Genomic DNA, 244,461 nt, shown 5'->3' with positions numbered 1-244,461 from the left:
GTCTGGTCGTGGGTCCTGAACTCTGGGCCTGGGCACTGTCCCTCAGCTCTTCTGCTCAAGGCTAGCGCTCTATCACTTGAGCCACAGCACCACTTCTGGCTTTTTTTCTTTTTGCTTATGTGGTACTGAGGAATAGAACCCAGGGCCTCATGTATGCAAGGCAAGCGCTCTACCACTGAGCCACCTTCCCAGCCCCACATGTTTATTGTCATAACCTCAATGAGTTACTACATGTAACAGATTTCTCATAGGTAAACATTGTTTTACCAACCATGTGATTCCATATTTCATGCAATTTTGTACCCAACTTCCAACCTCCCTCTTCCCATCCTCCCTCCATCCTTCCTCATTCTCTAGTAACCAACACTTCCTTTTCTGTTCTATGCAGTCTATTTCTTCTAGACATAATTTGATACTGGTTTTTCTATTGTTGGTTTATTTCCTTTAAGCTAACTTCCTTTAGATTTATCACAAACGACAGTCTTTCTTCCTTTCTGTGGGTTAGTTCTATTCCATTGACCACAACTAACCAATTTCCTTTATCTGTTATTCTCTTGTCTGAACTTTAATCTCAGGCTCTTCCTAAAATTAAAAATGTTAAAAAAATCCACCATAAAACAGCACAAAACTTTGGAGTGTGTATTCTCAGCAGAAAAACTCCTCCCCACACTCTACCAGAAGACCAACATTTATATTCTTCCATGTTTGTGATAACAGTCATGCTGACTTAGGTGAGGTGATATTCTACTGTGGCATTGATTTGCATTTCACTGAGATTGAGTGTATTTTCTTGTACTTGAATATTTCTTCATTTTTTTTCTATGTTTGTCCTTTATTTTTTATTATTTTCTAATTTTTTTTATTGTAGAGATACTATACAGAGGGTTACAGTTACATGAGTGAGGTAATGAGTACACTTCCACTTCCTCTTGAACATTGTTACCCCCTCCATTGTTTTCCCCCTACCATCCCCTCCCTCCCTCCCTTCCCCAAGGTTCTTTTTTTTTTTTTTGATCGTGATTAAGTGATTACTTAATTTCCAGAAATTCACAGTATTGTGGAATAATGATGCTCATTTAAAGTCACAAGTTCATTCTAACTTTCCTGGAGCAAATTGTCTATCACAGTCTGTAATATATAACGGTGCTCATATGTTATATACCATATATGTGATCAGCAGCATGGGGATATTTAGTAGTGGTTCAACCAGATGAGTGGGAGTTCTTTGTTTCTTAAGTCCTGTTAGTTTTGTCATATCACCTAACATTTTGGATTCATCATCCACTTATCAGGGAGACCATGTACTGTTTGTCTCTTCGTTCTTGGCTTACCTCGCTCAACATGATTCCTTCTAGCTCCATCCATTTCCCTGCAAATGCCATTATTTTGTCATTTCTAATGGCTGCATAATATTCCATTGTGTATAGATACCACAATTTTTGGATCCATTCATCTGTGGTGGGGCATCTAGGTTGTTTCCATATCCTAGCTATTGCGAACAGTGCTGCAATAAACATGGAGGTGCATGTGTCCTTGTATATTGGTTCCTGTTGTTCAGGGTAGATGCCTAGAAGTGGTATGACTGGGTCGTAAGGGAGGTCAATCTTTAGCTTTCTAAGGACCCTCCAGACTGCTTTCCAAAGTGGTTGTATGAGTGTACATTCCCACCAGCAGTGTAATAGCGTTCCTCGTTCTCCACATCCCCTCCAGCATTTGTCGTTGGCTGATTTGTGGATGTGGGACATTCTGACTGGGGTAAGGTGGTATCTCAGGGTTGTCTTTATTTGCAATTCCTTCACCACCAGGGATGATGAACATTTCCTCATGTGTTTCTTTGCCATTTTTATTTCTTCATTTGAGAAGTCCCTCTTTAGTTCCCTTGCCCATTTAGTAATTGGTGTGTTGGGTTTGGGAGGGATTAGTTTCTTGAGTTCCCTGTATATACAGGATGTTAACCCCTTGTCTGATATATTGCTGGTAAATATTTTTTCCCAATTAGTTGGTTGTCTTTCTAGCTTGGTTGTGATAGCTTTATCTGTGCAGAAGCTTTTTATTTTAAGGTAGTCCCATTTGTCGAGTCTCTCCCCAATTTGTTGTGACCCTGGGACTCTGTTCAGGAAGTTCCTTCCTGTGCCTATTAGTTCAAGTGTCTCTCCTACTCTGTCCTGCAGTAGTTTCAGAGATTCAGGTTTAATGTTAAGGTCTTTAATCCATTTTGAGTTGATGTTGGTGCATGGTGATAGGCTGGGGTCCACTTTTAGTTTTCTGCATGTGGCTGCCCAGTTTTCCCAGCACCAGCGGTTGAAGAGGCTGTGTTTCTTCCATTGTATGTCTTTGGCTCCTTTGTCGAATATCAGCTGGCTGTAGGCCTGTGGATTTATTTCTGGATCTTCTATTCTGTTCCATTGGTCTTCGGGTCTGTTTTTGTGCCAGTACCATGCTGTCTTTGTTATTATAGCTCTGTAGTAGAGTTTGAAGTTCGGCATGGATAGCCCTCCCATGTTGTCTTTATCCCCTAGAATTGTTTTGGCTATTCTAGGTCTTTTGTTGTTCAATATGAATTTTTGGACTGTTTTCTGTATTTCAGAGATGTACGTCATTGGGATTTTAATAGGAATTGCGTTGAATTTGTATATTAGTTTTGGAAGTATTACCATCTTTACTATATTAAGTCGGCCTATCCAGGAGCATGAGAGGTCTTTCCATTTCCTAGTGTCTTCTGCAATTTCTTTCTTTAACTTTTTATAGTTCTCATTAAATAGTTCTTTTACATCTTTGGTTAGGTTAATTCCTAAATATTTTATTTTTCGGGAGGTTATTGTGAATGGGGTTGCTCCCTTTATTTCCCTCTCTTCCTGTACATTATCAGTGTATAGGAAGGCAACTGATTTTTGTGGGTTTATTTTGTATCCTGCTATTTTGCCAAAGTGATTTATGATTTCTAAGAGTTTGGGGATGGAGTTTTTGGGATCGTGGAGGTATAGTATCATGTCGTCTGCAAAAAGGGATAGTTTAACTTCTTCTTTTCCTATGCGGATCCCTTTAATGTCTTTTTCTTGCCTTATTGCCCTGGCTAAGGGTTCTAGGACTATATTGAAGAGGAGTGGAGACAGTGGGCATCCTTGCCTTGTTCCTGATTTTAGGAGAATTGGTTGTAGCTTTTCCCCATTAAGTATAATATTGGCTATTGGTCTGTCATAAATGGCTTTTATTGTTTTTAGAAATGTTCCTTCTATTCCTATTTTCTCCAGAGCTTTTAGCATGAATGAATGTTGAATTTTGTCAAAGGCCTTTTCTGCATCTGTAGCGATAATCATGTGATTCTTGACCTTGGCTCTGTTGATATGTTGGATTACATTTATTGACTTACGTATGTTAAACCATCCCTGTGTCTCTGGGATGAAGCCTACCTGGTCATAGTGAATTATTTTTTTTATGTGTTTCTGGATTCTGTTAGCTAGAATCTTGTTAAGGATCTTTGCATCTGTGTTCATCAAGGAGATTGGCCTGTAATTCTCCTTTTTGGTTGGGTCTTTGCCTGGTTTGGGGATGAGTGTGATATTGGCTTCGTAGAATGAGTTTGGGATAGCTCCCTCCTTCTCTGTTTCTCTGAAGAGCTTGAGGAGGATGGGTATTAGTTCTTGTTTAAAGGTCTTATAGAATTCTGCTGTGAATCCATCTGGTCCTGGGCTTTTTTTTGTTGGAAGACTTTTGATAGCTCCTGTATCTCATTATAGGATATTGGCTTATTTAATTGGTTAACTTCTTCTTTGCTCAGTTTGGGCAACTTGTATTTCTCTAAAAATGCATCCATTTCTGCCCGATTTTCTTCCTTTAGAGAGTATAGCTTTTGAAAGTAGTCTGTTAGAATTGTTTGGATATCTTGGGTACGTGTGGTGATGTTTCCCGTGGCATCCCTAATCCTATTAATATGGGTTTCCTCTCTTCTTTTTTTAATTAATCTAGCCAATGGGCCATCAATTTTGTTTATTTTTTCAAAGAACCAGCTTTTTGTTTGGTTTATTTTGGTTATGGTTTTCTGATTTTCTAATTGGTTAATCTCTGCTTTTAATTTGGTTATCTGGCTTCTTCTAGTAGCTTTAGGTTCCATTTTTTCCTGTTTTTCTAGCTGTTTTAATTGCAACATGAGATTATTTACTTGGTCTGTCTCCATTCTCTTGATGTGGGCACTGAGGGCAATAAATTTGCCCCTCAGGACTGCTTTTGCTGTGTCCCACAAGTTTCTTTGTGAGGTGTTTTCATTTTCATTGAGTTGTAGGAAATGCTTTATTTCTTCTCTGATCTCTTCTGTTATCCAGGCATTGTTAAGGAGTGTGCTGTTCAATTTCCATGTATTGGAGAAATTTCTGCGGTATGCTTTGTTATTGAGAGCTAGCTTGATTCCACTGTGGTCAGATAGGATACAGGGGATTATGTCGATCCCTTTGTATTTGCTTAAGTTCCTTGCATGAACTATGGTATGGTCTAGTTTGGAGAAAGTTCCATGAGCTGCTGAGAAGAATGTGTACTGTGTTGTTTTAGGGTGAAATACTCGGTAGATGTCAGTTAATTCCGCTTGCAGTATGGCCTCTCTTAATTCGGTAGCTTCTTTGCCAATCCTCTGGTTGGTAGACCTGTCCTTTGGTGAGAGTGGTGTGTTAAAGTCTCCTAGTATTATCGTATTGGGATCTATTTTATTCTGTAAGTTTGAGAGCATTTGTTTGACATATCTGGGTGCACCAATATTTGGGGCATATAAGTTGATGATGGTTATATTTTCCTCTTGGATTGTTCCCTTTATTAATATGTAGTGTCCGTCCTTATCTTTCTGTACTGATTTTAATGAAAAGTTTATTTTGTCAGATATCAGGATAGCTACACCTGCTTTCTTACTGGGGGCGTTTGATTGGTAGATCCTTTTCCACCCCTTCACTCTGAGTTTGTTTGTATGTTTGGCTGAGAGGTGGGTCTCCTGAAGGCAACAGATGGATGGGTCTTGTTTTCTGATCCAGTCCTCAGTTCCTTTTCTTTTAATTGGCGAATTCAGCCCATTTATATTAAGAGAAAGTATAGAGAGATGCATTGTTGTCCCTGCCATTCCGTTTTCCTAAGTTTTTCTTTTTTCCTTTCCTCCTGTGCTTGCTCAGTTAGACTTTGAGTAACGCCTGTTTGGGGCAGGCCCCAGTTCCTGGCTGCTTTCTTCAGGTTGTGTCCCCCCTCTTAGAGTTCTTTGTAATGCTGGCTTAATGTTTATGTATTCATTTAGTTTTTCTTTGCTATTAAAAGTTTTCAGTTCTCCATCAAATGTGAATGCTAGCTTTGCCGGGTAGATCAGTCTGGGTTGGCAGTTATTGGCTCTCAGGGCTCGTATGGTGCTTCCCCAGGCTTTTCTTGCATTCATTGTTTGTGTGGAGAGATCTGCAGTAATTCTTATTTTTTTCCCATTGTAGTATAGCTCCTTCTTCATTTTTGCTGCATGCAGGATTGTTTCCTTATTATTCAGATCTATCATTTTTACTATAATGTGTCTAGAAGTGTTTCTCCTGGGGTCTTGCTTGTTGGGTGTTCGATAAGCTTTTGTGATGTAGTTAAGATGGTCGTTTTTGAGGTGGGGAAAATTTTCATTGATTATATTGTTAAATAGGTGTTGCATTCCCTTGCTCTGGAATTCCTCACCTTCGTCCACTCCAATTATGCGAAGGTTAAATTTTTTAGCATTATCTGCTTGCTCTTGAATATCCCTTTGGTTTAATTTGAGTAATTTTTCCATATCTGTCACTTTTTGGTCCAGTTGGTGTATTCTGTCTTCTGTATCTGACACTCGACCTTCCATTTCATTCACTCTGTTGACAGTGGCTTCTATTGTGGTTTGCATGGAGGAAATGGATCCCTTTATGGATTCAATGTTGGTTCTCAGAGTACTGATCTCACCTCTCAATGAGGTATGCATTACCTCTAATTTGGCGTTTATCTCACTTCTTACTGAGGTTTGTGCAGCTTCTATTTTTGCATGCATCTCTTGTTTGATACCCTGTATCTCTTTGGATAGTTCATCCTTGTGCTCTTTCAATTTCTGATCAATTTCTCGCTTTATTTCTTGAGTCATTGCCTCCAGCAACCCTTCGAAGTAGCCTTTGTCTTCCATTCCTGCTTTGCTCCCACTGGGGCTCTCCCCTGTGTGGCTGCTGGCTTTTGAGGTGAGCTTGCTGTCCTGGGTGGTGGTAAACCTTGTGATTTTTCTCTGTGATTTTCGCATGGAGGTTCAGGAGACTGCTCTTCAATTTTGTTTTGGTGTGTCTGTCTTTGCTTGGTTGCTGATTCTGTATTGGTAGAGAGAGTCTGTGCCTGATCTGGGTTCTATTGGGAGCCTATTTCCAGCTGCTATTCTGACTTACTTAGGATTCTCAGCTCTCTGCTGTAGATTGCTGGCAGTTCCCGCCTTTGGAAGGGTTGAGCAGCCTAGACTGCTTGTGTTTGCTCCTACGGGTGCTCTTGTGAAGAACAGATGCTCTGGATGCACTCTCCCAAATGCTGGAGTCTGCTATGGGCTCCTGATGTGTTTTTGTTTATTTGTTTTGGGCTGGTTGTGGGCTTGAACTCTAGGTTTGGGTGCTGTCCCTCAGCTTTTCAGCTCAAGGCTGGCACCCTACCGTTTGAGCCACAGCACCACTTCTGACCCTTTTTGCTTTTGTGATGCTGAGGAATCAGATGCAGGGCCTCATACATCCAAGACTATCACTCTATTGCTGAGCCGCCTTAACAGTCTGAGCTCCTGCTTACTATCAGGTGCTGGCAGCCTGTGTTGCCCAATTCCCAGTCTAGGGTATATGGTTGGAGTTTTGGTGGGGTTTGGGCTTCTCTTGTCCTGGGCCTCCAGGTCTTTTGTTGTCACAGGCGTGCTTCCCGTGGGAGTGTTGTTTCCTGGTTTTCTCCCCTCTGTTGAGGCGTATGCTCAGCTTTTTACTTCAATTGGGAGGAGTTGGTTGTGTTGTTCAGGCGCCGGATCCCCGGGCCTGGTTCCGGCCCCAGCCTGGAGCGCGCTTGTTAGGCCTGTGCTGATGTGTATACCCCCTAGGTTATACAGCCTGGGGGACACAGTTCAAATTTCTTCTACTGTTGGTAGTCTTGACCCAGGGGCGCTGTTCCTGGCTTGGGCATTTAAGCTCCCTTCCAGGGGTGCTCTTGCTCTAGCCTGGCCAGCTGAGTGTGCTCCACGGGCTGGTGGAGCTCTCAAACAGTTCCCAGTTTTAGTGGTTCCTGTGGTCCGGGTGCTGGGGTAGGGAGTCTAGGTCAGGGTCTGGGGATTCCCTCCAGCTCTGGTCTCCCTTGAGGGATACACTTCCCCTGTGGGGTACTCACCCTGGAGCTGGTTGTTTCTGTGTGGTGTATGTCGTCAGTTGTTGTTGCAATCCGGGCTGGGTTGGGCGGTGGTGGCTCTGTGTGATTCTTTTCTGTCTCTGCCTCTGTGGAAGCTGTTGGGTCAAGAGTGTCCACGCTCAGGCAGCTTCTTCTCGGTACCTCTGGGGCCCAAGTGACCCCGCCGGGTTGTTGTGATCGTGATCGGGCGGGCGGGTGGTCTGCAGACAGGACCCTTTGTCGCGCCGAGCAGCTTTGGTGGGATGGAACCTCTCTGCTCGGGTGGAGAGTGCTGGATCGTTGCGATCGCGATCAGGCGGGCTGGGTGGTCTGCCGCAGGTCCTTTTGTCACTCTGCTGATGCCGAGCGGCTTTGGCGGGATGGAGCCTCTCTGCTCGGGTGGAGAGTGAGGGGTGGGGGTGGGATCCCCGTGGAGACTCCCGGCTGGTAGGTTTCTCTGTTCCTGGCGATCTGCTGTTCTGCAAACCAGTACCTGATGTTCTGAAAGTGGCCCCCTGTGTCTCTGCTGTTTCTCTGGGGCTCCCACAGCCCCCGCTAGGCCGGCTGGCCGGCGGCTTGGCGCACTGCCGCGCGGCCAGTAAAGGTTGGGGGAGGGGTCTTCGCTTTTCTCTGTTTTGAAATTCTTTTCCTCTCTTTCTTTTTTTGTTATTCTCTGCCTCTGGTTTTTCTCTGAGTGTTCGTCTTTTTGTTGTTGTTGGTCTCTTGGGGAGATTAAGCATTGGAACTCGAACTCTCTTTTTGGTTGGAGAGAGCTGTGGCGTTTCCCTACTGCCCCGTTGCCATCTTGGTCCCCCCTCCTATTTCTTCATTTTTTAAAGGAACTGTCAACACAGGTTTTTGAACATTATTTTTTTGGGTTCTAGACTTGTGTTTTGTTGTTTCCTTGAGACATTTGTTTGGATGATACACCATGCACAGTAAATCATTTTAGAGACCTTATCACTACTATCCTTATGATGAAGCTTTACTCTTTTGACATTATTTCATGTTGATGAAGAGGTGTTCCCAGCAATCTCTTTGTGCCTTTAGGTCTTTATTTTACACTGTTGCTGTCATATGGAGTAGGAGTGCGGTCACAGGAATGAGCGTGTCGTCTACATTTTAACGTCAGATCTGGCAGCACCACGTTCACTTCTCTCCCTTCCCTGTGTGTCACTGGTGGACATGGATTAAGGGAGTGCTGGTTCTCCCCTCTCATGCATTCAGTGAGCGGTTCTGACCTGCTGTGTGTGCAGAGGGGGAACTCACCTTCCTCTGCCCCAGGCTGAGATGAAAACCCAAGAACCTGTCCTTTCTAGGCTCTCCCAGGTCACTTCACAGTTTCCCTAGAGGCTTCTTTGGTCTTTACATAATGTTACCAACCCTTTCCTCCCCTCTGTATGTGTGTATGTGGGATTATCAGACACGACATCCACACTGAACGTTGGTCAGGTCTCGGTCTTTGCCTTGCACCATATGGATTGTGGCCTTGGCAAGAATGTTGCCACCACGGAATCTGTCCTGAGCTTCGAAGTGTCCTCTGCTCCCACAGACTCATCAGTGATGGAAATGACAGTCTTTCCTGCTTCCCTGTGTGAGTGCATGTGCAGATTATCAGACACGACATCCACATGCAGTGTTTGTCTCTTCTATGCCTTGTGAGGCTTTACAGACCATCTGTGCTGCAGGAGAGGTTCTGTGGCTGTGTTACCATGGAACTCTGTCCTGAGATCGGTTTCTGACTGTTATGGCTGCGGTACTAAGCTCATTCCCTGTGCTGAGTTGTGCAGCACTGGTCTTTCCTGGGTCTGGTGCAGTGCTCTGTGGCTGACCGACACCACACTCTTCTCAGGTTTAGAGGACAGATTTCAGAGACCTGGTAATTCACTGTCCCTGTAGACAGATGTGCACATTTGCACAGGATGTTCTGGCCTTGCGGCTGTTATAAGCATACTAGCAGTTCCTCTTCAATGTCCTCTCCACAGGCAGGGCCTTGGCCCGCTGACCTGTGCACAGGTGCTGAGACCAGGCCTGGAATCACGCTGCTGAGAGGCACGGGCACTTCTGTGTGGCTACCGTGGAAGCAGCTCTCGCTGGGCAGCGGTATGGGAACAACACCCCTGGTTCCTCTCTGCCTCAGTTGGTGGACCCCGCCCGCAGGACGGCAGTTAGCAGAGAGAAGGTGCTGCCGCCGTCCTGAGCCGCGGACTCCTAGTTCTCAGGTCTCAGGTCTCTCCCTGCAGCAGTAAAACCTGCTGAGAGCTTTGCCCAGCATTGAGGGGAGCATGGACAACGGCGCCTATAGTCATGTTACATGTAATATACGTAGTTATTTTATGCACGAGCACATGTGGTGCATCTGTAGTAATTTTGCCTCCAGGAAGCACTAAGATAACTTTTCCCCAGTTATCTTGAACGTGTGAGTGCACATCTCTGTAAAGGTCAGAGGTGGGTGGGTAGCGGTGGCCAAGCACAGCTGCAGTCGCCGTCCCCGCCCCACAGCCCAGGCTGCCGTGAGCCCCGTCAGCTGCTCCTGGGACCAGAGCTGGGCCCAAGCCGGTCAGCTGGGAGCCACAGGAGACCAGGCCACTCCATGGGGTGGAGCCCCACAGATGAGGTTTGTGTCTGCACCCGAGTCACACCCTGTCTGTGACAGCCCCGCTGCCAGCTGTCATTCTCTGGAGATCCTGGGAATAGACTGAGAATTCCCACCGTCTCTTCCCAGAGCCCAGAACTACGTTGACACGTGACTCCTCACAGGAGGCTGAGCCTGCGCTTTACAGCACCTCGCCCACAATGTGCATTGTCCAGTGGAGAGAGAAGGAGAGTTGTGAGAATGAGTGTCACTGCGTGAGAAACTAAACTAGTTAAAAAGTCAGTTGGGTCAAATTCTGTCCTCCATGTGTCCAGCTCTACAGGCCTGGAAGGCCGAGAGACCAGTGAGGATCATGGTCAGTGACACGGCTCTAATCTGTTCACCACGTGCATTCCAAGCTCTGTGCTGACCACGAAAACCCAGGCACGGCTGCCGGGCTTCACCGGGGCTTCAGCAGAGACCCTACTTTCCTCAGGATGAAATTCTGCTGACCAAGTCAGTCACCTCCGTCAACACAAGGATGGTGTATGTTTCATTCATGGGAAGAGGTTTGTTATCATTTTAAATTCACAGCAGAATCCAGAACTCTCTGTAATTTAGGTTTATTGGCCTGTGTTGGTTGTACAAGGAACCACATTATAACTCTCCATACCCGCACATGGTGTCCCCTGACAAACGCAGCTCCTCCGGCCTCCGCCTCCTCCCCTCCCTCCTTCATCAACCTCATCAGGTTCCATTTTCTATTTGTATCAAGTATTTGGACCCACCTTAATATCCACTTCCTGCCTCACTTGCTCCGTTCTTCTGAGTGGACACACCCCAAACTAGAATGATTGGGAGATGTCTGGGAGGAAGAAGAGAGTCATGTATGTTCAAGATTAAATAATAAGAAAATATGTTGTGTCTGTGCATGAATATGGCGTAAAACAGCTCACAAACGCTGTAGAAAAATAGAGGGATAAGGAGAATGTGGAAAGAATAACAGACGGGATTAATCCACCTACAGTGTAATACATGCCCTGTGAGCTCCTATGCTAAAACTCCTTTACATCATGATTAACCAGGGAGGAAAATGGAGGCAGGGCCTGGCTGTGTTGTGGACATCACAGGAGAGGTGGATCCTAAATCTAGACAGCAATCTTTAACCACCGTTGATCAGAGATGTAGCTCCAACTCTCAGCCAGCCGGCCTTTGACCGTGCCTGCTGCTCCTGAGGTCCTGTGCTTCCTGTGTGCTGAGCTCTCTCTGCTCCTGAGGGTCCTGTGCTTCCTGTGTGCTGAGCTCTCTGTTCCTGAGGGTCCTGTGCCTCCTGTGTGCTGAGCTCTGTGCTCCTGAGGGTCCTGTGCTTCCTGTGTGCTGAACTCTCTGCTCCTGAGGGTCCTGTGCTTCCTGTGTGCTGAGCTCTCTGCTCCTGAGGGTCCTGTGCTTCCTGTGTGCTGAGCTCTCTGCTCCTGAGGGTCTGTGATTCCTGTGTGCTGAACTCTCTGTTCCTGAGGGTCCTGTGCCTCCTGTGTGCTGAGCTCTGTGCTCCTGAGGGTCCTGTGCCTCCTGTGTGCTGAGCTCTCTGCTCCTGAGGGTCCTGTGCTTCCTGTGTGCTGAGCTCTCTTCTCCTGAGGGTCCTGTGATTCCTGTGTGCTGAGCTCTCTCTGTTCCTGACTGTCCTGTGCTTCCTGTGTGCTGAGCTCTGTGCTCCTGAGCACCCGTGCAGGAGGTTTATGTCTGGGCTACCAATGAAGTTCCTTCACGGTGTCTCTGGTACAGTAATACACAGCCGTGTCCTCCACTTTCAGGCTGTTCATTTGCAGGAAAGTCATGCTTTTGGAATCATCTCTGGAGATAGTGAACCGGCCTTTCACAGATGCAGCATATTCTGTTGTGTGACCATTAGCTTTGTTTCTAATAATACCAACCCACTCCAGCCCCTTTCCTGGGGCCTGGCGGATCCAGTGCATGTAGTAATCACTGAAGGTGAATCCGGAGGCTGCACAGGAGAGTTTCAGGGACCCCCCAGGCTGCACCAAGCCTCCCCCAGACTCCACCAGCTGCACCTCACACTGCACACCTGCAAACACAGAGAATCCTGGTCAGCAATGGTCACACACATCCACTGTTCCTCCCACTCATGTCCATTTGCACACTCAGTATCCCTTGCTCTCCATGAATCACCTTTCAACAGAGCAACAAGGAGAACCCAGCGCAGCCCCAGCTCCATGGTGGTGGTCTGTGCTCAGTCACTGGTGGAATCAGCTCACAGAGCTCAGGTCAGGGATGGGCTGGTTTTCATGGGCAGAGGGACGTCCTATTTGCATGTCCTCTGCTATAAAGCAGCTCTGGGGTAGAAGTCTCAGGAGGGCAGTGCACAGAGGTGGAGGGCAGGTGGAAGGCAGAGTTTTTTAGATCAGTGGATAAACTGAAATGTCTCTAATCAATTGGCTTCTACATTAAACACTAAGTGAATATGAACTTCTTTAAAGAAGTTTAACTCTCCTTCAGTTAGTCAAGATTGCTGAGCCATTTGATTTTTAAAAATTGTATTTCCCTTTTCCTTTTGAATTCTTTCTTACTGTGTTTGTATTAGCAAGTGTTATGGGTACATATGAAAATTAGAACAAGGATGAACAAATACAACAGCAATACTCACCAGACAGTGTGTGCAAAATGAACTGGGCTGAACTCTGGGCCTGGGCACTGTCCCTCAGCTCTTCAGCTCAAGGCCAGTACAAAACCACTTGAGCCACAGCACCACTTCTGGCTTTTTCTGATTTTGTGGTGCTGAGTAATTGAACCCAGGGCCTCAGGAATGTGAGGTAAGCACTCTACCTCTGAGCCACAGGTTTTAAAAATTAAATAAAAAATGAAACACATTGATCTTTAAGTCACTCTATAAAGGTGTTGCCGTTCAGTGAGGCAGTTTATGAATACACTGAGGCTTGATCAATGTCGCCCCTTTCAACATTCTTGCCCACCCCTCAAAACTCCTCTTCCCTCTCTCTGCTTAATGTTCAGGACATGTATGCTGACATTATTGAACAAAGCAGTTTGTGGATTCAAGGCATGTGGATCTGTGTCATTCCTTCCTCACTTTTCCCCTTTGACCCACCCTTAGCTCAGTGTTCTCAATTCTGTGGCATAGGCACTGTATTCTTGCCTCCATTTTCCATGTTGTCTCCTTCATTCTTCTACCATTTGCCCCTCATCTCTCCACTCCCAGTACCCTCTTTCTGGTGCTTACTTTGTTGGTCTTTGGCTTAGTCTTTGTGAAGAGCTGTACTCCTTGATCTCTCCATAGGGTCTATTGTATGTGTCTCCCAGTGAGACCTGTAACAACAGCAGGAGAGGACCATTAGCATGGTTGTTCTGGGAAGCAGGGATGACCTGAGCTCTCTGCTCTTACTGCACATGGAGCACTGCTCTCATCCACGCACATTGTGAGAAACCTGTCAGCCAGGAAGGTGGCCACGCTAGACCCAGGTCCCCACCGCCACATTGTCCCCACTCCTCACTTGTCTCTGAGAAGCCTTTTCTCCAGGCCTTTACACAAACACAGCCTTGATACTGATGCGTGGCAGCCTGGCTTTTGAGTGACCCAGGACTGGAAATACCCCCGACAGATCAATGCCGCACATTAAAACCAAGCCTGTGGAAGGCTGCAGTGCAGGTGTTGTGTGGATGGAATGAAATTCCTCACTAATTCCTCTCTGGCAACCTGGGTGGATCTGAGTGGGAACAGCCTAGAGAAAATGACATTCCACCACAGAGGCAGCGTCTGCAGCAGGCTCTGCGGGAGGTTCTAGATCTCTTCCTGACGGGCAATCGCAGGACCTCCCACCCACCCTGCACCTCCACAGCCCACGTGCTCCAGGAGGACCTGGCCCCAGCCGGTCCTCAGTCCCATGTGCACAGGCTCAGGACAGTGAGGTGGTGCAGGTGAAATCCCAAGTGATGACTGTTTCTACACTCATCCATGTGCCCTTAGCTACAGATATCCCCTGAGCTTCCTGCCAGAGTCCATAGAGAGGAGGACAGGACAGTCCAGGGCACGCAGCCTGGGGACACCAGCGAGTTCTTCCCAGGCATGCAGGAGCCAGGGCCACGGCCTCATTGACCTCCAGGTATCGGTACTGGGCCTGGGGTCTAGAGACTGAATACAGACCATGTCTGCAGGGGATTTAGTGTGAAGGACAGGTGTGGACAACCCAGAGACAATTAAGAACTCATGAGTCCTTCTAGGATCAAGCAGTGGCCATATCCAGAACTGTGGCTGAGAACCTCATCCAACCTCGTCATCTACAGCGTGTGTAGAAAGGGACGGAGGCAGAGGAGCTGGTGGGGGTCACTGGGCCTCTGCAGGTAACCACAGCTCAGCGGTGCCCAGGACTGGGCTCAGTGGCTCACAGAGCAGCCCCTGGTCCTGACCGATGGCCCCTCACATGTCACCAGCAAGAGGAAAGGGGACAACAGGATCAAAGCCGGGCTGGACGCCTGAGCTGTGTGAGCAGAACGGTGGGCCTTGAAATCCATCCGTGACATGGAGGCCCTGGCTCTGCTCAACATCCCGTGCACTCCGACCTGAGGATAAAGACTGATCTAGCCAGGGAGTCCACTGTGTCTCTCACGAGTCTGAGAGGAAAGGACTGAGCAGGGATCTTGACCTTCCTCAGATTTGACCCCAGTGATCTCAGCAGTATCCACCGACCGTGCATGGTGCTGTGTCTGGTCCTCTCAAGGATGCATCATCAACCACAACAGAACCACGACATTGGAGGATGGAAAAAGCTGTGTGCTGAGGGGTTGGAGAACAGCAAGAGCACAGTGAACAGCTGCGTCCTGTGGAGAGGCCAGACACACAGAGGAGTCAGGGCCTGAGCTCCACAGCTGCTCCTGTGACTGCCATGACCTCAGTGTGTGCCCAGCGCCCCCTGCTGGTGCTGACTGAGCATGACCTCAGTGTGTGCCCAGCGCCCCCTGCTGGTGCTGACTGAGCATGACCTCAGTGTGTGCCCAGCGCCCCCTGCTGGTGCTGAGCGCCCTGCAGGGAGGTTTGTGTCTGGATTTCCTGCACTGTGTGTCTGTAGCACAGTAATAGACGGCCGTGTCTCAGGCTGTTCATCTGCAGGTAAAGTGTGCTCTTGCTGTTGTCTCTGGAGTTGGTGAAGCGGCCCTTCACGGAGTCTGTGTCCTGTATGTTGCTACTACCATAAATGGATGAAATCCACTCCAGCCACTTACCTGGAGCCTGGTGGAGCCAGTTCATCCAATAACCACTGAAGGTAAATCTGGACACTACACAGGAGAGTCTCAGGGACCCCCCAGGCTGCACCAAGCCTCCTCCAGACTCCACCAGCTTCACCTCACACTGCACACTTGAAAACACAGAGAATCCATGTCAGCAATGGTCACACACATCCACCGTTCCTCCCACTCAGTTCCACTCACATACCCAGTGTCCCTTCTTCTCTGCAAATTACCTTGTAACATGGCCACAAGGAAAACCCAGGTCAGAGGCCCCTAGATGGTGGAGGTCTGTGCCCAATATTGATCTCAGGATGGAAGTCAGGCCTGACCTGCAGGTTTTCATGAGCAGAGGGAGGCTCCATTTGCATGTCCTCTTGGTATATAGCCAGCTCTGGGGTGGAATCCGAGCAAAGGCAGTGCAGAGATGACAGGAGAATCAGGCAGTCTACAGTGACAATGATTATATGGAAGAGAACATAGCCCTCATCCCACAGCAGAGCGAATTCTTTAGGAGACCTCATCTCACTGCATTTTACACAGCACAGTCAGTCATCGCTCACATTAGCTGTCATGATGTGTGCATGTGTCACATTGTTGGTGGTATGAATTTGTAATTGACGAGTCTCTTGATTGCTAGAGAGGTGCACTGCCCCTTGAGCTGTGTGTCCAGCCGTCTTTGCTGTATTTTTCTTTAGAGATTTTGGGGATATGGCCATGCATTTTTCCTGGTGGTATGGGCGGTGTTCTCCTATCTGTGCCTTCTGTGCAGCTGAACAGATTGCTGTGCATGACCGTGTTTATCTCTGGGCTGACACTGTGTCTCTGGGACTGGCTCCAGTCATTCCTGCCAGTCTCCCCTACTGAGGAGGGACAACCAATCCATCTGACCATTTTGTCACTTTTAAACTATGGAAATGCACTTACTTTATTTGGTGGAAACTTGTTCAGCTTTACCACATAGAGGACTTGCTTATAACATTTCATAAGCACCACAGCACAGGGAAATCTGCTTCACCAGCAGCAGAGTCAGGAAATGGGGCATTCTTCCGGAAGCAAGTCCTTAGCTTCTGCTCTACCCCTCCTCCCACCAGCAGTGGTTGTGGGTTAAGGAAGGCTGTGTGCTTCCTACTGCAAATATGCTAAGGGGATCATTTTAGGGTGGTTGTTTTATGTTCACTTTTCATCTACTTTTTGAAGGGGTCCGGTTGTGGGGCCTGAACTCTGGGCCGGGGCTGTCCCTCAACTCTTCAGCTAAAGGCTAGCCCTCTACCACTTGAGCCACAGCGCCACTTCCGGCTGTTTTCTTTTTGCTTATGTGGTGCTGAGGAATCGAACCCAGGGCCTCATGAATGCAAGGCAAGCGCTCTACCACTGAGCCACCTTCCCAGCCCCTTTCCATCTACTTTTATTTTTGGTATTTGACTCTTTTGACTCTACACTGCTTCTCACTTAGGGTGAAATGACTTTGTCCAGGGCTGGCCTCATGCTGTCATCTTCCTAGGATGCCCATTATATTTGAGTTTACAGCTGTGGCCCCATGCCTGGATTATTGTGAGATACGGTCTCATCAACTTCTTGTGCAGGCTGGCCTCAATCCATAGTTTGCTGGATGTTTTCCCCTGCATAGCCAACAAGTTCAGCTCAGTGGTGTCTTAGTCCATTCTTGGTGGTATAAATGTATCCCCAATGGGGAAACCTATACAGGGTGAGGATTTGTTTCTCATAGTCTGGGGTCAAGGTGTTCAAGATCAAGCACTTTTCTGTCTGCTTTGGGCTGTTTTTCTGGTTCCTAAGTGGTCTACATGCCGTGTCCTCATGTGGCAGAAGAGACACCTGCGTCCTTCCCTTGCAGGATGGGAAGGAAAGATCAGCTCCCTTCCTCAAGGGGACAGGAGGACACTCACCATCCATGAGTCAGGCTGCTTCCCTGAAAGGGATAAATTCCAGGTCATGAATGTTGGGGAGCCAAGGCACGCACCCCATAGCTTCCCACCTCGGCCTGGACTCCTTTCCCATTGTACCTTCCAAATGATTTATCCATAGCACCCACAGCAAAGCACTAGGGCCCCCAGGGCTAATATTACTTTCAGATTCCAAGGTTTTGCTATTGTCTGAATCACACAGTGTTGAGTCACAAGTTACGTGTGTTGTAAATACAAAATGAGCCTGGAATAGGGCTGACATTCCCAGAGGGATGATGGGAAAGAAAGGGTAACCATAGTTACCAACAAAATCCAACATCAACTGAGAGACATGAAGCCTGAGAGACTGAGCGATTTTTCATGACTTGAGTTCCAGCTGGGTGCACACAGTGTGGACGTGCACATAGGAGGACTCACACATATATACTGTACTGTGTACAGGTGTGCATACACAGTGTGGATGAACATACACGAGGTCTCACACATATATATTGTACTGTGTACAGGTATACGCACACAATGTGGACATGCACACACAAGGGCTCACTCATTTATATACTGTACTGGGTACAGGTGTGCACACAAAGTGTGGACTTGGATACATGAGGTCTCTCTCTCTCTGTCTCTGTCTCTGTTTCTCTCTCTTGTGCGCGCGCGCGCACACACACACACACACACACACACACACACAGTACTGGGCACACCTGGGCAAGGAGCCCCGTGCGTGGGTTCTGTGGGTCTGCAGCTCTCCCAGGCTGGATTTTCACTGAGCTTTGTCACCTGCAGTACTGAGCACAGGTCACCCCACAGGTCAGTTAGGCTTTGCCTCTCTGGGGTGCTGAGCCCATAGTTCTGAGGACGCTGTCCAGTGATCTTCCTGTGCTGTCCCCATTTCTCTAGTTGTCTCTGCCTGTCCCCCGCCATCCATGAATCAGACGGTCTCCACACATCCATCTTGGATTCTGTGCCCTGCAGAGAGACCGTGTGACACCCCGAGGCCCGAGCTCCGTACAGGGTCAGCACTGAGCCCCACGCTGCCAGGACACAGGAGTCACCCCTGGGAAGACTGAGGTGGCCACATGGGCAGGCAGGGCAGTGTGGAGGGGACTGTCCAGGGCGTCCTGGGCTTCATGGTGCCCTCACCATTCATGCCCCACTCTGCCCTCATCCTGAGTCCTGCATCTGTGACGGAGTGGCTGCTCCAAGGCTCCGTTCTGGTCTCAGCTCAGGGAGCGGCACTTGGCTTTCTCTTTCCATCACAGTCTCTTATCAGATCTCCTGGACCACTCCAGCGTTCATGCCGAAGCTCATCTCTCTGCTCTGTCGGGTTTTCTGTTTACTTCTTTATTTCCAGCTTGTCCTGGGCCTTGAACCTGGACCTGGACTCTTTCCCTGAGCTCCGTTTGCTCAAGGCTAGGACTCTTCCACCAGAGCTAGCGCCTCGCCTGGCTTTGTCTGTGATTAATGGGAGATCAATGTCTCATGGAATTTCTGGCAAAGGGCGATTTTGAACTGTGATCCTCAGATCTGATCATCCTGAAAGCTAGGATGACAGGTGTGAGCCACCAGTGTTGGGCCACTTTCTCTTTTCAAATTAGTTTCATTGTACCAAATTATGGCTTTCCTTATGACATTTTCTTTTTTTTTTATTTTTTTATTGTAAAGATACTATACAGAGGGTTACAGTTACATGAGTGAGGTAATGTCTTTGGCTCCTTTGTCAAATTTCAGCTGGCTGTAGGCCTGTGGATTTATTTCTGGATCTTCTATTCTGTTCCATTGGTCTTCGCGTCTGGTTTTGTGCCAGTAGCATGCTGTCTTTGTTATTATAGCTCTGCAGTAGAGTTTGAAGTTCGGCATGGATAGCCCTCCCATGTTGTCTTTATTCCCTAGAATTGTTTTGGCTATTCTAGGTCTTTTGTTGTTCCATATAAATTTTTGGACTGTTTTCTGTATTTCAGTGATGTACGTCATTGGGATTTTAATAGGAATTGCGTTGAATTTGTATATTAGTTTTGGAAGTATTACCATCTTTACTATATTAAGTCGGCCTATCCAGGAGCATGGGAGGTCTTTCCATTTCCTAGTGTCTTCTGCAATTTCTTTCTTTAACTTTTTATAGTTCTCATTAAATAGTTCTTTTACATCTTTGGTTAGGTTAATTCCTAAATATTTTATTTTTCGGGAGGTTATTGTGAATGGGGTTGCTCCCTTTATTTCCCTCTCTTCCTGTACATTATCAGTGTATAGGAAGGCAACTGATTTTTGTGGGTTTATTTTGTATCCTGCTATTTTGCCAAAGTGATTTATGATTTCTAAGAGTTTGGGGATGGAGTTTTTGGGATCGTGGAGGTATAGTATCATGTCGTCTGCAAAAAGGGATAGTTTAACTTCTTCTTTCCCTATGCGGATCCCTTTAATGTCTTTTTCTTGCCTTATTGCCCTGGCTAAGGGTTCCAGGACTATATTGAAGAGGAGTGGAGACAGTGGGCATTCTTGCCTTGTTCCTGATTTTAGGAGAATTGGTTGTAGCTTTTCCCCATTAAGTATAATTTTGGCTATTGGTCTGTCATAAATGGCTTTTATTGTTTTTAGAAATGTTCCTTCTATTCCTATTTTCTCCAGAGCTTTTAGCATGAATGAATGTTGAATTTTGTCAAGGCCTTTTCTGCATCTGTGGCGATAATCATGTGATTCTTGACCTTGGCTCTGTTGATATGTTGGATTACATTTATTGACTTACGTATGTTAAACCATCCCTGTGTCTCTGGGATGAAGCTTACCTGGTCATAGTGAATTATTTTTTTTATGTGTTTCTGGATTCTGTTAGCTAGAATCTTGTTAAGGATCTTTGCATCTGTGTTCATCAAGGAGATTGGCCTGTAATTCTCCTTTTTGGTTGGGTCTTTGCCTGGTTTGGGGATGAGTGTGATATTGGCTTCGTAGAATGAGTTTGGGATAGCTCCCTCCTTCTCTGTTTCTCTGAAGAGCTTGAGGAGGATGGGTATTAGTTCTTGTTTAAAGGTCTTATAGAATTCTGCTGTGAATCCATCTGGTCCTGGGCTTTTTTTTGTTGGAAGACTTTTGATAGCTTCCTGTATCTCATTATAGGATATTGGCTTATTTAATTGGTTAACTTCTTCTTTGCTCAGTTTGGGCAACTTTTATTTCTCTAAAAATGCATCCATTTCTGCCCGATTTTCTTCCTTTAGAGAGTATAGCTTTTGAAAGTAGTCTGTTAGAATTGTTTGGATATCTTGGGTACATGTTGTGATGTTTCCCGTGGCATCCCTAATCCTATTAATATGGGTTTCCTCTCTTCTTTTTTTAATTAATCTAGCCAATGGGCCATCAATTTTGTTTATTTTTTCAAAGAACCAGCTTTTTGTTTGGTTTATTTTGGTTATGGTTTTCTGATTTTCTAATTGGTTAATCTCTGCTTTTAATTTGGTTATCTGGCTTTGTCTAGTAGCTTTAGGTCCCATTTTTTCTTGTTTTTCTTGCTGTTTTAATTGCAACATGAGATTATTTACTTGGTCTGTCTCCATTCTCTTGATGTGGGCACTGAGGGCAGTAAATTTGCCCCTCAGGACTGCTTTTGCTGTGTCCCACAAGTTTCTTTGTGAGGTGTTTTCATTTTCATTGAGTTGTAGGAACTGCTTTATTTCTTCTCTGATCTCTTCTGTTATCCAGGCATTGTTAAGGAGTGTGCTGTTCAATTTCCATGTATTAGAGAAATTTCTGCGGTATGCTTTGTTATTGAGAGCTAGCTTGATTCCACTGTGGTCAGATAGGATACAGGGGATTATGTCGATCCCTTTGTATTTGCTTAAGTTCCTTGCATGAACTATGATATGGTCTAGTTTGGAGAAAGTTCCATGAGCTGCTGAGAAGAATGTGTACTGTGTTGTTTTAGGGTGAAATACTCGGTAGATGTCAGTTAATTCCACTTGAAGTATGGCCTCTCTTAATTTGGTAGCTTCTTTGCCAATCCTCTGGTTGGTAGACCTGTCCTTTGGTGAGAGTGGTGTGTTAAAGTCTCCTAGTATTATCGTATTGGGATCTATTTTATTCTGTAAGTTTGAGAGCATTTGTTTGACATATCTGGGTGCACCAATATTTGGGGCATATAAGTTGATGATGGTTATATCCTCCTCTTGGATTGTTCCCTTTATTAATATGTAGTGTCTGTCCTTGTCTTTCTGTACTGATTTTAATGAAAAGTTTATTTTGTCAGATATCAGGATAGCTACACCTGCTTTCTTACTGGGGGCGTTTGATTGGTAGATCCTTTTCCACCCCTTCACTGAGTTTGTTTGTATGTTTGGCTGAGAGGTGGGTCTCCTGAAGGCAACAGATGGATGGGTCTTGTTTTCTGATCCAGTACTCAGTTCGTTTTCTTTTAATTGGCGAATTCAGCCCATTTATATTAAGAGAAAGTATAGAGAGATGCATTGTTGTCCCTGCCATTCCGTTTTCCTAAGTTTTTCTTCTTTCCTTTCCTCCTGTGCTTGCTCAGTTAGACTTTGAGTAATGACTGTTTGGGGCAGGCCCCAGTTCCTGATTGCTCTCTTCAGGTTGCATCCCCCCTCTTAGAATTCTTTGTAATGCTGGCTTAATGTTTATGTATTCATTTAGTTTTTCTTTGCTATTAAAAGTTTTCAGTTCTCCATCAAATGTGAATGCTAGCTTTGCCGGGTATATCAGTCTGGGTTGGCAGTTATTGGCTCTCAGGGCTCGTATGGTGCTTTCCCAGGCTTTTCATTGTTTGTGTGGAGAGATCTGCAGTGATTCTTATTTTTTTCCCGTTGTAGTATAGCTCCTTCTTCATTTTTGCTGCATGCAGGATTGTTTCCTTATTATTCAGATCTATCATTTTTACTATAATGTGTCTAGAAGTGTTTCTCCTGGGGTCTTGCTTGTTGGGTGTTCGATAAGCTTTTGTGATGTAGTTAAGATGGTCGTTTTTGAGGTGGGGAAAATTTTCATTGATTATATTGTTAAATAGGTGTTGCATTCCCTTGCTCTGGAATTCCTCACCTTCGTCCACTCCAATTATGCGAAGGTTAAATTTTTTAGCATTATCTGCTTGCTCTGAATTTCTCTTTGGTTTAATTTGAGTGATTTTTCCATATCTGTCACTTTTGGTCCAGTTGGTGTATTCTGTCTTCTGTATCTGACACTCGACCTTCCATTTCATTCACTCTGTTGACAGTGGCTTCTATTGTGGTTTGCATGGAGGAAATGGATCCCTTTATGGATTCAATGTTGGTTCTCAGAGTACTGATCTCACCTCTCAATGAGGTATGCATTACCTCTAATTTGGCGTTTATCTCACTTCTTACTGAGGTTTGTGCAGCTTCTATTTTTGCATGCATCTCTTGTTTGATACCCTGTATCTCTTTGGATAGTTCATCCTTGTGCTCTTTCAATTTCTGATCAATTTCTCACTTTATGTCTTGAGTCATTGCCTCCAGCAACCCTTGGATGTAGCTTTTGTCTTCCATTCCTGCTTTGCTCCCACTGGGGCTCTCCCCTGCGTGGCTGCTGGCTTTTGAGGTGAGCTTGCTGTCCTGGGTGGTGGTAAACCTTGTGATTTTTCTCTGTGATTTTCGCATGGAGGTTCAGGAGACTGCTCTTCAATTTTGTTTTGGTGTGTCTGTCTTTGCTTGGTTGCTGATTCTGTATTGGTAGAGAGAGTCTGTGCCTGATCTGGGTTCTGTTGGGAGCCTATTTCCAGCTGCTATTCTGACTTACTTAGGATTCTCAGCTCTCTGCTGTAGATTGCTGGCAGTTCCCGCCTTTGGAAGGGTTGAGCAGCCTAGACTGCTTGTGTTTGCTCCTACGGGTGCTCTTGTGAAGAACAGATGCTCTGGATGTACTCTCCCAAATACTGGAGTCTGCTATGGGCTCCTGATGTGTTTTTGTTTGTTTTGGGCTGGTTGTGGGCTTGAACTCTAGGTTTGGATGCTGTCCCTCAGCTTTTCAGCTCAAGGCTGGCACCCTACCATTTGAGCCACAGCACCACTTCTGACCCTTTTTGCTTTTGTGATGCTGAGGAATCAGATGCAGGGCCTCATACATCCAAGACTATCACTCTATTGCTGAGCCGCCTTAACAGTCTGAGCTCCTGCTTACTATCAGGTGCTGGCAGCCTGTGTTGCCCAATTCCCAGTCTAGGGTATATGGGTGGAGTTTTGGTGGGGTTTGGGCTTCTCTTGTCCTGGGCCTCCAGGTCTTTTGTTGTCACAGGCCTGCTTCCCGGGGAGTGTTGTTTCCTGGTTTTCTCCCCTCTGTTGAGGCATATGCTCAGCTTTTTACTTCAATTGGGAGGAGTTGGTTGTGTTGTTCAGGCGCCGGATCCCCGGGCCTGGTTCTGGCCCCAGCCTGGAGCGTGCTCATTAAGCCTGTGCTGATGTGTATACCACCTAGGTTATGCAGCCTGGAGTGCACTCGTTAGGTCTGTGCTGATGTGTATACCACCTAGGTTATACAGCCTGGGGGACACAGTTCCAATTTCTTCTACTGTTGGTAGTCTTGACCCAGGGGTGCTGTTCCTGGCTTGGGCATTTAAGCTCCCTTCCAGGGGTGCTCTTGCTCTAGCCTGGCCAGCTGAGTGTGCTCCACGGGCTGGTGGAGCTCTCAAACAGTTCCCAGTTTTAGTGGGTCCTGTGGTCTGGGTGTTGGGGTAGGGAGTCTAGGTCAGGGTCTGGGGATTCCCTCCAGCTCTGGTCTCCCTTGTGGGATACACTTCCCCTGTGGGGTACTCACCCTGGAGCTGGTTGTTTCTGTGTGGTGTAGGTTGTCAGTTGTTGTTGCAATCCGAGTTCAGTTGGTGTGGTTTGCAGGCTGGGTTGGGCGGTTGTGGCTCTGTGTGATTCTTTTCTGTCTCCGCATCTGTCGAAGCTGTCGGGTCAAAAGTGTCCACGCTCAGGCAGCTTCTTTGTGGTGCCTCTGGGGCCCGAGCAGCCCCGCCGGGTTGTTGCGAACGCAATTGGGCGGGTGGTCTGCCAACAGGTCCCTTTGTCGCGCTGCTGGTGCCGAGTGGCTTTGGCGGGATGGAGCCTCTCTGCTCCGGTGGAGAGTGAGGGGTGGGGGTTCCTTATGACATTTTCACACGAGTATGTAATGCACTTTGATTTCACGCTCTCCTGCCCCTGATCAATCTTGCTGGCTTCCGCATGCTATTGCCATTCCAATTTTAGATTCATGCTTTTGATCTTCTCCAGATCTTTATTCTACCTATGAGACAAACACGCAGTATTACTCCTTTGGTGTCTGGCTTATTTTCATCAATAAAGTGTCCTCTATTTTTTCAATTTTCCTTCCAGTGATGTAAGTTCATTCCTCTTTATAGCTGAGTAATTCCATTCTGTATACATAACACACTTTCTAGGTTCATCCATTGAGGAATCCATGAAGGGACCCAGTCTGATCCCCAAACCTTTCCTATTGTGGATAGTTCTAGACAAACACAACTGTGCAGTCACTATATCATAGACTGCCTGAGACCCCTTGGGTGTGTGCATGAGTGAGGAGAAGGATCATTGGTGGCTTGGCTTTTAGTCTGTGGAGGGTTTTCCATTCTGAGTCCCATAGTGCACTCGCTCACATTCTGAGGGCACCATGGAAGGTTTCTTTTCCTGCATCTTTGTCAGTTCCCGTATCTTTTCTTGATGATCGTCAGGGTACAGTTGGAATGCAGTGAAGTCATGATGTGCATTTCGTTTATGACTGAGAATATTGAATGTCTTTTATGTGTTATTGGCCATAGGAGATTCTTATTTTGAGCTCTGACCAATTCCTCTATATATTTATTAATGGAATTGTGTGTACTGGTGTTTAATTATTTGAGGGATTCATATATCCTGGAAATTCATCCTCTGTCAGATGCATGTATGGCCAAGATTTCTTCCCCTTCTGCATATCCTGTGTTTAATGTAGGAATTGAATGTTATTCTCTCCTCATGGCAAAATGTGAATTAAGTCTTGTCCTCTTCCAGCACTACTCCTTTTGCTCAAGGTCTTTGGTACTTCCATGTGACATTTAAAATCACTTTCATTTTCCATTTCTGGGAAGAAGGCCATGGGACTTTTGATGTAGGTTGATCAGTTCGTTAGACCTCTTTTGGTAATATGGCCATTTTCACAGTATCCGTTTTCTCGATCCTTGTAACTTAATGTTCTTCCACTCCCTTGATTTTTATGAGTGTCCCCTTCAATTCTTACGTCAGTGTTTTAGAGTTGTCATTGTAGAGGGTCTTCTGTCCTTGGGTATATTTATGCAGGGCATTTTATTTTTTTTATTGTTTTTGTTGTAAAAAGACTGTACAGAGGGGTTAGAATTACAGGGGCAAGATAATGAGTACATTTCTTATCAAGCATTGTAGGCTCCTCCTTTGTTTCCCCTTCCCATCCCTTCCCATCCTCTCCCCACACCTCCATCCAATCCTCCTCCCCCCCACACATCAAAGTTGTAAAGTTCGTTTTCAACATAATGACTTGTACATCTATTGTTGTAATGGGTCCACCTGTATCCCTATTTAAACGATTTGTTTTTTCCCTTCCCTTCCACAAATTATACCGACATCAAATACAGTAAAAGCAGGGGTTATACTGTAGGGAAGGGATATACAAAACAACAAGGAAATAATCTTATAAATGTGTTAGAAACAATTGGGTGAAAGAAAAAAAACATTTGAATACATATCTTAGTTTTCCTTTCCATAATATCAACTTATCTGAACTTTTCTGCTTGACTTAGATATATACTAGTTTTTTTTTGGGGGGGGGTCCAGTTGTGGGGCCTGAACTCTGGGCCTGGGTGCTGTCCCTCAGCTCTTCAGCTCAAGGCTAGTGCTCTACCACTTTGAGCCACAGCGCCACTTCCGGCTTTTTTCTTTTTGCTTATGTGGTGCTGAGGAATCAAACCCAGGGCCTCATGCATGCAAGGCAAGCGCTGTACCACTGAGCCACCTTCCCATCCCAGACATATACTAGTTATTGCAAATAAGGGAAACCATGGGACCTATGTTTCTTTGGGCCTGGCGTACTTCACTTAATATAATTTTTTCCAAGCCTTTCCATTTCCTAACAAATGGGGCAATGTCATTCTTTCTGATGGAGGCATAGAATTCCATTGTGTATATATACCACATTTTCTTGATCCATTCATCTACTGAGGGACATCTGGACTGATTCCATATCTTAGCTATGGTAAATAATGCTGCAATAAAACACAGTCGTGTTGGTAGCTTTAGTGTGGTCTTGTTTGTGATCATTTGGGTAAATGCCCAAAAATGGGAATTCTGGGTCATAGGGGAGCTCTATGTGGTGTCCTTTAAGGAACCTCCATACTGCTTTCCAAAGTGGTTGAACAAGTTTACACTCCCACCAACAATGCAGTAAGGTTCCCTTCTGGTCACATCCCCTCCAGCATCTGTTGTTATTAGAGTTCTTGATTATAGCTAATCTAACTGGGGTGAGGTGGTATCTCAATATTGTGTTGATTTGCATTTCTTTTATGGCTAGGGAGGTTGAACATTTCTTCATGTGTCTATTGGCCATCCTTCCTTCCTCTTCAGAGAAGTTTCTCTTTAAATCTTGAGCCCACTTATTTGTTGGGCAGTTGTTTCTTTGAAGATTTGTTGTTGGGGGATTTAATTTTTTGAGTTCCAGGTATATTTTAGATATGAGACCCTTGTCCGTTGTATGGCTAGTGAAGATCTTCTCCCAATCTGTGGGCTTTCTATTGATCTTGCTAGCTATGTCCTTTGCCATGCAGAAGCTCTGCAATTTCATGCAATCCCATTTGTCCAAACTTTCTTTGATTTGTTGTGTTTCTGGGTCTCTATTTAGAGAAAATTTCGACCTGTGCCAAGGAGACCTAGGGTTTCTCCTATTCCATCCTGTAATGTTTTCAGAGTGTCTGCTTTGACTCCAAGGTCTTTGATCCATTTGGAGTTGATTCTGGTGCAGGGTGATATATAAGGATCTAGCTTTAGTTTTCTACAAGTAGTTAACCAATTTTGCCAGCACCATTTACTGAAGAGGCTGTCTTTCTTCCATTCTATTTGTTTTAGCTCCTTATGGAAGATTAGATGGCTATAGGTCGGTAGGTTCGTTTCTGGGTTTTCAATTCTACTCCATTGGTCCCGAGGTCTGTTCTTGTGCCAGTACCAAGCTGTTTTGATTACTATGTGTTGGGTCTTCATCCATCTTTGGAAGGACGGGGTCCGAGGAAAGGTAAGTGCAAAGTGCGGCTGCTCACCTGTTCCCCAGCCTCCCTTAGCCAGGGAGACAATCAGATGCAGCAGGGAGTCAAACCCAGCAGGAACTCATTTATTAACCGGGAGCATCCCCCTTTTAAAGCAAAAGACTGCATGGGAGGGGAGGAAATGGAACGAACCAATCACTGTAAAGGCCACACCTTATCACGCACCTAAGCTTCCATGAGTTGTTTACACACTGAACCTAAACAAATCCAGCTCTGCCCACTCAACTTCCTCTCAGGGCCATCTTTGCTACCTGTGTTCCCCACAGATTTCCCCACAACTATGGCTTTGTAGTAGAGTTTGAAATTTGGTATTGATATTCCTCCAGCACTGTTCTTTCTGTTGAGGATCGTGTTTGCTATTCGGGGTCTTTTATTGTTTCATATGACTTTTTGGATTGCCTCTTCTATTTCCTTGAAGAATGAGGTTGGAATATTAATAGGTATCACATTGAATTTGTAGATAGCCTTGGGAAGTATTGCCATTTTCACGATGTTGATCTTTCCAATCCAGGAGCATGGGAGTTTTTGCCACTTTATAAGTTCTATTTTGATTTCCTTTTTCACATTTTTAAAGCTTTCATCATAGAAGTCCTTCACTTTGGTTAAGTTAATTCCTAGGTATTTTATTTTTTGTGGGGCTATTAGGAATGGAGTTGCTTTCCTAATTTCAGCCACACTTTTCTCATTGTTGGCATATAGAAAAGCCATTGATTTTTGAGGGTTAATTTTATACCCTGCTACTTTGCCAAAGTTTTGAATCAGCTTGAGTAATTTGGGAGTGGAGTCTGTGGGATTCTTTAAATACAAGATCATGTCATCTGCAAAGATGGAGAGTTTTACTTCTTCTTTTCCTAGTTGGATCCCCTTTATGTTTGCATCTTGTCTTATTGCTGTAGCTACACATTCTAATACTACATTGAAGAGAAGTGGAGAGAGTGGACATCCTTGTCTTGTTCCTGAGTTAAGAGGAAATGGTTTTAGTTTTTCAGCATTAAGTATAATGTTGGCTGTAGGTTTGTCATATACAGCCTTTAAGGTATTGAGGAATGTTGCATGGATTCCTAATTTTTCCAGAACCTTCATCATAAAGGGGTGTTGGATCTTGTCAAATGCTTTTTCTGAATCTATTGAGATAATCATGTTGTTCTTATCCTTGCTCCTGTTGATGTGATAATTTTTTTCGAAGAATCAACTCTTTGTTTTGTTGATTCTTTCTTTGGTTTTTTTTGGATTCTAATTCATTTAATTCGGATTTAATTTTAATTATTTCTTTCCATCTACTGGATTGGGGTTTAACTTGCTGCTCTTCTTCAAGGAGGCTCAGCTGTCTCATTAATTTGTTGGTTTCAGATTTCTTCAATGTGTTGATGTAGGAACTCAGAGCTATAAACTTGCCCTGAGAACTGCCTTTGCTGTGTCACAGAGGAGCTGGTAGTTTGTGTGTTCATTTTTGTTGAATATCATGAACATTTGAATTTGCTTTCTAATCTCTTCCATTACCCACTGGTGATTAAATAGTGTGTTGTTCAGCCTCCATGTGGTACAGGACTTTCTTTGGTGGCTTTTGGTGTTGAGTTCTGATTTTATTCCCTTGTGGTCTGAGAGAATGCAAAGTATAACTTCAATGTTTCTGAATTTGGACAAGTTTTCTTTGTGGCCTAAAATGTGGTCTATTTTGGAAAATGTTCCATGTGCTGCTGAGAAGAGTGTGTATTCTGATGCTGCTGGGTGAAATAATTGGTAGATGTCTGTTAAATATAGTTGATCTATGCAGTTGTTTAGATCTGTGGTTTCTCTGTTGAGTTTTTGCCGAGTTGATCTACCTAGGAGGGAAAGTGGTGTGTTAAAGTCACCAACAATTAATGTCTTTGGATCTATGTGGGACTTGAGGGAAAGTAGTGTTTCTTGGATAAATTTGGGTGCTCCGTTGTTTGGAGAATAGATATTTAGAATTGTAGTATCCTCCTGAAGGAGAGATCCCTTAATTATCCCATAGATAATTAAGATCCCTTAATTATCTCTTCTCACTAATTTTAATTTGAAGTCTATTTTATTTGATGTTAGGATTGCAACTCCTGCCTGTTTATTGGGACCGTTTGCTTGGTAGCTTTTGTTCCAGCCTTTCACATTGAAAATATGTTTGTTTTTATGGGCAAGATGTAACTCAGAAGTCATATAAAGGATTCATGTGGTATATCTGTTTTTAATGTATGGAGGAAGCACTATACTGTCTCCATAGTGAGTGGTCTGATTTGTGTGATCTCTACTGTTCCTGAGGAATCACTGTTCTATCTCCATAGTGAGTGGTCTGATTTGTGTGATCTCTACTGTACATGAGGAAGCCCTGTACTGTCTCCATAGTGAGCTGTCTGATCTGCCCTCTTCTTGGACTACAAGTGATGGAGTCAGCCGTCCCAGCTCCTAAGAGACTCTTCAGTGTCTTTATGCTGAGAGCTGTTAAGAGAGCAATATTTACTAAACAAATTAGTGCCTGCTGCAATCAATTTCTCTCCCATTTCAGGACTTGTCAACATAATGGTGAAAATATTCTGCAGATGAGCGAAACTCCCTTTCCGACCTTTCCCAGCTCTAAATCACAACCTCCACCACAGGCTGTGTGCAGCTAGTGCTGCTGTCTGGTGAGCAGGAGCAGCTTCTCTCAGAGTTGCTGACGCCTTCTGGATGTGGTTTCCTCACCGTGTCTTGCACAGTAGTACACAGCCGTGTCCTCAGCCTTCAGGCTGCTGATCTACAGATGTGCTGTGCTGACAGAAGTCTCCAGGGAGAAGACAAATCCTCCTTTGAAGCCCTCAGCGTAGACTGGATTTCCAGTGTTAGTGTTGATCCACCCCATCCACTGTAGGCCACCTCTTGGCTCCTGCCTCACCCAATTTATACCATAGCTAGTGAAGATGTATCCGGAAGCCTTGCAGGAAACCTTCATGGCTTCTCCTGGCTTCTTCAGCTCAGGCCCAGACTGCACCAGCTGCACCTGGGAGTAGGTACCTGTGGAGGAAACACTGGAGTTAGGGCCGGGAGCTCCTCTGCGTCCTCCGCATCCCTGGTCTGGGGTCCTTACCTGGGGCCACCGCCAGCAGGAGAAGGAGCCTCCACGGCCACTCCATGCTCTGGGGATGTGGACCGAGTGGCTCTGGAGACTGGAGGGCAGGCCCGTGTGTATGTGTCAGAGGATCCTGGCCTTTCTACTCTGTGGGCCTGGGAGATTTGCATATGGCCCTGCCCTTATCATCTGCTGGGCTAATCTGCTCCATGGACATCCTGACTCCTTAGACCCAGGCACAGATCCACCCCAGCAGAAGTGCAAATGTCCTCTCTGGTGGGTGCAAAATCCCGGTGTTCTCATGAGTTCCCTCCCTCCTGCCTGATGTCAGATCTATGAACTGGGATGGTGGGACCCAGTCAGCCCAAAACCACCACCACCCAGGACCCACAGCCCCCCTGGCCCACGGATGGCCTTCCATAAGTCATGAGTGGAGGAGGTGAGAGCAGGAGGGAGACCCGATGATGTCATCTCCTTCTTGAGAAGATCCACCATTTCCCGATGGCAGGGGTGTCCACTGTAGGTTCACATGAATCTGTGCCATCTATGTGAGGACAGCGTCCTGAGAAGCACACTGAGCTTCCTTCAGTTTATCCAGCAGCATTTAATCCAGGGTTTGTGGTACCTCCCCTTTCTCCTTCCTCTGTGTCACTTGTGTTTGACCCCAGGGCCTCCATGTTGAAACTGATGGCACATGCAGGGAGCAGAGGCCCGTCACAGGTGCTGGGAGACAGTGAGGGAGAAAGCTGTGTCTCCTTTTCAGAGACCAGAACTCCAAACCTGAGCTTCACCTGAGCTCCCAGTAAAGTCCCTGTGTCCTCAGAATGGAGTTGACCCAAAAAGAAGAAAAGTAACCTGTGGAAATACATCCTGTTTTCATGGACTAATTGAACAGAGGAGCTACTTTTCACCAGGCAGTATGTCTGCCCTTGAGCCATGCTTGGAACTCTGGTTATTAATGTTTACTAGTGAGTAGTGATCACATAACAAGGTTTGTCGTAATATCTTCATATATTCCTGCAGTTTGCCTTCATCACAGTCACCTTTCTTATCTACCCGTCTTCTCTTTTCCCCCATTAATGGTTCCATGATTCTACTCTAATTCATGCATACAGTGCATTTGTTGTCCATTTCTTTCTCTGTGGACAGTGCTGGGTTGTCCCCGGGGCCTGGGTGCTGTCCTTGAGGTTTGGTGCTCACGTCTAGTGCTCTATCCCTTCAGCAGCAGCTTCCTCTCTGCCTTGGGGTGAGTCGTCTGTGCTGGGATTCTCATTGATTTCTTCCCAAGCTGGCTTGGAACCGCACTGCTCAGATTGCAGGCTCCCCACAGCTGGGGTCACAGGTGAGATCCTCTGGCCCTGGCTCCTCTCTGAGCCAGTGTTAACAGGACACACATTTCACTGGCACAGGACACACCCAGGTCATCTGAGCATGCACAGCAGGCCCTGCCCAGCTCAGCGTGTCCCCAGCGCCCCCTTCTGGTGGCCATTGGCCCTGCAGGTGTCTGAAGCCCACATCCTCCCCAGGTGGACAGCAGAGCTCTGTGGTGTGGAGGATGGGTCTCTGCTGTCTGTCTCAGGTGCACGTGTGTCTGTGGAGGTGACTTCGATGTCACCGTGTCTCCTGTCCAGTGCAGCCCTCCTCATGAGTCAGTGAAGCCGACGCCAGAGGCACCGCTGGTCCTGATGGAGCTGGAGGCCAGCAGTGAGCAACGGGACCTCAAGGTTCACGGGCCGATCCTGACTCTGACCCCACCTGGACAGCATACAGGGACAAGGAGAAACACGTCTGTCGGCACCTGCAGCCACAATCCCTCCGAGTCACACACGTGCACCTGCGCAGCTCCACCGGCACAGCGCGCTCGCCGCCATCGCCCGTCCGCCGTCCTCCCGTCCTCCCCGTGCACGGCCGCGTCCTGTGACCGAGCAGGAGGACGCGCCGGCCGTGCTCGCCGCCCCGGCCGCCACCGCCTCCAGACGACGAGCCACGGGCACCGCGGGAAGACGCGCCAGAGCGAGGGGAGCCCAGGGCGCACGCGCAGCCCAGTGCAGCTGCGCACGCGTGAAGGGAGGGGAGCGCGGGTGCTGACGTCAGCCGGGCCCTGCTGCGCGCGCACCGGGCCCACCCGGGTCTGTGAGCGCGGGAGACCCCAGCTGGGTCCTGCAGCCCTGGGAGGGTGCGGCCAGACCCCAGGGCCACCTCCTCGCCACCCCTGCAGCTGACGCGGCTCAGCGCCTGCTGGCCTAGGCCGCCGCACTGTGTGTCTGGGCCCCACTGGCTCCTCTCCCTGAGCCCTGCACAGTGATACAGGCCGTGTCCTCGGTTCTCAGGCTGCTCATTTGCAGGTACAGCGTGCTTTGACTGTTGTCTCTGCAGAGGGTGAACCGCCCTTCACAGAGTCTGCCTACCGTGTGCTACCACCCCCTGGATCAATTCGTGCAACCCACTCCAGCCCCTTCCCTGGAGCCTGGCGGACCCAGTGCATGTAGTAATCACTGCAGGTGAATCCGGAGGCTGCACAGGAGAGTCTCAGGGACCCCCCAGGCTGCACCAAGCCTCCCCCAGACTCCACCAGCCGCACCTCACACTGCACACCTGCAAACAGAGAATCCTGGTCAGCCATGGTCACACATTAACTGTTCTCACTCAGCATCCCTTGCTCCTCATAAATTACCTTGTAAAATAGTCACCAAGAAAATCCAGCCCAGCCTCAACTCCATGGAGACACATCTGTTCATGAGCTGACCACTGAATGGGATCACCGGAATCCAGGCTGGGCTGGTCCCCTAAAGCTGCGGGGTCTGAATTTCATCGGCTGGTGGACACCCCATTTGCATGTCTGTCTCCTATAAAGGCAGCTCTGGGATGAAGGCCTCAGTCGGGAGGAGCTGATGTAGGAGAGCTAGTGGGGAGTCTGACTGTTTGCAAGAAGGAAAGCACAATAACTCTATGTGATTATGTCTTGTTAAGCAAAATCCTATTAATCCTGTGCATGTGTGCAAACATGTACTATAATTAAGAATTTTTTATTTTATCTTTTTTGGAAACAAGCACAGTACAAAAATAATGATAAATAATTGTGACATGTCTACAGACTTCATGTCTCACTGAAGTTATCCTTAGCACGTACGTCTCTGATTCTCAATCCCCCTCCAGTCTGCTCACTAGAACATCTGCAGCACACAGGGTGCTGAATTGGAGAGGTTTTCAGAAGAAGCTCTTTTCTGCAGTGAGACCAGGTATGAATTAGCACCATTATTGTGTTTACTGAAAGCAAAGGGAGGGAACCCAGTGAAGGCACAAGTGTGATTGTGAGTCTCTTGTATCACATCTGTTTATATATAGACTTGAGCATATAAATGGTACTTTTTATATTTTGACATGTGTTCATTATCTGTTGCAAAACAGATCACAATCTGGTGTGAATTAATATGGAATGTAATTAACTGCACATATCTAAAGGTGCATCTGAACATGGTGAATATGGACACTTGTTCAACCATTGGCGCACACAAGCAAACCCAGGGCTCATCCAGACATGTTTCCTTTGGTTCCTCTGTAATTTTCCATCCCTAATCCCTCCTCCTGACTTACCTCCAGTTAGCTAATGGGCTTCTTTAAATGCATTACATTGATTGTAACAATTGTAATCCAGCTGTTGTGTTAATTATTATTAAAAATTTTCAGCTCCAGGTTATTAAAAGTAAGGTGTTAGCTTATTATCCTAAAAACCTGTTCTTGCTAGTTATGGTGATATCTTCATGACAGCAGTGTACAAAAGAGAGACAGAGACAGAGAGGTAGGAAGGACATACTGTGTTCTTTTAAAGTAGAAACTATTTTGTCACTGTCATCTTGGACAGAGAGTACAGGCACGGGACCAGGTAGCTGGCCTTCATCCAGTCAGGCTCCCTTCTTACCTCAGATTTGATTCCTTATCTGGTGTCACCAGGTCTTGTCAGGTTGCCATCAGAAGAGAGAGCTGTCTGTTCTCAGACTCTGAAGGAGTGAGGAAGACTTTATTTCAGTCACACTCAGGCTGCATTCCTGGAGATGAAGATAGAAGATTAATTGTGGATGATGACATTGCTCATGTTGATGAGAACTGGATGTTTTGAATACACCCAATTTCTGAAAATGTTCAGTCTTTTTCTATTGTCTCATATTAGTGAACATTCTTCCAGTGCTGCTCATATGAATGGAAAAAGCTTACTGTGCTCAGACATTGGTGATTTACATTACAACCTGTGGGTGGTGGGTTCTCTTAGATAATGAGCTAAAGCTGAGCAGACCACAGAAGACACTGGAGCCTCTTACTCCCCAGCCTCCATCTCTGCACCTGCTATTTTTAACTGTGGGAGTTTGGTGGTTCCGCTTGTCCCCTGCTGACCCTGTCCCTTCAGGGAGGAAACGCTCTGCTCAGGCTTCACTTGAGTCCCCTCAGAGTCTCTTCTGCACAGCACTCCATGCCGGGTCCTTGAGCTCACAGAGTCCTGCTGCAGAGTTCTACTTGTGACCGTGGCTCTGGAGATGGAAGTGGAGCCCGTGTGGGAGGGCTGCAGCTAATGAGACCACCACAGATTGCATGCCCAACATGCCAAGCTCTTCCGGACAGTGAGGGTCTGGTGGTGCTGATGGAGTTGTCCAGAGTCAGCGCAGGTGAGAGACAGGGTGTGTGAGAGCTTCACCAGCCAGCAGGGCCTCCTCCCGCAGCACCTGGACAGCACACCTGAGGACAGAGAGCCACCAACCCTAGCCAAATCGCCCCAATCTGGGCACACACCCCAGGGATCCTCCATGTTCTTGCAGACTAGACCAGAAACAGTAGAAACTATCTTGAAGCGTGTGGATAACACAAATGTAATATACATCAATCTGATTACCCAGCCAGATAGTTATAGTTTCATGGGGGATTTATACATATATGTGAAGACCTGAGGGGAGGAGAGGGAGGAAGGGAAAGACACAGCACACTTGTCCTTACCCAGGATCCCCTGAATTGTAGATTCAGCTTTGCCCTCAAGAGAGCTCAGTCTGGATCTAGTCTCCAGTTCATCAAGGCCAGCATTCATCCTCACAACACCAGATTGGACATGTGGTAGGGGAGCTGTTCAGGGACCTGGAGGTATTCACAGAGTAAAGACAGTAGGGAACATGGAAACCTCCCTTCTCATCCCAGGGATTCAAAGGTATTTACACATCGACATCCACACATGTAAATATTGCATACACAATTACATACACATAATCACACATGTGACATACCTATGTAAATGCCTTATGTGTATATACAAACAGATAAATACATATGGTGTATTTGTATTGCATACACATCCACACACCCATCATATATACAAACTATAGGCTGGCTGTGTGAATATGTATGAATTATATACACACATAATTTAGATCAACACACACACATGTACACTCTTACCTATGAGCTTTCAAGACCAGGTACGGACTAGTTCAATTGGAAAGTTACTTTTCTAGTGTTTCATTTTTTTAAGTCAAACATCAAAACTCAAACTTGGTGCCTGATGCTTTTACTCATTGTTTCAAGGTCTGCCAACAGAGCCAGGCCTCTTAACCTGGAGATTCTTTGCCCAATGTGGCCCACATTTTATTTGTGACACACAATGTAAATCCATGTGAGAACAAAGCAGGGCTGGCAATGTTTCATTGGGGCAGCACAGGTACTGACATTTTCTTCAACTCGAGGCCCCAAGCCTGCTATGAAGGTGTTCTAGCACTGGGCAGAGTTCCAGTCTTTGATGGTATCAGTGCCATTTTTGAGAAGGGTCTGGTGATTTGGGTCATATTCTCACCTGGAGCTCCATCTTCCTAAGTGAAGTTTCCATCATGGCTGGGATTATAAGTACATGTCAGCACACTGAGCGTCTTTCTCTGAGATGTATTCTCATGAAAAGCTTGGCCTGGCTGTGCTGGCCTGGTGAGCTGCTCTTAGTCTGCAGGAGTCAAGCTGACACACACACACCACACTCAGCTATTGGTTGAAAAGTGTTTCCTGAAAGGTCTTGCTAGGGTAGATCTCCAGCTACAAACACCCTGTGCTCTGTCTCCAGACAGCTCTGCTTATGGGCCTGGACCACGGGTACCTGTCCTGAGCACTGTAGGCACAGCAGTCACCTTCCTGTCTGTGTCCTGTCAGGTACTGTTCAGGGCATTTGCAAGAGCCTCTGGGCCCTGTGAGACACTGGCTTGGCAGAGAACAGTGAGGCTGAACCTCTGGAGGTCTGGAAATAGAGGCACCTGGAGAAAGGCCCTCAGGGCTGTCCTGGAGAGGGCCAGTGTGTGGTCTTCACACGTGTCTGTGTCCCAGTGATCAGCAGTGCTTTACACAACTGGGTTGTGAAGTTGATGGCATCTGCGTCATGTTTTCCCTTCTTGGTCTTATGTGTACATTTCCATCATCAGTGTTGGACAGCTACATGCACAATCCACCTGAAACTTTTGCTTTCCTGGTTTTGTCATGTTTGCCTGACTTGTCCTTGAGCTCTGGATGTTCAGTGAATTCTAGTAGTGAGTGTGCTGACACACTTCCATTAGTGAACAATTCTGTGTTCATGGTCAGCAAGAACTAACTTCTATCATGACAGATACAAGCCTGCAGGCTGCATTTTTTTGTGGTGTCCTGGGGATTGGGACCCAGGGCCTGGACCCAGACCATGAACTGTTGCTGAAGGCAACACTCTACAACTTGAGCCACAGCTTCCCTACTGCCATCTTGGATCATTAGATTTAGCAGCACAGACTTGCCTGCACAGGCTGGCTTCCCACATGAGCTTCAGATGTCAGACCCCGGAATAGCTAGGGTCAGAGGCTCCACTTTTCTTTTGAAAGCAGAGCCCAGGATCTCTTCATGAACATTTGGCAAGGAAGCTGAGACGTGAACTTAGAGAAGAAACAGGAAACCACCTGAGACCCTGAGGGGAAGAGGAAAGCCCAGAGGCTGCCAGGAAAGAGCAGCAGCTGCACCTTCCTGATGCCACAGTTCCTGCTGTGTTCCAGGAGAATGGTGGTCACCTGTGAGCTCTGCAGAGCCTCCTTCCTGACCCGAGATCAGGTGTGGCTTTGCTGCACTTTACTTCATTCTGACCATCAACCAAGACAGCCAGGGTTCACGCAGATTCCTGACACTGGGCTCTGGTGTATCATTTCTCACTGTCAAGCTTTCCTGTTTTTTTTTTTTTCCTGGTTCATATGCAGTGTGTATGTGTGACAATATCACATGTATTTTTTTTGGGGGGTATCCGGTTGTGGGGCCTGAACTCTGGGCATGGACACTGTCCCTCAGCTCTTCAGCTCAAGGCTAGCGCTCTACCACTTGAGCCACAGCGCCACTTCCGGCTTTTTTCTTTTTGCTTATGTGGTACTGAGGAATCAAACCCAGGTCCTCATGCATGCAAGGCAAGCACTCTACCACTGAGCCACCTTCCCAGCCCCACGTGTATTGTATATTGTCATAACCTCAATGAGTCACTACATGTAACAGATTTCTCATAGGTAACCATTGATTTGGTAACTATCGATACATTATTTTCATGTTCTTCAAATTGATTTACCAACCATTTGATTCCTTGTTTCATACAATTTTGTACCCAACTTCCAACTTCCCTCTAATCCCATCCTCCCTCGATCCTTCCTCATTCTCTAGTAATCAACACTTCCTTTTCTGTTCTGTGCAGTCTATTTCTTCTAGACATAATGTGATACTGGTTTTTCTATGGTTGCTTTATTTCCTTTAAGCTAACTTCCTTTAGGTATATCACAAATGACAGTCTTTCTTCCATTCTGTGGGTTAGTTCTATTCCATTGTCCACACCTATCCCATTTCCTTTTTCTATTCTTCTCTTGTTGGACCTTTACTTTCATCTCAGGACCTTACTAAAATTAAAAATGTTAAAAAAAATCCCCTGAAAACCAGCACAAATCTTTGGAGTGTGCATTCTCAGCAGAAGAACTCCTCCCCACACTCTACCAGAAGACCAACATTTATTTTCTTCCATGTTTGTGATAACAGTCATGCTGACTTAGGTGAGGTAATATTCCACTAGCATATTTTTTTGTGCTTGAATATTTGTTTATCTTTTTCAGGAACTGTCAATGCAGGATTTTGATCATTATGTTATTGAGTTCTAGACTTAGTTGTTTTCTTGAGACCTTTGTTTGGATGATACACCATGCACAGTAAATCACTTTAGAGACATTATCACTACTATCCTTATGATGAAGCTTTACTCTTTTGCATTATTTCATGTTGCTGAAGAGGTGTTCCCAGCAATCTCTTTGTGCCTTTACGTCTTTATTTTAGGCTGTTGCTGTCATATGGAGTAGGAGTGCAGTCACAGGAATGAGCGTGTCGTCTACATTTTAACGTCAGATCTGGCAGCACCACGTTCACTTCTCTCCCTTCCCTATGTGTCACTGGTGGACATGGATTAAGGGAGTGCTGGTTCTCCCCTCTCATGCATTCAGTGAGCAGTTCTGACCTGCTGTGTGTGCAGAGGATGAACTCACCTTCCTTGCCCCAGGCTGAGGTGAAAACCCAAGAGCCTGTCCTTTCTAGGCTCTCCCAAGTCATTTCACAGTTTCCTGAGAGGCTTCTCTGGTCTCTGTCACCAACCCTTTCCTCCCTCTGTATGTGAGTGTGTGGGATTATCAGACACGACATCCACACTGAACGTTGGTCAGGTCTCGGTCTTTGCCTTGCACCATATGGATTGTGGCCTTGGCAGGAATGTTGCCACCACGGAATCTGTCCTGAGCTTCGAAGGGTCCTCTGCTCCCACAGACTCATCAGTGATGGAAATGACAGTCTTTCCCGCTTCCCCGCTTTAGTGTGAGTACAGATTATCAGACACGACATCCACATCCAGTGTTGGTTCCGTCTCTGCCTTGTGTGGCTGTACAGACCATCTGTGCTGCAGGAGAGGTTCTGTGGCTGTGGTACCATCGATCTCTGTCCTGAGATCAGTTACTGACTGTTAAGCCCCCGGTGATAAGCTCACTCCCATGCTAAGTTGTTCTGGGCCATTTCTGCCCTGAAGCAGGACCCTGGGCCTTGCTGCTCTGTGTCCCACCTGCCTGTTAAATTGTCTTGCATTAATTTAATGCTGAAGGGAAGGGTATGCTATTTACTGAATTTTATCATTACATATTACATTAGCATATCAAATTACTAAGATCTCTCTTCTAAATGTGTTGTGTAAATTTAAAGTATACAAATGTATCTTAGTGGTAGAACACATACATGATGTTTAGGTTCAAATTGTAGGAGGAAATATAATTGTGCATGAATGGGGAGAAAGTTTCAATGGGTGACACTGATGGACACATGTTGATCAAACTGATTTCTTTCTTTTTATGTCTTTGTTATTGGTGGGGGTTGAACTCACCATGTGGGCACTGTCTGTGAGTTCCTTTGCTCAAGGCTAATGCTCTACCACTTTGAGAGACAGCGCCATGCGGTTTCTGAGTGGGTAATTGGAGATAAGAGTCTTGTGAGGACTTCTCTTCCCAGGATGTTTGGAACCTTGATCCTGAGATCTCAGCCTTCTGAGTACCTAGGATTACAGCCGTGAGCCTGGGATTTAAAAGCAGTCCTGTGAGACTGTCTGAAGACAGAATGCTCAGCTTCCATGGGGAGAATCCAGGAGAATCATGGAAAGCACCCGCCCTGCTTTCTAATCTCTTCTGAATCACCATCCAGATGTCTGCCTCTGCAGAAAGAAACTCACTATCTCAAAAATACACAATGGTGAAGAGTGCTGCAGGCCTGATTCTGCAGCAGATCATCGGATTAGCAAGTGTAAAGCATGGAGTTCGAATCACTTCACCACAAACAGCAAACTAGGAGCTTAGCACCATCCTTCATTCTTCTAATGCCCTGCATCAGTGAGAAGGCTCAGGGTCCCAAATGACAGATGGTGCTCAGAAGATAGGAAGACAGAAAGAGCCTCAGGAATCATGAAAGTGTAAACAGCACCATTCAAACCACGGAGAAACAGAACCAAGGCATGTCCAGAGGGACTGTGGGGTACTGGGGAGGTGTCCAGACAGACCTCGGGAATGGGGGGAGGGAGCGTCACAGAACCTGACACCCAGCTCCCCCCCAGCTTCTGGGGTGAGATCCAGCGCTGCTGGCCTTGAGCCCCTCCACAGCTCAGGCTCAGGGTCCGGTGGACAGTCTGTGTCAGGACTCACACTGATGTCTCTCCTGGTGTCTCTTGCACAGTAATCCATGGCTGGGTCCCCGGTGGTCCCCCGCTCAGCTCATGGACATCTGTTTCTTGGCTGTGTCCTCAGATACTGTGACTCGACTCCTGAGAGATAGCTGTAGTTGAAGATGTCTCCTGTCCTTCCCAGCAGCTTCCCTGGGGCTGTGGGACCCAGCTCCATCAGTAATGACAGCCAGTGCCACCTACATGGTGCAGGCAGTGGACAGAGACCACGTGTGGGCTTGGCCAGGCCAAGCTGTGACTCCTGCAGCTGCTGGGACAGAATATCTGCGGACAGAGAACCTCAGGGCCAGGAATGGGGAGACACGGTGTGTTCCGAGTTCGGATGCAGCGTCCTCACAACATCCTAACTACTTCCAGATGTCCTACACCCAGGAACGGCCAGCAAGGAAACAAAGGCCTGCCAGGCATTCCAGGCATCAGGAAGATGTCTGTGACTCACAGGAAGTATTTCCAGGGTCTGGTAGAGGCTGAGTGTAAACAAGTGTCTCTGGCTCATGCCTGTAAATCCAGGTACTCAGGAGCCTGAGATCTGAGGATGGTGGTTCAAAGCCAGCCCAGGCAGGAAAGTCCCTGAGACTCTTATCTCCAATAAACCCCAGAAAACCGGAACTGGCGCAGTGGCTTAAGTAGTAGAGTGCTCCACTTGAGCTGAAGAGCTGAAGGACAGCGCCCAGGCCCAGAGTTCCAGCCTAAGGGCCTACCTAAAAAAAAAAAAAAAAAAAAAAAGTGAGCAGCGAGTGTCTGCTCTTCCTCTAGGAAGATGAAGGACAGCATGGGGAAGGGCAGATGGACTCTGCTCAGGATCTCTGCAGATGGAGAGAAACCAGTGGAATTGGAGAGCAATGTCCTCACCCAGCAAGGAGCCCTTAACACCCGAGACAGCTCTGTGGGGGACGCTGCGTCCTGTGGAGAGGCCAGGCACACAGAGGAGTCAGGGCCTGAGCTCCACAGCTGCTCCTGTGACTGCCATGACCTCAGTGTGTGCCCAGCGCCCCCTGCTGGTGCTGACTGAGCATGACCTCAGTGTGTGCCCAGCGCCCCCTGCTGGTGCTGAGCGCCCTGCAGGGAGGTTTGTGTCTGGCCCACACTGGATTTCCTGCACTGTGTCTCTAGCACAGTAATAGACGGCCGTGTCCTCCACTCTCAGGCTGTTCATCTGCAGGTAAAGTGTGCTCTTGCTGTTGTCTCTGGAGATGGTGAAGCGGCCCTTCACAGAGTCTGGATACCATGTGCTACCACCACCATTACTGATGGATGAAATCCACTCCAGCCCCTTCCCTGGAGCCTGGCGGACCCAGCTCATGTCATAGCTACTGAAGGTGAATCCGGAGGCTGCACAGGAGAGTCTCAGGGACCCCCCAGGCTGCACCAAGCCTCCCCCAGACTCCACCAGCTGCACCTCACACTGCACACCTGCAAACACAGAGAATCCTGGTCAGCAATGGTCACACACATCCACTGTTCCTCCCACTCATGTCCATTTGCACACTCAGTATCCCTTGCTCCCCATGAATCACCTTTCAACAGAGCAACAAGGAGAACCCAGCGCAGCCCCAGCTCCATGGTGGTGGTCTGTGCTCAGTCACTGGTGGAATCAGCTCACAGAGCTCAGGTCAGGGATGGGCTGGTTTTCATGGGCAGAGGGACGTCCTATTTGCATGTCCTCTGCTATAAAGCAGCTCTGGGGGGAAGTCTAGAGATTGGGCTCCCAGAGCAGAGGTGACTGTGCTGGAGCAGTTTGGTGACAATGGTCACCTTGGAGACATCATGACGCACTTACCATGTGCTGTGGTTCACACTGTACCTGCAGCTCCTTGGGAGCCTGAGGCAGAGTGTGAGGACACTGAGAGCTGTCTGGGGTGCAGACAGCTCTCAGTGCCATTGTGCCTGGTGATCGTTCTGTCAGCATTTCTGATCACACACAAAACACAAAGTGCAACACACGTGTGACCTCCTTGTGCACTCGCAAGAGTGTAAAACAATGGTGAATTTGTTTCCACACTGGCAGCGTCTCTCGTGATATGAGCTCCATGCCTGGTCTGGGCCTGCACAGCCAACGAGGGCCCACAGTTCCTGGTGTGTTCCAGGAGAATGGTGTTCATCTGTGAGCTCTGCAGAGCCTCCTTCCTGGGCCAAGATCAGGTGTGGCTTTGCCACAATTTACTTCATTCTGACCACCACCCAAGATGGCGAGGGTTCAGGCAGATGCTTGATAGTGAACTCTGGTATATCAGTTGTCACAGTCTTTGTTGTTTGTTTTTGTCAGTCATATGTATTGTGTATTTGTAATAATTTCACATGTATTGTGAAGCACGTATTGTGATAACCTCAGTGAGTCACTGCATGTAACATACACTGCTCATAGGTAAACACTGATTTGGTAACTGTTGATAAATTATTTTCATGTTCTTCACATTGTTTTATCAATCATTTGATTCCTTATTTCATGCAATTTTGTACCCAACTTCCAACCTCCATGTAATCCCGTCTTTCCTCCATCCTTCCTCATTCTCTAGTAACCAACACTTCCTTTTCTGTACTGTGCAGTGTATTTCTTCTAGACATAATGTGATACTGGTGTTTCTATGGTTGGTTTATTTCCTTTAAGCTAACTTCCTTTAGGTCTATTGCAAATGACAGTCTTTCTTCCATTCTGTGGGTGAGTACTGTTCCATTGTCCACACTTATCCCATTTCCTTTCTGTTCTTCTCTTGTTGGGCCTTTATTTTAATCTCAGGTCCTTCCTCAAACTAAATGTGTAAAAAATACCCACAAAACAACACAAAACTTTGGAGTTTGCATTCTCAGCAGAAAAATGCTTCCCCACACTTTACCAGAAGACAAGCATTTATATTTTCCATGTTTGTGATAACAGTCATGTTGACTTAGTTCAGGTGATAATTCACTGTGGGATTGATTTGCATTTCATTGATATTAGCATATTGTCTTGTACTTCAATATGTGTCTTTTTGTGGACGGTCGTGGGGCTTAATCTCTGGGCTTGGGCGATGTCCCTGGGCTCTTCAGTTCAAGGCAAGAGTTCTACTGCTTGGGCCACTGTTGCACTTCTGGTTTTCTAATGGTTTATTGGAGATCAGAGTCTCACAGACTTTCCTGCCTGAGCTTGCTTTGAACCACGATCCTCAGATCTCAACCTCCTGAATAGCTAGGATTAAAGACGAGAGCCACCAGCACCCAGATTATTTATCTTTTTAAAGAACTGTCAATGCAGGTCTTCTGATCATCATTTCACTGGGTTTTAGAGTTGTCTTTTGTTGTGTCCTTGAGACCTTTGTTTGGATGATACACCATGCACAGTAAATCATTTTAGAGACATTATCTCTACTATCCTTATGATGAAGCTTTACTCTTTTGCATTATTTCATGTTGCTGAAGAGGTGTTCCCAGCAATCTCTTTGTGCCTTTACGTCTTTATTTTACGTTGTTGCTGTCATATGGAGTAGGAGTGCAGTCACAGGAATGAGCGTGTCGTCTACATTTTAACGTCAGATCTGGCAGCACCACGTTCACTTCTCTCCCTTCCCTGTGTGTCACTGGTGGACATGGATTAAGGGAGTGCTGGTTCTCCCCTCTCATGCATTCAGTGAGCGGTTCTGACCTGCTGTGTGTGCAGAGGGGGAACTCACCTTACTCTGCCCCAGGCTGAGGTGAAAACCCAAGAGCCTGTCCTTTCTAGGCTCTCCCAAGTCATTTCAGTTTCCTGAGAGGCTTCTCTGGACTTTCTGAAATGTCACCAACCCTTCCCTCCCTCTGTATGTACCTGTGTGGGATTATCAGACACGACATCCACACTGAACGTTGGTCAGGTCTCGGTCTTTGCCTTTCACCATATGGATTGTGGCCTTGGCAAGAATGTTGCCACCACAGAATCTGTCCTGAGCTTAGAAGGGTCCTCTGCTCCCACAGACTCATCAGTGATGGAAATGACAGTCTTTCCTGCTTCCCTGTGTGAGTGTGTGTGCAGATTATCAGACATGAAATCCATATCCAGGGTTGGTCCTGTCTCTGCCTCATGTGGCTTTATAGACAATCTGTGTTGCAGGAGAGGTTCTGTGGCTGTGGCACCATGGAACTGTGTCCTGAGATCGGTTGCTGACTGTAAGGTCCATTCCTGGATGGCGAACAGACCTTGCCAAGTACCTGCATTACCTAGGCAACTGGGACACCTGGAAGAGATCACATCTGCATCTTCTGAGGTCACATCTGCATCTGATGTGGCCACACCTTTCTCCCACCTGATCCCATTTCCCTTTGCCTGGACACACCTTTCCCCACCCCTACCCTATATAAGGCCTAACCCAGGGCCAGACGCTCTCTTTTTCCAGCTGCGTGGAGTGCCAACTTTGCCTGGTCCCAGCAGGTCTACTGAATAAACTTACCTCTTACCTGAATACCACGTGCGTGGTACAGTTCTTACTCGGCTACCTCTTTTTTTTAAAAAAAATACCTACCATAAATGGCAGCCTGTCTTCGAGCTCTGGCCGCAGCAGCCACCTTAGCACAGGAGAGCACAAAACTCACTTCTGGCCAACCCACTACCATTCGCTCTCCCCACAGACTAAAGGACCTTTTGTCTCATAAATCCCTGTCTTCCCTTTCCCCTTCCCGCCTACAGCTGTTTCATGTTACTTTTATTCAAAACCCTGACTTTTCACTGGAAAGCTGCTCGCCGCTCAATCCAGCTACCTTGCTTCCATCCAATTCTAACCCTCTTTCCCATTCCTGTACAGAGACCTTGGAGGAATTCACACCCCATTTTACAGGTATCTCGGAAAGTCCTCTTCCTGACCCAGAAGACACTTGGTACATCGATGGCAGATCCACATCTACCTCTTCAGGAAGGCAAGTTGCGGGTTATGCCATCGTTAATACCTGTACCATTCTTGAAAGCAGCCCTCTGCCCCCTAGCACTACCTCACAAAAGGCAGAACTTATAGCTTTAACTAGGGCCTTAATTTCAGCCTGTCATATTCTCCATTCTCATGCAGCAATCTGGAAGGAGCGTGGCTTCCTGACCACCAAAGGGACTCCCATTACTAATGCCTCACTTATTCTTAAGCTATTAGAAGCTGCTTCCCTTCCCAACAGGTAGCGCTCATCCACTGCAGAGGACACCAGACAGGATTGGATGCCATTACAGTTGGCAATTCAAAAGTAGGCAAAGCTAGCATCCCAGAGACAACTTCAGGAACAACGTCCAGTTCCCTTGTTTCGGGTATTGCCTTCAATACAACCCTCTTATACCCCACAGGAGCTCGAGGAACTTAACCACCAGGGAGCCTCCCAGGAAGCACAGGGATGGTGGTCCCTGGAAGGACAAGTTGTTCTTCCTGAGACACGAGCAGCCAGCTTTCTTTCCCAGGTTCACCAGGCACTGCCATTGGATACAAGCCTCTCTCCCACCTTCTTAAACCTTTAATCCATTGCCCTAGCCTAACTACCCAACTAAGGCTATTACCCAAGCCTGCCCCACATGTGCTCTTACCTCCTCACAGGGTGGTCTCCGACCAGCTGCATTCCCCACACACCAAGCACGGGGACACACCCCAGGGGAAGACTGGCAGATAGACTTCACTCACATGCCCAGATGTAAGCAGCTGAAATACCTTCTAACTATGGTTGATACCTTTTCAGGATGGATCGAAGCCTATCCCACAATGTCGGAGACTGCTGACACTGTTGCCTCTGTCCTTATTAAAGAAATTATTCCTAGGTTTGGCTTACCCAGGACACTTCAATTTGACAAGGGGCCTACTTTCATCTCCAAAGTGACCCAACAGGTGGCATCCTCTCTAAACATCCAGTGGAATCTTCACATTCCTTATAGGCCTCAGTCTTCTGGAAAGGTTGAAAGAGCTAGTGCGCTCCTTAAGACACAACTTACTAAACTTTCTCTGGAGCTCCAGCAATCCTGGCCAGAACTGTTACCCCTGGCGCTCACCCGCTTACGTATTTCTCCCCGCAGCCCTACTTTCCTCAGCCCCTTTGAGTTAATGTATGGAAGGCCTTTTCTCCTAGGTAATTTCCCTACTGACAATACCAAGCCTCCACTAATATGCTACCTTCCCGTCCTAACCTTTCTTAGGCACATGCTGCGCCAACATGCTGACCAGTGTCTCCCTCAGCCTCATCAAGGCCCCTTTCCCTCTCCCCCAATTCTGCCTGGTGATCAAGTGTTCCTCAAGACCCTTAATCCATCTGGTTTACACCCTAAGTGGACAGGCCCTCACCAGTTTCTGCTGTCCATGCCCACCACAGTCAAGCTCAAGGGACAGCCCCAGTGGATTCACCTGTCAAGAATAAAAAGGGCTCCTGCTCCTGCCCCGTCTATACCAACACTGACTTCCAGGTACACCTGTTGCCCCCTCGGGCCTACCAAGGTAAGGCTGTCTCGCATCCCTGAAGATCCGGGTGAGTAGCACTGAGCTAACTGCTCTCCTCTCCACACACCTCACTACCTCATCCCTTAGGTCACCTCCAAGCCATGGACATCCAATCTTTTCTTTTCAGTAATATATTTCCTTTTCATCTTTGTCCAGCCCCCTGCCTGAGAAGACTTCCTCCAGACTTCATCTAAGAGACTCGCTTCTTGCAGACATCATGGAACTAGCAGAGCTGAAAGCAGTCACCTTCTCCTCCAACTAGGTCACATCCCAGGCCACCTCTGGTCACATGCCTCCCAGACCTGAGGTCACATCCAGATCCAGTGTGGCCACACTTTCCCCCACCTGGCCACACCTCTTCCTGTCCCTGGCCTAGATAAGTCCTGGCCCAGAGGTCACTACTCTTCCTTCCCTCCCCCCCCTTTCCTTTTTCAGCCATGCTTCACCATGCTTGGTGGGGGCAGCCGTTCAGTCAAATTAACTTCTTTTCCTGCCTGAATAGCGCGTGGTGTTCTTTTCATCGGCTACCCAATAAAACCTAGAATTTCCTAACCACCCCTTTTTTGTGAACCGAACTGCCTTGAGACACCACGCGAGATTTTTCACCAATACCATTGCTGGCCTTCACATCCACGTCCACACCACTTCTCTACTCTGGTGAGTGAAACTACTCTCTACGGCTCTCTGTTGCTCAGTCTCTGTCCAGACGTGACGCCACGCCAGAGAGCTCCTGCGGCCTTTAGCTGAAAGGCTGGTCACCTCTGAAGCGGAGGATGCTTGGTTTTGGGGGCGTGGCCATTTCTCTCTAGAGGGCTCTGGGGGAAGTCGGGACGCTGCTTCTGCCTGGTCAGCTCTCCTTCACTCACCAGACTGACTCTACATTTAATGGAGTGCTGCAAGTCAATTTTTATGCCATTCTCAGTTTGAAACAGTTTTTGCCACTGCAATGGTAAATGGTCAGAAGTCTGTTTACTTTCAGGTTCTCTTTGTTCTCTCTCTGCCACTCATGTCCAACTTTCCCTATCTCTCCCTTTCTCTTTTCTACATGTTGGCTTGTGCCCTGAAGAGTGTGATGCAGGCTGGGTCCCAGGAAGCCCCCTCTAGATTCCCTCTCAAAGGCTAGCCATTCTAGGTTTAAAAATGGTCCGAGTTTCCATTTGTTCAGGTTTCCATCAATGCCTCATGAAACTCCTCCAGACTTCATGGAAGGACTCAACACCCAAGTGCCAGCTGCTGCCTGCTGCCTTCTCCCAGCGTGGACCACATCGCAGCCTGTTACCCCCACGACGCCCCTTGCCAGCAGGAAGTAGCCAGAGAGAATCTTCACCCTTTTTCATAATTATCAAAAGGCTGCAATGTAAGGTCCATTCCTGGACAAGGAACAGACCTCGCCCAGTACCTGCATTACCTAGGCAACTGGGACACCTGGAAGAGGTCACACATGCATCCGCTGATGTCACATCTTAACCTGATGTGGCCACCCCTTTCTCCCACCTGATCCCACTTCCCTTTACCTGGACACACCTTTCCCCACCTCTACCCTATATAAGGCCTAACCCAGGGCCAGACGCTCTATTTTGCCAGCCGCGTGGAGTGCCAACCTGGCCTGGTCCCAGCAGGTCTACTGAATAAACCTAACCCTTACCTGAATACCAGGTGCATGGTGCAGTTCTTACTTGGCTGCCTCTTTTTAAAAAAACCTAACCCTGACTGTTACACCCACGATGAGCTCACTGCCGGTACAAAGTTGTGCTGGACCAATTCTGTCCTGAAGCCAGACCCTGGGACTCACTGTTCTGTCACTCACCTGCCTTGTGTTCAATAAGAAGGAGCTAAGCCTTCTGGGTTCCTTGGCAGGCAGTGCAGGGGAGATGCAATCTCGGGTCCTGGGAGCCCTGTGAGGGGTGCAGGCCCAGACCCCAGGGCCACCTCCTCACTCACACCTGCAGGTGACGCGCGGGCTCAGCGCCCCCTGCTGGCCTAGGCTGGGTGCACGTTTGTGTCTGGGCTCCCAATGGGCTCCTCTCACTGTGTCTCTTGCACAGTAATACAGGGCCGTGTCCTCGGTTCTCAGGCTGCTCATTTGCAGGTACAGCGTGCTTTGACTGTTGTCTCTGGAGATGGTGAACCGGCCCTTCACAGAGTCTGCGTACCGTGTGCTACCACCACCTGTATCAATTCGTGCAACCCACTCCAGCCCCTTCCCTGAAGCCTGGCGGATCCAGTGCATGTAGTAACTACTGAAGGTGAATCCGGAGGCTGCACAGGAGAGTCTCAGGGACCCCCCAGGCTGCACCAAGCCTCCCCCAGACTCCACCAGCTGCACCTCACACTGCACACCTGCAAACACAGAGAATCCTGGTCAGCAATGGTCACACACATCCACTATTCCTCCCACTCATGTCTATTTGCACACTCAGCATCCCTTGCTCCCCATAAATCATCTTTCAACAGAGCAACGAGGAGAACCCAGCGCAGCCCCAGCTCCATGGTGGTGGTCTGTGCTCAGTCACTGGTGGAATCAGCTCACAGAGCTCAGGTCAGGGCTGGGCTGGTTTTCATGGGCAGAGGGACGTCCTATTTGCATGTCCTCTGCTATAAAGCAGCTCTGGGGGGAAGTCTAGAGATTGGGCTCCCAGAGCAGAGGTGACTGTGCTGGAGGAGTTTGGTGACAATGGTCACCTTGGAGACATCATGACGCATTGACCCTGTTCTGTGGTTCACACTGTACCTGCAGCTCCTTGGGAGCCTGAGGCAGAGTGTGAGGACATTGAGAGCTGTCTGGGGTGCAGAGGGACACACATGTCCTCTCACTCTGCCATTGTGCCTGGTGATCGTACTGTCAACATTGCTGATCACACACAAAACACAAAGTGCAACACGTCTGTGACCTCCTTGTGCACACGCAAGAGTGTAAAACAATAGTGAATGTGTTTCCACACTGGCAGCGTCTCCCATGGTATGAGCTCCATGCCTGGTCTGGGCCTGCACAGCCTAGGAGGGCCCACAGTTCCTGGTGTGTTCCAGGAGAATGGTGCTCATCTGTGAGCCCTGCAGAGCCTCCTTCCTGAGCTGAGATCAGGTGTGGCTTTGTGGCACTTTACTTCATTCTGACCATCAACGAAGACGGCCAGGCTTCAGGCAGATACTTGACAGTGGGCTCTTGTGTATCAGTTTCGCAATCTATTTTTTCTCATTCATATGTATTGTATATGTGTAACAATATCATATGTATCCTGTACTTGTAATAACCTCAGTGAATCACACATGTACCAAAGCATAGGTAAGGGATTCTTTGGTAAGTATCAACAAATGACTTGCGTTTTCTTTGAATTGATTTATCAACCCTTTGTCAGTTTCCTTGCATCTGTTTTTCAGGTCGTTGTTTACTGTGATTACTAGTGCTGGACAAGATGGTGAGCTGAACACAAACAACACTTTTGTCCATAAACAGGAATCCACTGACACAAAGGTGAGCAGATTCTGAGGAAGAGAGGAAAGGAGAAGCTACAGGAAGTTCCTGGGGACCCAGGACATGGCAGAGAAGCAGTCAGGGTGGAGAAACTGTGGCACTGAGCTCTGACCTGTGTGCAGCTCTCCTGCTGGGGAAGAGCAGCTGAGCTGTCAGCAGGTAACAGCAGGTGTGCTCACAGAGGGACTGCCAGCTCTGCTGTGTTACACATGGGCTGAGGACCTGTTAACTAGCAAAAACCATGAAATGAAGGAAACAAAAAGAAATAATCACCCTGGTGTTGCTGGCGTGGCTCAGTTTTTAGGCAGTTAGTCAATGAGAGAACACATCAGGTTCTGACTTTGAGTCCTAGTCATGGATACAAAAGGGAAAAGGAAATTGAGGCGTGACTCAAATGGTAGAGAACCAGCCTTGAGTGAGAAAGCAGAGGGAGAGTGCAAGGTCCCTGCTTGTGCAAAAGTGCACAATAAAAATGCTTATAAACACATGAGAGATACCGAGTGTTGGGGGCCAAGCTGGGTCATGTAATGCAGGCAGGCTGACAGTGAGAATGTAAGTAAGAACGTGACTGGAAGTTATACCACCATCCATGAGCACACAAACACTAGAAATGCCATAGATTCCAAACTCCAGTAATGTCCAGTGGCACATTTGCTTCTTATCTTCAGTTGCTGTGGCATTGTTTACATCAGCAAGCCAGGAGATTAACCCAGGTGTCCATGAGAGAAGGAATGGAGAAAGGAAATGTGGTGTCTTTGCAAAACAGGAGATTGTTCATCCATGGAAGGGAGGAAGTCCTGGCATTTGTGACAACATAGATGACTCTGGGGAGTTCACGTGAAGTGTGGTAATGCAGCACAGAAAGACAAAGGAGGGCTTTTGACACCTGTGTGGTCTGTATTTGTGAAAACGTGTAAGTCAGCAGACCGCAAGCTTCCTCACTGTCAAAGAATGGAACCTGTGCGTGGTGTACCATCCTTAGCCCTGCGTTGACAACGGTTCCACAGCATTTGTGTGCATTGTCACGTTGCACTCTAAGTGTGAATGTGCATCATTTTAATTGTCAATGTTATGTCAAGGAAGTAGAAATAATTACAAAACTTTCTGACCTTGAGAACTTTTAGCAAAGTGGTGAGAAGGACACCAAATGTCACCATCTCAGCAGGACCAGGGCACCATCGCCGTCCCTCCCCCTTCCCAGAACCCGACGCTCTCGGGGGCTCAGTCATCCGGAGCATGTGGGCTGAGCCCTCTCCTGAGCAGGGCCTAGACACCAGCAGCCCCTCCACAAGGTGAGCCTTAACTTTCCCGATGCTCTTCCTGATCTGTTATTTGAACTGACACTAAACAGAGTGGGCAGCCTGTCAGGTTTACTGCATGTATCTGTTGTATACTGTTTAGATCCTGTTAAACAGTTATGTTCTCAAGCATTTATCAATTCTTAATGGTGTTTTGTCTGGGTTCTGGAATGTTCAGACTAGAGTATTTATTTATGTCCACACATGTTGTAATATGTGGAGCCTGGAGACAGGACAGTAATGGACAGGTCTGGAATCAGATTTCGGGTGCCTGGGGCCTGAAGCCTTCCACCAGCTTCCCGTATCCTGGGGCCATTTTACAAGGCATTTATTGAGTAGGGTGCAGGGCATACCTCAGAGATTGAGGTCACAATGTCCTTAAAGTCACAAGCACCAACCAAATGGTCTAATCACACTCCAGTGATAATGACTTCTTTATCTTAAGAAGCTAAAGTAAGCAGTAATTGAGTCTTCTCTAGCCCAAGCTTCCAGAAAGCCTGGTGTGAAATTAGCCTACACCAGCATAGAAATCTGCATTCCCATCAAGTCAGGACTGAGTGACCTTTTCAGGAAAGTCTCAGTGCTCTGAGGGTTCATGTGGGAGGCGGCAATGCATCCTCCCTATCCTTTTGGGTCTCAGAGCTTGAGTTTCGGGGGCTCTCACGACATAGCAATGACATTATGTGCCCTTAATATTGAAATTCCATTCCTGTGTGCAATATTTCAGTAGCAGATACACATTGGAAAGACCCACACAATGCAATCTTCATGTCAGCCAATATGGTGCAAGGATGACACTGATAATGCCTGGAAGCCTGGAACTGTCAAAGTACGGGGCGGTGGGTTTGCTGGTGCGTCCAAAGGCTCAGTGGACGTCTGCCTACCAGCCCGGAAATTAAAGCCCAGAAATGAACAGACAATCACCCAACATCCAGGAGTCTGTGGAGGGATCTTCAGGAGGATGAGGAAATCTATGGGCTCAGGGAGAACAGGGAGAACCAGGTTGACATCGATCCACCCTGGGGCAAATAAGGAAGTTTTCTCAAGAAGCTGGAGGAGCTTACAGGAGAATGGAGAGGAAGTCAACAGGAAGTATGTGTACCCATGGTGGTGGTATTCACACTGCTGGTGTCTGTGTGGGGACTCCTATGCTGGGTAAACTGTTGTATGGAAATGTGGTGTGGTATGTAACAACTCAGCGTTGAGCTGGAGGAAGGCTTTGCCATCCTGGAGGCCAAAATCTGAGTTCCACAGCTTGGTGTCTTTACTGCGGTGTCTGTGGTCACCATGGCTGTGGCACACACGGGCACCAGGACCCCAGGCCAGCAGAGCACTGGGCCCCTCCTGCTCCACACACACTCAGCAGGTACCTGGAGGGTGCTGTCTCCTGGTGAGGAGAAGGGTTTGTGTACTGTCCAAATGATTCTACAGGATGAAACCTTCACAGGTACAAGACGCCTTTCCTAAGCCATGGAGTTCAGACAAAATCCCTCCTCAAGAAATGAGCCTTGTTCCTTCGGGTAATGGTGTGGTGAGGGAACAGGGCGTGATTTGTCTTTGTCTCAGAGATGGGAGTGTGAGAGGAGAGTGAGGAGCAGCACCACAGGGGCCAGGATAGGGGCAGAGGCCTCGGGAGGCTGCTCTGCTCAGCACAGGGTTCAGGGTGAGCAGCAGTGCCCGGACAGTGCACTACGCCAGGACTCACGGACACCTGACCTTGGTCCTGGACATGCACAACGCCAGGACACACAGACACCTCCCCTCAGTCCTGGACAGTGCACTATGCCAGGACTCACAGACACCTGCCATCAGTCCTGGACAATGCACTATGCCAGGACTCACGGACACCTGCCCTAGGTCCTGGACATGCACAACGCCAGGATACATGGACACCTGCCCTCGGTCCTGAACATGCAAAATGCCAGGACTCACAGACACCTATTTTTAGTCCCAGGCCTCACAGCACAATCAGGCTGCCCATGTGTCCATTTCTCCAGAGCTGCGGACGGTGGAGGTGAAATCATGTATTCAGAGTGGACAAGGCTGAGCTCTGCATCCACATCCCTCAATCCCTGGTCAGCCTCCCTCCAGACCCGACGTCCACCTGCATTCCCACAGGAGGCCTGCTGAGAGGCAGCAGGAGAGGGCTGATGCACGCAGGCTGAGACGTGGCATCGGCACATTTCCCAGGTCTGCAGAAGCCCCGGCCTGAGCAACACCTGACCCCAGGTCCCCACCTGACCTGGGGTTCAGTCCACACACTCACAACCTCCATTTCTGCTGACCAGAGAAAAGAACACACAGGGAGGAGAGTCTCTGGGCAGGAAAATGAGTCCACTGACACTACCCCATTGTCCAGTCGTGAGCTGGATGTGCACAGGCGGGAATGGGAGAAAGGGAAGGTTTGCTAGCTCCAGGGGTGGTGGTCTGGCTTCTCCTCACAGGATTTGGAAGTACTGGGTTAGAACTCAGGCCTGTGCTCGTTGGGCCGTCGTGCCGTGACTGGCCATGCCTCTCATTTTGCTGTCAGCTGTTATTCGGGCAGAGCCTTGGTGTTGACTGAGGCTGGGCTCGGAGCTCAAACGCTGTGTCCATAGCTCTGGTGTAGCTGGGGGCCCTGCGGACGTGGGCCGTCACACCCAGCTCCTTGACTGAGATACAGCTGGCTAGTGTTTTCCCTGGCTGGATTCGAACCACGATCCTCCAGTCCCCACTTCCCACACAGCCTGGATTGCAGGGAGTACCCTGTGTGTAGCCATGTCCCTCACGTTTTCAACGGGAATTTCAGGGCCTCCTCAGCAGGGAATCCCAGAGTGTCTCCCCAGGTCTCATGGGAAAGTGATCGTCAGGTCCCCTGGCCTTCCTCAGTCCTGGGGAACACGGCTGTGTCGTTGCCATTTCCAGGGCGATGCCCTGGTCTCATTGATGTGAGAATATGCTTTATCATTTAAAGATCATAACAACATGGTCACATTGTGAACTCAGAGTCGCCACAGAGTGGCAGCCCCCCAGATCCAGAGGGGATCCTTGGCAGTTGGCTTGACAGAGGGCAGCCAGACGGTGACACCAGCCCTGAGCTGCACGTTGTGTTCTGGATGGACTCTGGGCTCGGGCATGCTGGGCGTCCTTGAGGGTCCTGTGCGTCCCTGCGGGTCCCGTGGGTCCCTGTGGCAGTCTTGTGTCAGGGCTCACACCCGGTCTCCTCACTGTGTCCTACACAGTAGTGCAAGGCTGTGTCCTCCGTGGTCACGGAGCTCAGCTGCAGGGAGCACTGGTCCTTGGAGGTGTGCACTGGCATGGTGACTCTGCTCTGGAGGCTCGGGCTGTACGCGCTGCTCCCACGTTTATAGATGTGTCCAGTCCACTCCAGCATTTCCCTGAGGCCTGTCGGGTCCAGCTCCGCAGTCACCATGCTGACGGAGTCACCAGAGACCGCACAGGAGAGGGACGGCGTCTGCACGGGCCTCGGCAGGCCAGGGCCTGACTCCTGCAGCTGCACCTGGGACAGCACAGCTGTGGACAGAGGAGCAGCTGCGTCTCGGCCCAGACGCCGCATCCCACGCTCCTGCCCAGTCCCAAGTCACCACCGCTGTGAGCTGCCAGCAGGAGCCCAAAGACCACACCTGCTCCACGTTCACAAGGTCACATCTGTCACACGCAGACAGCATTTCCAGAGTGCGGAAGAGGCTGAATTTAAGTGAGGGTGCGACTTTTCCCGGTGTGTATGTGGGAATTTGCAAGTGGGGTCACTCTGCTTGTGGCTACATACGAGGGGCAGCCTCCCTGTCCCCTGTCCCCCAGGGGAGGTGACCGCAGGTCTCTCACAGATCGCACCCCTGCCTTGACAAGCTCTCCACTGGGGGCCCTGACCTGCCAAGAAGGACGTGAGGTGAAGGCTATGAGGAGAGACCAAGAGATTAATGTGTGCAATCAGCACAGTGTCTCTATCACACACACAGATATACCCTACGTGTACTTCTACACACCAGCAAAACAGACCTGCGGGAACACACATGTCACTTATACACATATGCACGCAAACAGAAGCACAATATATACACAAACACACATGTCCATGTGAGGTGACCTTCTGTGGATTAGCTTCATTTAGACAATGGTTTCACAGTAACTGCACCCTCGGGATCATGGGGCTGCACAGAAGGGGAAGGAAAATGCTGAACAGAGGCAGCAGTGGTACTCACTAGACACTATGTGGATGATGACTTATACAACTGATGGAGGGAGAAATGGAGAGATAGGGAAGGGTTGATATTGTCCAAAGAAAAATGTATTCTTTATAACATGCAACTGTAACCCCTGTGAACATCACATTTATAATAACAATAATAAATTTGGAAATGATGCAAATCGAAATTCACCTACACTTAATTATGTATTTTGTACCAATAGAGGTGTGAAAATGTTCCATTCTGAAGAAACTTTGAAAAATGTTTTCAGGAAACCAAAATGAGCACCAATATCAAAAGTATTCACACGTGCCCTGAGATGTTCCTAGCCTGTCCCTGTTACCCATGAAACACAGTGTGGCACAGTGCCTGGACCCTGAGGTCTACGCACCGCTGACCTGCAGGCCCCTAGACATCAGTAGAACTCACACAGGGTTAATTGTATATTTCCTAATTTATTCGCTTTGGAATTAATTTAGTTATGTTTTCATTATAGTGCACGCATGTCAACAACAGGAAACTATAAAATATTCAATACACATACACATTGATAAATGTTCAATAGGTTACATAGATTTGTGCCTAAAATACTGATGATTTCTGTTAGGTGCAAATCTTCCCATCCTGTCTTGACTCTTTACAATGATGAATACAGAAGTGTCTTCTAGAGTCCCCTCCCTGTGCTACGGGAACCAGGGCCTCCTTACCAGAGTTTTCTCTTCCAAATGAGGTCACATCTGTCTCCACATGGACAGAGTAATGGATGTCTCCTGGTGAGAGGAATGATTTGTCTCATCATCCACAAAAAATGTCCAGGGGAAAACTTCAAAACTCCAAATTCTTCTTCCTAAAGCCTGTAGAGTGCACACACACATTCTTGTTCAGGAAGTGAAGCTTGCTCTTCTCTGATCAGGATGTAATGGAGAAATAAACAAGGACCTGTTTGAGCAGGTGGGGGTGTCCGGGATGCAGGGAGCTCAGTCAGATTGCTGTGAGATCACCTGGCCCAGCCCCTCGTGCCCACGATGCGCGTGCACAGTGACAGTGATCATGACGGAGCCACAGGGACCCGGCCTCCATCCCGGACCGGACATCCACAGGACTCCAGAGCCATCATGATGGAGGAAACCCCAGGACAGACGGGGCTCAGCAAGGTCAGTCTACATGCACATGGCCTGTTGTCTGTCCACTCCCACCCAGACTCCTCGTGTCCACTTCCACATCCCCATGGAGGACAGCAAGAGGCCCTGGTCAGGGGAGACTGAGGAGTCCACCAACATTTCCCAGGGAGCAATAGGCTGAGCTCCAGGGGTATGGCTGACTCTGTGTTTTATGACTTGGGTTCCCAAGTACATTTGGTGGTTGGACAAAGAGAAAAGGAGGCTGTGATACCAAGAATCACTGAGTCCGAAAATGAATGAATGGAGCAATTCTGTTAGGTCAGTTCTGAACCCCTGAGCAGTGCTACAGGTGGAGGGAGGAGGGCAGCATTTGAGGCCTGTTAAGAGTCATGGGTCAATGGGCTGTGCACTCTGTCTCTCTCTCTCCCTCCCTCTCACTTTCTCTCTATCTGTCTCTCTGTCTCTGTTTCTGTCTCTCTCTGTCTCTGTCTCTCTCTCTCTCTCCGTCTCTCTGTCTCTCTCTCTGTCGCTCTATGTACAGTTTTGAACTCAGGGCTCCTATTTTAGGCACACACATGCATTTCAGCCCTTTCTGCATCTTTTCTGATGTGATTTATTTTCTGGTACTGTGCTGTGTTTTTGCCTGGGGCAGGTTCTAGACAGTGATTCCACACTTGCCTCCTGAGTAGCTGGAATCACAGGAAACAGCTGCCACATACAGCTTATCGATTGAGATGTGTTGTTATTAAGATTTTGTCCAAGCCGGGCGCTGGTGGCTCACACCTGTAATCCTAGCTACTCAGGAGGCTGAGATCTGAGGATCATGGTTCAAAGCCAGCCCGGGCAGGAGAGACCGTGAGACTCCTATCTCCAATAAACCACCAGAAAACCGGAAGTGGCACTGTAGCTCAAGTGGTAGAGCGCTCCCCTTGAGCTGAAGAGCTGAGGGACAGCGCCCAGGCCCAGAATTCAGGCCCCACGACCGACAAAAAAAAAAAAAAAAGATTTTGTCCATTTGGCCTCCATAAATACTCATTTAAATTTCCTCTTCCCAAGTCGATAGTATTGCAAGCATGAGTCACCATGCCAAGATTTTCCCTCTTGTTCCCAGGTTAAATTCCAACTTTGTGAATCCTGGGATCTTTGTCCTGAGTCTCATGGGGTCACCAGGGTCCCTGAGCTTCTTCAGGATCAAATACTGGTCACCACTGCAGAGCCATTTTTGCTTCCACCATGATACTCTGTTCATTCTTAACAGTCCCAGCAGAGGACTGGAGACATCCCAGAGGAGTGCGGGTCATGAACTCAGGAGAGATGCTGTCACACTGTGGACACAGAGGCAGGGCAGACAGCAGGAGAGCAGCCCTGGGCTCTGTGTGCAGCTGCTCCTGAGCTGCCCTGGCTCCAAGCTGTGCCCAGCGCCCCCTGCTGGTGCTGAGCGCCCTGCAGGGAGGTTTGTGTCTGGCCCACACTGGATTTCCTGCACTGTGTCTCTAGCACAGTAATAGACGGCCGTGTCCTCCACTCTCAGGCTGTTCATCTGCAGGTAAAGTGTGCTCTTGCTGTTGTCTCTGGAGGTGGTGAAGCGGCCCTTCACAGAGTCTGGGTACCATGTGCTACTACCATCTTTATAAATTTGTGCAACCCACTCCAGCGACTTCCCTGGAGCCTGGCGGAACCAGTCCATGTAGTAATCACTGAAGGTGAATCCGGAGGCTGCACAGGAAAGTCTCAGGGACCCCCCAGGCTGCACCAAGCCTCCTCCAGACTCCACCAGCTGCACCTCACACTGCACACCTGCAAACACAGAGAATCCTGGTCAGCAATGGTCACACATGTCCACTGTTCCTCCCACTCATGTCCATTTGCACACTCAGTGTCCCTTGGTCCCCATGAATAACCTTTCAACAGAGCAACAAGGAGAACCCAGCGCAGCCCCAGCTCCATGGTGGTAGTTTGTGCTCAGTCACTGGTGGAATCAGCTCACAGAGCTCAGGTCAGGGATGGGCTGGTTTTCATGGGCAGAGGGACGTCCTATTTGCATGTTCTCTGCTATAAAGCAGCTCTGGGGCAGAAGTCTCAGCAGGGCAGTGCACAGAGGAGATGCAGTGGAAGACAGAGTTTGTTAGTTGAGTGGATAAACTGTGAAATATCTCTAATCAATTGGCTCCAAGAAAACCAGATTGCATATGAACTTCTTTACAGAAGTTTAACTCTGCTTCCATTAGTCAAGTTTGCTAATCATTTGCTTTTGAAAAAACATTTTCCCTTTTAATTTTGTATTGTTTACTTAGTGTTTGTATTTGGGAAAGTAATGGAGTCACATAAAATCTGGACAGGATGAATAAATATCACAGTGATAGTCACCAAACACTGGGGAAAATGAACTGGAAATCTTATGGGTTCGGACAGGAAGGAAGGATTGGGAGAGAGCAACAGAAGGGGAAAAAGGTTCATAAAGAACTGCACTGAGGACTGGAAAGGTGGCTCAATGGTAGAGCACTTGCCTTGCATGCCTGAGGCCCTGGGTTTGATTCCCTAGCACCACATAAGCAAAAAGAAAAAAAGGCGGAAGTGGCGCTGTGGCTCAAGTGGTAGAGCGCTAGCCTTGAGCTGAAGAGCTGAGGGATAGCGCCCAGGCCCAGAGTTCAGGCCCCATGACCGGACCCCCCCCCCAAAAAAAAAAGAACTGCACTGATTGTACCTGATTCACATAACTGTAACAGCTCTGTACATCAACTACGCAATTTTTTTTCTTTTTCTTTTTAAATTTAATTTAATTTTATTTGTGAACATCCTGTACAGATTAGTTACAATTACATGGGCAGCATAATGCGTACATTTCTTACCAAGCATTGCAGCCTCCTCCTTTGTTTACCCTTCACATCCCTTCCCAGCCTCCCCCCTCCCCCCCAATCCCAATCCTTCTCCTTCCCCCCCTTCCACCCCCCCCCACCGACGTTGTAAAGCTCGTTTTGGACATGACAACTTGTACTTCTCATTGTTGCAACAGGTCCACCTGTATCCCAACTACACAATTTTTTTTAAAATTAAATAAAAACAAAACAAAATAAGTCGCTCTATAAATGTGTTGTCATTCTGTGAAGCAGTTTATGACACACTGTGGCTTAATCAACATTGCCCCTTTCAACATTCTTGCCCACCCCTCAAACCTCCTCTTCCCTCTCTCTGCTTAATGTTCAGGACATGTATGCTGACATCATTGAACAAAGCAGTTTGTGGATACAAGGCATGTGGATCTGAGTCATTCCTTCCTCACCTTTCCCCTTTGACCCACCCTTAGCTCAGTGTTGTCAATTCTGTGGCATAGGCACTGTATTCTTGCCTGCATTCTCCACGTTGTCTCCTTCATTCTTCTACCATTTGCCCCTCATCTCTCCACTCCCAGTACCCTCTTTCTGGTGCTTACTTTGTTGGTCTTTGACTTAGTCTTTGTGAAGAGCTGTACTCCTTGATCTCTCCATAGGGTCTATTGTATGTGTCTCCCAGTGAGACATGTAACAACAGCAGGAGAGGACCATTGGCATCGTTGTTCTGGGAAGCAGGGATGACCTGAGCTCTCTGCTCTTATTGTAGAGCACTGCTCTCATCCACGCACATATACACTGTACTGTTTACAGGTGTGCACACACAGTGTGGATGAGCATACACAAAGTCTCACACATATATATTATACTCTGTACAGGCGTGCACACACAGTGTGGACGAGCACACATGAGGTCTCACATATACATTGTACTATGTACAGGTGTGCGCACAGGTGTGGACATGGACACATGTGGTCTCGCACACACACACACAGTACTGGACACACTTGGGCAAGGAGCCCCGTGCGTGGGGTCTGTGGGTCTGCAGCTCTCCCAGGCTGGATTTTCACTGAGCTCTGTCACCTGCAGTACTGAGCACAGGTCACCCCACAGGTCAGTTAGGCTTTGCCTCTCTGGGGTGCTGAGCCCATAGTTCTGAGGACGCTGTCCAGTGATCTTCCTGTGCTGTCCCCATTTCTCTCGTTGTCTCTGCCTGTCCCCAGCCATCCATGAATCAGACGGTCTCCACACATCCATCTTGGATTCTGTGCCCTGCAGAGATACCGTGTGACACCCCGAGGTCCGAGCTCCGTACAGGGTCAGCACTGAGCCCCACGCTGCCAGGACACAGGAGTCACCCCTGGGAAGACTGAGGTGGCCACATGGGCATGCAGGGCAGTGTGGAAGGGTCTGTCCAGGGCGTCCTGGGCTGCGCGGTGCCCGCACCATTCATGCCCCACTCTGCCCTCATCCTGAGCCCTGTGTCTGTGATGGAGTGGCTGCTCCAAGGCTCCTTTCAGTCTCAGCTCAGGCAGCCACACTTGGCTTCCTCTTTCCATCACAGTCTCTTATCAGAGCTCCTGGACCAGTCCAGCATTCATGCCGAAGCTCATCTCTCTGCTCTGTCGGGTTTTCTGTTTACTTCTTTATTTCCAGCTAGTCCTGGGCCTTGAACCTGGGCCTGGACTCTTTCCCTGAGCTCCGTTTGCTCAGGGCTAGGACTCTTGCACCAGAGCTAGCACCATGCCTGGCTTTGTCTGTGATTAATGAGAGATCAATGTCTCACAGAATTTCTGGCATAGGGTGATTTTGAACTGTGATCCTCAGATCTGAGCTAGGATGACAGGTGTGAGCCACTAGTGTTGGGCCCCTTTTCTTATCAAATTAGCTTCATTGTACCAAATAATGGGTTTCCTTATGACATTTTCACACAAGTGTGTAATGCACTTTGATTTTACGCTCTCCTGCCCCTTACCAATATTGTTGGCTTCCGCATATTATTTTCATTCCAGTTTTATACTCATACTTAATGATCTTGTTCAGATCTTTATTCCACCTATGAGACAAAAATGCAATATTACTCCTTTGGTGTCTGGCTTATTTTCATCAACAAAGTGTTCTCTATTTTTTCAATTTTCCTTCTAGTGATATAAGTTCATTCCCTTTTATAGCTGAATAATTCCATTCTGTATACTTCATTTCTCTTTATAGCTGAGTAATTCCATTCTGTATACATAACATAATTTCTAGGTTCATCCATTGAGGAATCCATTGAAGGGACCCAGTCTGATACCTTTCCTATTGTGGACAGTTCTAGACAAACACAACTGTGGGGTCACTATATCATAGACTGCCCGAGACCCCTTGGGTGTATGCAGGAGTGAGGAGATGGATCATTGGTGTCTTGGCTTTTAGTCTGTGGAGGGTTTTCCATTCTGAGTCCCATAGTGCACTCGCTCACATTCTGAGGGCACCATGGAAGGTTTCTTTTCCTGAATCTTTGTCAGTTCCCATATCTTTTCTTGATTGTCACCAGTGTAAAGTTGGAATGCAGTGCAGTCATGATGTGCATTTTGTTCATGGCTGAGGATATTGAATATCTTTTATGTGTTATTGGCCATAGGAGATTCTTATTTTGAGGGCTGACCAATTACTCTACCTATTTATTAATGGAATTGTGAGTACTGGTGTTTAATTATTTGAGGGCTTCATATATCCTGGAAATTCATCCTCTGTCAGATCCATGTATGCCCAAGATTTCTTCCCGTTTTCATATTGTGTGTTTACTGTAGGAATTGAATGCTATTCTATCCTCAGTGTCAAAATGTGAATTAAGTCTTGTCCACTTCCAGCACTACTCATTTTGCTCAAGGTCTTTGGTATTTCCATGTGACACTTTGCATCACTTTCATTTTCCATTTCTGGGAAGAAGGCCACGGGGCTTTTCATGGCGGTTGATCAAGTCTGTAGACTGCTTTGGAGGATACAGCCCTTTTCATAATGACTGTTCTGTCGATCTGTGTAATTTGAAGTCATTCCATTCCCTTGATTGATATGTGTTCCTTTCAATTCCTTATGTCATTGTTTTATAAATGTCACTGTAGAGGGCTTTATCCTCCATGGTATCCCAGGCATTTTATTTATTTTCTGAGGATCGTGTGAATAGCGGTTTTCCCATTTTTTTCTCTCTATGGTACAGGTACACGAGAAGGAGCTGATTTCAATGCTGATTTTCTTTGTTGTACTTTGCTGAAATTACTTCCCATATCCAAAGGTTTTAGTTGGGATCTTTTGTTCTTCTGATAGCGTAACATATTCAGCAGTGAAGGTATTTTAACAGCATCATTATTTTGTTGTCCCTTGCTTGGCACATAGATAGATGAGAGAATACTGTTGCTGTGAATAGCACCTTGAAAAGAATGAGTAAAAAGAAATTGAGGCAGTCAGAGGGTTGTTCTTTGTCTTTATAACCAGAAGTCATATAAAGGATTCATGTGGTATATCTATTTTTAGTATATTGAGGAATCACTGTTCTATCTCCATAGTGAGCTGTCTAATCTGTGTGATCTCTACTGTACATGAGGAAGCACTGTACTGTCTCCATAGTGAGCTGTCTGATCTGCCCTCTTCTTGGACTACAAGTGATGGAGTCAGAGGTCCCGGCTCCTAAGAGAGGATTTCACTATAGACTCTTCAGTGTCTTTATGGTGAGAGCTGTTAGGGGAGCAATGTTTACTCCACAAATTAGTGCCTGCTGCAATCAATTTCTCTCCCATTCCAGGACCTGTCAACATCTTGGTGAAATTATTCTGCACATGAGCAAAGCTCTCTTTCCTACCTTTCCCAGCTCTAAATCACAACCTCCACCACAGGCTGTGTGCAGCTAGTGCTGCTGTCTGGTGAGCAGGAGCAGCTTCTCTCTCAGTTTCTGACACCCTCTGGATGTGGTTTCCTCAATGTGCCTTGCACAATAGTACACAGCCGTGTCCTCGGCCTTCAGGCTGCTGATCTGCAGATGTGCTGTGCTGACAGAGGTCTCCAGGGAGAAGACGAATCGTCCTTTGAAGCCCTCAGCGTAGGTTGGATTTCCAGTGTTAGTATTGATCCACCCCATCCACTGCAGGCCACCTCTTGGCTCCTGTCGCATCCAGTTAATAGCATAGCTAGTGAAGGTGTATCCAGAAGCCTTGCAGGAGATCTTCACAGCCTCTCCAGGCTTCTTCAGCTCAGGCCCAGACTGTACCAGCTGCACCTGGGAGTAGGTACCTGTGGAGGAGACACTGGAGTTAGGGCCGGGAGCTCCTCTGCATCCTCGGCAGCCCTGGCCTGGGGTTCTCACCTGGGACTGCCACCAGCAGGAGAAGGAGCCTCCACGACCACTCCATGCTGTGAGGATGTGGACCGAGTGCCTCTGGAGACTGGAGGGCCAGGCCTTTGTGTATATATGCCAGAAGAGCCTGGCCTTTCTACTCTGTGGACTTCAGAGATTTGCATATGGCCCTGCCCTTATCACATGTTGGGCTTATCTACCCCATGGACATCCTCTTGAGGCTTTAGACCCAGGCACAGATCCCATCTCAGCAGAAGTGCAAATGGCCTCTCTGGTAGATGCAAGGTCCCGGTGTTCTCATGAGTTCCCTGCATCCTGCCTGATACCAGATCTATGAACTGGGATGGTGCGAGCCAGTCAGCCCAGAACCACCACCACCCAGGACCCACAGCCCCCCTGGCCCACGGATGGCTTTCCACAAGTCATGAGTGGAGGAGGTGAGACCAGGAGGGAGACCCGATGATGTCATCTTCTTCTTGAGAGATCCACCATTTCCCAATGGCCAGGGGTGTCCACTGTAGTTTCACATGAATCTGTGCTGTCTATGTGAGGACAGCGTCCTGAGAAGCACACTGAGCTTCCTTCAGTTTAACCAGCAGCACTTTAATCCAGGGTGTGTGGTACCTCCTCTTCCTCCTTCCTCTGTGTCACTTGTGTTTGACCCCAGGGCCTCCATGTTGGAACTGAAGGCATATGCAGGGAGCAGAGCCTGGTCACAGGTGCTGGGGGATAGAGAGGAAGAAAACTGTGTCTCCTGTTCAGAGACCAGAACTCCAAACCTGAGCTTCACCTGAGCTCCCGGTAAAGGCCCTGTGTCCTCAGAATGAAGTTGACCCAAAAAGAAGCAAAGTAACCTGTGGGAATACATCCTGTTTTCCTGGACTAATTGAACAGAGGAGCTACTTTTCACCAGGCAGTATGTCTGCCCTTGAGCCATGCTTGGGACTCTGGTTATTAATGTTTACTAGTGAGTAGTGATCACATAACAAGGTTTGTTGCAATATCTTCATATATTCCTGCAGTTTGCCTTCAGCACAGTCACCTTTCTGATCTACCTGACCTCTCTTTTCCCCCATTAATGGTTCCATGATTCTACTCTAATTCATGCATACAGTGCATTTGTTGTCCATTTCTTTCTCTGTGGACAGTGCTGGGTTGTCCCTGGGGCCTGGGTGCTGTCCTTGAGGTTTGGTGCTCACGTCTGGTGCTCTATCCCTTCAGCAGCAGCTTCCTCTCTGCCTTGGGGTGAGTCGTCTGTGCTGGGATTTCTTCCCAAGCTGGCTTGGAACTGCACTGCTCAGATCGCAGGCTCCCCACAGCTGGGTCACAGGTGAGATCCTCTGGCCCTGGCTCCTATCTGAACCAGTGTTAACGGGACACATGTTTCACTGGCACAGGACACACCCAGGTCGTTGAGCATGCACAGCAGGCCCTGCCCAGCTCAGCGTGTCCCTGGCGCCCCCTTCTGTTGGCCAGCAGTCCTGCAGGTGTCTGAAGCCCACATCCTCCCCAGGTGGACAGCAGAGCTCTGTGGTGTGGAGGATGGGTCTCTGCTGTCTCTCTCAGGTGCACATGTGTCTGTGGAGGTGACTTCGATGTCACCGTGTCTCCTGTCCAGTGCAGCCCCTCCTTGTGAAGCCAATGCCAGAGGCACCGCTGGTCCTGATGGAGCTTGAGGCCAGCAGTGAGCTTCGGGACCTCAAGGGTTCACAGGCCGATCCTGACTCTGACCACACCTGGACAGCACACAGGGACAAGGAGAAACACGTCTGTCGGCACCTGCAGCTACAATCCCTCCGAGTCACACACGTGGACCTGCGCAGCTCCACCGGCACAGAGCACCCAGCGTGTGACCTCCTGACCACTGCTTGTCTGTCCCAAAGTCCTCGGCCCACATGATGGGACTGTGAGCTCCATGTGGCAGATGGAAGTTTATCTAGGGTTGGAAGACACAGTCACAGGCCAGTGTGACCTTGAGTCAGAGGACAGCACAGCCAGTCCCTCTTCCACAAGGACTGCTGGGACCCGCGTCTCCTCAAAGCACACAGGGCACAATTCTGGGCTGGGGCAGTGTTCCACCCACAAGACTCCCATGGGGCATTCCTTAGATCACAATGCCCCAGCCTCAAGACATCATCTTTCCAAATACATCCTTATGAAAACTATTTCAATGCAGGAGATTGTTCTCTTTTGTAACATAAAATAGAATAAACCGTTTATCCTTTGACTCCAGTTAGACCAAGGCTTTTTATTTTCAGGAAATATAGTGGTTTACACCCTTGGGTGGGTCACTTCACAGATTAAGGTTTGTTTGGTTCACTGGGCAGGAGGGAGAGGAAAGGCGTTCACCTTGAAGGTCTTCTCAGCTTCACAGCTGAGGGAAGTCAAATACTTGGAACCTCTCTGCAGGTCTCTGCAGGTGCTGTGGGCTGCCCAGCACTGCCAGGCCATTTGGAGCTGCTCCTCTGGGAAATGTAACTCAGTTCTCTCAGGCATGTTGATAGACCCTTACCTTGTATTGGAGAGCTCTCTTCAATTCATGACTCTAAATTTTCTATCATTTCTCATCTTTAGGAAATGGAAGGAAGACGTTAGGCTTCTTTGACTCGAGGCATATGAAAACGTGTATTTAATACAAGCAGAAATTGCACTACTTGTCCAGTATAGAACTGACACAGGGGATGCAAAGTTCTCCAGAATATATTCTAAGAATGATGGCATTCTAACTATTGGACATCAGTCTTATTTTTCCTAAGAAGGAATTCCACCTGATCCCACACAACCCAGTCACTTTGGAGACTTGGGAGTTCATGTGACAGGAAATTATGGAGGTTCTCAAGTGCAGCAAGTTTCCATGACCACCATTTTCACCGATTTTCCTAATGTAGCAGAGCACAGCACCATGACTGTGAGATGGCAGTGTATGGCTGTTGGTCCATTCATGACCTTGGTAAGTCACAGGATTGTGTGTGGTCTTGGTACACCCATGTAACTCCATTTACTGCAATTGAGTGATGACCCCAGATAAGGTCACCGGGACTGTAGGAGGACATGGTACATCCATGTAGGTCCATGTACTCTATTCTATGTATGACCCCACGGCAGGCTCTAGGTTCTGAGGAAGTCTGTGCATGGGTAGGCCTAGGAACCTGTGTAATTCTCTGATCTAGCCTCTGCATTTTGTTATGAACACTACCTGGTCTGTACATTGTGCTAAATAAAAATGGCACCTATTTTGTGGGTATTTCACAAGAATTAGACTTAATGTGTGATCAATGTTCGATATTGTAGCAGAGTAGTTTCTCTACAAGCAGAAATATTACAATGAGGATGAACCTGAAGTTAAACAAATATGGTTTGTGAATTATTCTGGTTTGATATTTGCATGGGGGTTCTTCTCTTTATGTGAATGTATAAGGGAGAAAAGTGGTCCTGTGTGAAGTGAATGTATAAGGGAAGAAAAGAAGTCCATTGTGAAGTGAATGTGTAAGTAGATGAGAAGACATCCCATGTGAAGTGAACGTGTAAGAGGAGGGGAAGAGGTCCCAGGTGAATATTCCCTGTGCAGTAAGTGTTTGATGAGCCCGTACTCCCTTGTCTGGCTAGTTAGGTTCACAGTACCTGAATGAGAGGAAACAAACTTTCAGGTTCTAGATGTATTCCCAGGTGATTGACAGTGCAGGGAATATGAAAACTCCCCTCATAACAGGGTCGATAAATCTCTGCATTTGTGTACATAACTGTGCATTGCAGATTTGCATATGAGCATGTACATATACAGAAAAACTAGATAAAAGCAAATTAGATTTGTATATGTATATAAATGTGTGAAGTTACAGAGTACACATTAGATCAACATATACACACATATGAAACATACATGGAATACATTTATACTACATACATCTACATGTGTACATATCTACACAGCTTTGTATACTTATGTATCCTGTGTTTGTTGGGGCTCCGTCCAGGCTGCTCATGGAGCGCTCCACTTGGGGAAGGAGGCGTGGCCTCACCTGTGCAGGGGCTCCATTGCAGGACTGCCTCATGTTCAGTTCCAGACTCCACCACAGAACAATTGAGGAAATCACCTTGAGTCCAGGACACGGGTCAGCACCCTGTCCAGGGCCCCATGAGTGAGGCTGAGAGTGTCCTGTCCAGTGGGGCGTCCAATGTCTGAAGAGAGCTGGGCACAGCAGCAAGGCCAACAGCCTCCACTCAGAGTAGAGTCTTTGCTGTACAGCGCAGAGCCCGTCAGGAGGGAGAATGAATTCACCTGTGAAGGACCCCAGAGGGGTATGGAGACCTCCCCTTCCAGCCCTGATGGAAGTGTGTGTGTGTGTACACTGTGAATATATATGTGTGTGTGTGTACACTGTGAATATATATGTGTATCCTTCCTCTTCTATCCCAGTGTCGTTTGAGTTAGAATTATCGAGATCCCACAGAATCCAGAGTTCATGTTTATATCTAGACGCCATTGTTTATGAATACACAATGAGATGAATGCGTGCACATGGATGTGCGTGTCTACATATGTGCGCGCGTGTGCACACACACTAGGGACATGCATTTGTGAATAAGGTGTATAGATACATACTCACGCTGACGTGGACAGGGCTGAGCGCCTCTGCATCCACAGAGCATGCGCAGACCCGTCCCGCTGTGCTGAGCAGGACACAAGGACACAGGTGAGCGTGGTTCGGGGCGGGGCCCCCGCGTTCCCCGCATGCGCACATCGCCGCTCCCGTCCTCCTGTAGGAGGCGCCATGGAGACCGCGCCTGCGCCTTGCACGCGGAGCGGCCCGTGTTGAGCAGCACAGGGCGGCAGCGGACCTAGGAGAGAGAAGTGTCCTGAGGGGCGCATGCGCCTGGTCAGCGGAGCTCGCGGGACGCGGTGCAGGGTGGGTGGGAGGAAGCCTGGAGCCGCGTGGGGAGCGTGCCGCGTGCGCAGGCGCACACCCGCCCACACCACGTGACGGGGTCCGGAGCGGCCTGGCCCGGCCCGAGCCGCAGCCGCGCGACGCCTGGAGACGCGGCCTAGGGAGGCGGACAAACGCTCGCCGCGGGCTCGGAGCGGCGCCCAGATGGCCACTGTCCACACCCCGCGACCGGAGGTGCGGCTCCGCACGGACGGACAGACAGACAGCGCGCTCGCCGCCATCGCCCGTCCGCCGTCCTCCCGTCCTCCCCGTGCACGGCCGCGTCCTGTGACGGAGCAGGAGGACGCGCCGGCCGTGCTCGCCGCCCGGGGCCGCCACCGCCTCCAGACGACGAGCCACGGGCACCGCGGGAAGACGCGCCAGAGCGAGGGGAGCCCAGGGCGCACGCGCAGCCCAGTGCGGCTGCGCACGCGTGAAGGGAGGGGAGCGCGGGTGCTGACGTCAGCCGGGCCCTGCTGCGCGCGCACCAGGCCCACCCGGGTCTGTGAGCGCGGCCTGGGCGGGAGGACGGAGGCCGGTCCTGTCCGCGCGGGCTCCGGAGTCCGCGGTCGCCGCTCCCACAGCTGGCCCAGTCTGTGCTCAGCAGGAAGCCGGAGTCTCTGTGCTGACCTGCGGGAGAGCAGCACCCGGAGCCCTGAGTGCTCCAGACCCGCCCTGGCCTGTGCGCAGCCAGCGCTGCCTGAGCCGGAGCCGGGGCCTCGCTGCTCTGTCAGGCCCTGCCTGGCGTTCAGATGGAAGGAGCCAGCCTCTGTGTCCGTGCAGCAGCGCAGGGAGACCCCAGCTGGGTCCTGCAGCCCTGGGAGGGTGCGGCCAGACCCCAGGGCCACCTCCTCGCCACCCCTGCAGCTGACGCGGCTCAGCGCCTGCTGGCCTAGGCCGCCGCACTGTGTGTCTGGGCCCCACTGGCTCCTCTCACTGAGCCCTGCACAGTGATACAGGCCGTGTCCTCGGTTCTCAGGCTGCTCATTTGCAGGTACAGCGTGCTTTGACTGTTGTCTCTGCAGAGGGTGAACCGGCTCTTCACAGACTGTGGATACCATGTGCTACCACCACCTGTATTAATTTCTCCAAGCCATTCCAGCCCCACTTCCCCGGATCTTGGCTGATCCAGCTCATCCAGTAAGTACTGAAGGTGAATCCAGAGGCTGCACAGGAGAGTCTCAGGGACCCCCCAGGCTGCACCAAGCCTCCCCCAGACTCCACCAGCTGCACCTCACACTGCACACCTGCAAACAGAGAGAATCCTGGTCAGCAATGGTCACACACATCCACGGTTCTTCTCACTCATGTCCATTTGCACACTCAGTGTCCATTTCTCCCCATAAATCACCTTTCAACAGAGCAACAAGGAGAACCCAGCGCAGCCCCAGCTCCATGGTGGTGGTCTGTGCTCAGTCACTGGTGGAATCAGCTCACAGAGCTCAGGTCAGGGCTGGGCTGGTTTTCATGGGCAGAGGGACAACCTATTTGCATGTCCTCTGCTATAAAGCCATCTCTAGAGAGAAGTCTAGAGATTGGGCTCCCAGAGCAGTGGTGACTGTGCTGGAGGGGTTGGGTGACAATGGCCATCTTGGAGACATTATGACGCACTGCCCACGTGCTGTGGTTCACACTGTACCTGCAGCTCCTTGGGAGCCTGAGGCAGAGTGTGAGAACACTGAGAGCTGTCTGGGGTGCAGAGGGACACACATGTCCTCTCACTCTGCCATTGTGCCTGGTGATCGTGCTGTCAACATTTCTGATCACACAGAAAACACAAAGCGCAACACGCCTGTGACCTCCTAGTGCACATGCAAGAGTGTAAAACAATAGTGAATGTGTTTCCACACTGGCAGGGTCTTCCATGGTATGAGCTCCATGCCTGGTCTTGGCCTGCACAGTCAGGGAGGGCCCACAGTTCCCTGCTGTGTTCCAGGAGAATGGTGCTCATCTGTGAGCTCACAGAGCCTCCTCCCTGAGATGAGATCAGGTGTGCCTTTGCCACACTTTACTTCATTCTGACCACAAACCAAGATAGCCAGGATTTAGGCATACGCTTGACAGTGCGCTCTGGTGTTGTCATAGTCTAGCTTTCTGGTTTGTTTATCCTGTTTATGTGCATTTATTTGTAACAATATCTTGTGTGTTGTTAATGTCAATAATAAAAATCTCAATTCACAATCCATAACAATGTGCTCATAGGTAAATGTGTATTTGGTAATTATGGACAAATGCCTTGTCTTCTTCAAATTGTTTTATCAACCCTTTGACAGTTTCCTTGTATCTGTCTTTCAAGTCATTGGTTGCAGTGATTCCTAGTGCTGGACAAGATGGTGAGCTGAAGGTGAACAACACTTTTGTCCATGAACAAGGATCCACTGACACAAAGCTGAGCAGATTCTGAGGAAGAGAGGAAAGGAGAAGCGACAGGGAGTGTCTGGGACCCAGGACATGGCAGAGAAGCAGTCAGGGTGGAGGAACTGTGGCACTGAGCTCTGACCTGTGTGCAGCTCTCCTGCTGGGGAAGAGAGCTGAGCTGTCAGCAGGTAACAGCAGGTGTGCTCACAGAGGGACTGGCAGCTCTGCTGTGGGACACATGGCTGAGGACCTCGCTGTGACCCCAGGGACTTGGAGGTGGAGACAGATCTGCTGTGAGAAGCTGACCTCAAGGCCTGGACTCCAGCCAGTGTGTTGATCTGTGTCCCTCAGGCCTAGGAATTGTCCTGTGGAGAGGACTTCTGTGGAGCACTAGAGATGTGGTGGTGTACAGCTCACATTGCCATAGACCTCGTGTTTACATATGTTGCAAGAAGCTTGGGAAGTAAGGTCGAATTGTTGACAGGAATCATGTACAGTGGAAGTGATGGGACGCCAGGTAGAAGGCAGAAGGCTGGAGGCCTGGTGGGCTGCTGTCCTGGAGACTGTGCCTGTCAGGCCTGCCAGGGTAGACAAGGTGCACCTTGATCCCAGCTGAGCGTCCTGCAGGGGAAGATCCCAAAAACCCAACCACAGGCCTGTGCCACAGCCACACCGTGGTTGCGGAAAGAAAGCCTCTTAGTCCATTAGATAAGGCAGCCGCTCCACACCGGGTGCATAGCACACAGGAATTCCTTGCTGCACCCACAGAGAGGCTTCAGCCACTGGCCCTCAGCCAGAGCTCTGCAGCCCTTCCCAGGAGGTCTTCTGATGAAGACAGGCTGCTGTGCTTGACCTCAGACTATTGCTATTTGCACAGAAGCCTGCGTAAATGTGCAGATAAGAAAACCAAACATGCGTCATTGCTGAGTATAATTTCATTTTTCTTGTACTGGTCACTGTTAAATTGTCTTGCATTAATTTAACACTGAAGGAAACTTACGATATTTATCGGAATTTTATCATTACACATTACTTTAGCATATCAAATTATTAAGATATCTCTCCTAAATGTGTTGTGTCAATTTAAAAGTATACAAATATATCTTAGTGGTAGAACACTAAACATAAATGATGTTTAGGTTCAAATTTTAGGAGGAAATATAATTGTGCGGGAATGGGGAGAAAGTTTAAATGGGTGACACTGATGGACACATGTTGATCAAACTGATTTCTTTCTTTTTATATCTTTGTTGTTGGTGGGGGTTGAACTCACAATGTGGGCACTGTCTGTGAGTTCCTTTGCTCAAGGCTAATGCTCTGCCACTTTGAGAGGCAGCGCCATGCCGTTTCTGAGTGGGTAATTGGAGATAAGAGTTTCCTGAGGACTTTTCTGCCCAGGCTGTTTGGAACCATGATCCTCAGATATCAGCCTTCTGAGTAGCTAGGATTACAGGCATGAGCCTGGGATTTAAAAGCAGTTCTGTGAGACTGTCCTAAGACAGAATGCTCAGCTTCCATGGGGGAGAATCCAGGGGAATCATGGAAAGCACCCACCTTGCTTTCTACTCTCTTCTGAATCACCATCCAGATGTCTGCCTCTGCAGAAAGAAACTTACTATCTCAAAAATAAACAATGTTGAACAGTGCTGCAGGTGTGAATCTGCAGCAGATCATTGGATTAGCAAGTGCAAAGCATGGAGTTCAAATCACTGCACCACAAACAGCAAACTAGGAGGTTAGCACCATCCTCCATTCTTCTAATTCCCTGCATCAGTGAGAAGGCTCAGGGTCCCAAATGACAGATGGTGCTCAGAAGATAGGAAGACAGAAAGAGCCCAGGAATCATGAAAGGGTAAACAGCACCATTCAAACCACGGAGAAACAGAACCAAGAAGAAAAAGGTCTACAGTTTGAAGCCCACCTCCCAGTGTAAAGAGAGGCCGAGGTCGGCAGTGCCTTGAGCCAGGCAGCTGTGGTGTCTGCAGAGGGTGGGATGAAGGCTCCTCGGCCTCTGTGGATGGTCCCCATGACAGGAGACGGCTGCACTTGGCTCACTTCCTCATTTAAGCCTGGAGTCTTGGGACAGCACATTGTCTCTTTGTTTCACATACATTGGTCTCGTAGGTAAACACATTTCAGTCCCTAGCTGAGGATACTCTTGCTCGAGGGATTTTTAGTGCAATTGAGTCTGCATTGTCAACCATGTTGAAACACCCCTGAGAGACAGTTGGGCCTCCGTTAGACCCCTGGAAACCCCTGGGTGGGAGGGCTTTCCTCTCTGCCCTTGCTCTGCCCCTGCTGGGGACTGAGAGCTCAGGTGGTCCTCCATCCCCCTCCATCCTGAGGGTGTAGACAGAGTGGAAATGACCATCAGCAGCTGCCGTGCGCTGTGAAGCAGGAGTGTCCACAGAGTGGACAGCACGGGGGCTGAGGGGAAGAGGAAGGGAGGCCGCTCACCTGAGACAGGTGTGGGCATCAGGGAAGAAGGACACAGGAAGTGGCAGTGCTCCACAGGAAGCTGATGGCTGATCCCATCTCATCCACACACAGAGGAAGTCCTTCCCTCACACAGTGCCCCAGTGAGCACGTGAGGAAGAGGAAACAAAGGAAGGCAGACATGTCCAGAGGGACAGTGGGGTGCTGGGAAGGTGTCAAGAGGGACCCCGGGAATGGGAGGAGGCATCACAGAACCTGACACCCAGCTCCCACCCAGCTTCTGGGGTGAGATCCTGGGCTGCTGGCCCCGAGCACCTCCACAGCTCAGGCTCAGGGTCTGGTGGACAGTCTGTGTCAGGGCTCACACTGACGTCTCTCCCGGTCTCTTGCACAGTAATCCATGGCTGGGTCCTGGTGGTCACCGTGCTCAGCTCATGGACATCTGTTTCTTGGCTGTGTCCTCAGACACTGTGACTCAACTCCTGAGAGACAGCTATAGTTGAAGATTTCTCCTGTCCTTCCCAGCAGCTTCCCTGGGGCTGTGGGACCCGGCTCCATCAGTAATGACCGCACTGCTACCTACATGGTGCAGGCATGGGACAGAGACCACATGCGGACTTGGGCAGGCCAGGCTGTGACTCCTACAGCTGCTGGGACAGGACATCTCAGTGTCGGGGATGGGGAGACACGGTTTGTTCTGAGTTCGGATGCAGCGTCCTCACAACATCCTGACCGCATCACGATGTCCTACACCCAGGAATGGCGAGCAAGGAAACAAAGGCCTCCCTGGCATTCCAGGCATCAGGAAGATGTCTGTGACTCACAGGAAGTATTTCCACGGTCTGGCAGAGGCTGAGTGTAAACAAGTAAGTATGAGCACAGTGTCCCTTGCTAATGCCTGCAAACCCAGGTACTCAGGAGGCTGAGATCTGAGGATGGTGGTTCAAAGCCAGCCCAGGCAAGGAAGTCCCTGAAACTCGCAGGGACTTTATTGGAGAATAAACCACAAGAAAACCAGAAGTGGTGATGTGATTTAAGCAGTAGAGCGCTTGCCTTGAGCTGAAGAGTTGAGGGACAGCACCCAGGCCCAGAGTTCCAGCCCAAGGTCCTACCAAAAAAAAAAAAAAAAAGTGAGCAATGAGTGTCTGCTCTTTCTCTAGGAAGACGAAGGACAGCATGGGGAAGGCCAGATGGACTCTGCTCAGGATCTTGGCAGATGGAGAGAAACCAGTGGAATTGGAGAGCAATGTCCTCACCCAGTATGGAGTCTTTAACATCATAGACAGCTCTCGGGGGGATGCTGCGTCCTGTGGAGAGGCCAGACACACAGAGGAGTCAGGGCCTGAGCTCCACAGCTGCTCCTGTGACTGCCAATAACCTCAGTGTGTGCCCAGCGCCCTGCTGGTGCTGACTGAGCATGACCTCAGTGTGTGCCCAGCGCCCTCTGCTGGTGCTGACTGAGCATGACCTCAGTGTGTGCCCAGCGCCCTGCTGGTGCTGAGCGCCCTGCAGGGAGATTTGAGTCTGACCCACACTGGATTTCCTGCACTGTGTGTCTCTAGCACAGTAATAGACGGCCGTGTCCTCCACTCTCAGGCTGTTCATCTGCAGGTAAAGTGTGCTCTTGCTGTTGTCTCTGGAGGTGGTGAAGCGGCCCTTCTAGGAGTCTGCGTAGTATGTGTTACTACTATCATAGATGTATGAAATCCACTCCAGCCCCTTCCCTGGAGCCTGTCGGACCCAGTTCATGCCATAGCTAGTGAAGGTGAATCCAGAGGCTGCACAGGAGAGTCTCAGGGAACCCCCAGGCTGCACCAAGCCTCCCCCAGACTCCACCAGCTGCACCTCACACTGCACACCTGCAAACACAGAGAATCCTGGTCAGCAATGGTCACACACTTCCACTGTTCCTCCCACTCATGTGCATTTGCACACTCAGTGTCCCTTGCTCCCCATAAATCACCTTTCAACAGAGCAACAAGGAGAACCCAGCGCAGCCCCAGCTCCATGGTGGTGGTCTGTGCTCAGTCACTGGTGGAATCAGCTCACAGAGCTCAGGTCAGGGCTGGGCTGGTTTTCATGGGCAGAGGAATGTCCTATTTGCATGTCCTCTGCTATAAAGCAGCTCTGGGGGGAAGTCTAGAGATTGGGCTCCCAGAGCAGAGGTGACTGCGCTGGAGGAGTTTGGTGACAATGGTCACCTTGGAGACATCATGACGCACTGACCATGTGCTGTGGTTCACACTGTACCTGCAGCTCCTTGGGAGCCTGAGGCAGAGTGTGAGGACACTGAGAGCTGTCTGGGGTGCAGAGGGACACACATATCCTCTCACTCTGCCATTGTGCCTGGTGATCGTTCTGTCAGCATTTCTGGTCACACGCAAAACACAAAGTGCAACACGTGTGTGACCTCCTTGTGCACACGCAAGAATGTAAAACAATGGTCAATTTGTTTCCACACTGGCAGCGTCTCCTGTGGTATGAGCTCCATGCCTGGTCTGGGTCTGCACAGCCAAGGAGGGCCCACAGTTCCTGGTGTGTTCCAGGAGAATGGTGCTCTGCTGTGAGCTCTGCAGAGCCTCCTTCCTGACCCGAGATCAGGTGTGGCTGTGCCGCACTTTACTTCATTCTGACCATCCACCAAAACGGCTAGGGTTCATGATGACACCTGATACTGGGCTCTGGTTATCATTTGTCACTGTCAAGCTTTCCTGTTTGTTTTTCTGGTTCATATGCATTGTGTATTTGTGACAATATCACATGTATGTTTTTGGTGGGGGTCTGGTCGTGGGTCCTGAACTCTGGGCCTGGGCACTGTCCCTCAGCTCTTCTGCTCAAGGCTAGCGCTCTATCACTTGAGCCACAGCACCACTTCTGGCTTTTTTCTTTTTGCTTATGTGGTACTGAGGAATAGAACCCAGGGCCTCATGTGTGCAAGGCAAGCACTCTACCACTGAGCCACCTTCCCAGCCTCACATGTATATTGTCATAACCTCAATGAGTCACTACATGTAACAGATTTCTCATAGGTAAACATCGATTTGGTCACTATCAATAAATTATTTTTATATTCTTCGAATTGTTTTACCATCCATGTGATTCCATATTTCATGCAATTTTGTACCCAACTTCCAACCTCCCTCTTCCCATCCTCCCTCCATCCTTTCTTATTCTCTAGTAACCAACACTTTCTTTTCTGTTCTATGCAGTCTATTTCTTCTAGACATAATTTGATACTGGTTTTTCTTTTTTTTTTTTTTTTTTTGGGTCCAGTCATGGCGCCTGAACTCTGGGCCTGGGTGCTGTCCTTCAGCTCTTCAGTTCAAGGCTAGCACTCTACCACTTGAGCCACAGCGCCACTTCCGGCTTTTTTTTTCTTTTTGCTTATGTGGTGCTGAGGAATCGAACCCAGGGCCTCGAGCATGCAAGGCAAGCGCTCTACCACTGAGCCATCTTCCCAGCCCTGATACTGGTTTTTCTATTGTTGGTTTATTTCCTTTAAGCTAACTTCCTTGAGATTTATCACAAACGACAGTCTTTCTTCCTTTCTGTGGGTTAGTTCTATTCCATTGTCCACAACTATCCAATTTCCTTTATCTGTTATTCTCTTGTCTGAACTTTAATCTCAGGCTTTTCCTAAAATTAAAAATGTTTTAAAAAATCCACCATAAAACAGCACAAAACTTTGGAGTGTGCATTCTCAGCAGAAGAACTCCTCCCCACACTCTACCACAACACCAACATTTATATTCTTCCATGTTTGTGATAACAGTCATGCTGACTTAGGTGAGGTGATATTCCACTGTGGAATTGATTTGCATTTCATTGAGATTGAGTGTATTTTCTTGTACTTGAATATTTCTTCATTTTTTAAAGGAACTGTTAACACAGGTTTTTGAACATTATTTTATTGGGTTCTAGACTTGTGTTTTGTTGTTTCCTTGAGACATTTGTTTGGAGGACACACCATGGATAGTAAATCATTTTAGAGACATTATCACTACTATCATTATGATGAAGCTTTACTCTTTTGCATTATTTCATGTTGCTGAAGAGGGGTTCCCAGCAATCTCTTTGTGCCTTTAGGTCTTTATTTTACGCTGTTGCTGTCATATGGAGTAGGAGTGCAGTCACAGGAATGAGCGTGTCATCTACATTTTAACGTCAGACTCTGGCAGCACCACGTTCACTTCTCTCCCTTCCCTGTGTGTCACTGGTGGACATGGATTAAGGGAGTGCTGGTTCTCCCCTCTCATGCATTCAGTGAGCGGTTCTGACCTGCTGTGTGTGCAGAGGAGGAATTCACCTTCCTCTGCCCCAGGCTGAGATGAAAACCCAAGAACCTGTCCTTTCTAGGCTCTCCCAAGTCATTTCACAGTTTCCTGAGAGGCTTCTCTGGTCTTTCCATAATGTCACCAACCCTTTCCTCCCTCTGTATGTACCTGTGTGGGATTATCAGACACGACATCCACACTGAACGTTGGTCAGGTCTCGGTCTTTGCCTTGCACCATATGGATTGTGGCCTTGGGAAGAATGTTGCCACCACCGAATCTGTCCTGAGCTTAGAAGGGTCCTCTGCTCCCACAGACTCATCAGTGATGGAAATGACAGTCTTTCCTGCTTCCCTGCGTGATTGTGTGTGCAGATTATAAGACATGACATCCATATCCAGTGTTGATCCTGTCTCTGCCTTGTGTGGCTTTATAGACTATCTGTGTTGCAGGAGAGGTTCTGTGGCTGTGGTATCATGGAACTCTGTCCTGAGATCAGTTGCTGATTGTTAAGCCCCTGGTGATAAGCTCACTCCCGTGCTAAGTTGTTCTGGGCCATTTCTGCCCTGAAGCAGGACCCTGGGCCTTGCTGCTATGTCTCGCACCTGCCTGTTAAATTGTCTTGCATTAATTTAATGCTGAAGAGAAGGGTATGCTGTTCACTGAATTGTATCATTACCCATTACATTAGCATATCAAATTACTAAGATCTCTCTCCTAAATGTGTTGTGTCAATTTAAAAGTATACAAATGTATCTTCGTGGTAGAACACTCAACATAAATGATGTTTAGGTTCAAATTGTAGGAGGAAATATAATTGTGCATGAATGTGGAGAAAGTTTAAATGGGTGACACTGATGGACACATGTTGATCAAACTGATTTCTTTCTTTTTATGTCTTTGTTGTTGGAGGGGGTTGAACTCAAAATGTGGGCACTGTCTGTGAGCTCCTTTGCTCAAGGCTAATGCTCTACCACGTTGCGAGACAGCACCATGCGTCTTTGTTTCCTTTTTGCTTATGTGGTGCTGAGGAATTGAACCCAGAGCCTCAGGCATGCAAGGCAAGAGCTCTACCACTGAGCCACCTTCCCAGCCCGGCCATGCGGTTTTTGAGTGGGCAATTGGAGATAAGATTCTCGTGAGGTGCAGCATTATTTACCATAGCTAAGATATGGAACCAACCCAGATGCCCCTCAGTAGACGAATGGATCAAGAAAATTTGGTATATATACACAATGGAATTCTATGCCTCGATCAGAAAGAATGACATTGCCCCATTTGTTGGGAAATGGAAAGACTTGGAAAAAATTATATTAAGTGAAGTAAGCCAAGCCCAAAGAAACATAGGTTCCATGGTTTCCCTTATTTGCAATAACTAGTATATGTATGAGTCAAGCCAAAAAGGTCAGATAAGGTGATGTTAGGGAAATGAACCCTTAGATATGTATTTAAATGTTTTTTTCTTTCATGCATTTGTTTCTAACACATTTATAAGATTATCTCTTTGTTGCTTTCTATGTCCCTCCCCCCCAGTATACCTCCTACTTTTGCTGTATTTGATGTCAGTATAATTTGTGGAGGAGAAGGGGAAAAACAATTCGTTTAAATAAGGATACAGGTGGACCCATTGCAACAATGAGAAGTACAAGTTGTCATGTCGAAAATGAACTTTACAACTTTGGTGGGGGGGGGGAGGCGTGGAGAGGGGGTGGGGGGGCTGGGAAGGGATGTGAAGGGTAAACAAAGGAGGAAGCTAAAATGATTGATAAGAAATGTACTCATTATCTTGCCCATGTAATTGTAACCCCTCTGTAAAGTATGTTCACAATAAAAAAAAAAAAAAAAAGAGTCTGGCGAGGACTTTTCTGCCCAGGCTGTTTGGAACCATGATTCTCAGATCTCAGCCTCCTGAATAGCTAGGATTACAGGTGTGAGCCTGGGATTTAAAAGCAGTCCTGTGAGACTGTCCTAAGACAGAATGCTCAGCTTCATGGGGACAATCCAGGAGAATCATGGAAGGCACCCGCCCTGCTTTCCACTCTCTTCTGAATCACCATCCAGATGTCTGCCTCTGCAGAAAGAAACTTACTATCTCAAAAATAAACAATGTTGAACAGTGCTGCAGGTGTGAATCTGCAGCAGATCATCGGATTAGCAAGTGTAAAGCATGGAGTTCAAATCACTGCACCACAAACAGCAAAGTAGGTTAGCACCATCCTCCATTCTTCTAATTCCCTGCATCAGTGAGAAGGCTCAGGGTCCCAAATGACAGATGGTGCTCAGAAGATAGGAAGACAGAAAGAGCCCAGGAATCATGAAAGGGTAAACAGCACCATTCAAACCACGGAGAAACAGAACCAAGAAGAAAAAGGTCTACAGTTTGAAGCCCACCTCCCAGTGTAAAGAGAGGCCGAGGTCGGCAGTGCCTTGAGCCAGGCAGCTGTGGTGGCTGCAGAGGGTGGGATGAAGGCTCCTCGGCCTCTGTGGATGGTCCCCATGACAGGAGACGGCTGCACTCGGCTCACTTCCTCATTTAAGCCTGGAGTCTTGGGACAGTACATTGTCTCTTTGTTTCACTTACATTTACTGGTCTCGTAGGTAAACACATTTCAGTCCCTAGCTGAGGATACTCTTGTTCGAGGGATTTTTAGTGCAATTGAGTCTGCATTGTCAACCATGTTGAAACACCCCTGAGAGACAGTTGGGCCTCCGTTAGACCCCTGGAAACCCCTGGGTGGGAGGGCTTTCCTCTCTGCAATTGCTCTGCCCCTGCTGGGGACTGAGAGCTCAGGTGGTCCTCCATCCCCTCCATCTTGAGGGTGTAGAGTGGAAATGACCATCAGTAGCTGCTGTGCGCTGTGAAGCAGGAGTGTCCACAGAGTGGACAGCACGGGGGCTGAGGGGAAGAGGAAGGGAGGCCGCTCACCTGAGACAGGTGTGGGCATCAGGGAAGAAGGACACAGGAAGTGGCAGTGCTCCACAGGAAGCTGATGGCTGATCCCATCTCATCCACACACAGAGGAAGTCCTTCCCTCCCACAGAGCCCCAGTGAGCACGTGAGGAAGAGGAAACAAAGGAAGGCAGGCATGTCCAGAGGGACTGTGGGGTGCTGGGGAAGTATCCAGCGGGACACCGGGAATGCGAGGAGGGAGCGTCATAGATCCTGACACCCAGCTCCCACCCAGCTTCTGGGGTGAGATCCAGGGCGGCTGGTCCTGAGCACCTCCGCAGCTCAGGCTCAGGGTCTGGTGGACAGTCTGTGTCAGGGCTCACACTGAGATCTCTCCCAGAGTCTCTTGCACAGTAATCCATGGCTGGGTCCTGGTGGTCACCGTGCTTAGCTCATGGACATCTGGTTCTTGGCTGTGTCCTCAGACACTGTGACTCGACTCCTGAGAGACGGCTGCAGTTGAAGATGTCTCCTGTCCTTCCCAGCAGGTTCCCTGGGGCTGTGGGACCCGGCTCCATCAGTCATGACAGCCCTGCTACCTACATGGTGCAGGCAGGAACAGAGACCATGGGGTCTTGGCCAGGCCAGGCTGTGAGTCCTGCCGATGCTGGGACAGGACCTCTGAGGACAGAGAACCTCAGTGCCGAGGATGGGGAGACATGGTGTGTTCCGAGTTCGGATGCAGCATCCTAACAACATCCTGACCTCACCCCGATGTCCTACACCCAGGAACGGCCAGCAAGGAAACAAAGGCCCACCCGGCATTCCAGGCCTCAGGAAGATGTCTGTGACTCATAGGAAGAATTTCCAGGGTCTGCAAGAGTTTGAGGGTAAACAAGTGAGTATGAGCCCAGTGTCACTGGCTCATGCTTGCAAACCCAGGTACTCATGAGGCTGAGATCTGAGGATGGTGGTTCAAAGCGAGCCCGGGCAGGAAAGTCCCTGAGACTTTTATCGCAAATAAACCACCAGAAAACCAGAAGTGGCGCTGTGGCTCAAGTGGTAGAGTGCTCTTCTTGAGCTAATGAGCTGAGGGACAGAGACTAGACCCAGAGTTCAAGCCCCACAACCGACCAAAAAAAAAAAATTGAGCAGCGAGTGTCTGCTCTTCCTCTAGGAAGACGAAGGACAGCATGGGGAAGGCCAGATGGACTCTGCTCAGGATCTCTGCAGATGGAGAGAAACGAGTGGAATTGGAGAGCAATGTCCTCATCCAGCAAGGAGCCCTTAACACCCTAGACAGCTCTGTGGGGGACGCTGCGTCCTGTGGAGAGGCCAGACACACAGAGGAGTCAGGGCCTGAGCTCCACAGCTGCTCCTGTGACTGCCATGACCTCAGTGTGTGCCCAGCGCCCCCTGCTGGTGCTGACTGAGCATGACCTCAGTGTGTGCCCAGCGCCCCCTGCTGGTGCAGAGCGCCCTGCAGGGAGGTTTGTGTCTGGCCCACACTGGATTTCCTGCACTGTGTCTGTAGCACAGTAATAGACGGCCGTGTCCTCCACTCTCAGGCTGTTCATCTGCAGGTAAAGTGTGCTCTTGCTGTTGTCTCTGGAGATGGTGAACCGGCCCTTCACAGAGTCTGGGTACCATGTGCTACCACCATCTGTATTAATTCGTGCAACCCACTCCAGCCTCTTCCCTGGAGCCTGGCGACCCAGTGCATGTAGTAATTACTGAAGGTGAATCCGGAGGCTGCACAGGAGAGTCTCAGGGACCCCCCAGGCTGCACCAAGCCTCCCCCAGACTCCACCAGCTGCACCTCACACTGCACACCTGCAAACACAGAGAATCCTGGTCAGCAATGGTCACACACATCCACTATTCCTCCCACTCATGTCCATTTGCACACTCAGTATCCCTTGCTCCCCATGAATCACCTTTCAACAGAGCAACAAAGAGAACCCAGCGCAGCCCCAGCTCCATGGTGGTGGTCTGTGTTCAGTCACTGGTGGAATCAGCTCACAGAGCTCAGGTCAGGGATGGGCTGGTTTTCATGGGCAGAGGGACATCCTATTTGCATGTCCTCTGTTATAAAGCAGCTCTGGAGGGAAGTCTAGAGATTGGCCTCCCAGAGCAGAGGTGACTGCGCTGGAGGAGTTTGGAGATAATGGTCACCTTGGAGACATCATGACGCACTGACCACGTGCTGTGGTTCACACTGTACCTGCAGCTCCTTGGGAGCCTGAGGCAGAGTGTGAGGACATTGAGAGCTGTCTGGGGTGCAGAGGGACACACATGTCCTCTCACTCTGCCATTGTGCCTGGTGATCGTTCTGTCAGCATTTCTGATCACACACAAAACACAAAGTGCAACATGCCTGTGACCTCCTAGTGCACACGCAAGAGTGTAAAACAATGGTGAATGCGTTTCCACACTGGCAGCGTCTCCTGTGGTATGAGCTCCATGCCTGGTCTGGGCCTGCACAGCCAAGTAGGGCCCACAGTTCCTGGTGTGTTCCAGGAGAATGGTGCTCATCTGTGAGCTCTGCAGAGCCTCCTTCCTGACCGGAGATCAGGTGGGGCTTTGCCACACTTTACTTCATTTGGACCATCAACCAGTACGGCCTGGTTTCAGGCAGAGGCTTGATAGAGGGCTCTGGTGTATCATTTGTTATAATCTATTTTTCTCATTCATATGTACTGTGTATTTGCAACAAAATCATGTGTATTGTGTACTTGTAATAACCTCAGTGAGTCACACACAGAGTTAAACATATGTAAATGAATATTTGGTAACTATCAACAAGTGACTTGTGATTTCTTTGGATTATTTTATCAACCCTTTGACAGTTCCCTTGCATCTGTCTTTCAAGTCATTGGTTACAGTGATTCCTAGTGCTGTACACCTGGTGAGCTGAAGGTGAACAACACTTTTGTCCATGAACAAGAATCCACTGACACAAAGCTGAGCAGATTCTGAGGATGAGAGGAAAGGAGAAGCGACAGGGAGTTCCTGGGGACTTAGGACATGGCAGAGAAGCAGTCAGGGTGGAGAAACTGTGGCACTGAGCTCTGACCTGTGTGCAGCTCTCTGCTGGGGAAGAGCAGCTGAGCCGTCAGCAGGTGACAGCAGGTGTGCTCACAGAGGGATTGCTAGATCTGCCATGGGACACATGGCTGAGGACCCGTTAACTAGCAAAAACCATGAAATGAAGGAAACGAAAAGACATAATACACCCTGGTGTTGGGGGCACGGCTCAGTTTTTAGGTGGTTAGTCAATGAGAGAAAGCATCAGGTTCTGACTTTGAGTCCTAGACATGGATACAAAAGGGAAAAGAAAATTGAGTCCTGACTCAAATGGTAGAGAACCAGCCTTGAGTGAGAAAGCAGAGGGAGAGTGCAAGGTCCCTGTTTATGCAAAAGTGCACAATAAAAATGCTCTAAAACATGAGAGATACCGAGTGTTGGGGGCCAAGCTGGGTCATGTAAAGCAGGCAGGCTGACAGTGAGAATGTAAGTAAGAACGTGACTGGAAGTTATACCACGGTCCATGAGCACACAAACACAGAAATGCCATCGATTCCAAACTCCAGTAATGTCCAGTGGCACATTTCCTTCTTATCTTCAGTTGCTGTGGCATTGTTTACATCAGCAAGCCAGGAGATTAACCCAGGTGTCCATGAGAGAAGGAATGGAGAAAGGAAATGTGGTGTCTTTGCAAAACAGGAGATTGTTCATCCATGGAAGGGAGGAATTCCTGGCATTTGTGACAACATAGATGACTCTGGGGAGTTCACGTGAAGTGTGGTAATGCAGCTCAGAAGGACAAAGGAGGGCTTTTGACACCTGTGTGGTCTGTATTTGTGAAAACGTGTAAGTCAGCAGACCGCAAGCTTCCTCACTGTCAAAGAATGGAACCTGTGTGTGGTGTACCATCCTTAGCCCTGCGTTGACAACGGTTCCACAGCATTTGTGTGCATTGTCACGTTGCAATCTAAGTGTAAATGTGCATCGTTTTAATTGTCAATGTTATGTCAAGGAAGTAGAAATAATTAGAAAACTTTCTGACCTTGAGAACTTTTAGCAAAGTGGTGAGAAGGACACCAAATGTCACCATCTCAGCAGGAGCAGGGCACCATCGCCGTCCCTCCTTCCTTCCCAGAACACGACGCTCTCGGGGGCTCAGTCATCCGGAGCATGTGGGCTGAGCCCTCTCCTGAGCAGGGCCTAGACACCAGCAGCCCCTCCACAAGGTGAGCCTTAACTTTCCCGATGCTCTTCCTGATCTGTTATTTGAACTGACACTAAACAGAGTGGGCAGCCTGTCAGGTTTACTGCATGTATCTGTTGTATACTGTTTAGATCCTGTTAAACAGTTATATCCTCAAGCATTTATCAATTCTTAATGGTGTTTTGTCTGGGTTCTGGAATGTTCAGACTAGAGTATTTATTTATGTCCACACATGTTGCAATATGTGGAGCCTGGGGACTGGACAGTAATGGGCACAGGTCTGGAATCAGATTTTGGGACGCCTGGGTCCTAAAGCCTTCCACCAGCTTCAGGTGCTCTGGGGCCATTTTACAAGGTATTTATTGAGTAGGGTGCAGAGTGTACCTCAGAGAGTGAGGTCACAATGTCCTTAAAGTCACAAGCACCAACCAAGTGGTCTAATCACACTCCAGTGATAATGACCTCTTTATCTTAAGAAGCCAAAATAAGCAGTAATTGAGTCTTCTCTAGCCTAAGCTTCCAGAAAGCCTGGTGTGAAATTAGCCTACACCAGCATAGAAATCTGCATTCCCATCAAGTCAGGACTGAGTGACCTTTTCAGGAAAGTCTCAGTGCTCTGAGGGTTCATGTGGGAGGTGGCAATGCATCCTCCCTATCCTTTTGGGTCTCAGAGCTTGAATTTTAGGACTCTCAAGACATAGCAATGGCATTATATGCCCTTAATATTGAAATTCCATTTCTGTTTGCAATCCTTCAGTAGCAGATAAACATTGGAAAGACCCACACAATGCAATCTTCATGTCAGCCAATATGGTGGAAGGATGACACTGATAATGCCTGGAATCCTGGAACTGTCAAAGTACGGGGCGGTGGGTTTGCTGGTGCATCCAAAGGCTCAGTGGACGTCTGCCTACCAGCCCGGAAATTAAAGCCCAGAAATGAACAGACAATCACCCAACGTCCAGCAGGCTGTGCAGGGATCTTCAGGAGGATGAGGAAATCTATGGGCTCAGGGAGAACAGGGAGAATCAGGTTGACACCGATCCACCCTGGGGCAAATAAGGAAGTTTTCTCAAGAAGCTGGAGGAGCTTATAGGAGAATGGAGAGGAAATCAACAGGAAGTATGTGTACCAATGGTGAGAGTATTCACACTGCTGGTGTCTGTGTGGTGACTCCTATGCTGGGTAAACTGTTGTATGGAAATGTGGTGTGGTATGTAACAACTCAGTGTTGAGCTGTAGGAAGGCTTTGCCATCCTGGAGGCCAAAATCTGAGTTCCACAGCTTGGTGTCTTTACTGCGGTGTCCATGGTCACCATGGCTGCGGGACACATGGGCACCAGGACCCCAGGTCAGCAGAGCACTGCGCCCCTCCTGCTCCACACACACTCAGCAGGTACCTGGAGGGTGCTGTCTCCTGGTGAGGAGAAGGGTTTGTGATTCCACAGGATGAAACCTTCACAGGTGGAAGACGCCTTTCCTAAGCCCATGGAGTTCAGACAAAAATCCTTCCTCAAGAAATGAGCCTTGTTCCTTCAGTTAATGATGTGGTGAGGGAACAGGGTGAGATTTGTCTTTGTCTCAGGGAGGGGAGTGTGAGAGGAGGGTGAGGAGCAGCACCACAGGGACCAGGACTCGGGGCAGAGGCCTCGGGAGGCTGCTCTGCTCAGCACAGGGTTCAGGGTGAGCAGCAGTGCATGGACAGTGCACAAAACCAGGACTCACAGACACCTGCCCTCGGTCCTAGACAGTGCACAACGCCAGGAATCACGGACACCTGCCCTCAGTCCCAGGCCTCACAGCACAACCAGGCAGCCCATGTGTCCGTTTCTCCAGAGCCGCGGACGGTGGAGGTTAAACCAAGTGGACGGAGTGGGCAAGGGTGAGCTCTGCATCCACATCCCACAACTCCTGGTCAGCCTTCCTCCAGACCCGACGTCCACCTCCATTCCCACAGGAGGCCTGCTGAGAGGCAGCAGGAGAGGGCTGATGCACGCAGGCTGAGACGTGGCACCAGCTCGTTCCCCAGGTCTGCAGAAGCCCCGGCCTGAGCAACACCTGACCCCAGGTCCCCACCTGACCTGGGGTTCAGTCCACACACTTACAATGGCCATTTCTGGCTGACCAGGGAAAAGAACACACAGGGAGGAGAGTCTCTGGGCAGGAAAATGAGTCCACTGACACTACCCCATTGTCCAGTCGTGAGCTGGATGTGCACAGGCGGGAATGGGAGAAAGGGAAGGTTTGCTAGCTCCAGGCGTGGTGGTCTGGCTTCTCCTCACAGGATTTGGAAGTACTGGGTTAGAACTCAGGCCTGTGCTTGTTGGGCCGTCGTGCCGTGACTGGCCATGCCTCTCATTTTGCTGTCAGCTGTTATTCGGGCAGAGCCTTGGTGTTGACTGAGGCTGGGCTCGGAGCTCAAATGCTGTGTCCATTGTTCTGGTGTAGCTGGGGGCCCTGCGGACGTGGGCCGTCACCCCCAGTTCCTTGACTGAGATACAGCTGGCTAGTGTTTTCCCTGGCTGGATTCGAACCACGATCCTCCAGTCCCCACTTCCCACACAGCCTGGATTGCAGGGAGTACCCTGTGTGTAGCCATGTCCCTCACGTTTTCAACGGGAATTTCAGGGCCTCCTCAGCAGGGAATCCCAGAGTGTCTCCCCAGGTCTGATGGGAAAGTGATCATCAGGTCCCCTGGCCTTCCTTAGTCCTGGGGACCACGGCAAGGTCCTTGCCGTATCCAGGACGATGCACTGATCTCATTGATGAGGGAGCATGCTTTATCGTTTAAAGATCATAACAACATGATCACATTGTGAACTCAGAGACACCATGGAGTGGCAGCCTCCCAGATCCAGAGGGGATCCCTGGCAGTCGGCTGGACAGACGCAGCCAGACGTCGACACCAGCCCTGGGCTGCACGCTGTGTTCTGGATGGACTCTGAGCTTGGGTGTGCTGGGTGGCCTTGCGGGTACCGTGCGTCCCTGCGGCAAGCTTGTGTCAGGGCTCACACCTGGTCTCCTCACTGTGTCCTACACAGTAGTGCAAGGCTGTGTCCTCCGTGGTCACGGAGCTCAGCTGCAGGGAACACTGGTCTTGGAGGTGTGCACTGGCATGGTGACTCTGCTCTGGAGGCTCGGGCTGTACGCGCTGCTCCCACGTTTATAGATGTGTCCAGTCCACTCCAGCGTTTCCCCTGAGTCCTGTCGGATCCAGTTCCGCAGTCACCATGCTGACGGAGTCACCAGAGTCCGCACAGGAGAGGGACGGCGTCTGCACGGGCCTCGGCAGGCCAGGGCCTGACTCCTGCAGCTGCACCTGGGACAGCACAGCTGTGGACAGAGGAGCAGCTGCGTCTTGGCCCAGACGCCGCATCCCACGCTCCTGCCCAGTCCCAAGTCACCACCGCTGTGAGCTGCCAGCAGGAGCCCAAAGACCACACCTGCTCCACGGTCACAAGGTCACGTCTGTCACACGCAGACACATTTCCAGAGTGCGGAAGAGGCTGAATTTAAGCGAGGGTGCGACTTCTCCGGGTGTGTATGCGGGAATTTGCATGTGGGGTCACCCTGCTTGTGGCTACATACGAGGGGCAGCCTCCCTGTCCCCTGTCCCCCAGGGGAGGTGACCGCGGGTCTCTCACAGATCGCACCCCTGCCTTGACAAGCTCTCCACCAGGGGCCCTGACGTGCCAAGAAGGATGTGAGGTGAAGGCTATGAGGAGAGACCAAGAGATTTAATATGTGTAATCAGCACAGTGTCTCTATCACACACACAGATAACCCCTACATGTATCTCTACACTCACCAGCAAAACAGACCTGCCGGAACATTGAAACACACACATCACTTATATTTGTATCACCACAGAAACCCATATACATACACAAACACACAGATACATACATTCACAGAACCTCAGAACCTTGATCAGGAAGTAGATCCAATGTGTGTCAGTGGAGGGAAAGAGAAAGAACAAGCATGCAGAAGCAGGAGAATCCTTGTGGACCAAGTGTTCTGGGACTGCAGGGTTTGTCCTGGTCTTCAGAGGTGTACTGAACTGGGAGGGAGATTGGTAGAAGTGACCACTCATGAGAAGAGCCTGCAGGATTGCATGAGGACACACAGTGGTTGCTTGGGTAGTTTACTCCCAGGTACGCGAAAAGAAGTTTCCAGAGAGACCTGGAGTCCCTGGTGTACATGTATACTGTTCAAGTCAGCATGTCTGCATTCTGATGAAGATTGGCTCACTCCTATTTCTGCCATACCACCACTTCTGGCTATTTGGCCGTTAAGGAGATAAGAGTCTCACAGCCTTTCCTTCCTGCACTGGCTACAGTGTGATCCCCAGATCTGTACGTGGTCCTCTCCTGAACTGCTAGGATGAGAAGGAGAGCACTGGGGCCTGGCTCCACTTGCTTATTCTAAACCACCCATTTCCTCATCAGTGTCACTGGGACACTGGGTTGGTGTTGAAATGCACACACTGCTGTGCAGCATCGGTCTCAAACAGTGAACAAGTAGTGACATCACTGATCCCGAGAACCGGGTCTCTCAGGGATCAGACTGTGATGGTGGAGAGGGAAAGTCTTCTACCTGTGCCACGGATGTACAGAGACTTACTAACCGTTTGTTCACTCCTTATTGCTGACCCGTGTGCTCTTGATATTAGGGAGCAGACGCCAGTTCCCACTGTGTGGAGACAGATGGCATTCTGCAGGGCAGGAGTGTCCTAATCGGCCTCGTAATGGGAGATGATCTTGCTTCCTGGAAAAAGACGCACAAAGCACCAGTGTATACACCCACTCCCCATCTGCTGTGACAAGTGCAGTGTTTCTCTTCCTGCTGATCTGTCTGTGGAGACGTCTGAATGAGACGGGACAGCAGGAGCCCACGGTGCTCCCTCACAGTCCTCACCCTGCCTCCATGTCACCCGGAATTCTTGGTCTCTGGAGCAGAGCTGAGCAACTCTTTCCAGAGAATTCCACATTTGACTGCTCAGCCCATGATTCTGGCAGCAGCAGATGGCAGAGGACACAAGCCAGAAGACACAGGTCAGACCTCGGAGCAAACGCCCTCCACGGGAGTTCATGCGTGGAATCCACGTCCCTGGAGGGTCGGCAGCAGGCCGGCCCTGTGGTGACCCGGTGAGTCTGTCATTCGTGCCTCAGACACAGGGTAGAACGGCAGCGTCAGGCCCAGGACGCGGCCTGTCCTCACCCCGGCCCCTGGAGGAGAAGCTCTGAGGAGCACAGGGCTCTGTGAGCGCTGCCGCTGCCCGCGCTGCGCTCTGAGGAGCCTTCCAATTATGGTGTCTGTTCCTCCTCCACTGCGCTTTCCTCGTCTTGAGTTCTTGGCTCTTTTTCAGTGGTTTGCCTTGCTGTCTCTTCTAAATATATGAATACGACTGTCATCCAAGTGTGCTGAGAGAGGTCACCACGGTGACATCACATGCTCTGTCCAGTAATGAAGTCACAGGACACGTTACTGGAGGCTGCGTCTTGACCTTCACGGTCTCTCTGGAGAAGCACCAGTCAACCCGCTGTTGCTCCTTATACATGCACATGAAATACTGGAGCTAAAGTGAAGGTGACAGATGATTACTTTTTTATTTCTGGTGGTGGTCCTGGGCCTTGAGCTCCAGGACAGCCTGGGTGCAGTCTCTGCTCATTTCTGCTCCAGGCTCCGGCTCTACTACTGAGCCCCAGCTCCATTCCTCGCCTTTGGTGGTTAATTGGAGATCAGAGTCCTATGGACTTTCCTGCCCAGCCTAGCTTAGAACACAATCCTCAGATGCCATCCTCCTGAGTTGCTAGAATTACACGCCTTATTGACAGGTGCCCAGCTAGGTGATGACAAGTTCAGGATCTAACAGTGTTTGCAGAACACTTAACGTAATGGCTCCAGAACACATCTTCTCGTCAGCACAGGGCCCGTCCTCCATGAGTGATCCTACAGCAGCCTCAGGACAAGTCTCAGAAATCCAGAAGCCTGAAACCAGGTCATTTCTTCCACAATAGGGACGATCCAATCTCAGAACCTAGAAGACACAATATCTGCAGAACATGGAGGAGTCCATGTGAGGTGATGCTCTGTGGATTAGCTTCATTTCACAATGGTTTCAAAGTAACTGCACCCTAGGGATCATGGGGCTGCACAGAGCGGGAAGTAAAAGGCTGAGCAAAGACATTAGTGGTACTCACGAGACACTATGTAGATGATGACTTATACAACTGATGGAGGGAGAAATGGGGAGAGAGCTAGAGAAGGGTTGATATTGTACAAAGAAAACATATTCTTTATCTAACTTATTCAACTGTAACCCTGTGATCATCACATTTATAATAATAATAATTTTGGAAATGCTGCAAATCTAAATACATGTACATTTAATTATGAATTTTGTACCAATAGAGGTGGAACAATATTTTCTATTCTGAAGAAATTTTGAAAAATGTTTTCAGGAAACCAAAATGAGCACCAATATCAGAAGTATTCACATGTGCCCTGAGATCCTTCCCTGTCCCCGTTACCCATGAAACACAGTGTGGCACCAGTGCCTGGACCCTGAGGTCTACACACCGCTGACCTGCAGGCCCCTAGACATCAGTAGAGCTCACACAGGGTTAATTGTATTCTTCCTAATTTATTCACTTATTAATTTAGTTATTTATTCATTATAATGACACATGCCAACAACAGGATGCTATAAAATACACAGTACACACACACATAGATAAATGTTCAGTAGGTTAAGTAGATTTTGTCTAAAGTATTGATGATTTATGTTAGGTACAGATCTTCCCATCCTGTCTTCACTCCTTACAATGATGAATACAGAAGTGTCTTCCACAGTCCCCTCCCTGTGCTACGGGAACCAGGGCCTCCTTACCAGAGTTTTCTCTTCCACATGAGGTCACATCTGTCTCCACATGGACAGAGTAATGCATGTCTCCTGGTGAGGTGATTGGTTTGTCTCATCATCCACAACAACGGTCCACAGAATACCTCAGAACTTGGAAGTCTTCTTCCTAAAGCCTGTAGAGTGCACACACAGGTTCTTGTTCAGGAAGTGAAGCTTGCTCTTCTCTGATCAGGATGTAATGTGAGAAATAAAAAAGGACCTGTTTGAGCAGGTGAGAGGGCGTCCGGGATGCAGGGAGCTCAGTCAGATTGCTGTGAGATCACCTGGCCCAGCTCCTCGTGCCCAGAAAGAGGCCCTGGTCCGGGGAGACTGAGGAGTCCACCATTTCCCAGCTCAGCAATAGGCTGAGTTCCAGGGGTATGGCCAACCCCTGTGTTTTATGACTTATGTCCCCAAGTACATTTGGTGTCTGGACAAAGAGAAAAGGAGGCTGTGATACCAAGAATCACTGAGTCAGAAAGGGAATGAATGGAGAAATTCTGTTAGGTCAGAAAGTGAATGAATGGAGCAATTCTGTCAGGTCAGTTCTGAACCCCTGAGCAGTGCTACAGGTGGAGGAAGGAGGGCAGCATTTGAGGCCTGTTAAGAGTCAGGGGTCAATGGGCTGTGCACTCTCTCTCTCTGTCTCTCTCTCTCTGTCTCTCTGTCTCTGTCTCTGTCCCTGTGGCTCTGTCTCTATCTCTCTCTCCTATTTTTAATACAGAGTCTCCTTCTTGTTAGGCACATATTTCCCACTGTTGCCCGTTCTGCAGCTTTTCTGATTTTATTTATTTTCTGGTACTGTGCTGTGTTTTTGCCTGGGGCAGGTTCCAGACAGTGATTTCACACTTGCCTCCTGTGTAGCTGGAATCACAGGAAACAGCTGCCACATTCAGCTTATTGGTTGAAATGAGGTCTTCAAAATCATTTTGTTCTCCTCCCAAGTCTTTAGGATTACAGACACCAGTCACCATGCCAGGCGGTTTCCCTCTTGTTCACAGGTCAAATTCCAACTCTGTGAATCCTGGGATCTTTGTCCTGAGTCTCATGGGGTCACCAGTGTCCGTGAGCTTCTTCAGGATCAAATACTGGTCACCACTGCAGAGCCATTTTTGCTTCCACCATGATACTCTGTTCATTCTTAAAGTCACAGCAGAGGACTGGAGACATCACAGAGGAGTGCGGGTCATGAACTCAGGAGAGATGCTGTCACACTGTGGACACAGAGGCAGGGCAGACAGCAGGAGAGCAGCCCTGGGCTCTGTGTGCAGCTGCTCCTGAGCTGACCCGGCTCCAAGCTGTGCCCAGCGCCCCCTGCTGGTGCTGAGCGCCTTGCAGGGAGGTTTGTGTCTGGCCCACACTGGATTTCCTGCACTGTGTCTCCAGCACAGTAATAGACGGCCGTGTCCTCCACTCTCAGGCTGTTCATCTGCAGGTAAAGTGTGCTCTTGCTGTTGTCTCTGGAGGTGGTGAACCGGCCCTTCACAGACTCTGCGTAGTTTATGGCACTACTATCACCACTAATGTATGAGAGCCACTCAGGCCTCTTCCCTGGAGCCTGGCGGAACCAGTGCATGTAGTAATCACTGAAGGTGAATCCGGAGGCTGCACAGGAGAGTCTCAGGGACCCCCCAGGCTGCACCAAGCCTCCCCCAGACTCCACCAGCTGCACCTCACACTGCACACCTGCAAACACAGAGAATCCTGGTCAGCAATGGTCACACACATCCACGGTTCTTCTCACTCAGCATCCCATGCTCCCTACAGATTACTTTGTAGAAGAGCCACAAGGAAAACCCATCTCAGTTTCAACTCCATGGAAACTTGTCTGTTTCTGAGCTGACCACTGAATGGAATCACTGGAATCCAGGCTGGGCTGGACCCCAGAACTGTAGGGTCTGATTTTATCGTCTGGTGCACACCCCATTTGCATGTCGGACTGCTATAAAGAAAGCTCTAGGCTGGAGGCCTCAGAGGGGAGGAGCTGATGTAGGAGAGCTAGTGGGGAGTCTGACAATGATTGCATGAAGGAAAGCACAATAACTCTATGGGATTGTGTCTTGTGAGCAGTAAGAACCCCTCCTCTTATTTAATCCTGTGCATGTGTGCAAATGTGTCCTGTATATATGAATTTTATCTTTTATCTTTTTTGGAAACAAGCAAAGTACAAAAATAATGATAAATAATTGTGACATGTCTACAGACTTCATGTCTCACTGAAGTTATCCTCAGCACGTACCTCTCTGATTCTCAATCCCCCTCCAGTCTGCTCACAAGAACATCTCAAGCACACAGGGCGCTGACTTGGCAAGGTTTTCAGAAGCTCTTTTCTGCAGTGAGACTAGTTTTGAATTAGCACCATTACTATGTTTACTGAAAGAAAAGGGAGGGAACCCAGTGAAGGCACAAGTGTGATTGTGAGTCTCTTGTATCACATCTGTTTATATATAGACATGAGTATATATACATATGGTACTTTTTATATTTTGACATGTGTTCATTATCTGTTGCAAAACAGATCGCAATTTGGTATGAATTAATATGGAATGTAATTAACTGCACATTTCTAAAGGTGCATCTGACCATGGTGAATATGGACACTTGTTCAACCGTTGGCACACACAAGCAAACCTAGGGCTCATCCAGACATGTTTCCTTTGGTTCCTCTGTAATTTTCCATCCCTCATCCCTCCTCCTGACTTACCTTCAGTTAACTCATGGGCTTCTTTAAGTGCATTACATTGATTGTAACAATTGTAAATCAACTGTTGTTGATTTTAATCAGTATTAAAAATTTTTCAGCTCCAGGTGATTAAATAGTAATGTGTTAGCTTATTATCCTAAAAACATGTTCTCTCTACTTATGGTGATATCTTCATGACAGCAGTGTACAAGAGAGAGACAGAGACAGAGAGATAGAAAGGAGATATTGTGTTCTGGTAATGAGGAAACTATTTTGTCACTGTCACCTTGGACAGAGAGTACAGGCAAGGGACCTGGTAGCTGGCCTTCATCTAGTCAGGCTCCCTTCTCCCCTCAGATTTGATTCCTTCTGTGGTGTCACCAGGTCTTGTCAGGTTGCCATCAGAAGAGAGAGCTGGCTGTACTCAGACTCTGAAGGAGTGAGGAAGACTTTATTCCAATCAGACTCAAGCCGCATTCCTGGAGATGAAGATGGAAGATTGATTTGGAAGATTGCTTGTGGATGAAGACATTGCTCATGTTGATGATAACGTGATGTTTTGAATATACCCAGTTTCTGAAAATGTTGAGTCTTTTTCTATTGTCTCCTATTTGTGCACATTCTTCCCGTGCTGCTCATATGAATGGAAAAAGCTTACTGTGCTCAGACATTGGTGATTTACATTACAACCTGTGGGTGGTGGGTTCTCTTGGGTAATTAGCTAAAGCTGAGCAGACCACAGAGGACACTGGAGCCTCTCACTCCGCAGCCGCCATCTCTGCACCTGCTATTTTTAACTGTGGGAGTTTGGTGGTTAGGCTGGTCCCCTGCTGACCCTGTCCCTTCAGGGAGGAAACGCTCTGCTCAGGCTTCACTTGAGTCCCCTCACTGTCTCTTCTGCACAGCACTCCATGCCGGGTCCTTGAGCTCACAGAGTCCTGCTGCAGAGTTCTGCTTGTGACCATGGCTCTGGAGATGGAGGTGGAGCCCGTGTGGGAGGGCTGCAGCTAATGAAACCACCACAGATTGCATGCCCAACACTCCAAGCTCTTCCAGACAGTGAGGGTCTGGTGGTGCTGATGGAGTTGTCCAGAGTCAGCGCAGGTGAGAGACAGGGTGTGTGAGAGCTTCACCAGCCAGCAGGGCCTCCTCCCGCAGCACCTGGACAGCACACCTGAGGACAGAGAGCCACCAACCCTAGCCAAATCGCAGACACCCAAATCTGGGCAGACACCCCAGGAATTATCCATGTTCTTGCAGACTAGACCAGAAACAGTAGAACCTATCTTGAAGCGTGTGGATAACACAAATGTAATATACATCGACCTGATTACCCAGCCAGATAGTTATAGTTTCATGGGGGATTTATACATATATGTGAAGACCTGAGAGGAGGAGAGGGAGGAAGGGAGAGACACAGCACACTTGTCCTTGCCCAGGATCCCCTGAATTGTAGATTCAGCTTTGCCCTCAAGAGAGCTCAGTCTGGATCTAGTCTCCAGTTCATCAAGCCCAGCATCCATCCTCACAACACTGGATTGGACATGTGGTAGGGGAGCTGTTCAGGGACCTGGAGGTATTCACAGAGGAAAGACAGTAGGGAACATGGAAACCTCCTTCTCATCCCAGGGATTCAAAGGTATTTACACATCGACATCCACACATGTAAATATTGCATATGCAATTACATACACATAATCACACATGTGACATACCTATGTAAATGCCTTATGTGTATATACAAACAGATAAATACATATGGTGTATTTGTATTGCATACACATCCACACACCCATCATATATACAAACTATAGGCTGGCTGTGTGAATATGTATTAATTATATACACACAAAATTTAGACCAACACACACACATGTACACTCTTACCTATGAGCTTTCAAGACCAGGTACGGACTAGTTCAATTGGAAAGTTACTTTTCTAGTCTTTCATTTTTTTAAGTCAAACATCAAAACTCAAACTTGGTGCCTGATGCTTTTACTCAGTGTTTCAAGGTCTGCCAACAGAGCCAGGCCTCTTAACCTGGAGATTCTTTGCACAATGTGGCCCACATTTTATTTGTGACACACAATGTAAATCCATGTGAGAACATAGCAGGGCTGGCAATGTTTCATTTGGGCAGCACAGGTACTGACGTTTTCTTCAACTCAAGGCCCCAGGCCTGCTATGAAGGTGTTCTAGCACTGGGCAGAGTTCCAGTCTTTGATGGTATCAGTGCTATTTTTGAGAAGGGTCTGGTGATTTTGGTCATATTCTCACCTGGAGCTCCATCTTCCTAAGTGAAGTTTCCATCATGGCTGGGATTATAAGTACAAGTCAGCACACTGAGCATCTTTCTCTGAGATGGAGTCTCATGAAAAGCTTGGCCTGGCTGTGCTGGCCTGGTGAGCTGCTCTTAGTCTGCAGGAGTCAAGCTGACACACACACACCACACTCAGGTATTGGTTGAAAAGTGTTTCCTGAAAGGTCTTGTTAGGGTAGATCTCCAGCTACAAACACCCTGTGCTCTGTCTCCAGACAGCTCTGCTTATGGGCCTGGACCACGGGTACCTGTCCTGAGCACTGTAGGCACAGCAGTCCCCTTCCTTTCTGTGTCCTGTCCGGTAATGTTCAGGGCATTTGCAAGAGCCACTGGGGCTTGTGAGACGCTGGCTCGACAGAGAACAGTGAGGCTGAACCTCTGGAGGTCTGGAAATGGAGGCACCTAGAGAAAGGCCCTCAGGGCTGGCCTGTGGAGGGCCAGTGTGTGGTCTTCACACCTGTCTGTGTCCCAGTAATCTGCAGTGGTTTACACTACTGGGTTGTGAAGTTGATGACGTCTGCGTCATGTTTTCTCTTCTTGGTCTTATGGGTACATTTCCATCATCAGTGTTGGACAGCTACATGCACAATCCACCTGAAACTTTATTTTCCTGGTTTCGTCATGTTGCCTGACTTGTCCTTGAGCTCTGGATGTTCAGTGAATTAATTCTAGTAGTGAGTGTGCTGAACACTTCCATTAGTGAACAATTCTGTGTTCATGGTCAGCAAGAACTAACTTCTATCATGACAGATACAAGCCTGCAGGCTGCATTTTTTTGTGCTGTCCTGGGTTGGAACCCAGGGCCTGGACCCAGACCATGAACTGTTGCTGAAGGCAACACTCTACAACTTGGGCCACAGCTTCACTACTGCCATCTTGGATCATTAGATTTAGCAGCACAGACTTGCCTGCACAGGCTGGCTTCCCACATGAGCTTCAGATGTCAGACCCCGGAATAGCTAGGATCAGAGGCTCCACTTTTCTTTTGAAAGCAGAGCCCAGGATCTCTTCATGAACATTTGGCAAGGAAGCTGAGATGTGAACTTAGAGAAGAAACAGGAAACCACCTGAGTCCCTGAGGGGAAGAGGAAAGCCCAGAGGCTGCCAGGAAAGAGCAGCAGCTGCACCTTCCTGATGTCACAGTTCCTGGTGTGTTCCAGGAGAATGGTGCTCACCTGTGAGCTCTGCAGATCCTCCTTCCTGACCTGAGATCAGGTGTGGCTTTGCTGCACTTTACTTCATTCTGACCACAAACCAAGACGGCCAGGGTCAGGCAGATTCCTGACACTGGGCTCTGGTGTATCATTTCTCACTGTCAAGCTTTCCTGATTTTTTTTCCTGGTTCATATGCATTGTGTATTTGTGACAATATCAAATGTATTTTTTTTTGGGGGGGATCCGATTGTGGGGCCTGAACTCTGGGCCTGGACACTGTCCCTCAGCTCTTCAGCTCAAGGCTAGCGCTCTACCACTTGAGCCACAGCGCCACTTCCGGCTTTTTTCTTTTTGCTTATGTGGTACTGAGGAATCAAACCCAGGTCCTCATGCATGCAAGGCAAGCACTCTACCACTGAGCCACCTTCCCAGCCCCCACGTGTATTGTATATTGTCATAACCTCAAGGAGTCACTACATGTAACAGATTTCTCATAGGTAACCATTGATTTGGTAACTATCGATACATTATTTTCATGTTCTTCAAATTGATTTACCAACCATGTGATTCCTTGTTTCATACAATTTTGGACCCAACTTCCAACTTCCCTCTAATCCCATCCTCCCTCGATCCTTCCTCATTCTCTAGTAAGCAACACTTCCTTTTCTGTTCTGTGCAGTCTATTTCTTTTAGACCTAATGTGATACTGGTGTTTCTATGGTTGGTTTATTTCCTTTAAGCTAACTTCCTTTAGGTTTATCACAAACGACAGTCTTTCTTCCATTCTGTGGGTTAGTTCTATTCCATTGTCCACACCTATCCCATTTCCTTTTTCTATTCTTCTCTTGTTGGACCTTTACTTTCATCTCAGGAACTTACTAAAATTAAAAATGTTTAAAAAAATCCCCTGAAAACCAGCACAAATCTTTGGAGTGTGCATTCTCAGCAGAAGAACTCCTCCCCACACTCTACCGGAAAACCAACATTTATTTTCTTCCATGTTTGTGATAACAGTCATGCTGACTTATGTGAGGTGATATTCCACTAGCAAATTTTTTTGTGCTTGAATATTTGTTTATCTTTTTCAGGAACTGTCAATGCAGGATTTTGATCATTATTTTATTGAGTTCTAGACTTAGTTGTTTCCTTGAGACCTTTGTTTCCATGATACACCATGGAGAGTAAATCACTTTAGAGACATTATCACTACTATCCTTATGATGAAGCTTTACTCTTTTGCATTATTTCATGTTGCTGAAGAGGTTTTCCCAGCAACCTCTTTGTGCCTTTAGGTCTTTATTTTAGGCTGTTGCTGTCATATGGAGTAGGAGTGCAGTCACAGGAATGAGCGTGTCGTCTACATTTTAACGTCAGATCTGGCAGCACCATGTTCACTTCTCTCCCTTCCCTGTGTGTCACTGGTGGACATGGATTAAGGGAGTGCTGGTTCTCCCCTCTCATGCATTCAGTGAGTGGTTCTGACCTGCTGTGTGTGCAGAGGAGGAACTCACCTTCCTTGCCCCAGGCTCAGGTGAAAACCCAAGAACCTGTCCTTTCTAGGCTCTCCCAGGTCATTTCACAGTTTCCTGAGAGGCTTCTCTGGTCTTTCTGAAATGTCACCAACCCTTTCCTCCCTCTGTATGTACCTGTGTGGGAAGATCAGACGCGACATCCACACTGAACGTTGGTCAGGTCTCGGTCTTTGCCTTGCACCATATGGATTGTGGCCTTGGCAAGAATGTTGCCACCACGGAATCTGTCCTGAGCTTAGAAGGGTCCTCTGCTCCCACAGACTCATCAGTGATGGAAATGACAGTCTTTCCTGCTTCCTTGATTGAGTGTGGGCAGATTATCAGACATGACATCCACATCCAGTGTTGGTCTTGTCTCTGCCATGTGAGGCTTTACAGACATTCTGTGTTGCAGGAGAGGTTCTGTGGCTGTGGTACCATGGAACTGTGTCCTGAGATCGGTTGCTGACTGTAAGGTCCATTCCTGGATGGCGAATAGACCTCGCCAAGTACCTGCGTTACCTAGGCAACTGGGACACATGGAAGAGGTCACATCTGCATCTGCTGAGGTCACATCTTAATCTGATGTGGCCACACCTTTCTCCCACCTGGTCCCACTTCCCTTTACCTGGACACACCTTTCCCCGTCCCTACCCTATATAAGGCCTAACCCAGGGCCAGGTGCTCTCTTTTTCCAGCTGCGTGGAGTTTCAACCTTGCCTGGTCCCAGCAGGTCTACTGAATAAACCTACCTCTTACCTGAATACCACGTGCGTGGTACAGCTCTTACTCGGCTACCTCTTTATTAAAAAAACCTAACATAAATGGCAGCCTGTCTTCGAGCTCTGGCAGCAGCAGCCACCTTAGCACAGGAGAGCACAAAACTCACTTCTGGCCAACCCACTACCATTCGCTCTCCCCACAGACTAAAGGACCTTTTGTCTCATAAATCCCTGTCTTCCCTTTCCCCTTCCCGCCTACAGCTGCTTCATGTTACTTTTATTCAAAACCCTGACTTTTCACTGGAAAGCTGCTCCCCGCTCAATCCAGCCACCTTGCTTCCATCCAATTCTAACCCTCTTTCCCATTCCTGTACAGAGACCTTGGAGGAATTCACACCCCATTTTACAGGTATCTCGGAAACTCCTCTTCCTGACCCAGAAGACACTTGGTACATCGATGGCAGTTCCACATCTACCTCTTCAGGAAGGCGAGTGGCGGGCTATGCCATCGTTAATACCTGTACCATTCTTGAAAGCAGCCCTCTGCCCCCTAGCACTACCTCACAAAAGGCAGAACTTATAGCTTTAACTAGGGCCTTAATTTCAGCCAAGGGACAGAAGTTTAATATTTATACAGACTCAAAATATACCTATCATATTCTCCATTCGCATGCAGCAATCTGGAAGGAGCGTGGCTTCCTGACCACCAAAGGGACTCCAATTACTAATGCCTCACTTATTCTTAAGCAATTAGTAGCACTCATTCACTGCAGGGGACACCAGACAGGATTGGACGCCATTACAGTTGGCAATTCAAAAGCAGACAAAGCTAGCAGCCCAGAGACAACTCCAGGGACAACTTCCAGCTCCTTTGCTTCTGGTATTGCCTTCAATACAACCCCCTTAACCCCACAGGAACTCGAGGAACTTACCCACCAGGGAGCCTCCCAGGAAGCACAGGGATGGTGGTCCCTGGAAGGACGAGTTGTTCTTCCTGAGACACAAGCAGACAGTTTTCTTTCCCAGGTTCACCAGGCACTGCCATTGGATACAAGACTCTCTCCCACCTTCTTAAACCTGTAATCCAGTTCCTTAGCCTAACTACCCAACTAAGGCTATTACCCAAGCCTGCCCCACATGTTCTCTTACCTCCTCACAGGGTGGTCTCCGACCAGCTGCATTCCCCACACACCAAGCACGGAGACACACCCCAGGGGAAGATGGCAGATAGACTTCACTCACATGCCCAGATGTAAGCAGCTGAAGTACCTTCTAACTATGGTTGATACCTTTTCAGGATGGATCGAAGCCTATCCCACAATGTCGGAGACTGCTGACACTGTTGCCTCTGTCTTTATTAAAGAAATTATTCCTAGGTTTGGCTTACCCAGGTCACTTCAATCTGACAACGGACCTGCTTTCATCTCCAAAGTGACCCAACAGGTGGCATCCTCTCTAAACATCCAGTGGAATCTTCACATTCCTTATAGGCCTCAGTCTTCTGGAAAGGTTGAAAGAGCTAATGCGCTCCTTAAGACACAACTTACTAAACTTTCTCTAAGCTCCAGCAATCCTGGCCAGAACTGTTACCCCTGGCACTTCCCTGCTTAGGTGCTTCTCCCCGCAGCCCTACTTTCCTCAGCCCCTTTGAGTTAATGTATGGAAGGCCTTTTCTCCTAGGTATATTCCCTACTGACAATACCAAGCCTCCACTAATAGGCTACCTTCCCGTCCTAACCTTTCTTAGGCACATGCTGCGCCAACATGCTGACCAGTGTCTCCCTCAGCCTCATCAAGGCCCCTTTCCCACTCCCCCAATTCTGCCTGGTGATCAAGTGTTTCTCAAGACCCTTAATCCATCTGGTTTGCACCCTAAGTGGACAGGCCCTCACCAGTTTCTGCTGTCCATGCCCACCGCAGTCAAGCTCAAGGGACAGCCCCAGTGGATTCACCTGTCAAGAATAGAAAGGTCTCCTGCTCCTGCCCCGTCTATACCAACACTGACTTCCAGGTACACCTGTTCCCCCCTCAGGCCTACCAAGGTAAGGCTATCTCGACTCCCTGAAGATCCGGGTGAGTAGCACTGAGCTAACTGCTCTCCTCTCCACACACCTCACTACCTCATCCCTTAGGTCACCTCCAAGCCATGGACATCCAATCTTTTCAGTAATATATTTCCTTTTCATCTTTGTCCAGCCCCCTGCCTGAGAAGACTTCCTCCAGACTTCATCTAAGAGACTCGCTTCTTGCAGACATCATGGAACTAGCAGAGCTGAAAGCAGTCACCTTCTCCTCCAACTAGGTCACATCCCAGGCCACCTCTGGTCACATGCCTCCCAGACCTGAGGTCACATCCAGATCCAGTGTGGCCACACCTTTCCCCCACCTGGCCACACCTCTTCCTGTCCCTGGCCTAGATAAGTCCTGGCCCAGAGGTCACTCCTCTTCCTTCCCTCCCCCCCTTTCCTTTTTCAGCCATGCTTCTCCACCATGCTTGGTGGGGGCAGCCGTTCAGTCAAATTAACTTCTTTTCCTGCCTGAATAGCGCGTGGTGTTCTTTTCATCGGCTACCTAATAAAACCTAGAATTTCCTAACCACCCCTTTTTTGTGAACCGAACTGACTTGAGATACCATGCGAGATTTTTCACCAATACCATTGCTGGCCTTCACATCCACGTCCACACCACTTCTCTACTCTGGTGAGTGAAACTACTCTCTACGGCTCTCTGTTGCTCAGTCTCTGTCCAGATGTGACGCCACGCCAGAGAGCTCCTTCGGCCTTTAGCTGAAAGGCTGGTCACCTCTGAAGCCGAGGACGCTTGGCTTTCGTGGCTTGGCCATTTCTCTCTAGAGGGCTCTGGGGGAAGTTGGGACGCCGCTTCTGCCTGGTCAGCTCTCCTTCACTCACCAGACTGACTCTACATTTAATGGAGTGCTGCAAGTCAATTTTTCTGCCATTCTCAGTTTTAAACAGGTTTTGCCACTGCAATGGTAAATGGTCAGAAGTCTGTTTACTTTCAGGTTCTCTTTGTTCTCTCTCTGCCACTCATGTCCAACTTTCCCTATCTCTCCCTTTCTCTTTTCTACATGTTGTCTTGTGCCCTGAAGAGTGCGATGCAGGCTGGGTCCCAGGAACCCCCTCTAGATTCCCTCTCAAAGGCTAGCCATTCTAGGTTTAAAAATGGTCCGAGTTTCCATTTGTTCAGGTTTCCATCAATGCCTCATGAAACTCCTCCAGACTTCATCGAAGGACTCAACACCCAAGTGCCAGCTGCTGCCTGCTGCATTCTCCCAGCGTGGACCACATCGCAGCCTGTTACCCCCACGACGCCCCTTGCCAGCAGGAAGTAGCCAGAGAGAATCTTCGCCCTTTTTCATAATTATCAAAAGGCTGCAATGTAAGGTCCATTCCTGGACAGCGAACAGACCTCGCCCAGTACCTGCGTTAAGTAGGCAACTGGGACACCTGGAAGAGGTCACATCTGCATCCAGAGGTCACATCTGAATCTGATGTGGCCACACCTTTCTCCCACCTGGTCCCAATTCCCTTTACCTGGACACACCTTTCCCCACCCCTACCCTGTATAAGGCCTAAACCCAGGGCCAGACGCTCTATTTTGCCAGCCGCGTGGAGTGCCAACCTGGCCTGGTCCCAGCAGTTCTACTGAATAAACCTACCCCTTACCTGAATACCAGGTGCATGGTGCAGTTCTTACTCGGCTGCCTCTTTTTAAAAAAACCTAACCCTGACTGTTACACCCACAATGAGCTCACTGCCAGTGCTAAGTTGTACTGGACCAATTCTGTCCTGAAGCCAGACCCTGGGACTCACTGTTCTGTCAATCACCTGCCTTGTGTTCAATAGGAAGGAGCTAAGCCTTCTGGGTTCCTTGGCAGGCAGTGCAGGGGAGATGCAATCTCGGGTCCTGGGAGCCCTGTGAGGGGTGCAGGCCCAGACCCCAGGGCCACCTCCTCACTCACACCTGCAGGTGACCCGCGGGCTCAGCGCCCCCTGCTGGCCTAGGCTGTGTGCACGTTTGTGTCTGGGCTCCCAATGGGCTCCTCTCACTGTGTCTCTTGCACAGTAATACAGGGCCGTGTCCTCGGTTCTCAGGCTGTTCATTTGCAGGTACAGCGTGCTTTTACTGTTGTCTCTGGAGATGGTGAACCGGCCCTTCACAGAGTCTGCATACCATGTGCTACCACCACCTGTATTAATTTCTGCAACCCACTCCAGCCCCTTCCCTGAAGCCTGGCGGATCCAGTGCATGTAGTAACTACTGAAGGTGAATCCGGAGGCTGCACAGGAGAGTCTCAGGGATCCCCCAGGCTGCACCAAGCCTCCCCCAGACTCCACCAGCTGCACCTCACACTGCACACCTGCAAACACAGAGAATCCTGGTCAGCAATGGTCACACACATCCACTGTTCCTCCCATTCATGTCCATTTGCACACTCAGTATCCCTTGCTCCCCATGAATCACCTTTCAACAGAGCAACAAGGAGAACCCAGCGCAGCCCCAGCTCCATGGTGCTGGACTGTGCTCAGTCACGGGTGGAATCAGCTCACAGAGCTCAGATCAGGGATGGGCTGGTTTTCATGGGCAGAGGGACGTCCTATTTGCATGTCCTCTGCTATAAAGCAGCTCTAGGGCAGAAGTCTCAGCAGGGCAGTGCACAGAGGAGATGCAGGTAGAAGACAGAGTTTTTTAGTTGAGTGGACAAACTATTAATTAGCTTCAAGAAAAACCATTGATTGAATCTGAATTTCTTTAAGAAACTTTAACTCTGCTTCTGTTAGTCAAGATTGCTGAGCCATTTGCTTTTCAAAAAATATTTCCCTTTTCCTTTTGTCTTGTTTGTTATTGTGTTTATATTTGGGAAGGTAAGGGGGTCACATATAAGCTGGAACAAGGACGAACAAACACAATAGTGATACTCAGCAGACGCTGTGGAAAATAAACTGGAAATCTTATGGGTGGGGACAGGAGGGAAGGATTGGGAGAGAGCAACAGAAGGGGAAAATGGTTCATACAGAACTGCACTGATTATACCTGATTCATGTAACTGTAACTGCTCTACATCAACTACACAAAAAACAATTTTAAAAATTCAATAAAATATTAAATAAAACATTTTGATCTTTAAGTCGTTCTATAAAGGTGTTGCTGTTCAGTGAGGCAGTTTATGAACACACTGAGGCTTGATCAATGTCACACCTTTCAACATTCCTGCCTACCTCTCCAACCTCCTCTTCCCTCTCTCTAATTAGTGTTCAGGACATGCATGCTGACATCATTGAACAAAGCAGTTCATGGATACAAGGCATGTGGATCTGTGTCATTCCTTCCTCACTTTTCCCCTTTGACCCACCCTTACCTCAGTGTTCTCAATTCTGTGGCATAGGCACTGTATTCTTGCCTGAGTTCTCCATGTTGTCTCCTTCATTCTTCTACCATTTGCCCCTCATCTCTCCACTCCCAGTACCCTCTTTCTGGTGCTTACTTTGTTGGTCTTTGGCTTAGTCTTTGTGAAGAGCTGTACTCCTTGATCTCTCCATAGGGTCTATTGTATGTGTCTCCCAGTGAGACATGTAACAACAGCAGGAGAGGACCATTAGCATCGTTGTTCTGGGAAGCAGGGATGACCTGAGCTCTCTGCTCTTACTGCACATGGAGCACTGCTCTCATCCACGCACATTGTGAGAAACCCGTCAGCCAGGAAGGTGGCCACGCTCGACCCAGGTCCCCACCGCCACATTGTCCCCACTCCTCACTTGTCTCTGAGGAGCCTTTTCTCCAGGCCTTTACACAAACACACCCTTGATACTGAGGCACGGCGGCCTGGCTTTTGAATGACCCAGGACTGGAAATACCCCCGGCAGATCAATGCCGCACATTAAAAGCCAAGCCTGTGGAAGGCTGCAGTGGAGGTGTTGTGTGGATGGAATGACATTCCTCACTAATTCCTCTCTGGCAACCTGGGTGGATCTGAGTGGGAACAGCCTAGAGAGGATGACATTCCACCACAGAGGCAGCGTCTGCAGCAGGCTCTGCGGGAGGTTCTAGATCTCTTCCTGACGGGCAATCGCAGGAGCTCCCACCCACCCTGCACCTCCACAGCCCACGTGCTCCAGGAGGACCTGGCCCCAGCCCGTCCTCAGTCCCATGTGCACAGGCTCAGGACAGTGAGGTGATGCAGGTGAAATCCCAAGTGACGACTGTTTCTACACTCATCCATGTGCCCTTAGCTACAGATATCCCCTGAGCTTCCCACCAGAGTCCATAGAGAGGAGGACAGGACAGTCCAGGGCACGCAGCCTGGGGACACCAGTGAGTTCTTCCAGGCATGCAGGAGCCAGGGCCACAGCCTCATTGACCTCCAGGTCCCAGTACTGGGCCTGGGGACTAGAGATTGCATACAGGCCTCGTCTGCAGGGGATTTAGTGTGAATGACAGGTGTGGACAACACAGAGACAATTAAGAACACAGGAGTCCTTCTAGGATCAAGCAGTGGCAAGATCCAGAACTGTGGCTGAGAATCCCATCCAACCTCGTCATCTACAGCGTGTGTAGAAAGGGACGGAGGCAGAGGAGCTGGTGGGGGTCACTGGGGCTCTGCAGGTAACCACAGCTCAGCGGTGCCCATGACTGGGCTCAGTGGGTCACAGAGCAGCCCCTGGTCCTGACCGATGGCCCCTCACATGTCACCAGCAAGAGGAAAGGGGACAACGGGATCAAAGCCGGGCTGGACGCCTGGACTGTGTGAGCAGAACCGTGGGCCTTGAAATCCATCAGTGACATGGAGGCCCTGGCTCTGCACAACATGCCGTGCCCTCCGACCTGAGGATAAAGACTGACTAAGCCAAGGAGTCCACTGCGTCTCTCCCGAGTCTGAGAGGAAAGGACTGAGCAGGGATCTTGACCTTCCTCAGATTTGACCCCAGTGATCTCAGCAGTGTCCACCGACCGTGCATGGTGCTGTGTCTGGTCCTCTCAAGGATGCATCATCAACCACAACAGAACCACGACAATGGAGGATGGAAAAAGCTGTGTGCTGAAGGATTGGAGAATAGCAAGAGCACAGTGGACAACTCTGTGGGGGACGCTGCGTCCTGTGGAGAGGCCAGACACACAGAGGAGTCAGGGCCTGAGCTCCACAGCTGCTCCTGTGACTGCCATGACCTCAGTGTGTGCCCAGCGCCCCCTGCTGGTGCTGACTGAGCATGACCTCAGTTTGTGCCCAGCGCCCCCTGCTGGTGCTGAGCGCCCTGCAGGGAGGTTTGTGTCTGGATTTCCTGCACTGTGTGTCTGTAGCACAGTAATAGACAGCCTTGTCCTCCACTCTCAGGCTGTTCATCTGCAGGTAAAGTGTGTTCTTGCTGTTGTCTTTGGAGATGGTGAAGCGGCCCTTCACGGAGTCTGCGTAGTATGTGCTACTACTTCCATCGATGGATGAAATCCACTCCATCCCCTTCCCTGGAGCCTGGCGGACCCAGTTCATCCAATAACCACTGAACGTGAATCCAGACGCTGCACAGGAGAGTCTCAGGGACCCCCCAGGCTGCATCAAGCCTCCCCCAGACTCCACCAGCTGCACCTCACACTGCACACCTGCAAACACCGAGAATCCAGGTCAGCAATGGTCACACACATCCACGGTACCTCCCATTCAGCTTCACTCACACACCCAGTGTCCCTTCTTCTCTGCAAAATACCTTGTAAAATGGCCATAAGGAAAACCCAGGTCAGAGCCCCCTCCATGATGGAGGTCTGTGCCCAGTGCTGATCTCAGGATGGACCCCCTGGAAGTCAGGCCTGACCTGCAGAGCTGCAGCTTTTCATGAGAAGAGGGAGGCCCCATTTGCATGTCCTCCTGTTATATAGCCAGCTCTGTGGTGGAATCTGAGCAAAGGCAGTGCAGAGAAGACAGGAGAATCAGGCAGTCAGCAGTGACAATGATTACATGGAAGAGAACACAGACCTCATCCCGAAGCAGAGCGAATGCGTTAGGAGACCTCATCTCACTGCATTTTACACAGCACAGTCAGTCATCGCTCACATTAGGTGTCATGATGTGTGCATGTGTCACATTGTTTGGTGGTATGAATTTGTAATTGAAGAGTCTCTTGATTGCTAGAGAGGTGCACGGCCCCTTGAGCTGCGTGTCCAGCCGTCTTTGCTGTATTTTTCTTTAGTGATTTTGGGATATGGACATGCATTTTTCCTGGTGGTATGGGCGGTGTTCTCCTATCTGTGCTTTCTGTGCAGCTGAACGGATTGCTGTGCATGACCGTGTTTATCTCTGGGCTGACACTGTGTCTTTGGGACTGGCTGCAGTCATTCCTGCCAGTCTCCCCTACCGAGCAGGGGCAACCAACCCATCTGACCATTTTGTCACTTTTAAACTATGGAAATGCACTTATTTTATTTGCTGGAAACTTGTTCATCTTTACCACACAGAGGACTTGTTCATAACATTTCATAAGCACTGCAGCACAGGGAAATCTGCTTCACCAGCAGCAGAGTCAGGAAATGGGGCATTCTTCTGGAAGCAAGTCCTTGGCTTCCGCTCTCCCTCTCCTCCCACCAGCAGTGGTTGTGGGTTAAGGAAGGCTGTGTGCTTCCTACTGCAAATATGCTAAGGGGATCATTTTAGGGTGGTTGTTTTATGTTCACTTTTCATCTACTTTTATTTTTAGCACTTGGGTTTGAAATCACAGCCTTGTGTTTGCTCAGCACGCTCTCTGCCATGTCTTCAGCTCCTTTGACTCTACGCTGTTTCTCACTTAGGGTGAAATGACTTTGTCCAGGGCTGGCCTCATGCTGTTATCTTCCTAGGATGCCCATTATATTTGAGTTTACAGCTGTGGGCCCCATGCCTGGATTATTGTGAGATACGGTCTTATATACTTCTTGTGCAGGCTGGCCTCAATCCATAGTTTGCTGGATGTTTTCCCCTGCATAGCCACCAAGTTCAGCTCAGTGGTGTCTTTGTCCATTCTTGGTGGTATAAACATATCCCCGATGGGGAAACCTATACAGGGTGAGGATTTGTTTCTCATAGTCTGGGGTCAAGGTGTTCAAGATCAAGCACTTTTCTGTCTGCTTTGAGCTGTTTTTCTGGTTCCTAGGTGGTCTACATGCTGTGTCCTCATGTGGCAGAAGAGTCACCTGCGTCCTTCCCTTGCAGGATGGGAAGGAAAGATCAGCTCCCTTCCTCAAGGGGACACTCACCATCCCTGAGTCAGGCTGCTTCCCTGCAAGGGTTAAATTCCAGGTCATGAATGTTGGGGAGCCAAGGCACGCACCCCATAGCTTCCCACCTTGGCCTGGACTCCTTTCACATTGTACCTTCCAGATGATTTATCCATAGCACCTGCAGCAAAGCGCTAGTGCCCCCAGGGCTAATTTTACATTCAGATTCCAAGGTTTTGCTATTGCCTGAATCACACGGTGTTGAGTCACAAGTTACTTGTGTTGTAAATACAACATGAGCCTGGAATAGGGCAGACATTCCCAGAGGGATGATGGGAAAGAAAGGGTAACCGTAGTTACCAACGAAATCCAAACATCAACTAGGAGACATGAAGCCTGAGAGACTGAACAATTTTCCATGACTTGAGTTCCAGCTGGGTGCACACAGTGTGGACGTGTGCACATGAGGTCTCACTCATTAATATATTTACTGGGTACAGTTGTGCATACACAGTTTCGACTTGGATACATGAGGTCTCTCTCTCTCTCTCTCTCTCTCTCTCTCTCTCTCTCTCTCTCTCTCTCTCTCTCTCTCTCTCTCTCTCTCACACACACACACACACACACATATGGTACTGGGCACACCTGGGCAAGGAGCCCCGTGCATGGGGTCTGTGGGTCTGCAGCTCTCCCAGGCTGGATTTTCACTGAGCTTTGTCACCTGCAGTACTGAGCACAGGTCACCCCACAGGTCAGTTAGGCTTTGCCTCTCTGGGGTGCTGAGCCCATAGTTCTGAGGACGCTGTCCAGTGGTCTTCCTGTGCTGTCCCCATTTCTCTAGTCGTCTCTGCCTGTCCCCAGCCATCCATGAATCAGACGGTCTCCACACATCCATCTTGGATTCTGTATTCTGCAGAGATAACGTGTGACACCCCGAGGCCTGAGCTCCATACAGGGTCAGCACTGAGCCCCACGCTGCCAGGACACAGGAGTCACCCCTGGGAAGACTGAGGTGGCCACATGGGCAGGCAGGGCAGTGTGGAGGGGTCTGTCCAGGGCATCCTGAGCTGCACGGTGCCCGCACCTTTCATGCCCCACTCTGTCCTCATCCTGAGCCCTGCGTCTGTGACAGAGTGGCTGCTCCAAGGCTCCTTTCAGTCTCAGCTCAGGGAGCTGCACTTGGCTTCCTCTTTCCATTACAGTCTCTTATCAGAGCTCCTGGACCACTCCAGCGTTCATTCCGAAGCTCATCTCTCTGCTCTGTTGGGTTTTCTGTTTACTTCTTTATTTCCAGCTAGTCCTGGGCCTTGAACCAGGGCCTGGACTCTTTCCCTGAGCTCCATTTGCTCAGGGCTAGCGCTTTTCCACCAGAGCTAGCACCACTCCTGGCTTTGTCTGTGATTAATGGGAGATTAATGTCTTATGGAATTTCTCAAATAGGGCAATTTTGAACTGTGATCCTCAAATCTTAGCCTCCTGAAAGCTAGGATGACTAGTGTGAACCACCAGTGTTGGGCCACTTTTTCTTTTAAATTAGCTTCATTGTATCAAGTAATGGGTTTCCTTATGACATTTTCACACGAGTGTGTAATGCACTTTGATTGCACGCTCTCCTCCCTGTTACCAATCTTGCTGGCTTCCGCATGCTATTGCCATTCCAATTTCATATTCATGCTTTTGATCTTCTCCAGATCTTTAGTTTACCTAAGAGACAAAAACGCAGTATTACTCCTTTGGTGTCTGGCTTATTCTCATCAACAAAGTCTTCTCTATTTTTTTAATTTTCCTTCCAGAGATTTAAGTTCATTCCTCTTTATAGCTGAGTAGTTCCATTCTGTATACATCATTCCTCTTTATAGCTGAGTAGTTCCATTCTGTATACATTATTTCTCTTTATAGCTGAGTAATTTCATTCTGTATACATAACATACTTTCTAGGTTCATCCTTTGAGGAATCCATTGAAGGGACCCAGTCTGATCCCCAAACTTTCCTATGTGGACAGTTCAAGACAAACACAACTGTGTGGTCACTATATCATAGACTGCCAGAGACCCCTTGGGTGTGTGCAGGAGTGAGGAGAAGGATCATTGGTGGCTTGGCTTTTAGTCTGTGGAGGGTTTTCCATTCTGAGTCCCATAGTGCACTCGCTCACATTCTGAGGGCACCATGGAAGGTTTCTTTTCCTGCAGGTTTGCCAGTTCTTGTTTGTTCTCTTTATGATTGATAGGGTACCTTTGGAATGCAGTGCAGTCATGATGTGTGTTTCATTTATGGCTGAGGATATTGAATATCTGTTATATGTTATTGGGCATAGTAGATTCTTATTTTAGGTCTGACCAATTCTTATAAGCATTTATTAATTAAATTTTGTGTACTGGTGTTTAATTATTTGAGGGATTCATGTATCCTGTTAATGCATCGCTGTCAGATGCATGTATGGCCAAGATTTCTTCCCCTTCTTCATATTATGTGTTTACTGTAGAAATTGAGTGCTATTCTATCCTCAGTGGCAAAATGTGAATTAAGTTTCTAATTTTATTTTTATTTTTTTGTCGGTCATAGGGCTTGAACTCCGGGCCTGGGTGCTATCTCTCAGCTCTTCAGCTCTAGGTGAGTGCTCTACCGCTTTAGCCACAGCGCCACTTCTGGTTTTCTAGTGGTTTAATGGAGATAAGATTTTCATGGACTTTCCTGCCTGGGCTGGCTTTGAACCCTCATCCTCAGATCTCAGCCTCCTGAGTAGCTAGGATTACAGGTGTGAGCCACTGGCTCCTGGCGTTAATTTTTTGTTCCATTTCCAGCAGCTTTTGCTCAAGGTCTTTGGTACTTCCACGTGATTCTTAGCATCACTTTCATTTTCCATTTCTGGGAAGAAGGCCATAGGGCTTTTGATGGAGGTTGATCAAGTCTTTAGAACTCTTTTGGTAATATGGCCATTTTAACAATGTCTGTTCTCTTATCCTTGTAATATAAAGTCATTCCACTCCCTTGATTGATAAGACTGTCCCCTTCTATTCTTTTTGTCAGTGTTTTAGAGTTGTCATTGTAAAGAGCTTTCTGTCCCTAGGTATATTTATACTGGGCATTTTATTTATTTTCTGATGGTCTTGTAAATGGCTGTTTTCCTGATTTGTTTCTCACTAGGGTACCGGTAAAAGAGAAGGAGCTGATTTTTAATGCTGATTATCCGTGTTGCTGAAAATTACTTCTCATATCCAAAGGCTTTGGTGGAATCTTTTGGTCATCTGATAGTGCAATATATTCAGCAAGGAAGGTATTTTAACAGCATCATTACTTTGTAATCCCTTGCTTGGCACATAGGAAGATGAGAGAATACTTTTGCTGTGAATAGCACCTTGAAAAGAATGAGTAAAAAGGAATTGAGGCAGTCATGGAATTGTTCTTTGTCTTTATACTCTGAAGTCATATGTAGGATTCATGTGGTAGATCTATTTTTAATGTATTGAGGAAGCACTGTACTGTCTCCATAGTGAGCTGTCTGATCTGCCCTCTTCTTGCACTACAAGCGATGGAGTCCGAGGTCTCAGCTCCTAAGAGAGGATTTCACTATAGACTCTTCAGTGTCTTTATGCTGAGAGCTGTTAGGGGAGCAATGTTCACTCCACAAATTAGTGCCTGCTGCAATCAATTTCTCTCCCATTCCAGGACCTGTCAACATCTTGGTGAAATTATTCTGCAGATGAGCAAAGCTCTCTTTCCTACCTTTCCCAGCTCTAAATCACAACCTCCACCACAGGCTGTGTGCAGCTAGTGCTGCTGTCTGGTGAGCAGGAGCAGCTTCTCTCTCAGTTTCTGATGCCTTCTGGATGTGGTTTCCTCATCGAGTCTTGCACAGGAGTACACAGCCATGTCCTCGGCCTTCAGGCTGCTGATCTGCAGATGTGCTGTGCTAACAGAAGTTTCTGGGAGAAGATGAATTGTCCTTTGAAGTCCTCAGTGTAGACTGGATTTCCAGTGATAGTGTTGATCCACCCCATCCACTGCAAGCCACCTCTTGGCTCCTGTCGCATCCAGTTAATAGCATAGCTAGTGAAGGTGTATCCAGAAGCCTTGCAGGAGATCTTCATGGCCTCTCCAGGCTTCTTCAGCTCAGGCCCAGATTGCACCAGCTGCACCTGGGCGTAGGTTCCTATAGAGGAGACACTGGAGATAGGGCCGGGAGCTCCTCTGTGTCCTTGGCAGCCCAGGCCTGGGGTCCTCACCTGGGGCCACCAGCAGGAGAAGGAGCCTCCACGTCCACTCCATGCTCTGGGGATGTGGTCCGAGGGTCTATAGAGACTGGAGGGCAGGCCCGTGTGTATGTGTCAGAGGAGCCTGGCATTTCTACTCTTTGGGCCTGGGAGATTTGCATATGGCCCTGCCCTTATCACCTACTGGGCTAATCTACCCATAGTTTTCCTGACTCCTTAGACCCAGGCACAGATCCCACCCCAGCAGAAGTGCAAATGGCCTCTCTGGTGGGTGCAAGGTCCCAGTGTTCTCATGAGTTCCCTGCCTCCTGCCTCATATCAGATCTATGAACTCGGATGGTGCGACTCAGTCAGCCCACAACCACCACTACCCAGGACCCACAGCCCCCCTGGCCCACGGATGGCCTTCCACAAGTCATGAGTGGAGGAGGTGAGAGCAGGAGGGAGACCCGATGACGTCATCTCCTTCTTGAGAAGATCCACCATTTCCCGATGGCAGGGGTGTCCACTGTAGGTTCACATGAATCTGTGTGTCTATGTGAGGACAGCGTCCTGAGACGCACACTGAGCTTCCTTCAGTTTATCCAGCAGCACTTAATCCAGGGTGTGCGGTACCTCCCCTTCCTCCTTCCTCTGTGTCACTTGTGTGTGACCTCAGGGCCTCCATGTTAAAACTGACAGCACATGAAGGGAGCAGAGGCCAGTCACAGGTGCTGGGAGACAGTGAGGGAGAAAGCTGTGTCTCCTTTTCAGAGACCAGAACTCCAAACCTGAGCTTCACCTGAGCTCCTGGTCAAGGTCCTGTATCCTCAGAATGAAGTTGACCCAAAAAAGAAGCAAACTAAGCTGTGGGAATACATCCTGTTTTCCTGGACTAATTGAACAGAGGAGCTACTTTTCACCAGGCAGTATGTCTGCCTTAAGCCATGCTGGGGACTCTGGTTATTAATGTTTACTAGTGAGTAGTGATCACATAACAAGGTTTGTCACAATATCTTCACATATTCCTGCAGTTTGCCTTCATCACAGTCACCTTTGTGATCTACTGTCCTCTCTTTTCCCCCATTAATGGTTCAATGATTCTACTCTAATTCATGCATACAATGCATTTGTTGTCCATTTCTTTCTCTGTGGACAGTGCTGGGTTGTCCCCGGGGCCTGGGTGCTGTCCTTGAGGTTTGGTGCTCACGTCTGGAGCTCTATCCCTTCAGCAGCAGCTTCCTCTCTGGCTTTGGGTGTGTCGTCTGAGCCGGGATTCTCGTTGATTTCTTGAAACTATACTGCTCAGATTGCAGGCTCCCCACAGCTGGGGTCACAGGTGAGATCCTCTAGCCCTGGCTCCTATCTGAGCCAGTGTTAACAGGACACACATTTCACTGGCACAGGACACACCCAGGTCATCTGAGCATGAACAGCAGGCCCTGCCCAGCTCAGCGTGTGCCAGGCGCCCCCTGCTGGTGGCCATTGGCCCTGCAGGTGTCTGAAGCCCACATCCTCCCCAGGTAGACAGCAGAGCTCTGTGGTGTGGAGGATGGGGCTCTGCTGTCTGTCTCAGGTGCACATGTGTCTGTGGAGGTGACTTCGATGTCACCGTGTCTCCTGTCCAGTGCAGCCCCTCCTCATGAGTCAGTGAAGCCAATGCCAGAGGCACCGCTGGTCCTGATGGAGCTGGAGGCCAGCAGTGAGCAACGGGACCTCAAGGGTTCACAGGCCGATCCTGACTCTGACCACACCTGGACAGCATACAGGGACAAGGAGAAACACGTCTGTCGGCACCTGCAGCCACAATCCCTCCGAATCACACACGTGGACCTGCGCAGATCCACTGGCACAGAGCACCCAGCGTGTGACCTCCTGACCACTGCTTGTCTGTCCACAAGTCCTCGGCCCCGTGTAACAAGACTGTGAGCTCCATGTGGCAGACAGAAGTTTATCCTAGGGTTGGAAGACACAGTCACAGGCCAGTGTGACCTTGAGTCAGAGGACAGCACAGCCTGTCCCTCTTCCACAAGGACTGCTGGGACCCGCGTCTCCTCAAAGCACACAGGGCACAATTCTGGGCTGGGGCAGTGTTCCACCCACAAGACTCCCATGGGGCATTCCTTAGATCACAATGCCCCAGCCTCAAGACATCATCTTTCCAAATACATTCTTAAGAAAACTATTTCAATGCAGGAGATGGTTCTTTTTTTGTAACATAAAATAGAACAAACCGTTTATCCTTTGACTCCAGTTAGACCAAGGCTTTTATTTTCAGGAAATATAGTGGTTTACACCCTTGGGTGGGTCACTTCACAGATCAAGGTTTGTTTGGTTCGCTGGGCAGGAGGGAGAGGAAAGGCATTCCCCTTGAAGGTCTTCTCTGCTTCACAGCTGAGGGAAGTCAAATACTTGGAACCTCACTGCAGGTCTCTGCAGTTGCTATGGGCTGCCCGGCACTGCCAGGCCATTTGGAGCTGCTCCTCTGGGAAATGTAACTCAGTTCTCTCAGGCATGTTGCTAGGCCCTTACCTTGTATTGGAGAGCTCTCTTCAATTCATGACTCTGAATTCTTATCATTTCTCATCTTTAGGAAATGGAAGGAAGACGTTAGGCTACTTTGACTCAAGGCATATGAAAATGTGTATTTAATACAAGCAGAAATTGCACTACTTGTCCAGTGTAGAACTGACACAGGGGATGCAAAGCTCACCAGAATACATTCTAAGAATGATGGCATTCTAACTATTGGACATCATTCTTATTTTTCCTAAGAAGGAATTCCACCTGATCCCACACAACCCAGTCACTTTGGAGACTTGGGAGTTCACGTGACAGGAAATCATGGAGGTTCTCAAGTGCAGCTAGTTTCCATGACCACCATTTTCACCAATTTTCCTTACGTAGCAGAGCACAGCACCATGACAGGACTGTGAGATGATGGTGCATGGCTGTTGGTCCATTCATGATCTGGGTAAGTCACAGGATTTTGTGTGGTCTTGGTACACCCATGTAACTCCATTTACTGCAATTCAGTTATGACCCCAGATAAGTTCACTGGGACTGTAGGAGGACATGGTACATCCATGTAGGTCCATGTACTCTACTCTATGTATGACCCCACGGCAGGCTCTAGGTTCTGGGGAAGTCTGTGGATGGGTAGGCCTAGGAACCTGTGTAATTCTCTGATCTAGCCTCTGGATTTTGTTATGGACACTACCTGGTGCTAAATAAAATGTGCTACATAAAAATGGCACCTATTTTGTGGGTATTTCACAAGAATTATACTTAGACTTAATGTGTGATCAATGTTCCATATTGTAGCAGAATAGGTTCTCTACAAGCAGAAATATTACAATGAGGATGAACCTGAATTTAATCAAATATGGTTTGTGAATTATTCTGGTTTGATATTTGCATGGGGGTTATTCTCTTTATGTGAATGTATAAGGGAGAAAAGTGGTCCTGTGTGAAGTGAATGTATAAGGGAAGAAAAGAGGTCCATTGTGAAGTGAATGTGTAAGTGGATGAGAAGACGTCCCATGTGAAGTGAACGTGTAAGAGGAGGGGAAGAGGTCCCAGGTGAATATTCCCTGCAGAGTAGGGTTTGATGAGCACGTACTCCCTTGTCTGGCTAGTTAGGTTCACAGTACCCAAATGAGAGGAAACAGACTTTCAGGTTCTAGATGTATTCCCAGGTGATGGACAGTGCAGGGAATATGAAAACTCCCCTCATATTCCAGTGATAAGAGGGTCGATAAATCTCTGTGTTTGTGTACGTAACTGTACATTGCAGATTTGCATATGAACATGTACATATAGACAGAAACTACATGAAAGCAAATTAGATTTGTATATGTATATAAATGTGTGAAGTTATAGAGTACACATTAGAGCAACATATACACACATATGAAACATATGTGGAATACATTTATACTACACATATCTACATGTGTGCATGTCTATACAGCTTTGTATGCTTGTGTATATCTAGAACAAAAAAAATGATCATCTTGATGCAGAAAAACCCGTAACAAATTAGAGCATCCTTTTATGCTAAATGCTCTATACTAGGGGATCAGTTGACTGGAAAATGTGTTCACATGACTATTAGCTGATAGTGTTTGCCTGGCTTTATTCACTGGGAACCCCTTGCTCTCTGTGTTTTCTGAGAATGGGATGGGTGGAACATTTCCCTCACTCAGCATGGGCTCAGGTCTGCAGCACGTGGCTCAGAATCATCTCTGTGTTCTAAGCAGCGCTCAGGGAATCAGCCTTCTCCTCACAGCCCGAGGCAGCTGCCTTGCCTCAGGTTTCTGACACACTCAGGATGTGGGTGTGCACACTGTGCCTCGCACAGTGGTACATGGCCGAGTCTTCCGCTGTCAGCCTGCTCAGCTCCAGGGATGCTGTGCTGGAGGAGGTGTCTGCAGTCAGGGAGACCTTGCCCTGAAACTTCTGAGTGTATTTGGTCTCACCATCTCTAGGATCAATCCTTCCAATCCACTCAAGCCCCTGTCCTGCCTTCTGCCTCACCCAGTGCATATAATAGCTGGTGAAGGTGTATCCAGAGGCCCTGCAGGCCAGCCTGACCGAGTCTCCAGGTCTCCTCACTTCAGCCCCAGGCTGCTCCAGCTGGACCTGGGAGTGGACCCCTGCAGAGGAGAGGGAGGTGTGAACTCTCTAATGAGGGTCTGGACCCTTGGGGCTGGTCCTGGGCAGCGCTCACCTGTAGCTGCAGCCATCAAGAAGAGGAAGCTCCAGTTCAGGTGCATCCTGGGCTCTGAGCTCTGGTTGTCACAGGAGAGGTGAGGGCAGGCTGCTCTGGGAAACAGTTGTCTATGTTGTCCACCGCAGATGCTGCTTGTTTGCATATTCATGAAGCAGGTGCTTGTTAGCTCAAGACGTGACCCAGGGTGAGAGAGAAGGGGAGGGAGGCGGCCCTCTGATGTGTGGTGCTGTGTGTGACCTCACTGAACTCGGAGCCCAGGGGAACAGTTGGTGGATGGACTCAGGTCTGCACAGCCTCCCTCAGGAACCTGTGCTGTCAATATGGTCACATCTCATTCCCGTTTTCACAAACAGAACTCTGCATTGCTCACAGATGGTCAGTGTTGGTCACAGGTGCTCGGGTTCCTGTTGTTCCTGGTTGACCGGCTCACTAAGCTGACCCCTCTCTGAGGAACCCTGTGGGTACCATGTAGGATTGGGGGTCCCTGGTCCTGTGTTTGTTGGGGCTCCATCCAGGCTGCTCATGGAGGGCTCTCCTTGGGGAAGGAGGCCGGGCCTCTCCTGTGCAGGGGCTCCATTGCAGGACTGCCTCATGTTCAGTTCCAGACTCCACCACAGAACAATTGAGGAAATCACCTTGAGTCCAGGACACGGGTCAGCACCCTGTCCAGAACCCCATGAGTGAGGCTGAGAGTGTCCTGTCCAGTGGGGCGTCCAATGTCTGAAGAGAGCTGGGCACAGCAGCAAGGCCAACAGCCTCCACTCAGAGTAGCTGTACAGCCCAGAGCCCCTCAGGAGGGAGAATGAATTCACCTGTGAAGGACCCCAGAGGGGTATGGAGGCCGCCCCTTCCAGCCCTGATGGAAGTGTGTGTGTATCCTTCCTCTTCTATCCCAGTGTCATTTGAGTTAGAATTATCTAGATCCCACAGAATACAGAGTTCATGTTTATATCTAGACGCCATTGTTTATGAATACACAATGAGATGAATGCGTGCACATGGATGTGCGTGTCTACATATGTGCGCGCGTGTGCACACACACTAGAGACATGCATTTGTGAATAAGGTGTATAGATACATACACATGCTGACGTGGACAGGGCTGAGCGCCTGTGCATCCACAGAGCATGCGCAGACCCGTCCCGCTGCGCTGAGCAGAAGGACACAAGGACACAGGTGAGCGTGGTTCGGAGCGGGGCCCAGATGGCCACTGTCCACACCCCGCGACCGGAGGTGCGGCTCCGCACGGACGGACGGACGGACAGCGCGCTCGCCGCCATCGCCCGTCCGCCGTCCTCCCGTCCTCCCCGTGCACGGCCGCGTCCTGTGACCGAGCAGGAGGACGCGCCGGCCGTGCTCGCCGCCCGGGGCCGCCACCGCCTCCAGACGACGAGCCACGGGCACCGCGGGAAGACGCGCCAGAGCGAGGGGAGCCCAGGGCGCACGCGCAGCCCAGTGCAGCTGCGCACGCGTGAAGGGAGGGGAGCGCGGGTGCTGACGTCAGCCGGGCCCTGCTGCGCGCGCACCGGGCCCACCCGGGTCTGTGAGCGCGGCCTGGGCGGGAGGACGGAGGCCGGTCCTGTCCGCGCGGGCTCCGGAGTCCGCGGTCGCCGCTCCCACAGCCGGCCCAGTCTGTGCTCAGCAGGAAGCCGGAGTCTCTGTGCTGACCTGCGGGAGAGCAGCACCCGGAGCCCTGAGCGCTCCAGACCCGCCCTGGCCTGTGCGCAGCCAGCGCTGCCGGAGCCGGAGCCGGGGCCTCGCTGCTCTGTCAGGCCCTGCCTGGCGTTCAGATGGAAGGAGCCAGCCTCTGTGTCCGTGCAGCAGCGCAGGGAGACCCCAGCTGGGTCCTGCAGCCCTGGGAGGGTGCGGCCAGACCCCAGGGCCACCTCCTCGCCACCCCTGCAGCTGACGCGGCTCAGCGCCTGCTGGCCTAGGCCGCTGCACTGTGTGTCTGGGCCCCACTGGCTCCTCTCCCTGAGCCCTGCACAGTGATACAGGCCGTGTCCTCGGTTCTCAGGCTGCTCATTTGCAGTACAGCATGCTTTGACTGTTGTCTCTGCAGAGGGTGAACCGGCCCTTCACAGAGTCTGCGTACCGTGTGCTTCCACCCCCTGGATCAATTCGTGCAACCCACTGCAGCCCCTTCCCTGGAGCCTGGCGGACCCAGTGCATGTAGTAATCACTGAAGGTGAATCCGGAGGCTGCACAGGAGAGTCTCAGGGACCCCCCAGGCTGCACCAAGCCTCCCCCAGACTCCACCAGCCGCACCTCACACTGCACACCTGCAAACACAGAGAATCCTGGTCAGCCATGGTCACACATTAACTGTTCTTCTCACTCAGCATCCCTTGCTCCTCATAAATTACCTTGTAAAATAGTCACCAAGAAAATCCAGCCCAGCCTCAACTCCACGGAGACACATCTGTTCATGAGCTGACCACTGAATGGGATCACCGGAATCCAGGCTGGGCTGGTCCCCTAAAGCTGCGGGGTCTGAATTTCATCGGCTGGTGGACACCCCATTTGCATGTCTGTCTCCCATAAAGGCAGCTCTGGGATGAAGGCCTCAGTCGGGAGGAGCTGATGTAGGAGAGCTAGTGGGGAGTCTGACTGTTTGCAAGAAGGAAAGCACAATAACTCTATGTGATTATGTCTTGTTAAGCAAAATCCTATTAATCCTGTGCATGTGTGCAAACATGTACTATAAATAAATTTTTTATTTTATCTTTTTTGGAAACAAGCACAGTACAAAAATAATGATAAATAATTGTGACATGTCTACAGACTTCATGTCTCACTGAAGTTATCCTTAGCACGTACGTCTCTGATTCTCAATCCCCCTCCAGTCTGCTCACTAGAACATCTGCAGCACACAGGGTGCTGAATTGGAGAGGTTTTCAGAAGAAGCTCTTTTCTGCAGTGAGACCAGGTATGAATTAGCGCCATTATTGTGTTTACTGAAAGCAAAGGGAGGGAACCCAGTGAAGGCACAAGTGTGATTGTGAGTCTCTTGTATCACATCTGTTTATATATAGACTTGAGCATATAAATGGTACTTTTTATATTTTGACATGTGTTCATTATCTGTTGCAAAACAGATCACAATCTGGTGTGAATTAATATGGAATGTAATTAACTGCACATATCTAAAGGTGCATCTGAACATGGTGAATATGGACACTTGTTCAACCATTGGCGCACACAAGCAAACCCAGGGCTCATCCAGACATGTTTCCTTTGGTTCCTCTGTAATTTTCCATCCCTCATCCCTCCTCCTGACTTACCTCCAGTTAGCTAATGGCCTTCTTTAAATGCATTACATTGATTGTAACAATTGTAATCCAGCTGTTGTGTTAATTATTATTAAAAATTTTCAGCTCCAGGTTATTAAAAGTAAGGTGTTAGCTTATTATCCTAAAAACCTGTTCTTGCTAGTTATGGTGATATCTTCATGACAGCAGTGTACAAAAGAGAGACAGAGACAGAGAGGTAGGAAGGACATACTGTGTTCTTTTAAAGTAGAAACTATTTTGTCACTGTCATCTTGGACAGAGAGTACAGGCACGGGACCAGGTAGCTGGCCTTCATCCAGTCAGGCTCCCTTCTTACCTCAGATTTGATTCCTTATCTGGTGTCACCAGGTCTTGTCAGGTTGCCATCAGAAGAGAGAGCTGTCTGTTCTCAGACTCTGAAGGAGTGAGGAAGACTTTATTTCAGTCACACTCAGGCTGCATTCCTGGAGATGAAGATAGAAGATTAATTGTGGATGATGACATTGCTCATGTTGATGAGAACTGGATGTTTTGAATACACCCAATTTCTGAAAATGTTCAGTCTTTTTCTATTGTCTCATATTAGTGAACATTCTTCCAGTGCTGCTCATATGAATGGAAAAAGCTTACTGTGCTCAGACATTGGTGATTTACATTACAACCTGTGGGTGGTGGGTTCTCTTAGATAATGAGCTAAAGCTGAGCAGACCACAGAAGACACTGGAGCCTCTTACTCCCCAGCCTCCATCTCTGCACCTGCTATTTTTAACTGTGGGAGTTTGGTGGTTCCGCTTGTCCCCTGCTGACCCTGTCCCTTCAGGGAGGAAACGCTCTTCTCAGGCTTCACTTGAGTCCCCTCACTGTCTCTTCTGCACAGCACTCCATGCCGGGTCCTTGAGCTCACAGAGTCCTGCTGCAGAGTTCTACTTGTGACCGTGGCTCTGGAGATGGAAGTGGAGCCCGTGTGGGAGGGCTGCAGCTAATGAGACCACCACAGATTGCATGCCCAACATGCCAAGCTCTTCCGGACAGTGAGGGTCTGGTGGTGCTGATGGAGTTGTCCAGAGTCAGCGCAGGTGAGAGACAGGGTGTGTGAGAGCTTCACCAGCCAGCAGGGCCTCCTCCCGCAGCACCTGGACAGCACACCTGAGGACAGAGAGCCACCAACCCTAGCCAAATCGCCCCAATCTGGGCACACACCCCAGGGATCCTCCATGTTCTTGCAGACTAGACCAGAAACAGTAGAACCTATCTTGAAGCGTGTGGATAACACAAATGTAATATACATCAATCTGATTACCCAGCCAGATAGTTATAGTTTCATGGGGGATTTATACATATATGTGAAGACCTGAGGGGAGGAGAGGGAGGAAGGGAAAGACACAGCACACTTGTCCTTACCCAGGATCCCCTGAATTGTAGATTCAGCTTTGCCCTCAAGAGAGCTCAGTCTGGATCTAGTCTCCAGTTCATCAAGGCCAGCATTCATCCTCACAACACCAGATTGGACATGTGGTAGGGGAGCTGTTCAGGGACCTGGAGGTATTCACAGAGGAAAGACAGTAGGGAATATGGAAACCTCCCTTCCCATCCCAGGGATTCGAAGGTATTTACACATCGACATCCACACATGTAAATATTGCATATGCAATTACATACACATAATCACACATGTGACATACCTATGTAAATGCCTTATGTGTATATACAAACAGATAAATACATATGGTGTATTTGTATTGCATACACATCCACACACCCATCATATATACAAACTATAGGCTGGCTGTGTGAATATGTATGAATTATATACACACAAAATTTAGATCAACACACACACATGTACACTCTTACCTATGAGCTTTCAAGACCAGGTACGGACTAGTTCAATTGGAAAGTTACTTTTCTAGTGTTTCATTTTTTTAAGTCAAACATCAAAACTCAAACTTGGTGCCTGATGCTTTTACTCATTGTTTCAAGGTCTGCCAACAGAGCCAGGCCTCTTAACCTGGAGATTCTTTGCACAATGTTGCCCACATTTTATTTGTGACACACAATGTAAATCCATGTGAGAACAAAGCAGGGCTGGCAATGTTTCATTGGGGCAGCACAGGTACTGACATTTTCTTCAACTCGAGGCCCCAGGCCTGCTATGAAGGTGTTCTAGCACTGGGCAGAGTTCCAGTCTTTGATGGTATCAGTGCCATTTTTGAGAAGGGTCTGGTGATTTGGGTCATATTCTCACCTGGAGCTCCATCTTCCTAAGTGAAGTTTCCATCATGGCTGGGATTATAAGTACATGTCAGCACACTGAGCATCTTTCTCTGAGATGGAGTCTCATGAAAAGCTTGGCCTGGCTGTGCTGGCCTGGTGAGCTGCTCTTAGTCTGCAGGAGTCCAGCTGACACACACAGACCACATCCAGCTATTGGTTGAAAAGTGTTTCCTGAAAGGTCTTGCTAGGGTATATCTCCAGCTACAAACACCCTGTGCTCTGTCTCCAGACAGCTCTGCTTATGGGCCTGGACCACGGGTACCTGTCCTGAGCACTGTAGGCACAGCAGTCACCTTCTTGTCTGTGTCCTGTCCGGTACTGTTCAGGGCATTTGCAAGAGCCTCTGGGCCCTGTGAGACACTGGCTTGGCAGAGAACAGTGAGGCTGAACCTCTGGAGGTGTGGAAATAGAGGCACCTGGAGAAAGGCCCTCAGGGCTGTCCTGGAGAGGGCCAGTGTGTGGTCTTCACACGTGTCTGTGTCCCAGTGATCAGCAGTGCTTTACACAACTGGGTTGTGAAGTTGATGGCGTCTGCGTCATGTTTTCCCTTCTTGGTCTTATGTGTACATTTCCATCATCAGTGTTGGACAGCTACATGCACAATCCACCTGAAACTTTTGCTTTCCTGGTTTTGTCATGTTTGCCTGACTTGTCCTTGAGCTCTGGATGTTCAGTGAACATCCAGAGTGTGCTGACACACTTCCATTAGTGAACAATTCTGTGTTCATGGTCAGCAAGAACTAACTTCTATCATGACAGATACAAGCCTGCAGGCTGCATTTTTTTGTGCTGTCCTGGGGATTGGAACCCAGGGCCTGGACCCAGACCATGAACTGTTGCTGAAGGCAACACTCTACCACTTGAGCCACAGCTTCCCTACTGCCATCTTGGATCATTAGATTTAGCAGCACAGACTTGCCTGCACAGGCTGGCTTCCCACATGAGCTTCAGATGTCAGACCCCGGAATAGCTAGGGTCAGAGGCTCCACTTTTCTTTTGAAAGCAGAGCCCAGGATCTCTTCATGAACATTTGGCAAGGAAGCTGAGATGTGAACTTAGAGAAGAAACAGGAAACCACCTGAGACCCTGAGGGGAAGAGGAAAGCCCAGAGGCTGCCAGGAAAGAGCAGCAGCTGCACCTTCCTGATGCCACAGTTCCTGCTGTGTTCCAGGAGAATGGTGCTCACCTGTGAGCTCTGCAGATCCTCCTTCCTGACCCGAGATCAGGTGTGGCTTTGCTGCACTTTACTTCATTCTGACCATCAACCAAGACAGCCAGGGTTCAGGCAGATTCCTGACACTGGGCTCTGGTGTATCATTTCTCACTGTCAAGCTTTCCTGTTTTTTTTTTTTTCTCCTGGTTCATATGCAGTGTGTATGTGTGACAATATCACATGTATTTTTTGGGGGGGTATCCAGTTGTGGGGCCTGAACTCTGGGCATGGACACTGTCCCTCAGCTCTTCAGCTCAAGGCTTGCGCTCTACCACTTGAGCCACAGCGCCACTTCCGGCTTTTTTCTTTTTGCTTATGTGGTACTGAGGAATCAAACCCAGGTCCTCATGCATGCAAGGCAAGCACTCTACCACTGAGCCACCTTCCCAGCCCCACGTGTATTGTATATTGTCATAACCTCAATGAGTCACTACATGTAACAGATTTCTCATAGGTAACCATTGATTTGGTAACTATCGATACATTATTTTCATGTTCTTCAAATTGATTTACCAACCATTTGATTCCTTGTTTCATACAATTTTGTACCCAACTTCCAACTTCCCTCTAATCCCATCCTCCCTCGATCCTTCCTCATTCTCTAGTAATCAACACTTCCTTTTCTGTTCTGTGCAGTCTATTTCTTCTAGACATAATGTGATACTGGTTTTTCTATGGTTGCTTTATTTCCTTTAAGCTAACTTCCTTTAGGTATATCACAAATGACAGTCTTTCTTCCATTCTGTGGGTTAGTTCTTTTCCATTGTCCACACCTATCCCATTTCCTTTTTCTATTCTTCTCTTGTTGGACCTTTACTTTCATCTCAGGAACTTACTAAAATTAAAAATGTTTAAAAAAATCCCCTGAAAACCAGCACAAATCTTTGGAGTGTGCATTCTCAGCAGAAGAACTCCTCCCCACACTCTACCAGAAGACCAACATTTATTTTCTTCCATGTTTGTGATAACAGTCATGCTGACTTAGGTGAGGTAATATTCCACTAGCATATTTTTTTGTGCTTGAATATTTGTTTATCTTTTTCAGGAACTGTCAATGCAGGATTTTGATCATTATGTTATTGAGTTCTAGACTTAGTTGTTTTCTTGAGACCTTTGTTTGGATGATACACCATGCACAGTAAATCACTTTAGAGACATTATCACTACTATCCTTATGATGAAGCTTTACTCTTTTGCATTATTTCATGTTGCTGAAGAGGTGTTCCCAGCAATCTCTTTGTGCCTTTATGTCTTTATTTTAGGCTGTTGCTGTCATATGGAGTAGGAGTGCAGTCACAGGAATGAGCGTGTCGTCTACATTTTAACGTCAGATCTGGCAGCACCACGTTCACTTCTCTCCCTTCCCTGTGTGTCACTGGTGGACATGGATTAAGGGAGTGCTGGTTCTCCCCTCTCATGCATTCAGTGAGCGGTTCTGACCTGCTGTGTGTGCAGAGGATGAACTCACCTTCCTTGCCCCAGGCTGAGGTGAAAACCCAAGAGCCTGTCCTTTCTAGGCTCTCTCAAGTCATTTCACAGTTTCCTGAGAGGCTTCTCTGGTCTCTGTCACCAACCCTTTCCTCCCTCTGTATGTGAGTGTGTGGGATTATCAGACACGACATCCACACTGAACGTTGGTCAGGTCTCGGTCTTTGCCTTGCACCATATGGATTGTGGCCTTGGCAGGAATGTTGCCACCACGGAATCTGTCCTGAGCTTCGAAGGGTCCTCTGCTCCCACAGACTCATCAGTGATGGAAATGACAGTCTTTCCCGCTTCCCCGCTTTAGTGTGAGTACAGATTATCAGACACGACATCCACATCCAGTGTTGGTTCCGTCTCTGCCTTGTGTGGCTGTACAGACCATCTGTGCTGCAGGAGAGGTTCTGTGGCTGTGGTACCATCGATCTCTGTCCTGAGATCAGTTACTGACTGTTAAGCCCCCGGTGATAAGCTCACTCCCGTGCTAAGTTGTTCTGGGCCATTTCTGCCCTGAAGCAGGACCCTGGGCCTCGCTGCTCTGTCACACACCTGCCTGTTAAATTGTCTTGCATTAATTTAATGCTGAAGGGAAGGGTATGCTATTTACTGAATTTTATCATTACATATTACATTAGCATATCAAATTACTAAGATCTCTCTTCTAAATGTGTTGTGTAAATTTAAAGTATACAAATGTATCTTAGTGGTAGAACACATACATGATATTTAGGTTCAAATTGTAGGAGGAAATATAATTGTGCATGAATGGGGAGAAAGTTTCAATGGGTGACATTGATGGACACATGTTGATCAAACTGATTTCTTTCTTTTTATGTCTTTGTTATTGGTGGGCGTTGAACTCACCATGTGGGCACTGTCTGTGAGTTCCTTTGCTCAAGGCTAATGCTCTACCACTTTGAGAGACAGCGCCATGCGGTTTCTGAGTGGGTAATTGGAGATAAGAGTCTTGTGAGGACTTCTCTTCCCAGGATGTTTGGAACCTTGATCCTGAGATCTCAGCCTTCTGAGTACCTAGGATTACAGCCGTGAGCCTGGGATTTAAAAGCAGTCCTGTGAGACTGTCTGAAGACAGAATGCTCAGCTTCCATGGGGAGAATCTAGGAGAATCATGGAAAGCACCCGCCCTGCTTTCTAATCTCTTCTGAATCACCATCCAGATGTCTGCCTCTGCAGAAAGAAACTCACTATCTCAAAAATACACAATGGTGAAGAGTGCTGCAGGCCTGATTCTGCAGCAGATCATCGGATTAGCAAGTGTAAAGCATGGAGTTCGAATCATTTCACCACAAACAGCAAACTAGGAGCTTAGCACCATCCTCCATTCTTCTAATGCCCTGCATCAGTGAGAAGGCTCAGGGTCCCAAATGACAGATGGTGCTCAGAAGATAGGAAGACAGAAAGAGCCTCAGGAATCATGAAAGTGTAAACAGCACCAATCAAACCACGGAGAAACAGAACCAAGGCATGTCCAGAGGGACTGTGGGGTACTGGGGAGGTGTCCAGACAGACCTCGGGAATGGGAGGAGGGAGCGTCACAGAACCTGACACCCAGCTCCCCCCTAGCTTCTGGGGTGAGATCCAGCGCTGCTGGCCTTGAGCCCCTCCACAGCTCAGGCTCAGGGTCCGGTGGACAGTCTGTGTCAGGACTCACACTGATGTCTCTCCTGGTGTCTCTTGCACAGTATTCCATGGCTGGGTTCCCGGTGGCCCCCCGCTCAGCTCATGGACATCTGTTTCTTGGCTGTGTCCTCAGATACTGTGACTCGACTCCTGAGAGACGGCTGCAGTTGAAGATGTCTCCTGTCCTTCCCAGCAGCTTCCCTGGGGCTGTGGGACCCAGCTCCATCAGTAATGACAGCCAGTGCCACCTACATGGTGCAGGCAGTGGACAGAGACCACGTGTGGGCTTGGCCAGGCCAGGCTGTGACTCCTGCAGCTGCTGGGACAGAATATCTGCGGACAGAGAACCTCAGGGCCAGGAATGGGGAGACACGGTGTGTTCCGAGTTCGGATGCAGCGTCCTCACAACATCCTAACTACATCCAGATGTCCTACACCCAGGAACGGCCAGCAAGGAAACAAAGGCCCACTCGGCATTCCAGGCATCAGGAAGATGTCTGTGACTCACAGGAAGTATTTCCAGGGTCTGGTAGAGGCTGAGTGTAAACAAGTGTCTCTGGCTCATGCCTGTAAATCCAGGTACTCAGGAGCCTGAGATCTGAGGATGGTGGTTCAAAGCCAGCCCAGGCAGGAAAGTCCCTGAGACTCTTATCTCCAATAAACCCCAGAAAACCGGAACTGGCGCAGTGGCTTAAGTAGTAGAGTGCTCCACTTGAGCTGAAGAGCTGAAGGACAGCGCCCAGGCCCAGAGTTCCAGCCTAAGGGCCTACCTAAAAAAAAAAAAAAAAAAAAAAAAGTGAGCAGCGAGTGTCTGCTCTTCCTCTAGGAAGATGAAGGACAGCATGGGGAAGGGCAGATGGACTCTGCTCAGGATCTCTGCAGATGGAGAGAAACCAGTGGAATTGGAGAGCAATGTCCTCACCCAGCAAGGAGCCCTTAACACCCTGGACAGCTCTGTGGGGGACGCTGCGTCCTGTGGAGAGGCCAGACACACAGAGGAGTCAGGGCCTGAGCTCCACAGCTGCTCCTGTGACTGCCATGACCTCAGTGTGTGCCCAGCGCCCCCTGCTGGTGCTGAGCGCCCTGCAGGGAGGTTTGTGTCTGGCCCACACTGGATTTCCTGCACTGTGCCTCTAGCACAGTAATAGACGGCCGTGTCCTCCACTCTCAGGCTGTTCATCTGCAGGTAAAGTGTGCTCTTGCTGTTGTCTCTGGAGATGGTGAAGCGGCCCTTCACAGAGTCTGGATACCATGTGCTACCACCACCATTACTGATGGATGAAATCCACTCCAGCCCCTTCCCTGGAGCCTGGCGGACCCAGCTCATGCCATAGCTACCGAAGGTGAATCCAGAGGCTGCACAGGAGAGTCTCAGGGACCCCCCAGGCTGCACCAAGCCTCCCCCAGACTCCACCAGCTGCACCTCACACTGCACACCTGCAAACACAGAGAATCCTGGTCAGCAATGGTCACACACATCCACTGTTCCTCCCACTCATGTGCATTTGCACACTCAGTGTCCCTTGCTCCCTATGAATCACCTTTCAACAGAGCAACAAGGAGAACCCAGCGCAGCCCCAGCTCCATGGTGGTGGTCTGTGCTCAGTCACTGGTGGAATCAGCTCACAGAGCTCAGGTCAGGGATGGGCTGGTTTTCATGGGCAGAGGGACCTCCTATTTGCATGTCCTCTGCTATAAAGCAGCTCTGGGGCAGAAGTCTCAGCAGGGCAGTGCACAGAGGAGATGCAGTGGAAGACAGAGTTTGTTAGTTGAGTGGATAAACTGTGAAATTTCTCTAATCAATTAGCTCCAAGAAAACCAGATTGAATATGAACTTCTTTACAGAAGTTTAACTCTGCTTCCATTAGTCAAGATTGCTGAGCCATTTGCTTTTTAAAAAACATTTTCCCATTTCCTTTTGTATTGTTTACTAATTGTTTGTATTTGAGAAAGAATGGAGTCACATAAAATCTGGACAGGATGAATAAATATCACAGTGATAGTTACCAAACACTGGGGAAAATGGAGTGGAAATCTTATGGGTGGGGACAGGAGGGAAGGATTGGGAGAGAGCAACAGAAGGGGAAAATGGTTCATAAAGAACTGCACTGAGGACTGGGAAGGTGGCTCAGTGGTAGAGCGCTTGCCTTGCATGCCTGAGGTCCTGGGTTCGATTCCCCAGCACCACATAAGCAAAAAGAAATAAAGCTGGAAGTGGTGCTGTGGTGCAAGCTATAAAGCGCTAGCCTTTAGCTGAAGAGCTGAGGGACAGCGCCCAGGCCCAGAGTTCAGGCCCTACAACCGGACCACACCCCAAAAAAAAAAAAAGAACTGAACTGATTGTACCTGATTCACGTAACTTTAACCGCTCTGTACATCAACTGCACAATTTTTATAAATTAAATAAAAACAAAATATAAAAAGTTGCTCTATAAAGGTGTTGCCGTTCAGTGAGGCAGTTTATGAACACACTGAGGCTTGATCAACATTGCCCCTTTCAACATTCCTGCCCACCCCTCCACCACCTCTTCCCTCTCTCTGCTTAATGTTCAGGACATGTATGCTGACATCATTGAACAAAGCAGTTTGTGGATTCAAGGCATGTGGATCTGTGTCATTCCTTCCTCACCTTTCCCCTTTGACCCACCCTTAGCTCAGTGTTCTCAATTCTGTGGCATAGGCACTGTATTCTTGCCTGCATTCTCCACGTTGTCTCCCTCATTCTTCTACCATTTGCCCCTCATCTCTCCACTCCCAGTACCCTCTTTCTGGTGCTTACTTTGTTGGTCTTTGACTTAGTCTTTGTGAAGAGCTGTACTCTTTGATCTCTCCATAGGGTCTATTGTATGTGTCTCCCAGTGAGACCTGTAACAACAGCAGGAGAGGACCATTAGCATCGTTGATCTGGGAAGCAGGGATGACCTGAGCTCTCTGCTCTTACTGCACATGGAGCACTGCTCTCATCCACGCACATTGTGAGAAACCTGTCAGCCAGGAAGGTGGCCACGCTCGACCCAGGTCCCCACCGCCACATTGTCCCCACTCCTCACTTGTCTCTGAGGAGCCTTTTCTCCAGGCCTTTACACAAACACAGCCTAGATACTGAGGCGCAGCACACTGGGTTTTGAGTGACCCAGGACTGGAAATACCCCCGGCAGATCAATGCCGCACATTAAAACCAAGCCTGTTGAAGGCTGCAGTGGAGGTGTTGTGTGGATGGAATGACATTCCTCACTAATTCCTCTCTGGCAACCTGGGTGGATCTGAGTGGGAACAGCCTAGAGAGGATGACATTCCACCACAGAGGCAGCGTCTGCAGCAGGCTCTGCGAGAGGTTCTAGATCTCTTCCTGACGGGTAATCCCAGGAGCTCCCACCCACCCTGCACCTCCACAGCCCACGTGCTCCAGGAGGACCTGGCCCCAGCCGGTCCTCAGTCCCATGTGCACAGGCTCAGGACAGTGAGGTGATGCAGGTGAAATCCCAAGTGACGACTGTTTCTACACTCATCCATGTGCCCTTAGCTACAAATATCCCCTGAGCTTCCCGCCAGAGTCCATAGAGAGGAGGACAGGACAGTCCAGGGCACGCAGCCTGGGGACACCAGTGAGTTCTTCCCAGGCATGCAGGAGCCAGGGCCACAGCCTCATTGACCTCCAGGTCCCAGTACTGGGCCTGGGGTCTAGAGATTGCATACAGGCCAAGTCTGCAGGGGATTTAGTGTGAAGGACAGGTGTGGACAACACAGAGACAATTAAGAGCACATGAGTCCTTCTAGGATCAAGCAGTGACCATATCCAGAACTGTGGCTGAGAACCCCATCCAACCTCGTCATCTACAGCGTGTGTAGAAAGGGATGGAGGCAGAGGAGCTGGTGGGGGTCACTGGGCCTCTGCAGGTAACCACAGCTCAGCTGTGCCTACGACTGGGCTCTGTGGGTCACAGAGCAGCCCCTGGTCCTGACCGATGGCCCCTCACATGTCACCAGCAAGAGGAAAGTGGACAACGGGATCAAAGCCGGGCTGGACGCCTGGGCTGTGTGAGCAGAACCGTGGGCCTTGAAATCCATCCGTGACATGGAGGCCCTGGCTCTGCACAACATGCCGTGCCCTCCGACCTGAGGATAAAGACTGACCTAGCCAGGGAGTCCACTGCGTCTCTCCCGAGTCTGAGAGGAAAGGACTGAGCAGGGATCTTGACCTTCCTCAGATTTGACCCCAGTGATCTCAGCAGTGTCCACCGACCGTGCATGGTGCTGTGTCTGGTCCTCTCAAGGATGCATCATCAACCACAACAGAACCACGACAATGGAGGATGGAAAAAGCTGTGTGCTGAGGGGTTGGAGAACAGCAAGAGCACAGTGGACAGCTCTATGGGGGACGCTGCATCCTGTGGAGAGGCCAGACACACAGAGGAGTCAGGGCCTGAGCTCCACAGCTGCTCCTGTGACTGCCATGACCTCAGTGTGTGCCCAGCGCCCCCTGCTGGTGCTGACTGAGCATGACCTCAGTGTGTGCCCAGCGCCCCCTGCTGGTGCTGAGCGCCCTGCAGGGAGGTTTGTGTCTGGATTTTCTGCACTGTTTGTCTGTAGCACAGTAATAGACAGCCGTGTCCTCCACTCTCAGGCTGTTCATCTGCAGGTAAAGTGTGCTCTTGCTGTTGTCTCTGGATGTGGTGAAGCGGCCCTTCACAGAGTCTGCGTAGTATGTGCTACTACTACCATAAATGGATGAAATCCACTCCAGCCCCTTCCCTGGAGCTTGGCGGAGCCAGATCATCCAATAACCACTGAAGGTGAATCCGGACACTGCACAGGAGAGTCTCAGGGACCCCCCAGTCTGCACCAAGCCTCCCCCAGACTAGACCAGCCATACCTCACACTGCACACCTGCAAACACAGAGAATCCTGGTCAGCAATGGACACACACATCCACCGTTCCTCCCATTCAGCTCCATTCACACACCCAGTGTCCCTTCCTCTCTGCAAAATATCTTGTAAAATGGCCATAAGGAAAACCCAGGTCAGAGCCCCCTCCATGGTGGAGGTCTGTGCCCAATGTTGATGTCAGGATGGACCCCCTGGACATCAGGCCTGATCTGCAGAGCTGCAGCTTTTCATGAGCAGAGGGAGGCCCCATTTGCATGTCCTCCTGTTATATAGCCAGCTCTGGGGTGGAATCCGAGCAAAGGCAGTGCAGAGAAGACAGGAGAATCAGGCAGTCAACAGTGACAATGATTATATGGAAGAGAACACAGACCTCATCACGAAGCAGAGCGAATGCTTTAGGAGACCTCATCTTACTTAATTTTACAGAGCATAGACAGTCATCGCTCACATTAGGTGTCATGATGTGTGCATGTGTCACATTGTTGGTGGTATGAATTTGTAATTGAAGAGTCTCTTGATTGCTAGAGAGGTGCACGGCCCCTTGAGCTGCGTGTCCAGCCGTCTTTGCTGTATTTTTCTTTAGTGATTTTGGGATATGGCCATGCATTTTTCCTGGTGTTATGGGCTGTGTTCTCCTATCTGTGCTTTCTGTGCAGCTGAACGGATTGCTGTGCATGACCGTGTTTATCTCTGGGCTGATACTGTGTCTCTGGGACTGGCTCCAGTCATTCCGGCCAGTCTCCCCTACCGAGGAGGGGCAACCAACCCATCTGACCATTTTGTCACTTTTAAACTATGGAAATGCACTTATTTTATTTGGTGGAAACTTGTTCAGCTTTACCACATAGAGGAGTTGTTTATAACATTTCATAAGCACCGTAGCACAGGGAAATCTGCTTCACCAGCAGCAGAGTCAGGAAATGGGGCATTCTTCCGGAAGCAAGTCCTTGGCTTCTGCTCTACCCCTCCTCCCACCAGCAGTGGTTGTGGGTTAAGGAAGGCTGTGTGCTTCCTACTGCAAATATGCTAAGGGGATCATTTTAGGGTGGTTGTTTTATGTTCACTTTTCATCTACATTTATTTTTGGATTTGAAATCTCAGCCTGTGTTTGCTCAGCAAGCTCTCTACTATGTCTTCAGCTCCTTTGACTGTATGATGTTTTTCACTTAGGGTGAAATGACTTTGTCCAGGGCTGGCCTCATGCTTTCATATTCCTAGGATGCCCATTATATTTGAGTTTACAGCTGTGGGCCCCATGCCTGGATTATTGTGAGACACGGTCTCATCAACTTCTTGTGCAGGCTGGCCTCAATCCATAGTTTGCTGGATGTTTTCCCCTGCATAGCCACCAAGTTCAGCTCAGTGGTGTCTTAGTCCATTCTTGGTGGTATAAAGGTATCCCCGATGGGGAAACTTATACAGGGTGAGGATTTGTTTCTCATAGTCTGGGGTCAATGTGTTCAAGATCAAGCACTTTTCTGTCTGCTTTTGAGCTGTTTTTCTGGTTCCTAGGTTGGATACATGCCGTGTCCTCATGTGGCAGAAGAGACACCTGCGTCCTTCCATTGCAGGATGGGAAGGAAAGATCAGCTCCCTTCCTCAAGGGGACAGGAGGACACTCACCATCCATGAGTCAGGCTGCCTCCCTGCAAGGGTTAAATTCCAGGTCATGAATGTTGGGGAGCCAAGGCACGCACCCCATAGCTTCCCACCTCGGCCTGGACTCCTTTCACATTGTACCTTCCAGATGATTTATCCATAGCACCCGCAGCAAAGCACTAGTGCCCCCAGGGCTAATTTTACATTCAGATTCCAATGTTTTACTATCGTCTGAATCACAGGGTGTTGAGTCACAAGTTACTTGTGTTGTAAATACAACATGAGCCTGGAATAGTGCAAATACTCCCAGAGGGATGATGGGAAAGAAAGGGTAACCATAGTTACCAACGAAATCCAAACATCAACTAGGAGACATGAAGCCTGAGAGACTGAATGATTTTCCTTGACTTGAGTTCCAGCTGGGTGCACACAGTGTGGACGTGTACACATGAGGTTTCACTCATTTATATATTGTACTGGGTACAGTTGTGCATACACAGTGTGGACTTGGACACATGAGGTCTCTCTCTCTCTCACTCTCTCTCTCTCAAACACACACACACACACACACACACACACACACACACACACACAAACACACACACACACACACATGGTACTGGGAACACCTGGGCAAGGAGCCCCGTGCGTGGGGTCTGTGGGTCTGCAGCTCTCCCAGGCTGGATTTTCACTGAGCTTTGTCACCTGCAGTACTGAGCACAGGTCACTCCACAGGTCAGTTAGGCTTTGCCTCTCTGGGGTGCTGAGCCCATAGTTCTGAGGACGCTGTCTAGTGATCTTCCTTCGCTGTCCCCATTTCTCTAGTTGTCTCTGCCTGTCCCCAGCCATCCATGAGTCAGACAGTCTCCACACATCCATCTTGGATTCTGTGCCCTGCAGAGAGACCATGTGACACCCCGAGGCCCGAGCTCCATACAGGGTCAGCACTGAGCCCCACGCTGCCAGGACACAGGAGTCACCCCTGGGAAGACTGAGGTGGCCACATGGGCTTGCAGGGCAGTGTGGAGGGGTCTGTCCAGGGCGTCCTGGGCTGCACGGTGCCTTCACCATTCATGCCCGCTCTGTCCTCATCCTGAGCCCTGTGTCTGTGATGGAGTGGCTGCTCCAAGGCTCCTTTCAGGTCTCAGCTCAGGGAGCTGCACTTGGCTTCCTCTTTCCATCACAGTCTCTTATCAGAGCTCCTGGACCACTCCAGCGTTCATTCCGAAGCTCATCTCTCTGCTCTGTCGGGTTTTCTGTTTACTTCTTTATTTCCAGCTAGTCCTGGGCCTTGAACCAGGGCCTGGACTCTTTCCCTGAGCTCCGTTTGCTCAGGGCTCCCCCTCTACCACCAGAGCTAGCACCACGCCTGGCTTTGTCTGTGATTAATGGGAGATAAATGTCTCACGGAATTTCTGGCATAGGATGATTTTGAACTGTGATCCCCAGATCTGAGCCTCCTGAAAGCTAGGTTGACTGGTGTGAACCACCAGTGTTGGGCCACTTTTTCTTTTCAAATTAGCTTCATTATACCAAATAATGGGTTTCCTTATGACATTTTCACACGAGTGTGTAATGTACTTTGATTGCACCCTCTCCTGCCCCAGATCAATCTTGCTGGCTTCCACATGCTCTTGCCATTCCAATTTAATATTCTTGCTTTTGATCTTCTCCAGATCTTTATTCTACCTAAGAGACAAACACGCAGTATTACTCCTTTGGTGTCTGGCTTATTTTCATCAGCAAAGTGTTCTCTATTTTTTCAATTTTCCTTCCAGTGAAGTAAGTTCATTGCTCTTTATAGCTGAGTAATTCCATTCTATATACATTATTTCTCTTTATAGCTGAGTAATTCCATTCTGTATAGATAACAAAATTTCTAGGTTCATCCATTAAGGAATCCATGAAGGGACCCAGTCTGATCCCCAAACCTTTCCGATTGTGGACAGTTCAATACAAACACAACTGTGTGGTCACTATATCATAGACTGCCCGAGACCCCTTGGGTGTGTGCAGGAGTGAGGAGAAGGATCATTGGTGGCTTGGCTTTTAGTCTGTGGAGGGTTTTCCATTCTGAGTCCCATAGTGCACTCGCTCACATTCTGAGGGCACCACGGAAGGTTTCTTTTCTTGCAGGTTTGCCAGTTCTTGTTTGTTCTCTTTATGATTGACAGGGTACAGTTGGAATGCAGTGCAGTCATGATGTTCATTTCGTTTATGACTGAGAATATTGAAAGTCTTTTATGTGTTATTGGCCATACGAGATTCTTATTTTGAGCTCTGACCAATTCCTCTATATATTTATTAATGGAATTGTGTGTACTGGTGTTTAATTATTTGAGGGATTCATGTATCCTGGAAATTCATCCTCTGTCAGATGCATGTATTGCCAAGATTTCTTCCCCTTCTGCATATCCTGTGTTTAATGTAGGAATTGAATGTTATTCTCTCCTTAGTGGCAAAATGTGAATTAAGTCTTATCCTCTTCAAGCACTACTCCTTTTGCTCAAGGTCTTTGGTACTTCCACATGACATTTAAAATCACTTTCATTTTCCATTTCTGGGAAGAAGGCCATGGGACTTTTGATGGAGGTTGATCGAGTCTTTAGACCTCTTTTGGTAATATGGCCATTTTCACAGTATCCGTTTTCTCGATCCTTGTAACAATGTTCTTCCACTCCCCTGATTTTTATTACTGTCCCCTTCAATTACTTACGTCAGTGTTTTAGAGTTGTTATTGTAGAGGGCCTTCTGTCCTTGGGTATATTTATTGCTGGGCGTTTTATTTTTTTACTGTTTTTGTTGTGAAAAGACTGTACAGAGGGGTTAGAATTACATGGGCAAGATAATGAGTACATTTCTTATCAAGCATTGTAGGCTCCTCCTTTGTTTCCCCTTCCCATCCCTTTCCAGCCTCTTCCCGCCCCTCCATCCAATCCTCCTCCTCCCCCACAACCAAAGTTGTAAAGTTCATTTTTGGATAATGACTTGTACATCTCATTGTTGCAATAGGTCCACCTGTATCCCTATTTAAATGATCTTTTTTTCTCTTCCCCTCCACAAATTACACCGACATCAAATAAAGTAAAAGGAGGGGTTATATGGTGGGGGAGGGATATAAAAAGCAACAAAATAATCTTATAAATGTGTTAGAAACAATCGCGTGAAAGGAAAAAAAAACATTTGAATACTTATCTTAGGTTTCCTTTCCCTAACATCAACTTATCTGACCTTTTCTGCTTGACTCAGACATATACTAGTTATTGCAAATAAGGGAAACCATGGGACCTATGTTTCTTTGGGCCTGGCTTACTTCACTTATTTTCCAAGCCTTTCCATTTCCTAACAAATGGGGCAATGTCATTCTTTCTGATGGAGGCATAGAATTCCATTGTGTATATATACCACATTTTCTTGATCCATTCATATTCTGAGGGGCATCTGGGTTGGTTCCATATCTTAGCTATAATAAATAATGCTGCAATAAACGTAGTCACGCTGGTAGCTTTAGATACACAGTTATTTTAGAATGGTGTATTTGTATGTGTGCATACACATTGACACACCCATCATATATACAAACTATAGGCTGGTGTGTGTAAATATGTATGAATTATATACACACATAATTGAGACTAACACACACTTACCTATGAGCTTTCAAGACAAGGAATGAAGTAGTTCAATTGGAAAGATACTTTTCTAGTCTTTTTTTTTAAGTCTAAGATCAAAACTCAAATTGGTGCCTGATGCTTTTACTCATTGGTTGGAGCTCTACCAATGGAACCAGCCTCCAAACTTGGAGATTATTTCTGCAATGTAGCCCACATTTAATTTAATTTAATTTAATTTTTTTTGGGTCTGGTCGTGGGGCTTGAACTCTGGGCCTGGGCGCTAATCCTCAGCTCTTCAGCTCAAGGCTAGCTCTCTACCACTTGAGCCACACTGCCACTTCTGGCTTTTTTTTACTTTTTGCTTATGTGGTGCTGAGGAATCAAACCCAGGGCCTCAGGCATGCAAGGCAAATGCTCTACCACTGAGCCACCTTCCCAGCCCCCCACATTTTATTTCTGACACACAATGTAAATCCACTCACACTGTGTGCATGTGAGTACATAGCAGGGCTGGCAATGTTTCATTTGGGCAGCACAAGTACTGATGTTTTCTTCAACTCGAGGCCCCAGGCCTGCTATGAAGGTGTTCAAGCACTGGGCAGACTTCCAGTCTTTGATGGTATCAGTGCCATTTTTGAGAAGGGCCTGGTGATTTTGGTCATATTCTCACCTGGAGCTCCATCTTCCTATGTGAAGTTTCCATCTGGGGATTATAGGCACATGTCAGCACACTGACTTTCTTTCTCTCAGATGGAGTCTCATGAACTGCTTGGCCTGGCTGTGCTGGCCTGAATCTCAGTCTACAGGAGTAGGGCTGTCACACACACACACACACACACACACACACACACACACACACACACACACACACACACACACAGCAAATGGTTGAAAAGAGTTTCCTGAAATATCTACCTAGAATAGATCTCCACCTTCAAGTAGAACAGCTCTGCTTACCGGCCTGGACCACGGGTACCTGTCCTGAGCACTGTAGGCACAGCAGTCACCTTCCAGTCTGTGTCCTGTCCGGTACTGTTCAGGGCATTTGCAAGAACCTCCGGGGCCTGTGAGACGCTGGCTTGGCAGAGAACAGTGAGGCTGAACCTCTGGAGGCCTGGAAATAGAGGCACCTGGAGAAAGGCCCTCAGGGCTTCGCTGGGGAGGGCCAGTGTGTGGTCTTCACACGCGTCTGTGACCCAGTGATCAGCAGTGCTTTACACTACTGGGTTGTGAATTTGATGACGTCTGTGTCATGTTTTCTCTTCTTGGTCTTATGTGTACATTTCCATCATCAGTGTTGGACAGCTACATGCACAATCCACCTGAAACCTTTGTTTTCCTGGTTCTGACATGTTTGCATGACCAGTCCCTGAGCTCTGGATATTCATTGAATTCTAGTTGTGAGTGTGCTGACACACTTCCATTAGTGAACAATTCTGTGTTCATGGTCAGCAAGAACTAACTTCTATCATGACAGATACAAGCCTGCAGGCTGCATTTTTTTGTGCTGTCCTGGGGATTGGAACCCAGGGCCTGGACCCAGCTCATGAACTTTTGCTCAAGGCAACACTCTACCACTTGAGCCACAGCTTCCCTACTGCCATCTTGGATCATTAGATTTAGCAGCACAGACTTGCCTGCACAGGCTGGCTTCCCACATGAGCTTCAGATGTCAGACCCCGGAATAGCTAAGATCAGAGGCTCCACTTTTCTTTTTAAAGCAGAGCCCAGGATCTCTTCATGAACATTTGGCAAGGAAGCTGAGATGTGAACTTAGAGAAGAAACAGGAAACCACCTGAGACCCTGAGGGGAAGAGGAAAGCCCAGAGGCTGCCAGGAAAGAGCAGCAGCTGCACCGTCCTGATGCTCGGGGCCAGTAGAGAGCTGAGGCCCAGCCTGAGATCTTGTGCAGGAGGCCCCTGTGGCTGTGCCTCTGTGGTTTCTAGCACAGTAATAGGTGGCTGTGTCTGCAGAGTCCACGCTGTCCAGTGTGAGGAACACCTGGCTGTTGGAGCTGTCCTTGGAGATGGAGAGCCGGCTCTTCAGGGCTGGGTTGTAGTACTTATCATCATCCCACCACACATTTGCCAGCCACTCCAGGGTCTTCCCTGGGGGCTGCCGGATCCAACTCACACCCACACCAGTAGTACTCAGAGAGAATCCCGAGATGGAGCAGGTGAGGCTGAGGGTCTGGGAGGGTGGCAGCAGCCCAGGGCCAGACTCCTTCAGGGTGATCTGGGACAGCGCCCCTGTGGAGAAACAACAGGCGAAGGTGAAGCAGGGTCGGGGGAGCACAGGAGACTTCCCACCCCAGGGCCCTGAGCAGAGCACTCACAGGAAGGGAGGGTGAGCAGCAGGAGGGTAGAGCACAGCCTGTCCATGCTGTCCTGTCCACAGCCGTTCTCAGCCAAGCTAGGTGCTGGTCTTTTCAACCCAGGCGTGGGAGGGGCCCGGTGCATTTGCATTCCTCTCACCTGGGTGCTGACTCCACCTCCTCCACTCAGGCTCCTGGCTCAGGAGGGGGAGTCTGAGAAGGGCAGGTCTGGTGCACTGTTGGGCAGCGTCCACGTCTGCTGGATGGGGATGGCCAGTGACACTCAGAACCAGGTTCTGAGCACAGCTTTGGTTCAATGCTGTGGTTCGGAGGCAGTGAGGCTCTGGGCCTCTCTCGGGAAGACAGGACCTATCCCCAGACTTTAAGGCAGAGACCCTGCACCTGGTTCAATCTGGAGAGGGTGGGAGAGACCAAGAGAGATGGAGCTCATTTTGTCCTCAGAGGAGGAGACTGTGTCTAGGGCAGGCAGGGAGGTTCCCCCGTGTCCTGCAGCTCTTGACCAAATGCTTCACGTTCACTCAGGTAAGAGGGCTCACATAAGGAAGCTCCATGCGGACACCTGGCCAGCTCCCCAGATGAAGCACAACGAGTGTGTGCCAAGTTCCCCAGCAGGCAGCAGACACGCTGAACACTCACCTGTGTGTTTGTGTTGTTGGTGCAATTGGGAAATTCTAGTGTTTCATTCATTTATTTGAGAGACACATGGAGAAACTTAAAAGTACTTTCATATCACATCTCACGTTTGAACCTGGAGGTTTTATCAGGTGACACATCACTGATTGAGGTTGATCTTCAGTCGTCAATGAGGTAACACCTCACCATGTAACATAACCTATTGTCCTTAGTGACACCTTCTCCAGCTGACAAGCACAGAGAGAAGACGCAGCTGACCTCAGGAAGGACTTCCAGCAGGGCTGAGGTTGGAGTTTGGAGTCCCAAGGTTTCCTGTGGATCTCGTGGGCAGACATGGCTGATGGCGGCATGCAGTGGTGAAGATTGGAGTCTGTGTGGCACCATGGACCATGCTGGGTCGTTGTGTCTGATATGTCTGAGTGACATGCAGCTGTCCTGAACTGGGAGGTCTGACCACCACACTTGGGCTCACATGGTGGGTCGAGGTCCTTTGTCATGTGGGCTGAGCTCACACGTCTCAGCCTGGGACAAGTGTGTGCTACACAATGAACCAGGAATGTCTGGAAGGCCTGGACTGCCACTGGGCTCAGGAAACCAGTGAGGCACCTGATTCCTTGGTGTCCCACCAAGGTGTTCTCCTCATTCTGTAAAGGTTCAAGGCAAAGGCAGAGTCTGGGCAGCTGCTGGCCCAGCACGGTGCCCATGGGGAGGAAGACAGACCTCTGTTCACAAGACGGTGACAGCTGGAGACCCGCATCGCCAAGGCTCCTGTAGGAAGGCACTTGGCTCAGCAGGATGCTGGCTCACACATGTGCTCTGTCCACTCTGCTGTTATCCACGGGGTCCTGCTGCTCAGGGACACCGGGAACAGCAGCCAGGGTGTCACTGCTGATTAGCTAAGAGGCTGGGGCAGAGCCCTCACAGGAGATGCTAAGTCTGATAGTGATGTGAAGATCCATGGAAGCAGAGTGAATCTCACTCAGGTAGACAGGATTCCTATGAAATGTAATGTGTAAGAAAGCAGACAGAGAGGAAGAAGGAGGAGCAGTAGGAAGCAGAGGTGGAGAAGAAGAGAGAACAGAAGGAAACATTAAAAGGATGTGAGGATGGGAAGAAGAGCAGGAGGAAAACTATTAAAATGATCTCAAATGTAAGGGGAGGTAGAAAAAGTGAAGGGCTGGTCTGTGAGTTCATAGAAGTAGAAATCCCAATTTTAGTATTTTCAGTGAAGAAGTAGAAAAGGTAGCTGCTTAGCTTTTGTCTCTACACCCTAGAATTCCATCTCTCTCGCTCATTTAAGTCCATCCACAGGTAAAATTTCATGTACTGGATGACATTGTCCAAAAGAATCTACTCATTACCTGAGTTAGGAAATGGTAACTCGTCTGGAGAACACTTTAATAATGACAGTAACCTTATATTAAAAAGCTGCGTGTACTAACTGTTGGGGAACAAAATATCTTCATATTTGGTGTTCCACAAATATATAATCACCTGAAATGTGCACTTATTTCTGTAAGCAAACATAAAAATAAAACATAAGCCATTCATGTCCAATTTAAATGTAAAAATATTCTGACAAGCTCTGGATCTATTGCTCTACAGTTGTACTAAGAATATTTCAAACTCTCTTCCAATAAAAAGGAATTAAAATCATCTGGTACTGTAGCTTATGAGTATAATCCCAGCTCCCTGGGAAGCTGATTTGTGAGGATCATGGTTTGAAGCCAGCCCGGGTAGGAAATTCCATGGCACTAACATCTCCATTAACTGCCAAAGTGGGTGTGTGTTGTATTGTACACCTGCACCTTCCCCAGGCACAGGCACAGGCCTGAGAAGATAAAGTACTTTCTAGTTGACTTCCTGGTTCATTCTGAGCAAATCTGGGCTTGCACTGCCCTCTAGTGCTGACGTAATGACAGCACACCAGCAGCGACTCCCAGCAAAGCTAGACTTCAGCAGCCTCCAGGCAGGCAGAGTGGAAGTGACCAGCACTGCAGAGAGAGCAAGGAACTGAGCCAAGGCCCGGAACAGCCCGGGTGCCCCTCACTGGACGAATGGACGGAGTGGTGTAGGAGCACCATGGAATTACTCATCTACTAGAAAGAATGATTTTACCTCATTCGCAAAGAAATGCACAGGCCTGGCAAAAGTTAGCTTAAGTGAGGTAAGTCAGCCCATAGAGACAAGGATGCAAGTTCTCCCTCCTGTGTGGAAGCCGGATCTAATCCATACATGTGCCCGTGAACACCGACGGGATTGTGTACAAGTGCACACAAATGTGTTACCTGACTCTGGTGTCTGCAATGCAAATGGTGTAATTCCTTAGAATACTAGCTGACACTCCAAGATGAGTAGCAGGCACTAGCTCTGGAAAGGTGTTGGAGGGGAAGGGGAGGGGTGAGAAAGCAGCCATGATATCAATGCATCTCTGAGGAAACTAAACAAATGAGAGGAGGGGAAGGGTCGGGAGGCTGAGGAGAACGATGAAAGGGTCACTTTGCTCAAGGAGGATTGTTCGTATGAACAGATTGGCTGAGGAGTCACTTCTTTGTACTACTTAAAGATAGTAAATATAAGTTCACTAAAGAAAGCAGCTTGAGTTTCTCTCTCCTATTTTTCTTCTTTGTCAGTCGTGGGCTTGAACTCAGGGCCTGAGTGCTGTTCTGGAGCTCTCTTTGCTCAAGGCTAGCTCTCGACTCCTTTGAGCCACAGTGCCACTTTCAGTTTTTGAGTGGTCAACTGGACGTAAGAGTCTCACAGGACTTTCCTGCCCAGGTTGGCTTTGAACCATGATCCTCAGGTCTCCGCCTCCTGAGCAGCCAGCATTACAAGGCATGAGCCACTGGTGCTCAGCTCACCTTTGAAGTTCTAGAAAGAGAAGGAAAAACATAGGTTGATAAGATGGACTGGAATAAATACCTGGCCCTCGATTGTCTAGAGGATATCATTCATCAGCAAGTATGGAATAGTCACATATGGAGAATCATGTCCCATGTCAGTTATCACATCCCCCTGTAGTTTAGATCTAATTCCCACATATCAGAAGACCGTGGGCCATTTGTCTCTCTGAGCTTGGCTTACCTCATCACACAGTTTGTTCTAGGTCCATCCATTTCCCTGCAGATGACAACTTTGTTCTTCCTAATGGCTGTGTAAAATGCCCTTGTGTGTAGGTACCACAGCTTTGGATCCACTCCTTCATTTGGGCGTCCGGGCGGTTTCCACATCTTGGCTATTGTGATTAGCCTGTCGATGGACATGGACGGGCAGCTGTCCTCATATCCTGGCTCCTGATGTCAGGGTCAGTGCCCAGGAGGGCTATGGCTAGGTCTAGGGAGGCTCTGTCTTTCAACAAATATGTAATGGTCACATATGGAGAACTTATGTCACCCCCCCCACATACACAGACACACACAGACACAGACACACAGACACAGACACACACACACTGAGGGGGGACGTGCATCTGGGCTGATTCTATACCTTAACCTGAAGACTCCAAAGCATCCTGGTTTTTAATCTTCTGGATAAATTGCCAGGAGTGGATTGCTGGACTACAGAACAGTTCAATGTTAATTTTCTTTAATATTTACAATGTTATTGAAAAGCTCATATACAGAGGGGTTACAGTTACCCAAGTCAGGTGATGAGGACATTTCCATTTGAACAGTGTCACACATTCCCGCATTTCCACAGTTTTTCTCCTCCTGACTCTCTTTCCTTCCCCCACAAAGTGGAGATTATCTTGCTTCCTGCACACATCTGTGTCCACGTGGACACAGAATTGATGCTTCTAAACAAGTGAATACTTGGTCTGATTATCCACAAAAACTGTCCCGGGAAAGCCTCAGATCTCGCAAGTCTTCTTCCTAAAGCCTGTAGAGTGCACACACAGGTTCTTGTTCAGGAAGTGAAGCTTGCTCTTCTCTGATCAGGATGTAATGGAGAAATAAACAAGGACCTGTTTGAGCAGGTGGGGGTGTTCGGGATGCAGGGAGCTCAGTCAGATTGCTGTGAGATCACCTGGGCCAGCCCCTCGTGCCCACGATGCGCGTGCACAGTGACAGTGCTCATGACGGAGCCTCAGGGACCCGGCCTCCATCCCAGACGGGACATCCACAGGACTCCAGAGCCATCGTGATGGAGGAAACCCCAGGACAGACGGGACCCAGCAAGGTCAGTCTACATGCACATGGCCTGTTGTCTGTCCAGTCCAACCCAGACTCCTTATGTCCACTTCCATGTCCCCATGGAGGACAGCAAGAGGGTCTGGTCAGGGGAGACTGAGGAGTCCACCAACATTTCCCAGGGCGCAATAGACTGAGCTTCAGGGGTATGGCCGACTCTGTGTTTTATGACTTGGGTCCCCAAGTACGTTTGGAGGTTGGGCAAAGAAAAAAGGAGGCTGAGAATATGAGGGTCACTGAGGAGGAAAATGAATTAATGGAAGAATTCTGAAGCCCCATGCTCAGTGCTACAGGTGAAGGAGAAAGGAAGGATTTGAGGCCTATTAAGATTCCTGAGTTAGTGAGCTGAGCTGTTTGTGTCTCTGTATCTGTCTCTGTGTCTGTCTCTGTCTCTCTGTCTCTGTCTCTCCTATATTGAACTCAGGGCCTCTTTTGTGAGGCTCAAACCTGCCAATTTAACCATGTTTCAACTTTTCAAATCTTAGTTATTTTTCTGGTACTGTGCTGTGGTTTTGCCTGGGGCAGGTTCCAGACAGTGATTCCACACTTGAATTCTGTGTAGCTGGAATCACAGGAAACAGCTGCCACATTCAGCTTATTGATTGAGATGAGGTCCTCAAAATCATTTTTCTCTCCTCCTCCCAAGTCTCTAGCATTACAGACACCAGTCACCATGCCAGGCGGTTTCCCTCTTGTTCGCAGAACAAATTCTAACTCTGTGAATCCTGGGATCTTTGTCCTGAGTCTCATGGGGTCTCCAGGGTCCCTGAGCTTCTTCAGGATCAAATACTGGTCCACACTGTAGCGCCATTTTTGCTTCCACCGGGATACTCTGTTCATTCTTAAAGTCCCAGCAAAGGACTGGAGACATCACAGAGGAGTGCGGGTCATGAACTCAGGAGAGATGCTGTCACACTGTGGACACAGAGGCAGGGCAGACAGCAGGAGAGCAGCCCTGGGCTCTGTGTGCAGCTGCTCCTGAGCTGACCCGGCTCCAAGCTGTGCCCAGCCTCCACTGCTGGTGCTGAGCGCCCTGCAGGGAGGTTTGTGTCTGGCCCACACTGGATTTCCTGCACTGTTTGTCTAGCACAGTAATAGACGGCCGTGTCCTCCACTCTCAGGCTGTTCATCTGCAGGTAAAGTGTGCTCTTGCTGTTGTCTCTGGAGATGGTGAACCGGCCCTTCACAGAGTCTGCATAGTATGTGCTACTACCACTACTGATGTATGAAATCCACTCCAGCCCCTTCCCTGGAGCCTGGCGGACACAGCTTATGTCATAGTTACTGAAGGTGAATCCGGAGGCTGCACAGGAGAGTCTCAGGGACCCCCCAGGCTGCACCAAGCCTCCCCCAGACTCCACCAGCTGCACCTCACACTGCACACCTGCAAACACAGAGGATCCTAGTCAGCAATGGTCACACACATCCATGGTCCCTCCCACTCATGTCCATTTGTACACTCAGTTTCCCTTGTTCCCCATAAATCACCTTTCAACAGAGCAACAAGGAGAACCCAGCGCAGCCCCAGCTCCATGGTGCTGGTCTGTGCTCAGTCACTGGTGGAATCAGCTCACAGAGCTCAGGTCAGGGATGGGCTGGTTTTCATGGGCAGAGGGACGTCCTATTTGCATGTCCTCTGCTATAAAGCAGCTCTGGGGGGAAGTCTAGAGATTGGGCTCCCAGAGCAGAGGTGACTGTGCTGGAGCAGTTTGGTGACAATGGTCACCTTGGAGACATCCTGACGCACTGACCACGTGCTGTGGTTCACACTGTACCTGCAGCTCCTTGTGAGCCTGAGGCAGAGTGTGAAAACATTGAGAGCTGTCTGGGGTGCAGAGGGACACACATGTCCTCTCACTCTGCCATTGTGCCTGGTGATCGTTCTGTCAGCATTTCTGATCACACACAAAACACAAAGTGCAACACGCGTGTGACCTCCTTTTGCACTCGCACGAGTGTAAAACAATAGTGAATGTGTTTCCACACTGGCAGTGTCTCTCGTGGTATGAGCTCCATGGCTGGTCCGGGCTTGCACAGTCAAGGAGGGCCCACAGTTCCTGGTGTGTTCCAGGAGAATGGTGCTCATCTGTGAGCTCTGCAGAGCCTCCTTCCTGAGCCGAAATCAGGTGTGGCTTTGCTGCACTTTACTTCATTCTGACCACCAACCAGGATGGCGAGGGTTGAGGCAGATGCTTGATAGTGAACTCTGGTGTGTCAGTTGTCACAGTCTTTGTTGTTTGTTTTTGTCAGTCATATGTATTGTGTATTTGTAATAATTTCACATGTATTATGAAACACGTATTGTCATAACCTCAGTGAGTCACTGCATGTAACATACAGTGCTCATAGGTAAACACTGATTTGGTAACTGGTGATAAATTATTTTCATGTTCTTCATATTGTTTTATCAATCGTTTGATTCCTTATTTGCTTGCAATTTTGTACCCAACTTCCAACCTCCATGTAATCCTGTCTTTCCTCCATCCTTCCTCATTCTCTAGTAACCAACACTTCCTTTTCTGTTCTATGCAGTCTATTTCTTCTAGACATAATGTGATACTGGTGTTTCTATGGTAGGTTTATTTCCTTTAAGCTAACTTCCTTTAGGTCTATCACAAATGACAGTCTTTCTTCCTTTCTGTGGGTGAGTACTGTTCCATTGTCCACACTTATCCCATTTCTTTTATCTGTTCTCTTGTTGAATCATTACTTTAATCTCAGGCCCTTCCTCAAACTAAATGTGTAAAAAATATCCACAAAACAACACAAAACTTTGGAGTTTGCATTCTCAGCAGAAAAACGCTTCCCCACACTCTACCAGAAGACCAGCATTTATATTTTCCATGTTTGTGATAACAGTCATGTTGACTTAGTTGAGGTGATATTTCACTGTGAGATTGATTTGCATTTCATTGATATTAGCATATTATCTTGTACTTCAATATTTTCTTTTTGTTGGCAGTCTTGGGGCTTAAACTTTGGGCTTGGGCACTGTCCCTGCCCTCTTCAGCTCAAGGCAAGAGCTCTACTGCTTGGGCCACTGTTGCACTGCTGGTTTTCTAATGGTTTATTGGAGATCAGAGCCTCACAGACTTTCCTGCCTGAGCTTGCTTTGAAGCATGATCCTCAGATGTCAGCCTCCTGAGTAGCTAGGATTAAAGACTCGAGCCACCAGCACCCGGATTATTTATCTTTGTAAAGAACTGTCAATGCAGGTCTTGTGATCATTATTTCACTGGGTTTTAGACTTGTCTTTTGTTGTTTCCTTGAGACATTTGTTTGGATGATACACCATGCACAGTAAATCACTTTAGAGACATTATCACTACTATCCTTATGATGAAGCTTTACCCTTTTGCATTATTTCATGTTGCTGAAGAGGTGTTCCCAGCAATCTCTTTGTGCCTTTAGGTCTTTATTTTACGCTGTTGCTGTCATATGGAGTAGCAGTGCAGTCACAGGAATGAGCGTGTCGTCTACATTTTAACGTCAGATCTGGCAGCACCACGTTCACTTCTCTCCCTTCCCTGTGTGTCACTGGTGGACATGGATTAAGGGAGTGCTGGTTCTCCCCTCTCATGCATTCAGTGAGCGGTTCTGACCTGCTGTGTGTGCAGAGGAGGAACTCACCTTCCTTGCCCCAGGCTGAGATGAAAACCCAAGAACCTGTCCTTTCTAGGCTCTCCCAGGTCACTTCACAGTTTCCTGAGAGGCTTCTCTGGTCCTTCCATAATGTCACCAACCCTTTCCTCCCTCTGTATGTACCTGTGTGGGATCATCAGACAAGACATCCACACTGAACGTTGGTCAGGTCTCGGTCTTTGCCTTGCACCATATGGATTGTGGCCTTGGCAGGAATGTTGCCCCCACGGAATCTCTCCTGAGCTTTGAATGGTCCTCTGCTCCCACAGACTCATCAGTGTTGGAAATGACAGTCTTTCCTGCTTCCCTGCTTGAGTGTGTGTGCAGATTATCAGACACGACATCCACATCCAGTGTTGGTCCCGTCTCTGCCTTGTGTGGCTTTGCAGAGAATCTGTGCTGCAGGAGAGGTTCTGTGGCTGTGGCACCATGGAACTCTGTCCTGAGATCGGTTTCTGACTGTTATGGCTGCGGTACTAAGCTCATTCCCTGTGCTGAGTTGTGCAGCACTGGTCTTTCCTGGGTCTGGTGCAGTGCTCTGTTGCTGACCGACACCACACTCTTCTCAGGTTTAGAGGACAGATTTCAGAGACCTGGTAATTCACTGTCTCTGGAGACAGATGTGCACATTTGCACAGGATGTTCTGGCCTTGCGGCTGTTATAAGCATACTAGCAGTTCCTCTTCAATGTCCTCTTCACGGGGCAGGGCCTTGGCCCGCTGACCTGTGCAAAGGTGCTGAGACCAGGCCTGGAATCACACTGCTGAGAGGCAGGGCGCTTCTGTGTGGCTGCCGTGGTAGCAGCTCTCGCTGGGGCAGCAGTGTGGGAACAACACCCCTGGTTCCTCTCTGCCTCAGTTGGTGGACCCAGCCCGCAGGACGGCAGTTAGCAGAGAGAAGGTGCTGCCGCCGTCCTGAGCCGCGGACTCCTAGTTCTCAGGTCTCAGGTCTCTCCTGCAGCAGTAAAACCTGCTGAGAGCATTGCCCAGCATTGAGGAGAGCATGGACAACGGCGCCTATTGTAATGTTACAAGTAATATACGTAGTTATTTTATGCACGGGCACATGTGGTGCATCTGTAGTAATTTTGCCTCCATGAAGCAATAAGATAACTTTTCCCCAGTTCTCGAGAACGTGTGAGTGCACATCTCTGTAAACGTCAGAGTTCGGTGGGTAGCAGTGGCCACGCACAGCTGCAGTCACCGTCCCCGCCCCACAGCCCAGGCTGCCGTGAGCCCCGTCAGCTGCTCCTGGGACCAGAGCCGAGCCCAAGCCGGTCAGCTGGGAGGCACAGGAGACCAGGCCACTCCATGGGGTGGAGCCCCACAGCTGAGGTCTGTGTCTGCACCCGAGTCACACTCGTCTGTGACAGCCCCGCTGCCAGCTGTCATTCTCTGGAGATCCTGGGAATAGACTGAGAATTCCCACCGTCTGCTCCCAGAGCTTAGAACCACGCTGACACCTGACTCCACACAGGAGGCTGAGCCTGCGCTTTACAGCACCTCGCCCACAATGTGCATTGTCCAGTGGAGAGAGAAGGAGAGGTGTGAGAATGAGTGTCACTGCGTGAGAAACTAAACTAGTTAAAAAGTCAGTTGGGTCAAATTCTGTCCTCCATGTGTCCAGCTCTACAGGCCTGGAAGCCCAAGAGACCAGTGAGGCTCATGGTCAGTGACACGGCTCTAATCTGTTCACCACGTGCATTCCAAGCTCTGTGCTGACCAGGAAAACCCAGGCACGGCTGCCAGGCTTCACCGGGGCTTCAGCAGAGAACCTACTTTCCTCAGGATGAGATTCTGCTGACCAAGTCAGTCACCTCCGTCAACACAAGGGTGGTGTATGTTTCATTCATGGGATGAGGGTTGTTGTCATTTTAAATTCACAGCAGAATCCAGAACTCTCTGAAATTGAGGTTTATTGGCCGGTGTTGGCTGTACAAGGAACCACATTATAACTCTCCATACCCGCACATGGTGTCCCCTGACAAACGCAGCTCCTCCGGCCTCCGCCTCCTCCCCTCCATCCTTCATCAACCTCATCAGGTTCCATTTTCTATTTGTATCAAGTATTTGGACTCAACTTAATATCCACTTCCTGCCTCACTTGCTCTGTTCTTCTGAGTGGACACACCCCAAACTAGAATGATTGGGAGATGTCTGGGAGGAAGAAGAGGGTCGAGTATGTTCAAGATTAAATAATATGAAAATATGTTGTGTCTGTGCATGAAGATGGCGTAAGGAAGCTCACAAATGCTGTAGAAAAGTAGAGGGATAAGGAGAATGTGGAAAGAATAACAGACGGGATTAATCCACCTACAGTGTAATACATGCCCTATGAGCTCCTAGGCTGAAACTCCTTTACATCATGATTAACCAGGGAGGAAAATGGAGGCCGGGCCTGGCTGTGTTGTGGACATCACAGGAGAGGTGGATCCTAAATCTAGACAGCAATCCTTAACCACCGCTGGACAGAGACCAAGCTCCAACACTCAGGCAGCCGGCCTTTGACCGTGCCTGCTGCTCCTGAGGTCCTGTGCTTCCTGTGTGCTGAGCTCTCTGTTCCTGAGTGTCCTGTGCTTCCTGTGTGCTGAGCTCTCTGCTCCTGATGGTCCTGTGCTTCCTGTGTGCTGAGCTCTCTGCTGCGGAGGGTCCTGTGCTTCCTGTGTGCTGAGCTCTCTGTTCCTGAGGTCCTGGGCTTCCTGTGTGCTGAGCTCTCTGTTCCTGATGGTCCTGTGCTTCCTGTGTGCTGAGCTCTGTGCTCCTGGCACCCGTGCAGGATGTTTGTGTCTGGGCTACCACTGAAGTTGCCTCACAGTGTCTCTGGCACAGTAATACACAGCCGTGTCCTCCACTTTCAGGCTGTTCATTTGCAGGTAAGTCATGCTTTTGGAATCATCTCTGGAGATAGTGAACCGGCCTTTCACAGATGCAGCATATTCTGTTGTGTGACCATTAGCTTTGTTTCTAATATAACCGACCCACTCCAGCCCCTTTCCTGGGGCCTGGCGGATCCAGTACATATAGTAATCACTGAAGGTGAAACCAGAGGCTTCACAGGAGAGTCTCAGGGACCCCCCAGGCTGCACCAAGCCTCCCCCAGACTCTACCAGCCGCACCTCACACTGCACACCTGCAAACACAGAGAATCCTGGTCAGCAATGGTCACACACATCCACTGTTCCTCCCACTCATGTCCATTTGCACACTCAGTGTCCCTTGCTCCCCATGAATCACCTTTCAATAGAGCAACAAGGAGAACCCAGTGCAGCCCAAGCTCCATGGTGGTGGTCTGTGCTCAGTCACTGGTGGAATCAGCTCACAGAGCTCAGGTCAGGGATGGGCTGGTTTTCATGGGCAGAGGGACGTCCTATTTGCATGTCCTCTGCTATAAAGCAGCTCTGGGGGGAAGTCTAGAGATTGGGCTCCCAGAGCAGAGGTGACTGTGCTGGAGGAGTTTGGTGACAATGGTCACCTTGGAGACATCATGACGCACTGACCACGTGCTGTGGTTCACACTGTATCTGCAGCTCCTTGGGAGCCTGAGGCAGAGTGTGAGAACATTGAGAGCTGTCTGGGGTGCAGAGGGACACACATGTCCTCTCACTCTGCCATTCTGCCCGGTGATCATCTGTCAGCATTTCTGATCACACACAAAACACAAAGTGCAACACGCCTGTGACCTCCTTGTGCATAGGCAAGAGTGTAAAACAATGGTGAATGTGTTTCCACACTGGTAGCATCTCCCGTGGTATGAGCTCCATGCCTGGTCTGGGCCTGCACAGCCAAGGAGGGCCCACAGTTCCTGGTGTGTTCCAGGAGAATGGTGCTCATCTGTGAGCTCTGCAGAGCCTCCTTCCTGAGCCGAGATCAGGTGTGGCTTTGCTGCACTTTACTTCATTCTGACCATCAACCAGGATGGCCAGGGTTCAGGCAGATGCTTAATAGTGGGCTCTGGTGTATCATTTGTCACTGTCAATCTTTGTTGTTTTTGTCAGTCATATGCACTCTGCACTTCTGACAGTATCCCATGAATTGTATATTGTGATAACCTCAATGATTCACTACATGTAACATACACTGCTCATAGGTGAACACTGATTTGGTAACTGTTGATAAATTGTTTTCATGTTCTTCACATTATTTTATCAATCATTTGATTCCTTATTTGCTTGCAAATTTGTACCCAACTTCCGATCTCCTTGTAATCCCGTCCTCCCTCCATCCTTCCTCATTCTCTAGTAACCAACACTTCCTTTTCTGTCCTATGCATTCTATTTCTTCTAGACATAATGTGATACTGATGTTTCTATGGTTGGTTTATTTCCTTTAAGCTAACTTCCTTTAGGTTATCACAAATGACAGTCTTTCTTCCATTCTGTGGGTTAGTTCTATTCCATTGTCCACACTTATCCCATTTCGTTCCTGTTCTTCTCTTGTTGAATCTTTACTTTATCTCAGGCCCTTCCTCAAACTAAATGTGTAAAAATTACCCACAATACAACTTAAAACTTTGGAGTTTGCATTCTCAGCAGAACTCCTCCCCACACTTTACCAGAAGACCATCTTTTATATTCTTCCATGCTTGTGATAACAGTCATGCTGACTTAGGTGAGGTGATATTCCACTGTGGAATTGATTTGCATTTCATTGATATAAGTATATTATCTTGAACTTGAATATTTGTCTTTTTGTTGTTGGTCGTGGGGATTAAACTCTGGGCTTGGGCGCTGTCCCTGGGCTCTTCAGCTCAAGGCAAGAGCTCTACTGCTTGGGCCACTGTTGCACTTCTGGTTTTTTAATGGTTTATTGGAGATCAGAGTCTCACAGACTTTCCTGCCTGAGCTTGCTTTGAACCACGATCCTCAGATCTCAGCCTCCTGAGTAGCTAGGATTAAAAATGAGAGCCACCATCACAAGGATTATTTATCTTTTAAAGAACTGTCAATGCAGGTCTTCTGATCATTATTTCACTGGGTTTTAGACTTGTCTTTTGTTGTTTCCTTGAGACATTTGTTTGGATGATACACCATGCACAGTAAATCACTTTAGAGACATTATCACTACTATCCTTATGATGAAGCTTTACTCTTTTGACATTATTTCATGTTGCTGAAGAGGGGTTCCCAGCAATCTCTTTGTGCCTTTATGTCTTTATTTTACGCTGTTGCTCTCATATGGAGTAGGAGTGCAGTCACAGGAATGAGCGTGTCGTCTACATTTTAACGTCAGATCTGGCAGCACCACGTTCACTTCTCTCCCTTCCCTGTGTGTCACTGGTGGACATGGATTAAGGGAGTGCTGGTTCTCCCCTCTCATGCATTCAGTGAGCGGTTCTGACCTGCTGTGTGTGCAGAGGAGGAACTCACCTTCCTCTGCCCCAGACTGAGATGAAAACCCAAGAACCTGTCCTTTCTAGGCTCTCCCAGGTCACTTCACAGTTTCCTGAGAGGCTTCTCTGGACTTTCTGAAATGTCACCAACCCTTTCCTCCCTCTGTATGTACCTGTGTGGGATTATCAGACACGACATCCACACTGAACATTGGTCTGATCTTGGTCTTTGCCTTGCACCATATGGATTGTGGCCTTGGCAAGAATGTTGCCACCACGGAATCTGTCCTGAGTTCAGAAGGGTCCTCTGCTCCCACAGACTCATCAGTGATGGAAATGACAGTCTTTCCTGCTTCCCTGCGTGAGTGTGTGCAGATTATCAGACATGACATCCATACCCAGTGTTGGATTCTGTCTCTGCCTTGTGTGGCTCTATAGACTATCTGTGTTGCAGGAGAGGTTTTGTGGCTGTGGTACCATGGAACTCTGTCCCGAGATCGGTTGCTGATTGTTAAGCCCCTGGTGATAAGCTCACTCCCGTGCTAAGTTGTTCTGGGCCATTTCTGCCCTGAAGCAGGACCCTGTCCCTTGCTGCTATGTCTCGCACCTGCCTGTTAAATTGTCTTGCATTAATTTAATGCTGAAGAGAAGGGTATGCTGTTCACTGAATTGTATCATTACCCATTACATTAGCATATCAAATTACTAAGATCTCTCTCCTAAATGTGTTGTGTCAATTTAAAAGTATACAAATGTATCTTAGTGATAGAACACTCAACATAAATGATGTTTAGGTTCAAATTGTAGGAGGAAATATAATTGTGCATGAATGGGGAGAAAGTTTAAATGGGTGACACTGATGGACACATGTTGATCAAACTGATTTCTTTCTTTTTATGTCTTTCTTGTTGGTGGGAGTTGAACTCACAATGAGGGCACTGTCTGTGAGCTCCTTTGCTCAAGGCTAATGCTCTACCACGTTGCGAGACAGCACCATGCGTCTTTGTTTCCTTTTTGCTTATGTGGTGCTCAGGAATTGAACCCAGGGCCTCAGGCATGCAAGGCAAGAACTCTACCACTGAGCCACCTTCCCAGCCCAGCCATGCGGTTTTTGAGTGGGCAATTGGAGATAAGATTCTCGTGAGGTGCAGCATGATTTACCATAGCTAAGATATGGAACCAACCCAGATGCCCCTCAGTAGATGAATGGATCAAGAAAATTTGGTATATATACACAATGGAATTCTATGCCTCCATCAGAAAGAATGACATTGCCCCATTTGTTAGGAAATGGAAAGACTTGGAAAAAATTATATTAAGTGAAGTAAGCCAGGCCCAAAGAAACATAGGTCCCATGGTTTCCCTTATTTGCAATAACTAGTATATGTATGAGTCAAGCCAAAAAGGTCAGATAAGGTGATGTTAGGGAAATGAACCCTTAGATATGTATTTAAATGTTTTTTTCTTTCATGCATTTGTTTCTAACACATTTATAAGATTATCTCTTTGTTGCTTTCTATGTCCCTCCCCCCAGCATACCTCCTACTTTTGCTGTATTTGATGTCAGTATAATTTGTGGAGAAGAAGGGGAAAAACAATTCGTTTAAATAAGGATACAGGTGGACCCATTGCAACAATGAGAAGTACAAGTTGTCATGTCGAAAATGAACTTTACAACTTTGGTGGGGGAGGGAGGAGTGGAGAGGGGGTGGGGGGGCTTGGAAGGGATGTGAAGGGTAAACAAAGGAGGAAGCTACAATGATTGATAAGAAATGTACTCATTATCTTGCCCATGTAATTGTAACCCCTCTGTAAAGTATGTTCACAAAAAAAAAAAAAAAAAGAGTCTGGCGAGGTCTTTTCTGCCCAGGCTGTTTGGAACCATGATTCTCAGATCCCAGCCTGCTGAATAGCTAGGATTACAGGCGTGAGCCTGGGATTTAAAAGCAGTCCTGTGAGACAGTCCTAAGACAGAATGCTCAGGTTCCATGGGGAGAATCCAGGAGAATCATGGAAAGCACCCGCCGGGCTTTCCATTCTCTTCTGAATCACCATCCAGATGTCTGCCTCTGCAGAAAAAACTTACTATCTCAAAAATACACAATGGTGAACAGTGCTGCAGGCCTGATTCTACAGCAGATTATTGGATTAGCAAGTGCAAAGTGTGCAGTTCAAATCACTGTACCACAAACAGCAAACTAGGAGGTTAGCACCATCCTCCATTCTTCTAATGCCCTGCATCAGCGAGAAGGCTCAGGGTCCCAAATGACAGATGGTGCTCAGAAGATAGGAAGACAGAAAGAGCCCAGGAATCATGAAAGGGTAAACAGCACCATTCAAACCACGGAGAAACAGAACCAAGAAGAAAAAGGTCTACAGTTTGAAGCCCACCTCCCAGTGTAAAGAGAGGCCGAGGTCGGCAGTGCCTTGAGCCAGGCAGCTGTGGTGGCTGCAGAGGGCGGGATGAAGGCTCCTCGGCCTCTGTGGATGGTCCCCATGACAGGAGACGGCTGCACTCGGCTCACTTCCTCATTTAAGCCTGGAGTCATGGGACAGCACATTGTCTCTTTGTTTCACGTACATTTATTGGTTTCATAGGTAAACACATTTCAGTCCCTAGCTGAGGATACTCTTGTTCGAGGGATTTTTAGTGCAACTGAGTCTGCATTGTCAACCATGTTGGAACACCCCCTGAGAGACAGTCGGGCCTCCGTTAGACCCCTGGAAACCCCTGGGTGGGAGGGCTTTCCTCTCTGCCCTTGCTCTGCCCCTGCTGGGGACTGAGAGCTCAGGTGGATCTCCATCCCCCTCCATCCTGAGGGTGTAGACAGAGTGGAAATGACCATCAGCAGCTGCCGTGCGCTGTGAAGCAGGAGTGTCCACAGAGTGGACAGCACGGGGGCTGAGGGGAAGAGGAAGGGAGGCCGCTCACCTGAGACAGGTGTGGGCATCAGGGAAGAAGGACACAGGAAGTGGCAGTGCTCCACAGGAAGCTGATGGCTGATCCCATCTCATCCACACACACAGGAAGTCCTTCCCTCCCACAGAGCCCCAGTGAGCACGTGAGGAAGAGGAAACAAAGGAAGGCAGGCATGTCCAGAGGGAATGTGGGGTGCTGGGGAAGTATCCAGAGGGACCCCGGGAATGGGAGGAGGGAGCGTCACAGAACCTGACACCCAGCTCCCACCCAGCTTCTGGGGTGAGATCCAGGGCTGCTGGCCCTGAGCACCTCCGCAGCTCAGGCTCAGGGTCTGGTGGACAGTCTGTGTCAGGACTCACACTGATGTCTCTCCCAGAGTCTCTTGCACAGTGATCCATGGCTGGGTCCTAGTGGTCACCGTGCTCAGCTCATGGACATCTGGTTCTTGGCTGTGTCCTCAGACACTGTGACTCGACTCCTGAGAGACGGCTGCAGTTGAAGATGTCTCCTGTCCTTCCCAGCAGCTTCCCTGGGGCTGTGGGACCAGGCTCCATCAGTAATGACAGTTAGTGCCACCTACGTGGTGCAGGCAGGGGACAGAGATCGTGTGCGGGCTTGGCTAGGCCAGCCTGTGACTCCTGCAGCTGCTGGGACAGGACATCTCAGGACAGAGAACCTCAGTGCCGGGGATGGGGAGACACGGTGTGTTCCGAATTCGGATGCAGCGTCCTCACAACATCCTAACCACATCCTGATGTCCTACACCCAGGAACGGCCAGCAAGGAAACAAAGGCCTGCCGGGCATTCCGGGCGTCAGGAAGATGTCTGACTCACAGGAAGTATTTCCACGGTCTGGCAGAGGCTGAGTGTAAACAAGTGAGTATGAGCACAGTGTCACTGGCTCACGCCTGCAAACCCAGGTACTCAGGAGGCTGAGATCTGAGGATGGTGGTTCAAAGCCAGCCAGGGAAGGAAAGTCCCTGAAACTCTCAGGGACTTTATTAGAGAATAAACCACAAGAAAATCAGAATTGGTGTTGTGACTTAAGCGGTAGAGTGCTTTCCTTGAGCTGAAGAGTTGAGGGACCGCCCCCAGGCCCAGAGTTCCAGCCCAAGATCCTACCAAAAAAAAAAAAAGCAGCAAGTGTCTGCTCTTCCTCTAGGAAGACGAAGGACAGCATGGGGAAGGCCAGATGGACTCTGCTCAGGCTCTCTGCCGATTGAGAGAAACCAGTGGAATTGGAGAGCAATGTCCTCACCCAGCAAGGAGCCCTTAACACCCTAGACAGCTCTGTGGGGGACGCTGCGTCCTGTGGAGAGGCCAGACACACAGAGGAGTCAGGGCCTGAGCTCCACAGCTGCTCCTGTGACTGCCATGACCTCAGTGTGTGCCCAGCGCCCCCTGCTGGTGCTGACTGAGCATGACCTCAGTGTGTGCCCAGCGCCCCCTGCTTGTGCTGAACGCCCTGCAGGGAGGTTTGTGTCTGGCCCACACTGGATTTCCTGCACTGTGCGTCTAGCACAGTAAGAGACGGCCGTGTCCTCCACTCTCAGGCTGTTCATCTGCAGTAAAGTGTGTTCTTGCTGTTGTCTATGGAGATGGTGAAGCGGCCCTTAACGGAGTCTGCGTAGTATGTGCTACTACTACCATAGATGTATGAGAGCCACTCCAGCCCCTTCCCTGGAACCTGGCGGACCCAGTTCATGCAAAGCTACTGAAGGTGAATCCGGAGGCTGCACAGGAGAGTCTCAGGGACCCTCCAGGCTGCACTAAGCCTCCCCCAGACTCCACCAGCTGCACCTCACACTGCACACCTGCAAACAGAGAATCCTGGTCAGCAACGGTCACACACATCCACTGTTCCTCCCACCCATGAGCATTTGCACACTCAGTATCCCTTGCTCCCCATAATCACCTTTCAACAGAGCAAAAAGGAAAACCCAGTGCAGCCCCAGCTCCATGGTGGTGGTCTGTGCTCAGTCACTGGTGGAATCAGCTCACAGAGCTCAGGTCAGGGATGGGCTGGTTTTCATGGGCAGAGGGATGTCCTATTTGCATGTCCTCTGCTATAAAGCAGCTCTGGGGGGAAGTCTAGAGATTGGGCTGCCAGAGCAGAGGTGACTGTGCTGGCAGAGTTTGGTGACAATGGTCACCATGGAGACATCATGACACACTGACCACGTGCTGTGGTTCACACTGAACCTGTAGCTCCTTGGGAGCCTGAGGCAGAATGTGAGGACATTGAGAGCAGTCTGGGGTGCAGAGGGACACACATGTCCTCTCATTCTGAAATTGTTTTTGTATGTCTAATTGTTGCAACGTGTCCACCTGGATCCCTATTTAAATGATTTTTTTTCCTTCCACTCCACAAATTATACGAATATCAATTACAGTGAAAGCCGGGGTTATACCCTTGGCGAGGGACATACAAAGCAACAAAAAATCATCTTATAAATGTGTTAGAAACAATCGGAAGAAAGATAAATCATTTGAATCTTTATCTTGGGGTTCACTTCACCTAACATCAACTTGTCTGATAGTTTCTATTTTTCTTAGACATATACTAGTTATTGGAAATAAGGCATAAGGTGATACTGGTGGTTCTATGGTTGGTTTATTTCCTTTAATCTAACTCTCTTTATATCTATCACAAATGACAGTCTCTCTCCCAGTCTGTGGGTTAGGTCTATTCCGTTGTCCACACTTTTCCCATTTCCTTTATCTGTTCTTCTCTTGTTGGACATTTACTTTAATCTCAGCCCTCCTCTGCCACGTTCTCCCTAGGATGTCCTGTGCTCCATGCTCCACTGCCCTGTCCCTAAGTTCTATCTGAGAAACATCAGAATGGCCTTTGCCATGCATCTTGCCAACTTCCTGTTAAGAACACGTAGCTATAAGCAGTTCATCTCACAACAATGTTTGGGCAGTGATGATCAGGATATATAAAATTGTCCCACAGAATTATGGTGCAGATAAAACATTCCTATTATTAGTGACCTTGTGATTGTTGTAATATCATAGCATCACACACCTTGGCATGTTCATGTAGATGATGGTAACTAGCCTAGGCTGCTACTAGTTGCATAAAATCTAGTAATACATTGATGTACAGTTTACATTTGATATGATAGTAAATGTGTTTCCTCATATTCTTGAATTCTGTACATCGTGAAACACATTATGTAAATTATGTCTCAGTGTTTCTGGGAGATTTGTTGGCAGCATTTTCTGTTATGCTTGGGTGGATTTGTGTTTTTCATCTCTAGCCTTCCTCAGATCTGATCTTGGAGATCATGGCAAAGTCACTTTCCCCAATGTGTTATTCTCCGTGCTCTGTTGAAGAGAAGTCTCCCTATGTTTAAGTAAACCTCACAGTGGAAAGCAGAACATCTGATCCAGACAGTCAAGGATGACTACAGACACAGACATGGAGAAGTCCCTGGGAGACTGTCAGGGGATGAGCAGAAGTAGGGCAGACACAGAGGAGAGCTGGGGCAGGAAGAATAGAGGCAGGGCCAATGCATTTGTTTACCAATTATTTTAGTTATTATTATAAAGGATATACGTTAACAGGTACTGGTTATTATTCAACAGGTATATACATTGTTAAATGACTAACATCTAAGTAGACACTTTCCTTTCTTCATCTTTTTACAATGATTAGTGTTGTGCTACAAGATACCAGCTCCTCCTGATGAGTTTTCACATCCAAATGAGGACCCAAGACACCACAGTCTCCACATGGACAGAGTAATGGATGCCTCTTGGTGAGATGAATGATTTGTCTCATCATCCACAGAAACTGTCCAGGGGAAAACCTCAGAACTTGCAAGTCTTCTTCCTAAAGCCTGTACAGTGCACAGACATGTTCTTGTTCAGGAAGTGAAGCTTGCTCTTCTCTGATCAGGATGTAATGGAGAAATAAACAAGGACCTGTTTGAGGAGGTGAGGGGGTGTCTGGGATGCAGGGAGTTCAGTCAGATTGCTGTGAGATCACCTGGGACCAGCCCCACGTGCCCACGATGAGCGTGCACAGTGACAGTGCTCATGACGGAGCCACAGGGACCCGGCCTCTCTCCCAGACAGGACATTCGAAGGTCTCCAGAGTGATCGTGATGGAGGAAACCCCAGGACAGACGGGGCCCAGCAAGGTCAGTCTACATGCACATGGCCTGTTTTCTGTCCAGTTCAACCCAGACTCCTGGTGTCCACTTCCACGTCCCCTGGAGGACAGCAAGAGACCCTGGTCAGGGGAGACTGAGAAGTCCACCAACATTTCGCAGGGTGCCATGGGCAGAGCACAAAGGGTATGGCCAACCCCTGTGTTTTATGATTTGGGTCCCCAGGGATATTTGGTGGTTGGACAAAGAGAAAAGGAGGCTAAGAATATGAGAATCACAGAGGAAGAAAATGAATTAATGGAAGAATTCTGAATCCCCATGCCCAGTGCTACAGGTGAGGGAGAAAGGCAGGGTTTGAGACCTGTTAAGATTCCTGAGTCAGTGAGCTGAACTGTCTCTGTCTCTGTTTCCATTTCTCTCTGTCTCTGTCTCTCTCTCTCCCCTATTTTGAACTCAGGGCCTCTTTTGTTAGGCACATACCTCCCACGTTAGCCCTTCCTGCAGCTTTTCTGATTTTATTAATTATCTGGTAGAGTGTTGTGGATTGGCCTGGGGAAGGTTCCAGACAGTGATTCCACACTTGCCTCTGGTTTAGCTGGAATCACAGGAAACAGCTGCCACTTCCAGGGTATTGATTGAGATGAGGTCTTCAAAATAATTTACTCTCCTCCTCCAAAGTCTCTAGGATTACAGACACCAGTCACCAGGCCAGGCTGTTTCCGTCTTGTTCACAGAACAAATTCCAACTCTGTGAATCCTGGGATCTTTGTCCTGAGTCTCATGGGGTCTCCAGGGTCCCTGAGTTTCTTCAGGATCAAATCCTGGTCACCACTGCAGAGCCATTTTTGCTTCCACCATGATACTCTGTTAATTCTTAAAGTCCCAGCAGAGGACTGGAGACATCACAGTGGAGTGTGGGTCATGAACTCAGGAGATATGCTGTCACACTGTGGACACAGAGGCAGGGCAGACAGCAGGAGAGCAGCCCTGGGCTCTGTGTGCAGCTGCTCCTGAGCTGACCCGGCTCCAAGCTGTGCCCAGCGCCCCCTGCTGGTGCTGAGCGCCCTGCAGGGAGGTTTGTGTCTGGGCCACACTGGATTTCCTGCACTGTGTCTCTAGCACAGTAATAGACGGCCGTGTCCTCCACTCTCAGGCTGTTCATCTGCAGGTAAAGTGTGCTCTTGCTGTTGTCTCTGGAGGTGGTGAAGCGGCCCTTCACAGAGTCTGGGTACCATGTGCTACCACCATCTTTATCAATTTGTGCAACCCACTCCAGCGACTTCCCTGAAGCCTGGCGGAACCAGTCCATGTAGTAATCACTGAAGTCAAATCCAGAGGCTGCACAGGAAAGTCTCAGGGACACCCCAGGCTGCACCAAGCCTCCTCCAGACTCCACCAGCTGCACCTCACACTGCACACCTGCAAACACAGAGAATCCTGGTCAGCAATGGTCACACATGTCCACGGTTCCTCCCACTCATGTCCATTTGCACACTCAGTATCCCTTTCTCCTCATACATCACCTTTCAAGAGAGCAACAAGGAGAACCCAGCGCAGCCCCAGCTCCATGGTGGTGGTCTGTGCTCAGTCACTGGTGGAATCAGCTCACAGAGCTCAGGTCAGGGCTGGGCTGGTTTTCATGGGCAGAGGGACGTGCTATTTGCATGTCCTCTGTTATAAAGCAGCTCTGGGGGGAAGTCTAGAGATTGGGCTCCCAGAGCAGAGGTGACTGTGCTGGAGGAGTTTGGTGACAATGGTCACCTTGGAGACATCATGACGCACTGACCCCGTGCTATGGTTCACACTGTACCTGCAGCTCCCTGGGAGCCTGAGGCAGAGTGTGAGAACATCTAGAGCTGTCTGGGGTGCAGAGGGATACACATGTCCTCTCACTCTGCCATTCTGCCTGGTGATCGTTCTGTCAGCATTTCTGATCACACTCAAAACACAAAGTGCAACACGCCTGTGACCTCCTAGTGCACATGCAAGAGTGTAACTCAATGGTGAATTTGTTTCCACACTGGCAGCGTCTCCTGTGGTACGAGCTCCATGCCTGGTCTGGGCCTGCACAGCCAAGGAGGGCCCACAGTTCCTGGTGTGTTCCAGGAGAATGGTGCTCATCTGTGAGCTCTGCAGAGCCTCCTTCCTGACACGAGATCAGGTGTGGCTTTGCCACACTTTACTTCATTCTGACCACAAACCAAGATGGCCAGGGTTCAGGCAGATGCTTGATAGTGGGCTCTGTTGTATCAGTTTCACAGTCTGGCTTTTTTGTTTGTTTTTCTGGTTCATATGCACTCTGCATTTCTGACAGTATCCCATGTATTGTATATTGTGATATCCTCAATGAGTCACTACATGTAACATACAGTGCTCATAGGTAAACACTGATTTGGTAAATATCGATAAAGTATTTGTTTGTTCTTCAAATTGTTTTAAAAACCATGGGATTCCTTATTTGCTTGCAATTTTTTTTATTGTTGAAATACCGTACAGAGTGGTTACAATTACACGATCACGATCATGAATATGTTTCTTATTAAGCATTGTTGACACCTCCTTTGTTTCCACTTCCCATCCCTTCCATTCTCCCTCTCCCACATCCCCCTCCCCCCATTCCTTCCCCCCCCCCACGTCCCGCACCCAGGCAAAAGTTGAAAAGTTTGTTTTCGACATAACGACTTGTATATCTGATTGTTGCAACGTGTCCACCTGTATCCCTATTTAAACAATTTTTTCCCTTCCCCTCCACAAATTATACCAACATCAATTGCAGTGAAAGCAGGTGTTATACTGTGGGGGAGGGACATACAAAGCAACAAATAATCATCTCATAAATATGTTAGAAACAATCAAAAGAAAGAAAAATCATTTGAATCTTTATCTTGGGGTTCACTTCACCTAACATCAACTTGTCTGACAGTTTCTGTTTGTCTCAGACATATACTAGTTATTGCAAACCAGACATAACATGATACTGGTGTTTCTATGGTTGGTTTATTTCCTTTAATCTAACTCTCTTTAGATCTATCACTAATGACAATCTCTCTTCCAGTCTGTGGGTTAGTTCTATTCCATTGTCCACACCTTTCCCATTTCCTTTATCTGTTCTTCTCTTGTTGGACATTTACTTTAATCTCAGCCCTCCTCTGCCACGTTCTCCCTAGGATGTCCTGTGCTCCATGCTCCACTGCCCTGTCCCTAAGTTCTATCTGAGAAACATCAGAATGGCCTTTGCCATGCATCTTGCCAACTTCCTTTTCAGAACACACAGTTATGAGCAGTTCAAACAATGTTTGGGCAGTGATGATCAGGATATATGAAGCTGTCCCACAGAATTATGGTGCAGATAAAACATTCCTATTATTAGTGACCTTGTGATTGTTGTAATATCATAGCATCACACACCTTGGCATGTTCATGTAGATGATGGTAGCTAGACTAAGCTGCTGCTAGTTGCCTAAAATCTAGTAATGCTTTGATGTACAGTTTTCATTTGATATGATAGTAAATGTGTTTCCTAATATTCTTGAATTCTGTATGTCTGTATATATGTTTCATTATGTCTCAATGTTTCTGGGAGATTTGTTGGCAGCATTTTCCGTTAGGCTTGGGTAGATTTTTTTTTTTCATCTCTAGCCTTCCTCAGATCTGATCTTGGAGATCATGGCAAAGTCACTTTCCCCAATGTGTTATTCTCTGTGCTTTGTTGAAGTGAAGTCTCCCTATGTTTAAGTAAACCTCACAGTGGAAAGCAGAACATCTGATCCAGACAGTCAAGGATGACTACAGACACAGACATGAAGTCCCAGGGAGACTGTCAGGGGATGAGCAGAAGTAGGGCTGCCACAGAGGAGAGCTAGGGCAGGAAGAGCAGAGGCAGGGCCAATGCATTTGTTTACCAATTAATTAATTTAGTTATTATTATAAAGGATATACGTTAACAGGTACTGGTTATTATTCAATACAGTTATACATTCTTAAATGACTAATAGTCTAAGTAGTCACATGCTCTAAAGTATTGATGATTTTGTTTTGGTGAAATCTTTCCTTTCTCCATCTTTTTACAATGATTAGTGTTGTGCTAAGAGATACCAGCTCCTCCTGATGGGTTTTCACATCCAAATGAGGACCCAAGACACCACAGTCTCCACATGGACAGAGTAGTGGATGTCTCCTGGTGAGATGAATGATTTGTCTCCTCATCCACAAAACCTGTCCAGGGGAGAACCTCAGAACTTAGAAGTTTTCTTCCTAAATCCTGTATAGTGCACAGACACGTTCTTGTTCAGGAAGTGAAGCTTGCTCTTCTCTGATCAGGATGTAATGGAGAAATAAACAAGGACCTGTTTGAGCAGGTGAGGGGGTGTCCGGGATGCAGGGAGCTCAGTCAGATTGCTGTGAGATCACCTGGCCAGCCCCTTGTGCCCACGATGCGCGTGCACAGTGACAGTGCTCATGATGGAGCCACAGGGACCCGGCCTCCATCCCAGACGGGACATCCACAGGACTCCAGAGCCATCGTGATGGAGGAAACCCCAGGACAGATGGGGCCCAGCAAGGTCAGTCTACATGCACATGGCCTGTTGTCTGTCCAGTCCAACCCAGACTCCTCGTGTCCACTTTCACGTCCCCATGGATGACAGCAAGAGGCCCTGGTCAGGGGACACTGAGGAGTCCACCAACCTTTCCCAGGGTGCCATGGGCTGAGCTCCAGGGGTATGGCTGACTCTGTGTTTTAAGCCTTGGGTCCCCAAGTACATTTGGAGGTTGGGTAAAGAAAAAAGGAGTATGAGAGTCACTGAGGAGGAAAATGAATTAATGGAAGTATCTGAAGCCCCATGCCCAGTGCTACAGCTGAGGGAGAAAGCCAGGGTTTGAGGCCTGTTAAAAAACCTGAGTCAGTGAGCTGAGCTGTCGCTGTGTCCATCTCTCTCTCTGTCTGTATCTGTCTCTCTGTATCTCTGTCTCCCCTATTTTGAACTCAGGGCCTCTTTGGTTAGGCACACACCTCCCACTTTAGCCCTTCCTGCAGCTTTTCTGATTTTATTTGTTTTCTGGTACTGTGCTGTGGTTTTGCCTGGGGCAGGTTCCAGACAGTGATTCCACACTTGCCTCCTGTGTAGCTGGAATCACAGGAAACAGCTGCCACATGCAGCTTATTGATTGAGATGAGGTCCTCATAATCATTTTTCTCTCCTCCTCCCAAGTCTCTAGGATTACAGACACCAGTCACCATGCCAGGCTGTTTCCCTCTTGTTCACAGGACAAATTCCAACTCTGTGAATCCTGGGATCTTTGTCCTGAGTCTCATGGGGTCACCAGAGTCCCTGAGTTTCTTCAGGATCAAAAACTGGTCACCACTGCAGAGCCATTTTTGCTTCCACCGTGATACTCTGTTCATTCTTAAAGTCCCAGCAGAGGACTGGAGACATCCCAGAGGAGTGCGGGTCATGAACTCAGGAGAGATGCTGTCACACTGTGGACACAGAGGCAGGGCAGACAGCAGGAGAGCAGCCCTGGGCTCTGTGTGCAGCTGCTCCTGAGCTGACCCGGCTCCAAGCAGTGCCAAGCGCTCCCTGCTGGTGCTGAGCGCCCTGCAGGGAGGTTTGTGTCTGGCCCACACTGGATTTCCTGCACTGTGTGTCTAGCACAGTAATAGACGGCCGTGTCCTCCACTCTCAGGCTGTTCATCTGCAGGTAAAGTGTGCTCTTGCTGTTGTCTCTGGAGATGGTGAACCGGCCCTTCACAGAGTCTGGGTAGTTTGTGCTACTGCCACTTGGATTAATTTTTCCAAGCCACTCAGGAGTCTTCCCTAGAGCCTGGAGGATCCAGCTCATTCAGTAATTACTGAATTCGAATCCAGAGGCTGCACAGGAGAGTCTCAGGGCCCCCCCAGGCTGCACCAAGCCTCCCCCAGACTCCACCAGCTGCACCTCACACTGCACATCTGCAAACACAGAGAATCCTGGTCAGCAATGGTCACACACATCCACTGTTCCTCCCACTCATGTGCATTTGCACACTCAGCATCCATTGCTCCCCATGAATCACCTTTCAAGAGAGCAACAAGGAGAACCGAGCGCAGCCCCAGCTCCATGGTGCTGGTCTGTGCTCAGTCACTGGTGGAATCAGCTCACAGAGCTCAGGTCAGGGCTGGGCTGGTTTTCATGGGCAGAGGGACGTGCTATTTGCATGTCCTCTGTTATAAAGCAGCTCTGGGGGGAAGTCTAGAGATTGGGCTCCCAGAGCAGAGGTGACTGTGCTGGAGGAGTTTGGTGACAATGGCCACCTTGGAGACATCATGACGCACTGACCACGTGCTGTGGTTCACACTGTATCTGCAGCTCCTTGGGAGCCTGAGGCAGAGTGTGAGAACACTGAGAGCTGTCTGGGGTGCAGAGGGACACACGTGTCCTTTCACTCTGCCATTGTGCCTGGTGATCGTTTGTTGGGAGCCGACAGTAAAACTCCAAGGTCATCTTGACCCTTGTGCTCACTTGAAGGCACGTACGAGGAACTGGCTTTCATGAATAACACCAGGTGTCCGGGTTTGCCTTGCTATGTCTGTAGAATTTGCTTTACTTTCTATCAGTTGACCTTGTCTTGTTTCTTTCTGCACCCTTGTTTTTATTAAAGGCTTTTCTTGCTTTTCTGCACTATGGTGACCTTAGGTTACCTCGTGACTTCTAATTGTATAAATAAGGAGAGTTAAAAATAAACAGGGCTGCAGTCTTGAGCTGCAGACCTCCCAACCCCATCCTTTGTCTTATGTCTTTATTTTTCCGTCATCGCCCCCTAAATCAGGAGTCCCTTTCGTTGCCGGCTGCTTCAGGCAAGTGGCGCCCGAACAGGGCCCCTGAAAACCTGGGATCAAGGCAGAGGACCCCGCTAAGGTAAGAAGACGTGTCCAGAAAAAGAGCGGGTGATAGTATAGTCGGGAGTAAGAAATTACGGGGCAAGGAAACGGCCACACGTTATATGTGCAGGCTCTCAAGGGTATGCTTCACGCTCAAGGAGTGAAAGTTAGACAGAGTCAGTTAGAATGTTTCACTTTGTTGAGGAAGTATACCCCTGGTTCCCGGAGGAAGGAACCATTAGCTTTATAACTTAAAAAAAATTTTTTTTTTTTGGAAAAAAGGATTCAGGGACACCTTGATGCAAATGGCCTGTAAGTTAAAACATTGCGGCTTTGTAATTGTCTGGTATCTGTGTAGCCTGCAGGTTCTGTATTGGGGTTGGCAAGAGTCTTGGTGGATGCGCTATAAGACAGCCAATGGGACCGGTGGGAGACGTCCCCCGGATCCCCATCAGGGTAAACTATCCACTAGTGCGGACATTTGGGCCCATCTGTAGTCCGGCACCTTCTGTCTGACAGCCTACAACGAGCATGCTGTAAATGTGTTTTTTCTCAATGTTTGTGTATGTATTTTGGAATTCTTGGAATGTTTCTTCTCTCAGATTCATCCTGATGCGAGAGCCCGGAGGAAACTGGCTAACATCCCCTCAATATCTGTTTCTCTCTAGCTCCTTCTTTTTTACTTACACTTTAAACTGACCCCCTTTCTACCCTTTACTGCCACCTCCTCCACCCTCTCTGGATCCAGAAGTAGGGGAGTGATGGGTGGTGAAAAACCTGGAGGTTCTAACAATAACTTAAAAGGGGCCAGCAGGGAGAACTCGCAGCCAGATAAAACTGCCACTGACCACCTGCAAGTGACACCAGCATGATCTTAGCCTCGGGTCTTGGCCCAGGGGGTCTGAGAATGGGGGAGAACCTGTCAGTCTGAGGGGACGGCCGCTAGGGACTTCTTTCCCTTGCCCCAAGATGGCTGGGAATTCTCCTCCACCTTGGAAGGCCCCTGGGTCAATGTTTGCAGGAATCTAAAAGAAAAATCCTCCGGAGGTGAGTAGAGGGGGTCCGAGTCCCCGGGGCCGAGTCCCCTGGTAAGTGGGTTTGAATCTCACTTGTGAATGGTGGTGAGATGTTGCCCCACTCACTGAGACCTGATTTTGTCTTTGTGGCCACTTGTTTGTCTTGTTTACTTTAGTGTGTTTGTTTGCTCTATGTTTTCTGAGGTAGGGAAGTTCTGGGTGAGCGTGGCAAGCTCACTCAGAGACTTTGGATTCAGCTTGCTGAGTGAAAACAGCACAGAGTTCTGGTAGAGATAAAGATAAACTGGGGCCCATTAGTCCCAACTCAGCCTTTGGTTGTTGTCTTGTCTAGTTCTGTTTTAGAATTGGTACCAGTTTTAAATGTACGTACAACTGATTTTGATTCTTAAGCGCTTTAAGATCTGTGTGTGTTTTGTATGTGATTGTGAACATGTTCAAGATAAAAATTATCAGCATGCTGTAACAATTGGGTGAGTTTAAGTTTAAAATTCAAAAGGTTATGAGGTTTGGACATTACCAAAAATTTTAAAGAATTTTCACATTGTTTTAAATGACTTTTTAAGGATTCTTTAACTTTAAAAAAACCTGGTATTTTAAATGCATAAGGCTGTTTTCACTGTAATCAAGTTATCTGGCTTAACAAAAATGCATTGGCTGTTTGAAATTTAGTTCTCTTGGCTAAAATTTGGGGATAAATATTAAAAGTTTAAATATAAAAGTTTGTTTAACACTGTAAAAGACATTACCTGTTCTGTCTGTCTAAAACTGTGTATTTTCATTCAATAACCAAGAGATAAGAAAAGGAAAAAACTTTAAAGCCAACAAAAGACCTATCTTTGGGGGTAAGGGTTAAACAGGTAAAAGTGCAGTTCAGCTGGTCATACATGGTGGGACCGGCCATGGGAGGAGTCCACGCGTGGTGAAAGAGGACAAGCTGGCACAAACGCAGTTCATCTAACCCTAAAGAGTGAGATTAGGTGTGTGCCCATTCCACAGGAGGGGCCAAGTGGCCCAGCTTTGTTCTGTCCTTTTTCTCTACAGATAAATACTAAAAACATGATGGTAAATATTAGTGATGTGATGATCTGATTAGTATTGCTAAAACTGCCCCTTGGACTTAAAAAAGAGGGTTAAAAAATGTTTTTTGTATAATGTGACTTGCTTTCAATGATGTTCTATAATTAGGATATGTTTTTAAAAGTCATATATGTGTTAAGTTTAACTTCTTGGTACAGTGATGGTGATTGTAATTCTTGCATTAAGAAAAAATTTGAGTTTAAAAGTTTTAATGTGTATCTGTTTTAAAACAAGCAGCCAAGAGACAATGAATGACACTTGGCCTCAAGATTTTAAGGGATTTTTTTAATGTAACTAAAAACTAAAATATAAAATAATTAAAAGAGATTAATAGGAGGCTTAAAAAATAGGAATGGATTTTTGGATATAAAGTTTAAAAGTAAACTTGTTCTTAACATTTGCCTCAAAGTGAAAAAATTAGGATTACCAAAATAATGGCTTAATTGCTATTCCAGTTTGCTCTTATAGGCTTTTTAAGTTTCCAGCAAGCCAAGAGCAAAGCACAGAGGATTCTTATAAGTTTGTCAGATGTAACTTTGGCTCTTAACAAGTTTCAGGTAAGAGCATGCTTAATAGCTACTTCTATGTTGACCACCTTGTTGCTTTTAATTGGAGTAAAGTGGCCTTTTATAAGACTCATTGATCTGCAAACTGGTTCAAAGCCAGCCCAGGCAGAAAAAGGTCCCTGTGAGACTGTCACCTCTACTCAGCCAGCAGAGTGCTGAAAGAGCAAGCAGAGTTGCTTTGGGACTCATAGTGGCAGAGTGCTAGCCTTGAGCTGTAGAGCTGAGGGACAGCACTCAGGTCTGAGTTCAAGTCCAGCAACCAGCTAAAGGAAATGCAAATGAGGCATTTATCTCAGTGTAGAGAAAACACTACTGGGCCAAGAGCAATGGAGGAGCATCCAGAGGCAGTAAGCCACTGCTTGGATGGCAGAAATGTCAGATCCTAGAGTCATTTGTGAGTGGCCCTTCAAAAATTGGTCAGAGCCAGGAGGTCATGGGAAGATAGGTTGTAAGCATGCCTAATATCCATGACTATCTACTTTGTAGGGACAGAAACTTATAATAGTACTAAAAGGCTAAAGTTATAAAATGTGGGGTATGGTTTAAATCCCAACCCCTGTATGTGCCAAAAGCCCTAATTGACAGTAACTTTTGAGCTAACATCAGTTACATAAAATTTATCTGATCAAGAAAAAGGTTTGTAAACCTGAGAGTGTGTTTCTATTAACATCTGTCTAAAGGCCTGCACAGGTGACTTAGGCATTGTTAGAGTCACTAGAGGTCACATTCCTAAAGATGCTATTACAAACCAGAGTGTGAAACAAGCTACACTGCTGTAGCCAGAGAAAAAGTCTGTGCATTTGTCAAAGTTAAAATATTGTTCTTAATGACATGTAACCCTGGTAACCTCTTTGTAAAATAGACTAAGGTTATAGGTTCCTGGCTAGGTAAGACAACACCCCTGAGTCAGCTTGAAGAAGTTACAGAAGATGAATCTTCGCCCATCATCCCCTTTTTAGAACAAGGGACAAGAGTCATAAAAAAAAAAGGTGACAAAATAGACAAAAGAAAAAGACATGGAAAATAGTAGTACAGGCCTGAGCTCTCTATATCAGCCTAGAAAATCAGCCTTATTAAAAGAACTAACTAGTTAAAAAAGTTGTCATCTTGGTAAATTGTCCTGGGCTATTGTCTAGTCTTAAAAACTAGTGGGGCCACAACCTGCCAAGCCTATATATTACTTGTATCCTTAACCAGTCTGTATAGAAATTTACAGCCCAACACAAGGTGTGACAGTCCCTTGGAGCCACTGAGAGACCCTGCTGCTGCTGCTGCTGCTGCTACAGCCTGACAGTCACCTGGAGAAAATCTACATCGTTACCCTGACCACCTCCACCGTGGAAAAAGTAGACTACACTCCTGCCTGATTCCATCTTTTGGATGGCTTTGCTTTGTCCATGTTACCACATACTTATTCTAATTTTATTATGGCTACACCCCTTGCTGGGGAGACTAGCAAGCATTGTATTTCCCATTCTCTGCGTTGTTTCACCACTATGGGACTTCCTAAATATATTAAAACTGACAATGGTCCAGGATATGTTGGACAAGCTTTTCAAAATTTTTGTAACTCTTATCAGATTATTCACACTACAGGTATTCCCTATAATCCTCAAGGTCAAGGAATTGTTGAACGAGCTAATGGTTTGCTCAAACTTCAAATTTTTAAATTAAAAGGTGGGGAATTATACCCCATATCTCCTGTTAATATTCTTTCTCATGCTTTGTTTGTACTAAAATTTTTAAACATAGATTGTAATGGCCTTACTGCAGCACAGTGGTTTTGGGAAAAAAGAGAGCAAAGAGCTTTTGCAAGTAAAGTGGAAGGATCCTTTAACAGGTGCTTGGCATGGGCCTGATCTGGTTTTAACATGGGGTCGAGGACATGTTTGTGTTTTCTCGCAGGAAGAAAATGACGCCCGCTGGTTGCCTGAACACTGAGTTAGGATTGTGGAGACTCATTCAGATGACACAAATGCTGACACATTGGGCTTACGTGCCAGATCCCCCGATTGTGCACCCAGCGACCTGGGAGGGAGTTGAAGTAATCATTCACGTGAATAGATCAGCATTCAATACAGCCCCCGATCCCTTCATCCAGCACACCAAGATGAGAGATATCTCAGCTTCAGATATTGGAACTCCTTTTTGCTTTACCACCAGCTCTTAAGGCTCCATTCCAGGCTGTATTATAATGCTATCCATGACTCATAAAATTTGATTCCCAGACAAAAATCAAATGTACTATATACAGATGACATCTTTGCCAACTGGGCACTTAGTTTATGCAAATTCTACTCCATCCTTTAGGATACCCCGTTGCATTAATTCTTCACAAGTAGTAGAATCTACAGGAGAGCCTCATCCAATAAGGTGTAGGCATGTGCAGCCATTTGTTACCAATATTTCTGGAACTAATTCTCAATTAATGGACTGGACTGGAGCTAATCTTACTAATAAGTACAATCTTGGACTGTGGTGGATGAATGGGCATCCTCAACATCATGTTTGGATGCTGGTAGCTGCACTCAACAACATAACCTGGCCCAATTCATCCCTTTTAAAAAATATTATAAATTGTGTATCACCACCCCATGTCATTATGTATAGACCATTCAATATCTCTATAGGAGCTAATTATTTTAATGTCACCTGTTCTAATTGTTCTTTTATTAATTGCTTGTATAGCAGCATAACTGAATCCATACTTATTGTTAGACAACCATCTTTTGTTATGCTTCCTGTAAATATTTCTGAAACTTGGTATAAAGATTTTGGTATTCAGGTGTTAAAACAATTGAAAGAACTAATGCGCCCTCTTCAATTTGTTGGGCTACTTGTAGCTCATGTTTTGGCCTTTATTTCGTTAGCTGCCTCTGCAGTGGCAGCTGCTGTAGCACTAACACAAAATGTACAAACTGCCCATTATCTTAATCAGCTTGCTCATAATACTACACAAGCTATACCTCTGGACTCTAAAGTGGCAAAAACTGTTAAAAAACTGTTTAAAGGGGCTGGGAAGGTGGCTCAGTGGTTAAAGCGCTTGCCTTGCATGCCTGAGGCCCTGGGTTCGATTCCTCAGCACCACATAAGCAAAAAGAAAAAAGCCGGAAGTGGCGCTGTGGCTCAAGTGGTAGAGCACTAGCTTTGAGCTGAAGAGCTGAGGGACAGTGCCCAAGCCCAGAGTTCAGGCCCCATGACCGGACCCAAAAAAATTTAAAAAAAAAACTGTTTAAACAATTTCAATGCTATATCCCTTCCCTGACTTATGTTAAAGGATGCTAATGTCATTGCTTGGCCTGGGAATGCTTTTGTTGATGGTTTTCTATGCCTTCCTTGTATTACATGCACTACAAAACTCTCTTATGAGTTTAGCCAGCCAGATACATAAGATCAAGCTCCAAATAAATGAATTACCCCGAGAGGAACTGCAGCCAGAGATGGGTAAGAGGGGGTGCCAGTCTGACCAACCTAAGACAGGGCCTTCAGCTTTGCTCTGAAGAAGTTCCCAAAGATGGGTAAGACAGACAAGATGATCCACCTAACCTAAGACAGGCGGGTTCGCTTCTTCAAAAAAGAGACGAGGGAGATGTTGGGAGCCGACAGTAAAACTCCAAGGTCATCTTGACCCTTGTGCTCACTTGAAGGCACGTACAAGGAACTGGCTTTCATGAATAACACCAGGTGTCCGGGTTTGCCTTGCTATGTCTGTAGAATTTGCTTTACTTTCTATCAGTTGACCTTGTCTTGTTTCTTTCTGCACCCTTGTTTTTATTAAAGGCTTTTCTTGCTTTTCTGCACTATGGTGACCTTAGGTTACCTCGTGACTTCTAATTGTATAAATAAGGAGAGTTAAAAATAAACAGGGCTGCAGTCTTGAGCTGCAGACCTCCCAACCCCATCCTTTGTCTTATGTCTTTATTTTTCTGTCATCGCCTCCTAAATCAGGAGTCCCTTTCGTTGCCGGCTGGTTCCGGCAATCGTTCTGTCAGCATTTCTGATCACACAAAACACCAAGGGCCACATGCGTGTGACCTCCTTGTGCACACCCAAAAGTGTAAATCAATCGTGAGTGCATTTCCACACTGGCAGTGTCTTACGTGGTATGAGCTCCATGCCTGGTCTGGGCCTGCACAGACAAGGAGGGCCCACAGTTCCTGGTGTGTTCCAGGAGAATGGTGCTCATCTGTGAGCTCTGCAGAACCTCCTTCCTGAGCCGAGATCAGGTGTGGCTTTGCTGCACTTTACTTCAATTTGACCATCAACCAGGTCGGCCAGGGTTCAGGCAGAGGCTTGACAGTGGGCTCTGGTGTATCACTTATCACAGCCTAGCTTCCTTGTTTGTTTATCCTGTTTATATGTGTTTATTTGTAACAATATCATGTGTGTTGTTAATCTCAATAAAAAAATCTCAATTAGTCACAATGCATAACAATGTGCTCATAGGTATATTGGTATTTGGTAATTATGGAAAATGCCTTGTGTCTTCTTCAGATTGTTTTATCAACCATTTGGCAGTTTCCTTGCATCTGTCTTTCAGGTCATTGGTTACAGTGATTCCTAGTGCTGGACAAGATGGTGAGCTGAAGGTGAACAGCACTTTTGTTCATGAACAAGAATCCACTGACACAAAGCTGAGCAGATTCTGAGGAAGAGAGGAAAGGAGAAGGGACAGGGAGATCCAGGGACCCAGGACATGGCAGAGAAGCAGTCAGGGTGGAGAAACTGTGGCACTGAGCTCTGACCTGTGTGCAGCTCTCCTGCTGGGGAAGAGAGCTGAGCCGTCAGCAGGTACCATCAGGTGTGCTCATAGAAGGACTGGCAGCTCCGCCGAGGGACACACAGCTGGGGACCTCGCTGCCACCCCAGAGTCTTGCGGGTGGAGACAGATCTGCTGTGAGAAGCTCTCAGTGTAAAGAGAGGCCGAGGTCGGCAGTGCCTTGAGCCAGGCAGCTGTGGTGGCTGCAGAGGGCAGGATGAAGGCTCCTCGGCCTCTGTGGATGGTCCCCATGACAGGAGACGGCTGCACTTGGCTCACTTCCTCATTTAAGCCTGGAGTCTTGGGACAGCACATTGTCTCTTTGTTTCACGTACATTTATTGGTCTCGTAGGTAAACACATTTCAGTCCCTAGCTGAGGATACTCTTGTTCGAGGGACTTTTAGTGCAACTGAGTCTGCATTGTCAACCATGTTGGAACACCCCCTGAGAGACAGTCGGGCCTCCGTTAGACCCCTGGAAACCCCTGGGTGGGAGGGCTTTCCTCTCTGCCCTTGCTCTGCGCCTGCTGGGGACTGAGAGCTCAGGTGGATCTCCATCCCCTTCCATCCTGAGGGTGTAGAGAGAGTGGAAATGACCATCAGCAGCTGCCGTGCGCTGTGAAGCAGGAGTGTCCACAGAGTGGACAGCACGGGGGCTGAGGGGAAGAGGAAGGGAGGCCGCTCACCTGAGACAGGTGTGGGCATCAGGGAAGAAGGACACAGGAAGTGGCAGTGCTCCACAGGAAGCTGATGGCTGATCCCATCTCATCCACACACAGAGGAAGTCCTTCCCTCCCACAGTGCCCCAGTGAGCACGTGAGAAAGAGGAAACAAAAGGAAGGCAGACATGTCCAGAGGGACTGTGGGGTGCTGGGGAAGTATCCAGAGGGACACCGGGAATGCGAGGAGGGAGTGTCATAGAACCTGACACCCAGCTCCCACCCAGCTTCTGGGGTGAGATCCAGGGCTGCTGGCCCTGAGCATCCCCACAGCTCAGACTCAGGGTCTGGTGGACAGTCTGTGTCAGGACTCACACTGACGTCTCTCCCGGTGTCTCTTGCACAGTAATCCATGACTGGGTCCCCGGTGGTCACACGCTCAGCTCATGGACATCTGTTTCTTGGCTGTGTCCTCAGACACTGTGACTCGAATCCTGAGAGACAGCTGTAGTTGAAGATGTCTCCTGTCCTTCCCAGCCGTTTCCATGTGGCTGTAGGACCCGGCTCCATCAGTAATGACAGCCAGTGCCACCTACATGGTGCAGGCAGGAACAGAGACCACGGGGGCTTGGCCAAGCCAGGCTGTGGGATGCCTGCAGCTGCTGGGACAGGACATCTGAGGACAGAGAACCTCAGTGCCAGTGATGGGAAGACACGGTGTGTTCCGTGTTCGGATGCAGCGTCCTCACAACATCCTAACCACATCCTGATGTCCTACACCCAGGAACGGCCAGCAAGGAAACAAAGGTCCACCCGGAATTCCAGGCGTCAGGAAGACATCTGTGACTCTCAGGAAGTATTTCCATGGTCTGGTAGAGGCTGAGTGTAAATAAGTCAGTGTGAGCCCAGTGTCGCTGTCTCATGCCTGCAAACCCAGGTACTCAGGAGCCTGAGATCGGAGGATTGTGGTTCAAAGCCAGCCCCGGCAGGTAAGTCCCTGAGACTCTTATCTCCAACAAACCACCAGAAAACCAGAAGTGGCCCTGTGGCTAAAGCGGTAGAGTGGTCTCCTTGAGCCGAAGAGCTGAGGGACAGCGCCCAAACCCAGTGTTCAAACACCATGACCAAAAAAAAAACCCAAAACAAAACAAAACAAAAAAAAAGAGTGAGCAGCGAGTGTCTGCTCTTCCTCTAGGAAAATGAAGGACAGCATGGGGAAGGCCAGATGGTCTCTGCTCAGGATCTCTGCAGATGGAGAGAAACCAGTGGAATTGGAGAGCAATGTCCTCACCCAGCAAGGAGCCCTTAACACCCTAGACAGCTCTGTGGGGGACGCTGCGTCCTGTGGAGAGGCCAGGCACACAGAGGAGTCAGGGCCTGAGCTCCACAGCTGCTCCTGTGACTGCCATGACCTCAGTGTGTGCCCAGCGCCCCCTGCTGCTGCTGACTGAGCATGACCTCAGTGTGTGCTCAGCGCCCTCTGCTGGTGCTGAGCGCCCTGCAGGGAGGTTTGTGTCTGGCCCACACTGGATTTCCTGCACTGTGTCTCTAGCACAGTAATAGATGGCCATGTCCTCCACTCTCAGGCTGTTCATCTGCAGGTAAAGTGTGTTCTTGCTGTTGTCTCTGGAGGTGGTGAAGCGGCCCTTCACGAATTCTGCATACTTTATGTAACTACTATCACTATTGATGTATGAGAGCCACTCAGGCCTCTTCCCTGGAGCCTGGCGGATCCAGTGCATGTAGTAACTACTGAAGTCGAATCCAGAGGCTGCACAGGAGAGTCTCAGGGACCCCCCAGGCTGCACCAAGCCTCCCCCAGACTCCACCAGCTGCACCTCACACTGCACACCTGCAAACACTGAGAATCCTGGTCAGCAATGGTCACACATCCACTGTTCCTCCCACTCATGTCCATTTGCACACTCAGTATCCCTTGCTCTCCATGAATCACCTTTCAACAGAGCAACAAGGAGAACCCAGCGCAGCCCCAGCTCCATGGTGGTGGTCTGTGCTCAGTCACTGGTGGAATCAGCTCACAGAGCTCAGGTCAGGGATGGGCTGGTTTTCATGGGCAGAGGGACGTCCTATTTGCATGTCCTCTGCTATAAAGCAGCTCTGGGGGGAAGTCTAGAGATTGGGCTCCCAGAGCAGAGGTGACTGTGCTGGAGGAGTTTGGTGACAATGGTCACCTTGGAGACATCATGACGCACTAACCACGTGCTGTGGTTCACACTGAACCTGCAGCTCCTTGGGAGCCTGAGGCAGAGTGTGAGGACATTGAGAGCTGTCTGGGGTGCAGAGGGACACACATGTCCTCTCACTCTGCCATTCTGCCTGGTGATTGTTCTGTCAGCATTTCTAATCACACACAAAACACAAAGTGCAAACGCATGAGACCTCCTAGTGCACAAGCAAGAGAGTAAAACAATGGTGAATTGTTTCCACACTGGCAGCGTCTCCTATGGCATGAGCTCCATGCCTGGTCTGGGCCTGCACAGCCAAGGAGGGCCCACAGTTCCTGGTGTGTTCCAGGAGAAAGGTGCTCATCTGTGAGCTCTGCAGAGCCTCCTTCCTCAGCCGAGATCAGGTGTGGCGTTGCCACACTTTACTTTATTCTCACTACAAACCAGGATGGCCAGATTCAGGCAGATGTTTGACAGTGGGCTCTGGTGTATCAGTTTCACAGACTAGCTTTCTTGTTTGTTTTTCTGGTTCATATGCACTCTGCATTTCTGACAGTATCCCATGTATTGTATATTGTGATAACCGCAATGAGTAACTACATGTAACATACAGTGCTCGGAGGTAAACAGTGATTTGGTAGCTATTGATAAAGTATTTGTGTGTTCTTCAAATTGTTTTAAAAACCATGGAATTCCTTATTTGCTTGCAATTTTTTTCATTGTTGACACACTGTACAGAGTGGTTACAATTACATGGTCAAGATCATGAGTACATTTCTTATCAAGCATTGTTGACACCTCCTTTGTTTTCACTTCCAATCCCTTCCATTCTTCTCCTCCCACATTCTCCCCACTTTTTTCTCCCACCCCCCACTTGCCCAGGCAAAAGTTGAAAAGTTTGGGTTTCGACATAACGACTTGTATATCTCATTGTTGCAACATGTCCACCTGTATCCCTATTTAAACAATTTTTTCCCTTCCCCTCCACAAATTATACCAACATCAATTACAGTGAAAGCAAGGGTTATACCGTGGGGGAGGGACATACAAAGCAACAAAAAATCATCTTATAAATGTGTTAGAAACAATCACCAGAAAGAACAATCATTTGAATCTTTATCTTGGGGTTCACTTCGCCTAAAATCAACTTGTCTGATAGTTTCTGTTTGTCTTAGACATATACTAGTCATTGGAAATAAGACATAACGTGATACTGGTGTTTCTATGGTTGGTTTATTTCCTTTAATCTAACTCTCTTTAGATCTATTACTAATGACAGTCTCTTTTCCAGTCTGTGGGTTAGTTCTATTCCATTGTCCACACCTTTCCCATTTCCTTTATCTGTTCTTCTCTTGTTGGACCTTTACTTAATCTCAGCCCCCCTCTGCCACGTTCTCCCTAGGATGTCCTGTGCTCCATGCTCCACTGCCCTGTCCCTAAGTTCTATCTGAGAAACATCAGAATGGCCTTTGCCTTGCATCTTGCCAACTTCCCGTTCAGAACACGTAGCTATGAGCAGCTCAGCTCACAACAATATTTGGGCAGTGATTATCAGGATATATAAATTTGTCCCACAGAATTATGGTGAAGATAAAACATTCCTATTATTAGTGACCTTGTGATTGTTGTAATATCATAGCATCACACACCTTGGCATGTTCATGTAGATGATGGTAGCTAGCCTAAGCTGCTGCTAGGTGCCTAAAATCTAGTAATACATTGATGTACAGTTTACATTTGATATGATAGTAAATGTGTTTACTAATATTCCTCAATTCTGTATATCTGTATATATGTTTCATTATGTCTCAATGTTTCTGGGAGATTTGTTGGCAGCATTTTCTGTTAGGCTTGGGTGGATTTGTATTTTTCATCTCTAGCCTTCCTCAGATCTGATCTTGGAGATCATGGCAAAGTCAGTTTCCCCAATGTGTTATTATCTGTGCTTTGTTGAAGTGAAGTCTCCCTATGTTTAAGTAAACCTCACAGTGGAAAGCAGAACATCTGATCCAGACAGTCAAGGATGACTACAGACACAGCCATGGAGAAGTCCCTGGGAGACTGTCAGGGGATGTGCAGAACTAGGGCAGACACAGAGGAGAGCTGGGGCAGGAAGAGAAGAGGCAGGGCCAATGCATTTGTTTACCAATTAATTAATTTAGTTATTATTATAAAGGATATACGTTAACAGGTACTGGTTATTATTCAATATGTATATACATTGTTAAATGACTAATAGTCTAAGTAGACACATGCTCTAAAGTATTGATAATTTTGTTTTGGTGAAATCTTTCCTTTCTTCATCTTTTTACAATGATTAGTGCTGTGCTATGAGATACCAGCTCCTCCTGATGAGTTTTCACATCCAAATGAGCACCCAAGACACCACAGTCTCCACATGGACAGAGTAATGGATGTCTCCTGGTGAGATGAATGATTTGTCTCATCATCCACAAAAACTGTCCAGGGGAAAACCTCAGAACTTAGAAGTCTTCTTCCTAAAGCCTGTAGAGTGCACACACAGGTTCTTGCTCAGGAAGTGAAGCTTGCTCTTCTCTGATCAGGATGTAATGGAGAAATAAACAAGGACCTGTTTGAGCAGGTGGGGGCGTCCGGGATGCAGGGAGCTCAGTCAGATTGCTGTGAGATCACCTGGGCCCAGCCCCTCGTGCCCACGATGCGCGTGCACAGTGACAGTGCTCATGACGGAGCCACAGGGACCCGGCCTCCATCCCAGACGGGACATCCACAGGACTCCAGAGCCATCGTGATGGAGGAAACCCCAGGACAGACGGGGCCCAGCAAGGTCAGTCTACATGCACATGGCCTGTTGTCTGTCCAGTCCAACCCAGACTCCTCATGTCCACTTCCACGTTCCCTGGTGGACAACAAGAGGGCCTGGTGAGGGGACACTGAGGAGTCCACCAACATTTCCCAGGGCGCCATGGACTGAGCTCCAGAGATATGGCCGATCCCTGTGTTTTATGATTTGAGTCCCCAAGTACATTTGGAGGTTAGACAAAGAGAAAAGGAGGCTGTGAATCACTGAGTCAGAAAGTAAATGAATGGAGCAATTCTTTTAGGTCAGAAAGTGAATGAATGTAACAATTCTGTCAGGTCAGTTCTGAACCCCAGAGCAATGCCACAGGTGGAGGAAGGAGGGCAGCATTTGAGGCCTGTTAAGAGTCATGGGTCAATGGGCTGTGCGCTCTCTCTCTCTGTCTGTCTGTCTCTGTCTCTCTTTCGGTCTCTCTCTCTGTCTATTCCCCCACCTCGTACAGTTTTGAACTCAGGACGTCTTTTGTTAGTCACACACCTGCTATGCTACTTTAATGATGTTCCTACTTTCCTAATGTTAGACATTGTCTGGTACTGTGCTGTGTTTTTGCCTGGGGCAGGTGTAGACAGTGATTACACACTTGCCTCCTGTGTAGCTGGAATCACAGGAAACAGCTGCCACATGTAACTTACTGATGAGATGGGTTCTCATTAAGGTTTTGCCCATTTGGCCTCCACAAATACTCATTTTTCTCTCCTCCTCCCAGGTCTATAGGATTACAGACACCAGTCACCATGCCAGGCGTTTTCCCTCTTGTTCACAGAACAAATTCCAACTCTGTGAATCCTGGGATCTTTGTCCTGAGTCTCATGGGGTCTCCAGGGTCCCTGAGCTTCTTCAGGATCAAATACTGGTCACCACTGCAGAGCCATTTTTGCTTCCACCGGGATAATCTGTTCATTCTTAAATTCCCAGCAGAGGACTGGAGACATCTCAGAGGAGTGCGGGTCATGAACTCAGGAGAGATGCTGTCACACTGTGGACACAGAGGCAGGGCAGACAGCAGGAGAGCAGCCCTGGGCTCTGTGTGCAGCTGCTCCTGAGCTGACCCAGCTCCAAGCTGTGCCCAGCGCCCCCTGCTGGTGCTGAGCGCCCTGCAGGGAGGTTTGTGTCTGGCCCACACTGGATTTCCTGCACTGTGTGTCTAGCACAGTAATAGACGGCCGTGTCCTCCACTCTCAGGCTGTTCATCTGCAGGTAAAGTGTGCTCTTGCTGTTGTCTCTGGAGATGGTGAAGCGGCCCTTCACAGAGTCTGCATACTCTGTGTCACTACTATCATCGCTGATGTATGAAAGCCATTCAGGCCTCTTCCCTGGAACCTGGCGGATCCAGTGCATGTAGTAATCACTGAAGTCAAACCCGGAGGCTGCACAGGAGAGTCTCAGGGACCCCCCAGGCTGCACCAAGCCTCCCCCAAACTCCACCAGCTGCACCTCACACTGCACACCTGCAAACACAGAGAATCCTGGTCAGCAATGGTCACACACATCCACTGTTCCTCCCACTCATGTCCATTTGCACACTCAGTGTCCCTTGCTCCCCATGAATCACCTTTCAACAGAGCAACAAGGAGAACTCAGCGCAGCCCCAGCTCCATGGTGGTGGTCTGTGCTCAGTCACTGGTGGAATCAGCTCACAGAGCTCAGGTCAGGGATGGGCTGGTTTTCATGGGCAGAGGGACGTCCTATTTGCATGTCCTCTGCTATAAAGCAGCTCTGGGGGGAAGTCTAGAGATTGGGCTCCCAGAGCAGAGGTGTCTGTGCTGGAGGAGTTTGGTGACAATGGTCACCTTGGAGACATCATGACACACTGACCATGTGCTGTGGTTCACACTGTACCTGCAGCTCCTTGGGAGCCTGATGCAGAGTGTGAGGACATTGAGAGCTTTCTGGGGTGCAGAGGAACACACATGTCCTCTCACTCTGCCATTCTGCCTGGTGACCGTTCTGTCAGCATTTCTGATCACACACAAAACACAAAGTGCAACATGCCTGTGACCTCCTTGTGCACACGCAAGAGTGTATAACAATGGTGAATTTGTTTCCACACTGGCAGTGTCTCACATGGTATGAACTCCATGCCTGGTCTGGACGTGCACAGCCAAGGAGGGCCCATAGTTCCTGGTGTGTTCCAGGAGAATGGTGGTCATCTGTGAGCTCACAGAGCCTCCTTCCTGAGCCGAGATCAGGTGTGGCCTTGCCACAATTTACTTCATTCTGACCACCAACCAGGATGGCCAGGGTTCAGGCAGAGGCTTGATAGAGGGCTCTGGTGTATCATTTGTTATAATCTATTTTTCTCATTCATATGTATTGTGTATTTGGGACGAAATCATGTGTATTGTGAACTTGTAATAACCTCAGTGAGTCACACACAGAGTTAAACATAGGTAAATGAGTATTTGGTAACTATCAACAAGTGACTTGTGCCTTCTTCAAATTGTTTTATCAATGTTTTGGCAGTTTCCTTGCATCTGTCTTTCGATTCATTGGTTGCAGTGATTCCTAGTGCCGGACAAGATGGTGAGCTGAAGGTGAACAGCACTTTTGTTCATGAACAAGAATCCACTGACACAAAGCTGAGCAGATTCTGAGGAAGAGAGGAAAGGAGAAGCAACAGGGAGATCCAGGGGCCCAGGAAATGGCAGAGAAGCAGTCAGGGTGGAGAAACTGTGGCACTGAGCTCTGACCTGTGTGCAGCTCTCCTGCTGGGGAAGAGCAGCTGAGCAGTCAGCAGGTGACATCAGGTGTGCTCACAGAGGGACTGCCAGCTCTGCCGTGGGACACATGGCTGAGGACCTGTTAACTAGCAAAAACCATGAAATGAAGGAAACGAAAAGAAATAATCAACCCTGGTGTTGGTGGCACGGCTCAGTTGTGAGGCAGTTAGTCAATGAGAGAACACATCAGGTTCTGACTTTGAGTCCTAGTCATGGATACAAAAGGGAAAAGAAAATTGAGGCGTGACTCAAATGGTAGAGAACCATCCATGAGTGAGAAAGCAGAGGGAGAGTGCAAGGTCCCTGTTTATGCAAAAGTGCACAATAAAAATGCTCTAAAACATGAGAGATACTGAGTGTTGGGGGCCAAGCTGGTTCATGTAAAGCAGGCAGGCTGACAGTGAGAATGTAAGTAAGAACGTGACTGGAAGTTGTACCATGGTCCATGAGCACACAAACATTAGAAATGCCATCGATTCCAAACTCCGGTAATGTCCAGTGGCTCATTTGTTTCTTATCTTCGGTTGCTGTCGCATTGTTTACATCAGCAAGCCATGAGATTAACCCAGGTGTCCATGAGAGAAGGAATGGAGAAAGGAAATGTGGTGTCTTTGCAAAACAGGAGATTGTTCATCCATGGAAGGGAGGAAGTCCTGGCATTTGTGACAACATAGATGACTCTGGGGAGTTCACGTGAAGTGTGGTAATGCAGCACAGAAAGACAAAGGAGGGCTTTTGACACCTGTGTGGTCTGTATTTGTGAAAACGTGTAAGTCAGCAGACCGCAAGCTTCCTCACTGTCAAAGAATGGAACCTGTGCGTGGTGTACCATCCTTAGCCCTGCGTTGACAACAGTTCCACAGCATTTGTGTGCATTGTCACGTTGCACTCTAAGTGTAAATGTGCATCGTTTTAATTGTCAATGTTATGTCAAGGAAGTAGAAATAATTACAAAACTTTCTGACCTTGAGAACTTTTAGCAAAGTGGTGAGAAGGACACCAAATGTCACCATCTCAGCAGGAGCAGGGCACCATCGCCGTCCCTCCCCCTTCCCAGAACCCGACGCTCTCGGGGGCTCAGTCATCCGGAGCATGTGGGCTGAGCCCTCTCCTGAGCAGGGCCTAGACACCAGCAGCCCCTCCACAAGGTGAGCCTTAACTTTCCCGATGCTCTTCCTGATCTGTTATTTGAACTGACACTAAACAGAGTGGGCAGCCTGTCAGGTTTACTGCATGTATCTGTTGTATACTGTTTAGATCCTGTTAAACAGTTATATCCTCAAGCATTTATCAATTCTTAATGGTGTTTTGTCTGGGTTCTGGAATGTTCAGACTAGAGTATTTATTTATGTCCACACATGTTGCAATATGTGGAGCCTGGACTCTGGACAGTAATGGACACAGGTATGCAATCAGATTTCGGGACGCCTGGGTCCTAAAGCCTTCCACCAGCTTCAGGTGCTCTGGGGCCATTTTACAAGGTATTTATTGAGTAGGGTGCAGAGTGTACCTCAGAGAGTGAGGTCACAATGTCCTTAAAGTCACAAGCACCAACCAAGTGGTCTAATCACACTCCAGTGATAATGACCTCTTTATCTTAAGAAGCCAAAATAAGTAGTAATTGAGTCTTCTCTAGCCTAAGCTTCCAGAAAGCCTGGTGTGAAATTAGCCTACACCAGCATAGAAATCTGCATTCCCATCAGGTCAGGACTGAGTGACCTTTTTAGGAAAGTCTCAGTGCTCTGAGGGTTCATGTGGGAGGTGGCAATGCATCCTCCCTATCCTTTTGGGTCTCAGAGCTTGAATTTTAGGACTCTCATGACATAGCAATGGCATTATATGCCCTTAATATTGAAATTCCACTTCTGTGTGCAATCCTTCAGTAGCAGATACACATTGGAAAGACCCACACAATGCAATCTTCATGTCAGCCAATATGGTGGAAGGATGACACTGATAATGCCTGGAAGCCTGGAACTGTCAAAGTACGGGGTGGTGGGTTTGCTGGTGCGTCCAAAGGCTCAGTGGACGTCTGCCTACCAGCCCGGAAATTAAAGCCCAGAAATGAACAGACAATCACCCAACGTCCAGCAGGCTGTGCAGGGATCTTCAGGAAGATGAGGAAATCTATGGGCTTAGGGAGAACAGGGAGAACCAGGTTGACATCGATCCACCCTGGGGCAAATAAGGAAGTTTTCTCAAGAAGCTGGAGGAGCTTATAGGAGAATGGAGAGGAAATCAACAGGAAGAATCTGTACCCATGGTGGTGGTATTCACACTGCTGGTGTCTGTGTGGGGGCTCCTATGCTGCGTAAACTGTTGTATGGAAATGTGGTGTGATATGTAACAACTCAGTGTTCAGCTTGAGGAAGGCTTTGCCATCCTGGAGGCCAAAATCTGAGTTCCACAGCTTGGTGTCTTTACTGCGGTGTCTGCGGTCACCATGGCTGCGGGACACACGGGCACCAGGACCCCAGGCCAGCAGATCACTGCACCCCTCCTGCTCCACACACACACAGCAGGTACCTGGAGCGTGCTGTCTCCTGGTGAGGAGAAGGGTTTGTGATTCCATAGGATGAAACCTTCACAGGTGGAAGACGCCTTTCCTAAGCCATGGAGTTCAGACAAAAATCCTTCCTCCAGAAATGAGCCTTGTTCCTTCGGGTAATGATGTGGTGAGGGAACAGGGCGTGATTTGTCTTTGTCTCAGGGAGGGGAGTGTGAGAGGAGAGTGAGGAGCAGCACCACAGGGGCCAGGATTTGGGGCAGAGGCCTCGGGAGGCTGCTCTGCTCAGCACAGGGTTCAGGGTGAGCAGCAGTGCCCAGACATGCACAATGCCAGGATTCACGGACACCTGCCCTCAGTCCCAGGCCTCACAGCACAACCAGGCTGCCCATTTGTCCGTTTCCCCAGAGCTGCAGATGGTGGAGGTGAAACCAAGTGGACAGAGTGGACAAGGCTGAGCTCTGCATCTCCGTCCCACGACTCCTGGTCAGCCTCCCTCCAGACCTGACGTCCACCTCCATTCCCACAGGAGGCCTGCTGAGAGGCAGCAGGAGAGGGCTGATGCACGCAGGCTGAGACGTTGCACCGGCACTTTCCCCAGGTCTGCAGAAGCCCCGGCCTGAGCAACACCTGACCCCAGGTCCCCACCTGACCTGGGGTTCAGTCCACATACTTACAATGGCCATTTCTGCTGACCAGAGAAAAGAACACACAGAGAGGAGAGTCTCTTGGCAACAAAATGAGTCCACTGACACTACCCCATTGTCCAGTCGTGAGCTGGATGTGCACAGGCGGGAATGGGAGAAAGGGAAGGTTTGCTAGCTCCAGGGGTGGTGGTCTGGCTTCTCCTCACAGGATTTGGAAGTACTGGGTTAGAACTCAGGCCTGTGCTCGTTGGGCCGTCGTGCCGTGACTGGCCATGCCTCTCATTTTGCTGTCAGCTGTTATTCGGGCAGAGCCTTGGTGTTGACTGAGGCTGGGCTCGGAGCTCAAACGCTGTGTCCGTAGCTCTGATATAGCTGGGGGCCCTGCGGACGTGGGCCGTCACCCCCAGCTCCTTGACTGAGATTCAGCCTGGCTAGTGTTTTCACTGGATGGATTCAAACTACAATCCTCCCATCCCCACTTCCCACACAGCCTGGATTGCAGGGAGGACCTGTAGGTAGCCATGTCCCTCACGTTTTCAACGGGAATTTCAGAGCCTCCTCAGCAGGGAATCCCAGAGTGTCTCCCCAGGTCTCATGGGAAAGTGATCGTCAGGTCCCCTGGCCTTCCTCAGGGCCTGGGGACCACGGCTGTGTTGTTGCCATTTCCAGGACGATGCACTGATCTCATTGATGAGGGAGCATGCTTTATCGTTTGAAGATCATAACACGATCACATTGTGAACTCAGAGATACCACGGAGTGGCAGCCTTCCAGATCCAGAGGGGATCCCTGGCAGTCGGCTGGACAGACGCAGCCAGACGGCGACACCAGCCCTGGGCTGCACGTTGTGTTCTGGATGGACTCTGGGCTTGGGCGTGCTGGGCGTCCTTGAGGGTCCTGTGCATCCTTGTGGCAGACTTGTGTCAGGGCTCACACCCGGTCTCCTCACTGTGTCCTACACAGTAGTGCAAGGCCGGGTACTAAGTGGTCACGGAGCTCAGCTGCAGGGAGCAGTGGTCCTTGGAGGTGTGCACTGGCATGGTGACTCTGCTCTGGAGGCTCGGGCTGTACGCGCTGCTCCCACGTTTATAGATGTGTCCAGTCCACTCCAGCGTTTTCCCTGAGGCCTGTCGGGTCCAGCTCCACAGTCACCATGCTGACGGAGTCACCAGAGACCGCACAGGAGAGGGACGGCGTCTGCACGGGCCTCGGCAGGCCAGGGCCTGACTCCTGCAGCTGCACCTGGGACAGCACAGCTGTGGACAGAGGAGCAGCTGCGTCTCGGCCCAGACGCCGCATCCCACGCTCCTGCCCAGTCCCAAGTCACCACCGCTGTGAGCTGCCAGCAGGAGCCCAAAGACCACACCTGCTCCACGGTCACAAGGTCACGTCTGTCACGCGCAGACAGCATTTCCAGAGTGCGGAAGAGGCTGAATTTAAGCGAGGGTGCGACTTCTCCTGGTGTGTATGTGGGAATTTGCATGTGGGGTCACTCTGCTTGTGGCTACATACGAGGGGCAGCCTCCCTGTCCCCTGTCCCCCAGGGGAGGTGACCGCAGGTCTCTCACAGATCGCACCCCTGCCTTGACAAGCTCTCCACTGGGGGCCCTGACCTGCCAAGAAGGACGTGAGGTGAAGGCTATGAGGAGAGACCAAGAGATTTAATATGTGTAATCAGCACAGTGTCTCTATCACACACACAGATAAACCCTACATGTACTTCTACACACCAGCAAAACAGACCTGCGGGAACACGCATATCACTTATACACATATGCACGCAAACAGAAGCACAATATATACACAAACACACATGTCCATGTGAGGTGACCTTCTGTGGATTAGCTTCATTTAGACAATGGTTTCACAGTAACTGCACCCTCGGGATCATGGGGCTGCACAGAAGGGGAAGGAAAATGCTGAACAGAGGCAGCAGTGGTACTCACTAGACACTATGTGGATGATGACTTATACAACTGATGGAGGGGGAAATTGAGAGATAGGGAAAGGTTGATATTGTCCAAAGAAAAATGTATTCTTTCTAACATGCAACTGTAACCCCTGTGAACATCACATTTATAATAACAATAATAATTTTGGAAATGCTGCAAATCTAAATTCACCTACACTTAAATATGAATTTTGTACCAATAGAGGTATGAAAATGTTCCATTCTGAAGAAACTTTGAAAAATGTTTTCAGGAAACCAAAATGAGCACCAATATCAAAAGTATTCACACGTGCCCTGAGATGATCCTTCCCTGTCCCCGTTACCCATGAAACACAGTGTGGCACAGTGCCTGGACCCTGAGGTCTACGCACCGCTGACCTGCAGGCCCCTTGACATCAGTAGAGATCACACAGGGTTAATTGTATGTTTCCTAATTTATTCACTTTGGAATTAATTTAGTTATGTTTTCATTATAATGGACTCTCTTTCTCTGTCTCTCCGTGTCTCTATCTCTATCTGTATCTCTCTCTATCTCTGTCTCTCTCAGTCTCTCTGTCTCTGTGTGTGTCTCTCTGTCTCTCTGTGTCTCTATCTCTATCTGTGTCTCTGTCTCTCTGTGTCTCTATATCTATCTGTGTCTCTCTCTGTCTATGTCTCTGTCTCTGTCTGTCTCTCTCTGTGTCTCTTTGTCTCTCTGGGTCTCACTCTATCTCTATCTGTGTCTCTGTCTCTGTGTCTCTGTGACTGTGTGTGTGTGTCTCTCTCTCTTTCTCTCTCTCTCTACTGTTTTGAACTCAGGGCTACTATTTTAGGCACACACATGCATTTCAGCCCTTTCTGCATCTTTTCTGATGTTTTTTATTTTCTGGTGTTTTTTATTTTATTGCCTGGGGCAGGTTCCAGACAGTGATTCCACACTTGCCTCCTGTGTAGCTGGAATCACAGGAAACAGCTGCCACATGTAACTTATTGATGAGATGGGTTCTCATTAAGGTTTTGCCCATTTGGCCTCCACAAATACTCATTTTTCTCTCCTCCTCCCAAGTCTCTAGCATTACAGACACTAGTCACCATGCCAGGCGGTTTCCCTCTTGTTCACAGAACAAATTCCAACTCTGTGAATCCTGGGATCTTTGTCCTGAATCTCATGGGGTCACCAGGGTCCCTGAGTTTCTTAAGGATCAAATACTGGTCCACACTGCAGCGCCATTTTTGCTTCCACCGTGATACTCTGTTCATTCTTAAAGTCCCAGCAAAGGACTGGAGACATCCCAGAGGAGTGCGGGTCATGAACTCAGGAGAGATGCTGTCACACTGTGGACACAGAGGCAGGGCAGACAGCAGGAGAGCAGCCCTGGGCTCTGTGTGCAGCTGCTCCTGAGCTGACCCAGCTCCAAGCTGTGCTGAGCGCCCCCTGCTGGTGCTGAGCGCCCTGCAGGGAGGTTTGTGTCTGGCCCACACTGGATTTCCTGCACTGTGTGTCTAGCACAGAAATAGACAGCCGTGTCCTCCACTTTCAGGCTGTTCATCTGCAGGTAAAGTGTGCTCTTGCTGTTGTCTCTGGAGATGGTGAAGCGGCCCTTCACAGAGTCTGCGTAGTTTATGTAACTACTATCACCACTGATGTATGAGAGCCACTCAGGCCTCTTCCCTGGAGCCTGGCGGAGCCAGTGCATGTAGTAATTACTGAAGGTGAATCCGGAGGCTGCACAGGAGAGTCTCAGGGACCCCCCAGGCTGCACCAAGCCTCCCTCAGACTCCACCAGCTGCACCTCACACTGCACACCTGCAAACACAGAGAATCCTGGTCAGCAATGGTCACACACATCCATGATTCTTCTCACTCAGCATCCCATGCTCCCCACAGATTACCTTGTAGAAGAGCCACAAGGAAAAGCCATCTCAGTTTCAACTCCATGGAGACTTGTCTGTTTCCGAGCTGACCACTGAATGCGATCACTGGAATCCAGGCTGGGCTGGTCCCCCAGAACTGTGGGGTCTGATTTTTAGCGTCTGGTGGACACCCCATTTGCATGTCGGACTACTATAAAGGAAAGTCTGAGCTGGAGGCCTCAGAGGGGAGGAGCTGATGTAGGAGAGCTAGTGGGGAGTCTGACAATGATTGCATGAAGGAAAGCACAATAACTCTATGGGAGTGTGTCTTGTGAGCAGTAAGAACCCCTCCTCTTATTTAATCCTGTGCATGTGTGCAAACATGTCCTGTACATATGAATTTTATCTTTTATCTTTTTTGGAAACAAGCACAGTACAAAAATAATGATAAATAGTTGTGACATGTCTACAGACTTCATGTCTCATTGAAGTTATCCTCAGCACATACGTCTCTGATTCTCAATCCCCCTCCAGTCTGCTCACAAGAACATCTCAAGCACACAGGGCGCTGACTTGGCAAGGTTTTCAGAAGCTCTTTTCTGCAGTGAGACTAGGTGTGAGTTAGCGCCATTACTATGCTTACTGAAAGAAAAGGGAGGGAACTCAGTGGAGACACATGTGTGATTGTGAGTCTCTTGTATCACATCTGTTTATATATAGACATGAGTATATATACATATGGTACTTTTTATATTTTGACATGTGTTCATTATCTGTTGCAAAACAGATCGCAATTTGGTATGAATTAATATGGAATGTAATTAACTGCACATTTCTAAAGGTGCATCTGACCATGGTGAATATGGACACTTGTTCAACCGTTGGCACACACAAGCAAACCTAGGGCTCATCCAGACATGTTTCTTTTGGTTCCTCTGTAATTTTCCATCCCTCATCCCTCCTCCTGACTTACCTTCAGTTACCCCATGGCCTTCTTTAAATGCATTACATTGATTGTAACAATTGTAAATCAACTGTTGTTTTTAATCAGTATTAAAAAATTTTCAGCTCCAGATGATTAAATAGTAATGTGTTAGCTTATTATCCTAAATACATGTTCTCTAAAGTTATGGTGATATCTTTTTGACAGCAGTGTACAAAAGAGAGACAGAGACAGAGAGATAGAAAGGAGATATTGTGTTCTGGTAGTGAGGAAACTATTTTGTCACTGTCACCTTGGACAGAGAGTACAGGCACGGGACCTGGTAGCTGGCCTTCATCCAGTCAGGCTCCCTTCTCCCCTCAGATTTGATTCCTTCTGTGGTGTCACCAGGTCTTGTCAGGTTGCCATCAGAAGAGAGAGCTGGCTGTGCTCAGACTCTGAAGGAGTGAGGAAGAATTTATTCCAATCAGACTCAAGCCGCATTCCTGGAGATGAAGATGGAAGATTGATTAGGAAGATTGATTGTGGATGGTGACATTGCTCATGTTGATGAGAATGGAATGTTTTGAATACACCCAGTTTCTGAAAATGTTCAGTCTTTTTCTATTGTCTCCTATTCCTGCACATTCTTCCCCTGCTGCTCATATGAATGGAAAAAGCTTACTGTGCTCAGACATTGGTGATTTACACTACAGCCTGTGGGTGGTGGGTTCTCTTAGATAATGAGCTAAAGCTGAGCAGACCACAGAGGACACTGGAGCCTCTCACTCCCCAGCCTCCATCTCTGCACCTGCTATTTTTAACTGTGGGAGTTTGGTGGTTCTGCTTGTCCCCTGCTGACCCTGTCCCTTCAGGGAGGAAACGCTCTGCTCAGGCTTCACTTGAGTCCCCTCACTGTCTCTTCTGCATAGCACTCCATGCAGGGTCCTTGAGCTCACAGAGTCCTGCTGCAGAGTTCTGCTTGTGACCATGGCTCTGGAGATGGAGGTAGAGCCCATTCAGGAGGGCTGCAGCTAATGAAACCACCACAGATTGCATGCCCAACACTCCAAGCTCTTCCTGGACAGTGAGGGTCTGGTGGTGCTGATGGAGTTGTCCAGAGTCAGAGCAGGTGAGAGACAGGGTGTGTGAGAGCTTCACCAGCCAGCAGGGCCTCCTCCCGCAGCACCTGGACAGCACACCTGAGGACAGAGAGCCACCAACCCTAGCCAAATCGCAGACACCCCAATCTGGGCACACACCCCAGGAATTATCCATGTTCTTGCAGACTAGACCAGAAACAGTAGAATCTTATCTTGAAGTGTGTAGATAACACAAATGTAATATACATCGATCTGATTACCCAGCCAGATAGTTATAGTTTCATGGGGGATTTATACATATATGCGAAGACCTGAGGGGAGGAGAGGGAGGAAGGGAAAGACACAGCACACTTGTCCTTGCCCAGGATCCCCTGAATTGTAGACTCAGCTTTGCCCTCAAGAGAGCTCAATCTGGGTCTAGTCTCCAGTTCATCAAGCCCAGCATCCATCCTCACAACACAGGACAGGACATGTGGTAGGGGAGCTGTTCAGGGACCTGGAGGTATTCACAGAGGAAAGACAGTAGGGAACATGGAAACCTCCTTCTCATCCCAGGGATTCGAAGGTATTTACACATCGACATCAACAGATGTAAATATTGCATATGCAATTACATACACATTTTCACACATGTGACATACCTATTGTATGTGCATACACATTGACACACCCATCATATATACAAACTATAGGCTGGCTGTGTGAATATGTATGAATTATATACACACATAATTTAGATCAACACACACACATGTACACTCTTACCTATGAGCTTTCAAGACCAGGTACGGACTAGTTCAATTGGAAAGTTACTTTTCTAGTCTTTCATTTTTTTAAGTCAAACATCAAAACTCAAACTTGGTGCCTGATGCTTTTACTCATTGTTTCAAGGTCTGCCAACAGAGCCAGGCCTCTTAACCTGGAGATTCTTTGCACAATGTAGCCCACATTTTATTTCTGACACACAATTTAAATCCATGTGAGAACATAGCAGGGCTGGCAATGTTTCATTTGGGCAGCACAGGTACTGATGTTTTCTTCAACTCAAGGCCCCAGGCCTGCTATGAAGGTGTTCTAGCACTGGGCAGAGTTCCAGTCTTTGATGGTATCAGTGCCATTTTTGAGAAGGGTCTGGTGATTTTGGTCATATTCTCACCTGGAGCTCCATCTTCCTAAGTGAAGTGTCCATCATGGCTGGGATTATAAGCACATATCAGCACACTGAGCGTCTTTCTCTGAGATGGAGTCTCATGAACAGCTTGGTCTGGCTGTGCTGGCCTGGTGAGCTGCTCTTAGTCTGCAGGAGTCCAGCTGACACACACAGACCACATCCAGCTATTGGTTGAAAAGTGTTTCCTGAAAGGTCTTGCTAGGGTAGATCTCCAGGTTCAAGCACCCTGTGCTCTGTCTCCAGAACAGCTCTGCTTATGGGCCTGGACCACGGGTACCTGTCCTGAGCACTGTAGGCACAGCAGTCCCCTTCCTGTCTGTGTCCTGTCCGGTACTGTTCAGGGGATTTGCAAGAGCCTCCGGGGCCTGTGAGACTCTGGCTCAGCGGAGAACAGTGAGGCTGAACCTCTGGAGGTCTGGAAATGGCGGCACCTGGAGAAAGGCCCTCTTGTCTGGCCTGGGGAGGGCCAGTGTGTGGTCTTCACACGTGTCTGTGTCCCAGTGATCAGCAGTGCTTTACACAACTGGGTTGTGAATTTGATGACATCTGCATCATGTTTTCTCCTCATGGTCTTATGTGTACATTTCCATCATCAGTGTTGGACAGCTACATGCACAATCCACCTGAAACTTTTGCTTTCCTGGTTTCGTCATGTTTGCCTGACTTGTCCTTGAGCTCTGGATGTTCAGTGAATTCTAGTAGTGAGTGTGCTGACACACTTCCATTAGTGAACAATTCTGTGTTCATGGTCAGCAAGAACTAACTTCTATCGTGACAGATACAAGCCTGCAGGCTGCATTTTTTTGTGCTGTCCTGGGGATTGGAACCCAGGGCCTGGACCCAGACCATGAACTGTTGCTGAAGGCAACACTCTACCACTTGAGCCACAGCTTCCCTACTGCCATCTTGGATCATTAGATTTAGCAGCACAGACTTGCCTGCACAGGCTGGCTTCCCACATGAGCTTCAGATGTCAGACCCCGGAATAGCTAGGGTCAGAGGCTCCACTTTTCTTTTTAAAGCAGAGCCCAGGATCTCTTCATGAACATTTGGCAAGGAAGCTGAGATGTGAACTTAGAGAAGAAACAGGAAACCACCTGAGACCCTGAGGGGAAGAGGAAAGCCCAGAGGCTGCCAGGAAAGAACAGCAGCTGCACCGTCCTGATGCTCGGGGCCAGCACAGAGCTGAGGCCCATCCTGAGATCTTGTGCAGGAGGCCCCTGTGGCTGTGCCTCTGTGGTTTCTAGCACAGTAATAGGTGGCTGTGTCTGCAGAGTCCACGCTGTTCAGTGTGAGGAACACCTGGCTGTTGGAGCTGTCCTTGGAGATGGAGAGCCGGCTCTTCAGGGCTGGGTTGTAGGACTTATCATCATCCCACCACACATTTGCCAGCCACTCCAGGGTCTTCCCTGGGGGCTGCCGGATCCAACCCACACCCACACCAGTAGTGCTCAGAGAGAATCCTGAGATGGAGCAGGTGAGGCTGAGGGTCTGGGAGGGTGGCAGCAGCCCAGGGCCAGACTCCTTCAGGGTGATCTGGGACAGCGCCCCTGTGGAGAAACAACAGGCGAAGGTGAAGCAGGGTCGGGGGAGCACAGGAGACTTCCCACCCCAGGGCCCTGAGCAGAGCACTCACAGGAAGGGAGGGTGAGCAGCAGGAGGGTAGAGCACAGCCTGTCCATGCTGTCCTGTCCACAGCCGTCCTCAGCCAAGCTCGGTGCTGGTCTTTTCAACCCAGGCGTGGGAGGGGCCCGGTGCATTTGCATTCCTCTCACCTGGGTGCTGACTCCACCTCCTCCACTCAGGCTCCTGGCTCAGGAGGGGGAGTCTGAGAAGGGCAGGTCTGGTGTACTGTTGGGCAGCGTCCACGTCTGCTGGATGGGGACGGCCAGTGACACTCAGAACCAGGTTCTGAGCACAGCTTTGGTTCAACGCTGTGGTTTGGAGGCAGTGAGGCTCTGGGCCTCTCTCGGGAAGACAGGACCCTATCCCCAGACTTTAAGGCAGAGACCCGGCACCTGGTTCAATCTGGAGAGGGTGGGAGAGACCAAGAGAGATGGAGCTCATTTTGTCCTCAGAGGAGGAGGCTGTGTCTAGGGCAGGCAGGGAGGTTCCCCCGTGTCCTGCAGCTCTTGACCAACAATGCTTCACGTTCACTCAAGTAAGAGGGCTCACATAAGGAAGCTCCATGCGGACACCTGGCCAGCTCCCCAGATGAAGCACAACGAGCGTGTGCCAAGTTCCCCAGCAGGCAGCAGACACGCTGAACACTCACCTGTGTGTTTGTGTAGTTGGTGCAATTGGGAAATTCTCGTGTTTCACTCATTTATTTGAGAGACACATGGAGAAACTTAAAAGTACGTTCATATCACATCTCACGTTTGAACCTGGAGGTTTTATCAGGTGACACATCACTGATTGAGGTTGATCTTCAGTCGTCAATGAGGTAACACCTCACCATGTAACATAACCTATTGTCCTTAGTGACACCTTCTCCAGCTGACAAGCACAGAGAGAAGACGCAGCTGACCTCAGGAAGGACTTCCAGCAGGGCTGAGGTTGGAGTTTGGAGTCCCAAGGTTTCCTGTGGATCTCGTGGGCAGACATGGCTGATGGCGGCATGCAGTGGTGAAGATTGGAGTCTGTGTGGCACCATGGACCATGCTGGGTCGTTGTGTCTGATATGTCTGAGTGACATGCAGCTGTCCTGAACTGGGAGGTCTGACCACCACACTTGGGCTCACATGGTGGGTCGAGGTCCTTTGTCATGTGGGCTGAGCTCACACGTCTCAGCCTGGGACAAGTGTGTGCTACACAATGAACCAGGAATGTCTGGAAGCCTGGACTGCCACTGGGCTCAGGAAACCAGTGAGGCACCTGATTCCTTGGTGTCCCACCAAGGTGTTCTCCTCATTCTGTAAAGGTTCAAGGCAAAGGCAGAGTCTGGGCAGCTGCTGGCCCAGCACGGTGCCCATGGGGAGGAAGACAGACCTCTGTTCACAAGACGGTGACAGCTGGAGACCCGCATCGCCAAGGCTCCTGTAGGAAGGCACTCGGCTCAGCAGGATGCTGGCTCACACCTGTGCTCTGTCCACTCTGCTGTTATCCACGGGGTCCTGCTGCTCAGGGACACCGGGAACAGCAGCCAGGGTGTCACTGCTGATTAGCTAAGAGGCTGGGGCAGAGCCCTCACAGGAGATGCTAAGTCTGATAGTGATGTGAAGATCCATGGAAGCAGAGTGAATCTCACTCAGGTAGACAGGATTCCTATGAAATGTAATGTGTAAGAAAGCAGACAGAGAGGAAGAAGGAGGAGCAGTAGGAAGCAGAGGTGGAGAAGAAGAGAGAACAGAAGGAAACATTAAAAGGATGTGAGGATGGGAAGAAGAGCAGGAGGAAAACTATTAAAATGATCTCAAATGTAAGGGGAGGTAGAAAAAGTGAAGGGCTGGTCTGTGAGTTCATAGAAGTAGAAATCCCAATTTTAGTATTTTCAGTGAAGAAGTAGAAAAGGTAGCTGCTTAGCTTTTGTCTCTACACCCTAGAATTCCATCTCTCTCGCTCATTTAAGTCCATCCACAGGTAAAATTTCATGTACTGGATGACATTGTCCAAAAGAATCTACTCATTACCTGAGTTAGGAAATGGTAACTCGTCTGGAGAACACTTTAATAATGACAGTAACCTTATATTAAAAAGCTGCGTGTACTAACTGTTGGGGAACAAAATATCTTCATATTTGGTGTTCCACAAATATATAATCACCTGAAATGTGCACTTATTTCTGTAAGCAAACATAAAAATAAAACATAAGCCATTCATGTCCAATTTAAATGTAAAAATATTCTGACAAGCTCTGGATCTATTGCTCTACAGTTGTACTAAGAATATTTCAAACTCTCTTCCAATAAAAAGGAATTAAAATCATCTGGTACTGTAGCTTATGAGTATAATCCCAGCTCCCTGGGAAGCTGATTTGTGAGGATCATGGTTTGAAGCCAGCCCGGGTAGGAAATTCCATGGCACTAACATCTCCATTAACTGCCAAAGTGGGTGTGTGTTGTATTGTACACCTGCACCTTCCCCAGGCACAGGCACAGGCCTGAGAAGATAAAGTACTTTCTAGTTGACTTCCTGGTTCATTCTGAGCAAATCTGGGCTTGCACTGCCCTCTAGTGCTGACGTAATGACAGCACACCAGCAGTGACTCCCAGCAAAGCTAGACTTCAGCAGCCTCCAGGCAGGCAGAGTGGAAGTGACCAGCACTGCAGAGAGAGCAAGGAACTGAGCCAAGGCCCGGAACAGCCCGGGTGCCCCTCACTGGACGAATGGACGGAGTGGTGTAGGAGCACCATGGAATTACTCATCTACTAGAAAGAATGATTTTACCTCATTCGCAAAGAAATGCACAGGCCTGGCAAAAGTTAGCTTAAGTGAGGTAAGTCAGCCCATAGAGACAAGGATGCAAGTTCTCCCTCCTGTGTGGAAGCCGGATCTAATCCATACATGTGCCCGTGAACACCGACGGGATTGTGTACAAGTGCACACAAATGTGTTACCTGACTCTGGTGTCTGCAATGCAAATGGTGTAATTCCTTAGAATACTAGCTGACACTCCAAGATGAGTAGCAGGCACTAGCTCTGGAAAGGTGTTGGAGGGGAAGGGGAGGGGTGAGAAAGCAGCCATGATATCAATGCATCTCTGAGGAAACTAAACAAATGAGAGGAGGGGAAGGGTCGGGAGGCTGAGGAGAACGATGAAAGGGTCACTTTGCTCAAGGAGGATTGTTCGTATGAACAGATTGGCTGAGGAGTCACTTCTTTGTACTACTTAAAGATAGTAAATATAAGTTCACTAAAGAAAGCAGCTCGAGTTTCTCTCTCCTATTTTTCTTCTTTGTCAGTCGTGGATTTGAACTCAGGGCCAGAGTGCTGTTCTGGAGCTCTCTTTGCTCAAGGCTAGCTCTCGACTCCTTTGAGCCACAGTGCCACTTTCAGTTTTTGAGTGGTCAACTGGACGTAAGAGTCTCACAGGACTTTCCTGCCCAGGTTGGCTTTGAACCATGATCCTCAGGTCTCCGCCTCCTGAGCAGCCAGCATTACAAGGCATGAGCCACTGGTGCTCAGCTCACCTTTGAAGTTCTAGAAAGAGAAGGAAAAACACAGGTTGATAAGATGGACTGGAATAAATACCTGGCCCTCGATTGTCTAGAGGATATCATTTGTCAGCAAGTATGGAATGGTCACATATGGAGAATCATGTCCCATGTCAGTTATCACATTCCCCTGTCGTTTAGATCTAATTCCCACATATCAGAAGACCGTGGGCCATTTGTCTCTCTGAGCTTGGCTTACCTCATCACACAGTTTGTTCTAGGTCCATCCATTTCCCTGCAGATGACAACTTTGTTCTTCCTAATGGCTGTGTAAAATGCCCTTGTGTGTAGGTACCACAGCTTTGGATCCACTCCTTCATTTGGGCGTCCGGGCGGTTTCCACATCTTGGCTATTGTGATTAGCCTGTCGATGGACATGGACGGGCAGCTGTCCTCATATCCTGGCTCCTGATGTCAGGGTCAGTGCCCAGGAGGGCTATGGCTAGGTCTAGGGAGGCTCTGTCTTTCAACAAATATGTAATGGTCACATATGGAGAACTTATGTCACCCCCCCACACACAGACACACACAGATACAGACACTCAGACACAGACACACACACTGAGGGGGGACGTGCATCTGGGCTGATTCTATACCTTAACCTGATGACTCCAAAGCATCCTGGTTTGTAATCTTCTGGATAAATTGCCAGGATTGGATTGCTGGACTACAGAACAGTTCAATGTTAATTTTCTTTAATATTTACCATGTTATTGAAATGCTCATATACAGAGGGGTTACAGTTACCCAAGTCAGGTGATGAGGACATTTCCATTTGAACAGTGTCACACATTCCCGCATTTCCACAGTTTTTCTCCTCCTGACTCTCTTTCCTTCCCCCACAAAGTGGAGATTATCTTGCTTCCTGCACACATCTGTGTCCACATGGACACAGAATGGATGCTTCTAAACAAGTGAATACTTGGTCTGATTATCCACAAAAACTGTCCCGGGAAAGCCTCAGAACTCGCAAGTCTTCTTCCTAAAGCCTGTAGAGTGCACACACAGGTTCTTGTTCAGGAAGTGAAGCTTGCTCTTCTCTGATCAGGATGTAATGGAGAAATAAACAAGGACCTGTTTGAGCAGGTGGGGGCGTCCGGGATGCAGGGAGCTCAGTCAGATTGCTGTGAGGTCACCTGGCCCAGCCCCTCGTGCCCACGATGCGCGTGCACAGTGACAGTGCTCATGACGGAGCCACAGGGACCCGGCCTCCATCCCAGACGGGACATCCACAGGACTCCAGAGCCATCGTGATGGAGGAAACCCCAGGACAGACGGGGCCCAGCAAGGTCAGTCTACATGCACATGACCTGTTGTCTGTCCAGTCCAACCCAGACTCCTCGTGTCCACTTCCACGTCCCCTGGAGGACAGCAAGAGGCCCTGGGCAGGGGAGACTGAGGAGTCCACCAACATTTCCCAGGGCACCATAGACTGAGCTCCAGGGGTATGGCCGACTCTGTGTTTTATGACTTGGGTCCCCAAGTACATTTGGAGGTTGGGCAAAGAGAAAAGGAGGCTAAGAATATGAGGGTCACTGAGGAGGAAAATGAATTGATGGAAGAATTCTGAAGCCCCATGCTCAGTGCTACAGGTGAGGGAGAAAGGAAGGATTTGAGGCCTATTAAGATTCCTGAGTTAGTGAGCTGTGCTGTTTGTGTCTCTGTATCTGTCTCTGTGTCTGTATCTGTCTCTCTGTCTCTGTCTCTCCTATATTGAACTCAGGGCCTCTTTTTTTTTTTTTTTTTTTTTTTTTTTTTTGTTGGTCGTGGGGCTTGAACTCTGGGCCTGGGCGCTGTCCCTCAGCTCTTCAGCTCAAGGCGAGCGCTCTACCACTTGAGCTACAGCGCCACTTCCGGTTTTCTGGTGGTTTATTGGAGATAGGAGTCTCACGGTCTCTCCTGCCCGGGCTGGCTTTGAACCGCGATCCTCAGATTTCAGCCTCCTGAGTAGCTAGGATTACAGGCGTGAGCCACCAGCGCCCGGCTCAGGGCCTCTTTTGTGAGGCTCAAACCTGCCAATTTAACCATCTTATAAGTTTTCAAATCTTAGTTATTTTTCTGGTACTGTGCTGTGGTTTTGCCTGGGGCAGGTTCCAGACAGTGATTCCACACTTGAATTCTGTGTAGCTGGAATCACAGGAAACAGCTGCCACATTCAGCTTATTGATTGAGATGAGGTCCTCATAATCATTTTTCTCTCCTCCTCCCAAGTCTCTAGGATTACAGACACCGGTCACCATGCCAGGCGGTTTCCCTCTTGTTCACAGGACAAATTCCAACTCTGTGAATCCTGGGATCTTTGTCCTGAGTCTCATGGGGTCACCAGGGTCCCTGAGCTTCTTCAGGATCAAATACTGGTCACCACTGCAGAGCCATTTTTGCTTCCACCATGATACTCTGTTCATCCTTAACATTCCCAGCAGAGGACTGGAGACATCCCAGAGGAGTGCGGGTCATGAACTCAGGAGAGATGCTGTCACACTGTGGACACAGAGGCAGGGCAGACAGCAGGAGAGCAGCCCTGGGCTCTGTGTGCAGCTGCTCCTGAGCTGACCCAGCTCCAAGCTGTGCCCAGCGCCCCCTGCTGGTGCTGAGCGCCCTGCAGGGAGGTTTGTGTCTGGCCCACACTGGATTTCCTGCACTGTGTCTCTAGCACAGTAATAGACGGCCGTGTCCTCCACTCTCAGGCTGTTCATCTGCAGGTAAACTGTGCTCTTGCTGTTGTCTCTGGAGATGGTGAAGCGGCCCTTCACAGAGTCTGCGTAGTTTATGCTACTACTACTACCACTGATGTATGAGAGCCACTCAGGCCTCTTCCCTGGAGCCTGGCGGATCCAGCTCATCCAGAAATTACTGAAGGTGAATCCGGAGGCTGCACAGGAGAGTCTCAGGGACCCCCCAGGCTGCACCAAGCCTCCCCCAGACTCCACCAGCTGCACCTCACACTGCAAACCTGCAAACACAGAGAATCCTGGTCAGCAATGGTCACACACATCCACTGTTCCTCCCACTCATGTCCATTTGCACACTCAGTATCCCTTGGTCCCCATGAATCACCTTTCAACAGAGCAACAAGGAGAACCCAGCGCAGCCCCAGCTCCATGGTGCTGGTCTGTGCTCAGTCACTGGTGGAATCAGCTCACAGAGCTCAGGTCAGGGATGGGCTGGTTTTCATGGGCAGAGGGACGTCCTATTTGCATGTCCTCTGCTATAAAGCAGCTCTGGGGCAGAAGTCTCAGGAGAGCAGTGCACAGAGGAGATGCAGGTAGAAGACTGAGTTTTTTAGTTGAGTGGACAAACTATTAATTAGCTTCAAGAAAAACCATTGATTGAATCTGAATTTCTTTAAGAAACTTTAACTCTGCTTCTGTTAGTCAAGATTGCTGAGCCATTTGCTATTCAAAAAATATTTCCCTTGGGGCTGGGAAGGTGGCTCAGTGGTAGAGCGCATGCCTTGCATGCCAGAGGCCCTGGGTTCGATTCCTCAGCACCACATAAGCAAAAAGAAAAAGCCGGAAGTGGCGCTGTGGCTCAAGTGGTAGAGCGCTAGCCTTTAGCTGAAGAGCTGAGGGACAGCGCCCAGGCCCAGAGTTCAGGCTCCATGACCGGACCCAAAAAAAAAAATATTTCCCTTTTCCTTTTGTCTTATTTGTTACTGTGTTTGTATTTGGGACGGTAAGGGGGTCACATATAAGCTGGAACAAGGACGAACAAACACAATAGTGATACTCAGCAGACGCTGTGGAAAATGTACTGGAAATCTTATGGATGGGGACAGGAGGGAAGGATTGGGAGAGAGCAACAGAAGAGGAAAATGGTTCATACAGAACTGCACTGATTGTACCTGATTCGTGTAACTGTAACCGCTCTGTACATCAACTACACAAAAAACAATTTAAAAAATTAAATAAAACATTTTGATCTTTAAGTCGCTCTATAAAGGTGTTGCCGTGCAGTGAGGCAGTTTATGAACACACTGAGGCTTGATCAATGTCACACCTTTCAACATTCCTGCCTACCTCTCCAACCTCCTCTTCCCTCTCTCTAATTAGTGTTCAGGACATGTATGCTGACATCATGGAACAAAGCAGTTTGTGGATACAAGGCATGTGGATCTGAGTCATTCCTTCCTCACCTTTCCCCTTTGACCCACCCTTAGCTCAGTGTTGTCAATTCTGTGGCATAGGCACTGTATTCTTGCCTGAGTTCTCCACGTTGTCTCCTTCATTCTTCTACCATTTGCCCCTCATCTCTCCACTCCCAGTACCCACTTTCTGGTGCTTACTTTGTTGGTCTTTGACTTAGTCTTTGTGAAGAGCTGTACTCTTTGATCTCTCCATAGGGTCTATTGTATGTGTCTCCCAGTGAGACATGTAACAACAGCAGGAGAGGACCATTGGCATCGTTGTTCTGGGAAGCAGGGATGACCTGAGCTCTCTGCTCTTACTGCACATGGAGCACTGCTCTCATCCACGCACATTGTGAGAAACCTGTCAGCCAGGAAGGTGGCCACGCTCGACCCAGGTCCCCACCGCCACATTGTCCCCACTCCTCACTTGTCTCTGAGGAGCCTTTTCTCCAGGCCTTCACACAAACACAGCCTTGACACTGAGGCACGGCAGCTGGCTTTTGAGTGACCCAGGACTGGAAATACCCGCGGCAGATCAATGCCGCACATTAAAACCAAGCCTGTTGAAGGCTGCAGTGGAGGTGTTGTGTGGATGGAATGACATTCCTCACTAATTCCTCTCTGGCAACCTGGGTGGATCTGAGTGGGAACAGCCCAGAGAGGATGACATTCCACCACAGAGGCAGCATCTGCAGCAGGCTCTGCGGGAGGTTCTAGATCTCTTCCTGACGGCCAATCGCAGGAGCTCCCACCCACCCTGCACCTCCACAGCCCACGTGCTCCAGGAGGACCTGGCCCCAGCCCGTCCTCAGTCCCATGTGCACAGGCTCAGGACATGAGGTGATGCAGGTGAAATCCCAAGTGATGACTGTTTTTACACTCATCCATGTGCCCTTAGCTACAGATATCCCCTGAGCTTCCCACCAGAGTCCATAGAGAGGAGGACAGGACAGTCCAGGGCACGCAGCCTGGGGACACCAGTGAGTTCTTCCCAGGCATGCAGGAGCCAGGGCCACAGCCTCATTGACCTCCAGGTCCCGGTACTGGGCCTGGGGTCTAGAGACTGAATACAGGCCACGTCTGCAGGGGATTTAGTGTGAAGGACAGGTGTGGACAACACAGACAATTAAGAACACATGAGTCCTTCTAGAATCAAGCAGTGACCATATTCAGAACTGTGGAGAATTCCAGGAGAATGGTGCTCTTCTGTGAGCTCTGCAGAGCCTCCTTCCTGACCCGAAATCAGGTGTGGCTTAGTTGCACTTTATTTCATTCTGACCATCCACCAAGATGGCCAGGGTTCATGGTGACACCTGATAATGGGCTCTGGTGTATCATTTCTCACTGTCAAGCTTTCCTGTTTGTTTTTCTGGTTCATATGCATTGTGTATTTGTGACAATATCACATGTATGTTTTTTGGTGGGGGTCTGGTCGTGGGTCCTGAACTCTGGGCCTGGGCACTGTCCCTCAGCTCTTCTGCTCAAGGCTAGCGCTCTACCACTTGAGCCACAGCACACTTCTGGCTTTTTTCTTTTTGCTTATGTGGTACTGAGGAATGGAACCCAGGGCCTCATGCATGCAAGGCAAGCGCTCTACCTCTGAGCCACTTCCCAGCCCCCACATGTATTGTATATTGTCATAACCTCAATGAGTCACTACATGTAACAGATTTCTCATAGGTAACCATTGATTTGGTCACTATCAATAAATTATTTTTATGTTCTTCAAATTGTTTTACCAACCATGTGATTCCTTATTTCATGCAATTTTGTACCCAACTTCCAACCTCCCTCTTCCCATCCTCCCTCCATCCTTCCTTATTGTCCAGTAACCAACACTTTCTTTTCTGTTCTATGCAGTCTATTTCTTCTAGACATAATGTGATACTGGTGTTTCTATGGTTGGTTTATTTCCTTTAAGCTAACTTCCTTTATATTTATCACAAACGACAGTCTTTCTTCCTTTCTGTGGGTTAGTTCTATTCCATTGTCCACAACTATCCAATTTCCTTTATCTGTTATTCTCTTGTTGGAACTTTACTTTAATCTCAGGCTCTTCCTAAAAATAAAAATGTTAAAAAAATCCACCATAAAACAGCACAAAACTTTGGAGTTTTCATTCTCAGCAGAAGAACTCCTCCCCTCACTCTACCAGAAGACCAACATTTATATTCTTCCATGTTTGTGATAACAGTTATGCTGACTTAGGTGAGGTGATATTCTACTGTGGCATTGATTTGCATTTCATTGAGATTGAGTGTATTTTCTTGTACTTGAATATTTCTTCATTTTTTAAAGGAACTGTCAACACAGGTTTTTGAACATTATTTTATTGGGTTCTAGACTTGTGTTTTGTTGTTTCCTTGAGACCTTTGTTTCCATGATACACCATGCACAGTAAATCATTTTAGAGACATTATCACTACTATCCTTATGATGAAGCTTTACTCTTTTGCATTATTTCATGTTGCTGAAGAGGTGTTCCCAGCAATCTCTTTGTGCCTTTATGTCTTTATTTTACGCTGTTGCTGTCATATGGAGTAGGAGTGCAGTCACAGGAATGAGCGTGTCGTCTACATTTTAACGTCAGATCTGGCAGCACCACGTTCACTTCTCTCCCTTCCCTGTGTGTCACTGGTGGACATGGATTAAGGGAGTGCTGGTTCTCCCCTCTCATGCATTCAGTGAGCGGTTCTGACCTGCTGTGTGTGCAGAGGGGGAACTCACCTTCCTTGCCCCAGGCTGAGGTGAAAACCCAAGAACCTGTCCTTTCTAGGCTCTCCCAGGTCACTTCACAGTTTCCTGAGAGGCTTCTCTGGTCTTTCCATACTGTCACCAACCCTTTCCTCCCTCTGTATGTGCGTGTATGGGATTATCAGACACGACATCCACACTGGACATTGGTCAGGTCTCGGTCTTTGCCTTGCACCATATGGATTGTGGCCTTGGCAAGAATGTTGCCACCACGGAATCTGTCCTGAGCTTAGAAGGGTCCTCTGCTCCCACAGACTCATCAGTGATGGAAATGACAGTTTTTCCTGCTTCCCTGTGTGAGTGCATGTGCAGATTATCAGACACGACATCCACATCCAGTGTTGGTCCTGTCTCTGCCATGTGTGGCTTTACAGACAATCTGTGCTGCAGGAGAGGTTCTGTGGCTGTGGCACCATGGAACTCTGTCCTGAGATCGGTTTCTGACTCTTATGGCTGCGGTACTAAGCTCATCCCCCATGCTGAGTTGTGCAGCACTGGTCTTTCCCGGGTCTGGTGCAGTGCTCTGTGGCTGACCGACACCACACTCTTCTCAGGTTTAGAGGACAGATTTCAGAGACCTGGTAATTCACTGTCTCTGGAGACAGATGTGCACATTTGCACAGGATGTTCTGGCCTTGCGGCTGTTATAAGCATACTAGCAGTTCCTCTTCAATGTCCTCTCCACAGGCAGGGCCTTGGCCCGCTGACCTGTGCACAGGTGCTGAGACCAGGCCTGGAGTCACGCTGCTGAGAGGCACAGGCACTTCTGTGTGGCTACCGTGGAAGCAGCTCTTGCTGGGGCAGCGGTGTGGGAACAACACCCCTGGTTCCTCTCTGCCTCAGTTGGTGTTCCCAGCCCGCAGGATGGCAGTTAGCAGAGAGAAGGTGCTGCCGCCGTCCTGAGCCGCGGACTCCTAGTTCTCAGGTCTCAGGTCTCTCCCTGCAGCAGTAAAACCTGCTGAGAGCATTGCCCAGCATTGAGGGGAGCATGGACAACGGCGCCTATAGTAATGTTACATGTAATATACGTAGTTATTTTATGCACAGGCACATGTGGTGCATCTGTAGTAATTTTGCCTCCATGAAGCACTAAGATAACTTTTCCCCAGTTCTCTAGAACATGTGAGTGCACATCTCTGTAAAGGTCAGAGTTCGGTGGGTAGCGGTGGCCACGCACAGCTGCAGTCACCGTCCCCGCCCCACAGCCCTGGCTGCCGTGAGCCCCGTCAGCTGCTCCTGGGACCAGAGCTGGGCCCAAGTCGGTCAGCTGGGAGCCACAGGAGACCAGGCCACTCCATGGGGTGGAGCCCCACAGCTGAGGTCTGTGTCTGCACCCGAGTCACACTCGTCTGTGACAGCCCCGCTGCCAGCTGTCATTCTCTGGAGATGCTGGGTATAGACTGAGAATTCTCACTGACTATTCCCAGAGCCCAGAACCACACTGACACCAGACTCCACACAGGAGGCTGAGCCTGCGCTTTACAGCACCTCGCCCACAATGTGCATTGTCCAGTGGAGAGAGAAGGAGAGGAGTGAGAATGAGTGTCACTGCGTGAGAACCTAAACTAGTTAAAAAGTCAGTTGGGTCAAATTCTGTCCTCCATGTGTCCAGCTCTACAGGCCTGGAAGGCCGAGAGGCCAGTGAGGATCATGGTCAGTGACACGGCTCTAATCTGTTCACCACGTGCATTCCAAGCTCTGTGCTTACCAGGAAATCCCAGGCACAGCTGCCGGGCTTCACCGGGGCTTCAGCAGAGACCCTACTTTCCTCAGGATGAGATTCTGCTGACCACGTCAGTACTTCCGTCAACACAAGGATGGTGTATGTTTCATTCATGGGATGAGGTTTGTTATCATTTTAAATTCACAGCAGAATCCAGAACTCTCTGTAATTTAGGGTTATTGACCTGTGTTGGTTGTACAAGGAACCACATTATAACTCTCCATACCCGCACATGGTGTCCCCTGACAAACGCAGCTCCTTCGGCCTCCGCCTCCTCCTCTCCCTCCTTCAACAACCTCATCAGGTTCCATTTTCTATTTGTATCAAGTATTTGGACCCAACTTAATATCCACTTCCTGCTTCACTTGCTCTGTTCTTCTGAGTGGACACACCCCAAACTAGAATGATTGGGAGATGTCTGGGAGGAAGGAGAGGGTCATGTATGTTCAAGATTAAATAATATGAAAATATGTTGTGTCTGTGCATGAAGATGGCGTAAGGCAGCTCACAAACGCTGTAGAAAAATAGAGGGATAAGGAGAATGTGGAAAGAATAACAGACGGGATTAATCCACCTACAGTGTAATACATGCCCTGTGAGCTCCTATGCTGAAACTCCTTTACATCATGATTAACCAGGGAGGAAAATGGAGGCAGGGCCTGGCTGTGTTGTGGACATCACAGGAGAGGTGGATCCTAAATCTAGACAGCAATCCTTAACCACCGTTGATCAGAGATGTAGCTCCAACACTCAGGCAGCCGGCCTTTGACTGTGTCTGCTGCTCCTGAGGTCCTGTGCTTCCTGTGTGCTGAGCTCTCTGTTCCTGAGGGTCCTGGGCTTCCTGTGTGCTGAGCTCTCTGTTCCTGACTGTCCTGTGCTTCCTGTGTGCTGAGCTCTCTCTGCTCCTGAGGGTCCTGTGCTTCCTGTGTGCTGAGCTCTCTGCTCCTGATGGTCCTGTGCTTCCTGTGTGCTGAGCTCTCTTCTCCTGAGCACCCGTGCAGGAGGTTTGTGTCTGGGCTACCACTGAAGTTGCCTCACGGTGTCTCTGGCACAGTAATACACAGCCGTGTCCTCCACTTTCAGGCTGTTCATTTGCAGGTAAGTCATGCTTTTGGAATCATCTCTGGAGATAGTGAACCGGCCTTTCACAGATGCAGCATATTCTGTTGTGTGACCATTAGCTTTGTTTCTAATATAACCGACCCACTCCAGCCCCTTTCCTGGGGCCTGGCGGATCCAGTACATATAGTAGTTGTAGTGACCGCCTACTCGACCAGCGAGGAAAAACGACCACCACTCCAGGAGTCTTCTCAGATCACGCTTTATTGGAGAGCCTTTTAGTTGTAGGAGAGCTTGGGCGCGAGAGAGCGTGCACCCGAAATACAGCCGCTTATATAGGGAATTCGAACACGGGTCTTTTCTATTGTTGGTCGCCTGCCTTTTACCGTCACCAGGTGTCATGGGATTGGCTGGGGACACTACCGGGCTCGCGCACGCGCACAGCCCAGGCGTCCCGCCAAGCACCGTCTGGAGTGGTAATCCTCAAAACTGCAAGGGAGTGGGCGGAGTCTCGCCTCGGCTCCCTACAGTTCCCCCTTCTTTGTTTTATGGCAACAGGTAAGAGTAGAGGTTGGGCCTCTGTCTAAGACATTAATGAGAGGACCTTGCACTGGCCTTCGCCTGAGGGGCGCCTTCCCCAGTGATGACCAGGCCCGTCCGATGCCTTTTTTGCAGAGGTGGGATCTTGGGCATCAACCCACTTGCAACCCAGCATGCTCTTCTTGAGGAGATGAGAACCATCTCCTCAAGTGCAGTGCACTTGCCTTGCACCCTGTCCCAAATTGCAAATTGCATACCTGTCCCGGTGCAATGGGATCCCCTGATCCCTCGGGGTGCTAAGGCTATGCAGGATGGTAAGGCTTAACTGCCTCTCAGGGCCGACAGCCAAATCTGGGGTGAGGATCCACTCTCCAAAGCGGCTAATGCTTGCAAGATAACAACCTTGTCCCTTCTGGTTTGGGCTCGAAGGCGACAGACCAACCATAGGCAGACCACGCATCCTCCCAAGCAGCAGGCTAAAAACATTCCAACTCCCACCCGCTCTTTGACAAAGGACACCACAGAGGCAATCCAGTCAGTAAATTGTGACAGCCCACAGCATCATCGGTTTAGCTATCACAGGGATTGCTATTAGCACTGTTGCTAACAGCAGGAAGATCAGCTGTATCAGGAGACGAGTGGATGGCATCTTCAAGATGGGGTTCTTCTGCAGTCTCCACTGGCCTGGTCAGTCTCGTTGGCACCCAGTGAGGTACTTCTTGACTCTGTGGAAAAACACAAACAGCTCCCCTGGATCTCGTTATTACCGGATCCGGTCCATACCATTTATTATTAATAACATCCTTCCACATAACCATGTCTTTAGTATCCATGGAGTCTCTTGTCATATGCCGATCTGCGGCAGACTGATCGTTGTCATTTAGAATTAAAAAATTAAGGGTAAAGAGCGCAAGAGAAAGTCTTTCCCTGGGGGACGCGGACTCAGCAACTCCCCCTTTTTGTTTTTGAAGCATTTCTTTTATGCTTCTATTAGCTCTTTCCACTATACCTTGTCCTTGAGGATTGTAGGGCAATCCAGTGGTGTGGGCAACCTGCATTTGTGCGCAAAAGGCACGAAAACCATGGGAAGTATAAGCAGGGCCATTATCCGTCTTGAGTCTAAGGGGCTTTCCCCAAGCTGCCCAAGCTTCTAAGCAGTGTATTCTGACGTGAGAAACCTTTTCTCCTGCCAAAGGTGTGGCATGAATGACACCAGAAAAGGTGTCCACAGACACATGTAAATATTTCAACTTACCAAATTCCGTCAGATGAGTAACATCCATTTGCCATAGGGCATTTGGTCTCAACCCCCTGGGGTTTACCCCCACATGGGGAGGATGAAGAAAGGTAACACAAGATTTACAGGCTTTAACAATATCTCTTGCCACATGCCTGGACAAATTATATCTTTTCCTAAGGGTATTAGCAGGTACATGATACAATCTATGAAAGTCTTTTGCCAATTCTACAGGATCAGCAGCGACCAGAGCCATAGCCCGAGTTGCCTGGTCCACCAAATCATTACACTTTGCCATTGGGCCCGGTAACATAGAGTGGGCACGAATATGTCCAATATAAAAAGGATGTTTTCTGTTTAAGATAAGGGATTGAATCTGTAACAAAACATTAGAAATTGTACTGGCCTGCTTAACTGAAGCAGCAACTTCAAGAGAAGCAACGGCATTTACAACATATAATGAATCAGAAAATAAATTAAAAGGTTGATCAAATCTTTTAAAAACTTCAAGCACAATTAAACATTCAACAGCCTGTGGGACATTCGGCCGAAAATTAAAGACTACCGGCTGTTTGTGTCCTTGAACAAAAAAGGCACCTTGTCCAGATTTTGATCCATCTGTAAAGATGGTCAGAGCATCAGCCAAGGGCTCCTTTGAAGTGACAACAGGAAAATACACTAAATTTTTGTTAACTATGGCAAGCAGAGGATGCTTAGGATAATGATTATCAATTACATTTGGAAATGAGCAAACAAGAATTGCCCACATATCCATTGTGGCTGCTAAAATTTCAACTTGCTCGCCATCCAGGAGCGGACCTTACATTCCAGCCTTTTAATAATCATGAAATAGGGCGAGGATTCTCTCTGGCTACTTCCTGCTGACAAGGGGCGTCGACAATAGGGGTAAAAGGCTGGAATTTGGTCTCCTCCCAGAGAAGGTAGTGAACAGCAGCTGTCCCTTGGTTGCGTGAGTCCTTAGATGAAATCTGGAGAAGTCTCATGAGCATTGAGGGGCTGGAAAAAAAAAAATACTAGAGAGCAAATAAATGGCAAGAGGAAGGACTTGGGGCTGAAAATGTTGGTAGAAATGTCCCTAGTTACTTCTGACATCTGGCGACTAGGTAGAGAATTCAGGTGACAAAGGCAAGAATATAAATCCCTGTTCAGTTAATAGGTAGACAGGTATAGACATTGGATGGGCAGGCTTCTTACTTCTACTGACCTCCCGGCTCAGGTTAATTTTGAAAGGGCAGGCACAAAGTAGCTGATGTGACATCATCTCCTCTTACTCCTTTCCACGTTCCCTTGTTCCCTAGACTGGCTGAGTCTAGGTGCTCGTTGCTGGGATGGCTTGTCCCAGTTGGTATTCAAGATTTGAACTCAAGGCCTGGGCACTGTCCCTGAGCGCTTCCGCTCAAGGCTAGCACTCTACCACACTGAGTTATAGTACCACTTGCAGAGTTTAGCTGGGAGATGGAGTCTTACGGATTTTTTAGCCCGAGCCGGCTTTGAACTGAAATCTTTGCCACAAAAGCCCTTTATTATTTTTAATTAAAGCAACATGGAGATCAAGTAGAATAAGTAGAGCTTACCTGGTTCTTATCAAGAATTGACCAACAAATATTCTGAAATGACAAAACTCATTAGATGTGATGAAAATTTTAGCATAGATATGCCCAGTATTTTAGAACCATTTAGTCAGTAGTAGAATACACAACACAAAACAAAAAAGGAAAAACTTAAAACCTAAAATTTCAACTTGCTCACGGGTATATGGAATAATTAATTTATCTGGAATTTTTGCAAAATGCATTAAACAATACTTTATACCCAAAATTGCCTGCTTTTTTTTTTATTTATTTATTTTTTATTTTTATTTTTTTTCTCAGATCAAAATTGCCTGTTTAGCCACTAATTCAGGAAAATATTGAACAGTTTTTGCTCCCACAGAATCATAGCATTAATAGTTAGCCTTTGAAGCAAGGCAGTGGTATAATTGGCCGTCACTCCATAAGTCCTGACTGCCTCAACTAAATCCTTAAGCTGGAAGTAGGAAACCGGCTCAAGAATTCTCTCATTAGTAATGGGATTTTCAAAAACTGGAAAGGCGGCCGCTAACGGCGACCAGGTGCTGCCTTTTATAAAGTGACTCTTCCCTGCCGGCGGGCACGGCGGGGGGGCCGACGGGTGAGGGGCAGCTCCATTTCCTCTCCCTGGCTGTTGCGGTACTCCCACCCCTAGGGGGCGCCACCCTCCATATCTGTCTGCCACGTGCTCCGCTGCAGCCTCTTCTAACTCTTCACTATCAGCTGGATCGAGCTGCTCTCCCTCCTCCTCTAACATTTCTTCCTCTGAGTCACTCACAAGATTACTATATTCTTGGTCCCGCCCTTCCACATGTAGGGCTGAGAACCGGTTTGCTTTTAAAGAAGGGCACGGAGGTCTCCTTGAGACCCCCTCCCTAAAACCCTTCTCCTTTTGTGAGGGCTGCAGCCCCTCTCGCTTCAATTCTTTAGGATCCTTCTGTCTTTTTTCCCTTTTTCTTTTAGGCCTCTTTTCCTCCCCATTACTGTATACTGACTCTGATAGACTATCCTGATGCTGCGTTAGTACTTTGCGTCCTTCCTGGATTAAATCAAACCCTCCCTCCTCGAGGCAAGTGCGCACCATCAAAAAGACAAGCCACAAGGGAAGAAGCAATGCAAGCAACCAATAAATATCTAAATCTACAGTGAACAGCATACCGGGGGATGTTTACCAACGTCTCCTCTCCGCGTGTTGAGTTCTGGCTCCAATTCGGCCTCTCGCGCGGGTCCCGTCCCAGGTTCGTTCCCGGGTTTCAGCACCAGTTGTAGTGACCGCCTACTCGACCAGCGAGGAAAAACGACCACCACTCCAGGAGTCTTCTCAGATCACGCTTTATTGGAGAGCCTTTTAGTTGTAGGAGAGCTTGGGCGCGAGAGAGCGTGCACCCGAAATACAGCCGCTTATATAGGGAATTCGAACACGGGTCTTTTCTATTGTTGGTCGCCTGCCTTTTACCGTCACCAGGTGTCATGGGATTGGCTGGGGACACTACCGGGCTCGCGCACGCGCACAGCCCAGGCGTCCCGCCAAGCACCTTCTGGAGTGGTAATCCTCAAAACTGCAAGGGAGTGGGCGGAGTCTCGCCTCGGCTCCCTACAAGTAGTCACTGAAGGTGAATCCAAAGGCTGCACAGGAGAGTCTCAGGGACCCCCCAGGCTGCACCAAGCCTCCCCCAGACTCCACCAGCTGCACCTCACACTGCACACCTGCAAACACAGAGAATCCTGGTCAGCAATGGTCACACACATCCACTGTTCCTCCCACTCATGTCCATTTGCACACTCAGTTTCCCTTGCTCCTCATACAGCACCTTTCAACAGAGCAACAAGGAGAACCCAGCGCAGCCCCAGCTCCATGGTGGTGGTCTGTGCTCAGTCACTGGTGGAATCAGCTCACAGAGCTCAGGTCAGGGATGGGCTGGTTTTCATGGGCAGAGGGACGTCCTATTTGCATGTCCTCTGCTATAAAGCAGCTCTGGGGGGAAGTCAAGAGATTGGGCTCCCAGAGCAGAGGTGACTGTGCTGGAGGAGTTTGGTGACAGTGGTCACCTTGGCGACATTATGACGCACTGACCATGTGCTGTGGTTCACACTGTACCTGCAGCTCCTTGTGAGCCTGAGGCAGAGTATGAGAACTTTGAGAGCTGTCTGGGTGCAGAGGGACACACATGTCCTCTCACTCTGCCATTGTGCCTGGTGATTGTTCTGTCAGCATTTCTGATCACACACAATACACAAAGTGCAACACGCCTGTGACCTCCTTGTGCACACGCAAGAGTGTAAAACAATGGTGAATTTGTTTCCACACTGGCAGCGTCTCCTATGGCATGAGCTCCATGCCTGGTCTGGGCCTGCACAGCCAAGGAGGGCCCACAGTTCCTGGTGTGTTCCAGGAGAATGGTGCTCATCTGTGAGCTCTGCAGAGCCTCCTTCCTCAGCCGAGATCAGGTGTGGCTTTGCCACAATTTACTTTATTCTCTATACAAACCAGGATGGCCAGATGCAGGCAGATGCTTGACAGTGGGCTCTGCTGTATCATTTTCACAGTCTGGCTTTCTTGTTTGTTTTTGTGGTTCATATGCACTCTGCATTTCTGACAGTATCCCATGTATTGTATATTGTGATAACCTCAATGAGTCACTACATGTAACATACAGTGCTCATAGGTAAACACTGATTTGGTAGCTATCGATAAAGTATTTGTGTGTTCTTCAAATTGTTTTAAAAACCATGGAATTCCTTATTTGCTTGCAATTTTTTTCATTGTTGACACACTGTACAGAGTGGTTACAATTACATGGTCAAGATCATCAGTACGTTTCTTATCAAGCATTGTTGACACCTCCTTTGTTTCGACTTCCCATCCCTTCCATTCTCCTCCTCCCACATTCTCCCCACTTTTTTCTCCCGCCCCCCACTTGCCCAGACAAAAGTTGAAAAGTTTGTTTTTCGACATAACGACTTGTACATCTCATTGTTGCAACATGTCCACCTGTATCCCTATTTAAACAATTTTTTCCCTTCCCCTCCACAAATTATACCAACATCAATTACAGTGAAAGCAGGGGTTATACTGTGGGGGAGGGAAATACAAAGCAACAAAAAATCATCTTATAAATGTGTTAGAAACAATCACAAGAAAGAACAATCATTTGAATCTTTATCTTGGGGTTCACTTCGCCTAAAATCAACTTGTCTGCTAGTTTCTGTTTGTTTTAGACATATATTAGTCATTGGAAATAAGACATAATGTGATACTGGTGTTTCTATGGTTGGTTTATTTCCTTTAATCTAACTCTCTTTAGATCTATCACAAATGACAGTCTCTCTCCCAGTCTGTGGGTTAGTTCTATTCCATTGTCCACACTTTTCCTATTTCCTTTATCTGTTCTTCTCTTGTTGGACCTTTACTTTAATCTCAGCCCTCCTCGGCCACATTCTCCCTAGGATGTCCTGTGCTCCATGCTCCACTGCCCTGTCCCTAAGTCCTATCTGAGAAACATCAGAATGGCCTTTGCCATGCATCTTGCCAACTTCCCATTCAGAACACGTAGCTATGAGCAGCTCATCTCACAACAATGTTTGGGCAGTGATGATCAGGATATATAAAGTGTCCCACAGAATTATGGTGCAGATGAAACATTCCTATTATTAGTGACCTTGTGATTGTTGTAATATCATAGCATCACACACCTTGGCATGTTCATGTGGATGATGGTAGCTAGCCTAAGCTGCTGCTAGTTGCCTAAAATCTAGCAATACATTGAGGTACAGGTTACATTTGACATGATAGTAAATGTGTTTCCTAATATTCTTAAATTCTGAATGTCTGTATATATGTTTCATTATGTCTCAATGTTTCTGGGAGATTTGTTGGCAGCATTTTCTGTTAGGCTTGGGTGGATTTGTGTTTTTCATCTCTAGCCTTCCTAAGATCTGATCTTGGAGATCATGGCAAAGTCAGTTTCCCCAATGTGTTATTCTCCGTGCTTTGTTGAAGTGAAGTCTCTCTATGTTTAAGTAAACCTCACAGTGGAAAGCAGAACATCTGATCCAGACAGTCAAGGATGACTATAGACACAGCCATGGAGAAGTCCCTGGGAGACTGTCAGGGGATGAGCAGAAGTAGGGGAGACACAGAGGAGAGCTGGGGCAGGAAGAGCAGAGGCAGGGCCAATGCATTTGTTTACCAATTAATTAATTTAGTTATTATTATAAACGATATACGTTAGCAGGTACTGGTTATTATTCAATATGTATATACATTGTTAAATGACTAATAGTCTAAGTAGACACATGCTCTAACGTATTGATGATTTTGTTTTGGTGAAATCTTTCCTTTCTTCATCTTTTTACAATGATTAGTGTTTAGCTCTGAGATACCAGCTCCTCCTGATGAGTTTTCACATCCAAATGAGCACCCAAGACACCACAGTCTCCACATGGACAGAGTAATGGATGTCTCCTGGTGAGATGAATGATTTGTCTCATCATCCACAAAAATTGTCCAGGGGAAAACTTCAGAACTCCAAATTCTTCTTCCTAAAGCCTGTAGAGTGCACACACACATTCTTGTTCAGGAAGTGAAGCTTGCTCTTCTCTGATCAGGATGTAATGGAGAAATAAACAAGGACCTGTTTGAGCAGGTAAGGGGGTGTCCGGGATGCAGGGAGCTCAGTCAGATTGCTGTGAGATCACCTGGGCCCAGCCCCTCGTGCCCACGATGCGCGTGCACAGTGACAGTGCTCATGACGGAGCCACAGGGACCCGGCCTCCATCCCAGACGGGACATCCACAGGACTCCAGAGCCATCGTGATGGAGGAAACCCCAGGACAGACGGGGCCCAGCAAGGTCAGTCTACATGCACATGGCCTGTTGTCTGTCCAGTCCAACCTGACTCCTCATGTCCACTTCCACTTTCCCTGGTGGACAACAAGAGGGCCTGGTCAGGGGACACTGAGGAGTCCACCAACATTTCCCAGGGCGCCATGGACTGAGCTCCAGAGATATGGCCGATCCCTGGGTTTTATGATTTGAGTCCCCAAGTACATTTGGAGGTTAGACAAAGAGAAAAGGAGGCTGTGAATCACTGAGTCAGAAAGTAAATGAATGGAGCAATTCTTTTAGGTCAGAAAGTGAATGAATGGAGCAATTCTGTCAGGTCAGTTCTGAACCCCTGAGCAGTGCTACAGGTGGAGGGAGGAGGGCAGCATTTGAGGCCTGTTAAGAGTCATGGGTCCATGGGCTGTGCACTCTTTCTCTCTCTGTCTGTCTCTGTCTCTCTTTCGGTCTCTCTCTCTGTCTCTTCCCCCACCTCGTACAGTTTTGAACTCAGGACGTCTTTTGTTAGTCACACACCTGCTATGCTACTTTAATGATGTTCCTACTTTCCTAATTTTAGACATTTTCTGGTACTGTGCTGTGTTTTGCCTGGGGCAGGTGCAGACAGTGATTCCACACTTGCCTCCTGTGTAGCTGGAATCACAGGAAACAGCTGCCACATGTAACTTACTGATGAGATGGGTTCTCATTAAGGTTTTGCCCATTTGGCCTCCACAAATACTCATTTTTCTCTCCTCCTCCAAGGTCTCTAGGATTACAGACACCAGTCACCATGCCAGGCGGTTTCCCTCTTGTTCACACGACAAATTCCAACTCTGTGAATCCTGGGATCTTTGTCCTGAGTCTCATGGGGTCACCAGGCTCCCTGAGCTTCTTCAGGATCAAATACTGGTCACCACTGCAGAGCCATTTTTGCTTCCACCGGGATAATCTGTTCATTCTTAAATTCCCAGCAGAGGACTGGAGACATGACAGAGGAGTGCGGGTCATGAACTCAGGAGAGATGCTGTCACACTGTGGACACAGAGGCAGGGCAGACAGCAGGAGAGCAGCACTGGGCTCTGTGTGCAGCTGCTCCTGAGCTGACCCGGCTCCAAGCTGTGCCCAGCGCCCCCTGCTGGTGCTGAGTGCCCTGCAGGGAGGTTTGTGTCTGGCCCTCACTGGATTTCCTGCACTGTGTGTCTAGCACAGTAATAGACGGCCGTGTCCTCCACTCTCAGGCTGTTCATCTGCAGGTAAACTGTGCTCTTGCTGTTGTCTGTGGAGATGGTGAAGCGGCCCTTCACGGAGTCTGCGTAGTTGGTGCTACTACCATAGATGTATGAGAGCCACTCAGGCCTCTTCCCTGGAGCCTGGCGGACCCAGTGCATGACATAGCTACTGAAGGTGAATCCGGAGGCTGCACAGGAGAGTCTCAGGGACCCCCCAGGCTGCACCAAGCCTCCTCCAGACCCCACCAGCTGCACCTCACACTGCACACCTGCAAACACAGAGAATCCTGGTCAGCAATGGTTACACACATCCACTGTTCCTCCCACTAGTGTCCATTTGCACACTCAATGTCCCCTGCTCCCCATAAATCATCACCTTTCAACAGAGCAACAAGGAGAACCCAGCGCAGCCCCAGCTCCATGGTGGTGGTCTGTGCTCAGTCACTGGTGGAATCAGCTCACAGAGCTCAGGTCAGGGATGGGCTGGTTTTCATGGGCAGAGGTACGTCCTATTTGCATGTCCTCTGCTATAAAGCAGCTCTGGGGCAGAAGTCTCTGGAGGACAGCCCATAGAGGAGATGCAGATGGAAGAGAGAGTTTGTTAGTTGAGTGTATAAAATGTGAAATTTCTCCAACCAGATTGAATATGAACTTCTTTACAGAAGTTTAACTCTGCTTCCATTAGTCAAGATTGCTGAGCCATTTGCTTTTTAAAAAACATTTTCCCATTTCCTTTTGTATTGTTTACTAATTGTTTGTATTTGAGAAAGGAATGGAGTCACATAAAATCTGGACAGGATGAATAAATATCACAGTGATAGTCACCAGACACTGTGGAAAATGAACTGGAAATCTTATGGGTGGGGACAGGAGGGAAGGATTGGGAGAGAGCAACAGAAGGGGAAAATGGTTCATAAAGAACTGCACTGAGGACTGGGAAGGTGGCTCAGTGGTAGAGCGCTTGCCTTGCATGCCTGAGGCCCTGGGTTCGATTCCCCAGCACCACATAAGCAAAGAGAAATAAACCTGGAAGTGGCGCTGTGGCTCAAGTGGTAGAGCGCTAGCCTTGAGCTGAAGAGCTGAGGGACAGCGCCCAGGCCCAGAGTTCAGGCCCCACAACTGGACCCCTCCCCCAACCCCCCCCCTAAAAAAAAGAACTGCACTGATAGTACCTAATTCATGTAACTGTAACCGCTCTGTACATCAACAAAACAATTTTTTAAATTAAATAAAAACAAAATAAAAAAGTTGCTCTATAACGGTTTTGCTGTTCAGTGAGGCAGTTTATGAACACACTGAGGCTTGATCAACGTTGCCCTTTTCAACATTCTTGCCAACCCCTCCACCTCCTCTTCCCTCTCTCTAATTAGTGTTTAGGACATGTATGCTGACATCATTGAACAAGGCAGTTTGTGGATACAAGGCATGTGGATCTGAGTCATTCCTTCCTCACCTTTCCCCTTTGACCCACCCTTAGCTCAGTGTTCTCAATTCTGTGGCATAGGCACTGTATTCTTGCCTGCATTCTCCACGTTGTCTCCTTCATTCTTCTACCATTTGCCCCTCAGCTCTCCACTCCCAGTACCCTCTTTCTGGTGCTTACTTTGTTGGTCTTTGACTTAGTCTTTGTGAAGAGCTGTACTCTTTTGATCTCTCCATAGGGTCTATTGTATGTGTCTCCCAGTGAGACATGTAACAACAGCAGGAGAGGACCATTAGCATCGTTGTTCTGGGAAGCAGGGATGACCTGAGCTCTCTGCTCTTACTGCACATGGAGCACTGCTCTCATCCACGCACATTGTGAGAAATCTGTCAGCCAGGAAGGTCACCACGCTAGACCCAGGTCCCCACCTCCATATTGTCCCCACTCCTCACTTGTCTCTGAAGAGCCTTTTCTCCAGGCCTTCACACAAACACAGCCTTGATACTGAGGCGGGGCGGCCTGGCTTTTGAGTGACCCAGGACTGGAAATACCCCTGGCAGATCAATGCCGCTCATTAAAAGCCAAGCCTGTTGAAGGCTGCAGTGGAGGTGTTGTGTGCATGGAATGAAATTCCCCACTAATTCCTATCTGGCAACCTGGGTGGATCTGAGTGGGAACAGCCTAGAGAGGATGACATTCCACCACAGAGGCAGCGTCTGCAGCAGGCTCTGTGGGAGGTTCTAGATCTCTTCCTGACGGCCAATCGCAGGAGCTCCCACCCACCCTGCACCTCCACAGCCCACGTGCTCCAGGAGGACATGGCCCCAGCCCGTCCTCAGTCCCATGTGCACAGGCTCAGGACAGTGAGGTGATGCAGGTGAAATCCCAAGTGACGACTGTTTCTACACTCATCCATGTGCCCTTAGCTACAGATATCCCCTGAGCTTCCCGCCAGAGTCCATAGAGAGGAGGACAGGACAGTCCAGGGCACGCCGCCTGGGGACACCAGTGAGTTCTTCCCAGGCATGCAGGAGCCAGGGCCACAGCCTCATTGACCTCCAGGTCCCGGTACTGGGCCTGGGGTCTAGAGACTCAATACAGGCCTCATCTTCAGGGGATTTAGTGTGAAGGACAGGTGTGGACAACACAGACAATTAAGAACACATGAGTCCTTCTAGAATCAAGCAGTGACTATATCCAGAACTGTGGCTGAGAACCCCATCCAACCTAGTCATCTACAGACCCCAGGGCCACCTCCTCATCACACCTGCAGCTGACGGGGGTGCAGCACCTGCTGGCCTAGGCTGCTGCACCTGTGTGTCTGAGTGCCCACTGGCTCCTATCACTGTGCCTTGCACAGTAATACAGGGCCGTGTCCTCGGTTCTTAGGCTGCTCATTTGCAGGAACAGCGTGCTTTTACTGTTGTCTCTGGAGATGGTGAACAGGCCCTTCAGAGTCTGCGTACCATGTGCTACCACCATCTGTATTAATTTCTTCTACCCAGTCCAGTTCCTTCCCTGGAGCCTGGCGGATCCAGCTCATCCAGGAATTACTGAAGGTGAATCCAGAGACTGCACAGGAGAGTCTCAGGGACCCCCCCAGGCTGCACCAAGCCTCCCCCAGACTCCACCAGCTGCACCTCACACTGCACACCTTTAGACACAGAGAATCCTGGTCAGCAATGGTCACACACATCAACGGTTTCTCCCACTCATGTCCATTTGCAAATTCAGTATCCCTTGCTCCCCATAAATCACCTTTCAACAGAGCAACAAGGAGAACCCAGAACAGCCCCGGCTCCATGGTGGTGGTCTGTGCTCAGTCACTGGTGGAATCAGCTCACAGAGCTCAGGTCAGGGATGGGCTGGTTTTCATGGGCAGAGGGACATCCTATTTGCATGTCCTCTGCTATAAAGCAGCTCTGGGGGGAAGTCTAGAGATTGGTCTCCCAGAGCAGAGGTGACTGTGCTGGAGGAGTTTGGTGACAATGGTCACCTTGGAGACATCCTTACGCACTGACCACGTGCTGTGGTTCACAGTGTAGCTGCAGCTCCTTGGGAGCCTGAGGCAGAGTGTGAGAACATTGAGAGCTGTCTGGCGTGCAGAGGGACACACATGTCCTCTCACTCTGCCATTGTGCCTGGTGATCGTGCTGTCAGCATTTCTGATCACACACAAAACACAAAGTGCAACATGCCTGTGACCTCCTTGTGCACATGCAAGAGTGTATAACAAAGGTGAATTTGTTTCCACGCTGGCAGCATCTCCCGTGGTATGAGCCCCATGCCTGGTCTGGGCCTGCACAGCCAAGGAGGGCCCACAGTCTCTGGTGTGTTCCAGGAGAATGGTGCTCATCTGTGAGCTCACAGAGCCTCCTTCCTGACCCGAGATCAGGTGTGGCCTTGCCGCATTTTACTTCATTCTGACCACCAACCAGGATGGCCAGAGTTCAGGCACAGGCTTGATAGTGGGCTCTGGTGTATCATTTGTTACAATCTATTTTTCTCATTCATATGTATTGTGTATTGGCGACGAAATCATGTGTATTGTGAACTTGTAGTAACCTCAGTGAGACACACTCATAACAAAACATAGGTAAATGAGTATTTGGTAACTATCAACAAGTGACTAGTGTCTTCTTCAAATAGTTTTATTAACCCTTTGATAGTTTCTTTGCATCAGTCTTTTAATTCATTGGTTACAGTGCTTTCTAGTGCTGGACAAGATGGTGAGCTGAATGTGAACAACACTTTTGTCCATGAACAAGAATCCACTGACACAAAGATGAGCAGATTCTGAGGATGAGAGGAAAGGAGAAGCGACAGGGAGTTCCTGGGGACACAGGACAAGGTAAAGAAGCAATCAGGGTGGAGAAACTGTGGCACTGAGCTCTGACCTGTGTGCAGCTCTCCTGCTGGGGAAGAGAGCTGAGCTGTCAGCAGGTAACATCAGGTGTGCTCACAGATGGACTGCCAGCTCCGCCGTGGGACACATGGGCTGAGGACCCGTTAACTAGCAAAAACCATGAAATGAAGGAAACAAAAGAAAATCATCAACCCTGGTGTTGGGGGCATGGCTCAGTTTTTAGGTGGTTAGTCAATGAGAGAAAGCATCAGGTTCTGACTTTGAGTCCTAGTCATGGATACAAAAGGGAAAAGAAAATTGAGGCCTGACTCAAATGGTAGAGAACCAGCCTTGAGTGAGAAAGCAGAGGGAGAGTGCAAGGTCCCTGTTTGTGCAGAAGTGCACAATAAAAATGTTATAAAACATGAGAGATACCGAGTGTTGGGGGCCAAGCTGTGTCATGTAAAGCAGGCAGGCTGACAGTGAGAATGTAAATAAGAACGTGACTGGAAGTTATACCACGGTCCATGAGCACACAAACACAGAAATGCCATCGAATCCAAACTCCAGTAATGTCCATTGGCACATTTGCTTCTTATCTTCAGTTGCTGTGCCATTGTTTACATCAGCAAGCCAGATTAACCCAGGTGTCCATGAGAGAAGGAATGGAGAAAGGAAATGTGGTGTCTTTGCAAAACAGGAGATTGTTCATCCATGAGAAGGAGGAAGTCCTGGCATTTGTGACAACATAGATGACTCTGGGGAGTTCACGTGAAGTGTGGTAATGCAGGCTCAGAAAGACAAAGGAGGGCTTTTGACACTTGTGTGGTCTGTATTTGTGAAAACGTGTAAGTCAGCAGACCGCAAGCATCCTCACTGTCAAAGAATGGAACCTGTGCGTGGTGTACCATCCTTAGCTCTGCGTTGACAATGGTTCCACAGCATTTGTGTGCATTGTCACCTTGCATTCTAAGTGTGAATATGCATCATTTTAATTGTCAATGTTACGTCAAGGAAAAAGAAATAATTACAAAACTTTCTGACCTTGAGAACTTTTAGCAAAGTGGTGAGAAGGACACCAAATGTCACCATCTCAGCAGGAGCAGCGGCACCTTCGCCGTCCTTCCCTCCTTCCCAGAACCCGATGCTCTCGGGGGCTCGGTCATCTGGAGCATGTGGGCTGAGCCCTCTCCTGAGCAGGGCCTAGACACCAGCAGCCCCTCCACAAGGTTAGCCTTAACTTTCCCGATGCTCTTAATCATCTGTTATTTGAACTGACACTAAACAGAGTGGGCAGCCTGTCAGGTTTACTGCATGTACCTGTTGTATATTGTTTAGATCCTGTTAAACAGTTATATCCTCAAGCATTTATCAAATCTTAATGGCGTTTTTTCTGGGTTCTGGAATGTTCAGTCCAGAGTGGTCATTTATGTCCACACATGTTGCAATATGCAGTGCCTGGAGACAGGACAGTAATGGACACAGGTCTGGAATCAGGTTTGGGATGCCTGGGGCCTCTGAAGCCTTCCACCAGCTTCAGGTGCCCTGGGGCCATTTTACAAGTATTTATTGAGTAGGGTGCAGGGCGTACCTCAGAGAGTGAGTCACTAGCACCAACCACATGGTAGTATCCCACGCCAGTGATAATGACCTCTTTATCTTTTTTTTTTTTAAATTTAATTTTATTTGTGAACATACTGTACAGAGGAGTTACAATTACATGGGCAGGATAATGCGTACATTTCTTATCAAGCATTGCAGCCTCCTCCTTTGTTTACCCTTCACATCCCTTCCCAGCCTCCCCCTTCCCCCCCAATCCCAATCCTTCTCCTTCGAGCTCTTTATCTTAAGAGGACAATGTAAGCAGTAATTGAGTCTTCTCTAGCCTTAGCTTCCAGAAAGCCTGGTGTGAAATTAGCTTACACCAGCATAGAAATCTGCATTCCTATCAAGTCAAGACTGAGTGACCTTTTCAGGATAGTCTCAGTGCTCTGAGGGTTCATGTGGGAGGTGGCAATGCATCCTCCCTATCCTTTTGGGTCTCATATCTTGAGTTTTGGGAGCTCTCACGACATAGCAATGGCATTATATACCCTTAATATTGAATTTCCATTTCTGTGTGCAATCCTTCAGTAGCAGATACACATTGGAAAGACCCACATAATTCAATCTTCATGTCAGCCAATATGGTGCAAGGATGACACTGATAATGCCTGGAAGCCTGGAACTGTCAGAGTACGGGGTGGTGGGTTTGCTGGTGCGTCAAAAGGCTCAGTGGATGTCTGCCTACCAGTCCAGAAATTAAAGCCCAGAAATGAACAGACAATCACCCAACGTCCAGGAGGCTGTGCAGGGATCTTCAGGAGGATGAGGAAATCTATAGGCTCAGGGAGAACAGGGAGAATCAGGTTGACACCAATCCACGCTGGGGCAAATAAGGAAGTTTTCTCAAGAAGCAGGAGGAGCTTATAGGAGAATGGAGAGGAAATCAACAGGAAGAATCTGTACCAATGGTGATGGTATTCAGACTGCTGGTGTCTGTGTGGGGACTCCTATGCTGGGTAAACTGTTGTATGGAAATGTGGTGTGGTATGTAACAACTCAGTGTTGAGCCTGAGGAAGGCTTTGCCATCCTGGAGGCAAAAATCTGAGTTCCACAGCTTGGTGTCTTTACTGGGGTCTCTGCGGTCACCATGGCTGTGGCACACACAGGCACCAGGACCCCAGGTCAGCACAGCACTGCACCCCTCCTGCTCCACACACACTCAGCAGGTACCTGGAGCGTGCTGTCTCCTGGTGAGGAGAAGGGTTTGTGTACTGTCCAAATGATTCCACAGGATGAAACCTTCACAGGTGGAAGACACCTTTCTTAAGCCATGGAGTTCAGACAAAAACCTTCCTCAAGAAATGAGCCTTGTTCCTTCGGGTAATGGTGTGGTGAGGGAACAGGGTGTGATTTGTATTTGTCTCAGAGATGGGAGTGTGAGAGGAGAGTGAGGAGCAGCACCACAGGGGCCAGGATGCGGGGCAGATGCCTCGGGAGGCTGCTCTTCTCAGCACAAATTTCAGGGTGAGCAGCAGTGCCCGGACAGTGCAGAAAACCAGGACTCATGTACACCTGCCCTCCGTCCTGTACAGTGCACAATGCGAGGACTCACGGACACCTGCCATCAGTCCTGGACATGCACAATGCCAGGACTCACAGACACCTGCCCTTGGTCCTGGACAGCGTACAATTCCAGGACTCACAGACACCTGCCCTTGGTCCTGGACATGCACAATTCCAGGACTCACAGACACCTGCCCTTGGTCCTGGACAGCGTACAATTCCAGGACTCACAGACACCTGCCCTTGGTCCTGGACATGTACAATTCCAGGACTCACAGACACCTGCCCTTGGTCCTGGACCTCCCAGCACAAACAGACAGCCCATGTGTCCATTTCCCCAGAGCTGTGGACGGTGGAGGTGAAATCATGTGTTCAGAGTGGACAAGGGTGAGCTCTGCATCCACATCCCAGGACTCCTGGTCAGCCTCCCTCCAGACCTGACATCCACCTCCATTCCCACAGGAGGCCTGCTGAGAGGCAGCAGGGGAGGGCTGATGCACGCAGGCTGAGACGTGGCACCGGCTCGTTTCCCAGGTCTGCAGAAGCCCCGGCCTGAGCAACACCTGACCCCAGGTCCCCACCTGACCTGGGGTTCAGTCCACACACTTACAACGGCCATTTCTGGCTGAACAGACAAAAGTCACATGGAACAGAGTCTTTGAGCAGGAAAATGAGTCCACTGACACTACCCCATTGTCCAGTCGTGAGCTGGATGTGCACAGGCGGGAATGGGGGAAAGGGAAGGTTTGCTAGCTCCAGGGGTGGTGGTCTGCCTTCTCCTCACAGGATTTGGAAGTACTGGGTTAGAACTCAGGCCTGTGCTCGTTGGGCCGTCGTGCCGTGACTGGGCCATGCCTCTCATTTTGCTGTCAGCTGTTATTCGGGCAGAGCCTTGGTGTTGACTGAGGCTGGGCTCGGAGCTCAAACGTTGTGTCCATAGCTCTGATATAGCTGGGGGCCCTGTGGGCTTGAGACGTCACGCCTAGCTCCTTGACTGAGATTCAGCCTGGCTAGTGTTTTCACTGGCTGGATTTGAACCATGATCCTCCCATTCCCCACTTCCCAACAGCCTGGATTGCAGTGAGTACCCTGTGCGTAGCCATGTCCCTCATGTTTTCAACAGAATTTCAGGGCCTCCTCAGCAGGGAATCCCAGAGTGTCTCCCCAGGTCTGATGGGAAAGTGATCATCAGGTCCCCTGGCCTTCCGTGGGGACCATGGCTGGGTCATTGCTGTTTCCAGGGCGATGCACTGGTCTCATTGATGTGAGAATATGCTTTATCGTTTAAAGATCATAACAACATGATCACATTGTGAACTCAGAGACGCCACGGAGTGGCAGCCTCCCAGATCTAGAGGGGATCCCTGGCAGTTGGCTGGACAGAGAGCAGTCAGATGGTGACAACAGCCCTGGGCTGCACGCTGTGTTCTGGATGGACTCTGCGCTTGGGTGTGCTTGCGGCCTTGCGGGTGCTGTGCGTCCCTGCAGCAAGCTTGTGTCAGGGCTCACACCCAGTCTCCTCAGTGTGTCCTACACAGTAGTGCAAGGCTGTGTCCTCCGTGGTCACGGAGCTCAGCTGCAGGGAACACTGGTCCTTGGAGGTATGCACTGGCATGTGACTCTGCTCTGGAGGCTCGGGCTGTACGCGCTGCTCCCACGTTTATAGATGTGTCCAGTCCACTCCAGCGTTTCCCTGAGGCCTGTCGGGTCCAGCTCTGCAGTCACCATGCTGACGGAGTCACCAGAGACCGCACAGGAGAGGGACGGCGTCTGCACGGGCCTCAGCAGGCCAGGGCCTGACTCCTGCAGCTGCACCTGGGACAGCACAGTTGTGGACAGAGGAGCAGCTGCGTCTCGGCCCAGACGCCGCATCCCACGCTTCTGCCCAGTCCCAAGTCACCACTGCTGTGAGCTGCCAGCACGAGCCAAAGACCACACCTGCTCCACGGTCACGAGGTCACAGCTGTCAAGCGCAGACAGCATTTCCAGAGTGCAGAAGAGGCTGAATTTAAGCGAGGGTGCGACTTCTCCTGATATGTATGTGGGAATTTGTATGTGGGAGCATCCTGCTTGTGGCTGCATACGAGGGGCAGCTTCCCTGTCACCTGTCCCCTGAGAGGAGGTGACCGGGGGTCCCTAGTCACCTCAGCCCTGTGACCGCAGCCTCACCTCCCTGGTCCTTGCAATTACCAAGAGGCATTCATGCTGAAAGACCTGATTTTTCATCTAGATATGTAATATGTGAATGCAAACAGTGTCTTTCTTTATCACACAAACAAATACACACCTACACATACCTGTACACACACCTCACAGGTACATATATGCCCACAATGCACAATCACACATATATACATAAACACACATATACGTACATACACAGAACTTTGGAACTTTGATCAGGAAGTAGATCCAATGAGTGTCAGTGGAGGGAAAGAGAAAGAACAAGCATGCAGAAGCAGGAGAATCCTTGTGGAACAAGTGTTCTGGGATTGCAGGGCTTGTCCTGGTCTTCAGAGGTGTACTGAACTGGGAGAGAGATTGGTAGAAGTGACCACTCATGAGAAGAGCCTGCAGGATTGCATGAGGACACACAGTGGTTACTTGGGTAGTAAAGTTCGCCAGAATACGTTCTAAGAATGATGGCATTTTAACTGTTGGACATCAGTCTTATTTTTCCTAAGAAAGAATTCCACCTGGTCCCACACAACCCAGTCACTGTGGAGAATTGGGAGTTCACGTGACAGTAAATCATGGAGGTTCTCAAGTGCAGCAAGTTTCCATGACCATCATTTTCACCGATTTTCCTAACCCAGCAGAGCACAGCACCATGATGGGACTGTGAGATGGCGGTACATGGCTGTTGGTCCATTCATGACCTGGATGTCACAGGAGTGTGTGTGGTCTTGGTACACCTATGTAACTCCATTTACTGCAATTCATTTATGACCCCAAATAAGGTCACCGGGACTGTAGGAGGACATCGTACATCCATGTATGTCCATGTACTCTACTCCATGTATGACCCAACAGCAGGCTCTAGGTTCTGGGGAAGTCTGTGCATGGGTACACCTGGGAACCTGCGTAATTCTCTGATCTAGCCTCTGCATTTTGTCATGAACACCACCTGGTCTGTACATTCTGCTAAATAAAAATGGCACCGATTTTGTGGGTATTTCACAAGAATTAGACTTAATGTGTGATCAATGTTCCATATTGTAACAGAATAGGTTTTCTACAAGCAGAAATATTACAATGAGGATGAACCTGAAGTTAAACAAATATGGTTTGTGAATTATTTTGGTTCTGCAATTGCATAGAGGTTGTTCCTTTTATGTGAATGTGTAAGGAAGAAAAGTGGTCCTGTGTGACGTGAATGTATAAGGGAAGAAAAGAGGTCCATTGTGAAGTGAATGTGTAAGTGGAAGGGAAGAGATCTGATGTGAAGTGAATGTGTAAGAGGAAGGTAAGACGTCCCATGCGAAGTGAATGTGTAAGGGAAGAGAAGACGTCCCGTGTGAACATGTAAGAGGAGGGGAAGAGGTCCTGGGTGAATATTCTCTGTGGAGTAGGTGTTTGATGAGCCTGTAGTCCCTTGTCTGGTTTACCAGTTCACAGGACACAAATAAGAGGAAACAGACTTTCAGGTTCTAGATGTATTTCCAGGTGATGGACAGTGCAGGATATATTAAAACTCCTCCCCTCATATTTCAGTGAAAAGAGGGTCGATAAATCTCTGTGTTGTGCACATAGATGTGCATTGCAAATTTGCATATGAACATGTACATATAGACAGAAACTACATGAAAGCAAATTAGATTTGTATATGTATATAAATGTGTGAAGTTATAGAGTACACATTAGAGCAACATATACACACATATATATATAACACACATGGAATAAACTTGTTCTACACACAAATACATATGTACATATCTACACAGCGTTAAATACCTATGTATATCTAGAACAAAAAATGATCATCTTGATGCAGAAAAAGCTTTTGACAAACTCCAGCATCCTTTTATGCTAAAAGCTTTGTAGACAGGGGATCAGTTGACTGGAAAATGTGTTCACATGACTATTAGCTGGGAGTGTTTGCCCTGGCTTTATTCACTGGGAACCCCTTGCTGTCTGTGTTTTCTGAGAATGGTGATGGTGGAACCTTTCCCACATTCAGCATGGGCTCAGGTCTGCAGCCTTCTCCTCACAGCCCGAGGCAGCTGCCTTGCCTCAGGTTTCTGACACACTCAGGATGTGGGTGTGCACACTGTGCCTCGTACAGTAGTACATGGCCGAGTCCTCAGCTGTCAGCCTGCTCAGCTCCAGGGAGGCTGTGCTGGAGGAGGTGTCTGCAGTCAGGGAGACCTTGCCCTGGAACTTCTGAGCATATCTGGTCTCACCATCACTAGGATTGATCCTTCCAATCCATTCAAGCCCCTGTCCTGCCTTCTGCCTCACCCAGTGCATATAATAGCTGGTGAAGGTATATCCAGAGGCCTTGCAGGCTAGCCTGACCGAGTCTCCAGGTCTCCTCACTTCAGCCCCAGGCTGCTCCAGCTGGACCTGGGAGTGAACACCTGCAGAGGAGAGGGAGGTGTGAACTCTCTGGTGAGGCTCTGGTCCTTTGGGGCTTGTCCTGGGCAGCACTCACCTGTAGCTGTGGCCACCCAGGAGAGGAAGCTCCAGTTCAGGTGCATCGTGGGCTCTGAGCTCTGGGTGTCACAGGAGAGGCGACAGCAGGCTGCTCTGGGAAGGAGCCTGTCTATATTGTCCACCGCAGATGCTGCTTGTTTGCATATTCATGAAGCAGGTGCTTGTTAGCTCAAGACGCGACCTGGGTTTAGAGGGAGAGGGAGGGAGGCGGCCCTCTGATATATGGGGCTGTGTGTGACCTCACTGAACTCGGAACCCTGGGAACCATGGTGGATGGACTCAGGTCTGCACAGCTTCCCTCAGGTATCTGTGCTGTCAATATGGTCACATCTCATTCCCATTTGCACAAACAGAATTCTGTGCAGTGCTCACAGATGGTCAGTGTTGATCACAGGTCCTTGAGTTCCTGTTGTTCCTGGTTGACCAGCTCAGTAAGCTGACCCCTCTCTGAGGAGTCCCATGGGTACCATGCAGGATTGGGTGTCCCTGGTCCCTGTGTTTGTTGGGGCTCAGTCCAGGCTGCTCATGGAGGGCTCCCCTTGGGGAAGGAGGCTGGGCCTCACCTGTGTAGGGGCTCCATTGCAGGACTGCCTCATGTTCAGTTCCAGACCACCACAGAACAAGTTCAGGATATCAGCTCTTGGCCAGGACACAGGTCAGCACCCTGTCCAGGACCCCATGAGCAAGGCTGAGACTGTCATGTCCATCAGGGTGTCCAGTGTCTGAAGAGAGCTGGGCATGGCAGCAAGGCCAACAGCCTCCACTCAGAGTACAGTCTTTGCTGTACAGCCCCCAGAACCCCTCAGGAGGGAGAATGAATTCACCTGTGAAGGACCACAGAGGGGTATGGAGACTGCCTCTTCCAGCCGGTGATGGAAGTGTGTGTGTGTGCACACTGTGAATATATGTGTGTGTACACTGTGAATATGTGTGTATACTGTGAATATATGTGTGTACACTGTGAATATATACATATGTGTGTGTACACTGTGAATATATATGTGTGTACACTATGAATATATATGTGTACACTGAGTATGTGTGTACACTGTGAATATATATGTGTATACACTGTGAATATATATATGCGCACTGTGAATACATGTGTGTGTACACTGTGAATATGTGTGTGCACTGTGAATGTATATGTGTGTACACTGTGAATATATTTGTGTGTACACTGTGAATGTATATGTGTGTGTACACTGTGAATATAGGTGTGTACACTATGTATATGTGTGTACACTGTGAATATATGTGTGTACACTGTGAATATATATATGTGTGTACACTGTGAATATATATATATATGTGTGTCTGTACATGTGAATATATATATGTGTATGTACACTGTGAATATATATGTGTGTACATGCGAATATATATAAATGTGCATGTGTACACTGTGAATATGTGTGTACACTGTGAATATATGTGTGTACACTGTGAATATATATATGTGTGTACACTGTGAATATATATGTGTGTACATGTGAATATATGTGTGTGTACACTGTGAATATATACATATGTATGTACACTGTGAATATATATGTGTGTACACTGTGAATATATATGTGTGTGCGCACTGTGAATATATGTATCTATGCTTCCTTCCCCTTCTATCCCGGTGGTACACGTGTAACCTGAATCGGAATTATCTGGATCCCACATGACACAGCGCCCGTGTGCATGTCTAGGCACTGTGTACAAATACAGTGGACGGACACACGTGCGTCGAGGTGCACGGCGCGCAGCCCTCTGGAACGCGCGCTCTCGTCTGTGTGAGTGCGCACACCGCTGTGACACCTCCCGTGTCACCGCACGGACGGAAGCCTGTTCTCACCGTCCGGTCCCTCAGGCCCTGGCGCGCCCGTGGCGGCCCGGGCCTCCCCGTCCCGCTCCGCTGGGCTCGGACGGGCCTTCTGGCTGCAGGGCAGGCTGCTGCCCTGGGCCGTCCGCCGCCTCCGCTCCGCCCTGGCCCTGGGTCGCGGGGCCGTGTGGCCGCGCCCGGCCCCGGACCGCTGATGTGGTCCGCAGAGGCCGACGCGGGCCCGCAGCGCGGAGGCCGAGCCTGGCCAGGCGTCTCCCCGCGGCGCGGCCTGCTGTGCGGACGCCGCGGTCCCTCCGTGACGGCCCACGCCCGAGAACGCGGCCCCGAACTCACCGCGCAGTGCGCCTGCGCCGACTCCTGTGCACACGCAGCCCGCACATCCACGGCCCCGTCACGCGGAGTAGCCCTCACTCCCTGAGCCCCGCGCAGCTCCCGCCTTCTCTGTGCCGGCCACCGCGGAGACGGAAGGCAGCGGCTCTCCTGCCGGCTGCCGTGGGATCCGCGTCCCGCACCTCGTCGCCTCGCGACCGCCAGGAACTCCTCAGCGCGAACTGCTCCGCTGGCCTGGTTCATCAGACGCCAGTGCGCATGCGCGTGCAGATCCCGCTCGTAACCGCAGCCAGGGGATGGGCTCTGGCTCGGGGTCCAGTGCGCCTGCGCGTGCTCGGCTTCGCGGGGTGCACACGGCAGCCATGGCGATGGCTCTGGCTCGGGGTCCATGGTCAGCTCCTCGGCTGAACACTCGGAGGAGCTCAGGACGCAGCACGACCTTGTGGGGTCAGGTTTCAGAGCAGCTCACACGCTGTCCAGACGGCGGCCGGGCTGGGCTCCACGAGGACGGCCTAGTGTCCTCGACCTCGACGGACAGAGCGGACGCCGGCCTCCGTTGCGTCTGCGCAGAGCCGCCGTCGTGGTAAAACCTGGCGCAGGTCAGTGTGCGCATGCGCAGGAGTCCTGCGCGGGACCAGTGCGTACAGCATGCCACGTGCGCAGGCGCAACCCGCCCCACACCACGTGACGGGGTCCGGAGCGGCCTGGCCCGGCCCGAGCCGCAGCCGCGCGACGCCTGGAGACGCGGCCTAGGGAGGCGGACAGACGCCCGCCGCGGGCTCGGAGCGGCGCCCAGATGGCCACTGTCCACACCCCGCGACCCGAGGTGTGGCTCCGCACGGACGGACGGACGGACAGCGCGCTCGCCGCCATCGGCCGTCTGCCGTCCTCCCGTCCTCCCCGAGCACGGCCGCGTCCTGTGACCGAGCAGGAGGACGCGCCGGCCGTGCTCGCCGCCCGGGGCCGCCACCGCCTCCAGACTATGAGCCACGGGCACCGCGGGAAGACGCGCCAGAGCGAGGGGAGCCCAGGGCGCACGCGCAGCCCAGTGCGGCTGCGCACGCGTGAAGGGAGGGGAGCGCGGGTGCTGACGTCAGCCGGGCCCTGCTGCGCGCGCACCGGGCCCACCCGGGTCTGTGAGCGCGGCCTGGGCGGGAGGACGGAGGCCGGTCCTGTCCGCGCGGGCTCCGGAGTCCGCGGTCGCCGCTCCCACAGCCGGCCCAGTCTGTGCTCAGCAGGAAGCCGGAGTCTCTGTGCCGACCTGCGGGAGAGCAGCACCCGGAGCCCTGAGCGCTCCAGACCCGCCCTGGCCTGTGCGCAGCCAGCGCTGCCGGAGCCGGAGCCGGGGCCTCGCTGCTCTGTCGGGCCCTGCCTGGCGTTCAGATGGAAGGAGCCAGCCTCTGTGTCCGTGCAGCAGCGCAGGGAGACCCCAGCTGGGTCCTGCAGCCCTGGGAGGGTGCGGCCAGACCCCAGGGCCACCTCCTCGCCACCCCTGCAGCTGACGCGGCTCAGCGCCTGCTGGCCTAGGCCGCTGCACTGTGTGTCTGGGCCCCACTGGCTCCTCTCACTGAGCCCTGCACAGTGATACAGGCCGTGTCCTCGGTTCTCAGGCTGCTCATTTGCAGGTACAGCGTGCTTTGACTGTTGTCTCTGCAGAGGTTGAACCGGCCCTTCACAGAGTCTGCGTACCGTGTGCTACCACCACCTGGATTAATTTCTCCAAGCCACTCCAGCCCCTCTTCCCCGGATCTTGGCTGATGCAGCTCATCCAGTAAGTACTGAAGGTGAATCCGGAGGCTACACAGGAGAGTTTCAGGGACCCCCCAGGCTGCACCAAGCCTCCCCCAGACTCCACCAGCTGCACCTCACGCTGCACACCTGCAAACACAGAGAATCCTGGTCAGTAATGGTCACACATCCACGGTTCTTCTGACTCCTGTCTATTTGCACACTCAGTATCCCTTGCTCCCCATAAATCACCTTTCAACAGAGCAACAAGGAGAACCCAGCGCAGCCCCAGCTCCATGGTGGTGGTCTGTGCTCAGTCACTCAGCTCACAGAGCTCAGGTCAGGGATGGGCTGGTTTTCATGGGCAGAGGGACGTCCTATTTGCATGTCCTCTGTTATAAAGCAGCTCTGGGGGGAAGTCTAGAGATTGGGCTCCTAGAGCAGAGGTGACTGTGCTGGAGGAGTTTGGTGACAATGGTCACCTTGGAGACATCATGACGCACTGACCACGTGCTGTGTTTCACACTGTACCTGCAGCTCCTTGGGAGCCTGAGGCAGAGTGTGAGGACATTGAGAGCTGTCTGGGGTGCAGAGGGACACACATGTCCTCTCACTCTGCCGTTGTGCCTGGTGATCTTGCTGTCAGCATTTCTGATCACACACAAAACACAAAGTGCAACATGCCTGTGACCTAGTGCACACTCAAGAGTGTAACACAATGGTGAATGTGTTTCCATGCTAGCAGCATCTCCCATGGTATGAGCTCCATGCCTGGTCTGGGCCTGCACAGTCAAGGAGCGCCCACAGTTCCCTGCTGTGTTACAGGAGAATGGTGCTCATCTGTGAGCTCACAGAGCCTCCTCCCTGAGATGAGATCAGGTGTGGCTTTGCCACACTTTACTTCATTCTGACCACAAACCAAGATAGCCAGGATTTAGGCATACGCTTGACAGTGCGCTCTTGTGTTGTCATAGTCTAGCTTTCTGGTTTGTTTATCCTGTTTATGTGCATTTATTTGTAACAATATCATGTGTGTTGTTAATGTCAATAATAATAATCTCTATAATTCACAATCCATAACAATGTGCTCATAGGTAAATGTGTATTTGGTAATTATGGACAAATGCCTTGTGTCTTCTTCAAATTGTTTTATCAACCCTTTGACAGTTTCCTTGTATCTGTCTTTCAAGTCATTTGTTACAGTGATTCCTAGTGCTGGACAAGATGGTGAGCTGAAGGTGAACAACACTTTTGTCCATGAACAAGAATCCACTGACACAAAGCTGAGCAGATTCTGAGGAAGAGAGGAAAGGAGAAGCGACAGGGAGTTCCTGGGGACCCAGGGCATGGCAGAGAAGCAGTCAGGGTGGAGAAACTGTGGCACTGAGCTCTGACCTGTGTGCAGCTCTCCTGCTGGGGAAGAGAGCTGAGCTGTCAGCAGGTGACAGCAGGTGTGCTCACAGAGGGACTGGCAGCTCCGCTGTGGGACACATGGCTGAAGACCTCGCTGTGACCCCCTGACTTGGAGGTGGAGACAGATCTGCTGTGAGAAGCTAACCTCAAGGCCTGGACTCCAGCCAGTGTGTTGATCTGTGTCCCTCAGGCCTAGGAATTTTCCTGTGGAGAGGACTTCTGTGGAGCACTAGAGATGTGGTGGTGTACAGAGCACATTGCCATAGACCTCGTGTTTACATATGTTGCAAGAAGCTTGGGAAGTAAGGTCGAATTGTTGACAGGAATCATGTACAGTTGAAGTGATGGGAAGCTAGGCAGAAGGCAGAAGGCTGTAGGCCTAGTGGGCTGCTGTCCTGGAGACTGTGCCTCTCAGGCCTGCCAGGGCAAAAATGTGCACCTTGATCCCAGCTGAGCGTCCTGCAGGGGAAGATCCCAGAAACCCAACCACAGGCCTGTGTCACAGCCACACCGTGGTTGCGGAAAGAAAGCCTCTCAGTCCATTAGATAAGGCAGCTGCTCCACACCGGGTGCATAGCACACAGGAATTCCTTGCTGTACCCACAGAGAGGCTTCAGCCACTGGCCCTCAGCCAGATCTCTGCAGCCCTTCCCAGGAGGTCTTCTGATGAAGCGAGGCTGCTGTGCTTGACCTCAGACTATTGCTATTTGCACAGAAGCCTGCGTAAATGTGCACATGAGAAAACCAAACATGCGCCATTGCTGAGTATAATTTCATTTTTCTTGTACTGGTCACTGTTAAATTGTCTTGCATTAATTTAACACTGAAGGGAAGCTTATGATATTTACCTGAATTTTATCATTACACATTACTTTAGCATATCAAATTATTAAGATATCTCTCCTAAATGTGTTTTGTCAATTTAAAAGTATACAAATATATCTTAGTGGTAGAACACTCAACATAAATGATGTTTAGGTTCAAATTTTAGGAGGAAATATAATTGTGCGGGAATGGGGAGAAAGTTTAAATGGGTGACACTGATGGACACATGTTGATCAAACTGATTTCTTTCTTTTTATATCTTTGTTGTTGGTGGGGGTTGAACTCACAATGTGGGCACTGTCTGTGAGTTCCTTTGCTTAAGGCTAATGCTCTACCACTTTGAGAGACAGTGCCATGCCGTTTCTGAGTGGCTAATTGGAGATGAGAGTTTCCTGAGGACTTTTCTGCCCAGGCTGTTTGGAACCATGATCCTCAGATCTCAGGCTTCTGAGTAGCTAGGATTACAGGCATGAGCCTGGGATTTAAAAGCAGTTCTTTGAGACTGTCCTAAGACAGAATGCTCAGCTTCCATGGGGGAGAATCCAGGAGAATCATGGAAAGCACCCGCCTTGCTTTCTAATCTCTTCTGAATCACCATCCAGATGTCTGCCTCAGCAGAAAGAAACTTACTATCTCAAAAATACACAATGGTGAACAGTGCTGCAGGTGTGAATCTGCAGCAGATCATTGGATTAGCAACTGCAAAGCATGGAGTTCAAATCACTGCACCACAAACAGCAAACTAGGAGGTTAGCACCATCCTCCATTCTTCTAATTCCCTGCATCAGTGAGAAGGCTCAGGGTCCCAAATTACAGATGGTGCTCAGAAGATAGGAAGACAGAAAGAGCCCAGGAATCATGAAAGGGTAAACAGCACCATTCAAACCACGGAGAAACAGAACCAAGAAGAAAAAGGTCTACAGTTTGAAGCCCACCTCCCAGTGTAAAGAGAGGCCGAGGTCGGCAGTGCCTTGAGCCAGGCAGCTGTGGTGGCTGCAGAGGGCGGGATGAAGGCTCCTCGGCCTCTGTGGATGGTCCCCACGACAGGAGACGGCTGCACTCGGCTCACTTCCTCATTTAAGCCTGGAGTCTTGGGACAGTACATTGTCTCTTTGTTTCACGTACATTTACTGGTCTCCTAGGTAAACACATTTCAGTCCCTAGCTGAGGATACTCTTGTTCGAGGGATTTTTAGTGCAATTGAGTCTGCATTGTCAACCATGTTGGAACACCCCCTGAGAGACAGTCGGGCCTCCGTTAGACCCCTGGAAACCCCTGGGTGGGAGGGCTTTCCTCTCTGCCCTTGCCTCTGCCCCTGCTGGGGACTGAGAGCTCAGGTGGTCCTCCATCCCCCTCCATCCTGAGGGTGTAGACAGAGTGGAAATGACCATCAGCAGCTGCCGTGCGCTGTGAAGCAGGAGTTTCCACAGAGTGGACAGCATGGGGGCTGAGGGGAAGAGGAAGGGAGGCCACTCACCTGAGACAGGTGTGGGCATCAGGGAAGAAGGACACAGGAAGTGGCAGTGCTCCACAGGAAGCTGATGGCTGATCCTATCTCATCCACACACAGAAGTCCTTCCCTCCCACAGTGCCCAGTGAGCACATGAGGAAGAGGAAACAAAGGAAGGCAGGCATGTCCAGAGGGACTGTGGGGTGATGGGGAGGTGTCCAGAGGGACCCCGGGAATGGGAGGGAGCTTCACAGAACCTGACACCAAGCTCGCACCCAGCTTCTGGGGTGAGATCCAGGGCTGCTGGCCCCGAGCACCTCCACAGCTCAGGCTCAGGGTCCGGTGCACAGTCTGTGTCAGGACTCACACTGATGTCTCTCCCGGTATCTCTTGCACAGTAATCCATGGTTGGGTCCTGCTGGTCACCATGCTCAGCTCATGGACATCTGGTTCTTGGCCTTGTCCTCAGACACTGTGACTCGACTCCTGAGAGACGGCTGCAGTTGAAGATGTCTCCTGTCCTTCCCAGCAGCTTCCCTGTGGCTGTGGGACCCGGCTCCATCAGAAATGACAGCAAGTGCCACCTACATGGTGCAGGCAGGAACAGAGACCACGGGGGCTTGGCCAGGCCAGGCTGTGACTCCTGCAGCTGCTAGGACAGGACATCTGAGGACAGAGAACCTCAGGGCCAGGAATGGGGAGACAAGGTGTGTTCTGAGTTCGGATGCAGCGTCCTCACAATATCCTAACCGCATCACGATGTCCTACACCCAGGAATGGCCAGCAAGGAAACAAAGGCCCGCCTGGCATTCCAGGCATCAGGAAGATGTCTGTGACTCACAGGAAGTATTTCCAGGGTCTGGCAGAGGCTGAGTGTAAACAAGTGAGTATGAGCCCAGTGTTGCTTGCTCACGCCTGCAAACCCAGGTACTCAGGAGCCTGAGATCTGAGGATGGTGGTTCAAAGCCAGCCAGGGAAGGAAAGTCCCTGAAACTCTCAGGGAATTTATTAGAGAATAAACCACAAGAAAACCAGAAGTGGTGATGTGACTTAAGCGGTAATGCACTTGCCTTGAGCTGAAGAGTTGAGGGACAGCGTCCAGGCCCAGAGTTCCAGCCCAAGGTCTTACCAAAAAAAACCCAAAAGTGAGCAGCGAGTGTCTGCTCTTCCTCTAGGAAGATGAAGGACAGCATGGGGAAGGCCAGATGGACTCTGCTCAGGCTCTCTGCAATGGAGAGAAACCAGTGGAATTGGAGAGCAATGTCCTCACCCAGCACAGGAGCCCTTAACACTCTAGACAGCTCTGTGGGGGACGCTGCGTCCTGTGGAGAGGCCAGACACACAGAGGAGTCAGGGCCTGAGCTCCACAGCTGCTCCTGTGACTACCATAACCTCAGTGTGTGCCCAGCGCCCCCTGCTGGTGCTGACTGAGCATGACCTCAGTGTGTGCCCAGCGCCCCCTGCTGGTGCTGACTGAGCATGACCTCAGTGTGTGCCCAGCGCCCCCTGCTCGTGTGGACTGAGCATGACCTCAGTGTGTGCCCAGCGCCCCCTGCTCATGCTGAGCATACTGCAGGGAGGTTTGTGTCTGGCCCACACTGGATTTCCTGCACTGTGTGTCTAGCACAGTAATAGACAGCCGTGTCCTCCACTCTCAGGCTGTTCATCTGCAGGTAAAGTGTGCTCTTGCTGTTGTCTGTCGAGATGGTGAAGCGGCCCTTCACAGAGTCTGCGTAGTTGGTGCTACTACCATAGATGTATGAGAGCCACTCCAGCCCTTTCCCTGGAGCCTGGCGGACCCAGTGCATGTAGTAACCTCTGATGGAGATTCCGGAGGCTGCACAGGAGAGTCTCAGGGACCCCCCAGGCTGCACCAAGCCTCCCCCAGACTCCACCAGCTGCACCTCACACTGCACACCTGCAAACACAGAGAATCCTGGTCAGCAATGGTCACACACATCCACTGTTCCTCCCACTCATGTCCATTTGCACACTCAGTTTCCCTTGCTCCCCATAAATCACCTTTCAACAGAGCAACAAAGAGAACCCAGCGCAGCCCCAGCTCCATGGTGGTGGTCTGTGCTCAGTCACTGGTGGAATCAGCTCACAGAACTCAGGTCAGGGATGGGCTGGTTTTCATGGGCAGAGGGACGTCCTATTTGCATGTCCTCTGCTATAAAGCAGCTCTGGGGGGAAGTCTAGAGATTGGGCTCCCAGAGCAGAGGTGACTGTGCTGGAGGAGTTTGGTGACAATGGTCACCTTGGAGACATCATGACGCACTGACCACGTGCTGTGGTTCACACTGTATCTGCAGGTCCTTGGGAGCCTGAGGCAGAGTGTGAGGACATTGAGAGCTGTCTGGGGTGTAGAGGGACACATGTGTCCTCTCACTCTGCCATTGTGCCTGGTGATCGTTCTGTCAGCATTTCTGATCACACAAAACACAAAGTTCAACACGTTTGTGACCTCCTTGTGCACAGGCAAGAATGTAAAACAATGGTGAATGTGTTTCCACACTGGCAGTGTCTCTCGTGGTATGACCTCCATGCCTGGTCTGGGCCTGCACAGCCAAGGAGGACCCACAGTTCCTGGTGTGTTCCAGGAGAATGGTACTCATCTGTGAGCTCTGCAGAGCCTCCTTCCTGAGCCGAGATCAGGTGTGGCTTAGTTGCACTTTATTTCATTCTGACCATCCATCAAGACGGCCAGGGTTCATGGTGACACCTGATAATGGGCTCTGGTGTATCATTTCTCACTGTCAAGCTTTCCTGTTTGTTTTTCTGGTTCATATGCATTGTGTATTTGTGACAATATCACATGTATGTTTTTTGGTGGGGGTCTGGTCGTGGGATCTGAACTCTGGGCCTGGGCACTGTCCCTCAGCTCTTCTGCTCAAGGCTAGCGCTCTACCACTTGAGCCACAGCACCACTTTTGGCTTTTTTCTTTTTGCTTATGTGGTACTGAGGAATAGAACCCAGGGCCTCATGTGTGCAAGGCAAGCGCTCTACCACTGTGCCACCTTCCCAGCCCCACGTGTATATTGTCATAACCTCAATGAGTCACTACATGTAACAGATTTCTCATAGGTAAACATCGATTTGGTCACTATCAATAAATTATTTTTATATTCTTCAAATTGTTTTACCAACCATGTGATTCCATATTTCATGCAATTTTGTACCCAACTTCCAATCTCCCTCTTCCCATCCTCCCTCCATCCTTCCTTATTCTCTAGTAACCAACACTTTGTTTTCTGTTCTATGCAGTCTATTTCTTCTAGACATAATTTGATACTGGTTTTTCTATTGTTGGTTTATTTCCTTTAAGCTAACTTCCTTTAGATTTATCACAAACGACAGTCTTTCTTCCTTTCTGTGGGTTAGTTCTATTCCATTGTCCACAACTAACCAATTTCCTTTATCTGTTATTCTCTTGTCTGAACTTTAATCTCAGGCTCTTCCTAAAATTAAAAATGTTAAAAAAAAATCCACCATAAAACAGCACAAAACTTTGGAGTGTGTATTCTCAGCAGAAGAACTCCTCCCCACACTGTACCAGAAGACCAACATTTATATTCTTCCATGTTTGTGATAAGTTATGCTGACTTAGGTGAGGTGATATACTACTGTGGCATTGATTTGCATTTCATTGAGATTGAGTGTATTTTCTTGTACTTGAATATTTCTTCATTTTTTAAAGGAACTGTCAACACAGGTTTTTGAACATTATTTTATTGGGTTCTAGAGTTGTCTTTTGTTGTTTCCTTGAGACCTTTGTTTCCATGATACACCATGCATAGTAAATCATTTTAGAGACATTATCACTACTATCGTAATGATGAAGCTTTACTCTTTTGACATTATTTCATGTTGCTGAAGAGGTGTTCCCAGCAATCTCTTTGTGCCTTTAGGTCTTTATTTTAGGCTGTTGCTGTCATATGGAGTAGGAGTGCAGTCACAGGAATGAGCGTGTCGTCTACATTTTAACGTCAGATCTGGCAGCACCACGTTCACTTCTCTCCCTTCCCTGTGTGTCACTGGTGGACATGGATTAAGGGAGTGCTGGTTCTCCCCTCTCATGCATTCAGTGAGCGGTTCTGACCTGCTGTGTGTGCAGAGGGGGAACTCACCTTCCTCTGCCCCAGGCTGAGATGAAACCCAAGAACCTGTCCTTTCTAGGCTCTCCCAGGTCACTTCACAGTTTCCTGAGAGGCTTCTCTGGACTTTCTGAAATGTCACCAACCCTTTCCTCCCTCTGTATGTGCGTGTATGGGATTATCAGACACGACATCCACACTGGACATTGGTCAGGTCTCGGTCTTTGCCTTGCACCATATGGATTGTGGCCTTGGCAAGAATGTTGCCATCAAGGAATCTGTCCTGAGCTTCGAAGGGTCCTCTGCTCCCACAGACTCATCAGTGATGGAAATGACAGTCTTTCCTGCTTCCCCGTGTGAGTGTGTGTGCAGATTATCAGACATGACATCCACATGCAGTGTTTGTCTCTTCTATGCCTTGTGAGGCTTTACAGACATTCTGTGCTACAGGAGAGGTTCTGTGGCTGTAGTACCATGGAACTCTGTCCTGAGATCGGGTTCTGACTGTTATGGCTGCGGTAGGTACTAAGCTCATTCCCTGTGCTGAGTTGTGCAGCACTGGTCTTTCCTGGGTCTGGTGCAGTGCTCTGTGGCTGACCGACACCACACTCTTCTCAGGTTTAGAGGACAGATTTCAGAGACCTGGTAATTCACTGTCTCTGGAGACAGATGTGCACATTTGCACAGGATGTTCTGGCCTTGCGGCTGTTATAAGCATACTAGCAGTTCCTCTTCAATGTCCTCTCCACGGGGCAGGGCCTTGGCCCGCTGACCTGTGCACAGGTGCTGAGACCAGGCCTGGAGTCACGCTGCTGAGAGGCATGGGCGCTTCTGTGTGGCTGCCGTGGAAGCAGCTCTCGCTGGGGCAGCGGTGTGGGAACAACACCCCTGGTTCCTCTGTGCCTCAGTTGGTGGACCCCGCCCGCAGGACGGCAGTTAGCAGAGAGAAGGTGCTGCCGCCGTCCTGAGCCGCGGACTCCTAGTTCTCAGGTCTCAGGTCTCTCCCTGCAGCAGTAAAACCTGCTGAGAGCATTGCCCAGGATTGAGGGGAGCATGGACAACGGCGCCTATAGTCATGTAACATGTAATATACGTAGTTATTTTATGCACGGGCACATGTGGTGCATCTGTAGTAATTTTGCCTCCATGAAGCACTAAGATAACTTTTCCCCAGTTCTCGAGAACGTGTGAGTGCACATCTCTGTAAAGGTCAGAGGTCAGCGGGAAGCGGTGGCCATGCACAGCTGCAGTCACCGTCCCTGCCCCACAGCCCAGGCTGCCATGAGCCCCGTCAGCTGCTCCTGGGACCAGAGCCGGACCCAGGCCGGTCAGCTGGGAGCCACAGGAGACCAGGCCACTCCATGGGGTGGAGCCCCACAGCTGAGGTCTGTGTCTGCACCCGAGTCACACCCTGTCTGTGACAGCCCCGCTGCCAGCTGTCATTCTCTGGAGATCCTGGGAATAGACTGAGAATTCCCACCGTCTGTTCCCAGAGCCCAGAACCACGCTGACACCTGACTCCACACAGGAGGCTGAGCCTGCGCTTTACAGCACCTCGCCCACAATGTGCATTGTCCAGTGGACAGAGAAGGAGAGGTGTGAGAATGAGTGTCACTGCGTGAGAAACTAAACTAGTT

The 244,461-nt window shown here is 48.8% G+C and overlaps 1 pseudogene and 7 gene segments (V, D, J or C); all 8 read right to left on the bottom strand.

Annotated features, from left to right (window-relative positions):
* Nucleotides 1-58,512: 58,512 nt before the first annotated feature.
* Nucleotides 58,513-70,698, bottom strand: LOC138806723 (immunoglobulin heavy variable 3-7-like). The segment is given in 3 exon segments: nt 58,513-58,517; nt 58,663-58,989; nt 70,627-70,698. Coding segments are annotated over 3 exon segments (378 nt in total).
* Nucleotides 63,904-64,443, bottom strand: LOC138806714 (immunoglobulin heavy variable 7-4-1-like). The segment is given in 2 exon segments: nt 63,904-64,286; nt 64,360-64,443. Coding segments are annotated over 2 exon segments (429 nt in total).
* A 10,980-nt stretch (nt 70,699-81,678) lies between the features above and the next one.
* On the bottom strand, nt 81,679-83,214 carry LOC138806722 (immunoglobulin heavy variable 3-74-like; annotated as a pseudogene).
* A 21,518-nt stretch (nt 83,215-104,732) lies between these two features.
* Nucleotides 104,733-214,940, bottom strand: LOC138806721 (immunoglobulin heavy variable 3-23-like). The segment is given in 2 exon segments: nt 104,733-105,139; nt 214,868-214,940. Coding segments are annotated over 2 exon segments (453 nt in total).
* LOC138806713 (immunoglobulin heavy variable 3-23-like) lies at nt 162,976-163,627 on the bottom strand. The segment is given in 3 exon segments: nt 162,976-162,980; nt 163,054-163,452; nt 163,557-163,627. Coding segments are annotated over 3 exon segments (450 nt in total).
* A 4,116-nt stretch (nt 214,941-219,056) lies between the features above and the next one.
* Nucleotides 219,057-219,559, bottom strand: LOC138806720 (immunoglobulin heavy variable 3-23-like). The segment is given in 2 exon segments: nt 219,057-219,379; nt 219,487-219,559. Coding segments are annotated over 2 exon segments (369 nt in total).
* Nucleotides 219,560-230,708: 11,149 nt separating this feature from the next.
* Nucleotides 230,709-231,319, bottom strand: LOC138806708 (Ig heavy chain V region 102-like). The segment is given in 2 exon segments: nt 230,709-231,070; nt 231,145-231,319. Coding segments are annotated over 2 exon segments (393 nt in total).
* Nucleotides 231,320-235,530: 4,211 nt separating this feature from the next.
* Nucleotides 235,531-240,821, bottom strand: LOC138806712 (immunoglobulin heavy variable 3-66-like). The segment is given in 3 exon segments: nt 235,531-235,587; nt 240,298-240,644; nt 240,749-240,821. Coding segments are annotated over 3 exon segments (450 nt in total).
* Nucleotides 240,822-244,461: the final 3,640 nt, after the last annotated feature.

Source organism: Dipodomys merriami, unplaced genomic scaffold, assembly GCF_024711535.1.
Source record: "Dipodomys merriami isolate MVZ:Mamm:240054 unplaced genomic scaffold, mDipMer1.0.p SCAF_406, whole genome shotgun sequence".
In the NCBI taxonomy this organism is placed as follows: Eukaryota; Metazoa; Chordata; class Mammalia; order Rodentia; family Heteromyidae; genus Dipodomys; species Dipodomys merriami.
This window is presented reverse-complemented; position numbering and strand designations above follow the sequence as displayed.